Source organism: Dendrobates tinctorius, unplaced genomic scaffold (genome assembly GCF_039654945.1).
Source record: "Dendrobates tinctorius isolate UK_male_01 unplaced genomic scaffold, ASM3965494v1 ptg000068l, whole genome shotgun sequence".
In the NCBI taxonomy this organism is placed as follows: Eukaryota; Metazoa; Chordata; class Amphibia; order Anura; family Dendrobatidae; genus Dendrobates; species Dendrobates tinctorius.
In genome coordinates this window covers 6355354-6643711 of record NW_027361736.1, presented here as the reverse complement: position 1 = coordinate 6643711, position 288358 = coordinate 6355354, and positions in this window count along the sequence as shown.

Below are 288358 nucleotides of genomic sequence, written 5' to 3'. Positions count from 1 at the left end.
ATGAGCCCAAACAAGTCTCTAAAAGCATGAGTTTGCAACTACTTTACTTTTGGAGAAAATTCAAAACATTCATTATTCAATAGAGCCCAATAGCAAAAATCAGGTTTTGAATGAAGAGTCACATTTCTTGGTAGAATCATGCAGGACTGAAATTTTTGATGGTTTTTTACTCCTCTCAACAGCCCAAACAAGTTTCTAAAAGGATGAGTTTGCAACTACTTTACTTTTGGAGAAAATTCAAAACATTCATTATTCAATAGGGCCCAAACTATCAAAAACCAGCGGTTTCAATGAACACACATTTCTTGGTAGAATCATGCAGGACTGAAATTTTTGATGTTTTTCTACTCCTCTCATGAGCCCAAACAAGTTTCTAAAAGCATGAGTTTGCAACTACTTTACTTTTGGAGAAAATTCAAAACATTCACTATTCAATAGAGCCCAATAGCAAAAATCAGGTTTTGAATGAAGAATCACATTTCTTGGTAAAATCATGCAGGATTGAAATTTTTGATGGTTTTTTACTCCTCTCAACAGCCCAAACAAGTTTCTAAAAGGATGAGTTTGCAACTACTTTACTTTTGGAGAAAATTCAAAACATTCATTATTCAATAGGGCCCAAACTATCAAAAACCAGCGGTTTCAATGAACACACATTTCTTGGTAGAATCATGCAGGACTGAAATTTTTGATGTTTTTCTACTCCTCTCATGAGCCCAAACAAGTCTCTAAAAGCATGAGTATGCAACTACTTTACTTTTGGAGAAAATTCAAAACATTCACTTTTCAATAGAGCCCAATAGCAAAAATCAGGTTTTGAATGAAGAATCACATTTCTTGGTAGAATCATGCAGGATTGAAATTTTTGATGGTTTTTTACTCCTCTCAACAGCCCAAACAAGTTTCTAAAAGGATGAGTTTGCAACTACTTTACTTTTGGAGAAAATTCAAAACATTCATTATTCAATAGGGCCCAAACTATCAAAAACCAGCGGTTTCAATGAACACACATTTCTTGGTAGAATCATGCAGGACTGAAGTTTTTGATGTTTTTCTACTCCTCTCATGAGCCCAAACAAGTCTCTAAAAGCATGAGTTTGCAACTACTTTACTTTTGGAGAAAATTCAAAACATTCATTATTCAATAGAGCCCAATAGCAAAAATCAGGTTTTGAATGAAGAGTCACATTTCTTGGTAGAATCATGCAGGACTGAAATTTTTGATGGTTTTTTACTCCTCTCAACAGCCCAAACAAGTTTCTAAAAGGATGAGTTTGCAACTACTTTACTTTTGGAGAAAATTCAAAACATTCATTATTCAATAGGGCCCAAACTATCAAAAACCAGCGGTTTCAATGAACACACATTTCTTGGTAGAATCATGCAGGACTGAAATTTTTGATGTTTTTCTACTCCTCTCATGAGCCCAAACAAGTTTCTAAAAGCATGAGTTTGCAACTACTTTACTTTTGGAGAAAATTCAAAACATTCACTATTCAATAGAGCCCAATAGCAAAAATCAGGTTTTGAATGAAGAATCACATTTCTTGGTAAAATCATGCAGGATTGAAATTTTTGATGGTTTTTTACTCCTCTCAACAGCCCAAACAAGTTTCTAAAAGGATGAGTTTGCAACTACTTTACTTTTGGAGAAAATTCAAAACATTCATTATTCAATAGGGCCCAAACTATCAAAAACCAGCGGTTTCAATGAACACACATTTCTTGGTAGAATCATGCAGGACTGAAATTTTTGATGTTTTTCTACTCCTCTCATGAGCCCAAACAAGTCTCTAAAAGCATGAGTTTGCAACTACTTTACTTTTGGAGAAAATTCAAAACATTCATTATTCAATAGAGCCCAATAGCAAAAATCAGGTTTTGAATGAAGAATCACATTTCTTGGTAGAATCATGCAGGATTGAAATTTTTGATGGTTTTTTACTCCTCTCAACAGCCCAAACAAGTTTCTAAAAGGATGAGTTTGCAACTACTTTACTTTTGGAGAAAATTCAAAACATTCATTATTCAATAGGGCCCAAACTATCAAAAACCAGCGGTTTCAATGAACACACATTTCTTGGTAGAATCATGCAGGACTGAAATTTTTGATGTTTTTCTACTCCTCTCATGAGCCCAAACAAGTCTCTAAAAGCATGAGTTTGCAACTACTTTACTTTTGGAGAAAATTCAAAACATTCACTTTTCAATAGAGCCCAATAGCAAAAATCAGGTTTTGAATGAAGAATCACATTTCTTGGTAGAATCATGCAGGATTGAAATTTTTGATGGTTTTTTACTCCTCTCAACAGCCCAAACAAGTTTCTAAAAGGATGAGTTTGCAACTACTTGACTTTTGGAGAAAATTCAAAACATTCATTATTCAATAGGGCCCAAACTATCAAAAACCAGCGGTTTGAATGAACACACATTTCTTGGTAGAATCATGCAGGACTGAAATTTTTGATGTTTTTCTACTCCTCTCATGAGCCCAAACAAGTCTCTAAAAGCATGAGTTTGCAACTACTTTACTTTTGGAGAAAATTCAAAACATTCATTATTCAATAGAGCCCAATAGCAAAAATCAGGTTTTGAATGAAGAATCACATTTCTTGGTAGAAGCATGCAGGATTGAAATTTTTGATGGTTTTTTACTCCTCTCAACAGCCCAAACAAGTTTCTAAAAGGATGAGTTTGCAACTACTTTACTTTTGGAGAAAATTCAAAACATTCATTATTCAATATGGCCCAAACTATCAAAAACCAGCGGTTTCAATGAACACACATTTCTTGGTAGAATCATGCAGGACTGAAGTTTTTGATGTTTTTCTACTCCTCTCATGAGCCCAAACAAGTCTCTAAAAGCATGAGTTTGCAACTACTTTACTTTTGGAGAAAATTCAAAACATTCATTATTCAATAGAGCCCAATAGCAAAAATCAGGTTTTGAATGAAGAATCGCATTTCTTGGTAGAATCATGCAGGATTGAAATTTTTGATGGTTTTTTACTCCTCTCTACAGCCCAAACAAGTTTCTAAAAGGATGAGTTTGCAACTACTTTACTTTTGGAGAAAATTCAAAACATTCATTATTCAATAGGGCCCAAACTATCAAAAACCAGCGGTTTCAATGAACACACATTTCTTGGTAGAATCATGCAGGACTGAAATTTTTGATGTTTTTCTACTCCTCTCATGAGCCCAAACAAGTCTCTAAAAGCATGAGTTTGCAACTACTTTACTTTTGGAGAAAATTCAAAACATTCACTTTTCAATAGAGCCCAATAGCAAAAATCAGGTTTTGAATGAAGAATCACATTTCTTGGTAGAATCATGCAGGATTGAAATTTTTGATGGTTTTTTACTCCTCTCAACAGCCCAAACAAGTTTCTAAAAGGATGAGTTTGCAACTACTTTACTTTTGGAGAAAATTCAAAACATTCATTATTCAATAGGGCCCAAACTATCAAAAACCAGCGGTTTGAATGAACACACATTTCTTGGTAGAATCATGCAGGACTGAAATTTTTGATGTTTTTCTACTCCTCTCATGAGCCCAAACAAGTCTCTAAAAGCATGAGTTTGCAACTACTTTACTTTTGGAGAAAATTCAAAACATTCATTATTCAATAGAGCCCAATAGCAAAAATCAGGTTTTGAATGAAGAGTCACATTTCTTGGTAGAATCATGCAGGATTGAAATTTTTGATGGTTTTTTACTCCTCTCAACAGCCCAAACAAGTTTCTAAAAGGATGAGTTTGCAACTACTTTACTTTTGGAGAAAATTCAAAACATTCATTATTCAATAGGGCCCAAACTATCAAAAACCAGAGGTTTCAATGAACACACATTTCTTGGTAGAATCATGCAGGACTGAAATTTTTGATGTTTTTCTACTCCTCTCATGAGCCCAAACAAGTCTCTAAAAGCATGAGTTTGCAACTACTTTACTTTTGGAGAAAATTCAAAATATTCATTATTCAATAGAGCCCAATAGCAAAAATCAGGTTTTCAATGAAGAATCACAGTTCTTGGTAGAATCATGCAGGATTGAAATTTTTGATGGTTTTTTACTCCTCTCAACAGCCCAAACAAGTTTCTAAAAGGATGAGTTTGCAACTACTTTACTTTTGGAGAAAATTCAAAACATTCATTATTCAATAGAGCCCAATAGCAAAAATCAGGTTTTGAATGAAGAATCACATTTCTTGGTAGAATCATGCAGGATTGAAATTTTTGATGGTTTTTTACTCCTCTCAACAGCCCAAACAAGTTTCTAAAAGGATGAGTTTGCAACTACTTTACTTTTGGAGAAAATTCAAAACATTCATTATTCAATAGGGCCCAAACTATCAAAAACCAGCGGTTTGAATGAACACACATTTCTTGGTAGAATCATGCAGGACTGAAATTTTTGATGTTTTTCTACTCCTCTCATGAGCCCAAACAAGTCTCTAAAAGCATGAGTTTGCAACTACTTTACTTTTGGAGAAAATTCAAAACATTCATTATTCAATAGAGCCCAATAGCAAAAATCAGGTTTTGAATGAAGAGTCACATTTCTTGGTAGAATCATGCAGGACTGAAATTTTTGATGGTTTTTTACTCCTCTCAACAGCCCAAACAAGTTTCTAAAAGGATGAGTTTGCAACTACTTTACTTTTGGAGAAAATTCAAAACATTCATTATTCAATAGGGCCCAAACTATCAAAAACCAGCGGTTTCAATGAACACACATTTCTTGGTAGAATCATGCAGGACTGAAATTTTTGATGTTTTTCTACTCCTCTCATGAGCCCAAACAAGTTTCTAAAAGCATGAGTTTGCAACTACTTTACTTTTGGAGAAAATTCAAAACATTCACTATTCAATAGAGCCCAATAGCAAAAATCAGGTTTTGAATGAAGAATCACATTTCTTGGTAAAATCATGCAGGATTGAAATTTTTGATGGTTTTTTACTCCTCTCAACAGCCCAAACAAGTTTCTAAAAGGATGAGTTTGCAACTACTTTACTTTTGGAGAAAATTCAAAACATTCATTATTCAATAGGGCCCAAACTATCAAAAACCAGCGGTTTCAATGAACACACATTTCTTGGTAGAATCATGCAGGACTGAAATTTTTGATGTTTTTCTACTCCTCTCATGAGCCCAAACAAGTCTCTAAAAGCATGAGCTTGCAACTACTTTACTTTTGGAGAAAATTCAAAACATTCACTTTTCAATAGAGCCCAATAGCAAAAATCAGGTTTTGAATGAAGAATCACATTTCTTGGTAGAATCATGCAGGATTGAAATTTTTGATGGTTTTTTACTCCTCTCAACAGCCCAAACAAGTTTCTAAAAGGATGAGTTTGCAACTACTTTACTTTTGGAGAAAATTCAAAACATTCATTATTCAATAGGGCCCAAACTATCAAAAACCAGCGGTTTGAATGAACACACATTTCTTGGTAGAATCATGCAGGACTGAAATTTTTGATGTTTTTCTACTCCTCTCATGAGCCCAAACAAGTCTCTAAAAGCATGAGTTTGCAACTACTTTACTTTTGGAGAAAATTCAAAACATTCATTATTCAATAGAGCCCAATAGCAAAAATCAGGTTTTGAATGAAGAGTCACATTTCTTGGTAGAATCATGCAGGATTGAAATTTTTGATGGTTTTTTACTCCTCTCAACAGCCCAAACAAGTTTCTAAAAGGATGAGTTTGCAACTACTTTACTTTTGGAGAAAATTCAAAACATTCAATATTCAATAGGGCCCAAACTATCAAAAACCAGAGGTTTCAATGAACACACATTTCTTGGTAGAATCATGCAGGACTGAAATTTTTGATGTTTTTCTACTCCTCTCATGAGCCCAAACAAGTCTCTAAAAGCATGAGTTTGCAACTACTTTACTTTTGGAGAAAATTCAAAACATTCATTATTCAATAGAGCCCAATAGCAAAAATCAGGTTTTGAATGAAGAATCACATTTCTTGGTAGAATCATGCAGGATTGAAATTTTTGATGGTTTTTTACTCCTCTCAACAGCCCAAACAAGTTTCTAAAAGGATGAGTTTGCAACTACTTTACTTTTGGAGAAAATTCAAAACATTCATTATTCAATAGGGCCCAAACTATCAAAAACCAGAGGTTTCAATGAACACACATTTCTTGGTAGAATCATGCAGGACTGAAATTTTTGATGTTTTTCTACTCCTCTCATGAGCCCAAACAAGTCTCTAAAAGCATGAGTTTGCAACTACTTTACTTTTGGAGAAAATTCAAAACATTCATTATTCAATAGAGCCCAATAGCAAAAATCAGGTTTTGAATGAAGAATCACATTTCTTGGTAGAATCATGCAGGATTGAAATTTTTGATGGTTTTTTACTCCTCTCAACAGCCCAAACAAGTTTCTAAAAGGATGAGTTTGCAACTACTTTACTTTTGGAGAAAATTCAAAACATTCATTATTCAATAGGGCCCAAACTATCAAAAACCAGCGGTTTGAATGAACACACATTTCTTGGTAGAATCATGCAGGACTGAAATTTTTGATGTTTTTCTACTCCTCTCATGAGCCCAAACAAGTCTCTAAAAGCATGAGTTTGCAACTACTTTACTTTTGGAGAAAATTCAAAACATTCATTATTCAATAGAGCCCAATAGCAAAAATCAGGTTTTGAATGAAGAGTCACATTTCTTGGTAGAATCATGCAGGACTGAAATTTTTGATGGTTTTTTACTCCTCTCAACAGCCCAAACAAGTTTCTAAAAGGATGAGTTTGCAACTACTTTACTTTTGGAGAAAATTCAAAACATTCATTATTCAATAGGGCCCAAACTATCAAAAACCAGCGGTTTCAATGAACACACATTTCTTGGTAGAATCATGCAGGACTGAAATTTTTGATGTTTTTCTACTCCTCTCATGAGCCCAAACAAGTTTCTAAAAGCATGAGTTTGCAACTACTTTACTTTTGGAGAAAATTCAAAACATTCACTATTCAATAGAGCCCAATAGCAAAAATCAGGTTTTGAATGAAGAATCACATTTCTTGGTAAAATCATGCAGGATTGAAATTTTTGATGGTTTTTTACTCCTCTCAACAGCCCAAACAAGTTTCTAAAAGGATGAGTTTGCAACTACTTTACTTTTGGAGAAAATTCAAAACATTCATTATTCAATAGGGCCCAAACTATCAAAAACCAGCGGTTTCAATGAACACACATTTCTTGGTAGAATCATGCAGGACTGAAATTTTTGATGTTTTTCTACTCCTCTCATGAGCCCAAACAAGTCTCTAAAAGCATGAGTTTGCAACTACTTTACTTTTGGAGAAAATTCAAAACATTCATTATTCAATAGAGCCCAATAGCAAAAATCAGGTTTTGAATGAAGAATCACATTTCTTGGTAGAATCATGCAGGATTGAAATTTTTGATGGTTTTTTACTCCTCTCAACAGCCCAAACAAGTTTCTAAAAGGATGAGTTTGCAACTACTTTACTTTTGGAGAAAATTCAAAACATTCATTATTCAATAGGGCCCAAACTATCAAAAACCAGCGGTTTCAATGAACACACATTTCTTGGTAGAATCATGCAGGACTGAAATTTTTGATGTTTTTCTACTCCTCTCATGAGCCCAAACAAGTCTCTAAAAGCATGAGTTTGCAACTACTTTACTTTTGGAGAAAATTCAAAACATTCACTTTTCAATAGAGCCCAATAGCAAAAATCAGGTTTTGAATGAAGAATCACATTTCTTGGTAGAATCATGCAGGATTGAAATTTTTGATGGTTTTTTACTCCTCTCAACAGCCCAAACAAGTTTCTAAAAGGATGAGTTTGCAACTACTTGACTTTTGGAGAAAATTCAAAACATTCATTATTCAATAGGGCCCAAACTATCAAAAACCAGCGGTTTGAATGAACACACATTTCTTGGTAGAATCATGCAGGACTGAAATTTTTGATGTTTTTCTACTCCTCTCATGAGCCCAAACAAGTCTCTAAAAGCATGAGTTTGCAACTACTTTACTTTTGGAGAAAATTCAAAACATTCATTATTCAATAGAGCCCAATAGCAAAAATCAGGTTTTGAATGAAGAATCACATTTCTTGGTAGAAGCATGCAGGATTGAAATTTTTGATGGTTTTTTACTCCTCTCAACAGCCCAAACAAGTTTCTAAAAGGATGAGTTTGCAACTACTTTACTTTTGGAGAAAATTCAAAACATTCATTATTCAATATGGCCCAAACTATCAAAAACCAGCGGTTTCAATGAACACACATTTCTTGGTAGAATCATGCAGGACTGAAGTTTTTGATGTTTTTCTACTCCACTCATGAGCCCAAACAAGTCTCTAAAAGCATGAGTTTGCAACTACTTTACTTTTGGAGAAAATTCAAAACATTCATTATTCAATAGAGCCCAATAGCAAAAATCAGGTTTTGAATGAAGAATCGCATTTCTTGGTAGAATCATGCAGGATTGAAATTTTTGATGGTTTTTTACTCCTCTCTACAGCCCAAACAAGTTTCTAAAAGGATGAGTTTGCAACTTCTTTACTTTTGGAGAAAATTCAAAACATTCATTATTCAATAGGGCCCAAACTATCAAAAACCAGCGGTTTCAATGAACACACATTTCTTGGTAGAATCATGCAGGACTGAAATTTTTGATGTTTTTCTACTCCTCTCATGAGCCCAAACAAGTCTCTAAAAGCATGAGTTTGCAACTACTTTACTTTTGGAGAAAATTCAAAACATTCACTTTTCAATAGAGCCCAATAGCAAAAATCAGGTTTTGAATGAAGAATCACATTTCTTGGTAGAATCATGCAGGATTGAAATTTTTGATGGTTTTTTACTCCTCTCAACAGCCCAAACAAGTTTCTAAAAGGATGAGTTTGCAACTACTTTACTTTTGGAGAAAATTCAAAACATTCATTATTCAATAGGGCCCAAACTATCAAAAACCAGCGGTTTGAATGAACACACATTTCTTGGTAGAATCATGCAGGACTGAAATTTTTGATGTTTTTCTACTCCTCTCATGAGCCCAAACAAGTCTCTAAAAGCATGAGTTTGCAACTACTTTACTTTTGGAGAAAATTCAAAACATTCATTATTCAATAGAGCCCAATAGCAAAAATCAGGTTTTGAATGAAGAGTCACATTTCTTGGTAGAATCATGCAGGATTGAAATTTTTGATGGTTTTTTACTCCTCTCAACAGCCCAAACAAGTTTCTAAAAGGATGAGTTTGCAACTACTTTACTTTTGGAGAAAATTCAAAACATTCATTATTCAATAGGGCCCAAACTATCAAAAACCAGAGGTTTCAATGAACACACATTTCTTGGTAGAATCATGCAGGACTGAAATTTTTGATGTTTTTCTACTCCTCTCATGAGCCCAAACAAGTCTCTAAAAGCATGAGTTTGCAACTACTTTACTTTTGGAGAAAATTCAAAACATTCATTATTCAATAGAGCCCAATAGCAAAAATCAGGTTTTCAATGAAGAATCACAGTTCTTGGTAGAATCATGCAGGATTGAAATTTTTGATGGTTTTTTACTCCTCTCAACAGCCCAAACAAGTTTCTAAAAGGATGAGTTTGCAACTACTTTACTTTTGGAGAAAATTCAAAACATTCATTATTCAATAGAGCCCAATAGCAAAAATCAGGTTTTGAATGAAGAATCACATTTCTTGGTAGAATCATGCAGGATTGAAATTTTTGATGGTTTTTTACTCCTCTCAACAGCCCAAACAAGTTTCTAAAAGGATGAGTTTGCAACTACTTTACTTTTGGAGAAAATTCAAAACATTCATTATTCAATAGGGCCCAAACTATCAAAAACCAGAGGTTTCAATGAACACACATTTCTTGGTAGAATCATGCAGGACTGAAATTTTTGATGTTTTTCTACTCCTCTCATGAGCCCAAACAAGTCTCTAAAAGCATGAGTTTGCAACTACTTTACTTTTGGAGAAAATTCAAAACATTCATTATTCAATAGAGCCCAATAGCAAAAATCAGGTTTTGAATGAAGAATCACATTTCTTGGTAGAATCATGCAGGATTGAAATTTTTGATGGTTTTTTACTCCTCTCAACAGCCCAAACAAGTTTCTAAAAGAATGAGTTTGCAACTACTTTACTTTTGGAGAAAATTCAAAACATTCATTATTCAATAGGGCCCAAACTATCAAAAACCAGCGGTTTGAATGAACACACATTTCTTGGTAGAATCATGCAGGACTGAAATTTTTGATGTTTTTCTACTCCTCTCATGAGCCCAAACAAGTCTCTAAAAGCATGAGTTTGCAACTACTTTACTTTTGGAGAAAATTCAAAACATTCATTATTCAATAGAGCCCAATAGCAAAAATCAGGTTTTGAATGAAGAGTCACATTTCTTGGTAGAATCATGCAGGATTGAAATTTTTGATGGTTTTTTACTCCTCTCAACAGCCCAAACAAGTTTCTAAAAGGATGAGTTTGCAACTACTTTACTTTTGGAGAAAATTCAAAACATTCATTATTCAATAGGGCCCAAACTATCAAAAACCAGCGGTTTCAATGAACACACATTTCTTGGTAGAATCATGCAGGACTGAAATTTTTGATGTTTTTCTACTCCTCTCATGAGCCCAAACAAGTCTCTAAAAGCATGAGTTTGCAACTACTTTACTTTTGGAGAAAATTCAAAACATTCATTATTCAATAGAGCCCAATAGCAAAAATCAGGTTTTGAATGAAGAATCACATTTCTTGGTAGAATCATGCAGGATTGAAATTTTTGATGGTTTTTTACTCCTCTCAACAGCACAAACAAGTTTCTAAAAGGATGAGTTTGCAACTACTTTACTTTTGGAGAAAATTCAAAACATTCATTATTCAATAGGGCCCAAACTATCAAAAAACAGCGGTTTCAATGAACACACATTTCTTGGAAGAATCATGCAGGACTGAAATTTTTGATGTTTTTCTACTCCTCTCATGAGCCCAAACAAGTCTCTAAAAGCATGAGTTTGCAACTACTTTACTTTTGGAGAAAATTCAAAACATTCATTATTCAATAGAGCCCAATAGCAAAAATCAGGTTTTGAATGAAGAATCACATTTCTTGGTAGAATCATGCAGGATTGAAATTTTTGATGGTTTTTTACTCCTCTCAACAGCACAAACAAGTTTCTAAAAGGATGAGTTTGCAACTACTTTACTTTTGGAGAAAATTCAAAACATTCATTATTCAATAGGGCCCAAACTATCAAAAAACAGCGGTTTCAATGAACACACATTTCTTGGAAGAATCATGCAGGACTGAAATTTTTGATGTTTTTCTACTCCTCTCATGAGCCCAAACAAGTTTCTAAAAGCATGAGTTTGCAACTACTTTACTTTTGGAGAAAATTCAAAACATTCATTATTTAATAGAGCCCAATAGCAAAAATCAGGTTTTGAATGAAGAATCACATTTCTTGGTAGAATCATGCAGGATTGAAATTTTTGATGGTTTTTTACTCCTCTCAACAGCCCAAACAAGTTTCTAAAAGGATGAGTTTGCAACTACTTTACTTTTGGAGAAAATTCAAAACATTCATTATTCAATAGAGCCCAATAGCAAAAATCAGGTTTTGAATGAAGAATCACATTTCTTGGTAGAATCATGCAGGATTGAAATTTTTGATGGTTTTTTACTCCTCTCAACAGCCCAAACAAGTTTCTAAAAGGATGAGTTTGCAACTACTTTACTTTTGGAGAAAATTCAAAGCATTCATTATTCAATAGGGCCCAAACTATCAAAAACCAGCGGTTTCAATGAACACACATTTCTTGGTAGAATCATGCAGGACTGAAATTTTTGATGTTTTTCTACTCCTCTCATGAGCCCAAACAAGTCTCTAAAAGCATGAGTTTGCAACTACTTTACTTTTGGAGAAAATTCAAAACATTCATTATTCAATAGAGCCCAATAGCAAAAATCAGGTTTTGAATGAAGAATCACATTTCTTGGTAGAATCATGCAGGATTGAAATTTTTGATGGTTTTTTACTCCTCTCAACAGCCCAAACAAGTTTCTAAAAGGATGAGTTTGCAACTACTTTACTTTTGGAGAAAATTCAAAACATTCATTATTCAATAGGGCCCAAACTATCAAAAACCAGCGGTTTGAATGAACACACATTTCTTGGTAGAATCATGCAGGACTCAAATTTTTGATGTTTTTCTACTCCTCTCATGAGCCCAAACAAGTTTCTAAAAGCATGAGTTTGCAACTACTTTACTTTTGGAGAAAATTCAAAACATTCATTATTCAATAGAGCCCAAAAGCAAAAATCAGGTTTTCAATGAAGAATCACAGTTCTTGGTAGAATCATGCAGGATTGAAATTTTTGATGGTTTTTTACTCCTCTCAACAGCCCAAACAAGTTTCTAAAAGGATGAGTTTGCAACTACTTTACTTTTGGAGAAAATTCAAAACATTCATTATTCAATAGAGCCCAATAGCAAAAATCAGGTTTTGAATGAAGAATCACATTTCTTGGTAGAATCATGCAGGATTGAAATTTTTGATGGTTTTTTACTCCTCTCAACAGCCCAAACAAGTTTCTAAAAGGATGAGTTTGCAACTACTTTACTTTTGGAGAAAATTCAAAACATTCATTATTCAATAGGGCCCAAACTATCAAAAACCAGAGGTTTCAATGAACACACATTTCTTGGTAGAATCATGCAGGACTGAAATTTTTGATGTTTTTCTACTCCTCTCATGAGCCCAAACAAGTCTCTAAAAGCATGAGTTTGCAACTACTTTACTTTTGGAGAAAATTCAAAACATTCATTATTCAATAGAGCCCAATAGCAAAAATCAGGTTTTGAATGAAGAATCACATTTCTTGGTAGAATCATGCAGGATTGAAATTTTTGATGGTTTTTTACTCCTCTCAACAGCCCAAACAAGTTTCTAAAAGAATGAGTTTGCAACTACTTTACTTTTGGAGAAAATTCAAAACATTCATTATTCAATAGGGCCCAAACTATCAAAAACCAGCGGTTTGAATGAACACACATTTCTTGGTAGAATCATGCAGGACTGAAATTTTTGATGTTTTTCTACTCCTCTCATGAGCCCAAACAAGTCTCTAAAAGCATGAGTTTGCAACTACTTTACTTTTGGAGAAAATTCAAAACATTCATTATTCAATAGAGCCCAATAGCAAAAATCAGGTTTTGAATGAAGAGTCACATTTCTTGGTAGAATCATGCAGGATTGAAATTTTTGATGGTTTTTTACTCCTCTCAACAGCCCAAACAAGTTTCTAAAAGGATGAGTTTGCAACTACTTTACTTTTGGAGAAAATTCAAAACATTCATTATTCAATAGGGCCCAAACTATCAAAAACCAGCGGTTTCAATGAACACACATTTCTTGGTAGAATCATGCAGGACTGAAATTTTTGATGTTTTTCTACTCCTCTCATGAGCCCAAACAAGTCTCTAAAAGCATGAGTTTGCAACTACTTTACTTTTGGAGAAAATTCAAAACATTCATTATTCAATAGAGCCCAATAGCAAAAATCAGGTTTTGAATGAAGAATCACATTTCTTGGTAGAATCATGCAGGATTGAAATTTTTGATGGTTTTTTACTCCTCTCAACAGCCCAAACAAGTTTCTAAAAGAATGAGTTTGCAACTACTTTACTTTTGGAGAAAATTCAAAACATTCATTATTCAATAGGGCCCAAACTATCAAAAACCAGCGGTTTGAATGAACACACATTTCTTGGTAGAATCATGCAGGACTGAAATTTTTGATGTTTTTCTACTCCTCTCATGAGCCCAAACAAGTCTCTAAAAGCATGAGTTTGCAACTACTTTACTTTTGGAGAAAATTCAAAACATTCATTATTCAATAGAGCCCAATAGCAAAAATCAGGTTTTGAATGAAGAGTCACATTTCTTGGTAGAATCATGCAGGATTGAAATTTTTGATGGTTTTTTACTCCTCTCAACAGCCCAAACAAGTTTCTAAAAGGATGAGTTTGCAACTACTTTACTTTTGGAGAAAATTCAAAACATTCATTATTCAATAGGGCCCAAACTATCAAAAACCAGCGGTTTCAATGAACACACATTTCTTGGTAGAATCATGCAGGACTGAAATTTTTGATGTTTTTCTACTCCTCTCATGAGCCCAAACAAGTCTCTAAAAGCATGAGTTTGCAACTACTTTACTTTTGGAGAAAATTCAAAACATTCATTATTCAATAGAGCCCAATAGCAAAAATCAGGTTTTGAATGAAGAATCACATTTCTTGGTAGAATCATGCAGGATTGAAATTTTTGATGGTTTTTTACTCCTCTCAACAGCACAAACAAGTTTCTAAAAGGATGAGTTTGCAACTACTTTACTTTTGGAGAAAATTCAAAACATTCATTATTCAATAGGGCCCAAACTATCAAAAAACAGCGGTTTCAATGAACACACATTTCTTGGAAGAATCATGCAGGACTGAAATTTTTGATGTTTTTCTACTCCTCTCATGAGCCCAAACAAGTTTCTAAAAGCATGAGTTTGCAACTACTTTACTTTTGGAGAAAATTCAAAACATTCATTATTTAATAGAGCCCAATAGCAAAAATCAGGTTTTGAATGAAGAATCACATTTCTTGGTAGAATCATGCAGGATTGAAATTTTTGATGGTTTTTTACTCCTCTCAACAGCCCAAACAAGTTTCTAAAAGGATGAGTTTGCAACTACTTTACTTTTGGAGAAAATTCAAAACATTCATTATTCAATAGAGCCCAATAGCAAAAATCAGGTTTTGAATGAAGAATCACATTTCTTGGTAGAATCATGCAGGATTGAAATTTTTGATGGTTTTTTACTCCTCTCAACAGCCCAAACAAGTTTCTAAAAGGATGAGTTTGCAACTACTTTACTTTTGGAGAAAATTCAAAGCATTCATTATTCAATAGGGCCCAAACTATCAAAAACCAGCGGTTTCAATGAACACACATTTCTTGGTAGAATCATGCAGGACTGAAATTTTTGATGTTTTTCTACTCCTCTCATGAGCCCAAACAAGTCTCTAAAAGCATGAGTTTGCAACTACTTTACTTTTGGAGAAAATTCAAAACATTCATTATTCAATAGAGCCCAATAGCAAAAATCAGGTTTTGAATGAAGAATCACATTTCTTGGTAGAATCATGCAGGATTGAAATTTTTGATGGTTTTTTACTCCTCTCAACAGCCCAAACAAGTTTCTAAAAGGATGAGTTTGCAACTACTTTACTTTTGGAGAAAATTCAAAACATTCATTATTCAATAGGGCCCAAACTATCAAAAACCAGCGGTTTGAATGAACACACATTTCTTGGTAGAATCATGCAGGACTCAAATTTTTGATGTTTTTCTACTCCTCTCATGAGCCCAAACAAGTTTCTAAAAGCATGAGTTTGCAACTACTTTACTTTTGGAGAAAATTCAAAACATTCATTATTCAATAGAGCCCAAAAGCAAAAATCAGGTTTTGAATGAAGAATCACATTTCTTGGTAGAATCATGCAGGATTGAAATTTTTGATGGTTTTTTACTCCTCTAAACAGCCCAAACAAGTTTCTAAAAGGATGAGTTTGCAACTACTTTACTTTTGGAGAAAATTCAAAACATTCATTATTCAATAGGGCCCAAACTATCAAAAACCAGCGGTTTCAATGAACACACATTTCTTGGAAGAATCATGCAGGACTGAAATTTTTGATGTTTTTCTACTCCTCTCATGAGCCCAAACAAGTTTCTAAAAGCATGAGTTTGCAACTACTTTACTTTTGGAGAAAATTCAAAACATTCATTATTCAATAGAGCCCAATAGCAAAAATCAGGTTTTGAATGAAGAATCACAGTTCTTGGTAGAATCATGCAGGATTGAAATTTTTGATGGTTTTTTACTCCTCTCAACAGCCCAACAAGTTTCTAAAAGGATGAGTTTGCAACTACTTTACTTTTGGAGAAAATTCAAAACATTCATTATTCAATAGAGCCCAATAGCAAAAATCAGGTTTTGAATGAAGAATCACATTTCTTGGTAGAATCATGCAGGATTGAAATTTTTGATGGTTTTTTACTCCTCTCAACAGCCCAAACAAGTTTCTAAAAGGATGAGTTTGCAACTACTTTACTTTTGGAGAAAATTCAAAACATTCATTATTCAATAGGGCCCAAACTATCAAAAACCAGCGGTTTCAATGAACACACATTTCTTGGTAGAATCATGCAGGACTGAAATTTTTGATGTTTTTCTACTCCTCTCATGAGCCCAAACAAGTCTCTAAAAGCATGAGTTTGCAACTACTTTACTTTTGGAGAAAATTCAAAACATTCATTATTCAATAGAGCCCAATAGCAAAAATCAGGTTTTGAATGAAGAATCACATTTCTTGGTAAAATCATGCAGGATTGAAATTTTTGATGGTTTTTTACTCCTCTCAACAGCCCAAACAAGTTTCTAAAAGGATGAGTTTGCAACTACTTTACTTTTGGAGAAAATTCAAAACATTCATTATTCAATAGGGCCCAAACTATCAAAAACCAGCGGTTTCAATGAACACACATTTCTTGGTAGAATCATGCAGGACTGAAATTTTTGATGTTTTTCTACTCCTCTCATGAGCCCAAACAAGTTTCTAAAAGCATGAGTTTGCAACTACTTTACTTTTGGAGAAAATTCAAAACATTCACTATTCAATAGAGCCCAATAGCAAAAATCAGGTTTTGAATGAAGAATCACATTTCTTGGTAAAATCATGCAGGATTGAAATTTTTGATGGTTTTTTACTCCTCTCAACAGCCCAAACAAGTTTCTAAAAGGATGAGTTTGCAACTACTTTACTTTTGGAGAAAATTCAAAACATTCATTATTCAATAGGGCCCAAACTATCAAAAACCAGCGGTTTCAATGAACACACATTTCTTGGTAGAATCATGCAGGACTGAAATTTTTGATGTTTTTCTACTCCTCTCATGAGCCCAAACAAGTCTCTAAAAGCATGAGTTTGCAACTACTTTACTTTTGGAGAAAATTCAAAACATTCATTATTCAATAGAGCCCAATAGCAAAAATCAGGTTTTGAATGAAGAATCACATTTCTTGGTAGAATCATGCAGGATTGAAATTTTTGATGGTTTTTTACTCCTCTCAACAGCCCAAACAAGTTTCTAAAAGGATGAGTTTGCAACTACTTTACTTTTGGAGAAAATTCAAAACATTCATTATTCAATAGGGCCCAAACTATCAAAAACCAGCGGTTTCAATGAACACACATTTCTTGGTAGAATCATGCAGGACTGAAATTTTTGATGTTTTTCTACTCCTCTCATGAGCCCAAACAAGTCTCTAAAAGCATGAGTTTGCAACTACTTTACTTTTGGAGAAAATTCAAAACATTCACTTTTCAATAGAGCCCAATAGCAAAAATCAGGTTTTGAATGAAGAATCACATTTCTTGGTAGAATCATGCAGGATTGAAATTTTTGATGGTTTTTTACTCCTCTCAACAGCCCAAACAAGTTTCTAAAAGGATGAGTTTGCAACTACTTTACTTTTGGAGAAAATTCAAAACATTCATTATTCAATAGGGCCCAAACTATCAAAAACCAGCGGTTTGAATGAACACACATTTCTTGGTAGAATCATGCAGGACTGAAATTTTTGATGTTTTTCTACTCCTCTCATGAGCCCAAACAAGTCTCTAAAAGCATGAGTTTGCAACTACTTTACTTTTGGAGAAAATTCAAAACATTCATTATTCAATAGAGCCCAATAGCAAAAATCAGGTTTTGAATGAAGAGTCACATTTCTTGGTAGAATCATGCAGGATTGAAATTTTTGATGGTTTTTTACTCCTCTCAACAGCCCAAACAAGTTTCTAAAAGGATGAGTTTGCAACTACTTTACTTTTGGAGAAAATTCAAAACATTCATTATTCAATAGGGCCCAAACTATCAAAAACCAGAGGTTTCAATGAACACACATTTCTTGGTAGAATCATGCAGGACTGAAATTTTTGATGTTTTTCTACTCCTCTCATGAGCCCAAACAAGTCTCTAAAAGCATGAGTTTGCAACTACTTTACTTTTGGAGAAAATTCAAAACATTCATTATTCAATAGAGCCCAATAGCAAAAATCAGGTTTTCAATGAAGAATCACAGTTCTTGGTAGAATCATGCAGGATTGAAATTTTTGATGGTTTTTTACTCCTCTCAACAGCCCAAACAAGTTTCTAAAAGGATGAGTTTGCAACTACTTTACTTTTGGAGAAAATTCAAAACATTCATTATTCAATAGAGCCCAATAGCAAAAATCAGGTTTTGAATGAAGAATCACATTTCTTGGTAGAATCATGCAGGATTGAAATTTTTGATGGTTTTTTACTCCTCTCAACAGCCCAAACAAGTTTCTAAAAGGATGAGTTTGCAACTACTTTACTTTTGGAGAAAATTCAAAACATTCATTATTCAATAGGGCCCAAACTATCAAAAACCAGAGGTTTCAATGAACACACATTTCTTGGTAGAATCATGCAGGACTGAAATTTTTGATGTTTTTCTACTCCTCTCATGAGCCCAAACAAGTCTCTAAAAGCATGAGTTTGCAACTACTTTACTTTTGGAGAAAATTCAAAACATTCATTATTCAATAGAGCCCAATAGCAAAAATCAGGTTTTGAATGAAGAATCACATTTCTTGGTAGAATCATGCAGGATTGAAATTTTTGATGGTTTTTTACTCCTCTCAACAGCCCAAACAAGTTTCTAAAAGAATGAGTTTGCAACTACTTTACTTTTGGAGAAAATTCAAAACATTCATTATTCAATAGGGCCCAAACTATCAAAAACCAGCGGTTTGAATGAACACACATTTCTTGGTAGAATCATGCAGGACTGAAATTTTTGATGTTTTTCTACTCCTCTCATGAGCCCAAACAAGTCTCTAAAAGCATGAGTTTGCAACTACTTTACTTTTGGAGAAAATTCAAAACATTCATTATTCAATAGAGCCCAATAGCAAAAATCAGGTTTTGAATGAAGAGTCACATTTCTTGGTAGAATCATGCAGGATTGAAATTTTTGATGGTTTTTTACTCCTCTCAACAGCCCAAACAAGTTTCTAAAAGGATGAGTTTGCAACTACTTTACTTTTGGAGAAAATTCAAAACATTCATTATTCAATAGGGCCCAAACTATCAAAAACCAGCGGTTTCAATGAACACACATTTCTTGGTAGAATCATGCAGGACTGAAATTTTTGATGTTTTTCTACTCCTCTCATGAGCCCAAACAAGTCTCTAAAAGCATGAGTTTGCAACTACTTTACTTTTGGAGAAAATTCAAAACATTCATTATTCAATAGAGCCCAATAGCAAAAATCAGGTTTTGAATGAAGAATCACATTTCTTGGTAGAATCATGCAGGATTGAAATTTTTGATGGTTTTTTACTCCTCTCAACAGCACAAACAAGTTTCTAAAAGGATGAGTTTGCAACTACTTTACTTTTGGAGAAAATTCAAAACATTCATTATTCAATAGGGCCCAAACTATCAAAAAACAGCGGTTTCAATGAACACACATTTCTTGGAAGAATCATGCAGGACTGAAATTTTTGATGTTTTTCTACTCCTCTCATGAGCCCAAACAAGTTTCTAAAAGCATGAGTTTGCAACTACTTTACTTTTGGAGAAAATTCAAAACATTCATTATTTAATAGAGCCCAATAGCAAAAATCAGGTTTTGAATGAAGAATCACATTTCTTGGTAGAATCATGCAGGATTGAAATTTTTGATGGTTTTTTACTCCTCTCATGAGCCCAAACAAGTTTCTAAAAGGATGAGTTTGCAACTACTTTACTTTTGGAGAAAATTCAAAACATTCATTATTCAATAGAGCCCAATAGCAAAAATCAGGTTTTGAATGAAGAATCACATTTCTTGGTAGAATCATGCAGGATTGAAATTTTTGATGGTTTTTTACTCCTCTCAACAGCCCAAACAAGTTTCTAAAAGGATGAGTTTGCAACTACTTTACTTTTGGAGAAAATTCAAAGCATTCATTATTCAATAGGGCCCAAACTATCAAAAACCAGCGGTTTCAATGAACACACATTTCTTGGTAGAATCATGCAGGACTGAAATTTTTGATGTTTTTCTACTCCTCTCATGAGCCCAAACAAGTCTCTAAAAGCATGAGTTTGCAACTACTTTACTTTTGGAGAAAATTCAAAACATTCATTATTCAATAGAGCCCAATAGCAAAAATCAGGTTTTGAATGAAGAATCACATTTCTTGGTAGAATCATGCAGGATAGAAATTTTTGATGGTTTTTTACTCCTCTCAACAGCCCAAACAAGTTTCTAAAAGGATGAGTTTGCAACTACTTTACTTTTGGAGAAAATTCAAAACATTCATTATTCAATAGGGCCCAAACTATCAAAAACCAGCGGTTTGAATGAACACACATTTCTTGGTAGAATCATGCAGGACTCAAATTTTTGATGTTTTTCTACTCCTCTCATGAGCCCAAACAAGTTTCTAAAAGCATGAGTTTGCAACTACTTTACTTTTGGAGAAAATTCAAAACATTCATTATTCAATAGAGCCCAAAAGCAAAAATCAGGTTTTGAATGAAGAATCACATTTCTTGGTAGAATCATGCAGGATTGAAATTTTTGATGGTTTTTTACTCCTCTAAACAGCCCAAACAAGTTTCTAAAAGGATGAGTTTGCAACTACTTTACTTTTGGAGAAAATTCAAAACATTCATTATTCAATAGGGCCCAAACTATCAAAAACCAGCGGTTTCAATGAACACACATTTCTTGGAAGAATCATGCAGGACTGAAATTTTTGATGTTTTTCTACTCCTCTCATGAGCCCAAACAAGTTTCTAAAAGCATGAGTTTGCAACTACTTTACTTTTGGAGAAAATTCAAAACATTCATTATTCAATAGAGCCCAATAGCAAAAATCAGGTTTTGAATGAAGAATCACAGTTCTTGGTAGAATCATGCAGGATTGAAATTTTTGATGGTTTTTTACTCCTCTCAACAGCCCAACAAGTTTCTAAAAGGATGAGTTTGCAACTACTTTACTTTTGGAGAAAATTCAAAACATTCATTATTCAATAGAGCCCAATAGCAAAAATCAGGTTTTGAATGAAGAATCACATTTCTTGGTAGAATCATGCAGGATTGAAATTTTTGATGGTTTTTTACTCCTCTCAACAGCCCAAACAAGTTTCTAAAAGGATGAGTTTGCAACTACTTTACTTTTGGAGAAAATTCAAAACATTCATTATTCAATAGGGCCCAAACTATCAAAAACCAGCGGTTTCAATGAACACACATTTCTTGGTAGAATCATGCAGGACTGAAATTTTTGATGTTTTTCTACTCCTCTCATGAGCCCAAACAAGTCTCTAAAAGCATGAGTTTGCAACTACTTTACTTTTGGAGAAAATTCAAAACATTCATTATTCAATAGAGCCCAATAGCAAAAATCAGGTTTTGAATGAAGAATCACATTTCTTGGTAAAATCATGCAGGATTGAAATTTTTGATGGTTTTTTACTCCTCTCAACAGCCCAAACAAGTTTCTAAAAGGATGAGTTTGCAACTACTTTACTTTTGGAGAAAATTCAAAACATTCATTATTCAATAGGGCCCAAACTATCAAAAACCAGCGGTTTCAATGAACACACATTTCTTGGTAGAATCATGCAGGACTGAAATTTTTGATGTTTTTCTACTCCTCTCATGAGCCCAAACAAGTTTCTAAAAGCATGAGTTTGCAACTACTTTACTTTTGGAGAAAATTCAAAACATTCACTATTCAATAGAGCCCAATAGCAAAAATCAGGTTTTGAATGAAGAATCACATTTCTTGGTAAAATCATGCAGGATTGAAATTTTTGATGGTTTTTTACTCCTCTCAACAGCCCAAACAAGTTTCTAAAAGGATGAGTTTGCAACTACTTTACTTTTGGAGAAAATTCAAAACATTCATTATTCAATAGGGCCCAAACTATCAAAAACCAGCGGTTTCAATGAACACACATTTCTTGGTAGAATCATGCAGGACTGAAATTTTTGATGTTTTTCTACTCCTCTCATGAGCCCAAACAAGTCTCTAAAAGCATGAGTTTGCAACTACTTTACTTTTGGAGAAAATTCAAAACATTCATTATTCAATAGAGCCCAATAGCAAAAATCAGGTTTTGAATGAAGAATCACATTTCTTGGTAGAATCATGCAGGATTGAAATTTTTGATGGTTTTTTACTCCTCTCAACAGCCCAAACAAGTTTCTAAAAGGATGAGTTTGCAACTACTTTACTTTTGGAGAAAATTCAAAACATTCATTATTCAATAGGGCCCAAACTATCAAAAACCAGCGGTTTCAATGAACACACATTTCTTGGTAGAATCATGCAGGACTGAAATTTTTGATGTTTTTCTACTCCTCTCATGAGCCCAAACAAGTCTCAAAAAGCATGAGTTTGCAACTACTTTACTTTTGGAGAAAATTCAAAACATTCACTTTTCAATAGAGCCCAATAGCAAAAATCAGGTTTTGAATGAAGAATCACATTTCTTGGTAGAATCATGCAGGATTGAAATTTTTGATGGTTTTTTACTCCTCTCAACAGCCCAAACAAGTTTCTAAAAGGATGAGTTTGCAACTACTTTACTTTTGGAGAAAATTCAAAACATTCATTATTCAATAGGGCCCAAACTATCAAAAATCAGCGGTTTGAATGAACACACATTTCTTGGTAGAATCATGCAGGACTGAAATTTTTGATGTTTTTCTACTCCTCTCATGAGCCCAAACAAGTCTCTAAAAGCATGAGTTTGCAACTACTTTACTTTTGGAGAAAATTCAAAACATTCATTATTCAATAGAGCCCAATAGCAAAAATCAGGTTTTGAATGAAGAATCACATTTCTTGGTAGAAGCATGCAGGATTGAAATTTTTGATGGTTTTTTACTCCTCTCAACAGCCCAAACAAGTTTCTAAAAGGATGAGTTTGCAACTACTTTACTTTTGGAGAAAATTCAAAACATTCATTATTCAATAGGGCCCAAACTATCAAAAACCAGCGGTTTCAATGAACACACATTTCTTGGTAGAATCATGCAGGACTGAAGTTTTTGATGTTTTTCTACTCCTCTCATGAGCCCAAACAAGTCTCTAAAAGCATGAGTTTGCAACTACTTTACTTTTGGAGAAAATTCAAAACATTCATTATTCAATAGAGCCCAACAGCAAAAATCAGGTTTTGAATGAAGAATCACATTTCTTGGTAGAATCAAGCAGGATTGAAATTTTTGATGGTTTTTTACTCCTCTCTACAGCCCAAACAAGTTTCTAAAAGGATGAGTTTGCAACTGCTTTACTTTTGGAGAAAATTCAAAACATTCATTTTTCAATAGGGCCCAAACTATCAAAAACCAGCGGTTTGAATGAACACACATTTCTTGGTAGAATCATGCAGGACTCAAATTTTTGATGTTTTTCTACTCCTCTCATGAGCCCAAACAAGTTTCTAAAAGCATGAGTTTGCAACTACTTTACTTTTGGAGAAAATTCAAAACATTCATTATTCAATAGAGCCCAATAGCAAAAATCAGGTTTTGAATGAAGAATCACATTTCTTGGTAGAAGCATGCAGGATTGAAATTTTTGATGGTTTTTTACTCCTCTCAACAGCCCAAACAAGTTTCTAAAAGGATGAGTTTGCAACTACTTTACTTTTGGAGAAAATTCAAAACATTCATTATTCAATAGGGCCCAAACTATCAAAAACCAGCGGTTTCAATGAACACACATTTCTTGGTAGAATCATGCAGGACTGAAATTTTTGATGTTTTTCTACTCCTCTCATGAGCCCAAACAAGTCTCTAAAAGCATGAGTTTGCAACTACTTTACTTTTGGAGAAAATTCAAAACATTCATTATTCAATAGAGCCCAATAGCAAAAATCAGGTTTTGAATGAAGAATCACATTTCTTGGTAGAATCATGCAGGATTGAAATTTTTGATGGTTTTTTACTCCTCTCTACAGCCCAAACAAGTTTCTAAAAGGATGAGTTTGCAACTGCTTTACTTTTGGAGAAAATTCAAAACATTCATTATTCAATAGGGCCCAAACTATCAAAAACCAGCGGTTTGAATGAACACACATTTCTTGGTAGAATCATGCAGGACTCAAATTTTTGATGTTTTTCTACTCCTCTCATGAGCCCAAACAAGTCTCTAAAAGCATGAGTTTGCAACTACTTTACTTTTGGAGAAAATTCAAAACATTCATTATTCAATAGAGCCCAATAGCAAAAATCAGGTTTTGAATGAAGAATCACATTTCTTGGTAGAATCATGCAGGATTGAAATTTTTGATGGTTTTTTACTCCTCTCAACAGCCCAAACAAGTTTCTAAAAGGATGAGTTTGCAACTACTTTACTTTTGGAGAAAATTCAAAACATTCATTATTCAATAGAGCCCAATAGCAAAAATCAGGTTTTGAATGAAGAATCACATTTCTTGGTAGAATCATGCAGGATTGAAATTTTTGATGGTTTTTTACTCCTCTCAACAGCCCAAACAAGTTTCTAAAAGGATGAGTTTGCAACTACTTTACTTTTGGAGAAAATTCAAAACATTCATTATTCAATAGAGCCCAATAGCAAAAATCAGGTTTTGAATGAAGAATCACATTTCTTGGTAGAATCATGCAGGATTGAAATTTTTGATGGTTTTTTACTCTTCTCAACAGCCCAAACAAGTTTCTAAAAGGATGAGTTTGCAACTACTTTACTTTTGGAGAAAATTCAAAACATTCATTATTCAATAGGGCCCAAACTATCAAAAACCAGCGGTTTGAATGAACACACATTTCTTGGTAGAATCATGCAGGACTGAAATTTTTGATGTTTTTCTACTCCTCTCATGAGCCCAAACAAGTCTCTAAAAGCATGAGTTTGCAACTACTTTACTTTTGGAGAAAATTCAAAACATTCATTATTCAATAGAGCCCAATAGCAAAAATCAGGTTTTGAATGAAGAATCACATTTCTTGGTAGAAGCATGCAGGATTGAAATTTTTGATGGTTTTTTACTCCTCTCAACAGCCCAAACAAGTTTCTAAAAGGATGAGTTTGCAACTACTTTACTTTTGGAGAAAATTCAAAACATTCATTATTCAATAGGGCCCAAACTATCAAAAACCAGCGGTTTCAATGAACACACATTTCTTGGTAGAATCATGCAGGACTGAAGTTTTTGATGTTTTTCTACTCCTCTCATGAGCCCAAACAAGTCTCTAAAAGCATGAGTTTGCAACTACTTTACTTTTGGAGAAAATTCAAAACATTCATTATTCAATAGAGCCCAACAGCAAAAATCAGGTTTTGAATGAAGAATCACATTTCTTGGTAGAATCAAGCAGGATTGAAATTTTTGATGGTTTTTTACTCCTCTCTACAGCCCAAACAAGTTTCTAAAAGGATGAGTTTGCAACTGCTTTACTTTTGGAGAAAATTCAAAACATTCATTTTTCAATAGGGCCCAAACTATCAAAAACCAGCGGTTTGAATGAACACACATTTCTTGGTAGAATCATGCAGGACTGAAATTTTTGATGTTTTTCTACTCCTCTCATGAGCCCAAACAAGTCTCTAAAAGCATGAGTTTGCAACTACTTTACTTTTGGAGAAAATTCAAAACATTCATTATTCAATAGAGCCCAATAGCAAAAATCAGGTTTTGAATGAAGAATCACATTTCTTGGTAGAATCATGCAGGATTGAAATTTTTGATGGTTTTTTACTCCTCTCTACAGCCCAAACAAGTTTCTAAAAGGATGAGTTTGCAACTGCTTTACTTTTGGAGAAAATTCAAAACATTCATTATTCAATAGGGCCCAAACTATCAAAAACCAGCGGTTTGAATGAACACACATTTCTTGGTAGAATCATGCAGGACTCAAATTTTTGATGTTTTTCTACTCCTCTCATGAGCCCAAACAAGTCTCTAAAAGCATGAGTTTGCAACTACTTTACTTTTGGAGAAAATTCAAAACATTCATTATTCAATAGAGCCCAATAGCAAAAATCAGGTTTTGAATGAAGAATCACATTTCTTGGTAGAATCATGCAGGATTGAAATTTTTGATGGTTTTTTACTCCTCTCAACAGCCCAAACAAGTTTCTAAAAGGATGAGTTTGCAACTACTTTACTTTTGGAGAAAATTCAAAACATTCATTATTCAATAGGGCCCAAACTATCAAAAAACAGCGGTTTCAATGAACACACATTTCTTGGAAGAATCATGCAGGACTGAAATTTTTGATGTTTTTCTACTCCTCTCATGAGCCCAAACAAGTTTCTAAAAGCATGAGTTTGCAACTACTTTACTTTTGGAGAAAATTCAAAACATTCATTATTCAATAGAGCCCAATAGCAAAAATCAGGTTTTGAATGAAGAATCACATTTCTTGGTAGAATCATGCAGGATTGAAATTTTTGATGGTTTTTTACTCCTCTCAACAGCCCAAACAAGTTTCTAAAAGGATGAGTTTGCAACCACTTTACTTTTGGAGAAAATTCAAAACATTCATTATTCAATAGAGCCCAATAGCAAAAATCAGGTTTTGAATGAAGAATCACATTTCTTGGTAGAATCATGCAGGATTGAAATTTTTGATGGTTTTTTACTCTTCTCAACAGCCCAAACAAGTTTCTAAAAGGATGAGTTTGCAACTACTTTACTTTTGGAGAAAATTCAAAGCATTCATTATTCAATAGGGCCCAAACTATCAAAAACCAGCGGTTTCAATGAACACACATTTCTTGGTAGAATCATGCAGGACTCAAATTTTTGATGTTTTTCTACTCCTCTCATGAGCCCAAACAAGTCTCTAAAAGCATGAGTTTGCAACTACTTTACTTTTGGAGAAAATTCAAAACATTCATTATTCAATAGAGCCCAATAGCAAAAATCAGGTTTTGAATGAAGAATCACATTTCTTGGTAGAATCATGCAGGATTGAAATTTTTGATGGTTTTTTACTCCTCTCAACAGCCCAAACAAGTTTCTAAAAGGATGAGTTTGCAACTACTTTACTTTTGGAGAAAATTCAAAACATTCATTATTCAATAGGGCCCAAACTATCAAAAACCAGCGGTTTGAATGAACACACATTTCTTGGTAGAATCATGCAGGACTGAAATTTTTGATGTTTTTCTACTCCTCTCATGAGCCCAAACAAGTCTCTAAAAGCATGAGTTTGCAACTACTTTACTTTTGGAGAAAATTCAAAACATTCATTATTCAATAGAGCCCAATAGCAAAAATCAGGTTTTGAATGAAGAATCACATTTCTTGGTAGAATCATGCAGGATTGAAATTTTTGATGGTTTTTTACTCCTCTCAACAGCCCAAACAAGTTTCTAAAAGGATGAGTTTGCAACTACTTTACTTTTGGAGAAAATTCAAAACATTCATTATTCAATAGGGCCCAAACTATCAAAAAACAGCGGTTTCAATGAACACACATTTCTTGGAAGAATCATGCAGGACTGAAATTTTTGATGTTTTTCTACTCCTCTCATGAGCCCAAACAAGTTTCTAAAAGCATGAGTTTGCAACTACTTTACTTTTGGAGAAAATTCAAAACATTCATTATTCAATAGAGCCCAATAGCAAAAATCAGGTTTTGAATGAAGAATCACATTTCTTGGTAGAATCATGCAGGATTGAAATTTTTGATGGTTTTTTACTCCTCTCTACAGCCCAAACAAGTTTCTAAAAGGATGAGTTTGCAACTGCTTTACTTTTGGAGAAAATTCAAAACATTCATTATTCAATAGGGCCCAAACTATCAAAAACCAGCGGTTTGAATGAACACACATTTCTTGGTAGAATCATGCAGGACTCAAATTTTTGATGTTTTTCTACTCCTCTCATGAGCCCAAACAAGTCTCTAAAAGCATGAGTTTGCAACTACTTTACTTTTGGAGAAAATTCAAAACATTCATTATTCAATAGAGCCCAATAGCAAAAATCAGGTTTTGAATGAAGAATCACATTTCTTGGTAGAATCATGCAGGATTGAAATTTTTGATGGTTTTTTACTCCTCTCAACAGCCCAAACAAGTTTCTAAAAGGATGAGTTTGCAACTACTTTACTTTTGGAGAAAATTCAAAACATTCATTATTCAATAGGGCCCAAACTATCAAAAAACAGCGGTTTCAATGAACACACATTTCTTGGAAGAATCATGCAGGACTGAAATTTTTGATGTTTTTCTACTCCTCTCATGAGCCCAAACAAGTTTCTAAAAGCATGAGTTTGCAACTACTTTACTTTTGGAGAAAATTCAAAACATTCATTATTCAATAGAGCCGAATAGCAAAAATCAGGTTTTGAATGAAGAATCACATTTCTTGGTAGAATCATGCAGGATTTAAATTTTTGATGGTTTTTTACTCCTCTCAACAGCCCAAACAAGTTTCTAAAAGGATGAGTTTGCAACTACTTTACTTTTGGAGAAAATTCAAAACATTCATTATTCAATAGAGCCCAATAGCAAAAATCAGGTTTTGAATGAAGAATCACATTTCTTGGTAGAATCATGCAGGATTGAAATTTTTGATGGTTTTTTACTCTTCTCAACAGCCCAAACAAGTTTCTAAAAGGATGAGTTTGCAACTACTTTACTTTTGGAGAAAATTCAAAGCATTCATTATTCAATAGGGCCCAAACTATCAAAAACCAGCGGTTTCAATGAACACACATTTCTTGGTAGAATCATGCAGGACTCAAATTTTTGATGTTTTTCTACTCCTCTCATGAGCCCAAACAAGTCTCTAAAAGCATGAGTTTGCAACTACTTTACTTTTGGAGAAAATTCAAAACATTCATTATTCAATAGAGCCCAATAGCAAAAATCAGGTTTTGAATGAAGAATCACATTTCTTGGTAGAATCATGCAGGATTGAAATTTTTGATGGTTTTTTACTCCTCTCAACAGCCCAAACAAGTTTCTAAAAGGATGAGTTTGCAACTACTTTACTTTTGGAGAAAATTCAAAACATTCATTATTCAATAGGGCCCAAACTATCAAAAACCAGCGGTTTGAATGAACACACATTTCTTGGTAGAATCATGCAGGACTGAAATTTTTGATGTTTTTCTACTCCTCTCATGAGCCCAAACAAGTCTCTAAAAGCATGAGTTTGCAACTACTTTACTTTTGGAGAAAATTCAAAACATTCATTATTCAATAGAGCCCAATAGCAAAAATCAGGTTTTGAATGAAGAATCACATTTCTTGGTAGAATCATGCAGGATTGAAATTTTTGATGGTTTTTTACTCCTCTCAACAGCCCAAACAAGTTTCTAAAAGGATGAGTTTGCAACTACTTTACTTTTGGAGAAAATTCAAAACATTCATTATTCAATAGGGCCCAAACTATCAAAAAACAGCGGTTTCAATGAACACACATTTCTTGGAAGAATCATGCAGGACTGAAATTTTTGATGTTTTTCTACTCCTCTCATGAGCCCAAACAAGTTTCTAAAAGCATGAGTTTGCAACTACTTTACTTTTGGAGAAAATTCAAAACATTCATTATTCAATAGAGCCCAATAGCAAAAATCAGGTTTTGAATGAAGAATCACATTTCTTGGTAGAATCATGCAGGATTGAAATTTTTGATGGTTTTTTACTCCTCTCAACAGCCCAAACAAGTTTCTAAAAGGATGAGTTTGCAACTACTTTACTTTTGGAGAAAATTCAAAACATTCATTATTCAATAGAGCCCAATAGCAAAAATCAGGTTTTGAATGAAGAATCACATTTCTTGGTAGAATCATGCAGGATTGAAATTTTTGATGGTTTTTTACTCTTCTCAACAGCCCAAACAAGTTTCTAAAAGGATGAGTTTGCAACTACTTTACTTTTGGAGAAAATTCAAAACATTCATTATTCAATAGGGCCCAAACTATCAAAAAACAGCGGTTTCAATGAACACACATTTCTTGGAAGAATCATGCAGGACTGAAATTTTTGATGTTTTTCTACTCCTCTCATGAGCCCAAACAAGTTTCTAAAAGCATGAGTTTGCAACTACTTTACTTTTGGAGAAAATTCAAAACATTCATTATTCAATAGAGCCCAATAGCAAAAATCAGGTTTTGAATGAAGAATCACATTTCTTGGTAGAATCATGCAGGATTGAAATTTTTGATGGTTTTTTACTCCTCTCAACAGCCCAAACAAGTTTCTAAAAGGATGAGTTTGCAACTACTTTACTTTTGGAGAAAATTCAAAACATTCATTATTCAATAGAGCCCAATAGCAAAAATCAGGTTTTGAATGAAGAATCACATTTCTTGGTAGAATCATGCAGGATTGAAATTTTTGATGGTTTTTTACTCTTCTCAACAGCCCAAACAAGTTTCTAAAAGGATGAGTTTGCAACTACTTTACTTTTGGAGAAAATTCAAAACATTCATTATTCAATAGGGCCCAAACTATCAAAAACCAGCGGTTTGAATGAACACACATTTCTTGGTAGAATCATGCAGGACTGAAATTTTTGATGTTTTTCTACTCCTCTCATGAGCCCAAACAAGTCTCTAAAAGCATGAGTTTGCAACTACTTTACTTTTGGAGAAAATTCAAAACATTCATTATTCAATAGAGCCCAATAGCAAAAATCAGGTTTTGAATGAAGAATCACATTTCTTGGTAGAAGCATGCAGGATTGAAATTTTTGATGGTTTTTTACTCCTCTCAACAGCCCAAACAAGTTTCTAAAAGGATGAGTTTGCAACTACTTTACTTTTGGAGAAAATTCAAAACATTCATTATTCAATAGGGCCCAAACTATCAAAAACCAGCGGTTTCAATGAACACACATTTCTTGGTAGAATCATGCAGGACTGAAGTTTTTGATGTTTTTCTACTCCTCTCATGAGCCCAAACAAGTCTCTAAAAGCATGAGTTTGCAACTACTTTACTTTTGGAGAAAATTCAAAACATTCATTATTCAATAGAGCCCAATAGCAAAAATCAGGTTTTGAATGAAGAATCACATTTCTTGGTAGAATCATGCAGGATTGAAATTTTTGATGGTTTTTTACTCTTCTCAACAGCCCAAACAAGTTTCTAAAAGGATGAGTTTGCAACTACTTTACTTTTGGAGAAAATTCAAAGCATTCATTATTCAATAGGGCCCAAACTATCAAAAACCAGCGGTTTCAATGAACACACATTTCTTGGTAGAATCATGCAGGACTCAAATTTTTGATGTTTTTCTACTCCTCTCATGAGCCCAAACAAGTCTCTAAAAGCATGAGTTTGCAACTACTTTACTTTTGGAGAAAATTCAAAACATTCATTATTCAATAGAGCCCAATAGCAAAAATCAGGTTTTGAATGAAGAATCACATTTCTTGGTAGAATCATGCAGGATTGAAATTTTTGATGGTTTTTTACTCCTCTCAACAGCCCAAACAAGTTTCTAAAAGGATGAGTTTGCAACTACTTTACTTTTGGAGAAAATTCAAAACATTCATTATTCAATAGGGCCCAAACTATCAAAAACCAGCGGTTTGAATGAACACACATTTCTTGGTAGAATCATGCAGGACTGAAATTTTTGATGTTTTTCTACTCCTCTCATGAGCCCAAACAAGTCTCTAAAAGCATGAGTTTGCAACTACTTTACTTTTGGAGAAAATTCAAAACATTCATTATTCAATAGAGCCCAATAGCAAAAATCAGGTTTTGAATGAAGAATCACATTTCTTGGTAGAATCATGCAGGATTGAAATTTTTGATGGTTTTTTACTCCTCTCTACAGCCCAAACAAGTTTCTAAAAGGATGAGTTTGCAACTGCTTTACTTTTGGAGAAAATTCAAAACATTCATTATTCAATAGGGCCCAAACTATCAAAAACCAGCGGTTTGAATGAACACACATTTCTTGGTAGAATCATGCAGGACTTAAATTTTTGATGTTTTTCTACTCCTCTCATGAGCCCAAACAAGTTTCTAAAAGCATGAGTTTGCAACTACTTTACTTTTGGAGAAAATTCAAAACATTCATTATTCAATAGAGCCCAATAGCAAAAATCAGGTTTTGAATGAAGAATCACATTTCTTGGTAGAATTATGCAGGATTGAAATTTTTGATGGTTTTTTACTCCTCTCTACAGCCCAAACAAGTTTCTAAAAGGATGAGTTTGCAACTGCTTTACTTTTGGAGAAAATTCAAAACATTCATTATTCAATAGGGCCCAAACTATCAAAAACCAGCAGTTTGAATGAACACACATTTCTTGGTAGAATCATGCAGGACTCAAATTTTTGATGTTTTTCTACTCCTCTCATGAGCCCAAACAAGTTTCTAAAAGCATGAGTTTGCAACTACTTTACTTTTAGAGAAAATTCAAAACATTCATTATTCAATAGAGCCCAATAGCAAAAATCAGGTTTTGAATGAAGAGTCACATTTCTTGGTAGAATCATGCAGGATTGAAATTTTTGATGGTTTTTTACTCCTCTCAACAGCCCAAACAAGTTTCTAAAAGGATGAGTTTGCAACTACTTTACTTTTGGAGAAAATTCAAAACATTCATTATTCAATAGGGCCCAAACTATCAAAAACCAGCGGTTTCAATGAACACACATTTATTGGTAGAATCATGCAGGACTGAAATTTTTGATGTTTTTCTACTCCTCTCATGAGCCCAAACAAGTCTCTAAAAGCATGAGTTTGCAACTACTTTACTTTTGGAGAAAATTCAAAACATTCATTATTCAATAGAGCCCAATAGCAAAAATCAGGTTTTGAATGAAGAATCACATTTCTTGGTAGAATCATGCAGGATTGAAATTTTTGATGGTTTTTTACTCCTCTCAACAGCCCAAACAAGTTTCTAAAAGGATGAGTTTGCAACTACTTTACTTTTGGAGAAAATTCAAAACATTCATTATTCAATAGGGCCCAAACTATCAAAAAACAGCGGTTTCAATGAACACACATTTCTTGGAAGAATCATGCAGGACTGAAATTTTTGATGTTTTTCTACTCCTCTCATGAGCCCAAACAAGTTTCTAAAAGCATGAGTTTGCAACTACTTTACTTTTGGAGAAAATTCAAAACATTCATTATTCAATAGAGCCCAATAGCAAAAATCAGGTTTTGAATGAAGAATCACATTTCCTGGTAGAATCATGCAGGATTGAAATTTTTGATGGTTTTTTACTCCTCTCAACAGCCCAAACAAGTTTCTAAAAGGATGAGTTTGCAACTACTTTACTTTTGGAGAAAATTCAAAACATTCATTATTCAATAGAGCCCAATAGCAAAAATCAGGTTTTGAATGAAGAATCACATTTCTTGGTAGAATCATGCAGGATTGAAATTTTTGATGGTTTTTTACTCTTCTCAACAGCCCAAACAAGTTTCTAAAAGGATGAGTTTGCAACTACTTTACTTTTGGAGAAAATTCAAAGCATTCATTATTCAATAGGGCCCAAACTATCAAAAACCAGCGGTTTCAATGAACACACATTTCTTGGTAGAATCATGCAGGACCGAAATTTTTGATGTTTTTCTACTCCTCTCATGAGCCCAAACAAGTCTCTAAAAGCATGAGTTTGCAACTACTTTACTTTTGGAGAAAATTCAAAACATTCATTATTCAATAGAGCCCAATAGCAAAAATCAGGTTTTGAATGAAGAATCACATTTCTTGGTAGAATCATGCAGGATTGAAATTTTTGATGGTTTTTTACTCCTCTCAACAGCCCAAACAAGTTTCTAAAAGGATGAGTTTGCAACTACTTTACTTTTGGAGAAAATTCAAAACATTCATTATTCAATAGGGCCCAAACTATCAAAAACCAGCGGTTTGAATGAACACACATTTCTTGGTAGAATCATGCAGGACTCAAATTTTTGATGTTTTTCTACTCCTCTCATGAGCCCAAACAAGTCTCTAAAAGCATGAGTTTGCAACTACTTTACTTTTGGAGAAAATTCAAAACATTCACTTTTCAATAGAGCCCAATAGCAAAAATCAGGTTTTGAATGAAGAATCACATTTCTTGGTAGAATCATGCAGGATTGAAATTTTTAATGGTTTTTTACTCCTCTCAACAGCCCAAACAAGTTTCTAAAAGGATGAGTTTGCAACTACTTTACTTTTGGAGAAAATTCAAAACATTCATTATTCAATAGGGCCCAAACTATCAAAAACCAGCGGTTTGAATGAACACACATTTCTTGGTAGAATCATGCAGGACTGAAATTTTTGATGTTTTTCTACTCCTCTCATGAGCCCAAACAAGTCTCTAAAAGCATGAGTTTGCAACTACTTTACTTTTGGAGAAAATTCAAAACATTCATTATTCAATAGAGCCCAATAGCAAAAATCAGGTTTTGAATGAAGAATCACATTTCTTGGTAGAAGCATGCAGGATTGAAATTTTTGATGGTTTTTTACTCCTCTCAACAGCCCAAACAAGTTTCTAAAAGGATGAGTTTGCAACTACTTTACTTTTGGAGAAAATTCAAAACATTCATTATTCAATAGGGCCCAAACTATCAAAAACCAGCGGTTTCAATGAACACACATTTCTTGGTAGAATCATGCAGGACTGAAATTTTTGATGTTTTTCTACTCCTCTCATGAGCCCAAACAAGTCTCTAAAAGCATGAGTTTGCAACTACTTTACTTTTGGAGAAAATTCAAAACATTCATTATTCAATAGAGCCCAATAGCAAAAATCAGGTTTTGAATGAAGAATCACATTTCTTGGTAGAATCATGCAGGATTGAAATTTTTGATGGTTTTTTACTCCTCTCTACAGCCCAAACAAGTTTCTAAAAGGATGAGTTTGCAACTGCTTTACTTTTGGAGAAAATTCAAAACATTCATTATTCAATAGGGCCCAAACTATCAAAAACCAGCGGTTTCAATGAACACACATTTCTTGGTAGAATCATGCAGGACTGAAATTTTTTGATGTTTTTCTACTCCTCTCATGAGCCCAAACAAGTTTCTAAAAGCATGAGTTTGCAACTACTTTACTTTTGGAGAAAATTCAAAACATTCATTATTCAATAGAGCCCAATAGCAAAAATCAGGTTTTGAATGAAGAATCACATTTCTTGGTAGAATTATGCAGGATTGAAATTTTTGATGGTTTTTTACTCCTCTCAACAGCCCAAACAAGTTTCTAAAAGGATGAGTTTGCAACTACTTTACTTTTGGAGAAAATTCAAAACATTCATTATTCAATAGGGCCCAAACTATCAAAAACCAGCGGTTTCAATGAACACACATTTCTTGGTAGAATCATGCAGGACTGAAATTTTTGATGTTTTTCTACTCCTCTCATGAGCCCAAACAAGTCTCTAAAAGCATGAGTTTGCAACTACTTTACTTTTGGAGAAAATTCAAAACATTCATTATTCAATAGAGCCCAATAGCAAAAATCAGGTTTTGAATGAAGAATCACATTTCTTGGTAGAATCATGCAGGATTGAAATTTTTGATGGTTTTTTACTCCTCTCAACAGCCCAAACAAGTTTCTAAAAGGATGAGTTTGCAACTACTTTACTTTTGGAGAAAATTCAAAACATTCATTATTCAATAGGGCCCAAACTATCAAAAACCAGCGGTTTCAATGAACACACATTTCTTGGAAGAATCATGCAGGACTGAAATTTTTGATGTTTTTCTACTCCTCTCATGAGCCCAAACAAGTTTCTAAAAGCATGAGTTTGCAACTACTTTACTTTTGGAGAAAATTCAAAACATTCATTATTCAATAGAGCCCAATAGCAAAAATCAGGTTTTGAATGAAGAATCACAGTTCTTGGTAGAATCATGCAGGATTGAAATTTTTGATGGTTTTTTACTCCTCTCAACAGCCCAAACAAGTTTCTAAAAGGATGAGTTTGCAACTACTTTACTTTTGGAGAAAATTCAAAACATTCATTATTCAATAGAGCCCAATAGCAAAAATCAGGTTTTGAATGAAGAATCACATTTCTTGGTAGAAGCATGCAGGATTGAAATTTTTGATGGTTTTTTACTCCTCTCAACAGCCCAAACAAGTTTCTAAAAGGATGAGTTTGCAACTACTTTACTTTTGGAGAAAATTCAAAACATTCATTATTCAATAGGGCCCAAACTATCAAAAACCAGCGGTTTCAATGAACACACATTTCTTGGTAGAATCATGCAGGACTGAAATTTTTGATGTTTTTCTACTCCTCTCATGAGCCCAAACAAGTCTCTAAAAGCATGAGTTTGCAACTACTTTACTTTTGGAGAAAATTCAAAACATTCATTATTCAATAGAGCCCAATAGCAAAAATCAGGTTTTGAATGAAGAATCACATTTCTTGGTAGAATCATGCAGGATTGAAATTTTTGATGGTTTTTTACTCCTCTCAACAGCCCAAACAAGTTTCTAAAAGGATGAGTTTGCAACTACTTTACTTTTGGAGAAAATTCAAAACATTCATTATTCAATAGGGCCCAAACTATCAAAAACCAGCGGTTTCAATGAACACACATTTCTTGGAAGAATCATGCAGGACTGAAATTTTTGATGTTTTTCTACTCCTCTCATGAGCCCAAACAAGTTTCTAAAAGCATGAGTTTGCAACTACTTTACTTTTGGAGAAAATTCAAAACATTCATTATTCAATAGAGCCCAATAGCAAAAATCAGGTTTTGAATGAAGAATCACAGTTCTTGGTAGAATCATGCAGGATTGAAATTTTTGATGGTTTTTTACTCCTCTCAACAGCCCAAACAAGTTTCTAAAAGGATGAGTTTGCAACTACTTTACTTTTGGAGAAAATTCAAAACATTCATTATTCAATAGAGCCCAATAGCAAAAATCAGGTTTTGAATGAAGAATCACATTTCTTGGTAGAAGCATGCAGGATTGAAATTTTTGATGGTTTTTTACTCCTCTCAACAGCCCAAACAAGTTTCTAAAAGGATGAGTTTGCAACTACTTTACTTTTGGAGAAAATTCAAAACATTCATTATTCAATAGGGCCCAAACTATCAAAAACCAGCGGTTTCAATGAACACACATTTCTTGGTAGAATCATGCAGGACTGAAATTTTTGATGTTTTTCTACTCCTCTCATGAGCCCAAACAAGTCTCTAAAAGCATGAGTTTGCAACTACTTTACTTTTGGAGAAAATTCAAAACATTCATTATTCAATAGAGCCCAATAGCAAAAATCAGGTTTTGAATGAAGAATCACATTTCTTGGTAAAATCATGCAGGATTGAAATTTTTGATGGTTTTTTACTCCTCTCAACAGCCCAAACAAGTTTCTAAAAGGATGAGTTTGCAACTACTTTACTTTTGGAGAAAATTCAAAACATTCATTATTCAATAGGGCCCAAACTATCAAAAACCAGCGGTTTCAATGAACACACATTTCTTGGTAGAATCATGCAGGACTGAAATTTTTGATGTTTTTCTACTCCTCTCATGAGCCCAAACAAGTTTCTAAAAGCATGAGTTTGCAACTACTTTACTTTTGGAGAAAATTCAAAACATTCACTATTCAATAGAGCCCAATAGCAAAAATCAGGTTTTGAATGAAGAATCACATTTCTTGGTAAAATCATGCAGGATTGAAATTTTTGATGGTTTTTTACTCCTCTCAACAGCCCAAACAAGTTTCTAAAAGGATGAGTTTGCAACTACTTTACTTTTGGAGAAAATTCAAAACATTCATTATTCAATAGGGCCCAAACTATCAAAAAACAGCAGTTTCAATGAACACACATTTCTTGGTAGAATCATGCAGGACTGAAATTTTTGATGTTTTTCTACTCCTCTCATGAGCCCAAACAAGTCTCTAAAAGCATGAGTTTGCAACTACTTTACTTTTGGAGAAAATGCAAAACATTCATTATTCAATAGAGCCCAATAGCAAAAATCAGGTTTTGAATGAAGAATCACATTTCTTGGTAGAATCATGCAGGATTGAAATTTTTGATGGTTTTTTACTCCTCTCAACAGCCCAAACAAGTTTCTAAAAGGATGAGTTTGCAACTACTTTACTTTTGGAGAAAATTCAAAACATTCATTATTCAATAGGGCCCAAACTATCAAAAACCAGCGGTTTGAATGAACACACATTTCTTGGTAGAATCATGCAGGACTGAAATTTTTGATGTTTTTCTACTCCTCTCATGAGCCCAAACAAGTCTCTAAAAGCATGAGTTTGCAACTACTTTACTTTTGGAGAAAATTCAAAACATTCACTTTTCAATAGAGCCCAATAGCAAAAATCAGGTTTTGAATGAAGAATCACATTTCTTGGTAGAATCATGCAGGATTGAAATTTTTGATGGTTTTTTACTCCTCTCAACAGCCCAAACAAGTTTCTAAAAGGATGAGTTTGCAACTACTTTACTTTTGGAGAAAATTCAAAACATTCATTATTCAATAGGGCCCAAACTATCAAAAACCAGCGGTTTGAATGAACACACATTTCTTGGTAGAATCATGCAGGACTGAAATTTTTGATGTTTTTCTACTCCTCTCATGAGCCCAAACAAGTCTCTAAAAGCATGAGTTTGCAACTACTTTACTTTTGGAGAAAATTCAAAACATTCATTATTCAATAGAGCCCAATAGCAAAAATCAGGTTTTGAATGAAGAATCACATTTCTTGGTAGAAGCATGCAGGATTGAAATTTTTGATGGTTTTTTACTCCTCTCAACAGCCCAAACAAGTTTCTAAAAGGATGAGTTTGCAACTACTTTACTTTTGGAGAAAATTCAAAACATTCATTATTCAATAGGGCCCAAACTATCAAAAAACAGCGGTTTCAATGAACACACATTTCTTGGTAGAATCATGCAGGACTGAAGTTTTTGATGTTTTTCTACTCCTCTCATGAGCCCAAACAAGTCTCTAAAAGCATGAGTTTGCAACTACTTTACTTTTGGAGAAAATTCAAAACATTCATTATTCAATAGAGCCCAATAGCAAAAATCAGGTTTTGAATGAAGAATCACATTTCTTGGTAGAATCATGCAGGATTGAAATTTTTGATGGTTTTTTACTCCTCTCTACAGCCCAAACAAGTTTCTAAAAGGATGAGTTTGCAACTACTTTACTTTTGGAGAAAATTCAAAACATTCATTATTCAATAGGGCCCAAACTATCAAAAACCAGCGGTTTCAATGAACACACATTTCTTGGTAGAATCATGCAGGACTGAAATTTTTGATGTTTTTCTACTCCTCTCATGAGCCCAAACAAGTCTCTAAAAGCATGAGTTTGCAACTACTTTACTTTTGGAGAAAATTCAAAACATTCATTATTCAATAGAGCCCAATAGCAAAAATCAGGTTTTGAATGAAGAATCACATTTCTTGGTAGAAGCATGCAGGATTGAAATTTTTGATGGTTTTTTACTCCTCTCAACAGCCCAAACAAGTTTCTAAAAGGATGAGTTTGCAACTACTTTACTTTTGGAGAAAATTCAAAACATTCATTATTCAATAGGGCCCAAACTATCAAAAAACAGCGGTTTCAATGAACACACATTTCTTGGTAGAATCATGCAGGACTGAAGTTTTTGATGTTTTTCTACTCCTCTCATGAGCCCAAACAAGTCTCTAAAAGCATGAGTTTGCAACTACTTTACTTTTGGAGAAAATTCAAAACATTCATTATTCAATAGAGCCCAATAGCAAAAATCAGGTTTTGAATGAAGAATCACATTTCTTGGTAGAATCATGCAGGATTGAAATTTTTGATGGTTTTTTACTCCTCTCAACAGCCCAAACAAGTTTCTAAAAGGATGAGTTTGCAACTACTTTACTTTTGGAGAAAATTCAAAACATTCATTATTCAATAGGGCCCAAACTATCAAAAACCAGCGGTTTCAATGAACACACATTTATTGGTAGAATCATGCAGGACTGAAATTTTTGATGTTTTTCTACTCCTCTCATGAGCCCAAACAAGTCTCTAAAAGCATGAGTTTGCAACTACTTTACTTTTGGAGAAAATTCAAAACATTCATTATTCAATAGAGCCCAATAGCAAAAATCAGGTTTTGAATGAAGAATCACATTTCTTGGTAGAATCATGCAGGATTGAAATTTTTGATGGTTTTTTACTCCTCTCAACAGCCCAAACAAGTTTCTAAAAGGATGAGTTTGCAACTACTTTACTTTTGGAGAAAATTCAAAACATTCATTATTCAATAGGGCCCAAACTATCAAAAAACAGCGGTTTCAATGAACACACATTTCTTGGAAGAATCATGCAGGACTGAAATTTTTGATGTTTTTCTACTCCTCTCATGAGCCCAAACAAGTTTCTAAAAGCATGAGTTTGCAACTACTTTACTTTTGGAGAAAATTCAAAACATTCATTATTCAATAGAGCCCAATAGCAAAAATCAGGTTTTGAATGAAGAATCACATTTCCTGGTAGAATCATGCAGGATTGAAATTTTTGATGGTTTTTTACTCCTCTCAACAGCCCAAACAAGTTTCTAAAAGGATGAGTTTGCAACTACTTTACTTTTGGAAAAAATTCAAAACATTCATTATTCAATAGAGCCCAATAGCAAAAATCAGGTTTTGAATGAAGAATCACATTTCTTGGTAGAATCATGCAGGATTGAAATTTTTGATGGTTTTTTACTCTTCTCAACAGCCCAAACAAGTTTCTAAAAGGATGAGTTTGCAACTACTTTACTTTTGGAGAAAATTCAAAGCATTCATTATTCAATAGGGCCCAAACTATCAAAAAACAGCGGTTTCAATGAACACACATTTCTTGGTAGAATCATGCAGGACCGAAATTTTTGATGTTTTTCTACTCCTCTCATGAGCCCAAACAAGTCTCTAAAAGCATGAGTTTGCAACTACTTTACTTTTGGAGAAAATTCAAAACATTCATTATTCAATAGAGCCCAATAGCAAAAATCAGGTTTTGAATGAAGAATCACATTTCTTGGTAGAATCATGCAGGATTGAAATTTTTGATGGTTTTTTACTCCTCTCAACAGCCCAAACAAGTTTCTAAAAGGATGAGTTTGCAACTACTTTACTTTTGGAGAAAATTCAAAACATTCATTATTCAATAGGGCCCAAACTATCAAAAACCAGCGGTTTGAATGAACACACATTTCTTGGTAGAATCATGCAGGACTCAAATTTTTGATGTTTTTCTACTCCTCTCATGAGCCCAAACAAGTCTCTAAAAGCATGAGTTTGCAACTACTTTACTTTTGGAGAAAATTCAAAACATTCACTTTTCAATAGAGCCCAATAGCAAAAATCAGGTTTTGAATGAAGAATCACATTTCTTGGTAGAATCATGCAGGATTGAAATTTTTAATGGTTTTTTACTCCTCTCAACAGCCCAAACAAGTTTCTAAAAGGATGAGTTTGCAACTACTTTACTTTTGGAGAAAATTCAAAACATTCATTATTCAATAGGGCCCAAACTATCAAAAACCAGCGGTTTGAATGAACACACATTTCTTGGTAGAATCATGCAGGACTGAAATTTTTGATGTTTTTCTACTCCTCTCATGAGCCCAAACAAGTCTCTAAAAGCATGAGTTTGCAACTACTTTACTTTTGGAGAAAATTCAAAACATTCATTATTCAATAGAGCCCAATAGCAAAAATCAGGTTTTGAATGAAGAATCACATTTCTTGGTAGAAGCATGCAGGATTGAAATTTTTGATGGTTTTTTACTCCTCTCAACAGCCCAAACAAGTTTCTAAAAGGATGAGTTTGCAACTACTTTACTTTTGGAGAAAATTCAAAACATTCATTATTCAATAGGGCCCAAACTATCAAAAACCAGCGGTTTCAATGAACACACATTTCTTGGTAGAATCATGCAGGACTGAAATTTTTGATGTTTTTCTACTCCTCTCATGAGCCCAAACAAGTCTCTAAAAGCATGAGTTTGCAACTACTTTACTTTTGGAGAAAATTCAAAACATTCATTATTCAATAGAGCCCAATAGCAAAAATCAGGTTTTGAATGAAGAATCACATTTCTTGGTAGAATCATGCAGGATTGAAATTTTTGATGGTTTTTTACTCCTCTCTACAGCCCAAACAAGTTTCTAAAAGGATGAGTTTGCAACTGCTTTACTTTTGGAGAAAATTCAAAACATTCATTATTCAATAGGGCCCAAACTATCAAAAACCAGCGGTTTGAATGAACACACATTTCTTGGTAGAATCATGCAGGACTGAAATTTTTTGATGTTTTTCTACTCCTCTCATGAGCCCAAACAAGTTTCTAAAAGCATGAGTTTGCAACTACTTTACTTTTGGAGAAAATTCAAAACATTCATTATTCAAAAGAGCCCAATAGCAAAAATCAGGTTTTGAATGAAGAATCACATTTCTTGGTAGAATTATGCAGGATTGAAATTTTTGATGGTTTTTTACTCCTCTCAACAGCCCAAACAAGTTTCTAAAAGGATGAGTTTGCAACTACTTTACTTTTGGAGAAAATTCAAAACATTCATTATTCAATAGGGCCCAAACTATCAAAAACCAGCGGTTTCAATGAACACACATTTCTTGGTAGAATCATGCAGGACTGAAATTTTTGATGTTTTTCTACTCCTCTCATGAGCCCAAACAAGTCTCTAAAAGCATGAGTTTGCAACTACTTTACTTTTGGAGAAAATTCAAAACATTCATTATTCAATAGAGCCCAATAGCAAAAATCAGGTTTTGAATGAAGAATCACATTTCTTGGTAGAATCATGCAGGATTGAAATTTTTGATGGTTTTTTACTCCTCTCAACAGCCCAAACAAGTTTCTAAAAGGATGAGTTTGCAACTACTTTACTTTTGGAGAAAATTCAAAACATTCATTATTCAATAGGGCCCAAACTATCAAAAACCAGCGGTTTCAATGAACACACATTTCTTGGAAGAATCATGCAGGACTGAAATTTTTGATGTTTTTCTACTCCTCTCATGAGCCCAAACAAGTTTCTAAAAGCATGAGTTTGCAACTACTTTACTTTTGGAGAAAATTCAAAACATTCATTATTCAATAGAGCCCAATAGCAAAAATCAGGTTTTGAATGAAGAATCACAGTTCTTGGTAGAATCATGCAGGATTGAAATTTTTGATGGTTTTTTACTCCTCTCAACAGCCCAAACAAGTTTCTAAAAGGATGAGTTTGCAACTACTTTACTTTTGGAGAAAATTCAAAACATTCATTATTCAATAGAGCCCAATAGCAAAAATCAGGTTTTGAATGAAGAATCACATTTCTTGGTAGAAGCATGCAGGATTGAAATTTTTGATGGTTTTTTACTCCTCTCAACAGCCCAAACAAGTTTCTAAAAGGATGAGTTTGCAACTACTTTACTTTTGGAGAAAATTCAAAACATTCATTATTCAATAGGGCCCAAACTATCAAAAACCAGCGGTTTCAATGAACACACATTTCTTGGTAGAATCATGCAGGACTGAAATTTTTGATGTTTTTCTACTCCTCTCATGAGCCCAAACAAGTCTCTAAAAGCATGAGTTTGCAACTACTTTACTTTTGGAGAAAATTCAAAACATTCATTATTCAATAGAGCCCAATAGCAAAAATCAGGTTTTGAATGAAGAATCACATTTCTTGGTAGAATCATGCAGGATTGAAATTTTTGATGGTTTTTTACTCCTCTCAACAGCCCAAACAAGTTTCTAAAAGGATGAGTTTGCAACTACTTTACTTTTGGAGAAAATTCAAAACATTCATTATTCAATAGGGCCCAAACTATCAAAAACCAGCGGTTTCAATGAACACACATTTCTTGGAAGAATCATGCAGGACTGAAATTTTTGATGTTTTTCTACTCCTCTCATGAGCCCAAACAAGTTTCTAAAAGCATGAGTTTGCAACTACTTTACTTTTGGAGAAAATTCAAAACATTCATTATTCAATAGAGCCCAATAGCAAAAATCAGGTTTTGAATGAAGAATCACAGTTCTTGGTAGAATCATGCAGGATTGAAATTTTTGATGGTTTTTTACTCCTCTCAACAGCCCAAACAAGTTTCTAAAAGGATGAGTTTGCAACTACTTTACTTTTGGAGAAAATTCAAAACATTCATTATTCAATAGAGCCCAATAGCAAAAATCAGGTTTTGAATGAAGAATCACATTTCTTGGTAGAAGCATGCAGGATTGAAATTTTTGATGGTTTTTTACTCCTCTCAACAGCCCAAACAAGTTTCTAAAAGGATGAGTTTGCAACTACTTTACTTTTGGAGAAAATTCAAAACATTCATTATTCAATAGGGCCCAAACTATCAAAAACCAGCGGTTTCAATGAACACACATTTCTTGGTAGAATCATGCAGGACTGAAATTTTTGATGTTTTTCTACTCCTCTCATGAGCCCAAACAAGTCTCTAAAAGCATGAGTTTGCAACTACTTTACTTTTGGAGAAAATTCAAAACATTCATTATTCAATAGAGCCCAATAGCAAAAATCAGGTTTTGAATGAAGAATCACATTTCTTGGTAGAATCATGCAGGATTGAAATTTTTGATGGTTTTTTACTCCTCTCAACAGCCCAAACAAGTTTCTAAAAGGATGAGTTTGCAACTACTTTACTTTTGGAGAAAATTCAAAACATTCATTATTCAATAGGGCCCAAACTATCAAAAACCAGCGGTTTCAATGAACACACATTTCTTGGAAGAATCATGCAGGACTGAAATTTTTGATGTTTTTCTACTCCTCTCATGAGCCCAAACAAGTTTCTAAAAGCATGAGTTTGCAACTACTTTACTTTTGGAGAAAATTCAAAACATTCATTATTCAATAGAGCCCAATAGCAAAAATCAGGTTTTGAATGAAGAATCACAGTTCTTGGTAGAATCATGCAGGATTGAAATTTTTGATGGTTTTTTACTCCTCTCAACAGCCCAAACAAGTTTCTAAAAGGATGAGTTTGCAACTACTTTACTTTTGGAGAAAATTCAAAACATTCATTATTCAATAGAGCCCAATAGCAAAAATCAGGTTTTGAATGAAGAATCACATTTCTTGGTAGAAGCATGCAGGATTGAAATTTTTGATGGTTTTTTACTCCTCTCAACAGCCCAAACAAGTTTCTAAAAGGATGAGTTTGCAACTACTTTACTTTTGGAGAAAATTCAAAACATTCATTATTCAATAGGGCCCAAACTATCAAAAACCAGCGGTTTCAATGAACACACATTTCTTGGTAGAATCATGCAGGACTGAAATTTTTGATGTTTTTCTACTCCTCTCATGAGCCCAAACAAGTCTCTAAAAGCATGAGTTTGCAACTACTTTACTTTTGGAGAAAATTCAAAACATTCATTATTCAATAGAGCCCAATAGCAAAAATCAGGTTTTGAATGAAGAATCACATTTCTTGGTAAAATCATGCAGGATTGAAATTTTTGATGGTTTTTTACTCCTCTCAACAGCCCAAACAAGTTTCTAAAAGGATGAGTTTGCAACTACTTTACTTTTGGAGAAAATTCAAAACATTCATTATTCAATAGGGCCCAAACTATCAAAAACCAGCGGTTTCAATGAACACACATTTCTTGGTAGAATCATGCAGGACTGAAATTTTTGATGTTTTTCTACTCCTCTCATGAGCCCAAACAAGTTTCTAAAAGCATGAGTTTGCAACTACTTTACTTTTGGAGAAAATTCAAAACATTCACTATTCAATAGAGCCCAATAGCAAAAATCAGGTTTTGAATGAAGAATCACATTTCTTGGTAAAATCATGCAGGATTGAAATTTTTGATGGTTTTTTACTCCTCTCAACAGCCCAAACAAGTTTCTAAAAGGATGAGTTTGCAACTACTTTACTTTTGGAGAAAATTCAAAACATTCATTATTCAATAGGGCCCAAACTATCAAAAAACAGCAGTTTCAATGAACACACATTTCTTGGTAGAATCATGCAGGACTGAAATTTTTGATGTTTTTCTACTCCTCTCATGAGCCCAAACAAGTCTCTAAAAGCATGAGTTTGCAACTACTTTACTTTTGGAGAAAATGCAAAACATTCATTATTCAATAGAGCCCAATAGCAAAAATCAGGTTTTGAATGAAGAATCACATTTCTTGGTAGAATCATGCAGGATTGAAATTTTTGATGGTTTTTTACTCCTCTCAACAGCCCAAACAAGTTTCTAAAAGGATGAGTTTGCAACTACTTTACTTTTGGAGAAAATTCAAAACATTCATTATTCAATAGAGCCCAATAGCAAAAATCAGGTTTTGAATGAAGAATCACATTTCTTGGTAGAAGCATGCAGGATTGAAATTTTTGATGGTTTTTTACTCCTCTCAACAGCCCAAACAAGTTTCTAAAAGGATGAGTTTGCAACTACTTTACTTTTGGAGAAAATTCAAAACATTCATTATTCAATAGGGCCCAAACTATCAAAAACCAGCGGTTTCAATGAACACACATTTCTTGGTAGAATCATGCAGGACTGAAATTTTTGATGTTTTTCTACTCCTCTCATGAGCCCAAACAAGTCTCTAAAAGCATGAGTTTGCAACTACTTTACTTTTGGAGAAAATTCAAAACATTCATTATTCAATAGAGCCCAATAGCAAAAATCAGGTTTTGAATGAAGAATCACATTTCTTGGTAGAATCATGCAGGATTGAAATTTTTGATGGTTTTTTACTCCTCTCAACAGCCCAAACAAGTTTCTAAAAGGATGAGTTTGCAACTACTTTACTTTTGGAGAAAATTCAAAACATTCATTATTCAATAGGGCCCAAACTATCAAAAACCAGCGGTTTCAATGAACACACATTTCTTGGAAGAATCATGCAGGACTGAAATTTTTGATGTTTTTCTACTCCTCTCATGAGCCCAAACAAGTTTCTAAAAGCATGAGTTTGCAACTACTTTACTTTTGGAGAAAATTCAAAACATTCATTATTCAATAGAGCCCAATAGCAAAAATCAGGTTTTGAATGAAGAATCACAGTTCTTGGTAGAATCATGCAGGATTGAAATTTTTGATGGTTTTTTACTCCTCTCAACAGCCCAAACAAGTTTCTAAAAGGATGAGTTTGCAACTACTTTACTTTTGGAGAAAATTCAAAACATTCATTATTCAATAGAGCCCAATAGCAAAAATCAGGTTTTGAATGAAGAATCACATTTCTTGGTAGAAGCATGCAGGATTGAAATTTTTGATGGTTTTTTACTCCTCTCAACAGCCCAAACAAGTTTCTAAAAGGATGAGTTTGCAACTACTTTACTTTTGGAGAAAATTCAAAACATTCATTATTCAATAGGGCCCAAACTATCAAAAACCAGCGGTTTCAATGAACACACATTTCTTGGTAGAATCATGCAGGACTGAAATTTTTGATGTTTTTCTACTCCTCTCATGAGCCCAAACAAGTCTCTAAAAGCATGAGTTTGCAACTACTTTACTTTTGGAGAAAATTCAAAACATTCATTATTCAATAGAGCCCAATAGCAAAAATCAGGTTTTGAATGAAGAATCACATTTCTTGGTAAAATCATGCAGGATTGAAATTTTTGATGGTTTTTTACTCCTCTCAACAGCCCAAACAAGTTTCTAAAAGGATGAGTTTGCAACTACTTTACTTTTGGAGAAAATTCAAAACATTCATTATTCAATAGGGCCCAAACTATCAAAAACCAGCGGTTTCAATGAACACACATTTCTTGGTAGAATCATGCAGGACTGAAATTTTTGATGTTTTTCTACTCCTCTCATGAGCCCAAACAAGTTTCTAAAAGCATGAGTTTGCAACTACTTTACTTTTGGAGAAAATTCAAAACATTCACTATTCAATAGAGCCCAATAGCAAAAATCAGGTTTTGAATGAAGAATCACATTTCTTGGTAAAATCATGCAGGATTGAAATTTTTGATGGTTTTTTACTCCTCTCAACAGCCCAAACAAGTTTCTAAAAGGATGAGTTTGCAACTACTTTACTTTTGGAGAAAATTCAAAACATTCATTATTCAATAGGGCCCAAACTATCAAAAAACAGCAGTTTCAATGAACACACATTTCTTGGTAGAATCATGCAGGACTGAAATTTTTGATGTTTTTCTACTCCTCTCATGAGCCCAAACAAGTCTCTAAAAGCATGAGTTTGCAACTACTTTACTTTTGGAGAAAATGCAAAACATTCATTATTCAATAGAGCCCAATAGCAAAAATCAGGTTTTGAATGAAGAATCACATTTCTTGGTAGAATCATGCAGGATTGAAATTTTTGATGGTTTTTTACTCCTCTCAACAGCCCAAACAAGTTTCTAAAAGGATGAGTTTGCAACTACTTTACTTTTGGAGAAAATTCAAAACATTCATTATTCAATAGGGCCCAAACTATCAAAAACCAGCGGTTTGAATGAACACACATTTCTTGGTAGAATCATGCAGGACTGAAATTTTTGATGTTTTTCTACTCCTCTCATGAGCCCAAACAAGTCTCTAAAAGCATGAGTTTGCAACTACTTTACTTTTGGAGAAAATTCAAAACATTCACTTTTCAATAGAGCCCAATAGCAAAAATCAGGTTTTGAATGAAGAATCACATTTCTTGGTAGAATCATGCAGGATTGAAATTTTTGATGGTTTTTTACTCCTCTCAACAGCCCAAACAAGTTTCTAAAAGGATGAGTTTGCAACTACTTTACTTTTGGAGAAAATTCAAAACATTCATTATTCAATAGGGCCCAAACTATCAAAAACCAGCGGTTTGAATGAACACACATTTCTTGGTAGAATCATGCAGGACTGAAATTTTTGATGTTTTTCTACTCCTCTCATGAGCCCAAACAAGTCTCTAAAAGCATGAGTTTGCAACTACTTTACTTTTGGAGAAAATTCAAAACATTCATTATTCAATAGAGCCCAATAGCAAAAATCAGGTTTTGAATGAAGAATCACATTTCTTGGTAGAAGCATGCAGGATTGAAATTTTTGATGGTTTTTTACTCCTCTCAACAGCCCAAACAAGTTTCTAAAAGGATGAGTTTGCAACTACTTTACTTTTGGAGAAAATTCAAAACATTCATTATTCAATAGGGCCCAAACTATCAAAAAACAGCGGTTTCAATGAACACACATTTCTTGGTAGAATCATGCAGGACTGAAGTTTTTGATGTTTTTCTACTCCTCTCATGAGCCCAAACAAGTCTCTAAAAGCATGAGTTTGCAACTACTTTACTTTTGGAGAAAATTCAAAACATTCATTATTCAATAGAGCCCAATAGCAAAAATCAGGTTTTGAATGAAGAATCACATTTCTTGGTAGAATCATGCAGGATTGAAATTTTTGATGGTTTTTTACTCCTCTCTACAGCCCAAACAAGTTTCTAAAAGGATGAGTTTGCAACTACTTTACTTTTGGAGAAAATTCAAAACATTCATTATTCAATAGGGCCCAAACTATCAAAAACCAGCGGTTTCAATGAACACACATTTCTTGGTAGAATCATGCAGGACTGAAATTTTTGATGTTTTTCTACTCCTCTCATGAGCCCAAACAAGTCTCTAAAAGCATGAGTTTGCAACTACTTTACTTTTGGAGAAAATTCAAAACATTCATTATTCAATAGAGCCCAATAGCAAAAATCAGGTTTTGAATGAAGAATCACATTTCTTGGTAGAAGCATGCAGGATTGAAATTTTTGATGGTTTTTTACTCCTCTCAACAGCCCAAACAAGTTTCTAAAAGGATGAGTTTGCAACTACTTTACTTTTGGAGAAAATTCAAAACATTCATTATTCAATAGGGCCCAAACTATCAAAAAACAGCGGTTTCAATGAACACACATTTCTTGGTAGAATCATGCAGGACTGAAGTTTTTGATGTTTTTCTACTCCTCTCATGAGCCCAAACAAGTCTCTAAAAGCATGAGTTTGCAACTACTTTACTTTTGGAGAAAATTCAAAACATTCATTATTCAATAGAGCCCAATAGCAAAAATCAGGTTTTGAATGAAGAATCACATTTCTTGGTAGAATCATGCAGGATTGAAATTTTTGATGGTTTTTTACTCCTCTCAACAGCCCAAACAAGTTTCTAAAAGGATGAGTTTGCAACTACTTTACTTTTGGAGAAAATTCAAAACATTCATTATTCAATAGGGCCCAAACTATCAAAAACCAGCGGTTTCAATGAACACACATTTATTGGTAGAATCATGCAGGACTGAAATTTTTGATGTTTTTCTACTCCTCTCATGAGCCCAAACAAGTCTCTAAAAGCATGAGTTTGCAACTACTTTACTTTTGGAGAAAATTCAAAACATTCATTATTCAATAGAGCCCAATAGCAAAAATCAGGTTTTGAATGAAGAATCACATTTCTTGGTAGAATCATGCAGGATTGAAATTTTTGATGGTTTTTTACTCCTCTCAACAGCCCAAACAAGTTTCTAAAAGGATGAGTTTGCAACTACTTTACTTTTGGAGAAAATTCAAAACATTCATTATTCAATAGGGCCCAAACTATCAAAAAACAGCGGTTTCAATGAACACACATTTCTTGGAAGAATCATGCAGGACTGAAATTTTTGATGTTTTTCTACTCCTCTCATGAGCCCAAACAAGTTTCTAAAAGCATGAGTTTGCAACTACTTTACTTTTGGAGAAAATTCAAAACATTCATTATTCAATAGAGCCCAATAGCAAAAATCAGGTTTTGAATGAAGAATCACATTTCCTGGTAGAATCATGCAGGATTGAAATTTTTGATGGTTTTTTACTCCTCTCAACAGCCCAAACAAGTTTCTAAAAGGATGAGTTTGCAACTACTTTACTTTTGGAAAAAATTCAAAACATTCATTATTCAATAGAGCCCAATAGCAAAAATCAGGTTTTGAATGAAGAATCACATTTCTTGGTAGAATCATGCAGGATTGAAATTTTTGATGGTTTTTTACTCTTCTCAACAGCCCAAACAAGTTTCTAAAAGGATGAGTTTGCAACTACTTTACTTTTGGAGAAAATTCAAAGCATTCATTATTCAATAGGGCCCAAACTATCAAAAAACAGCGGTTTCAATGAACACACATTTCTTGGTAGAATCATGCAGGACCGAAATTTTTGATGTTTTTCTACTCCTCTCATGAGCCCAAACAAGTCTCTAAAAGCATGAGTTTGCAACTACTTTACTTTTGGAGAAAATTCAAAACATTCATTATTCAATAGAGCCCAATAGCAAAAATCAGGTTTTGAATGAAGAATCACATTTCTTGGTAGAATCATGCAGGATTGAAATTTTTGATGGTTTTTTACTCCTCTCAACAGCCCAAACAAGTTTCTAAAAGGATGAGTTTGCAACTACTTTACTTTTGGAGAAAATTCAAAACATTCATTATTCAATAGGGCCCAAACTATCAAAAACCAGCGGTTTGAATGAACACACATTTCTTGGTAGAATCATGCAGGACTCAAATTTTTGATGTTTTTCTACTCCTCTCATGAGCCCAAACAAGTCTCTAAAAGCATGAGTTTGCAACTACTTTACTTTTGGAGAAAATTCAAAACATTCACTTTTCAATAGAGCCCAATAGCAAAAATCAGGTTTTGAATGAAGAATCACATTTCTTGGTAGAATCATGCAGGATTGAAATTTTTAATGGTTTTTTACTCCTCTCAACAGCCCAAACAAGTTTCTAAAAGGATGAGTTTGCAACTACTTTACTTTTGGAGAAAATTCAAAACATTCATTATTCAATAGGGCCCAAACTATCAAAAACCAGCGGTTTGAATGAACACACATTTCTTGGTAGAATCATGCAGGACTGAAATTTTTGATGTTTTTCTACTCCTCTCATGAGCCCAAACAAGTCTCTAAAAGCATGAGTTTGCAACTACTTTACTTTTGGAGAAAATTCAAAACATTCATTATTCAATAGAGCCCAATAGCAAAAATCAGGTTTTGAATGAAGAATCACATTTCTTGGTAGAAGCATGCAGGATTGAAATTTTTGATGGTTTTTTACTCCTCTCAACAGCCCAAACAAGTTTCTAAAAGGATGAGTTTGCAACTACTTTACTTTTGGAGAAAATTCAAAACATTCATTATTCAATAGGGCCCAAACTATCAAAAACCAGCGGTTTCAATGAACACACATTTCTTGGTAGAATCATGCAGGACTGAAATTTTTGATGTTTTTCTACTCCTCTCATGAGCCCAAACAAGTCTCTAAAAGCATGAGTTTGCAACTACTTTACTTTTGGAGAAAATTCAAAACATTCATTATTCAATAGAGCCCAATAGCAAAAATCAGGTTTTGAATGAAGAATCACATTTCTTGGTAGAATCATGCAGGATTGAAATTTTTGATGGTTTTTACTCCTCTCTACAGCCCAAACAAGTTTCTAAAGGATGAGTTTGCAACTGCTTTACTTTTGGAGAAAATTCAAAACATTCATTATTCAATAGGGCCCAAACTATCAAAAACCAGCGGTTTGAATGAACACACATTTCTTGGTAGAATCATGCAGGACTGAAATTTTTGATGTTTTTCTACTCCTCTCATGAGCCCAAACAAGTTTCTAAAAGCATGAGTTTGCAACTACTTTACTTTGGAGAAAATTCAAAACATTCATTATTCAAAAGAGCCCAATAGCAAAAATCAGGTTTTGAATGAAGAATCACATTTCTTGGTAGAATTATGCAGGATTGAAATTTTTGATGGTTTTTACTCCTCTCAACAGCCCAAACAAGTTTCTAAAAGGATGAGTTTGCAACTACTTTACTTTTGGAGAAAATTCAAAACATTCATTATTCAATAGGGCCCAAACTATCAAAAACAGCGGTTTCAATGAACACACATTTCTTGAAGAATCATGCAGGACTGAAATTTTTGATGTTTTTCTACTCCTCTCATGAGCCCAAACAAGTTTCTAAAAGCATGAGTTTGCAACTACTTTACTTTTGGAGAAAATTCAAAACATTCATTATTCAATAGAGCCCAATAGCAAAAATCAGGTTTTGAATGAAGAATCACATTTCCTGGTAGAATCATGCAGGATTGAAATTTTTGATGGTTTTTTACTCCTCTCAACAGCCCAAACAAGTTTCTAAAAGGATGAGTTTGCAACTACTTTACTTTTGGAAAAATTCAAAACATTCATTATTCAATAGAGCCCAATAGCAAAAATCAGGTTTTGAATGAAGAATCACATTTCTTGTAGAATCATGCAGGATTGAAATTTTGATGGTTTTTTACTCTTCTCAACAGCCCAAACAAGTTTCTAAAAGGATGAGTTTGCAACTACTTTACTTTGGAGAAAATTCAAAGCATTCATTATTCAATAGGGCCCAAACTATCAAAAAACAGCGGTTTCAATGAACACACATTTCTTGGTAGAATCATGCAGGACCGAAATTTTTGATGTTTTTCTACTCCTCTCATGAGCCCAAACAAGTCTCTAAAAGCATGAGTTTGCAACTACTTTACTTTTGGAGAAAATTCAAAACATTCATTATTCAATAGAGCCCAATAGCAAAAAATCAGGTTTTGAATGAAGAATCACATTTCTTGGTAGAATCATGCAGGATTGAAATTTTTGATGGTTTTTTACTCCTCTCAACAGCCCAAACAAGTTTCTAAAAGATGAGTTTGCAACTACTTTACTTTTGGAGAAAATTCAAAACATTCATTATTCAATAGGGCCCAAACTATCAAAACCAGCGGTTTGAATGAACACACATTTCTTGGTAGAATCATGCAGGACTCAAATTTTTGATGTTTTTCTACTCCTCTCATGAGCCCAAACAAGTCTCTAAAAGCATGAGTTTGCAACTACTTTACTTTTGGAGAAAATTCAAAACATTCACTTTTCAATAGAGCCCAATAGCAAAAATCAGGTTTTGAATGAAGAATCACATTTCTTGGTAGAATCATGCAGGATTGAAATTTTTAATGGTTTTTTACTCTCTCAACAGCCAAACAAGTTTCTAAAAGGATGAGTTTGCAACTACTTTACTTTTGGAGAAAATTCAAAACATTCATTATTCAATAGGGCCCAAACTATCAAAAACCAGCGGTTTGAATGAACACACATTTCTTGGTAGAATCATGCAGGACTGAAATTTTTGATGTTTTTCTACTCCTCTCATGAGCCCAAACAAGTCTCTAAAAGCATGAGTTTGCAACTACTTTACTTTTGGAGAAAATTCAAACATTCATTATTCAATAGAGCCCAATAGCAAAAATCAGGTTTTGAATGAAGAATCACATTCTTGGTAGAAGCATGCAGGATTGAAATTTTTGATGGTTTTTTACTCCTCTCAACAGCCCAAACAAGTTTCTAAAAGGATGAGTTTGCAACTACTTTACTTTTGGAGAAAATTCAAAACATTCATTATTCAATAGGGCCCAAACTATCAAAAACCAGCGGTTTCAATGAACACACATTTCTTGGTAGAATCATGCAGGACTGAAATTTTGATGTTTTTCTACTCCTCTCATGAGCCCAAACAAGTCTCTAAAAGCATGAGTTTGCAACTACTTTACTTTTGGAGAAAATTCAAAACATTCATTATTCAATAGAGCCCAATAGCAAAAATCAGGTTTTGAATGAAGAATCACATTTCTTGGTAGAATCATGCAGGATTGAAATTTTTGATGGTTTTTTACTCCTCTCTACAGCCCAAACAAGTTTCTAAAAGGATGAGTTTGCAACTGCTTTACTTTTGGAGAAAATTCAAAACATTCATTATTCAATAGGGCCCAAACTATCAAAAACCAGCGGTTGAATGAACACACATTTCTTGGTAGAATCATGCAGGACTGAAATTTTTTGATGTTTTTCTACTCCTCTCATGAGCCCAAACAAGTTTCTAAAAGCATGAGTTTGCAACTACTTTACTTTGGAGAAAATTCTTTTGGAGAAAATTCAAAACATTCATTATTCAAAAGAGCCCAATAGCAAAAATCAGGTTTTGAATGAAGAATCACATTTCTTGGTAGAATTATGCAGGATTGAAATTTTTGATGGTTTTTTACTCCTCTCAACAGCCCAAACAAGTTTCTAAAAGGATGAGTTTGCAACTACTTTACTTTTGGAGAAAATTCAAAACATTCATTATTCAATAGGGCCCAAACTATCAAAAACCAGCGGTTTCAATGAACACACATTTCTTGGTAGAATCATGCAGGACTGAAATTTTTGATGTTTTTCTACTCCTCTCATGAGCCCAAACAAGTCTCTAAAAGCATGAGTTTGCAACTACTTTACTTTTGGAGAAAATTCAAAACATTCATTATTCAATAGAGCCCAATAGCAAAAATCAGGTTTTGAATGAAGAATCACATTTCTTGGTAGAATCATGCAGGATTGAAATTTTTGATGGTTTTTTACTCCTCTCAACAGCCCAAACAAGTTTCTAAAAGGATGAGTTTGCAACTACTTTACTTTTGGAGAAAATTCAAAACATTCATTATTCAATAGGGCCCAAACTATCAAAAACCAGCGGTTTCAATGAACACACATTTCTTGGAAGAATCATGCAGGACTGAAATTTTTGATGTTTTTCTACTCCTCTCATGAGCCCAAACAAGTTTCTAAAAGCATGAGTTTGCAACTACTTTACTTTTGGAGAAAATTCAAAACATTCATTATTCAATAGAGCCCAATAGCAAAAATCAGGTTTTGAATGAAGAATCACAGTTCTTGGTAGAATCATGCAGGATTGAAATTTTTGATGGTTTTTTACTCCTCTCAACAGCCCAAACAAGTTTCTAAAAGGATGAGTTTGCAACTACTTTACTTTTGGAGAAAATTCAAAACATTCATTATTCAATAGAGCCCAATAGCAAAAATCAGGTTTTGAATGAAGAATCACATTTCTTGGTAGAAGCATGCAGGATTGAAATTTTTGATGGTTTTTTACTCCTCTCAACAGCCCAAACAAGTTTCTAAAAGGATGAGTTTGCAACTACTTTACTTTTGGAGAAAATTCAAAACATTCATTATTCAATAGGGCCCAAACTATCAAAAACCAGCGGTTTCAATGAACACACATTTCTTGGTAGAATCATGCAGGACTGAAATTTTTGATGTTTTTCTACTCCTCTCATGAGCCCAAACAAGTCTCTAAAAGCATGAGTTTGCAACTACTTTACTTTTGGAGAAAATTCAAAACATTCATTATTCAATAGAGCCCAATAGCAAAAATCAGGTTTTGAATGAAGAATCACATTTCTTGGTAGAATCATGCAGGATTGAAATTTTTGATGGTTTTTTACTCCTCTCAACAGCCCAAACAAGTTTCTAAAAGGATGAGTTTGCAACTACTTTACTTTTGGAGAAAATTCAAAACATTCATTATTCAATAGGGCCCAAACTATCAAAAACCAGCGGTTTCAATGAACACACATTTCTTGGAAGAATCATGCAGGACTGAAATTTTTGATGTTTTTCTACTCCTCTCATGAGCCCAAACAAGTTTCTAAAAGCATGAGTTTGCAACTACTTTACTTTTGGAGAAAATTCAAAACATTCATTATTCAATAGAGCCCAATAGCAAAAATCAGGTTTTGAATGAAGAATCACAGTTCTTGGTAGAATCATGCAGGATTGAAATTTTTGATGGTTTTTTACTCCTCTCAACAGCCCAAACAAGTTTCTAAAAGGATGAGTTTGCAACTACTTTACTTTTGGAGAAAATTCAAAACATTCATTATTCAATAGAGCCCAATAGCAAAAATCAGGTTTTGAATGAAGAATCACATTTCTTGGTAGAAGCATGCAGGATTGAAATTTTTGATGGTTTTTTACTCCTCTCAACAGCCCAAACAAGTTTCTAAAAGGATGAGTTTGCAACTACTTTACTTTTGGAGAAAATTCAAAACATTCATTATTCAATAGGGCCCAAACTATCAAAAACCAGCGGTTTCAATGAACACACATTTCTTGGTAGAATCATGCAGGACTGAAATTTTTGATGTTTTTCTACTCCTCTCATGAGCCCAAACAAGTCTCTAAAAGCATGAGTTTGCAACTACTTTACTTTTGGAGAAAATTCAAAACATTCATTATTCAATAGAGCCCAATAGCAAAAATCAGGTTTTGAATGAAGAATCACATTTCTTGGTAGAATCATGCAGGATTGAAATTTTTGATGGTTTTTTACTCCTCTCAACAGCCCAAACAAGTTTCTAAAAGGATGAGTTTGCAACTACTTTACTTTTGGAGAAAATTCAAAACATTCATTATTCAATAGGGCCCAAACTATCAAAAACCAGCGGTTTCAATGAACACACATTTCTTGGAAGAATCATGCAGGACTGAAATTTTTGATGTTTTTCTACTCCTCTCATGAGCCCAAACAAGTTTCTAAAAGCATGAGTTTGCAACTACTTTACTTTTGGAGAAAATTCAAAACATTCATTATTCAATAGAGCCCAATAGCAAAAATCAGGTTTTGAATGAAGAATCACAGTTCTTGGTAGAATCATGCAGGATTGAAATTTTTGATGGTTTTTTACTCCTCTCAACAGCCCAAACAAGTTTCTAAAAGGATGAGTTTGCAACTACTTTACTTTTGGAGAAAATTCAAAACATTCATTATTCAATAGAGCCCAATAGCAAAAATCAGGTTTTGAATGAAGAATCACATTTCTTGGTAGAAGCATGCAGGATTGAAATTTTTGATGGTTTTTTACTCCTCTCAACAGCCCAAACAAGTTTCTAAAAGGATGAGTTTGCAACTACTTTACTTTTGGAGAAAATTCAAAACATTCATTATTCAATAGGGCCCAAACTATCAAAAACCAGCGGTTTCAATGAACACACATTTCTTGGTAGAATCATGCAGGACTGAAATTTTTGATGTTTTTCTACTCCTCTCATGAGCCCAAACAAGTCTCTAAAAGCATGAGTTTGCAACTACTTTACTTTTGGAGAAAATTCAAAACATTCATTATTCAATAGAGCCCAATAGCAAAAATCAGGTTTTGAATGAAGAATCACATTTCTTGGTAAAATCATGCAGGATTGAAATTTTTGATGGTTTTTTACTCCTCTCAACAGCCCAAACAAGTTTCTAAAAGGATGAGTTTGCAACTACTTTACTTTTGGAGAAAATTCAAAACATTCATTATTCAATAGGGCCCAAACTATCAAAAACCAGCGGTTTCAATGAACACACATTTCTTGGTAGAATCATGCAGGACTGAAATTTTTGATGTTTTTCTACTCCTCTCATGAGCCCAAACAAGTTTCTAAAAGCATGAGTTTGCAACTACTTTACTTTTGGAGAAAATTCAAAACATTCACTATTCAATAGAGCCCAATAGCAAAAATCAGGTTTTGAATGAAGAATCACATTTCTTGGTAAAATCATGCAGGATTGAAATTTTTGATGGTTTTTTACTCCTCTCAACAGCCCAAACAAGTTTCTAAAAGGATGAGTTTGCAACTACTTTACTTTTGGAGAAAATTCAAAACATTCATTATTCAATAGGGCCCAAACTATCAAAAAACAGCAGTTTCAATGAACACACATTTCTTGGTAGAATCATGCAGGACTGAAATTTTTGATGTTTTTCTACTCCTCTCATGAGCCCAAACAAGTCTCTAAAAGCATGAGTTTGCAACTACTTTACTTTTGGAGAAAATGCAAAACATTCATTATTCAATAGAGCCCAATAGCAAAAATCAGGTTTTGAATGAAGAATCACATTTCTTGGTAGAATCATGCAGGATTGAAATTTTTGATGGTTTTTTACTCCTCTCAACAGCCCAAACAAGTTTCTAAAAGGATGAGTTTGCAACTACTTTACTTTTGGAGAAAATTCAAAACATTCATTATTCAATAGGGCCCAAACTATCAAAAACCAGCGGTTTGAATGAACACACATTTCTTGGTAGAATCATGCAGGACTGAAATTTTTGATGTTTTTCTACTCCTCTCATGAGCCCAAACAAGTCTCTAAAAGCATGAGTTTGCAACTACTTTACTTTTGGAGAAAATTCAAAACATTCACTTTTCAATAGAGCCCAATAGCAAAAATCAGGTTTTGAATGAAGAATCACATTTCTTGGTAGAATCATGCAGGATTGAAATTTTTGATGGTTTTTTACTCCTCTCAACAGCCCAAACAAGTTTCTAAAAGGATGAGTTTGCAACTACTTTACTTTTGGAGAAAATTCAAAACATTCATTATTCAATAGGGCCCAAACTATCAAAAACCAGCGGTTTGAATGAACACACATTTCTTGGTAGAATCATGCAGGACTGAAATTTTTGATGTTTTTCTACTCCTCTCATGAGCCCAAACAAGTCTCTAAAAGCATGAGTTTGCAACTACTTTACTTTTGGAGAAAATTCAAAACATTCATTATTCAATAGAGCCCAATAGCAAAAATCAGGTTTTGAATGAAGAATCACATTTCTTGGTAGAAGCATGCAGGATTGAAATTTTTGATGGTTTTTTACTCCTCTCAACAGCCCAAACAAGTTTCTAAAAGGATGAGTTTGCAACTACTTTACTTTTGGAGAAAATTCAAAACATTCATTATTCAATAGGGCCCAAACTATCAAAAAACAGCGGTTTCAATGAACACACATTTCTTGGTAGAATCATGCAGGACTGAAGTTTTTGATGTTTTTCTACTCCTCTCATGAGCCCAAACAAGTCTCTAAAAGCATGAGTTTGCAACTACTTTACTTTTGGAGAAAATTCAAAACATTCATTATTCAATAGAGCCCAATAGCAAAAATCAGGTTTTGAATGAAGAATCACATTTCTTGGTAGAATCATGCAGGATTGAAATTTTTGATGGTTTTTTACTCCTCTCTACAGCCCAAACAAGTTTCTAAAAGGATGAGTTTGCAACTACTTTACTTTTGGAGAAAATTCAAAACATTCATTATTCAATAGGGCCCAAACTATCAAAAACCAGCGGTTTCAATGAACACACATTTCTTGGTAGAATCATGCAGGACTGAAATTTTTGATGTTTTTCTACTCCTCTCATGAGCCCAAACAAGTCTCTAAAAGCATGAGTTTGCAACTACTTTACTTTTGGAGAAAATTCAAAACATTCATTATTCAATAGAGCCCAATAGCAAAAATCAGGTTTTGAATGAAGAATCACATTTCTTGGTAGAAGCATGCAGGATTGAAATTTTTGATGGTTTTTTACTCCTCTCAACAGCCCAAACAAGTTTCTAAAAGGATGAGTTTGCAACTACTTTACTTTTGGAGAAAATTCAAAACATTCATTATTCAATAGGGCCCAAACTATCAAAAAACAGCGGTTTCAATGAACACACATTTCTTGGTAGAATCATGCAGGACTGAAGTTTTTGATGTTTTTCTACTCCTCTCATGAGCCCAAACAAGTCTCTAAAAGCATGAGTTTGCAACTACTTTACTTTTGGAGAAAATTCAAAACATTCATTATTCAATAGAGCCCAATAGCAAAAATCAGGTTTTGAATGAAGAATCACATTTCTTGGTAGAATCATGCAGGATTGAAATTTTTGATGGTTTTTTACTCCTCTCAACAGCCCAAACAAGTTTCTAAAAGGATGAGTTTGCAACTACTTTACTTTTGGAGAAAATTCAAAACATTCATTATTCAATAGGGCCCAAACTATCAAAAACCAGCGGTTTCAATGAACACACATTTATTGGTAGAATCATGCAGGACTGAAATTTTTGATGTTTTTCTACTCCTCTCATGAGCCCAAACAAGTCTCTAAAAGCATGAGTTTGCAACTACTTTACTTTTGGAGAAAATTCAAAACATTCATTATTCAATAGAGCCCAATAGCAAAAATCAGGTTTTGAATGAAGAATCACATTTCTTGGTAGAATCATGCAGGATTGAAATTTTTGATGGTTTTTTACTCCTCTCAACAGCCCAAACAAGTTTCTAAAAGGATGAGTTTGCAACTACTTTACTTTTGGAGAAAATTCAAAACATTCATTATTCAATAGGGCCCAAACTATCAAAAAACAGCGGTTTCAATGAACACACATTTCTTGGAAGAATCATGCAGGACTGAAATTTTTGATGTTTTTCTACTCCTCTCATGAGCCCAAACAAGTTTCTAAAAGCATGAGTTTGCAACTACTTTACTTTTGGAGAAAATTCAAAACATTCATTATTCAATAGAGCCCAATAGCAAAAATCAGGTTTTGAATGAAGAATCACATTTCCTGGTAGAATCATGCAGGATTGAAATTTTTGATGGTTTTTTACTCCTCTCAACAGCCCAAACAAGTTTCTAAAAGGATGAGTTTGCAACTACTTTACTTTTGGAAAAAATTCAAAACATTCATTATTCAATAGAGCCCAATAGCAAAAATCAGGTTTTGAATGAAGAATCACATTTCTTGGTAGAATCATGCAGGATTGAAATTTTTGATGGTTTTTTACTCTTCTCAACAGCCCAAACAAGTTTCTAAAAGGATGAGTTTGCAACTACTTTACTTTTGGAGAAAATTCAAAGCATTCATTATTCAATAGGGCCCAAACTATCAAAAAACAGCGGTTTCAATGAACACACATTTCTTGGTAGAATCATGCAGGACCGAAATTTTTGATGTTTTTCTACTCCTCTCATGAGCCCAAACAAGTCTCTAAAAGCATGAGTTTGCAACTACTTTACTTTTGGAGAAAATTCAAAACATTCATTATTCAATAGAGCCCAATAGCAAAAATCAGGTTTTGAATGAAGAATCACATTTCTTGGTAGAATCATGCAGGATTGAAATTTTTGATGGTTTTTTACTCCTCTCAACAGCCCAAACAAGTTTCTAAAAGGATGAGTTTGCAACTACTTTACTTTTGGAGAAAATTCAAAACATTCATTATTCAATAGGGCCCAAACTATCAAAAACCAGCGGTTTGAATGAACACACATTTCTTGGTAGAATCATGCAGGACTCAAATTTTTGATGTTTTTCTACTCCTCTCATGAGCCCAAACAAGTCTCTAAAAGCATGAGTTTGCAACTACTTTACTTTTGGAGAAAATTCAAAACATTCACTTTTCAATAGAGCCCAATAGCAAAAATCAGGTTTTGAATGAAGAATCACATTTCTTGGTAGAATCATGCAGGATTGAAATTTTTAATGGTTTTTTACTCCTCTCAACAGCCCAAACAAGTTTCTAAAAGGATGAGTTTGCAACTACTTTACTTTTGGAGAAAATTCAAAACATTCATTATTCAATAGGGCCCAAACTATCAAAAACCAGCGGTTTGAATGAACACACATTTCTTGGTAGAATCATGCAGGACTGAAATTTTTGATGTTTTTCTACTCCTCTCATGAGCCCAAACAAGTCTCTAAAAGCATGAGTTTGCAACTACTTTACTTTTGGAGAAAATTCAAAACATTCATTATTCAATAGAGCCCAATAGCAAAAATCAGGTTTTGAATGAAGAATCACATTTCTTGGTAGAAGCATGCAGGATTGAAATTTTTGATGGTTTTTTACTCCTCTCAACAGCCCAAACAAGTTTCTAAAAGGATGAGTTTGCAACTACTTTACTTTTGGAGAAAATTCAAAACATTCATTATTCAATAGGGCCCAAACTATCAAAAACCAGCGGTTTCAATGAACACACATTTCTTGGTAGAATCATGCAGGACTGAAATTTTTGATGTTTTTCTACTCCTCTCATGAGCCCAAACAAGTCTCTAAAAGCATGAGTTTGCAACTACTTTACTTTTGGAGAAAATTCAAAACATTCATTATTCAATAGAGCCCAATAGCAAAAATCAGGTTTTGAATGAAGAATCACATTTCTTGGTAGAATCATGCAGGATTGAAATTTTTGATGGTTTTTTACTCCTCTCTACAGCCCAAACAAGTTTCTAAAAGGATGAGTTTGCAACTGCTTTACTTTTGGAGAAAATTCAAAACATTCATTATTCAATAGGGCCCAAACTATCAAAAACCAGCGGTTTGAATGAACACACATTTCTTGGTAGAATCATGCAGGACTGAAATTTTTTGATGTTTTTCTACTCCTCTCATGAGCCCAAACAAGTTTCTAAAAGCATGAGTTTGCAACTACTTTACTTTTGGAGAAAATTCAAAACATTCATTATTCAAAAGAGCCCAATAGCAAAAATCAGGTTTTGAATGAAGAATCACATTTCTTGGTAGAATTATGCAGGATTGAAATTTTTGATGGTTTTTTACTCCTCTCAACAGCCCAAACAAGTTTCTAAAAGGATGAGTTTGCAACTACTTTACTTTTGGAGAAAATTCAAAACATTCATTATTCAATAGGGCCCAAACTATCAAAAACCAGCGGTTTCAATGAACACACATTTCTTGGTAGAATCATGCAGGACTGAAATTTTTGATGTTTTTCTACTCCTCTCATGAGCCCAAACAAGTCTCTAAAAGCATGAGTTTGCAACTACTTTACTTTTGGAGAAAATTCAAAACATTCATTATTCAATAGAGCCCAATAGCAAAAATCAGGTTTTGAATGAAGAATCACATTTCTTGGTAGAATCATGCAGGATTGAAATTTTTGATGGTTTTTTACTCCTCTCAACAGCCCAAACAAGTTTCTAAAAGGATGAGTTTGCAACTACTTTACTTTTGGAGAAAATTCAAAACATTCATTATTCAATAGGGCCCAAACTATCAAAAACCAGCGGTTTCAATGAACACACATTTCTTGGAAGAATCATGCAGGACTGAAATTTTTGATGTTTTTCTACTCCTCTCATGAGCCCAAACAAGTTTCTAAAAGCATGAGTTTGCAACTACTTTACTTTTGGAGAAAATTCAAAACATTCATTATTCAATAGAGCCCAATAGCAAAAATCAGGTTTTGAATGAAGAATCACAGTTCTTGGTAGAATCATGCAGGATTGAAATTTTTGATGGTTTTTTACTCCTCTCAACAGCCCAAACAAGTTTCTAAAAGGATGAGTTTGCAACTACTTTACTTTTGGAGAAAATTCAAAACATTCATTATTCAATAGAGCCCAATAGCAAAAATCAGGTTTTGAATGAAGAATCACATTTCTTGGTAGAAGCATGCAGGATTGAAATTTTTGATGGTTTTTTACTCCTCTCAACAGCCCAAACAAGTTTCTAAAAGGATGAGTTTGCAACTACTTTACTTTTGGAGAAAATTCAAAACATTCATTATTCAATAGGGCCCAAACTATCAAAAACCAGCGGTTTCAATGAACACACATTTCTTGGTAGAATCATGCAGGACTGAAATTTTTGATGTTTTTCTACTCCTCTCATGAGCCCAAACAAGTCTCTAAAAGCATGAGTTTGCAACTACTTTACTTTTGGAGAAAATTCAAAACATTCATTATTCAATAGAGCCCAATAGCAAAAATCAGGTTTTGAATGAAGAATCACATTTCTTGGTAGAATCATGCAGGATTGAAATTTTTGATGGTTTTTTACTCCTCTCAACAGCCCAAACAAGTTTCTAAAAGGATGAGTTTGCAACTACTTTACTTTTGGAGAAAATTCAAAACATTCATTATTCAATAGGGCCCAAACTATCAAAAACCAGCGGTTTCAATGAACACACATTTCTTGGAAGAATCATGCAGGACTGAAATTTTTGATGTTTTTCTACTCCTCTCATGAGCCCAAACAAGTTTCTAAAAGCATGAGTTTGCAACTACTTTACTTTTGGAGAAAATTCAAAACATTCATTATTCAATAGAGCCCAATAGCAAAAATCAGGTTTTGAATGAAGAATCACAGTTCTTGGTAGAATCATGCAGGATTGAAATTTTTGATGGTTTTTTACTCCTCTCAACAGCCCAAACAAGTTTCTAAAAGGATGAGTTTGCAACTACTTTACTTTTGGAGAAAATTCAAAACATTCATTATTCAATAGAGCCCAATAGCAAAAATCAGGTTTTGAATGAAGAATCACATTTCTTGGTAGAAGCATGCAGGATTGAAATTTTTGATGGTTTTTTACTCCTCTCAACAGCCCAAACAAGTTTCTAAAAGGATGAGTTTGCAACTACTTTACTTTTGGAGAAAATTCAAAACATTCATTATTCAATAGGGCCCAAACTATCAAAAACCAGCGGTTTCAATGAACACACATTTCTTGGTAGAATCATGCAGGACTGAAGTTTTTGATGTTTTTCTACTCCTCTCATGAGCCCAAACAAGTCTCTAAAAGCATGAGTTTGCAACTACTTTACTTTTGGAGAAAATTCAAAACATTCATTATTCAATAGAGCCCAATAGCAAAAATCAGGTTTTGAATGAAGAATCACATTTCTTGGTAGAATCATGCAGGATTGAAATTTTTGATGGTTTTTTACTCCTCTCTACAGCCCAAACAAGTTTCTAAAAGGATGAGTTTGCAACTACTTTACTTTTGGAGAAAATTCAAAACATTCATTATTCAATAGGGCCCAAACTATCAAAAACCAGCGGTTTCAATGAACACACATTTCTTGGTAGAATCATGCAGGACTGAAATTTTTGATGTTTTTCTACTCCTCTCATGAGCCCAAACAAGTCTCTAAAAGCATGAGTTTGCAACTACTTTACTTTTGGAGAAAATTCAAAACATTCATTATTCAATAGAGCCCAATAGCAAAAATCAGGTTTTGAATGAAGAATCACATTTCTTGGTAGAAGCATGCAGGATTGAAATTTTTGATGGTTTTTTACTCCTCTCAACAGCCCAAACAAGTTTCTAAAAGGATGAGTTTGCAACTACTTTACTTTTGGAGAAAATTCAAAACATTCATTATTCAATAGGGCCCAAACTATCAAAAAACAGCGGTTTCAATGAACACACATTTCTTGGTAGAATCATGCAGGACTGAAGTTTTTGATGTTTTTCTACTCCTCTCATGAGCCCAAACAAGTCTCTAAAAGCATGAGTTTGCAACTACTTTACTTTTGGAGAAAATTCAAAACATTCATTATTCAATAGAGCCCAATAGCAAAAATCAGGTTTTGAATGAAGAATCACATTTCTTGGTAGAATCATGCAGGATTGAAATTTTTGATGGTTTTTTACTCCTCTCTACAGCCCAAACAAGTTTCTAAAAGGATGAGTTTGCAACTACTTTACTTTTGGAGAAAATTCAAAACATTCATTATTCAATAGGGCCCAAACTATCAAAAACCAGCGGTTTCAATGAACACACATTTCTTGGTAGAATCATGCAGGACTGAAATTTTTGATGTTTTTCTACTCCTCTCATGAGCCCAAACAAGTCTCTAAAAGCATGAGTTTGCAACTACTTTACTTTTGGAGAAAATTCAAAACATTCACTTTTCAATAGAGCCCAATAGCAAAAATCAGGTTTTGAATGAAGAATCACATTTCTTGGTAGAATCATGCAGGATTGAAATTTTTGATGGTTTTTTACTCCTCTCAACAGCCCAAACAAGTTTCTAAAAGGATGAGTTTGCAACTACTTTACTTTTGGAGAAAATTCAAAACATTCATTATTCAATAGGGCCCAAACTATCAAAAAACAGCGGTTTCAATGAACACACATTTCTTGGAAGAATCATGCAGGACTGAAATTTTTGATGTTTTTCTACTCCTCTCATGAGCCCAAACAAGTTTCTAAAAGCATGAGTTTGCAACTACTTTACTTTTGGAGAAAATTCAAAACATTCATTATTCAATAGAGCCCAATAGCAAAAATCAGGTTTTGAATGAAGAATCACATTTCTTGGTAGAATCATGCAGGATTGAAATTTTTGATGGTTTTTTACTCCTCTCAACAGCCCAAACAAGTTTCTAAAAGGATGAGTTTGCAACTACTTTACTTTTGGAGAAAATTCAAAACATTCATTATTCAATAGAGCCCAATAGCAAAAATCAGGTTTTGAATGAAGAATCACATTTCTTGGTAGAATCATGCAGGATTGAAATTTTTGATGGTTTTTTACTCTTCTCAACAGCCCAAACAAGTTTCTAAAAGGATGAGTTTGCAACTACTTTACTTTTGGAGAAAATTCAAAGCATTCATTATTCAATAGGGCCCAAACTATCAAAAACCAGCGGTTTCAATGAACACACATTTCTTGGTAGAATCATGCAGGACTGAAATTTTTGATGTTTTTCTACTCCTCTCATGAGCCCAAACAAGTCTCTAAAAGCATGAGTTTGCAACTACTTTACTTTTGGAGAAAATTCAAAACATTCATTATTCAATAGAGCCCAATAGCAAAAATCAGGTTTTGAATGAAGAATCACATTTCTTGGTAGAATCATGCAGGATTGAAATTTTTGATGGTTTTTTACTCCTCTCAAAAGCCCAAACAAGTTTCTAAAAGGATGAGTTTGCAACTACTTTACTTTTGGAGAAAATTCAAAACATTCATTATTCAATAGGGCCCAAACTATCAAAAACCAGCAGTTTGAATGAACACACATTTCTTGGTAGAATCATGCAGGACTGAAATTTTTGATGTTTTTCTACTCCTCTCATGAGCCCAAACAAGTCTCTAAAAGCATGAGTTTGCAACTACTTTACTTTTGGAGAAAATTCAAAACATTCACTTTTCAATAGAGCCCAATAGCAAAAATCAGGTTTTGAATGAAGAATCACATTTCTTGGTAGAATCATGCAGGATTGAAATTTTTGATGGTTTTTTACTCCTCTCAACAGCCCAAACAAGTTTCTAAAAGGATGAGTTTGCAACTACTTTACTTTTGGAGAAAATTCAAAACATTCATTATTCAATAGGGCCCAAACTATCAAAAACCAGCGGTTTGAATGAACACACATTTCTTGGTAGAATCATGCAGGACTGAAATTTTTGATGTTTTTCTACTCCTCTCATGAGCCCAAACAAGTCTCTAAAAGCATGAGTTTGCAACTACTTTACTTTTGGAGAAAATTCAAAACATTCATTATTCAATAGAGCCCAATAGCAAAAATCAGGTTTTGAATGAAGAATCACATTTCTTGGTAGAAGCATGCAGGATTGAAATTTTTGATGGTTTTTTACTCCTCTCAACAGCCCAAACAAGTTTCTAAAAGGATGAGTTTGCAACTACTTTACTTTTGGAGAAAATTCAAAACATTCATTATTCAATAGGGCCCAAACTATCAAAAACCAGCGGTTTCAATGAACACACATTTCTTGGTAGAATCATGCAGGACTGAAATTTTTGATGTTTTTCTACTCCTCTCATGAGCCCAAACAAGTCTCTAAAAGCATGAGTTTGCAACTACTTTACTTTTGGAGAAAATTCAAAACATTCATTATTCAATAGAGCCCAATAGCAAAAATCAGGTTTTGAATGAAGAATCACATTTCTTGGTAGAATCATGCAGGATTGAAATTTTTGATGGTTTTTTACTCCTCTCTACAGCCCAAACAAGTTTCTAAAAGGATGAGTTTGCAACTGCTTTACTTTTGGAGAAAATTCAAAACATTCATTATTCAATAGGGCCCAAACTATCAAAAACCAGCGGTTTGAATGAACACACATTTCTTGGTAGAATCATGCAGGACTCAAATTTTTGATGTTTTTCTACTCCTCTCATGAGCCCAAACAAGTTTCTAAAAGCATGAGTTTGCAACTACTTTACTTTTGGAGAAAATTCAAAACATTCATTATTCAATAGAGCCCAATAGCAAAAATCAGGTTTTGAATGAAGAATCACATTTCTTGGTAGAATTATGCAGGATTGAAATTTTTGATGGTTTTTTACTCCTCTCAACAGCCCAAACAAGTTTCTAAAAGGATGAGTTTGCAACTACTTTACTTTTGGAGAAAATTCAAAACATTCATTATTCAATAGGGCCCAAACTATCAAAAACCAGCGGTTTCAATGAACACACATTTCTTGGTAGAATCATGCAGGACTGAAATTTTTGATGTTTTTCTACTCCTCTCATGAGCCCAAACAAGTCTCTAAAAGCATGAGTTTGCAACTACTTTACTTTTGGAGAAAATTCAAAACATTCATTATTCAATAGAGCCCAATAGCAAAAATCAGGTTTTGAATGAAGAATCACATTTCTTGGTAGAATCATGCAGGATTGAAATTTTTGATGGTTTTTTACTCCTCTCAACAGCCCAAACAAGTTTCTAAAAGGATGAGTTTGCAACTACTTTACTTTTGGAGAAAATTCAAAACATTCATTATTCAATAGGGCCCAAACTATCAAAAACCAGCGGTTTCAATGAACACACATTTCTTGGAAGAATCATGCAGGACTGAAATTTTTGATGTTTTTCTACTCCTCTCATGAGCCCAAACAAGTTTCTAAAAGCATGAGTTTGCAACTACTTTACTTTTGGAGAAAATTCAAAACATTCATTATTCAATAGAGCCCAATAGCAAAAATCAGGTTTTGAATGAAGAATCACAGTTCTTGGTAGAATCATGCAGGATTGAAATTTTTGATGGTTTTTTACTCCTCTCAACAGCCAAAACAAGTTTCTAAAAGGATGAGTTTGCAACTACTTTACTTTTGGAGAAAATTCAAAACATTCATTATTCAATAGAGCCCAATAGCAAAAATCAGGTTTTGAATGAAGAATCACATTTCTTGGTAGAATCATGCAGGATTGAAATTTTTGATGGTTTTTTACTCCTCTCAACAGCCCAAACAAGTTTCTAAAAGGATGAGTTTGCAACTACTTTACTTTTGGAGAAAATTCAAAACATTCATTATTCAATAGGGCCCAAACTATCAAAAACCAGCGGTTTCAATGAACACACATTTCTTGGTAGAATCATGCAGGACTGAAATTTTTGATGTTTTTCTACTCCTCTCATGAGCCCAAACAAGTCTCTAAAAGCATGAGTTTGCAACTACTTTACTTTTGGAGAAAATTCAAAACATTCATTATTCAATAGAGCCCAATAGCAAAAATCAGGTTTTGAATGAAGAATCACATTTCTTGGTAAAATCATGCAGGATTGAAATTTTTGATGGTTTTTTACTCCTCTCAACAGCCCAAACAAGTTTCTAAAAGGATGAGTTTGCAACTACTTTACTTTTGGAGAAAATTCAAAACATTCATTATTCAATAGGGCCCAAACTATCAAAAACCAGCGGTTTCAATGAACACACATTTCTTGGTAGAATCATGCAGGACTGAAATTTTTGATGTTTTTCTACTCCTCTCATGAGCCCAAACAAGTCTCTAAAAGCATGAGTTTGCAACTACTTTACTTTTGGAGAAAATTCAAAACATTCATTATTCAATAGAGCCCAATAGCAAAAATCAGGTTTTGAATGAAGAATCACATTTCTTGGTAGAATCATGCAGGATTGAAATTTTTGATGGTTTTTTACTCCTCTCAACAGCCCAAACAAGTTTCTAAAAGGATGAGTTTGCAACTACTTTACTTTTGGAGAAAATTCAAAACATTCATTATTCAATAGGGCCCAAACTATCAAAAACCAGCGGTTTCAATGAACACACATTTCTTGGAAGAATCATGCAGGACTGAAATTTTTGATGTTTTTCTACTCCTCTCATGAGCCCAAACAAGTTTCTAAAAGCATGAGTTTGCAACTACTTTACTTTTGGAGAAAATTCAAAACATTCATTATTCAATAGAGCCCAATAGCAAAAATCAGGTTTTGAATGAAGAATCACAGTTCTTGGTAGAATCATGCAGGATTGAAATTTTTGATGGTTTTTTACTCCTCTCAACAGCCAAAACAAGTTTCTAAAAGGATGAGTTTGCAACTACTTTACTTTTGGAGAAAATTCAAAACATTCATTATTCAATAGAGCCCAATAGCAAAAATCAGGTTTTGAATGAAGAATCACATTTCTTGGTAGAATCATGCAGGATTGAAATTTTTGATGGTTTTTTACTCCTCTCAACAGCCCAAACAAGTTTCTAAAAGGATGAGTTTGCAACTACTTTACTTTTGGAGAAAATTCAAAACATTCATTATTCAATAGGGCCCAAACTATCAAAAACCAGCGGTTTCAATGAACACACATTTCTTGGTAGAATCATGCAGGACTGAAATTTTTGATGTTTTTCTACTCCTCTCATGAGCCCAAACAAGTCTCTAAAAGCATGAGTTTGCAACTACTTTACTTTTGGAGAAAATTCAAAACATTCATTATTCAATAGAGCCCAATAGCAAAAATCAGGTTTTGAATGAAGAATCACATTTCTTGGTAAAATCATGCAGGATTGAAATTTTTGATGGTTTTTTACTCCTCTCAACAGCCCAAACAAGTTTCTAAAAGGATGAGTTTGCAACTACTTTACTTTTGGAGAAAATTCAAAACATTCATTATTCAATAGGGCCCAAACTATCAAAAACCAGCGGTTTCAATGAACACACATTTCTTGGTAGAATCATGCAGGACTGAAATTTTTGATGTTTTTCTACTCCTCTCATGAGCCCAAACAAGTTTCTAAAAGCATGAGTTTGCAACTACTTTACTTTTGGAGAAAATTCAAAACATTCACTATTCAATAGAGCCCAATAGCAAAAATCAGGTTTTGAATGAAGAATCACATTTCTTGGTAAAATCATGCAGGATTGAAATTTTTGATGGTTTTTTACTCCTCTCAACAGCCCAAACAAGTTTCTAAAAGGATGAGTTTGCAACTACTTTACTTTTGGAGAAAATTCAAAACATTCATTATTCAATAGGGCCCAAACTATCAAAAACCAGCGGTTTCAATGAACACACATTTCTTGGAAGAATCATGCAGGACTGAAATTTTTGATGTTTTTCTACTCCTCTCATGAGCCCAAACAAGTTTCTAAAAGCATGAGTTTGCAACTACTTTACTTTTGGAGAAAATTCAAAACATTCATTATTCAATAGAGCCCAATAGCAAAAATCAGGTTTTGAATGAAGAATCACAGTTCTTGGTAGAATCATGCAGGATTGAAATTTTTGATGGTTTTTTACTCCTCTCAACAGCCAAAACAAGTTTCTAAAAGGATGAGTTTGCAACTACTTTACTTTTGGAGAAAATTCAAAACATTCATTATTCAATAGAGCCCAATAGCAAAAATCAGGTTTTGAATGAAGAATCACATTTCTTGGTAGAATCATGCAGGATTGAAATTTTTGATGGTTTTTTACTCCTCTCAACAGCCCAAACAAGTTTCTAAAAGGATGAGTTTGCAACTACTTTACTTTTGGAGAAAATTCAAAACATTCATTATTCAATAGGGCCCAAACTATCAAAAACCAGCGGTTTCAATGAACACACATTTCTTGGTAGAATCATGCAGGACTGAAATTTTTGATGTTTTTCTACTCCTCTCATGAGCCCAAACAAGTCTCTAAAAGCATGAGTTTGCAACTACTTTACTTTTGGAGAAAATTCAAAACATTCATTATTCAATAGAGCCCAATAGCAAAAATCAGGTTTTGAATGAAGAATCACATTTCTTGGTAAAATCATGCAGGATTGAAATTTTTGATGGTTTTTTACTCCTCTCAACAGCCCAAACAAGTTTCTAAAAGGATGAGTTTGCAACTACTTTACTTTTGGAGAAAATTCAAAACATTCATTATTCAATAGGGCCCAAACTATCAAAAACCAGCGGTTTCAATGAACACACATTTCTTGGTAGAATCATGCAGGACTGAAATTTTTGATGTTTTTCTACTCCTCTCATGAGCCCAAACAAGTCTCTAAAAGCATGAGTTTGCAACTACTTTACTTTTGGAGAAAATTCAAAACATTCATTATTCAATAGAGCCCAATAGCAAAAATCAGGTTTTGAATGAAGAATCACATTTCTTGGTAGAATCATGCAGGATTGAAATTTTTGATGGTTTTTTACTCCTCTCAACAGCCCAAACAAGTTTCTAAAAGGATGAGTTTGCAACTACTTTACTTTTGGAGAAAATTCAAAACATTCATTATTCAATAGGGCCCAAACTATCAAAAACCAGCGGTTTCAATGAACACACATTTCTTGGAAGAATCATGCAGGACTGAAATTTTTGATGTTTTTCTACTCCTCTCATGAGCCCAAACAAGTTTCTAAAAGCATGAGTTTGCAACTACTTTACTTTTGGAGAAAATTCAAAACATTCATTATTCAATAGAGCCCAATAGCAAAAATCAGGTTTTGAATGAAGAATCACAGTTCTTGGTAGAATCATGCAGGATTGAAATTTTTGATGGTTTTTTACTCCTCTCAACAGCCAAAACAAGTTTCTAAAAGGATGAGTTTGCAACTACTTTACTTTTGGAGAAAATTCAAAACATTCATTATTCAATAGAGCCCAATAGCAAAAATCAGGTTTTGAATGAAGAATCACATTTCTTGGTAGAATCATGCAGGATTGAAATTTTTGATGGTTTTTTACTCCTCTCAACAGCCCAAACAAGTTTCTAAAAGGATGAGTTTGCAACTACTTTACTTTTGGAGAAAATTCAAAACATTCATTATTCAATAGGGCCCAAACTATCAAAAACCAGCGGTTTCAATGAACACACATTTCTTGGTAGAATCATGCAGGACTGAAATTTTTGATGTTTTTCTACTCCTCTCATGAGCCCAAACAAGTCTCTAAAAGCATGAGTTTGCAACTACTTTACTTTTGGAGAAAATTCAAAACATTCATTATTCAATAGAGCCCAATAGCAAAAATCAGGTTTTGAATGAAGAATCACATTTCTTGGTAAAATCATGCAGGATTGAAATTTTTGATGGTTTTTTACTCCTCTCAACAGCCCAAACAAGTTTCTAAAAGGATGAGTTTGCAACTACTTTACTTTTGGAGAAAATTCAAAACATTCATTATTCAATAGGGCCCAAACTATCAAAAACCAGCGGTTTCAATGAACACACATTTCTTGGTAGAATCATGCAGGACTGAAATTTTTGATGTTTTTCTACTCCTCTCATGAGCCCAAACAAGTTTCTAAAAGCATGAGTTTGCAACTACTTTACTTTTGGAGAAAATTCAAAACATTCACTATTCAATAGAGCCCAATAGCAAAAATCAGGTTTTGAATGAAGAATCACATTTCTTGGTAAAATCATGCAGGATTGAAATTTTTGATGGTTTTTTACTCCTCTCAACAGCCCAAACAAGTTTCTAAAAGGATGAGTTTGCAACTACTTTACTTTTGGAGAAAATTCAAAACATTCATTATTAAATAGGGCCCAAACTATCAAAAACCAGCGGTTTCAATGAACACACATTTCTTGGTAGAATCATGCAGGACTGAAATTTTTGATGTTTTTCTACTCCTCTCATGAGCCCAAACAAGTCTCTAAAAGCATGAGTTTGCAACTACTTTACTTTTGGAGAAAATTCAAAACATTCACTTTTCAATAGAGCCCAATAGCAAAAATCAGGTTTTGAATGAAGAATCACATTTCTTGGTAGAATCATGCAGGATTGAAATTTTTGATGGTTTTTTACTCCTCTCAACAGCCCAAACAAGTTTCTAAAAGGATGAGTTTGCAACTACTTTACTTTTGGAGAAAATTCAAAACATTCATTATTCAATAGGGCCCAAACTATCAAAAACCAGCGGTTTGAATGAACACACATTTCTTGGTAGAATCATGCAGGACTGAAATTTTTGATGTTTTTCTACTCCTCTCATGAGCCCAAACAAGTCTCTAAAAGCATGAGTTTGCAACTACTTTACTTTTGGAGAAAATTCAAAACATTCATTATTCAATAGAGCCCAATAGCAAAAATCAGGTTTTGAATGAAGAATCACATTTCTTGGTAGAAGCATGCAGGATTGAAATTTTTGATGGTTTTTTACTCCTCTCAACAGCCCAAACAAGTTTCTAAAAGGATGAGTTTGCAACTACTTTACTTTTGGAGAAAATTCAAAACATTCATTATTCAATAGGGCCCAAACTATCAAAAACCAGCGGTTTCAATGAACACACATTTCTTGGTAGAATCATGCAGGACTGAAGTTTTTGATGTTTTTCTACTCCTCTCATGAGCCCAAACAAGTCTCTAAAAGCATGAGTTTGCAACTACTTTACTTTTGGAGAAAATTCAAAACATTCATTATTCAATAGAGCCCAATAGCAAAAATCAGGTTTTGAATGAAGAATCACATTTCTTGGTAGAATCATGCAGGATTGAAATTTTTGATGGTTTTTTACTCCTCTCTACAGCCCAAACAAGTTTCTAAAAGGATGAGTTTGCAACTACTTTACTTTTGGAGAAAATTCAAAACATTCATTATTCAATAGGGCCCAAACTATCAAAAACCAGCGGTTTCAATGAACACACATTTCTTGGTAGAATCATGCAGGACTGAAATTTTTGATGTTTTTCTACTCCTCTCATGAGCCCAAACAAGTCTCTAAAAGCATGAGTTTGCAACTACTTTACTTTTGGAGAAAATTCAAAACATTCACTTTTCAATAGAGCCCAATAGCAAAAATCAGGTTTTGAATGAAGAATCACATTTCTTGGTAGAATCATGCAGGATTGAAATTTTTGATGGTTTTTTACTTCTCTCAACAGCCCAAACAAGTTTCTAAAAGGATGAGTTTGCAACTACTTTACTTTTGGAGAAAATTCAAAACATTCATTATTCAATAGGGCCCAAACTATCAAAAACCAGCGGTTTGAATGAACACGCATTTCTTGGTAGAATCATGCAGGACTGAAATTTTTGATGTTTTTCTACTCCTCTCATGAGCCCAAACAAGTCTCTAAAAGCATGAGTTTGCAGCTACTTTACTTTTGGAGAAAATTCAAAACATTCATTATTCAATAGGGCCCAAACTATCAAAAACCAGCGGTTTCAATGAACACACATTTCTTGGTAGAATCATGCAGGACTGAAATTTTTGATGTTTTTCTACTCCTCTCATGAGCCCAAACAAGTTTCTAAAAGCATGAGTTTGCAACTACTTTACTTTTGGAGAAAATTCAAAACATTCACTATTCAATAGAGCCCAATAGCAAAAATCAGGTTTTGAATGAAGAATCACATTTCTTGGTAAAATCATGCAGGATTGAAATTTTTGATGGTTTTTTACTCCTCTCAACAGCCCAAACAAGTTTCTAAAAGGATGAGTCTGCAACTACTTTACTTTTGGAGAAAATTCAAAACATTCATTATTCAATAGGGCCCAAACTATCAAAAACCAGCGGTTTCAATGAACACACATTTCTTGGTAGAATCATGCAGGACTGAAATTTTTGATGTTTTTCTACTCCTCTCATGAGCCCAAACAAGTCTCTAAAAGCATGAGTTTGCAACTACTTTACTTTTGGAGAAAATTCAAAACATTCACTTTTCAATAGAGCCCAATAGCAAAAATCAGGTTTTGAATGAAGAATCACATTTCTTGGTAGAATCATGCAGGATTGAAATTTTTGATGGTTTTTTACTCCTCTCAACAGCCCAAACAAGTTTCTAAAAGGATGAGTTTGCAACTACTTTACTTTTGGAGAAAATTCAAAACATTCATTATTCAATAGGGCCCAAACTATCAAAAACCAGCGGTTTCAATGAACACACATTTCTTGGTAGAATCATGCAGGACTGAAATTTTTGATGTTTTTCTACTCCTCTCATGAGCCCAAACAAGTCTCTAAAAGCATGAGTTTGCAACTACTTTACTTTTGGAGAAAATTCAAAACATTCATTATTCAATAGAGCCCAATAGCAAAAATCAGGTTTTGAATGAAGAATCACATTTCTTGGTAGAAGCATGCAGGATTGAAATTTTTGATGGTTTTTTACTCCTCTCAACAGCCCAAACAAGTTTCTAAAAGGATGAGTTTGCAACTACTTTACTTTTGGAGAAAATTCAAAACATTCATTATTCAATAGGGCCCAAACTATCAAAAACCAGCGGTTTCAATGAACACACATTTCTTGGTAGAATCATGCAGGACTGAAGTTTTTGATGTTTTTCTACTCCTCTCATGAGCCCAAACAAGTCTCTAAAAGCATGAGTTTGCAACTACTTTACTTTTGGAGAAAATTCAAAACATTCATTATTCAATAGAACCCAATAGCAAAAATCAGGTTTTGAATGAAGAATCACATTTCTTGGTAGAATCATGCAGGATTGAAATTTTTGATGGTTTTTTACTCCTCTCTACAGCCCAAACAAGTTTCTAAAAGGATGAGTTTGCAACTACTTTACTTTTGGAGAAAATTCAAAACATTCATTATTCAATAGGGCCCAAACTATCAAAAACCAGCGGTTTCAATGAACACACATTTCTTGGTAGAATCATGCAGGACTGAAATTTTTGATGTTTTTCTACTCCTCTCATGAGCCCAAACAAGTCTCTAAAAGCATGAGTTTGCAACTACTTTACTTTTGGAGAAAATTCAAAACATTCACTTTTCAATAGAGCCCAATAGCAAAAATCAGGTTTTGAATGAAGAATCACATTTCTTGGTAGAATCATGCAGGATTGAAATTTTTGATGGTTTTTTACTCCTCTCAACAGCCCAAACAAGTTTCTAAAAGGATGAGTTTGCAACTACTTTACTTTTGGAGAAAATTCAAAACATTCATTATTCAATAGGGCCCAAACTATCAAAAACCAGCGGTTTGAATGAACACACATTTCTTGGTAGAATCATGCAGGACTGAAATTTTTGATGTTTTTCTACTCCTCTCATGAGCCCAAACAAGTCTCTAAAAGCATGAGTTTGCAGCTACTTTACTTTTGGAGAAAATTCAAAACATTCATTATTCAATAGAGCCCAATAGCAAAAATCAGGTTTTGAATGAAGAATCACATTTCTTGGTAGAAGCATGCAGGATTGAAATTTTTGATGGTATTTTACTCCTCTCAACAGCCCAAACAAGTTTCTAAAAGGATGAGTTTGCAACTACTTTACTTTTGGAGAAAATTCAAAACATTCATTATTCAATAGGGCCCAAACTATCAAAAACCAGCGGTTTCAATGAACACACATTTCTTGGTAGAATCATGCAGGACTGAAATTTTTGATGTTTTTCTACTCCTCTCATGAGCCCAAACAAGTCTCTAAAAGCATGAGTTTGCAACTACTTTACTTTTGGAGAAAATTCAAAACATTCATTATTCAATAGAGCCCAATAGCAAAAATCAGGTTTTGAATGAAGAATCACATTTCTTGGTAGAATCATGCAGGATTGAAATTTTTGATGGTTTTTTACTCCTCTCTACAGCCCAAACAAGTTTCTAAAAGGATGAGTTTGCAACTGCTTTACTTTTGGAGAAAATTCAAAACATTCATTATTCAATAGGGCCCAAACTATCAAAAACCAGCGGTTTGAATGAACACACATTTCTTGGTAGAATCATGCAGGACTCAAATTTTTGATGTTTTTCTACTCCTCTCATGAGCCCAAACAAGTTTCTAAAAGCATGAGTTTGCAACTACTTTACTTTTGGAGAAAATTCAAAACATTCATTATTCAATAGAGCCCAATAGCAAAAATCAGGTTTTGAATGAAGAGTCACATTTCTTGGTAGAATCATGCAGGATTGAAATTTTTGATGGTTTTTTACTCCTCTCAACAGCCCAAACAAGTTTCTAAAAGGATGAGTTTGCAACTACTTTACTTTTGGAGAAAATTCAAAACATTCATTATTCAATAGGGCCCAAACTATCAAAAACCAGCGGTTTCAATGAACACACATTTCTTGGTAGAATCATGCAGGACTGAAATTTTTGATGTTTTTCTACTCCTCTCATGAGCCCAAACAAGTCTCTAAAAGCATGAGTTTGCAACTACTTTACTTTTGGAGAAAATTCAAAACATTCATTATTCAATAGAGCCCAATAGCAAAAATCAGGTTTTGAATGAAGAATCACATTTCTTGGTAGAATCATGCAGGATTGAAATTTTTGATGGTTTTTTACTCCTCTCTACAGCCCAAACAAGTTTCTAAAAGGATGAGTTTGCAACTGCTTTACTTTTGGAGAAAATTCAAAACATTCATTATTCAATAGGGCCCAAACTATCAAAAACCAGCGGTTTGAATGAACACACATTTCTTGGTAGAATCATGCAGGACTCAAATTTTTGATGTTTTTCTACTCCTCTCATGAGCCCAAACAAGTTTCTAAAAGCATGAGTTTGCAACTACTTTACTTTTGGAGAAAATTCAAAACATTCATTATTCAATAGAGCCCAATAGCAAAAATCAGGTTTTGAATGAAGAGTCACATTTCTTGGTAGAATCATGCAGGATTGAAATTTTTGATGGTTTTTTACTCCTCTCAACAGCCCAAACAAGTTTCTAAAAGGATGAGTTTGCAACTACTTTACTTTTGGAGAAAATTCAAAACATTCATTATTCAATAGGGCCCAAACTATCAAAAACCAGCGGTTTCAATGAACACACATTTCTTGGTAGAATCATGCAGGACTGAAATTTTTGATGTTTTTCTACTCCTCTCATGAGCCCAAACAAGTCTCTAAAAGCATGAGTTTGCAACTACTTTACTTTTGGAGAAAATTCAAAACATTCATTATTCAATAGAGCCCAATAGCAAAAATCAGGTTTTGAATGAAGAATCACATTTCTTGGTAGAATCATGCAGGATTGAAATTTTTGATGGTTTTTTACTCCTCTCAACAGCCCAAACAAGTTTCTAAAAGGATGAGTTTGCAACTACTTTACTTTTGGAGAAAATTCAAAACATTCATTATTCAATAGGGCCCAAACTATCAAAAAACAGCGGTTTCAATGAACACACATTTCTTGGAAGAATCATGCAGGACTGAAATTTTTGATGTTTTTCTACTCCTCTCATGAGCCCAAACAAGTTTCTAAAAGCATGAGTTTGCAACTACTTTACTTTTGGAGAAAATTCAAAACATTCATTATTCAATAGAGCCCAATAGCAAAAATCAGGTTTTGAATGAAGAATCACATTTCTTGGTAGAATCATGCAGGATTGAAATTTTTGATGGGTTTTTACTCCTCTCAACAGCCCAAACAAGTTTCTAAAAGGATGAGTTTGCAACTTCTTTACTTTTGGAGAAAATTCAAGGGGCGTGGTCTGGAGCTCAATGCAGCAGGCTGTTTGAGCTCTGAGCTCTGAGGAAGCCTTCCTTATTAAGCGACATACAAAGCGAATAAGAAGATTTTGGACAAAAAGATTTATTGGATTTGAGAGCCTTAGTCTCCAGGATCATTTTGAGACCCCTTTGGAGTCCTTATGATGAATATTCCCCGAGATATGACCTTCTAAGCCCTGAGAAGTGGTGAATCAGCAAGTTTCTTTCCCGCGCCTGCTTCTCTCTGCAGTGGCGGGCCCGAGAGGGGAAGAAGTGAGACGCTGCTAGAAAAACTGAAAGAGGCCGACAGAGGAGACTCCAGGGCCCGTTGTGACAAGCGGCGGGTCTCGGGGGTCTAGCTGAGGCAGCGTTACACAGCGACGCCGGCAAGTATAGCGACGTCTGAAGAAAGCAGCAGGAAGAGTGAGCCGGCTAGGATTTTCCCGCGCTTTCTCCCACACTTGTAGACCGGGCGTCCTCTCTGATACCTGGGACTTTAATGAGCCTTTGTGGAACCTCTCGTCTTGAAATTTACATTATTGGACACCCTGGATCGGGAGCTGACGTGGCTTGTTTACTGTGAGTGATCTCCCGGCGTTAAACCTCATACCGCCGCTGTTTTTGGGGTACTGCTTACTCCTGGGGCTTTGAATACATCGGGAGCCTGTTTCCCTGGAACCGGGGGACCTCTCCGAACAGAACGAGACCAGGCACGCCGGGATTGAAGCAAAATTCAGCTTTTCCTAACTAAAAATCATTGGAGGTAGAAGAAAGCTGCAGGGGTAAGGATTTGAGTGACAGCCGCGGCCGCGCGCTCGGACCCGCCGAGCTTCTTGTGATATTGTGAACTTCTGGAGGTCCGGTTCTGTTGAAATCTTATTCCCTGAAGTCAGGAAGATCCCTCTAAGAAGATAGAGACCTGCCATATTGAAATCCAAAGAGAATTCGGGCTTTGCTGAAGCAAAGCTCTGGGCGGTGCAGGGGAAGACAGGAGCCGGATACCTGTAATAGCGGCTGCTGCAGCCTTATACCCGCCGCGGTTTTGGTGGAATAACTTGATCTTGGAACCTCGGATTGAAGTGTTTTTTTTTTCCCAGAGTCGGGGTCCACCCTCTGAGCAGGGAGACACCTGGCACGCTACGTTCAAAGGCGGCATTGATTTTCCTTCACCTGAAACCCTCGGCGATGCCGGGAATTGCAGACACCGACGCTTGATTGACTGGGGCTGTTATTGTAATTGGTAAGCTTCTATACAATCTTATCGATTTGTCCCTGCTCATCCTGCCTGCGGGAGATTATTTGGGGATTCACCCTGAAGAATAAGAGGGATCTTGGATTTCATTGAGTTTGATTTTCCCGCTATTGTTATTATTTTAATATAAATAGCGCACTAGATCTCATCTATAGTGAATCTGTGAATTTCTGATGTAACGGCTACTCAAATTTGTCACTCTAAATATAGGAAGCTGCTTATTATTATTCTTATACAGTTAATTACTCATTTTCATACAGCAACTGTCATATAATAATTTGTTCAGACTTTTTTATATGATATTCTGGTTTTTGATTTTATATATCTGATATAAACAGCTATCACAATACTCCCTTAAAGAACTTGGGTTTCAGATACATATTTGATCTCCTATCTACAGATACACATATTTGTGATTTATCTCTCTTTTTGAGCGTGTTGGTGGAATAGAAATATCTCTGTTGTTCTTTAAGGAACCGGTTATAGTGAAAGCTTTATAAATTAAAATAAAAAAAAAAAAAAAAAAAAAATGAGTCAGAAAAACAATAAAGCGAAATAGCAGAAAGATAAGTCCACGCGTAAACAAGATATGACTAATCTAGATGAAGCTATATGCATTAGTCCTCCTCCCTCCCCCAAAAAACCTACTAAATTCGAAATCGGACAAAAAGGTGATTCCCATACTTTAATGATACAAGAGTTGGATAACATCCAATCAATAATGGATACCTCTGTTAATAGAAAATCTAAAAGAGATGAGTCTAAAGGGGAGGGTAGGTCTGTGTTGTCAGATGAGGAAGAATACTACGAAGCCTCTCCATCTCATAGTCCAGAAAAAAGTAGACCCAGAAAAGACTATAGTTTTGTAGAGGAGGAGGAGGAGGCTAGTAGCAGTGGACATGAGGGTCTGGAAAACTTCCAGGCTTCTGAGAGAGGGGTCTCTGAAAAATATATTAAAGACTTAATTCTAGCATTAAATAAAAGCTTTGAGTCCTCTCTGAATAAACATGTAAACCGTCTACAATCCAATCTTGACACAGTTAACACTAGGATTGATAATAATGAAAAGAAATTAGAAGCTCTAGGGAAAACCTCAGATTCCATTCAAAAACAACAAACTAATGCCCAAAAAGAGATCCTTTTTTTACGAAATAAAGTAGCCGACCTAGAAGACCGCAGTAGGAGGAACAACATTAAATTGAGAGGAATCTCGGAAAAAATTAACCAGCATAATTTACAAAAATATGTTAAAGAGATTTTAATCAAAATTCTGCCATCCGTCCCTGAGGTAGAACTAATGATAGATAGAATCCACAGACTCCCGAGGCCTGCATCTATCTCGGCTGAGCTCCCTAGAGACACTATCTTAAGATTCCATTTTTACTCCACCAAAGAAAAATTCTTAAACTATTTTAGGACCAATAAACATCTTCCCCACCCCTATGATCACATCAAATCATATGCAGACCTTTCAAAAGAAACTATCCAAACAAGGAAAGGATTTAATGAAGTTACAACAATTCTGAGACAAAAGGGTGTGGTTTATAGGTGGGGGTTCCCTACTAAGCTTTTGATAATTCATGGTGGGAAGGTAGTAGTGATCCTATCTCCACAAGAGGGGAAAAATTTTCTTAAATCCTTGGACAAGAGAGATGAGGCTCCAGGGTGAAAAATGCAAATTTTAACTGCTATATCACTTACATTATTTTGTATGCAGGAGGCTTCCTGCGGAGTTTCACGAGCTTTTCCCCATTTTAGGAAGTTTACCTAAGATTGTGGTAATCTCTTCCTGTTTATTGTTCTGTTTATATTTCTGTTTTTGTTTTTTTGTTTTGTATTCTTTAATACATGGTTAAGATATTATCACTCAATGTGAGGGGATTGAATAGTCCCGCTAAGAGGTATCTCACGTGGAGGGAGATCAAGGGCAGCAGAGCAGATATAATTTGCCTCCAAGAGGTGAAATTGGCTAGGGATGGACACCCCAAGATAGAGAATAAAAATTTCCCATATATATACAAATCTCTTAATGTAAAGAAACGAGCAGGAGTCCTCATACTAATTAAAGACACTATTTCATTCGAAATCATTAACGAATACTCTGACAGCGAGGGCAGGTATTTGATTCTTACTTGTCTGATAGACAATCAGCTAACGACACTTGTGAACGTTTATGCTCCATGCAATGGTCAAATGCGTTTCTTCAATGGTCTCGATAGAAAAATCCAGGAAGTAAAAAAAGGTGTTATTGTTTTGGTGGGTGATTTCAACATTGTTCCTGACGGAGCAATGGATTCCACCTCTCTCACTCGCTCATCATTTCCTGAATTAAAAAATTGGCTTTGCAACCATGAATACCTAGATGTATTCAGATGTTTAAATACATCCTCTAGGGAATATACCCATTTCTCAGAGGCACACAAGTCTTTCGCTAGGATTGACTTGTTTCTGACAGATACGTTCTCAATTTCGAAATTTAAGAAAGTTGAGATTCTCCCCAAAACATTTTCTGATCACTCTCCAATTGTTGCAGAAATTTTCCTTGGTAGGTCGGCAGAGTTCAGATCCCAATGGAGATGCGACTCATCCCTGTTGTTCAACCCAAAATTTAAAAAAGAAATTGAAAAAGCCTTAAATAATTATTTCATAGAAAATGATATCAACAACATTTGCCCATTCACCCTTTGGAACGCGCACAAGGCAGTGATTAGGGGGGTTATGACATATTTGGCCTACAACAAAAAAAAAATTTTCCAAAGAAAAAATCCATACCTTACAATTAGAGTTACAAAAATTGGAAGCAATATTACAAAATTCACCCTCTCCTCCACCAAATATACATTCGGAGATTCTTAAACTAAGAATAGATCTTAGATCGGAGTTATTCAGTGAATACGAAAAATTCGCAAAACTAATGAAATCCAACTATTATTCTTCATACAACAAACCCACTAGACTTATGGCACAAAAATTCAGATCAATTAGGATCAAATGCAAAATCAATAAAATTAACCATGAGGGCAATAAATTAGAACACCCCAAGAAAATCGTTGAAGCATTTGCTAAATATTATTCATCTATTTACAATCTTAAACTAGATGAACATACCCAGCAACCCGACGAACAAGGCATAAATGATTTTCTTGCCCCTCTGGGGTTACCTAAGATTACCCCCCAACAACTGTCTAAACTTGAGGCCCCTTTCTCTGCGTCTGAAGTCCTGGAAGTAATTAAATCATTTAAAAAAAAGAAAACTCCGGGCCCCGATGGATTCTCGAGTGAATATTACCAAGCATTCGCAAATATCATAACCCCACATTTAGTCCGCATCTTTGACAAGGCATCTCGGACCGGAGAATTTCCTCAGGAAATGTTACAGGCTAATATAATTTTAATACCCAAACCTAAGGGAGATCCGGAGTCAGTCAAAAATTATAGGCCTATCTCTCTAATAAACACCGATGTCAAACTATATTCAAAAATTATATCAAATAGACTAAAAAATATTCTCCCAAATATTATTCATAAAGATCAACTCGGGTTTATAGAGGGACGCCAGACTACCGATGGCACTAGGAGAACATTGAACTTGGTAAATTTTATTAAAAGAAAGAAAATCCCCTCTCTCCTTCTGGCTTTGGACGCAGAGAAAGCCTTCGACAGGGTTAATTGGGACTTCCTCAAAGCAACTTTGAATAAATTTGGCTTCAGTGATAATATAATAAAAACTATAATGGCTTTATATGCAAACCCTTCTGCTAATGTTTATACAAATAACCACACTTCAGATCGCATCATGATAACTAATGGAACTAGACAGGGATGCCCACTCTCCCCCTTGTTATTTGCGCTGATTATGGAACCCTTAGCAGCAGCAATAAGAACCAATGATGAGATCCATGGTATCCAAATTGAAGATCACCAATTTAAAATCGGTCTATTCGCTGATGACATTATACTGAGTCTATCAGATCCACTGAACTCTATTAGGGGTGTATTATCTACTATCGAGAATTTCTCTAAAATCTCATTTTACAAAATCAATGAGAACAAATCTAAAATCTTGGATTTCTTTCTAGACGACCTAACCATCTCACGCATTAAGGAAATTTCCCGGTTTGATTGGGAGAAAGAGGATATTTCATACTTGGGTATTCGTATATCCAGGAACTTTCGGAAGACAGTTGAGCTGAATATACAAAACATTACAAAAAAGACTCAGATCGAATTGAACAATTTTGCGACTCACGAAATTTCATGGGTGGGAAGGATAACACTATTTAAACTTTTTACCCTTCCAAAGATACTATATATCTTTAGAGCAATACCTTTACTTGTTCCCTTAAAATTTATTAGGAAACTTCAGTCTATTATAAATAAGTTCGTTTGGAATAAGAAAAGGGCGAGAGTGGCTTCCCATATACTATACAGAAGCAAAGTCAATGGAGGCCTAGCCCTTCCAAATTTAATTAATTATTACTATGCCAATTTAATAAAACAATCCTTTTCTTGGGTTAATTCAAATAATGTCCCAGCTTGGGTAGAAATCGAGACATATTTTAATAAAAACAAAACTCTTTTAAGCGCAATTCTAGAGTGTTTGGGGTCATCTACTCCTTTACGTTATGACTCCCCAATAATCTCCGCAACTCTCTCTGCATGGAAACAACTGGCTAAGCCGCAGATTAAGAGAAACAGAAGCCAGAGATACGCTCAATTAAAAAATATCCCTATCAAATTTATGGGTTTACTAATGGATAAAAAAATCCCGAAAGAATGGACAAAATTTGGTATTAAGGTGATAGGAGATTTGTTCGATGGTAAGAAATTTATAAGCAACGAATCTTTAATATCTCAAAATAATTTTTCTTGCCAGGATTTGGAACTCCTTCCCTCGATTAAGAAAAATATCTCAAAATTTTTGAAAAGAAAATCTTACATTACAGAATCCACAAGTTTGCTACTTTGTAATCCTACTGTTAAGGTCCATTGGAGATCAAGAAATATATATGATTTTTTGAACGGCTCTGAAATTGGAGAAAAGACTCCATATATGTTTAAATGGGAGAGCGATCTTGACACTCTATTCTCTCTGGAACAATGGGAGCTGGCTTTCAAACAGACATATTCATCCAACATTTGCGCATCTCTACATGAATCCTTTTACAAACTGACATCTAGGTGGTACTATACTCCTGTGAAACTGGCCAGGATGTTCCCAGGTAGATCCCCAGATTGTTGGAGAGATTGCGGATTCACAGGTACACTATTACATGTATTCTGGGAATGTCCCAAAATCAGGCCCATTTGGATAGAAATCTCTAGAACAATTAATATTCTGACTAAACAAAACATCACCCTTACGCCACAGATGGCATTACTGTCCATAGGTTTAGAAGTGATTCATACATCTCATATCCCAACAGTTATCCACCTTTTTCTAATAACTAAAAATGCCATAGCATCCTTATGGAACGAAGATGCTACTCCCAAAATTAGTGATATTGTAGACAAGATGTCATTACATTGCTCATACGAAAAAAGCCATGCCTTGGCAAATGACTACTTCAGTACATATAGCAAAAGGTGGAATTCTTGGATAAGATTTACCTCTGATCAGAATTTCTCCTAATTGAACTGCTCTTGGTCTCTCCCACTATGTGACTCTTTTATTTTTATTGCTGATATCTCTCCTCTCTGAATTTATCTGGTAAAAATGCGTATTACTCTCTTAAAACAGAATACAATGTAACTCACTACGTTAGTTTATTATAAGATTATCTCTTGGTTCTCTGACAATATACTACACTACTGTTAAGTGTTTATATTTTTTAGGTATATTGTTACTTCTACTGATCTACTCAATGTAATACATTACTGTTATTGTGTATATTATCCTGAACCCTACCGTCAATAGTATGCTGTAAAAATACTACTGTTAACTTTATGTAAAATTTTAATAAAGTTATTGAAAATGGAGAAAATTCAAAACATTCATTATTCAATAGAGCCCAATAGCAAAAATCAGGTTTTGAATGAAGAATCACATTTCTTGGTAGAATCATGCAGGATTGAAATTTTTGATGGTTTTTTACTCCTCTCAACAGCCCAAACAAGTTTCTAAAAGGATGAGTTTGCAACTACTTTACTTTTGGAGAAAATTCAAAGCATTCATTATTCAATAGGGCCCAAACTATCAAAAACCAGCGGTTTCAATGAACACACATTTCTTGGTAGAATCATGCAGGACTGAAATTTTTGATGTTTTTCTACTCCTCTCATGAGCCCAAACAAGTCTCTAAAAGCATGAGTTTGCAACTACTTTACTTTTGGAGAAAATTCAAAACATTCATTATTCAATAGAGCCCAATAGCAAAAATCAGGTTTTGAATGAAGAATCACATTTCTTGGTAAAATCATGCAGGATTGAAATTTTTGATGGTTTTTTACTCCTCTCAACAGCCCAAACAAGTTTCTAAAAGGATGAGTTTGCAACTACTTTACTTTTGGAGAAAATTCAAAACATTCATTATTCAATAGGGCCCAAACTATCAAAAACCAGCGGTTTCAATGAACACACATTTCTTGGTAGAATCATGCAGGACTGAAATTTTTGATGTTTTTCTACTTCTCTCATGAGCCCAAACAAGTTTCTAAAAGCATGAGTTTGCAACTAGTTTACTTTTGGAGAACATTCAAAACATTCATTATTCAATAGAGCCCAATAGCAAAAATCAGGTTTTGAATGAAGAATCACATTTCTTGGTAAAATCATGCAGGATTGAAATTTTTGATGGTTTTTTACTCCTCTCAACAGCCCAAACAAGTTTCTAAAAGGATGAGTTTGCAACTACTTTACTTTTGGAGAAAATTCAAAACATTCATTATTCAATAGGGCCCAAACTATCAAAAACCAGCGGTTTCAATGAACACACATTTCTTGGTAGAATCATGCAGGACTGAAATTTTTGATATTTTTCTACTCTCTCATGGGCCCAAACAAGTCTCTAAAAGCATGAGTTTGCAACTACTTTACTTTTGGAGAAAATTCAAAACATTCATTATTCAATAGAGCCCAATAGCAAAAATCAGGTTTTGAATGAAGAATCACATTTCTTGGTAGAATCATGCAGGATTGAAATTTTTGATGGTTTTTTACTCCTCTCAACAGCCCAAACAAGTTTCTAAAAGGATGAGTTTGCAACTACTTTACTTTTGGAGAAAATTCAAAACATTCATTATTCAATAGGGCCCAAACTATCAAAAACCAGCGGTTTGAATGAACACACATTTCTTGGTAGAATCATGCAGGACTGAAATTTTTGATGTTTTTCTACTCCTCTCATGAGCCCAAACAAGTCTCTAAAAGCATGAGTTTGCAACTACTTTACTTTTGGAGAAAATTCAAAACATTCATTATTCAATAGAGCCCAATAGCAAAAATCAGGTTTTGAATGAAGAATCACATTTCTTGGTAGAAGCATGCAGGATTGAAATTTTTGATGGTTTTTTACTCCTCTCAACAGCCCAAACAAGTTTCTAAAAGGATGAGTTTGCAACTACTTTACTTTTGGAGAAAATTCAAAACATTCATTATTCAATAGGGCCCAAACTATCAAAAACCAGCGGTTTCAATGAACACACATTTCTTGGTAGAATCATGCAGGACTGAAGTTTTTGATGTTTTTCTACTCCTCTCATGAGCCCAAACAAGTCTCTAAAAGCATGAGTTTGCAACTACTTTACTTTTGGAGAAAATTCAAAACATTCATTATTCAATAGAGCCCAATAGCAAAAATCAGGTTTTGAATGAAGAATCACATTTCTTGGTAAAATCATGCAGGATTGAAATTTTTGATGGTTTTTTACTCCTCTCAACAGCCCAAACAAGTTTCTAAAAGGATGAGTTTGCAACTACTTTACTTTTGGAGAAAATTCAAAACATTCATTATTCAATAGGGCCCAAACTATCAAAAACCAGCGGTTTCAATGAACACACATTTCTTGGTAGAATCATGCAGGACTGAAATTTTTGATGTTTTTCTACTCCTCTCATGAGCCCAAACAAGTTTCTAAAAGCATGAGTTTGCAACTAGTTTACTTTTGGAGAACATTCAAAACATTCATTATTCAATAGAGCCCAATAGCAAAAATCAGGTTTTGAATGAAGAATCACATTTCTTGGTAAAATCATGCAGGATTGAAATTTTTGATGGTTTTTTACTCCTCTCAACAGCCCAAACAAGTTTCTAAAAGGATGAGTTTGCAACTACTTTACTTTTGGAGAAAATTCAAAACATTCATTATTCAATAGGGCCCAAACTATCAAAAACCAGCGGTTTCAATGAACACACATTTCTTGGTAGAATCATGCAGGACTGAAATTTTTGATGTTTTTCTACTCTCTCATGGGCCCAAACAAGTCTCTAAAAACATGAGTTTGCAACTACTTTACTTTTGGAGAAAATTCAAAACATTCATTATTCAATAGAGCCCAATAGCAAAAATCAGGTTTTGAATGAAGAATCACATTTCTTGGTAGAATCATGCAGGATTGAAATTTTTGATGGTTTTTTACTCCTCTCAACAGCCCAAACAAGTTTCTAAAAGGATGAGTTTGCAACTACTTTACTTTTGGAGAAAATTCAAAACATTCATTATTCAATAGGGCCCAAACTATCAAAAACCAGCGGTTTGAATGAACACACATTTCTTGGTAGAATCATGCAGGACTGAAATTTTTGATGTTTTTCTACTCCTCTCATGAGCCCAAACAAGTCTCTAAAAGCATGAGTTTGCAACTACTTTACTTTTGGAGAAAATTCAAAACATTCATTATTCAATAGAGCCCAATAGCAAAAATCAGGTTTTGAATGAAGAATCACATTTCTTGGTAGAAGCATGCAGGATTGAAATTTTTGATGGTTTTTTACTCCTCTCAACAGCCCAAACAAGTTTCTAAAAGGATGAGTTTGCAACTACTTTACTTTTGGAGAAAATTCAAAACATTCATTATTCAATAGGGCCCAAACTATCAAAAACCAGCGGTTTCAATGAACACACATTTCTTGGTAGAATCATGCAGGACTGAAGTTTTTGATGTTTTTCTACTCCTCTCATGAGCCCAAACAAGTCTCTAAAAGCATGAGTTTGCAACTACTTTACTTTTGGAGAAAATTCAAAACATTCATTATTCAATAGAGCCCAATAGCAAAAATCAGGTTTTGAATGAAGAATCACATTTCTTGGTAGAATCATGCAGGATTGAAATTTTTGATGGTTTTTTACTCCTCTCTACAGCCCAAACAAGTTTCTAAAAGGATGAGTTTGCAACTGCTTTACTTTTGGAGAAAATTCAAAACATTCATTATTCAATAGGGCCCAAACTATCAAAAACCAGCGGTTTGAATGAACACACATTTCTTGGTAGAATCATGCAGGACTCAAATTTTTGATGTTTTTCTACTCCTCTCATGAGCCCAAACAAGTTTCTAAAAGCATGAGTTTGCAACTACTTTACTTTTGGAGAAAATTCAAAACATTCATTATTCAATAGAGCCCAATAGCAAAAATCAGGTTTTGAATGAAGAATCACATTTCTTGGTAGAATCATGCAGGATTGAAATTTTTGATGGTTTTTTACTCCTCTCAACAGCCCAAACAAGTTTCTAAAAGGATGAGTTTGCAACTACTTTACTTTTGGAGAAAATTCAAAACATTCATTATTCAATAGGGCCCAAACTATCAAAAACCAGCGGTTTCAATGAACACACATTTCTTGGTAGAATCATGCAGGACTGAAATTTTTGATGTTTTTCTACTCCTCTCATGAGCCCAAACAAGTCTCTAAAAGCATGAGTTTGCAACTACTTTACTTTTGGAGAAAATTCAAAACATTCATTATTCAATAGAGCCCAATAGCAAAAATCAGGTTTTGAATGAAGAATCACATTTCTTGGTAGAATCATGCAGGATTGAAATTTTTGATGGTTTTTTACTCCTCTCAACAGCCCAAACAAGTTTCTAAAAGGATGAGTTTGCAACTACTTTACTTTTGGAGAAAATTCAAAACATTCATTATTCAATAAGGCCCAAACTATCAAAAACCAGCGGTTTCAATGAACACACATTTCTTGGAAGAATCATGCAGGACTGAAATTTTTGATGTTTTTCTACTCCTCTCATGAGCCCAAACAAGTCTCTAAAAGCATGAGTTTGCAACTACTTTACTTTTGGAGAAAATTCAAAACATTCATTATTCAATAGAGCCCAATAGCAAAAATCAGGTTTTGAATGAAGAATCACATTTCTTGGTAGAATCATGCAGGATTGAAATTTTTGATGGTTTTTTACTCCTCTCAACAGCCCAAACAAGTTTCTAAAAGGATGAGTTTGCAAGTACTTTACTTTTGGAGAAAATTCAAAACATTCATTATTCAATAGGGCCCAAACTATCAAAAACCAGCGGTTTCAATGAACACACATTTCTTGGAAGAATCATGCAGGACTGAAATTTTTGATGTTTTTCTACTCCTCTCATGAGCCCAAACAAGTCTCTAAAAGCATGAGTTTGCAACTACTTTACTTTTGGAGAAAATTCAAAACATTCATTATTCAATAGAGCCCAATAGCAAAAATCAGGTTTTGAATGAAGAATCACATTTCTTGGTAGAATCATGCAGGATTGAAATTTTTGATAGTTTTTTACTCCTCTCAACAGCCCAAACAAGTTTCTAAAAGGATGAGTTTGCAACTACTTTACTTTTGGAGAAAATTCAAAACATTCATTATTCAATAGGGCCCAAACTATCAAAAACCAGCGGTTTCAATGAACACACATTTCTTGGTAGAATCATGCAGGACTGAAATTTTTGATGTTTTTCTACTCCTCTCATGAGCCCAAACAAGTCTCTAAAAGCATGAGTTTGCAACTACTTTACTTTTGGAGAAAATTCAAAACATTCATTATTCAATAGAGCCCAATAGCAAAAATCAGGTTTTCAATGAAGAATCACATTTCTTGGTAAAATCATGCAGGATTGAAATTTTTGATGGTTTTTTACTCCTCTCAACAGCCCAAACAAGTTTCTAAAAGGATGAGTTTGCAACTACTTTACTTTCGGAGAAAATTCAAAACATTCATTATTCAATAGGGCCCAAACTATCAAAAACCAGCGGTTTCAATGAACACACATTTCTTGGTAGAATCATGCAGGACTGAAATTTTTGATGTTTTTCTACTCCTCTCATGAGCCCAAACAAGTCTCTAAAAGCATGAGTTTGCAACTACTTTACTTTTGGAGAAAATTCAAAACATTCATTATTCAATAGAGCCCAATAGCAAAAATCAGGTTTTGAATGAAGAATCACATTTCTTGGTAGAATCATGCAGGATTGAAATTTTTGATGGTTTTTTACTCCTCTCAACAGCCCAAACAAGTTTCTAAAAGGATGAGTTTGCAACTACTTTACTTTTGGAGAAAATTCAAAACATTCATTATTCAATAGGGCCCAAACTATCAAAAACCAGCGGTTTCAATGAACACACATTTCTTGGTAGAATCATGCAGGACTGAAATTTTTGATGTTTTTCTACTCCTCTCATGAGCCCAAACAAGTCTCTAAAAGCATGAGTTTGCAACTACTTTACTTTTGGAGAAAATTCAAAACATTCATTATTCAATAGAGCCCAATAGCAAAAATCAGGTTTTGAATGAAGAATCACATTTCTTGGTAGAATCATGCAGGATTGAAATTTTTGATGGTTTTTTACTCCTCTCTACAGCCCAAACAAGTTTCTAAAAGGATGAGTTTGCAACTGCTTTACTTTTGGAGAAAATTCAAAACATTCATTATTCAATAGGGCCCAAACTATCAAAAACCAGCGGTTTGAATGAACACACATTTCTTGGTAGAATCATGCAGGACTCAAATTTTTGATGTTTTTCTACTCCTCTCATGAGCTCAAACAAGTTTCTAAAAGCATGAGTTTGCAACTACTTTACTTTTGGAGAAAATTCAAAACATTCATTATTCAATAGAGCCCAATAGCAAAAATCAGGTTTTGAATGAAGAATCACATTTCTTGGTAGAATCATGCAGGATTGAAATTTTTGATGGTTTTTTACTCCTCTCAACAGCCCAAACAAGTTTCTAAAAGGATGAGTTTGCAACTACTTTACTTTTGGAGAAAATTCAAAACATTCATTATTCAATAGGGCCCAAACTATCAAAAAACAGCGGTTTCAATGAACACATATTTCTTGGTAGAATCATGCAGGACTGAAATTTTTGATGTTTTTCTACTCCTCTCATGAGCCCAAACAAGTCTCTAAAAGCATGAGTTTGCAACTACTTTACTTTTGGAGAAAATTCAAAACATTCATTATTCAATAGAGCCCAATAGCAAAAATCAGGTTTTGAATGAAGAATCACATTTCTTGGTAAAATCATGCAGGATTGAAATTTTTGATGGTTTTTTACTCCTCTCAACAGCCCAAACAAGTTTCTAAAAGGATGAGTTTGCAACTACTTTACTTTTGGAGAAAATTCAAAACATTCATTATTCAATAGGGCCCAAACTATCAAAAACCAGCGGTTTCAATGAACACACATTTCTTGGTAGAATCATGCAGGACTGAAATTTTTGATGTTTTTCTACTCCTCTCATGAGCCCAAACAAGTCTCTAAAAGCATGAGTTTGCAACTACTTTACTTTTGGAGAAAATTCAAAACATTTATTATTCAATAGAGCCCAATAGCAAAAATCAGGTTTTGAATGAAGAATCACATTTCTTGGTAGAATCATGCAGGATTGAAATTTTTGATGGTTTTTTACTCCTCTCAACAGCCCAAACAAGTTTCTAAAAGGATGAGTTTGCAACTACTTTACTTTTGGAGAAAATTCAAAACATTCATTATTCAATAGGGCCCAAACTATCAAAAAACAGCGGTTTCAATGAACACACATTTCTTGGAAGAATCATGAAGGACTGAAATTTTTGATGTTTTTCTACTCCTCTCATGAGCCCAAACAAGTTTCTAAAAGCATGAGTTTGCAACTACTTTACTTTTGGAGAAAATTCAAAACATTCATTATTCAATAGAGCCCAATAGCAAAAATCAGGTTTTGAATGAAGAATCACATTTCTTGGTAGAATCATGCAGGATTGAAATTTTTGATGGTTTTTTACTCCTCTCAACAGCCCAAACAAGTTTCTAAAAGGATGAGTTTGCAACTACTTTACTTTTGGAGAAAATTCAAAACATTCATTATTCAATAGAGCCCAATAGCAAAAATCAGGTTTTGAATGAAGAATCACATTTCTTGGTAGAATCATGCAGGATTGAAATTTTTGATGGTTTTTTACTCCTCTCTACAGCCCAAACAAGTTTCTAAAAGCATGAGTTTGCAACTACTTTACTTTTGGAGAAAATTCAAAACATTCATTATTCAATAGAGCCCAATAGCAAAAATCAGGTTTTGAATGAAGAATCACATTTCTTGGTAGAATCATGCAGGATTGAAATTTTTGATGGTTTTTTACTCCTCTCTACAGCCCAAACAAGTTTCTAAAAGGATGAGTTTGCAACTGCTTTACTTTTGGAGAAAATTCAAAACATTCATTATTCAATAGGGCCCAAACTATCAAAAACCAGCGGTTTGAATGAACACACATTTCTTGGTAGAATCATGCAGGACTCAAATTTTTGATGTTTTTCTACTCCTCTCATGAGCTCAAACAAGTTTCTAAAAGCATGAGTTTGCAACTACTTTACTTTTGGAGAAAATTCAAAACATTCATTATTCAATAGAGCCCAATAGCAAAAATCAGGTTTTGAATGAAGAATCACATTTCTTGGTAGAATCATGCAGGATTGAAATTTTTGATGGTTTTTTACTCCTCTCAACAGCCCAAACAAGTTTCTAAAAGGATGAGTTTGCAACTACTTTACTTTTGGAGAAAATTCAAAACATTCATTATTCAATAGGGCCCAAACTATCAAAAAACAGCGGTTTCAATGAACACACATTTCTTGGTAGAATCATGCAGGACTGAAATTTTTGATGTTTTTCTACTCCTTTCATGAGCCCAAACAAGTCTCTAAAAGCATGAGTTTGCAACTACTTTACTTTTGGAGAAAATTCAAAACATTCATTATTCAATAGAGCCCAATAGCAAAAATCAGGTTTTGAATGAAGAATCACATTTCTTGGTAGAATCATGCAGGATTGAAATTTTTGATGGTTTTTTACTCCTCTCAACAGCCCAAACAAGTTTCTAAAAGGATGAGTTTGCAACTACTTTACTTTTGGAGAAAATTCAAAACATTCATTATTCAATAGGGCCCAAACTATCAAAAACCAGCGGTTTCAATGAACACACATTTCTTGGAAGAATCATGCAGGACTGAAATTTTTGATGTTTTTCTACTCCTCTCATGAGCCCAAACAAGTCTCTAAAAGCATGAGTTTGCAACTACTTTACTTTTGGAGAAAATTCAAAACATTCATTATTCAATAGAGCCCAATAGCAAAAATCAGGTTTTGAATGAAGAATCACATTTCTTGGTAGAATCATGCAGGATTGAAATTTTTGATAGTTTTTTACTCCTCTCAACAGCCCAAACAAGTTTCTAAAAGGATGAGTTTGCAACTACTTTACTTTTGGAGAAAATTCAAAACATTCATTATTCAATAGGGCCCAAACTATCAAAAACCAGCGGTTTCAATGAACACACATTTCTTGGTAGAATCATGCAGGACTGAAATTTTTGATGTTTTTCTACTCCTCTCATGAGCCCAAACAAGTCTCTAAAAGCATGAGTTTGCAACTACTTTACTTTTGGAGAAAATTCAAAACATTCATTATTCAATAGAGCCCAATAGCAAAAATCAGGTTTTGAATGAAGAATCACATTTCTTGGTAAAATCATGCAGGATTGAAATTTTTGATGGTTTTTTACTCCTCTCAACAGCCCAAACAAGTTTCTAAAAGGATGAGTTTGCAACTACTTTACTTTCGGAGAAAATTCAAAACATTCATTATTCAATAGGGCCCAAACTATCAAAAACCAGCGGTTTCAATGAACACACATTTCTTGGTAGAATCATGCAGGACTGAAATTTTTGATGTTTTTCTACTCCTCTCATGAGCCCAAACAAGTCTCTAAAAGCATGAGTTTGCAACTACTTTACTTTTGGAGAAAATTCAAAACATTCATTATTCAATAGAGCCCAATAGCAAAAATCAGGTTTTGAATGAAGAATCACATTTCTTGGTAGAATCATGCAGGATTGAAATTTTTGATGGTTTTTTACTCCTCTCAACAGCCCAAACAAGTTTCTAAAAGGATGAGTTTGCAACTACTTTACTTTTGGAGAAAATTCAAAACATTCATTATTCAATAGGGCCCAAACTATCAAAAACCAGCGGTTTCAATGAACACACATTTCTTGGTAGAATCATGCAGGACTGAAATTTTTGATGTTTTTCTACTCCTCTCATGAGCCCAAACAAGTCTCTAAAAGCATGAGTTTGCAACTACTTTACTTTTGGAGAAAATTCAAAACATTCATTATTCAATAGAGCCCAATAGCAAAAATCAGGTTTTGAATGAAGAATCACATTTCTTGGTAGAATCATGCAGGATTGAAATTTTTGATGGTTTTTTACTCCTCTCTACAGCCCAAACAAGTTTCTAAAAGGATGAGTTTGCAACTGCTTTACTTTTGGAGAAAATTCAAAACATTCATTATTCAATAGGGCCCAAACTATCAAAAACCAGCGGTTTGAATGAACACACATTTCTTGGTAGAATCATGCAGGACTCAAATTTTTGATGTTTTTCTACTCCTCTCATGAGCTCAAACAAGTTTCTAAAAGCATGAGTTTGCAACTACTTTACTTTTGGAGAAAATTCAAAACATTCATTATTCAATAGAGCCCAATAGCAAAAATCAGGTTTTGAATGAAGAATCACATTTCTTGGTAGAATCATGCAGGATTGAAATTTTTGATGGTTTTTTACTCCTCTCAACAGCCCAAACAAGTTTCTAAAAGGATGAGTTTGCAACTACTTTACTTTTGGAGAAAATTCAAAACATTCATTATTCAATAGGGCCCAAACTATCAAAAAACAGCGGTTTCAATGAACACATATTTCTTGGTAGAATCATGCAGGACTGAAATTTTTGATGTTTTTCTACTCCTCTCATGAGCCCAAACAAGTCTCTAAAAGCATGAGTTTGCAACTACTTTACTTTTGGAGAAAATTCAAAACATTCATTATTCAATAGAGCCCAATAGCAAAAATCAGGTTTTGAATGAAGAATCACATTTCTTGGTAAAATCATGCAGGATTGAAATTTTTGATGGTTTTTTACTCCTCTCAACAGCCCAAACAAGTTTCTAAAAGGATGAGTTTGCAACTACTTTACTTTCGGAGAAAATTCAAAACATTCATTATTCAATAGGGCCCAAACTATCAAAAACCAGCGGTTTCAATGAACACACATTTCTTGGTAGAATCATGCAGGACTGAAATTTTTGATGTTTTTCTACTCCTCTCATGAGCCCAAACAAGTCTCTAAAAGCATGAGTTTGCAACTACTTTACTTTTGGAGAAAATTCAAAACATTCATTATTCAATAGAGCCCAATAGCAAAAATCAGGTTTTGAATGAAGAATCACATTTCTTGGTAGAATCATGCAGGATTGAAATTTTTGATGGTTTTTTACTCCTCTCTACAGCCCAAACAAGTTTCTAAAAGGATGAGTTTGCAACTGCTTTACTTTTGGAGAAAATTCAAAACATTCATTATTCAATAGGGCCCAAACTATCAAAAACCAGCGGTTTGAATGAACACACATTTCTTGGTAGAATCATGCAGGACTCAAATTTTTGATGTTTTTCTACTCCTCTCATGAGCTCAAACAAGTTTCTAAAAGCATGAGTTTGCAACTACTTTACTTTTGGAGAAAATTCAAAACATTCATTATTCAATAGAGCCCAATAGCAAAAATCAGGTTTTGAATGAAGAATCACATTTCTTGGTAGAATCATGCAGGATTGAAATTTTTGATGGTTTTTTACTCCTCTCAACAGCCCAAACAAGTTTCTAAAAGGATGAGTTTGCAACTACTTTACTTTTGGAGAAAATTCAAAACATTCATTATTCAATAGGGCCCAAACTATCAAAAAACAGCGGTTTCAATGAACACATATTTCTTGGTAGAATCATGCAGGACTGAAATTTTTGATGTTTTTCTACTCCTCTCATGAGCCCAAACAAGTCTCTAAAAGCATGAGTTTGCAACTACTTTACTTTTGGAGAAAATTCAAAACATTCATTATTCAATAGAGCCCAATAGCAAAAATCAGGTTTTGAATGAAGAATCACATTTCTTGGTAAAATCATGCAGGATTGAAATTTTTGATGTTTTTTTACTCCTCTCAACAGCCCAAACAAGTTTCTAAAAGGATGAGTTTGCAACTACTTTACTTTTGGAGAAAATTCAAAACATTCATTATTCAATAGGGCCCAAACTATCAAAAACCAGCGGTTTCAATGAACACACATTTCTTGGTAGAATCATGCAGGACTCAAATTTTTGATGTTTTTCTACTCCTCTCATGAGCCCAAACAAGTCTCTAAAAGCATGAGTTTGCAACTACTTTACTTTTGGAGAAAATTCAAAACATTTATTATTCAATAGAGCCCAATAGCAAAAATCAGGTTTTGAATGAAGAATCACATTTCTTGGTAGAATCATGCAGGATAGAAATTTTTGATGGTTTTTTACTCCTCTCAACAGCCCAAACAAGTTTCTAAAAGGATGAGTTTGCAACTACTTTACTTTTGGAGAAAATTCAAAACATTCATTATTCAATAGGGCCCAAACTATCAAAAAACAGCGGTTTCAATGAACACACATTTCTTGGAAGAATCATGCAGGACTGAAATTTTTGATGTTTTTCTACTCCTCTCATGAGCCCAAACAAGTTTCTAAAAGCATGAGTTTGCAACTACTTTACTTTTGGAGAAAATTCAAAACATTCATTATTCAATAGAGCCCAATAGCAAAAATCAGGTTTTGAATGAAGAATCACATTTCTTGGTAGAATCATGCAGGATTGAAATTTTTGATGGTTTTTTACTCCTCTCAACAGCCCAAACAAGTTTCTAAAAGGATGAGTTTGCAACTACTTTACTTTTGGAGAAAATTCAAAACATTCATTATTCAATAGGGCCCAAACTATCAAAAACCAGCGGTTTCAATGAACACACATTTCTTGGAAGAATCATGCAGGACTGAAATTTTTGATGTTTTTCTACTCCTCTCATGAGCCCAAACAAGTTTCTAAAAGCATGAGTTTGCAACTACTTTACTTTTGGAGAAAATTCAAAACATTCATTATTCAATAGAGCCCAATAGCAAAAATCAGGTTTTGAATGAAGAATCACATTTCTTGGTAGAATCATGCAGGATTGAAATTTTTGATGGTTTTTTACTCCTCTCAACAGCCCAAACAAGTTTCTAAAAGGATGAGTTTGCAACTACTTTACTTTTGGAGAAAATTCAAAACATTCATTATTCAATAGGGCCCAAACTATCAAAAACCAGCGGTTTCAATGAACACACATTTCTTGGTAGAATCATGCAGGACTGAAATTTTTGATGTTTTTCTACTCCTCTCATGAGCCCAAACAAGTCTCTAAAAGCATGAGTTTGCAACTACTTTACTTTTGGAGAAAATTCAAAACATTCATTATTCAATAGAGCCCAATAGCAAAAATCAGGTTTTGAATGAAGAATCACATTTCTTGGTAGAATCATGCAGGATTGAAATTTTTGATGGTTTTTTACTCCTCTCTACAGCCCAAACAAGTTTCTAAAAGGATGAGTTTGCAACTGCTTTACTTTTGGAGAAAATTCAAAACATTCATTATTCAATAGGGCCCAAACTATCAAAAACCAGCGGTTTGAATGAACACACATTTCTTGGTAGAATCATGCAGGACTCAAATTTTTGATGTTTTTCTACTCCTCTCATGAGCTCAAACAAGTTTCTAAAAGCATGAGTTTGCAACTACTTTACTTTTGGAGAAAATTCAAAACATTCATTATTCAATAGAGCCCAATAGCAAAAATCAGGTTTTGAATGAAGAATCACATTTCTTGGTAGAATCATGCAGGATTGAAATTTTTGATGGTTTTTTACTCCTCTCAACAGCCCAAACAAGTTTCTAAAAGGATGAGTTTGCAACTACTTTACTTTTGGAGAAAATTCAAAACATTCATTATTCAATAGGGCCCAAACTATCAAAAAACAGCGGTTTCAATGAACACATATTTCTTGGTAGAATCATGCAGGACTGAAATTTTTGATGTTTTTCTACTCCTCTCATGAGCCCAAACAAGTCTCTAAAAGCATGAGTTTGCAACTACTTTACTTTTGGAGAAAATTCAAAACATTCATTATTCAATAGAGCCCAATAGCAAAAATCAGGTTTTGAATGAAGAATCACATTTCTTGGTAAAATCATGCAGGATTGAAATTTTTGATGGTTTTTTACTCCTCTCAACAGCCCAAACAAGTTTCTAAAAGGATGAGTTTGCAACTACTTTACTTTCGGAGAAAATTCAAAACATTCATTATTCAATAGGGCCCAAACTATCAAAAACCAGCGGTTTCAATGAACACACATTTCTTGGTAGAATCATGCAGGACTGAAATTTTTGATGTTTTTCTACTCCTCTCATGAGCCCAAACAAGTCTCTAAAAGCATGAGTTTGCAACTACTTTACTTTTGGAGAAAATTCAAAACATTCATTATTCAATAGAGCCCAATAGCAAAAATCAGGTTTTGAATGAAGAATCACATTTCTTGGTAGAATCATGCAGGATTGAAATTTTTGATGGTTTTTTACTCCTCTCTACAGCCCAAACAAGTTTCTAAAAGGATGAGTTTGCAACTGCTTTACTTTTGGAGAAAATTCAAAACATTCATTATTCAATAGGGCCCAAACTATCAAAAACCAGCGGTTTGAATGAACACACATTTCTTGGTAGAATCATGCAGGACTCAAATTTTTGATGTTTTTCTACTCCTCTCATGAGCTCAAACAAGTTTCTAAAAGCATGAGTTTGCAACTACTTTACTTTTGGAGAAAATTCAAAACATTCATTATTCAATAGAGCCCAATAGCAAAAATCAGGTTTTGAATGAAGAATCACATTTCTTGGTAGAATCATGCAGGATTGAAATTTTTGATGGTTTTTTACTCCTCTCAACAGCCCAAACAAGTTTCTAAAAGGATGAGTTTGCAACTACTTTACTTTTGGAGAAAATTCAAAACATTCATTATTCAATAGGGCCCAAACTATCAAAAAACAGCGGTTTCAATGAACACATATTTCTTGGTAGAATCATGCAGGACTGAAATTTTTGATGTTTTTCTACTCCTCTCATGAGCCCAAACAAGTCTCTAAAAGCATGAGTTTGCAACTACTTTACTTTTGGAGAAAATTCAAAACATTCATTATTCAATAGAGCCCAATAGCAAAAATCAGGTTTTGAATGAAGAATCACATTTCTTGGTAAAATCATGCAGGATTGAAATTTTTGATGGTTTTTTACTCCTCTCAACAGCCCAAACAAGTTTCTAAAAGGATGAGTTTGCAACTACTTTACTTTTGGAGAAAATTCAAAACATTCATTATTCAATAGGGCCCAAACTATCAAAAACCAGCGGTTTCAATGAACACACATTTCTTGGTAGAATCATGCAGGACTCAAATTTTTGATGTTTTTCTACTCCTCTCATGAGCCCAAACAAGTCTCTAAAAGCATGAGTTTGCAACTACTTTACTTTTGGAGAAAATTCAAAACATTTATTATTCAATAGAGCCCAATAGCAAAAATCAGGTTTTGAATGAAGAATCACATTTCTTGGTAGAATCATGCAGGATAGAAATTTTTGATGGTTTTTTACTCCTCTCAACAGCCCAAACAAGTTTCTAAAAGGATGAGTTTGCAACTACTTTACTTTTGGAGAAAATTCAAAACATTCATTATTCAATAGGGCCCAAACTATCAAAAAACAGCGGTTTCAATGAACACACATTTCTTGGAAGAATCATGCAGGACTGAAATTTTTGATGTTTTTCTACTCCTCTCATGAGCCCAAACAAGTTTCTAAAAGCATGAGTTTGCAACTACTTTACTTTTGGAGAAAATTCAAAACATTCATTATTCAATAGAGCCCAATAGCAAAAATCAGGTTTTGAATGAAGAATCACATTTCTTGGTAGAATCATGCAGGATTGAAATTTTTGATGGTTTTTTACTCCTCTCAACAGCCCAAACAAGTTTCTAAAAGGATGAGTTTGCAACTACTTTACTTTTGGAGAAAATTCAAAACATTCATTATTCAATAGGGCCCAAACTATCAAAAACCAGCGGTTTCAATGAACACACATTTCTTGGTAGAATCATGCAGGACTGAAGTTTTTGATGTTTTTCTACTCCTCTCATGAGCCCAAACAAGTCTCTAAAAGCATGAGTTTGCAACTACTTTACTTTTGGAGAAAATTCAAAACATTCATTATTCAATAGAGCCCAATAGCAAAAATCAGGTTTTGAATGAAGAATCACATTTCTTGGTAGAATCATGCAGGATTGAAATTTTTGATGGTTTTTTACTCCTCTCAACAGCCCAAACAAGTTTCTAAAAGGATGAGTTTGCAACTACTTTACTTTTGGAGAAAATTCAAAACATTCATTATTCAATAGGGCCCAAACTATCAAAAACCAGCGGTTTCAATGAACACACATTTCTTGGAAGAATCATGCAGGACTGAAATTTTTGATGTTTTTCTACTCCTCTCATGAGCCCAAACAAGTCTCTAAAAGCATGAGTTTGCAACTACTTTACTTTTGGAGAAAATTCAAAACATTCATTATTCAATAGAGCCCAATAGCAAAAATCAGGTTTTGAATGAAGAATCACATTTCTTGGTAGAATCATGCAGGATTGAAATTTTTGATAGTTTTTTACTCCTCTCAACAGCCCAAACAAGTTTCTAAAAGGATGAGTTTGCAACTACTTTACTTTTGGAGAAAATTCAAAACATTCATTATTCAATAGGGCCCAAACTATCAAAAACCAGCGGTTTCAATGAACACACATTTCTTGGTAGAATCATGCAGGACTGAAATTTTTGATGTTTTTCTACTCCTCTCATGAGCCCAAACAAGTCTCTAAAAGCATGAGTTTGCAACTACTTTACTTTTGGAGAAAATTCAAAACATTCATTATTCAATAGAGCCCAATAGCAAAAATCAGGTTTTGAATGAAGAATCACATTTCTTGGTAAAATCATGCAGGATTGAAATTTTTGATGGTTTTTTACTCCTCTCAACAGCCCAAACAAGTTTCTAAAAGGATGAGTTTGCAACTACTTTACTTTCGGAGAAAATTCAAAACATTCATTATTCAATAGGGCCCAAACTATCAAAAACCAGCGGTTTCAATGAACACACATTTCTTGGTAGAATCATGCAGGACTGAAATTTTTGATGTTTTTCTACTCCTCTCATGAGCCCAAACAAGTCTCTAAAAGCATGAGTTTGCAACTACTTTACTTTTGGAGAAAATTCAAAACATTCATTATTCAATAGAGCCCAATAGCAAAAATCAGGTTTTGAATGAAGAATCACATTTCTTGGTAGAATCATGCAGGATTGAAATTTTTGATGGTTTTTTACTCCTCTCAACAGCCCAAACAAGTTTCTAAAAGGATGAGTTTGCAACTACTTTACTTTTGGAGAAAATTCAAAACATTCATTATTCAATAGGGCCCAAACTATCAAAAAACAGCGGTTTCAATGAACACATATTTCTTGGTAGAATCATGCAGGACTGAAATTTTTGATGTTTTTCTACTCCTCTCATGAGCCCAAACAAGTCTCTAAAAGCATGAGTTTGCAACTACTTTACTTTTGGAGAAAATTCAAAACATTCATTATTCAATAGAGCCCAATAGCAAAAATCAGGTTTTGAATGAAGAATCACATTTCTTGGTAAAATCATGCAGGATTGAAATTTTTGATGGTTTTTTACTCCTCTCAACAGCCCAAACAAGTTTCTAAAAGGATGAGTTTGCAACTACTTTACTTTCGGAGAAAATTCAAAACATTCATTATTCAATAGGGCCCAAACTATCAAAAACCAGCGGTTTCAATGAACACACATTTCTTGGTAGAATCATGCAGGACTGAAATTTTTGATGTTTTTCTACTCCTCTCATGAGCCCAAACAAGTCTCTAAAAGCATGAGTTTGCAACTACTTTACTTTTGGAGAAAATTCAAAACATTCATTATTCAATAGAGCCCAATAGCAAAAATCAGGTTTTGAATGAAGAATCACATTTCTTGGTAGAATCATGCAGGATTGAAATTTTTGATGGTTTTTTACTCCTCTCTACAGCCCAAACAAGTTTCTAAAAGGATGAGTTTGCAACTGCTTTACTTTTGGAGAAAATTCAAAACATTCATTATTCAATAGGGCCCAAACTATCAAAAACCAGCGGTTTGAATGAACACACATTTCTTGGTAGAATCATGCAGGACTCAAATTTTTGATGTTTTTCTACTCCTCTCATGAGCTCAAACAAGTTTCTAAAAGCATGAGTTTGCAACTACTTTACTTTTGGAGAAAATTCAAAACATTCATTATTCAATAGAGCCCAATAGCAAAAATCAGGTTTTGAATGAAGAATCACATTTCTTGGTAGAATCATGCAGGATTGAAATTTTTGATGGTTTTTTACTCCTCTCAACAGCCCAAACAAGTTTCTAAAAGGATGAGTTTGCAACTACTTTACTTTTGGAGAAAATTCAAAACATTCATTATTCAATAGGGCCCAAACTATCAAAAAACAGCGGTTTCAATGAACACATATTTCTTGGTAGAATCATGCAGGACTGAAATTTTTGATGTTTTTCTACTCCTCTCATGAGCCCAAACAAGTCTCTAAAAGCATGAGTTTGCAACTACTTTACTTTTGGAGAAAATTCAAAACATTCATTATTCAATAGAGCCCAATAGCAAAAATCAGGTTTTGAATGAAGAATCACATTTCTTGGTAAAATCATGCAGGATTGAAATTTTTGATGGTTTTTTACTCCTCTCAACAGCCCAAACAAGTTTCTAAAAGGATGAGTTTGCAACTACTTTACTTTTGGAGAAAATTCAAAACATTCATTATTCAATAGGGCCCAAACTATCAAAAACCAGCGGTTTCAATGAACACACATTTCTTGGTAGAATCATGCAGGACTCAAATTTTTGATGTTTTTCTACTCCTCTCATGAGCCCAAACAAGTCTCTAAAAGCATGAGTTTGCAACTACTTTACTTTTGGAGAAAATTCAAAACATTTATTATTCAATAGAGCCCAATAGCAAAAATCAGGTTTTGAATGAAGAATCACATTTCTTGGTAGAATCATGCAGGATTGAAATTTTTGATGGTTTTTTACTCCTCTCAACAGCCCAAACAAGTTTCTAAAAGGATGAGTTTGCAACTACTTTACTTTTGGAGAAAATTCAAAACATTCATTATTCAATAGGGCCCAAACTATCAAAAAACAGCGGTTTCAATGAACACACATTTCTTGGAAGAATCATGCAGGACTGAAATTTTTGATGTTTTTCTACTCCTCTCATGAGCCCAAACAAGTTTCTAAAAGCATGAGTTTGCAACTACTTTACTTTTGGAGAAAATTCAAAACATTCATTATTCAATAGAGCCCAATAGCAAAAATCAGGTTTTGAATGAAGAATCACATTTCTTGGTAGAATCATGCAGGATTGAAATTTTTGATGGTTTTTTACTCCTCTCAACAGCCCAAACAAGTTTCTAAAAGGATGAGTTTGCAACTACTTTACTTTTGGAGAAAATTCAAAACATTCATTATTCAATAGAGCCCAATAGCAAAAATCAGGTTTTGAATGAAGAATCACATTTCTTGGTAGAATCATGCAGGATTGAAATTTTTGATGGTTTTTTACTCCTCTCTACAGCCCAAACAAGTTTCTAAAAGCATGAGTTTGCAACTACTTTACTTTTGGAGAAAATTCAAAACATTCATTATTCAATAGAGCCCAATAGCAAAAATCAGGTTTTGAATGAAGAATCACATTTCTTGGTAGAATCATGCAGGATTGAAATTTTTGATGGTTTTTTACTCCTCTCTACAGCCCAAACAAGTTTCTAAAAGGATGAGTTTGCAACTGCTTTACTTTTGGAGAAAATTCAAAACATTCATTATTCAATAGGGCCCAAACTATCAAAAACCAGCGGTTTGAATGAACACACATTTCTTGGTAGAATCATGCAGGACTCAAATTTTTGATGTTTTTCTACTCCTCTCATGAGCTCAAACAAGTTTCTAAAAGCATGAGTTTGCAACTACTTTACTTTTGGAGAAAATTCAAAACATTCATTATTCAATAGAGCCCAATAGCAAAAATCAGGTTTTGAATGAAGAATCACATTTCTTGGTAGAATCATGCAGGATTGAAATTTTTGATGGTTTTTTACTCCTCTCAACAGCCCAAACAAGTTTCTAAAAGGATGAGTTTGCAACTACTTTACTTTTGGAGAAAATTCAAAACATTCATTATTCAATAGGGCCCAAACTATCAAAAAACAGCGGTTTCAATGAACACACATTTCTTGGTAGAATCATGCAGGACTGAAATTTTTGATGTTTTTCTACTCCTCTCATGAGCCCAAACAAGTCTCTAAAAGCATGAGTTTGCAACTACTTTACTTTTGGAGAAAATTCAAAACATTCATTATTCAATAGAGCCCAATAGCAAAAATCAGGTTTTGAATGAAGAATCACATTTCTTGGTAGAATCATGCAGGATTGAAATTTTTGATGGTTTTTTACTCCTCTCAACAGCCCAAACAAGTTTCTAAAAGGATGAGTTTGCAACTACTTTACTTTTGGAGAAAATTCAAAACATTCATTATTCAATAGGGCCCAAACTATCAAAAACCAGCGGTTTCAATGAACACACATTTCTTGGAAGAATCATGCAGGACTGAAATTTTTGATGTTTTTCTACTCCTCTCATGAGCCCAAACAAGTCTCTAAAAGCATGAGTTTGCAACTACTTTACTTTTGGAGAAAATTCAAAACATTCATTATTCAATAGAGCCCAATAGCAAAAATCAGGTTTTGAATGAAGAATCACATTTCTTGGTAGAATCATGCAGGATTGAAATTTTTGATAGTTTTTTACTCCTCTCAACAGCCCAAACAAGTTTCTAAAAGGATGAGTTTGCAACTACTTTACTTTTGGAGAAAATTCAAAACATTCATTATTCAATAGGGCACAAACTATCAAAAACCAGCGGTTTCAATGAACACACATTTCTTGGTAGAATCATGCAGGACTGAAATTTTTGATGTTTTTCTACTCCTCTCATGAGCCCAAACAAGTCTCTAAAAGCATGAGTTTGCAACTACTTTACTTTTGGAGAAAATTCAAAACATTCATTATTCAATAGAGCCCAATAGCAAAAATCAGGTTTTGAATGAAGAATCACATTTCTTGGTAGAATCATGCAGGATTGAAATTTTTGATGGTTTTTTACTCCTCTCAACAGCCCAAACAAGTTTCTAAAAGGATGAGTTTGCAACTACTTTACTTTTGGAGAAAATTCAAAACATTCATTATTCAATAGGGCCCAAACTATCAAAAACCAGCGGTATCAATGAACACACATTTCTTGGTAGAATCATGCAGGACTGAAATTTTTGATGTTTTTCTACTCCTCTCATGAGCCCAAACAAGTCTCTAAAAGCATGAGTTTGCAACTACTTTACTTTTGGAGAAAATTCAAAACATTCATTATTCAATAGAGCCCAATAGCAAAAATCAGGTTTTGAATGAAGAATCACATTTCTTGGTAAAATCATGCAGGATTGAAATTTTTGATGGTTTTTTACTCCTCTCAACAGCCCAAACAAGTTTCTAAAAGGATGAGTTTGCAACTACTTTACTTTCGGAGAAAATTCAAAACATTCATTATTCAATAGGGCCCAAACTATCAAAAACCAGCGGTTTCAATGAACACACATTTCTTGGTAGAATCATGCAGGACTGAAATTTTTGATGTTTTTCTACTCCTCTCATGAGCCCAAACAAGTCTCTAAAAGCATGAGTTTGCAACTACTTTACTTTTGGAGAAAATTCAAAACATTCATTATTCAATAGAGCCCAATAGCAAAAATCAGGTTTTGAATGAAGAATCACATTTCTTGGTAGAATCATGCAGGATTGAAATTTTTGATGGTTTTTTACTCCTCTCAACAGCCCAAACAAGTTTCTAAAAGGATGAGTTTGCAACTACTTTACTTTTGGAGAAAATTCAAAACATTCATTATTCAATAGGGCCCAAACTATCAAAAACCAGCGGTTTCAATGAACACACATTTCTTGGTAGAATCATGCAGGACTGAAATTTTTGATGTTTTTCTACTCCTCTCATGAGCCCAAACAAGTCTCTAAAAGCATGAGTTTGCAACTACTTTACTTTTGGAGAAAATTCAAAACATTCATTATTCAATAGAGCCCAATAGCAAAAATCAGGTTTTGAATGAAGAATCACATTTCTTGGTAGAATCATGCAGGATTGAAATTTTTGATGGTTTTTTACTCCTCTCTACAGCCCAAACAAGTTTCTAAAAGGATGAGTTTGCAACTGCTTTACTTTTGGAGAAAATTCAAAACATTCATTATTCAATAGGGCCCAAACTATCAAAAACCAGCGGTTTGAATGAACACACATTTCTTGGTAGAATCATGCAGGACTCAAATTTTTGATGTTTTTCTACTCCTCTCATGAGCTCAAACAAGTTTCTAAAAGCATGAGTTTGCAACTACTTTACTTTTGGAGAAAATTCAAAACATTCATTATTCAATAGAGCCCAATAGCAAAAATCAGGTTTTGAATGAAGAATCACATTTCTTGGTAGAATCATGCAGGATTGAAATTTTTGATGGTTTTTTACTCCTCTCAACAGCCCAAACAAGTTTCTAAAAGGATGAGTTTGCAACTACTTTACTTTTGGAGAAAATTCAAAACATTCATTATTCAATAGGGCCCAAACTATCAAAAAACAGCGGTTTCAATGAACACATATTTCTTGGTAGAATCATGCAGGACTGAAATTTTTGATGTTTTTCTACTCCTCTCATGAGCCCAAACAAGTCTCTAAAAGCATGAGTTTGCAACTACTTTACTTTTGGAGAAAATTCAAAACATTCATTATTCAATAGAGCCCAATAGCAAAAATCAGGTTTTGAATGAAGAATCACATTTCTTGGTAAAATCATGCAGGATTGAAATTTTTGATGGTTTTTTACTCCTCTCAACAGCCCAAACAAGTTTCTAAAAGGATGAGTTTGCAACTACTTTACTTTTGGAGAAAATTCAAAACATTCATTATTCAATAGGGCCCAAACTATCAAAAACCAGCGGTTTCAATGAACACACATTTCTTGGTAGAATCATGCAGGACTGAAATTTTTGATGTTTTTCTACTCCTCTCATGAGCCCAAACAAGTCTCTAAAAGCATGAGTTTGCAACTACTTTACTTTTGGAGAAAATTCAAAACATTTATTATTCAATAGAGCCCAATAGCAAAAATCAGGTTTTGAATGAAGAATCACATTTCTTGGTAGAATCATGCAGGATTGAAATTTTTGATGGTTTTTTACTCCTCTCAACAGCCCAAACAAGTTTCTAAAAGGATGAGTTTGCAACTACTTTACTTTTGGAGAAAATTCAAAACATTCATTATTCAATAGGGCCCAAACTATCAAAAAACAGCGGTTTCAATGAACACACATTTCTTGGAAGAATCATGCAGGACTGAAATTTTTGATGTTTTTCTACTCCTCTCATGAGCCCAAACAAGTTTCTAAAAGCATGAGTTTGCAACTACTTTACTTTTGGAGAAAATTCAAAACATTCATTATTCAATAGAGCCCAATAGCAAAAATCAGGTTTTGAATGAAGAATCACATTTCTTGGTAGAATCATGCAGGATTGAAATTTTTGATGGTTTTTTACTCCTCTCAACAGCCCAAACAAGTTTCTAAAAGGATGAGTTTGCAACTACTTTACTTTTGGAGAAAATTCAAAACATTCATTATTCAATAGAGCCCAATAGCAAAAATCAGGTTTTGAATGAAGAATCACATTTCTTGGTAGAATCATGCAGGATTGAAATTTTTGATGGTTTTTTACTCCTCTCTACAGCCCAAACAAGTTTCTAAAAGCATGAGTTTGCAACTACTTTACTTTTGGAGAAAATTCAAAACATTCATTATTCAATAGAGCCCAATAGCAAAAATCAGGTTTTGAATGAAGAATCACATTTCTTGGTAGAATCATGCAGGATTGAAATTTTTGATGGTTTTTTACTCCTCTCTACAGCCCAAACAAGTTTCTAAAAGGATGAGTTTGCAACTGCTTTACTTTTGGAGAAAATTCAAAACATTCATTATTCAATAGGGCCCAAACTATCAAAAACCAGCGGTTTGAATGAACACACATTTCTTGGTAGAATCATGCAGGACTCAAATTTTTGATGTTTTTCTACTCCTCTCATGAGCTCAAACAAGTTTCTAAAAGCATGAGTTTGCAACTACTTTACTTTTGGAGAAAATTCAAAACATTCATTATTCAATAGAGCCCAATAGCAAAAATCAGGTTTTGAATGAAGAATCACATTTCTTGGTAGAATCATGCAGGATTGAAATTTTTGATGGTTTTTTACTCCTCTCAACAGCCCAAACAAGTTTCTAAAAGGATGAGTTTGCAACTACTTTACTTTTGGAGAAAATTCAAAACATTCATTATTCAATAGGGCCCAACCAATCAAAAAACAGCGGTTTCAATGAACACACATTTCTTGGTAGAATCATGCAGGACTGAAATTTTTGATGTTTTTCTACTCCTCTCATGAGCCCAAACAAGTCTCTAAAAGCATGAGTTTGCAACTACTTTACTTTTGGAGAAAATTCAAAACATTCATTATTCAATAGAGCCCAATAGCAAAAATCAGGTTTTGAATGAAGAATCACATTTCTTGGTAGAATCATGCAGGATTGAAATTTTTGATGGTTTTTTACTCCTCTCAACAGCCCAAACAAGTTTCTAAAAGGATGAGTTTGCAACTACTTTACTTTTGGAGAAAATTCAAAACATTCATTATTCAATAGGGCCCAAACTATCAAAAACCAGCGGTTTCAATGAACACACATTTCTTGGAAGAATCATGCAGGACTGAAATTTTTGATGTTTTTCTACTCCTCTCATGAGCCCAAACAAGTCTCTAAAAGCATGAGTTTGCAACTACTTTACTTTTGGAGAAAATTCAAAACATTCATTATTCAATAGAGCCCAATAGCAAAAATCAGGTTTTGAATGAAGAATCACATTTCTTGGTAGAATCATGCAGGATTGAAATTTTTGATAGTTTTTTACTCCTCTCAACAGCCCAAACAAGTTTCTAAAAGGATGAGTTTGCAACTACTTTACTTTTGGAGAAAATTCAAAACATTCATTATTCAATAGGGCACAAACTATCAAAAACCAGCGGTTTCAATGAACACACATTTCTTGGTAGAATCATGCAGGACTGAAATTTTTGATGTTTTTCTACTCCTCTCATGAGCCCAAACAAGTCTCTAAAAGCATGAGTTTGCAACTACTTTACTTTTGGAGAAAATTCAAAACATTCATTATTCAATAGAGCCCAATAGCAAAAATCAGGTTTTGAATGAAGAATCACATTTCTTGGTAGAATCATGCAGGATTGAAATTTTTGATGGTTTTTTACTCCTCTCAACAGCCCAAACAAGTTTCTAAAAGGATGAGTTTGCAACTACTTTACTTTTGGAGAAAATTCAAAACATTCATTATTCAATAGGGCCCAAACTATCAAAAACCAGCGGTTTCAATGAACACACATTTCTTGGTAGAATCATGCAGGACTGAAATTTTTGATGTTTTTCTACTCCTCTCATGAGCCCAAACAAGTCTCTAAAAGCATGAGTTTGCAACTACTTTACTTTTGGAGAAAATTCAAAACATTCATTATTCAATAGAGCCCAATAGCAAAAATCAGGTTTTGAATGAAGAATCACATTTCTTGGTAAAATCATGCAGGATTGAAATTTTTGATGGTTTTTTACTCCTCTCAACAGCCCAAACAAGTTTCTAAAAGGATGAGTTTGCAACTACTTTACTTTCGGAGAAAATTCAAAACATTCATTATTCAATAGGGCCCAAACTATCAAAAACCAGCGGTTTCAATGAACACACATTTCTTGGTAGAATCATGCAGGACTGAAATTTTTGATGTTTTTCTACTCCTCTCATGAGCCCAAACAAGTCTCTAAAAGCATGAGTTTGCAACTACTTTACTTTTGGAGAAAATTCAAAACATTCATTATTCAATAGAGCCCAATAGCAAAAATCAGGTTTTGAATGAAGAATCACATTTCTTGGTAGAATCATGCAGGATTGAAATTTTTGATGGTTTTTTACTCCTCTCAACAGCCCAAACAAGTTTCTAAAAGGATGAGTTTGCAACTACTTTACTTTTGGAGAAAATTCAAAACATTCATTATTCAATAGGGCCCAAACTATCAAAAACCAGCGGTTTCAATGAACACACATTTCTTGGTAGAATCATGCAGGACTGAAATTTTTGATGTTTTTCTACTCCTCTCATGAGCCCAAACAAGTCTCTAAAAGCATGAGTTTGCAACTACTTTACTTTTGGAGAAAATTCAAAACATTCATTATTCAATAGAGCCCAATAGCAAAAATCAGGTTTTGAATGAAGAATCACATTTCTTGGTAGAATCATGCAGGATTGAAATTTTTGATGGTTTTTTACTCCTCTCTACAGCCCAAACAAGTTTCTAAAAGGATGAGTTTGCAACTGCTTTACTTTTGGAGAAAATTCAAAACATTCATTATTCAATAGGGCCCAAACTATCAAAAACCAGCGGTTTGAATGAACACACATTTCTTGGTAGAATCATGCAGGACTCAAATTTTTGATGTTTTTCTACTCCTCTCATGAGCTCAAACAAGTTTCTAAAAGCATGAGTTTGCAACTACTTTACTTTTGGAGAAAATTCAAAACATTCATTATTCAATAGAGCCCAATAGCAAAAATCAGGTTTTGAATGAAGAATCACATTTCTTGGTAGAATCATGCAGGATTGAAATTTTTGATGGTTTTTTACTCCTCTCAACAGCCCAAACAAGTTTCTAAAAGGATGAGTTTGCAACTACTTTACTTTTGGAGAAAATTCAAAACATTCATTATTCAATAGGGCCCAAACTATCAAAAAACAGCGGTTTCAATGAACACATATTTCTTGGTAGAATCATGCAGGACTGAAATTTTTGATGTTTTTCTACTCCTCTCATGAGCCCAAACAAGTCTCTAAAAGCATGAGTTTGCAACTACTTTACTTTTGGAGAAAATTCAAAACATTCATTATTCAATAGAGCCCAATAGCAAAAATCAGGTTTTGAATGAAGAATCACATTTCTTGGTAAAATCATGCAGGATTGAAATTTTTGATGGTTTTTTACTCCTCTCAACAGCCCAAACAAGTTTCTAAAAGGATGAGTTTGCAACTACTTTACTTTTGGAGAAAATTCAAAACATTCATTATTCAATAGGGCCCAAACTATCAAAAACCAGCGGTTTCAATGAACACACATTTCTTGGTAGAATCATGCAGGACTGAAATTTTTGATGTTTTTCTACTCCTCTCATGAGCCCAAACAAGTCTCTAAAAGCATGAGTTTGCAACTACTTTACTTTTGGAGAAAATTCAAAACATTTATTATTCAATAGAGCCCAATAGCAAAAATCAGGTTTTGAATGAAGAATCACATTTCTTGGTAGAATCATGCAGGATTGAAATTTTTGATGGTTTTTTACTCCTCTCAACAGCCCAAACAAGTTTCTAAAAGGATGAGTTTGCAACTACTTTACTTTTGGAGAAAATTCAAAACATTCATTATTCAATAGGGCCCAAACTATCAAAAAACAGCGGTTTCAATGAACACACATTTCTTGGAAGAATCATGCAGGACTGAAATTTTTGATGTTTTTCTACTCCTCTCATGAGCCCAAACAAGTTTCTAAAAGCATGAGTTTGCAACTACTTTACTTTTGGAGAAAATTCAAAACATTCATTATTCAATAGAGCCCAATAGCAAAAATCAGGTTTTGAATGAAGAATCACATTTCTTGGTAGAATCATGCAGGATTGAAATTTTTGATGGTTTTTTACTCCTCTCAACAGCCCAAACAAGTTTCTAAAAGGATGAGTTTGCAACTACTTTACTTTTGGAGAAAATTCAAAACATTCATTATTCAATAGGGCCCAAACTATCAAAAACCAGCGGTTTCAATGAACACACATTTCTTGGTAGAATCATGCAGGACTGAAATTTTTGATGTTTTTCTACTCCTCTCATGAGCCCAAACAAGTCTCTAAAAGCATGAGTTTGCAACTACTTTACTTTTGGAGAAAATTCAAAACATTTATTATTCAATAGAGCCCAATAGCAAAAATCAGGTTTTGAATGAAGAATCACATTTCTTGGTAGAATCATGCAGGATTGAAATTTTTGATGGTTTTTTACTCCTCTCAACAGCCTAAACAAGTTTCTAAAAGGATGAGTTTGCAACTACTTTACTTTTGGAGAAAATTCAAAACATTCATTATTCAATAGGGCCCAAACTATCAAAAAACAGCGGTTTCAATGAACACACATTTCTTGGAAGAATCATGCAGGACTGAAATTTTTGATGTTTTTCTACTCCTCTCATGAGCCCAAACAAGTTTCTAAAAGCATGAGTTTGCAACTACTTTACTTTTGGAGAAAATTCAAAACATTCATTATTCAATAGAGCCCAATAGCAAAAATCAGGTTTTGAATGAAGAATCACATTTCTTGGTAGAATCATGCAGGATTGAAATTTTTGATGGTTTTTTACTCCTCTCAACAGCCCAAACAAGTTTCTAAAAGGATGAGTTTGCAACTACTTTACTTTTGGAGAAAATTCAAAACATTCATTATTCAATAGAGCCCAATAGCAAAAATCAGGTTTTGAATGAAGAATCACATTTCTTGGTAGAATCATGCAGGATTGAAATTTTTGATGGTTTTTTACTCCTCTCAACAGCCCAAACAAGTTTCTAAAAGGATGAGTTTGCAACTACTTTACTTTTGGAGAAAATTCAAAACATTCATTATTCAATAGGGCCCAAACTATCAAAAACCAGCGGTTTCAATGAACACACATTTCTTGGTAGAATCATGCAGGACTGAAATTTTTGATGTTTTTCTACTCCTCTCATGAGCCCAAACAAGTCTCTAAAAGCATGAGTTTGCAACTACTTTACTTTTGGAGAAAATTCAAAACATTCATTATTCAATAGAGCCCAATAGCAAAAATCAGGTTTTGAATGAAGAATCACATTTCTTGGTAGAATCATGCAGGATTGAAATTTTTGATGGTTTTTTACTCCTCTCAACAGCCCAAACAAGTTTCTAAAAGGATGAGTTTGCAACTACTTTACTTTTGGAGAAAATTCAAAACATTCATTATTCAATAGGGCCCAAACTATCAAAAAACAGCGGTTTCAATGAACACACATTTCTTGGAAGAATCATGCAGGACTGAAATTTTTGATGTTTTTCTACTCCTCTCATGAGCCCAAACAAGTCTCTAAAAGCATGAGTTTGCAACTACTTTACTTTTGGAGAAAATTCAAAACATTCATTATTCAATAGAGCCCAATAGCAAAAATCAGGTTTTGAATGAAGAATCACATTTCTTGGTAGAATCATGCAGGATTGAAATTTTTGATAGTTTTTTACTCCTCTCAACAGCCCAAACAAGTTTCTAAAAGGATGAGTTTGCAACTACTTTACTTTTGGAGAAAATTCAAAACATTCATTATTCAATAGGGCACAAACTATCAAAAACCAGCGGTTTCAATGAACACACATTTCTTGGTAGAATCATGCAGGACTGAAATTTTTGATGTTTTTCTACTCCTCTCATGAGCCCAAACAAGTCTCTAAAAGCATGAGTTTGCAACTACTTTACTTTTGGAGAAAATTCAAAACATTCATTATTCAATAGAGCCCAATAGCAAAAATCAGGTTTTGAATGAAGAATCACATTTCTTGGTAGAATCATGCAGGATTGAAATTTTTGATGGTTTTTTACTCCTCTCAACAGCCCAAACAAGTTTCTAAAAGGATGAGTTTGCAACTACTTTACTTTTGGAGAAAATTCAAAACATTCATTATTCAATAGGGCCCAAACTATCAAAAACCAGCGGTTTCAATGAACACACATTTCTTGGTAGAATCATGCAGGACTGAAATTTTTGATGTTTTTCTACTCCTCTCATGAGCCCAAACAAGTCTCTAAAAGCATGAGTTTGCAACTACTTTACTTTTGGAGAAAATTCAAAACATTCATTATTCAATAGAGCCCAATAGCAAAAATCAGGTTTTGAATGAAGAATCACATTTCTTGGTAAAATCATGCAGGATTGAAATTTTTGATGGTTTTTTACTCCTCTCAACAGCCCAAACAAGTTTCTAAAAGGATGAGTTTGCAACTACTTTACTTTCGGAGAAAATTCAAAACATTCATTATTCAATAGGGCCCAAACTATCAAAAACCAGCGGTTTCAATGAACACACATTTCTTGGTAGAATCATGCAGGACTGAAATTTTTGATGTTTTTCTACTCCTCTCATGAGCCCAAACAAGTCTCTAAAAGCATGAGTTTGCAACTACTTTACTTTTGGAGAAAATTCAAAACATTCATTATTCAATAGAGCCCAATAGCAAAAATCAGGTTTTGAATGAAGAATCACATTTCTTGGTAGAATCATGCAGGATTGAAATTTTTGATGGTTTTTTACTCCTCTCAACAGCCCAAACAAGTTTCTAAAAGGATGAGTTTGCAACTACTTTACTTTTGGAGAAAATTCAAAACATTCATTATTCAATAGGGCCCAAACTATCAAAAACCAGCGGTTTCAATGAACACACATTTCTTGGTAGAATCATGCAGGACTGAAATTTTTGATGTTTTTCTACTCCTCTCATGAGCCCAAACAAGTCTCTAAAAGCATGAGTTTGCAACTACTTTACTTTTGGAGAAAATTCAAAACATTCATTATTCAATAGAGCCCAATAGCAAAAATCAGGTTTTGAATGAAGAATCACATTTCTTGGTAGAATCATGCAGGATTGAAATTTTTGATGGTTTTTTACTCCTCTCTACAGCCCAAACAAATTTCTAAAAGGATGAGTTTGCAACTGCTTTACTTTTGGAGAAAATTCAAAACATTCATTATTCAATAGGGCCCAAACTATCAAAAACCAGCGGTTTGAATGAACACACATTTCTTGGTAGAATCATGCAGGACTCAAATTTTTGATGTTTTTCTACTCCTCTCATGAGCTCAAACAAGTTTCTAAAAGCATGAGTTTGCAACTACTTTACTTTTGGAGAAAATTCAAAACATTCATTATTCAATAGAGCCCAATAGCAAAAATCAGGTTTTGAATGAAGAATCACATTTCTTGGTAGAATCATGCAGGATTGAAATTTTTGATGGTTTTTTACTCCTCTCAACAGCCCAAACAAGTTTCTAAAAGGATGAGTTTGCAACTACTTTACTTTTGGAGAAAATTCAAAACATTCATTATTCAATAGGGCCCAAACTATCAAAAAACAGCGGTTTCAATGAACACATATTTCTTGGTAGAATCATGCAGGACTGAAATTTTTGATGTTTTTCTACTCCTCTCATGAGCCCAAACAAGTCTCTAAAAGCATGAGTTTGCAACTACTTTACTTTTGGAGAAAATTCAAAACATTCATTATTCAATAGAGCCCAATAGCAAAAATCAGGTTTTGAATGAAGAATCACATTTCTTGGTAAAATCATGCAGGATTGAAATTTTTGATGGTTTTTTACTCCTCTCAACAGCCCAAACAAGTTTCTAAAAGGATGAGTTTGCAACTACTTTACTTTTGGAGAAAATTCAAAACATTCATTATTCAATAGGGCCCAAACTATCAAAAAACAGCGGTTTCAATGAACACACATTTCTTGGAAGAATCATGCAGGACTGAAATTTTTGATGTTTTTCTACTCCTCTCATGAGCCCAAACAAGTTTCTAAAAGCATGAGTTTGCAACTACTTTACTTTTGGAGAAAATTCAAAACATTCATTATTCAATAGAGCCCAATAGCAAAAATCAGGTTTTGAATGAAGAATCACATTTCTTGGTAGAATCATGCAGGATTGAAATTTTTGATGGTTTTTTACTCCTCTCAACAGCCCAAACAAGTTTCTAAAAGGATGAGTTTGCAACTACTTTACTTTTGGAGAAAATTCAAAACATTCATTATTCAATAGGGCCCAAACTATCAAAAAACAGCGGTTTCAATGAACACATATTTCTTGGTAGAATCATGCAGGACTGAAATTTTTGATGTTTTTCTACTCCTCTCATGAGCCCAAACAAGTCTCTAAAAGCATGAGTTTGCAACTACTTTACTTTTGGAGAAAATTCAAAACATTCATTATTCAATAGAGCCCAATAGCAAAAATCAGGTTTTGAATGAAGAATCACATTTCTTGGTAAAATCATGCAGGATTGAAATTTTTGATGGTTTTTTACTCCTCTCAACAGCCCAAACAAGTTTCTAAAAGGATGAGTTTGCAACTACTTTACTTTTGGAGAAAATTCAAAACATTCATTATTCAATAGGGCCCAAACTATCAAAAAACAGCGGTTTCAATGAACACACATTTCTTGGAAGAATCATGCAGGACTGAAATTTTTGATGTTTTTCTACTCCTCTCATGAGCCCAAACAAGTCTCTAAAAGCATGAGTTTGCAACTACTTTACTTTTGGAGAAAATTCAAAACATTTATTATTCAATAGAGCCCAATAGCAAAAATCAGGTTTTGAATGAAGAATCACATTTCTTGGTAGAATCATGCAGGATTGAAATTTTTGATGGTTTTTTACTCCTCTCAACAGCCCAAACAAGTTTCTAAAAGGATGAGTTTGCAACTACTTTACTTTTGGAGAAAATTCAAAACATTCATTATTCAATAGGGCCCAAACTATCAAAAACCAGCGGTTTCAATGAACACACATTTCTTGGTAGAATCATGCAGGACTGAAATTTTTGATGTTTTTCTACTCCTCTCATGAGCCCAAACAAGTCTCTAAAAGCATGAGTTTGCAACTACTTTACTTTTGGAGAAAATTCAAAACATTCATTATTCAATAGAGCCCAATAGCAAAAATCAGGTTTTGAATGAAGAATCACATTTCTTGGTAAAATCATGCAGGATTGAAATTTTTGATGGTTTTTTACTCCTCTCAACAGCCCAAACAAGTTTCTAAAAGGATGAGTTTGCAACTACTTTACTTTTGGAGAAAATTCAAAACATTCATTATTCAATAGGGCCCAAACTATCAAAAACCAGCGGTTTCAATGAACACACATTTCTTGGTAGAATCATGCAGGACTGAAATTTTTGATATTTTTCTACTCCTCTCATGAGCCCAAACAAGTCTCTAAAAGCATGAGTTTGCAACTACTTTACTTTTGGAGAAAATTCAAAACATTCATTATTCAATAGAGCCCAATAGCAAAAATCAGGTTTTGAATGAAGAATCACATTTCTTGGTAGAATCATGCAGGATTGAAATTTTTGATGTTTTTTTACTCCTCTCAACAGCCCAAACAAGTTTCTAAAAGGATGAGTTTGCAACTACTTTACTTTTGGAGAAAATTCAAAACATTCATTATTCAATAGGGCCCAAACTATCAAAAACCAGCGGTTTCAATGAACACACATTTCTTGGTAGAATCATGCAGGACTGAAATTTTTGATGTTTTTCTACTCCTCTCATGAGCCCAAACAAGTCTCTAGAAGCATGAGTTTGCAACTACTTTACTTTTGGAGAAAATTCAAAACATTTATTATTCAATAGAGCCCAATAGCAAAAATCAGGTTTTGAATGAAGAATCACATTTCTTGGTAGAATCATGCAGGATTGAAATTTTTGATGGTTTTTTACTCCTCTCAACAGCCTAAACAAGTTTCTAAAAGGATGAGTTTGCAACTACTTTACTTTTGGAGAAAATTCAAAACATTCATTATTCAATAGGGCCCAAACTATCAAAAAACAGCGGTTTCAATGAACACACATTTCTTGGAAGAATCATGCAGGACTGAAATTTTTGATGTTTTTCTACTCCTCTCATGAGCCCAAACAAGTTTCTAAAAGCATGAGTTTGCAACTACTTTACTTTTGGAGAAAATTCAAAACATTCATTATTCAATAGAGCCCAATAGCAAAAATCAGGTTTTGAATGAAGAATCACATTTCTTGGTAGAATCATGCAGGATTGAAATTTTTGATGGTTTTTTACTCCTCTCAACAGCCCAAACAAGTTTCTAAAAGGATGAGTTTGCAACTACTTTACTTTTGGAGAAAATTCAAAACATTCATTATTCAATAGAGCCCAATAGCAAAAATCAGGTTTTGAATGAAGAATCACATTTCTTGGTAGAATCATGCAGGATTGAAATTTTTGATGGTTTTTTACTCCTCTCAACAGCCCAAACAAGTTTCTAAAAGGATGAGTTTGCAACTACTTTACTTTTGGAGAAAATTCAAAACATTCATTATTCAATAGGGCCCAAACTATCAAAAACCAGCGGTTTCAATGAACACACATTTCTTGGTAGAATCATGCAGGACTGAAATTTTTGATGTTTTTCTACTCCTCTCATGAGCCCAAACAAGTCTCTAAAAGCATGAGTTTGCAACTACTTTACTTTTGGAGAAAATTCAAAACATTCATTATTCAATAGAGCCCAATAGCAAAAATCAGGTTTTGAATGAAGAATCACATTTCTTGGTAGAATCATGCAGGATTGAAATTTTTGATGGTTTTTTACTCCTCTCTACAGCCCAAACAAGTTTCTAAAAGGATGAGTTTGCAACTGCTTTACTTTTGGAGAAAATTCAAAACATTCATTATTCAATAGGGCCCAAACTATCAAAAACCAGCGGTTTGAATGAACACACATTTCTTGGTAGAATCATGCAGGACTCAAATTTTTGATGTTTTTCTACTACTCTCATGAGCTCAAACAAGTTTCTAAAAGCATGAGTTTGCAACTACTTTACTTTTGGAGAAAATTCAAAACATTCATTATTCAATAGAGCCCAATAGCAAAAATCAGGTTTTGAATGAAGAATCACATTTCTTGGTAGAATCATGCAGGATTGAAATTTTTGATGGTTTTTTACTCCTCTCAACAGCCCAAACAAGTTTCTAAAAGGATGAGTTTGCAACTACTTTACTTTTGGAGAAAATTCAAAACATTCATTATTCAATAGGGCCCAAACTATCAAAAAACAGCGGTTTCAATGAACACACATTTCTTGGTAGAATCATGCAGGACTGAAATTTTTGATGTTTTTCTACTCCTCTCATGAGCCCAAACAAGTCTCTAAAAGCATGAGTTTGCAACTACTTTACTTTTGGAGAAAATTCAAAACATTCATTATTCAATAGAGCCCAATAGCAAAAATCAGGTTTTGAATGAAGAATCACATTTCTTGGTAAAATCATGCAGGATTGAAATTTTTGATGGTTTTTTACTCCTCTCAACAGCCCAAACAAGTTTCTAAAAGGATGAGTTTGCAACTACTTTACTTTTGGAGAAAATTCAAAACATTCATTATTCAATAGGGCCCAAACTATCAAAAACCAGCGGTTTCAATGAACACACATTTCTTGGTAGAATCATGCAGGACTGAAATTTTTGATATTTTTCTACTCCTCTCATGAGCCCAAACAAGTCTCTAAAAGCATGAGTTTGCAACTACTTTACTTTTGGAGAAAATTCAAAACATTCATTATTCAATAGAGCCCAATAGCAAAAATCAGGTTTTGAATGAAGAATCACATTTCTTGGTAGAATCATGCAGGATTGAAATTTTTGATGTTTTTTTACTCCTCTCAACAGCCCAAACAAGTTTCTAAAAGGATGAGTTTGCAACTATTTTACTTTTGGAGAAAATTCAAAACATTCATTATTCAATAGGGCCCAAACTATCAAAAACCAGCGGTTTCAATGAACACACATTTCTTGGTAGAATCATGCAGGACTGAAATTTTTGATGTTTTTCTACTCCTCTCATGAGCCCAAACAAGTCTCTAAAAGCATGAGTTTGCAACTACTTTACTTTTGGAGAAAATTCAAAACATTCATTATTCAATAGAGCCCAATAGCAAAAATCAGGTTTTGAATGAAGAATCACATTTCTTGGTAAAATCATGCAGGATTGAAATTTTTGATGGTTTTTTACTCCTCTCAACAGCCCAAACAAGTTTCTAAAAGGATGAGTTTGCAACTACTTTACTTTTGGAGAAAATTCAAAACATTCATTATTCAATAGGGCCCAAACTATCAAAAACCAGCGGTTTCAATGAACACACATTTCTTGGTAGAATCATGCAGGACTGAAATTTTTGATATTTTTCTACTCCTCTCATGAGCCCAAACAAGTCTCTAAAAGCATGAGTTTGCAACTACTTTACTTTTGGAGAAAATTCAAAACATTCATTATTCAATAGAGCCCAATAGCAAAAATCAGGTTTTGAATGAAGAATCACATTTCTTGGTAGAATCATGCAGGATTGAAATTTTTGATGTTTTTTTACTCCTCTCAACAGCCCAAACAAGTTTCTAAAAGGATGAGTTTGCAACTACTTTACTTTTGGAGAAAATTCAAAACATTCATTATTCAATAGGGCCCAAACTATCAAAAACCAGCGGTTTCAATGAACACACATTTCTTGGTAGAATCATGCAGGACTGAAATTTTTGATGTTTTTCTACTCCTCTCATGAGCCCAAACAAGTCTCTAAAAGCATGAGTTTGCAACTACTTTACTTTTGGAGAAAATTCAAAACATTTATTATTCAATAGAGCCCAATAGCAAAAATCAGGTTTTGAATGAAGAATCACATTTCTTGGTAGAATCATGCAGGATTGAAATTTTTGATGGTTTTTTACTCCTCTCAACAGCCTAAACAAGTTTCTAAAGGGATGAGTTTGCAACTACTTTACTTTTGGAGAAAATTCAAAACATTCATTATTCAATAGGGCTCAAACTATCAAAAAACAGCGGTTTCAATGAACACACATTTCTTGGAAGAATCATGCAGGACTGAAATTTTTGATGTTTTTCTACTCCTCTCATGAGCCCAAACAAGTTTCTAAAAGCATGAGTTTGCAACTACTTTACTTTTGGAGAAAATTCAAAACATTCATTATTCAATAGAGCCCAATAGCAAAAATCAGGTTTTGAATGAAGAATCACATTTCTTGGTAGAATCATGCAGGATTGAAATTTTTGATGGTTTTTTACTCCTCTCAACAGCCCAAACAAGTTTCTAAAAGGATGAGTTTGCAACTACTTTACTTTTGGAGAAAATTCAAAACATTCATTATTCAATAGAGCCCAATAGCAAAAATCAGGTTTTGAATGAAGAATCACATTTCTTGGTAGAATCATGCAGGATTGAAATTTTTGATGGTTTTTTACTCCTCTCAACAGCCCAAACAAGTTTCTAAAAGGATGAGTTTGCAACTACTTTACTTTTGGAGAAAATTCAAAACATTCATTATTCAATAGGGCCCAAACTATCAAAAACCAGCGGTTTCAATGAACACACATTTCTTGGTAGAATCATGCAGGACTGAAATTTTTGATGTTTTTCTACTCCTCTCATGAGCCCAAACAAGTCTCTAAAAGCATGAGTTTGCAACTACTTTACTTTTGGAGAAAATTCAAAACATTCATTATTCAATAGAGCCCAATAGCAAAAATCAGGTTTTAAATGAAGAATCACATTTCTTGGTAGAATCATGCAGGATTGAAATTTTTGATGGTTTTTTACTCCTCTCAACAGCCCAAACAAGTTTCTAAAAGAATGAGTTTGCAACTGCTTTACTTTTGGAGAAAATTCAAAACATTCATTATTCAATAGGGCCCAAACTATCAAAAACCAGCGGTTTGAATGAACACACATTTCTTGGTAGAATCATGCAGGACTGAAATTTTTGATGTTTTTCTACTCCTCTCATGAGCCCAAACAAGTCTCTAAAAGCATGAGTTTGCAACTACTTTACTTTTGGAGAAAATTCAAAACATTCATTATTCAATAGAGCCCAATAGCAAAAATCAGGTTTTGAATGAAGAATCACATTTCTTGGTAGAATCATGCAGGATTGAAATTTTTGATGGTTTTTTACTCCTCTCAACAGCCCAAACAAGTTTCTAAAAGGATGAGTTTGCAACTACTTTACTTTTGGAGAAAATTCAAAACATTCATTATTCAATAGGGCCCAAACTATCAAAAACCAGCGGTTTCAATGAACACACATTTCTTGGTAGAATCATGCAGGACTGAAGTTTTTGATGTTTTTCTACTCCTCTCATGAGCCCAAACAAGTCTCTAAAAGCATGAGTTTGCAACTACTTTACTTTTGGAGAAAATTCAAAACATTCATTATTCAATAGAGCCCAATAGCAAAAATCAGGTTTTGAATGAAGAATCACATTTCTTGGTAGAATCATGCAGGATTGAAATTTTTGATGGTTTTTTACTCCTCTCTACAGCCCAAACAAGTTTCTAAAAGGATGAGTTTGCAACTGCTTTACTTTTGGAGAAAATTCAAAACATTCATTATTCAATAGGGCCCAAACTATCAAAAACCAGCGGTTTGAATGAACACACATTTCTTGGTAGAATCATGCAGGACTCAAATTTTTGATGTTTTTCTACTCCTCTCATGAGCCCAAACAAGTCTCTAAAAGCATGAGTTTGCAACTACTTTACTTTTGGAGAAAATTCAAAACATTCATTATTCAATAGAGCCCAATAGCAAAAATCAGGTTTTGAATGAAGAATCACATTTCTTGGTAGAATCATGCAGGATTGAAATTTTTGATGGTTTTTTACTCCTCTCAACAGCCCAAACAAGTTTCTAAAAGGATGAGTTTGCAACTACTTTACTTTTGGAGAAAATTCAAAACATTCATTATTCAATAGGGCCCAAACTATCAAAAACCAGCGGTTTCAATGAACACACATTTCTTGGTAGAATCATGCAGGACTGAAATTTTTGATATTTTTCTACTCCTCTCATGAGCCCAAACAAGTCTCTAAAAGCATGAGTTTGCAACTACTTTACTTTTGGAGAAAATTCAAAACATTCATTATTCAATAGAGCCCAATAGCAAAAATCAGGTTTTGAATGAAGAATCACATTTCTTGGTAGAATCATGCAGGATTGAAATTTTTGATGGTTTTTTACTCCTCTCAACAGCCCAAACAAGTTTCTAAAAGGATGAGTTTGCAACTACTTTACTTTTGGAGAAAATTCAAAACATTCATTATTCAATAGGGCCCAAACTATCAAAAACCAGCGGTTTCAATGAACACACATTTCTTGGTAGAATCATGCAGGACTGAAATTTTTGATGTTTTTCTACTCCTCTCATGAGCCCAAACAAGTCTCTAAAACCATGAGTTTGCAACTACTTTACTTTTGGAGAAAATTCAAAACATTCATTATTCAATAGAGCCCAATAGCAAAAATCAGGTTTTGAATGAAGAATCACATTTCTTGGTAGAATCATGCAGGATTGAAATTTTTGATGGTTTTTTACTCCTCTCTACAGCCCAAAAAAGTTTCTAAAAGGATGAGTTTGCAACTGCTTTACTTTTGGAGAAAATTCAAAACATTCATTATTCAATAGGGCCCAAACTATCAAAAACCAGCGGTTTGAATGAACACACATTTCTTGGTAGAATCATGCAGGACTCAAATTTTTGATGTTTTTCTACTCCTCTCATGAGCCCAAACAAGTTTCTAAAAGCATGAGTTTGCAACTACTTTACTTTTGGAGAAAATTCAAAACATTCATTATTCAATAGAGCCCAAACTATCAAAAAACAGCGGTTTCAATGAACACACATTTCTTGGTAGAATCATGCAGGACTGAAATTTTTGATGTTTTTCTACTCCTCTCATGAGCCCAAACAAGTCTCTAAAAGCATGAGTTTGCAACTACTTTACTTTTGGAGAAAATTCAAAACATTCATTATTCAATAGAGCCCAATAGCAAAAATCAGGTTTTGAATGAAGAATCACATTTCTTGGTAAAATCATGCAGGATTGAAATTTTTGATGGTTTTTTACTCCTCTCAACAGCCCAAACAAGTTTCTAAAAGGATGAGTTTGCAACTACTTTACTTTTGGAGAAAATTCAAAACATTCATTATTCAATAGGGCCCAAACTATCAAAAACCAGCGGTTTCAATGAACACACATTTCTTGGTAGAATCATGCAGGACTGAAATTTTTGATATTTTTCTACTCCTCTCATGAGCCCAAACAAGTCTCTAAAAGCATGAGTTTGCAACTACTTTACTTTTGGAGAAAATTCAAAACATTCATTATTCAATAGAGCCCAATAGCAAAAATCAGGTTTTGAATGAAGAATCACATTTCTTGGTAGAATCATGCAGGATTGAAATTTTTGATGGTTTTTTACTCCTCTCAACAGCCCAAACAAGTTTCTAAAAGGATGAGTTTGCAACTACTTTACTTTTGGAGAAAATTCAAAACATTCATTATTCAATAGGGCCCAAACTATCAAAAACCAGCGGTTTCAATGAACACACATTTCTTGGTAGAATCATGCAGGACTGAAATTTTTGATGTTTTTCTACTCCTCTCATGAGCCCAAACAAGTCTCTAAAAGCATGAGTTTGCAACTACTTTACTTTTGGAGAAAATTCAAAACATTCATTATTCAATAGAGCCCAATAGCAAAAATCAGGTTTTGAATGAAGAATCACATTTCTTGGTAGAATCATGCAGGATTGAAATTTTTGATGGTTTTTTACTCCTCTCAACAGCCCAAACAAGTTTCTAAAAGGATGAGTTTGCAACTACTTTACTTTTGGAGAAAATTCAAAACATTCATTATTCAATAGGGCCCAAACTATCAAAAAACAGCGGTTTCAATGAACACACATTTCTTGGAAGAATCATGCAGGACTGAAATTTTTGATGTTTTTCTACTCCTCTCATGAGCCCAAACAAGTTTCTAAAAGCATGAGTTTGCAACTACTTTACTTTTGGAGAAAATTCAAAACATTCATTATTCAATAGAGCCCAATAGCAAAAATCAGGTTTTGAATGAAGAATCACATTTCTTGGTAGAATCATGCAGGATTGAAATTTTTGATGGTTTTTTACTCCTCTCAACAGCCCAAACAAGTTTCTAAAAGGATGAGTTTGCAACTACTTTACTTTTGGAGAAAATTCAAAACATTCATTATTCAATAGAGCCCAATAGCAAAAATCAGGTTTTGAATGAAGAATCACATTTCTTGGTAGAATCATGCAGGATTGAAATTTTTGATGGTTTTTTACTCCTCTCTACAGCCCAAACAAGTTTCTAAAAGCATGAGTTTGCAACTACTTTACTTTTGGAGAAAATTCAAAACATTCATTATTCAATAGAGCCCAATAGCAAAAATCAGGTTTTGAATGAAGAATCACATTTCTTGGTAGAATCATGCAGGATTGAAATTTTTGATGGTTTTTTACTCCTCTCTACAGCCCAAACAAGTTTCTAAAAGGATGAGTTTGCAACTGCTTTACTTTTGGAGAAAATTCAAAACATTCATTATTCAATAGGGCCCAAACTATCAAAAACCAGCGGTTTGAATGAACACACATTTCTTGGTAGAATCATGCAGGACTCAAATTTTTGATGTTTTTCTACTCCTCTCATGAGCTCAAACAAGTTTCTAAAAGCATGAGTTTGGAACTACTTTACTTTTGGAGAAAATTCAAAACATTCATTATTCAATAGAGCCCAATAGCAAAAATCAGGTTTTGAATGAAGAATCACATTTCTTGGTAGAATCATGCAGGATTGAAATTTTTGATGGTTTTTTACTCCTCTCAACAGCCCAAACAAGTTTCTAGAAGGATGAGTTTGCAACTACTTTACTTTTGGAGAAAATTCAAAACATTCATTATTCAATAGGGCCCAAACTATCAAAAAACAGCGGTTTCAATGAACACACATTTCTTGGTAGAATCATGCAGGACTGAAATTTTTGATGTTTTTCTACTCCTCTCATGAGCCCAAACAAGTCTCTAAAAGCATGAGTTTGCAACTACTTTACTTTTGGAGAAAATTCAAAACATTCATTATTCAATAGAGCCCAATAGCAAAAATCAGGTTTTGAATGAAGAATCACATTTCTTGGTAAAATCATGCAGGATTGAAATTTTTGATGGTTTTTTACTCCTCTCAACAGCCCAAACAAGTTTCTAAAAGGATGAGTTTGCAACTACTTTACTTTTGGAGAAAATTCAAAACATTCATTATTCAATAGGGCCCAAACTATCAAAAACCAGCGGTTTCAATGAACACACATTTCTTGGTAGAATCATGCAGGACTGAAATTTTTGATATTTTTCTACTCCTCTCATGAGCCCAAACAAGTCTCTAAAAGCATGAGTTTGCAACTACTTTACTTTTGGAGAAAATTCAAAACATTCATTATTCAATAGAGCCCAATAGCAAAAATCAGGTTTTGAATGAAGAATCACATTTCTTGGTAGAATCATGCAGGATTGAAATTTTTGATGGTTTTTTACTCCTCTCAACAGCCCAAACAAGTTTCTAAAAGGATGAGTTTGCAACTACTTTACTTTTGGAGAAAATTCAAAACATTCATTATTCAATAGGGCCCAAACTATCAAAAAACAGCGGTTTCAATGAACACACATTTCTTGGAAGAATCATGCAGGACTGAAATTTTTGATGTTTTTCTACTCCTCTCATGAGCCCAAACAAGTTTCTAAAAGCATGAGTTTGCAACTACTTTACTTTTGGAGAAAATTCAAAACATTCATTATTCAATAGAGCCCAATAGCAAAAATCAGGTTTTGAATGAAGAATCACATTTCTTGGTAGAATCATGCAGGATTGAAATTTTTGATGGTTTTTTACTCCTCTCAACAGCCCAAACAAGTTTCTAAAAGGATGAGTTTGCAACTACTTTACTTTTGGAGAAAATTCAAAACATTCATTATTCAATAGAGCCCAATAGCAAAAATCAGGTTTTGAATGAAGAATCACATTTCTTGGTAGAATCATGCTGGATTGAAATTTTTGATGGTTTTTTACTCCTCTCTACAGCCCAAACAAGTTTCTAAAAGCATGAGTTTGCAACTACTTTACTTTTGGAGAAAATTCAAAACATTCATTATTCAATAGAGCCCAATAGCAAAAATCAGGTTTTGAATGAAGAATCACATTTCTTGGTAGAATCATGCAGGATTGAAATTTTTGATGGTTTTTTACTCCTCTCTACAGCCCAAACAAGTTTCTAAAAGGATGAGTTTGCAACTGCTTTACTTTTGGAGAAAATTCAAAACATTCATTATTCAATAGGGCCCAAACTATCAAAAACCAGCGGTTTGAATGAACACACATTTCTTGGTAGAATCATGCAGGACTCAAATTTTTGATGTTTTTCTACTCCTCTCATGAGCTCAAACAAGTTTCTAAAAGCATGAGTTTGCAACTACTTTACTTTTGGAGAAAATTCAAAACATTCATTATTCAATAGAGCCCAATAGCAAAAATCAGGTTTTGAATGAAGAATCACATTTCTTGGTAGAATCATGCAGGATTGAAATTTTTGATGGTTTTTTACTCCTCTCAACAGCCCAAACAAGTTTCTAAAAGGATGAGTTTGCAACTACTTTACTTTTGGAGAAAATTCAAAACATTCATTATTAGAGTTGAGCGATACCGTCCGATACTTCAAAGTATCGTATCGGATGGTATCGGCCGATCTTTAAAAAAAGTATCGGTATCGCCGATTCCGATACCGGAAGTCCCATTCAAGTCTATGGGACTTCCGGTATCGGAATAAGAAAAACCCTTTCCTGCCCTTGTACAGCCTCTCTGGGGTCTGTACGGGCCTTTCGGGGGGCTGTGCCGGCCTGCCAGGGGGTCTGTGCAGGCTCCGGTGGTCTGTGCCGGCCTGCCGGTGGTCTGTGCAGGCTCCGGGGGGCTGTGCCGGCCTGCCGGGGGGCTGTGCCGGCCTGCCGGGGGGCTGTGCAGGCTCCGGGGGGCTGTGCCGGCCTGCCGGGGGGCTGTGCCGGCCTGCCGGGGGGCTGTGCAGGCTCCGGGGGGCTGTGCCGGCCTGCCGGGGGGCTGTGCCGGCCTGCCGGTGGTCTGTGCAGGCTCCGGGGGTCTGTGCAGGCATCGTCCGATGGGACTACAAGTCCCATCGGGCGATGCCTGCTACCATGACAGTGATTGACACATTAGCCAATGATGGGACAGTAGTAGTCCCATCATCCGGCTAATGTGTTAAATGTAAAAAAAAAAAAAAAAAAAAAAATTACATGCTACATACATACAACATGCATACTACATACATGCTACATTCATACTACATACTACATACATGCTACATTCATACTACATAAATACTACATGCAACATACATACTACATATATACTACATGCATGCTACATACATACTGCATGCTACATACATACCACATATATACTACATACATACTACATGCATGCTACATGCTACATACATAACACATATATACTACATGCATGCTACATACATACTACATGCTACATACTACATATATACTACATGCATGCTACATACTACATGCTACATACATACTACATGCATGCTACATACATACTACATACATACTACATATATACTACATGCATGCTACATACATACTACATGCTACATACTACATGCATGCTACATACATACTACATGCTACATACTACATATATACTACATGCATGCTACATACATACTACATACATACTACATATATACTACATGCATGCTACATACTACATGCTACATACATACTACATATATACTACATTCATACTACATACTACATATATACTACATACATACTACATACATACTACATACATACTACATGCATGCTACATACATACTACATGCATGCTACATACATACCACATACATACTACATGCTACATACATACCACATATATACTACATACATACAATACATTCATACAATACATACATAGACATACAGTACATATAACATAGAGTAACATACTTACCAATACTTGTCACATTGTTCCCCGAAGCCATTGTCTATTCCGGGATAAATATTAACATAACAAACCACAAAAATACTCACCCACGATCCGAAGCAGTCCACGAGTGTGTCCCACGACGATCTTGGGTAGAGAACTGCAGCATCAGATGATGCTGCCGTTCTCTACGGGCTGCAGGAATCCAATGACGGAAGGTAGGTATCCTTCCGCACTGTATTCCTCCGCCACTTAAAAAAAAAAAAGTCCCTAGTCTCACTTTATGCCATTGCTGTGTGGGAAATTCCCACACAGCAATGGCATAAAGTGAGACTAGGGACTTTTTTTTTTTAAGTGGCGGAGGAATACAGTGCGGAAGGATACCTACCTTCCGTCATTGGATTCCTGCAGCCCGTAGAGAACGGCAGCATCATCTGATGCTGCAGTTCTCTACCCAAGATCGTCGTGGGACACACTCGTGGACTGCTTCGGATCGTGGGTGAGTATTTTTGTGGTTTGTTATGTTAATATTTATCCCGGAATAGACAATGGCTTCGGGGAACAATGTGACAAGTATTGGTAAGTATGTTACTCTATGTTATATGTACTGTATGTCTATGTATGTATTGTATGAATGTATTGTATGTATGTAGTATATATGTGGTATGTATGTAGCATGTAGTATGTATGTGGTATGTATGTAGCATGCATGTAGTATGTATGTAGCATGCATGTAGTATGTATGTAGTATGTATGTAGTATGTATGTAGTATATATGTAGTATGTAGTATGAATGTAGTATATATGTAGTATGTATGTAGCATGTAGTATGTAGCATGCATGTAGTATATATGTAGTATGTATGTAGTATGTATGTAGCATGCATGTAGTATATATGTAGTATGTAGCATGTAGTATGTATGTAGCATGCATGTAGTATGTAGCATGTAGTATGTATGTAGCATGCATGTAGTATATATGTAGTATGTATGTAGTATGTATGTAGCATGCATGTAGTATGTATGTAGCATGTAGTATGTAGCATGCATGTAGTATATATGTAGTATGTAGCATGTAGTATGTATGTAGCATGCATGTAGTATATATGTGTTATGTATGTAGCATGTAGCATGCATGTAGTATGTATGTAGTATATATGTGGTATGTATGTAGCATGCAGTATGTATGTAGCATGCATGTAGTATATATGTAGTATGTATGTAGCATGCATGTAGTATGTATGTAGCATGTAGTATATATGTAGCATGCAGCATGTATGTAGTATGTATGTAGTATATATGTAGTATGCATGTAGTATGTATGTAGTATGTATGTAGCATGCAGTATGTATGTAGCATGTATGTAGTATGTATGTAGTATATATGTAGTATGTATGTAGCATGCATGTAGTATGTATGTAGTATGTATGTAGCATGCAGTATGTAGCATGTATGTAGTATGTATGTAGTATGTATGTATGTAGTATGTATGTAGCATGCAGTATGTATGTAGCATGTATGTAGTATGTATGTAGTATATATGTAGTATGTATGTAGTATGTATGTAGTATGTATGTAGCATGCAGTATGTATGTAGCATGTATGTAGTATGTATGTAGTATATATGTAGCATGCATGTAGTATGTATGTAGCATGCATGTAGTATTTTTTTTTTTTTTTTTTTTTTTTAACATTTAACACATTAGCCGGATGATGGGACTACTACTGTCCCATCATTGGCTAATGTGTCAATCACTGTCATGGTAGCAGGCATCGCCCGATGGGACTTGTAGTCCCATCGGACGATGCTTGCACAGACCCCCGGACATCAGCACAGCCCCCCGGCAGGCCGGCACAGCCCCCCGGCAGGCCGGTACAGACCCCCACAGGGTGCACAGACCACCGGCAGGCCGGCACAGCCCCCCGGCAGGCCGGTACAGACCCCGGGCAGTCCACACAGCCCCCCGGCAGGCCGGCACAGCCCCCCGGCAGGCCGGCAGAGACCCCCGGAAGGCCCGAAATGACGGCGCATCATGATGCGCACACACCGCGCATCATGATGACGTCAGGCCGTCAATCAACTGAACTTCCGATTCCGATGCCGAATTCCGATATTGAAAAAATATCGGAAGTCGGTATCGGAATTCCGATACAGCAAGTATCGGCCGATACCCGATACTTGCGGTATCGGAATGCTCAACACTATTCATTATTCAATAGGGCCCAAACTATCAAAAAACAGCGGTTTCAATGAACACACATTTCTTGGTAGAATCATGCAGGACTGAAATTTTTGATGTTTTTCTACTCCTCTCATGAGCCCAAACAAGTTTCTAAAAGCATGAGTTTGCAACTACTTTACTTTTGGAGAAAATTCAAAACATTCATTATTCAATAGAGCCCAATAGCAAAAATCAGGTTTTGAATGAAGAATCACATTTCTTGGTAGAATCATGCAGGATTGAAATTTTTGATGGTTTTTTACTCCTCTCAACAGCCCAAACAAGTTTCTAAAAGGATGAGTTTGCAACTACTTTACTTTTGGAGAAAATTCAAAACATTCATTATTCAATAGAGCCCAATAGCAAAAATCAGGTTTTGAATGAAGAATCACATTTCTTGGTAGAATCATGCAGGATTGAAATTTTTGATGGTTTTTTACTCCTCTCTACAGCCCAAACAAGTTTCTAAAAGCATGAGTTTGCAACTACTTTACTTTTGGAGAAAATTCAAAACATTCATTATTCAATAGAGCCCAATAGCAAAAATCAGGTTTTGAATGAAGAATCACATTTCTTGGTAGAATCATGCAGGATTGAAATTTTTGATGGTTTTTTACTCCTCTCTACAGCCCAAACAAGTTTCTAAAAGGATGAGTTTGCAACTGCTTTACTTTTGGAGAAAATTCAAAACATTCATTATTCAATAGGGCCCAAACTATCAAAAACCAGCGGTTTGAATGAACACACATTTCTTGGTAGAATCATGCAGGACTCAAATTTTTGATGTTTTTCTACTCCTCTCATGAGCTCAAACAAGTTTCTAAAAGCATGAGTTTGGAACTACTTTACTTTTGGAGAAAATTCAAAACATTCATTATTCAATAGAGCCCAATAGCAAAAATCAGGTTTTGAATGAAGAATCACATTTCTTGGTAGAATCATGCAGGATTGAAATTTTTGATGGTTTTTTACTCCTCTCAACAGCCCAAACAAGTTTCTAGAAGGATGAGTTTGCAACTACTTTACTTTTGGAGAAAATTCAAAACATTCATTATTCAATAGGGCCCAAACTATCAAAAAACAGCGGTTTCAATGAACACACATTTCTTGGTAGAATCATGCAGGACTGAAATTTTTGATGTTTTTCTACTCCTCTCATGAGCCCAAACAAGTCTCTAAAAGCATGAGTTTGCAACTACTTTACTTTTGGAGAAAATTCAAAACATTCATTATTCAATAGAGCCCAATAGCAAAAATCAGGTTTTGAATGAAGAATCACATTTCTTGGTAAAATCATGCAGGATTGAAATTTTTGATGGTTTTTTACTCCTCTCAACAGCCCAAACAAGTTTCTAAAAGGATGAGTTTGCAACTACTTTACTTTTGGAGAAAATTCAAAACATTCATTATTCAATAGGGCCCAAACTATCAAAAACCAGCGGTTTCAATGAACACACATTTCTTGGTAGAATCATGCAGGACTGAAATTTTTGATATTTTTCTACTCCTCTCATGAGCCCAAACAAGTCTCTAAAAGCATGAGTTTGCAACTACTTTACTTTTGGAGAAAATTCAAAACATTCATTATTCAATAGAGCCCAATAGCAAAAATCAGGTTTTGAATGAAGAATCACATTTCTTGGTAGAATCATGCAGGATTGAAATTTTTGATGGTTTTTTACTCCTCTCAACAGCCCAAACAAGTTTCTAAAAGGATGAGTTTGCAACTACTTTACTTTTGGAGAAAATTCAAAACATTCATTATTCAATAGGGCCCAAACTATCAAAAAACAGCGGTTTCAATGAACACACATTTCTTGGAAGAATCATGCAGGACTGAAATTTTTGATGTTTTTCTACTCCTCTCATGAGCCCAAACAAGTTTCTAAAAGCATGAGTTTGCAACTACTTTACTTTTGGAGAAAATTCAAAACATTCATTATTCAATAGAGCCCAATAGCAAAAATCAGGTTTTGAATGAAGAATCACATTTCTTGGTAGAATCATGCAGGATTGAAATTTTTGATGGTTTTTTACTCCTCTCAACAGCCCAAACAAGTTTCTAAAAGGATGAGTTTGCAACTACTTTACTTTTGGAGAAAATTCAAAACATTCATTATTCAATAGAGCCCAATAGCAAAAATCAGGTTTTGAATGAAGAATCACATTTCTTGGTAGAATCATGCTGGATTGAAATTTTTGATGGTTTTTTACTCCTCTCTACAGCCCAAACAAGTTTCTAAAAGCATGAGTTTGCAACTACTTTACTTTTGGAGAAAATTCAAAACATTCATTATTCAATAGAGCCCAATAGCAAAAATCAGGTTTTGAATGAAGAATCACATTTCTTGGTAGAATCATGCAGGATTGAAATTTTTGATGGTTTTTTACTCCTCTCTACAGCCCAAACAAGTTTCTAAAAGGATGAGTTTGCAACTGCTTTACTTTTGGAGAAAATTCAAAACATTCATTATTCAATAGGGCCCAAACTATCAAAAACCAGCGGTTTGAATGAACACACATTTCTTGGTAGAATCATGCAGGACTCAAATTTTTGATGTTTTTCTACTCCTCTCATGAGCTCAAACAAGTTTCTAAAAGCATGAGTTTGCAACTACTTTACTTTTGGAGAAAATTCAAAACATTCATTATTCAATAGAGCCCAATAGCAAAAATCAGGTTTTGAATGAAGAATCACATTTCTTGGTAGAATCATGCAGGATTGAAATTTTTGATGGTTTTTTACTCCTCTCAACAGCCCAAACAAGTTTCTAAAAGGATGAGTTTGCAACTACTTTACTTTTGGAGAAAATTCAAAACATTCATTATTAGAGTTGAGCGATACCGTCCGATACTTCAAAGTATCGTATCGGATGGTATCGGCCGATCTTTAAAAAAAGTATCGGTATCGCCGATTCCGATACCGGAAGTCCCATTCAAGTCTATGGGACTTCCGGTATCGGAATAAGAAAAACCCTTTCCTGCCCTTGTACAGCCTCTCTGGGGTCTGTACGGGCCTTTCGGGGGGCTGTGCCGGCCTGCCAGGGGGTCTGTGCAGGCTCCGGTGGTCTGTGCCGGCCTGCCGGTGGTCTGTGCAGGCTCCGGGGGGCTGTGCCGGCCTGCCGGGGGGCTGTGCCGGCCTGCCGGGGGGCTGTGCAGGCTCCGGGGGGCTGTGCCGGCCTGCCGGGGGGCTGTGCCGGCCTGCCGGGGGGCTGTGCAGGCTCCGGGGGGCTGTGCCGGCCTGCCGGGGGGCTGTGCCGGCCTGCCGGTGGTCTGTGCAGGCTCCGGGGGTCTGTGCAGGCATCGTCCGATGGGACTACAAGTCCCATCGGGCGATGCCTGCTACCATGACAGTGATTGACACATTAGCCAATGATGGGACAGTAGTAGTCCCATCATCCGGCTAATGTGTTAAATGTAAAAAAAAAAAAAAAAAAAAAATTACATGCTACATACATACAACATGCATACTACATACATGCTACATTCATACTACATACTACATACATGCTACATTCATACTACATAAATACTACATGCAACATACATACTACATATATACTACATGCATGCTACATACATACTGCATGCTACATACATACCACATATATACTACATACATACTACATGCATGCTACATGCTACATACATAACACATATATACTACATGCATGCTACATACATACTACATGCTACATACTACATATATACTACATGCATGCTACATACTACATGCTACATACATACTACATGCATGCTACATACATACTACATACATACTACATATATACTACATGCATGCTACATACATACTACATGCTACATACTACATGCATGCTACATACATACTACATGCTACATACTACATATATACTACATGCATGCTACATACATACTACATACATACTACATATATACTACATGCATGCTACATACTACATGCTACATACATACTACATATATACTACATTCATACTACATACTACATATATACTACATACATACTACATACATACTACATACATACTACATGCATGCTACATACATACTACATGCATGCTACATACATACCACATACATACTACATGCTACATACATACCACATATATACTACATACATACAATACATTCATACAATACATACATAGACATACAGTACATATAACATAGAGTAACATACTTACCAATACTTGTCACATTGTTCCCCGAAGCCATTGTCTATTCCGGGATAAATATTAACATAACAAACCACAAAAATACTCACCCACGATCCGAAGCAGTCCACGAGTGTGTCCCACGACGATCTTGGGTAGAGAACTGCAGCATCAGATGATGCTGCCGTTCTCTACGGGCTGCAGGAATCCAATGACGGAAGGTAGGTATCCTTCCGCACTGTATTCCTCCGCCACTTAAAAAAAAAAAAGTCCCTAGTCTCACTTTATGCCATTGCTGTGTGGGAAATTCCCACACAGCAATGGCATAAAGTGAGACTAGGGACTTTTTTTTTTTAAGTGGCGGAGGAATACAGTGCGGAAGGATACCTACCTTCCGTCATTGGATTCCTGCAGCCCGTAGAGAACGGCAGCATCATCTGATGCTGCAGTTCTCTACCCAAGATCGTCGTGGGACACACTCGTGGACTGCTTCGGATCGTGGGTGAGTATTTTTGTGGTTTGTTATGTTAATATTTATCCCGGAATAGACAATGGCTTCGGGGAACAATGTGACAAGTATTGGTAAGTATGTTACTCTATGTTATATGTACTGTATGTCTATGTATGTATTGTATGAATGTATTGTATGTATGTAGTATATATGTGGTATGTATGTAGCATGTAGTATGTATGTGGTATGTATGTAGCATGCATGTAGTATGTATGTAGCATGCATGTAGTATGTATGTAGTATGTATGTAGTATGTATGTAGTATATATGTAGTATGTAGTATGAATGTAGTATATATGTAGTATGTATGTAGCATGTAGTATGTAGCATGCATGTAGTATATATGTAGTATGTATGTAGTATGTATGTAGCATGCATGTAGTATATATGTAGTATGTAGCATGTAGTATGTATGTAGCATGCATGTAGTATGTAGCATGTAGTATGTATGTAGCATGCATGTAGTATATATGTAGTATGTATGTAGTATGTATGTAGCATGCATGTAGTATGTATGTAGCATGTAGTATGTAGCATGCATGTAGTATATATGTAGTATGTAGCATGTAGTATGTATGTAGCATGCATGTAGTATATATGTGTTATGTATGTAGCATGTAGCATGCATGTAGTATGTATGTAGTATATATGTGGTATGTATGTAGCATGCAGTATGTATGTAGCATGCATGTAGTATATATGTAGTATGTATGTAGCATGCATGTAGTATGTATGTAGCATGTAGTATATATGTAGCATGCAGCATGTATGTAGTATGTATGTAGTATATATGTAGTATGCATGTAGTATGTATGTAGTATGTATGTAGCATGCAGTATGTATGTAGCATGTATGTAGTATGTATGTAGTATATATGTAGTATGTATGTAGCATGCATGTAGTATGTATGTAGTATGTATGTAGCATGCAGTATGTAGCATGTATGTAGTATGTATGTAGTATGTATGTATGTAGTATGTATGTAGCATGCAGTATGTATGTAGCATGTATGTAGTATGTATGTAGTATATATGTAGTATGTATGTAGTATGTATGTAGTATGTATGTAGCATGCAGTATGTATGTAGCATGTATGTAGTATGTATGTAGTATATATGTAGCATGCATGTAGTATGTATGTAGCATGCATGTAGTATTTTTTTTTTTTTTTTTTTTTTTTTAACATTTAACACATTAGCCGGATGATGGGACTACTACTGTCCCATCATTGGCTAATGTGTCAATCACTGTCATGGTAGCAGGCATCGCCCGATGGGACTTGTAGTCCCATCGGACGATGCTTGCACAGACCCCCGGACATCAGCACAGCCCCCCGGCAGGCCGGCACAGCCCCCCGGCAGGCCGGTACAGACCCCCACAGGGTGCACAGACCACCGGCAGGCCGGCACAGCCCCCCGGCAGGCCGGTACAGACCCCGGGCAGTCCACACAGCCCCCCGGCAGGCCGGCACAGCCCCCCGGCAGGCCGGCAGAGACCCCCGGAAGGCCCGAAATGACGGCGCATCATGATGCGCACACACCGCGCATCATGATGACGTCAGGCCGTCAATCAACTGAACTTCCGATTCCGATGCCGAATTCCGATATTGAAAAAATATCGGAAGTCGGTATCGGAATTCCGATACAGCAAGTATCGGCCGATACCCGATACTTGCGGTATCGGAATGCTCAACACTATTCATTATTCAATAGGGCCCAAACTATCAAAAAACAGCGGTTTCAATGAACACACATTTCTTGGTAGAATCATGCAGGACTGAAATTTTTGATGTTTTTCTACTCCTCTCATGAGCCCAAACAAGTCTCTAAAAGCATGAGTTTGCAACTACTTTACTTTTGGAGAAAATTCAAAACATTCATTATTCAATAGAGCCCAATAGCAAAAATCAGGTTTTGAATGAAGAATCACATTTCTTGGTAAAATCATGCAGGATTGAAATTTTTAATGGTTTTTTACTCCTCTCAACAGCCCAAACAAGTTTCTAAAAGGATGAGTTTGCAACTACTTTACTTTTGGAGAAAATTCAAAACATTCATTATTCAATAGGGCCCAAACTATCAAAAACCAGCGGTTTCAATGAACACACATTTCTTGGTAGAATCATGCAGGACTGAAATTTTTGATGTTTTTCTACTCCTCTCATGAGCCCAAACAAGTCTCTAAAAGCATGAGTTTGCAACTACTTTACTTTTGGAGAAAATTCAAAACATTTATTATTCAATAGAGCCCAATAGCAAAAATCAGGTTTTGAATGAAGAATCACATTTCTTGGTAGAATCATGCAGGATTGAAATTTTTGATGGTTTTTTACTCCTCTCAACAGCCCAAACAAGTTTCTAAAAGGATGAGTTTGCAACTACTTTACTTTTGGAGAAAATTCAAAACATTCATTATTCAATAGGGCCCAAACTATCAAAAAACAGCGGTTTCAATGAACACACATTTCTTGGAAGAATCATGCAGGACTGAAATTTTTGATGTTTTTCTACTCCTCTCATGAGCCCAAACAAGTTTCTAAAAGCATGAGTTTGCAACTACTTTACTTTTGGAGAAAATTCAAAACATTCATTATTCAATAGAGCCCAATAGCAAAAATCAGGTTTTGAATGAAGAATCACATTTCTTGGTAGAATCATGCAGGATTGAAATTTTTGATGGTTTTTTACTCCTCTCAACAGCCCAAACAAGTTTCTAAAAGGATGAGTTTGCAACTACTTTACTTTTGGAGAAAATTCAAAACATTCATTATTCAATAGAGCCCAATAGCAAAGATCAGGTTTTGAATGAAGAATCACATTTCTTGGTAGAATCATGCAGGATTGAAATTTTTGATGTTTTTTTACTCCTCTCAACAGCCCAAACAAGTTTCTAAAAGGATGAGTTTGCAACTACTTTACTTTTGGAGAAAATTCAAAGCATTCATTATTCAATAGGGCCCAAACTATCAAAAACCAGCGGTTTCAATGAACACACATTTCTTGGTAGAATCATGCAGGACTGAAATTTTTGATGTTTTTCTACTCCTCTCATGAGCCCAAACAAGTTTCTAAAAGCATGAGTTTGCAACTACTTTACTTTTGGAGAAAATTCAAAACATTCATTATTCAATAGAGCCCAATAGCAAAAATCAGGTTTTGAATGAAGAATCACATTTCTTGGTAAAATCATGCAGGATTGAAATTTTTGATGGTTTTTTACTCCTCTCAACAGCCCAAACAAGTTTCTAAAAGGATGAGTTTGCAACTACTTTACTTTTGGAGAAAATTCAAAACATTCATTATTCAATAGGGCCCAAACTATCAAAAACCAGCGGTTTCAATGAACACACATTTCTTGGTAGAATCATGCAGGACTGAAATTTTTGATGTTTTTCTACTCCTCTCATGAGCCCAAACAAGTTTCTAAAAGCATGAGTTTGCAACTACTTTACTTTTGGAGAAAATTCAAAACATTCATTATTCAATAGAGCCCAATAGCAAAAATCAGGTTTTGAATGAAGAATCACATTTCTTGGTAGAATCATGCAGGATTGAAATTTTTGATGGTTTTTTACTCCTCTCAACAGCCCAAACAAGTTTCTAAAAGGATGAGTTTGCAACTACTTTACTTTTGGAGAAAATTCAAAACATTCATTATTCAATAGAGCCCAATAGCAAAAATCAGGTTTTGAATGAAGAATCACATTTCTTGGTAGAATCATGCAGGATTGAAATTTTTGATGGTTTTTTACTCCTCTCAACAGCCCAAACAAGTTTCTAAAAGGATGAGTTTGCAACTACTTTACTTTTGGAGAAAATTCAAAACATTCATTATTCAATAGGGCCCAAACTATCAAAAACCAGCGGTTTCAATGAACACACATTTCTTGGTAGAATCATGCAGGACTGAAATTTTTGATGTTTTTCTACTCCTCTCACGAGCCCAAACAAGTCTCTAAAAGCATGAGTTTGCAACTACTTTACTTTTGGAGAAAATTCAAAACATTCATTATTCAATAGAGCCCAATAGCAAAAATCAGGTTTTAAATGAAGAATCACATTTCTTGGTAGAATCATGCAGGATTGAAATTTTTGATGGTTTTTTACTCCTCTCAACAGCCCAAACAAGTTTCTAAAAGAATGAGTTTGCAACTGCTTTACTTTTGGAGAAAATTCAAAACATTCATTATTCAATAGGGCCCAAACTATCAAAAACCAGCGGTTTGAATGAACACACATTTCTTGGTAGAATCATGCAGGACTGAAATTTTTGATGTTTTTCTACTCCTCTCATGAGCCCAAACAAGTCTCTAAAAGCATGAGTTTGCAACTACTTTACTTTTGGAGAAAATTCAAAACATTCATTATTCAATAGAGCCCAATAGCAAAAATCAGGTTTTGAATGAAGAATCACATTTCTTGGTAGAATCATGCAGGATTGAAATTTTTGATGGTTTTTTACTCCTCTCAACAGCCCAAACAAGTTTCTAAAAGGATGAGTTTGCAACTACTTTACTTTTGGAGAAAATTCAAAACATTCATTATTCAATAGAGCCCAATAGCAAAAATCAGGTTTTGAATGAAGAATCACAGTTCTTGGTAGAATCATGCAGGATTGAAATTTTTGATGGTTTTTTACTCCTCTCAACAGCCCAAACAAGTTTCTAAAAGGATGAGTTTGCAACTACTTTACTTTTGGAGAAAATTCAAAACATTCATTATTCAATAGAGCCCAATAGCAAAAATCAGGTTTTGAATGAAGAATCACATTTCTTGGTAGAATCATGCAGGATTGAAATTTTTGATGGTTTTTTACTCCTCTCAACAGCCCAAACAAGTTTCTAAAAGGATGAGTTTGCAACTACTTTACTTTTGGAGAAAATTCAAAACATTCATTATTCAATAGAGCCCAATAGCAAAAATCAGGTTTTGAATGAAGAATCACAGTTCTTGGTAGAATCATGCAGGATTGAAATTTTTGATGGTTTTTTACTCCTCTCAACAGCCCAAACAAGTTTCTAAAAGGATGAGTTTGCAACTACTTTACTTTTGGAGAAAATTCAAAACATTCATTATTCAATAGGGCCCAAACTATCAAAAACCAGCGGTTTGAATGAACACACATTTCTTGGTAGAATCATGCAGGACTCAAATTTTTGATGTTTTTCTACTCCTCTCATGAGCCCAAACAAGTCTCTAAAAGCATGAGTTTGCAACTACTTTACTTTTGGAGAAAATTCAAAACATTCATTATTCAATAGAGCCCAATAGCAAAAATCAGGTTTTGAATGAAGAATCACATTTCTTGGTAGAATCATGCAGGATTGAAATTTTTGATGGTTTTTTACTCCTCTCAACAGCCCAAACAAGTTTCTAAAAGGATGAGTTTGCAACTACTTTACTTTTGGAGAAAATTCAAAACATTCATTATTCAATAGGGCCCAAACTATCAAAAACCAGCGGTTTCAATGAACACACATTTCTTGGTAGAATCATGCAGGACTGAAATTTTTGATGTTTTTCTACTCCTCTCATGAGCCCAAACAAGTCTCTAAAACCATGAGTTTGCAACTACTTTACTTTTGGAGAAAATTCAAAACATTCATTATTCAATAGAGCCCAATAGCAAAAATCAGGTTTTGAATGAAGAATCACATTTCTTGGTAGAATCATGCAGGATTGAAATTTTTGATGGTTTTTTACTCCTCTCTACAGCCCAAAAAAGTTTCTAAAAGGATGAGTTTGCAACTGCTTTACTTTTGGAGAAAATTCAAAACATTCATTATTCAATAGGGCCCAAACTATCAAAAACCAGCGGTTTGAATGAACACACATTTCTTGGTAGAATCATGCAGGACTCAAATTTTTGATGTTTTTCTACTCCTCTCATGAGCCCAAACAAGTTTCTAAAAGCATGAGTTTGCAACTACTTTACTTTTGGAGAAAATTCAAAACATTCATTATTCAATAGAGCCCAAACTATCAAAAAACAGCGGTTTCAATGAACACACATTTCTTGGTAGAATCATGCAGGACTGAAATTTTTGATGTTTTTCTACTCCTCTCATGAGCCCAAACAAGTCTCTAAAAGCATGAGTTTGCAACTACTTTACTTTTGGAGAAAATTCAAAACATTCATTATTCAATAGAGCCCAATAGCAAAAATCAGGTTTTGAATGAAGAATCACATTTCTTGGTAAAATCATGCAGGATTGAAATTTTTGATGGTTTTTTACTCCTCTCAACAGCCCAAACAAGTTTCTAAAAGGATGAGTTTGCAACTACTTTACTTTTGGAGAAAATTCAAAACATTCATTATTCAATAGGGCCCAAACTATCAAAAACCAGCGGTTTCAATGAACACACATTTCTTGGTAGAATCATGCAGGACTGAAATTTTTGATATTTTTCTACTCCTCTCATGAGCCCAAACAAGTCTCTAAAAGCATGAGTTTGCAACTACTTTACTTTTGGAGAAAATTCAAAACATTCATTATTCAATAGAGCCCAATAGCAAAAATCAGGTTTTGAATGAAGAATCACATTTCTTGGTAGAATCATGCAGGATTGAAATTTTTGATGGTTTTTTACTCCTCTCAACAGCCCAAACAAGTTTCTAAAAGGATGAGTTTGCAACTACTTTACTTTTGGAGAAAATTCAAAACATTCATTATTCAATAGGGCCCAAACTATCAAAAACCAGCGGTTTCAATGAACACACATTTCTTGGTAGAATCATGCAGGACTGAAATTTTTGATGTTTTTCTACTCCTCTCATGAGCCCAAACAAGTCTCTAAAAGCATGAGTTTGCAACTACTTTACTTTTGGAGAAAATTCAAAACATTCATTATTCAATAGAGCCCAATAGCAAAAATCAGGTTTTGAATGAAGAATCACATTTCTTGGTAGAATCATGCAGGATTGAAATTTTTGATGGTTTTTTACTCCTCTCAACAGCCCAAACAAGTTTCTAAAAGGATGAGTTTGCAACTACTTTACTTTTGGAGAAAATTCAAAACATTCATTATTCAATAGGGCCCAAACTATCAAAAAACAGCGGTTTCAATGAACACACATTTCTTGGAAGAATCATGCAGGACTGAAATTTTTGATGTTTTTCTACTCCTCTCATGAGCCCAAACAAGTTTCTAAAAGCATGAGTTTGCAACTACTTTACTTTTGGAGAAAATTCAAAACATTCATTATTCAATAGAGCCCAATAGCAAAAATCAGGTTTTGAATGAAGAATCACATTTCTTGGTAGAATCATGCAGGATTGAAATTTTTGATGGTTTTTTACTCCTCTCAACAGCCCAAACAAGTTTCTAAAAGGATGAGTTTGCAACTACTTTACTTTTGGAGAAAATTCAAAACATTCATTATTCAATAGAGCCCAATAGCAAAAATCAGGTTTTGAATGAAGAATCACATTTCTTGGTAGAATCATGCAGGATTGAAATTTTTGATGGTTTTTTACTCCTCTCTACAGCCCAAACAAGTTTCTAAAAGCATGAGTTTGCAACTACTTTACTTTTGGAGAAAATTCAAAACATTCATTATTCAATAGAGCCCAATAGCAAAAATCAGGTTTTGAATGAAGAATCACATTTCTTGGTAGAATCATGCAGGATTGAAATTTTTGATGGTTTTTTACTCCTCTCTACAGCCCAAACAAGTTTCTAAAAGGATGAGTTTGCAACTGCTTTACTTTTGGAGAAAATTCAAAACATTCATTATTCAATAGGGCCCAAACTATCAAAAACCAGCGGTTTGAATGAACACACATTTCTTGGTAGAATCATGCAGGACTCAAATTTTTGATGTTTTTCTACTCCTCTCATGAGCTCAAACAAGTTTCTAAAAGCATGAGTTTGGAACTACTTTACTTTTGGAGAAAATTCAAAACATTCATTATTCAATAGAGCCCAATAGCAAAAATCAGGTTTTGAATGAAGAATCACATTTCTTGGTAGAATCATGCAGGATTGAAATTTTTGATGGTTTTTTACTCCTCTCAACAGCCCAAACAAGTTTCTAGAAGGATGAGTTTGCAACTACTTTACTTTTGGAGAAAATTCAAAACATTCATTATTCAATAGGGCCCAAACTATCAAAAAACAGCGGTTTCAATGAACACACATTTCTTGGTAGAATCATGCAGGACTGAAATTTTTGATGTTTTTCTACTCCTCTCATGAGCCCAAACAAGTCTCTAAAAGCATGAGTTTGCAACTACTTTACTTTTGGAGAAAATTCAAAACATTCATTATTCAATAGAGCCCAATAGCAAAAATCAGGTTTTGAATGAAGAATCACATTTCTTGGTAAAATCATGCAGGATTGAAATTTTTGATGGTTTTTTACTCCTCTCAACAGCCCAAACAAGTTTCTAAAAGGATGAGTTTGCAACTACTTTACTTTTGGAGAAAATTCAAAACATTCATTATTCAATAGGGCCCAAACTATCAAAAACCAGCGGTTTCAATGAACACACATTTCTTGGTAGAATCATGCAGGACTGAAATTTTTGATATTTTTCTACTCCTCTCATGAGCCCAAACAAGTCTCTAAAAGCATGAGTTTGCAACTACTTTACTTTTGGAGAAAATTCAAAACATTCATTATTCAATAGAGCCCAATAGCAAAAATCAGGTTTTGAATGAAGAATCACATTTCTTGGTAGAATCATGCAGGATTGAAATTTTTGATGGTTTTTTACTCCTCTCAACAGCCCAAACAAGTTTCTAAAAGGATGAGTTTGCAACTACTTTACTTTTGGAGAAAATTCAAAACATTCATTATTCAATAGGGCCCAAACTATCAAAAAACAGCGGTTTCAATGAACACACATTTCTTGGAAGAATCATGCAGGACTGAAATTTTTGATGTTTTTCTACTCCTCTCATGAGCCCAAACAAGTTTCTAAAAGCATGAGTTTGCAACTACTTTACTTTTGGAGAAAATTCAAAACATTCATTATTCAATAGAGCCCAATAGCAAAAATCAGGTTTTGAATGAAGAATCACATTTCTTGGTAGAATCATGCAGGATTGAAATTTTTGATGGTTTTTTACTCCTCTCAACAGCCCAAACAAGTTTCTAAAAGGATGAGTTTGCAACTACTTTACTTTTGGAGAAAATTCAAAACATTCATTATTCAATAGAGCCCAATAGCAAAAATCAGGTTTTGAATGAAGAATCACATTTCTTGGTAGAATCATGCTGGATTGAAATTTTTGATGGTTTTTTACTCCTCTCTACAGCCCAAACAAGTTTCTAAAAGCATGAGTTTGCAACTACTTTACTTTTGGAGAAAATTCAAAACATTCATTATTCAATAGAGCCCAATAGCAAAAATCAGGTTTTGAATGAAGAATCACATTTCTTGGTAGAATCATGCAGGATTGAAATTTTTGATGGTTTTTTACTCCTCTCTACAGCCCAAACAAGTTTCTAAAAGGATGAGTTTGCAACTGCTTTACTTTTGGAGAAAATTCAAAACATTCATTATTCAATAGGGCCCAAACTATCAAAAACCAGCGGTTTGAATGAACACACATTTCTTGGTAGAATCATGCAGGACTCAAATTTTTGATGTTTTTCTACTCCTCTCATGAGCTCAAACAAGTTTCTAAAAGCATGAGTTTGCAACTACTTTACTTTTGGAGAAAATTCAAAACATTCATTATTCAATAGAGCCCAATAGCAAAAATCAGGTTTTGAATGAAGAATCACATTTCTTGGTAGAATCATGCAGGATTGAAATTTTTGATGGTTTTTTACTCCTCTCAACAGCCCAAACAAGTTTCTAAAAGGATGAGTTTGCAACTACTTTACTTTTGGAGAAAATTCAAAACATTCATTATTAGAGTTGAGCGATACCGTCCGATACTTCAAAGTATCGTATCGGATGGTATCGGCCGATCTTTAAAAAAAGTATCGGTATCGCCGATTCCGATACCGGAAGTCCCATTCAAGTCTATGGGACTTCCGGTATCGGAATAAGAAAAACCCTTTCCTGCCCTTGTACAGCCTCTCTGGGGTCTGTACGGGCCTTTCGGGGGGCTGTGCCGGCCTGCCAGGGGGTCTGTGCAGGCTCCGGTGGTCTGTGCCGGCCTGCCGGTGGTCTGTGCAGGCTCCGGGGGGCTGTGCCGGCCTGCCGGGGGGCTGTGCCGGCCTGCCGGGGGGCTGTGCAGGCTCCGGGGGGCTGTGCCGGCCTGCCGGGGGGCTGTGCCGGCCTGCCGGGGGGCTGTGCAGGCTCCGGGGGGCTGTGCCGGCCTGCCGGGGGGCTGTGCCGGCCTGCCGGTGGTCTGTGCAGGCTCCGGGGGTCTGTGCAGGCATCGTCCGATGGGACTACAAGTCCCATCGGGCGATGCCTGCTACCATGACAGTGATTGACACATTAGCCAATGATGGGACAGTAGTAGTCCCATCATCCGGCTAATGTGTTAAATGTAAAAAAAAAAAAAAAAAAAAAATTACATGCTACATACATACAACATGCATACTACATACATGCTACATTCATACTACATACTACATACATGCTACATTCATACTACATAAATACTACATGCAACATACATACTACATATATACTACATGCATGCTACATACATACTGCATGCTACATACATACCACATATATACTACATACATACTACATGCATGCTACATGCTACATACATAACACATATATACTACATGCATGCTACATACATACTACATGCTACATACTACATATATACTACATGCATGCTACATACTACATGCTACATACATACTACATGCATGCTACATACATACTACATACATACTACATATATACTACATGCATGCTACATACATACTACATGCTACATACTACATGCATGCTACATACATACTACATGCTACATACTACATATATACTACATGCATGCTACATACTACATGCTACATACATACTACATATATACTACATTCATACTACATACTACATATATACTACATACATACTACATACATACTACATACATACTACATGCATGCTACATACATACTACATGCATGCTACATACATACCACATACATACTACATGCTACATACATACCACATATATACTACATACATACAATACATTCATACAATACATACATAGACATACAGTACATATAACATAGAGTAACATACTTACCAATACTTGTCACATTGTTCCCCGAAGCCATTGTCTATTCCGGGATAAATATTAACATAACAAACCACAAAAATACTCACCCACGATCCGAAGCAGTCCACGAGTGTGTCCCACGACGATCTTGGGTAGAGAACTGCAGCATCAGATGATGCTGCCGTTCTCTACGGGCTGCAGGAATCCAATGACGGAAGGTAGGTATCCTTCCGCACTGTATTCCTCCGCCACTTAAAAAAAAAAAAGTCCCTAGTCTCACTTTATGCCATTGCTGTGTGGGAAATTCCCACACAGCAATGGCATAAAGTGAGACTAGGGACTTTTTTTTTTTAAGTGGCGGAGGAATACAGTGCGGAAGGATACCTACCTTCCGTCATTGGATTCCTGCAGCCCGTAGAGAACGGCAGCATCATCTGATGCTGCAGTTCTCTACCCAAGATCGTCGTGGGACACACTCGTGGACTGCTTCGGATCGTGGGTGAGTATTTTTGTGGTTTGTTATGTTAATATTTATCCCGGAATAGACAATGGCTTCGGGGAACAATGTGACAAGTATTGGTAAGTATGTTACTCTATGTTATATGTACTGTATGTCTATGTATGTATTGTATGAATGTATTGTATGTATGTAGTATATATGTGGTATGTATGTAGCATGTAGTATGTATGTGGTATGTATGTAGCATGCATGTAGTATGTATGTAGCATGCATGTAGTATGTATGTAGTATGTATGTAGTATGTATGTAGTATATATGTAGTATGTAGTATGAATGTAGTATATATGTAGTATGTATGTAGCATGTAGTATGTAGCATGCATGTAGTATATATGTAGTATGTATGTAGTATGTATGTAGCATGCATGTAGTATATATGTAGTATGTAGCATGTAGTATGTATGTAGCATGCATGTAGTATGTAGCATGTAGTATGTATGTAGCATGCATGTAGTATATATGTAGTATGTATGTAGTATGTATGTAGCATGCATGTAGTATGTATGTAGCATGTAGTATGTAGCATGCATGTAGTATATATGTAGTATGTAGCATGTAGTATGTATGTAGCATGCATGTAGTATATATGTGTTATGTATGTAGCATGTAGCATGCATGTAGTATGTATGTAGTATATATGTGGTATGTATGTAGCATGCAGTATGTATGTAGCATGCATGTAGTATATATGTAGTATGTATGTAGCATGCATGTAGTATGTATGTAGCATGTAGTATATATGTAGCATGCAGCATGTATGTAGTATGTATGTAGTATATATGTAGTATGCATGTAGTATGTATGTAGTATGTATGTAGCATGCAGTATGTATGTAGCATGTATGTAGTATGTATGTAGTATATATGTAGTATGTATGTAGCATGCATGTAGTATGTATGTAGTATGTATGTAGCATGCAGTATGTAGCATGTATGTAGTATGTATGTAGTATGTATGTATGTAGTATGTATGTAGCATGCAGTATGTATGTAGCATGTATGTAGTATGTATGTAGTATATATGTAGTATGTATGTAGTATGTATGTAGTATGTATGTAGCATGCAGTATGTATGTAGCATGTATGTAGTATGTATGTAGTATATATGTAGCATGCATGTAGTATGTATGTAGCATGCATGTAGTATTTTTTTTTTTTTTTTTTTTTTTTTAACATTTAACACATTAGCCGGATGATGGGACTACTACTGTCCCATCATTGGCTAATGTGTCAATCACTGTCATGGTAGCAGGCATCGCCCGATGGGACTTGTAGTCCCATCGGACGATGCTTGCACAGACCCCCGGACATCAGCACAGCCCCCCGGCAGGCCGGCACAGCCCCCCGGCAGGCCGGTACAGACCCCCACAGGGTGCACAGACCACCGGCAGGCCGGCACAGCCCCCCGGCAGGCCGGTACAGACCCCGGGCAGTCCACACAGCCCCCCGGCAGGCCGGCACAGCCCCCCGGCAGGCCGGCAGAGACCCCCGGAAGGCCCGAAATGACGGCGCATCATGATGCGCACACACCGCGCATCATGATGACGTCAGGCCGTCAATCAACTGAACTTCCGATTCCGATGCCGAATTCCGATATTGAAAAAATATCGGAAGTCGGTATCGGAATTCCGATACAGCAAGTATCGGCCGATACCCGATACTTGCGGTATCGGAATGCTCAACACTATTCATTATTCAATAGGGCCCAAACTATCAAAAAACAGCGGTTTCAATGAACACACATTTCTTGGTAGAATCATGCAGGACTGAAATTTTTGATGTTTTTCTACTCCTCTCATGAGCCCAAACAAGTCTCTAAAAGCATGAGTTTGCAACTACTTTACTTTTGGAGAAAATTCAAAACATTCATTATTCAATAGAGCCCAATAGCAAAAATCAGGTTTTGAATGAAGAATCACATTTCTTGGTAAAATCATGCAGGATTGAAATTTTTAATGGTTTTTTACTCCTCTCAACAGCCCAAACAAGTTTCTAAAAGGATGAGTTTGCAACTACTTTACTTTTGGAGAAAATTCAAAACATTCATTATTCAATAGGGCCCAAACTATCAAAAACCAGCGGTTTCAATGAACACACATTTCTTGGTAGAATCATGCAGGACTGAAATTTTTGATGTTTTTCTACTCCTCTCATGAGCCCAAACAAGTCTCTAAAAGCATGAGTTTGCAACTACTTTACTTTTGGAGAAAATTCAAAACATTTATTATTCAATAGAGCCCAATAGCAAAAATCAGGTTTTGAATGAAGAATCACATTTCTTGGTAGAATCATGCAGGATTGAAATTTTTGATGGTTTTTTACTCCTCTCAACAGCCCAAACAAGTTTCTAAAAGGATGAGTTTGCAACTACTTTACTTTTGGAGAAAATTCAAAACATTCATTATTCAATAGGGCCCAAACTATCAAAAAACAGCGGTTTCAATGAACACACATTTCTTGGAAGAATCATGCAGGACTGAAATTTTTGATGTTTTTCTACTCCTCTCATGAGCCCAAACAAGTTTCTAAAAGCATGAGTTTGCAACTACTTTACTTTTGGAGAAAATTCAAAACATTCATTATTCAATAGAGCCCAATAGCAAAAATCAGGTTTTGAATGAAGAATCACATTTCTTGGTAGAATCATGCAGGATTGAAATTTTTGATGGTTTTTTACTCCTCTCAACAGCCCAAACAAGTTTCTAAAAGGATGAGTTTGCAACTACTTTACTTTTGGAGAAAATTCAAAACATTCATTATTCAATAGAGCCCAATAGCAAAGATCAGGTTTTGAATGAAGAATCACATTTCTTGGTAGAATCATGCAGGATTGAAATTTTTGATGTTTTTTTACTCCTCTCAACAGCCCAAACAAGTTTCTAAAAGGATGAGTTTGCAACTACTTTACTTTTGGAGAAAATTCAAAGCATTCATTATTCAATAGGGCCCAAACTATCAAAAACCAGCGGTTTCAATGAACACACATTTCTTGGTAGAATCATGCAGGACTGAAATTTTTGATGTTTTTCTACTCCTCTCATGAGCCCAAACAAGTTTCTAAAAGCATGAGTTTGCAACTACTTTACTTTTGGAGAAAATTCAAAACATTCATTATTCAATAGAGCCCAATAGCAAAAATCAGGTTTTGAATGAAGAATCACATTTCTTGGTAAAATCATGCAGGATTGAAATTTTTGATGGTTTTTTACTCCTCTCAACAGCCCAAACAAGTTTCTAAAAGGATGAGTTTGCAACTACTTTACTTTTGGAGAAAATTCAAAACATTCATTATTCAATAGGGCCCAAACTATCAAAAACCAGCGGTTTCAATGAACACACATTTCTTGGTAGAATCATGCAGGACTGAAATTTTTGATGTTTTTCTACTCCTCTCATGAGCCCAAACAAGTTTCTAAAAGCATGAGTTTGCAACTACTTTACTTTTGGAGAAAATTCAAAACATTCATTATTCAATAGAGCCCAATAGCAAAAATCAGGTTTTGAATGAAGAATCACATTTCTTGGTAGAATCATGCAGGATTGAAATTTTTGATGGTTTTTTACTCCTCTCAACAGCCCAAACAAGTTTCTAAAAGGATGAGTTTGCAACTACTTTACTTTTGGAGAAAATTCAAAACATTCATTATTCAATAGAGCCCAATAGCAAAAATCAGGTTTTGAATGAAGAATCACATTTCTTGGTAGAATCATGCAGGATTGAAATTTTTGATGGTTTTTTACTCCTCTCAACAGCCCAAACAAGTTTCTAAAAGGATGAGTTTGCAACTACTTTACTTTTGGAGAAAATTCAAAACATTCATTATTCAATAGGGCCCAAACTATCAAAAACCAGCGGTTTCAATGAACACACATTTCTTGGTAGAATCATGCAGGACTGAAATTTTTGATGTTTTTCTACTCCTCTCACGAGCCCAAACAAGTCTCTAAAAGCATGAGTTTGCAACTACTTTACTTTTGGAGAAAATTCAAAACATTCATTATTCAATAGAGCCCAATAGCAAAAATCAGGTTTTAAATGAAGAATCACATTTCTTGGTAGAATCATGCAGGATTGAAATTTTTGATGGTTTTTTACTCCTCTCAACAGCCCAAACAAGTTTCTAAAAGAATGAGTTTGCAACTGCTTTACTTTTGGAGAAAATTCAAAACATTCATTATTCAATAGGGCCCAAACTATCAAAAACCAGCGGTTTGAATGAACACACATTTCTTGGTAGAATCATGCAGGACTGAAATTTTTGATGTTTTTCTACTCCTCTCATGAGCCCAAACAAGTCTCTAAAAGCATGAGTTTGCAACTACTTTACTTTTGGAGAAAATTCAAAACATTCATTATTCAATAGAGCCCAATAGCAAAAATCAGGTTTTGAATGAAGAATCACATTTCTTGGTAGAATCATGCAGGATTGAAATTTTTGATGGTTTTTTACTCCTCTCAACAGCCCAAACAAGTTTCTAAAAGGATGAGTTTGCAACTACTTTACTTTTGGAGAAAATTCAAAACATTCATTATTCAATAGAGCCCAATAGCAAAAATCAGGTTTTGAATGAAGAATCACAGTTCTTGGTAGAATCATGCAGGATTGAAATTTTTGATGGTTTTTTACTCCTCTCAACAGCCCAAACAAGTTTCTAAAAGGATGAGTTTGCAACTACTTTACTTTTGGAGAAAATTCAAAACATTCATTATTCAATAGAGCCCAATAGCAAAAATCAGGTTTTGAATGAAGAATCACATTTCTTGGTAGAATCATGCAGGATTGAAATTTTTGATGGTTTTTTACTCCTCTCAACAGCCCAAACAAGTTTCTAAAAGGATGAGTTTGCAACTACTTTACTTTTGGAGAAAATTCAAAACATTCATTATTCAATAGAGCCCAATAGCAAAAATCAGGTTTTGAATGAAGAATCACAGTTCTTGGTAGAATCATGCAGGATTGAAATTTTTGATGGTTTTTTACTCCTCTCAACAGCCCAAACAAGTTTCTAAAAGGATGAGTTTGCAACTACTTTACTTTTGGAGAAAATTCAAAGGCATCTCAATAACCAGGAACTTTGCCAAAACGATTGAAGTAAATATGCGGAATCTTATTAAAAATACTCAAATGGAATTTAATGCTCACTCTAAGCATGAAATCTCGTGGGTAGGGAGGATAGTCCTCTTTAAACTTCTCACCCTTCCCAAGATACTTTACATTTTTAGGTCTTTGCCTTTCTCTATTCCCCTTAAATATATTAGACAACTGCAATCTATAGTAAACAGATTTATTTCCAACCAAAAAAAAGCTAGAATAGCATTTCTAACACTCACTAGACGGAAGGATGAGGGAGGTTTGGCCCTCCCTAACTTAGTTAACTATTACTATTCAAATCTCATAATACAATCCTTGTCATGGTTTAATCAGGATAACTGTCCAATTTGGACGGATATAGAGAAAGTTTGGAACAGTAACATTCCACTGTCAAGACTGATTTTGGATGGTTTGGTATCCTCTAGTCACTTACCACATATTTCTCCAACAATATCAGCCACATTATTAGCTTGGAAATACTTAGCTAAATCCCAAATTCATACTAAAAAAGGATCAAAATATCAACAAATCAAAAATGTTCCTCTCAAAACCTTTAGTTTAATCCTGGAAAAGGATATTCCCTCTAATTGGAAACAAGTTGGTATTAAAAAGCTAGTGGATTTGCATGATGGTAAGCAATTCATCAGCGATGATCTACTGCGAACTAAATTTAACTTTGCCATCAGCGACTTCCACTTTCTATCTAACTTAAAAAAACTCATTAAGAAGCTATTAAGAAAAAGAACCTTTATAACAGATTCCACTAGTCTACTAATATGTAACCCTGGCAATAAATATTATTGGAAATCTAGAAACATCTACGACTTTCTTAACTCTAGTAATAATCCGGAAAAAACTACCTTTATGCTTAACTGGGAAAAAGACCTCAACATTACAAGAACTCAGCAACAATGGACCAAAGCACTAAAATCAACATACTCGTCTAACATTTGTGCAAACCTTCACGAATCATACTTTAAAATCTTATCTAGATGGTACTTTACCCCCTTTAAGCTAGCAAAAATTTTTCCTGGTAGATCTCCTGAATGCTGGAGACATTGTGGTGAAATAGGTAGCTTACTCCACATGTTTTGGGAATGTTCGAAAATCAGACCTTTATGGTCTGAGATTTCTGATTTAATCAATAAAGTCACCAAAACTACAATAACTTTAACTCCACATAAGGCCCTGTTATCACTTGACCTTGAAGATATTCATTCATCTCACCGTTCTGTCATTATCCATCTACTCTTAATAACTAAAAATGCAATAGCTCTTTTCTGGAAAGAAGATTCAGTTCCCAAAATTAGCGACATTATCGATAAAATGAATCTTCATGAATCATACGAAAAAAGCCATGCTACTGCAAACAACTACTATATAACTTATAGTAAAAGATGGAAATGCTGGACAGATTTTAGCGCTTCCTAGATTTCTGCATTGGCCTCTCTCCTACTCCTAATCCAAATTGATTATCTGTATGGTTGTTCATATTGTACAATTCCTTAACCGCACTATTGTTTTATTAAACAACGGTTAATTTTTTATTTGTATTGAAATTCTATGTTTGTACCTGCAATTTATTTGTGACTGTACTGTTAGTTAGATCTATATCTCAACTTACTTCATATTTGTAACATTACTGTTATATTTCTTTCCCCCCCCCTTCTCCTTTTGTTTTGGCCTTTGTTTGTCTCAATAAAACAATTAAACTCATTCTGAACTCCTTACCCTCATCATAACCTACCCCCCCCCCCTTTTTTTTTTTTTTTTTTTTTTTTTTTTTTTTTTTTTTTTTTTTTTTTTTTTTTTTTTTTTTCCTTTTATCAGTATAAATGTAACATCTACATTTCAATGCTACTAAAAAACATTACTGTTACCTTTGAAAATTTAATAAAGTTGATTGAAAATGGAGAAAATTCAAAACATTCATTATTCAATAGGGCCCAAACTATCAAAAACCAGCGGTTTGAATGAACACACATTTCTTGGTAGAATCATGCAGGACTCAAATTTTTGATGTTTTTCTACTCCTCTCATGAGCCCAAACAAGTCTCTAAAAGCATGAGTTTGCAACTACTTTACTTTTGGAGAAAATTCAAAACATTCATTATTCAATAGAGCCCAATAGCAAAAATCAGGTTTTGAATGAAGAATCACATTTCTTGGTAGAATCATGCAGGATTGAAATTTTTGATGGTTTTTTACTCCTCTCAACAGCCCAAACAAGTTTCTAAAAGGATGAGTTTGCAACTACTTTACTTTTGGAGAAAATTCAAAACATTCATTATTCAATAGGGCCCAAACTATCAAAAACCAGCGGTTTCAATGAACACACATTTCTTGGTAGAATCATGCAGGACTGAAATTTTTGATATTTTTCTACTCCTCTCATGAGCCCAAACAAGTCTCTAAAAGCATGAGTTTGCAACTACTTTACTTTTGGAGAAAATTCAAAACATTCATTATTCAATAGAGCCCAATAGCAAAAATCAGGTTTTGAATGAAGAATCACATTTCTTGGTAGAATCATGCAGGATTGAAATTTTTGATGGTTTTTTACTCCTCTCAACAGCCCAAACAAGTTTCTAAAAGGATGAGTTTGCAACTACTTTACTTTTGGAGAAAATTCAAAACATTCATTATTCAATAGGGCCCAAACTATCAAAAACCAGCGGTTTCAATGAACACACATTTCTTGGTAGAATCATGCAGGACTGAAATTTTTGATGTTTTTCTACTCCTCTCATGAGCCCAAACAAGTCTCTAAAACCATGAGTTTGCAACTACTTTACTTTTGGAGAAAATTCAAAACATTCATTATTCAATAGAGCCCAATAGCAAAAATCAGGTTTTGAATGAAGAATCACATTTCTTGGTAGAATCATGCAGGATTGAAATTTTTGATGGTTTTTTACTCCTCTCAACAGCCCAAACAAGTTTCTAAAAGGATGAGTTTGCAACTACTTTACTTTTGGAGAAAATTCAAAACATTCATTATTCAATAGGGCCCAAACTATCAAAAACCAGCGGTTTCAATGAACACACATTTCTTGGTAGAATCATGCAGGACTGAAATTTTTGATGTTTTTCTACTCCTCTCATGAGCCCAAACAAGTCTCTAAAAGCATGAGTTTGCAACTACTTTACTTTTGGAGAAAATTCAAAACATTCATTATTCAATAGAGCCCAATAGCAAAAATCAGGTTTTAAATGAAGAATCACATTTCTTGGTAGAATCATGCAGGATTGAAATTTTTGATGGTTTTTTACTCCTCTCAACAGCCCAAACAAGTTTCTAAAAGAATGAGTTTGCAACTGCTTTACTTTTGGAGAAAATTCAAAACATTCATTATTCAATAGGGCCCAAACTATCAAAAACCAGCGGTTTGAATGAACACACATTTCTTGGTAGAATCATGCAGGACTGAAATTTTTGATGTTTTTCTACTCCTCTCATGATCCCAAACAAGTCTCTAAAAGCATGAGTTTGCAACTACTTTACTTTTGGAGAAAATTCAAAACATTCATTATTCAATAGGGCCCAAACTATCAAAAACCAGCGGTTTCAATGAACACACATTTCTTGGTAGAATCATGCAGGACTGAAGTTTTTGATGTTTTTCTACTCCTCTCATGAGCCCAAACAAGTCTCTAAAAGCATGAGTTTGCAACTACTTTACTTTTGGAGAAAATTCAAAACATTCATTATTCAATAGAGCCCAATAGCAAAAATCAGGTTTTGAATGAAGAATCACATTTCTTGGTAGAATCATGCAGGATTGAAATTTTTGATGGTTTTTTACTCCTCTCTACAGCCCAAACAAGTTTCTAAAAGGATGAGTTTGCAACTGCTTTACTTTTGGAGAAAATGCAAAACATTCATTATTCAATAGGGCCCAAACTATCAAAAACCAGCGGTTTGAATGAACACACATTTCTTGGTAGAATCATGCAGGACTCAAATTTTTGATGTTTTTCTACTCCTCTCATGAGCCCAAACAAGTTTCTAAAAGCATGAGTTTGCAACTACTTTACTTTTGGAGAAAATTCAAAACATTCATTATTCAATAGAGCCCAATAGCAAAAATCAGGTTTTGAATGAAGAATCACATTTCTTGGTAAAATCATGCAGGATTGAAATTTTTGATGGTTTTTTACTCCTCTCAACAGCCCAAACAAGTTTCTAAAAGGATGAGTTTGCAACTACTTTACTTTTGGAGAAAATTCAAAACATTCATTATTCAATAGGGCCCAAACTATCAAAAACCAGCGGTTTCAATGAACACATATTTCTTGGTAGAATCATGCAGGACTGAAATTTTTGATATTTTTCTACTCCTCTCATGAGCCCAAACAAGTCTCTAAAAGCATGAGTTTGCAACTACTTTACTTTTGGAGAAAATTCAAAACATTCATTATTCAATAGAGCCCAATAGCAAAAATCAGGTTTTGAATGAAGAATCACATTTCTTGGTAGAATCATGCAGGATTGAAATTTTTGATGGTTTTTTACTCCTCTCAACAGCCCAAACAAGTTTCTAAAAGGATGAGTTTGCAACTACTTTACTTTTGGAGAAAATTCAAAACATTCATTATTCAATAGGGCCCAAACTATCAAAAACCAGCGGTTTCAATGAACACACATTTCTTGGTAGAATCATGCAGGACTGAAATTTTTGATGTTTTTCTACTCCTCTCATGAGCCCAAACAAGTCTCTAAAAGCATGAGTTTGCAACTACTTTACTTTTGGAGAAAATTCAAAACATTCATTATTCAATAGAGCCCAATAGCAAAAATCAGGTTTTGAATGAAGAATCACATTTCTTGGTAGAATCATGCAGGATTGAAATTTTTGATGGTTTTTTACTCCTCTCAACAGCCCAAACAAGTTTCTAAAAGGATGAGTTTGCAACTACTTTACTTTTGGAGAAAATTCAAAACATTCATTATTCAATAGGGCCCACACTATCAAAAACCAGCGGTTTCAATGAACACACATTTCTTGGTAGAATCATGCAGGACTGAAATTTTTGATGTTTTTCTACTCCTCTCATGAGCCCAAACAAGTCTCTAAAACCATGAGTTTGCAACTACTTTACTTTTGGAGAAAATTCAAAACATTCATTATTCAATAGAGCCCAATAGCAAAAATCAGGTTTTGAATGAAGAATCACATTTCTTGGTAGAATCATGCAGGATTGAAATCTTTGATGGTTTTTTACTCCTCTCAACAGCCCAAACAAGTTTCTAAAAGGATGAGTTTGCAACTACTTTACTTTTGGAGAAAATTCAAAACATTCATTATTCAATAGGGCCCAAACTATCAAAAACCAGCGGTTTCAATGAACACACATTTCTTGGTAGAATCATGCAGGACTGAAATTTTTGATGTTTTTCTACTCCTCTCATGAGCCCAAACAAGTCTCTAAAAGCATGAGTTTGCAACTACTTTACTTTTGGAGAAAATTCAAAACATTCATTATTCAATAGAGCCCAATAGCAAAAATCAGGTTTTGAATGAAGAATCACATTTCTTGGTAGAATCATGCAGGATTGAAATTTTTGATGGTTTTTTACTCCTCTCAACAGCCCAAACAAGTTTCTAAAAGGATGAGTTTGCAACTACTTTACTTTTGGAGAAAATTCAAAACATTCATTATTCAATAGGGCCCAAACTATCAAAAACCAGCGGTTTCAATGAACACACATTTCTTGGTAGAATCATGCAGGACTGAAATTTTTGATGTTTTTCTACTCCTCTCATGAGCCCAAACAAGTCTCTAAAACCATGAGTTTGCAACTACTTTACTTTTGGAGAAAATTCAAAACATTCATTATTCAATAGAGCCCAATAGCAAAAATCAGGTTTTGAATGAAGAATCACATTTCTTGGTAGAATCATGCAGGATTGAAATTTTTGATGGTTTTTTACTCCTCTCAACAGCCCAAACAAGTTTCTAAAAGGATGAGTTTGCAACTACTTTACTTTTGGAGAAAATTCAAAACATTCATTATTCAATAGGGCCCAAACTATCAAAAACCAGCGGTTTCAATGAACACACATTTCTTGGTAGAATCATGCAGGACTGAAATTTTTGATGTTTTTCTACTCCTCTCATGAGCCCAAACAAGTCTCTAAAAGCATGAGTTTGCAACTACTTTACTTTTGGAGAAAATTCAAAACATTCATTATTCAATAGAGCCCAATAGCAAAAATCAGGTTTTAAATGAAGAATCACATTTCTTGGTAGAATCATGCAGGATTGAAATTTTTGATGGTTTTTTACTCCTCTCAACAGCCCAAACAAGTTTCTAAAAGAATGAGTTTGCAACTGCTTTACTTTTGGAGAAAATTCTAAACATTCATTATTCAATAGGGCCCAAACTATCAAAAACCAGCGGTTTGAATGAACACACATTTCTTGGTAGAATCATGCAGGACTGAAATTTTTGATGTTTTTCTACTCCTCTCATGATCCCAAACAAGTCTCTAAAAGCATGAGTTTGCAACTACTTTACTTTTGGAGAAAATTCAAAACATTCATTATTCAATAGGGCCCAAACTATCAAAAACCAGCGGTTTCAATGAACACACATTTCTTGGTAGAATCATGCAGGACTGAAGTTTTTGATGTTTTTCTACTCCTCTCATGAGCCCAAACAAGTCTCTAAAAGCATGAGTTTGCAACTACTTTACTTTTGGAGAAAATTCAAAACATTCATTATTCAATAGAGCCCAATAGCAAAAATCAGGTTTTGAATGAAGAATCACATTTCTTGGTAGAATCATGCAGGATTGAAATTTTTGATGGTTTTTTACTCCTCTCTACAGCCCAAACAAGTTTCTAAAAGGATGAGTTTGCAACTGCTTTACTTTTGGAGAAAATGCAAAACATTCATTATTCAATAGGGCCCAAACTATCAAAAACCAGCGGTTTGAATGAACACACATTTCTTGGTAGAATCATGCAGGACTCAAATTTTTGATGTTTTTCTACTCCTCTCATGAGCCCAAACAAGTTTCTAAAAGCATGAGTTTGCAACTACTTTACTTTTGGAGAAAATTCAAAACATTCATTATTCAATAGAGCCCAATAGCAAAAATCAGGTTTTGAATGAAGAATCACATTTCTTGGTAAAATCATGCAGGATTGAAATTTTTGATGGTTTTTTACTCCTCTCAACAGCCCAAACAAGTTTCTAAAAGGATGAGTTTGCAACTACTTTACTTTTGGAGAAAATTCAAAACATTCATTATTCAATAGGGCCCAAACTATCAAAAACCAGCGGTTTCAATGAACACATATTTCTTGGTAGAATCATGCAGGACTGAAATTTTTGATATTTTTCTACTCCTCTCATGAGCCCAAACAAGTCTCTAAAAGCATGAGTTTGCAACTACTTTACTTTTGGAGAAAATTCAAAACATTCATTATTCAATAGAGCCCAATAGCAAAAATCAGGTTTTGAATGAAGAATCACATTTCTTGGTAGAATCATGCAGGATTGAAATTTTTGATGGTTTTTTACTCCTCTCAACAGCCCAAACAAGTTTCTAAAAGGATGAGTTTGCAACTACTTTACTTTTGGAGAAAATTCAAAACATTCATTATTCAATAGGGCCCAAACTATCAAAAACCAGCGGTTTCAATGAACACACATTTCTTGGTAGAATCATGCAGGACTGAAATTTTTGATGTTTTTCTACTCCTCTCATGAGCCCAAACAAGTCTCTAAAAGCATGAGTTTGCAACTACTTTACTTTTGGAGAAAATTCAAAACATTCATTATTCAATAGAGCCCAATAGCAAAAATCAGGTTTTGAATGAAGAATCACATTTCTTGGTAGAATCATGCAGGATTGAAATTTTTGATGGTTTTTTACTCCTCTCAACAGCCCAAACAAGTTTCTAAAAGGATGAGTTTGCAACTACTTTACTTTTGGAGAAAATTCAAAACATTCATTATTCAATAGGGCCCAAACTATCAAAAAACAGCGGTTTCAATGAACACACATTTCTTGGAAGAATCATGCAGGACTGAAATTTTTGATGTTTTTCTACTCCTCTCATGAGCCCAAACAAGTTTCTAAAATCATGAGTTTGCAACTACTTTACTTTTGGAGAAAATTCAAAACATTCATTATTCAATAGAGCCCAATAGCAAAAATCAGGTTTTGAATGAAGAATCACATTTCTTGGTAGAATCATGCAGGATTGAAATTTTTGATGGTTTTTTTTACTCCTCTCAACAGCCCAAACAAGTTTCTAAAAGGATGAGTTTGCAACTACTTTACTTTTGGAGAAAATTCAAAACATTCATTATTCAATAGAGCCCAATAGCAAAAATCAGGTTTTGAATGAAGAATCACATTTCTTGGTAGAATCATGCAGGATTGAAATTTTTGATGGTTTTTTACTCCTCTCAACAGCCCAAACAAGTTTCTAAAAGGATGAGTTTGCAACTACTTTACTTTTGGAGAAAATTCAAAGCATTCATTATTCAATAGGGCCCAAACTATCAAAAACCAGCGGTTTCAATGAACACACATTTCTTGGTAGAATCATGCAGGACTGAAATTTTTGATGTTTTTCTACTCCTCTCATGAGCCCAAACAAGTCTCTAAAAGCATGAGTTTGCAACTACTTTACTTTTGGAGAAAATTCAAAACATTCATTATTCAATAGAGCCCAATAGCAAAAATCAGGTTTTGAATGAAGAATCACATTTCTTGGTAAAATCATGCAGGATTGAAATTTTTGATGGTTTTTTTACTCCTCTCAACAGCCCAAACAAGTTTCTAAAAGGATGAGTTTGCAACTACTTTACTTTTGGAGAAAATTCAAAACATTCATTATTCAATAGGGCCCAAACTATCAAAAACCAGCGGTTTCAATGAACACACATTTCTTGGTAGAATCATGCAGGACTGAAATTTTTGATGTTTTTCTACTCCTCTCACGAGCCCAAACAAGTCTCTAAAAGCATGAGTTTGCAACTACTTTACTTTTGGAGAAAATTCAAAACATTCATTATTCAATAGAGCCCAATAGCAAAAATCAGGTTTTAAATGAAGAATCACATTTCTTGGTAGAATCATGCAGGATTGAAATTTTTGATGGTTTTTTACTCCTCTCAACAGCCCAAACAAGTTTCTAAAAGAATGAGTTTGCAACTGCTTTACTTTTGGAGAAAATTCAAAACATTCATTATTCAATAGGGCCCAAACTATCAAAAACCAGCGGTTTGAATGAACACACATTTCTTGGTAGAATCATGCAGGACTGAAATTTTTGATGTTTTTCTACTCCTCTCATGAGCCCAAACAAGTCTCTAAAAGCATGAGTTTGCAACTACTTTACTTTTGGAGAAAATTCAAAACATTCATTATTCAATAGAGCCCAATAGCAAAAATCAGGTTTTGAATGAAGAATCACATTTCTTGGTAGAATCATGCAGGATTGAAATTTTTGATGGTTTTTTACTCCTCTCAACAGCCCAAACAAGTTTCTAAAAGGATGAGTTTGCAACTACTTTACTTTTGGAGAAAATTCAAAACATTGGGGGGCGTGGCCAGCGTCTGAGCTGAATGGAAGCCTGAGCTCTGAGCTCCTCCACAGGGCAGCCTACCAAGCGCTATTAACAAGCGACTTACAAGCCAGGACTGGCTGAAAACTTGTGGGAACCTCCATAGGCACCAGCGGTGCCCCCACATAATGGATCCGCTTAATAGAAAAGCAGGAAAATCAAAAAATCTGGAGCGCTCTCCCCTCATGCTGAGGAGCCAAGATGGCGCCCGCCACACAGCAGCCACAGCCTGCAGCCCCAGCCTGAGCGGCGCACAGCGGGAGAGAACGCCACAGAGACTGAAACACGCAGTATTCAAGTCAGGGGGTAAGTCTGCCCCCATCCCTGCAAAAACCGCCGCTCCATATATTAAAGAAAGCGCTAAATTCAGTGTTAAAAGTAGCGCTGAGAAGAAGGAGGCAAAATATCGCGAGATTAACCGGGAAACAGACGGGATTGCGCAGCAAGTACGCAAATTGCGTACCTTAAGCAAAAATCTTGCGCAGCCTGTGAAATCTTGCACAGCAGCAACGCTCACAGCCGCTATGGAGGCCACAAATACAATAAGGGCCTCCTCATCTTGTCCAGATATCTCCACAATTTCAGACACCCCTCTAACGCCACCACAGAGGGAACTGTCCCCTGCCTCACAAAATAGCTGCAGATTAAGCAGTAGCTCGGCTGAGCTGCAAAGTGAGACGCAGATGGAGGACTTCTGCACTCCAGATAACCCCATGCCTGAAAACTTTTTACATGTTTTGACTGAGGTAGAGGCTACCAACAAAGCAGCTTCAGAAATGTTCATAAAAAATATGGTGTGCCTTCTTGCAAAGACATTCCAAAAACAACTAGAGGGATATAATACAAACCTCCAAAACAATATAGACAGTCTGGGTCAGAGGGTGAATCACTTGGAGTCGAAAATGGAGGAGATAGTCCAGTCTCACAACAATTTGATAGACGAACATTATGCCTTAGAGAAAGAAGTTACCTTCCTAAAGTCAAGACTGATAGAACAAGAGGACAGGAGTAGGAGAAACAACCTTAAATTCAGAGGAATACCTGAGAATGTCAAGGACAGAGATCTTGATTCATATGTGCAAAAAATGCTCCATGCTATGCTCCCAGGTGCTTCCAAAGGAGACCTCTTAATAGAACGCATACACAGACTACCTAAGTCCAAATATGCCCCTGAAAGAGCTCCGCGGGATGTTATTGCATTCTTTCACTATTTTCTGACAAAGGAGGACATTTTGAGGAAGAGCAAGCAGTCACCCATCTTACCAAGACCATATGAGGGTATTAAGATCTTTGCAGACTTTTCAAAAGCCACGTTGCAAAAAAGGAGAGACTTTTTCCCTATCACTGCACACCTACGGGAGCACAGGGTGCTATACAGATGGGGCTTTCCTACAAAAATATTGGTCATGAAGGAAAACACTACTTTTGCCTTATCTAACATTGATAACTGTGATAGATTCTTTCAGGACCTTGGTATTCCTCCAATGAAGAACTCATCTTTATCCTACAATCAAGAGAGGAGCAACTCTTCACGACAGCCAAGACGTTTGTCACAGTCCTGGACCACACAAAAGAAAAGATAATGGACTTGGTAGGTGTTGACCCTGGCTCTTGGCCTGAACTTTCATCCCCAAACACTAACCGAGAGATTTCTCTTGGTATCATTTCTTTTGAGAAATTCACCTTCCTTGTTAACAAGTTTGTTTTGTTCTAGGTTATTCCAGGTTATAACATGTTTCTATTCACAGGCACACCAGGCACTGACAACAAATTTCTAGAGAAATACCACTCTTCTTGGATATATGTCCAGATGGACTATTCTATCTTATTGAGTTATTTAACACATTTCTTTCTTTTTGATATATTATGGAGTTGAAAATCCTATCATTTAATGTAAATGGGCTTAATAGTCCCTTTAAAAGGTATGCTCTGTGGAAGGAGATCAAAAGATTGAAAGCAAATGTTGCTATGATACAGGAAACCCACCTCCTGGAAACTGATAATAACAGATTTAAAAACAAAGATTATCCTCAGATTTTCTTCTCCAACAACGAGGGAGGGAAAAAAGCTGGGGTGGCCATTGCCTTCCACAGAGACCTACCAGTGGTTATTTCAGATGTTTATAAAGACAATAAAGGCAGATATTTAATCATCAATTTTACCTTGGAGGGAATGGAATACACTGTGGTTAATGTATACGCCCCTAATGTGAGACAAATTAGCTTTCTCAATAAAGTCAAAAGAAAATTATCCAAATTTAGCAAGGGACAAATCATATGGGGGGGAGACTTTAATTGTATTGTTGACCCAAGCACTGATTGCTCATCCTCTGCTCCATACTACAGAAGTGTGAATTTGGGGAAGTGGCTGAGCAATGCTAACCTGCACGACAGTTGTAAAATATTGAACCCTAATTCTAGAGAATACACCAGATTCTGCCCACACAACAGATCTTATACCAAAATAGATCATATATTTACCAGTTTTTCCTTACTAGATTCGTATATAGATTTCCAAACTGGCCCCATCACATGGTCGGACCATGCTCCAATTCTATTAACATTACAGGTTTCCTCTTCGACTCAAAGACACTACAATTGGAGATATAGCAAATTTGTAGTAGACTCCCCAGATAATATAGCAACAATAAAAAACACTATAATGAATTATTTTAAAGAAAATGACTCCCAGGAAATCTCCCCTGAAACCTTATGGTTAGCACATAAATGTGTCATTAGAGGCCACTTAATTCAGATGGCCTCAAGACAAAAGAGGGAAAGAGAGAGCAAACAGAGGCTGTTACTAGAACAAATCAAAAAACTTGAAGACCAGGCCAAAGTGGAAAAATCTTTTACTAAATACAAGGAGTTATACTCCCTTAGATTGGAATTTAGAAATCTTCTCATAAATATTTACGAAAAAAAGACTCTGTTTAACAGGGCAGGGTTCTACATAAATAACAACAAAAACTCAAAAACTATGGCAAATAGATTCAAACCCATAAATAAAAAGCATTTAATTAAAAAACTTTCCCAGAACTCAGTGAATATAGAAAAGCCAAGGGACATAGCTTTGGTTTTTGAAAAATACTACTCAAACCTTTACAATATAGGGAAAAATGGGACTTATCCCCCTCCTACAGAGGAGATGATAGATAATTTCCTGGGAGGAGTAGAGTTGAGATCTCTGTCTTCTGAGCAAAGGGAAATGCTTGATGCACCCTTCTCTGAGGGAGAGGTCTCTCTGGCAATAAAAAATCTCAAATGTAATAAGGCTCCTGGTCCAGACGGATTCCCTGTGGAATATTATAAAACATTTCAGGAAAATCTGGTCCCCTATTTAACAAACACCCTAAATTTTATAAAATCAAAAGGAACATGTAGTGCAGATATGCTGAGAGCCACCATAGTGGTAATCCCCAAACCGGACAAAGATCCCACCAAGATAGAAAACTATAGACCCATATCCCTCCTGAATGCAGACATCAAGGTCTATGCAAAAATACTGGCAGAAAGGGTGCAGGATGTTATCCAATATCTCATACATCCCGATCAAGTGGGTTTTGTAAAATTTAGACAGACTTCTGACAGTTCAAGAAGTGTCTTGCACCATATACACTTTTGTAACAAGAAAAAAATTCCCAGTCTGTTTGTGGCCCTTGATGCGGAGAAAGCTTTTGACCGCATCAATTGGACATATGCATTCGCAGTATTAAAGAAGATGGGTTTTGGTGAGGAGATGTTGAAAAGTGTTCAGGCTCTGTACTCCCAACCGTCTGCCTCTGTGCTGGTCAATAGCACGATGTCAGGGAAATTTGACATAACAAACGGAACAAGACAGGGATGCCCTCTGTCCCCAATTATTTTTATCCTGAGTCTGGAACCACTGGCTCAAAGGATAAGGGACTCGAGTGAGGTGAGGGGAGTACGGTTGGGAGATGTAGAGCATAAAATAAATTTATATGCAGACGATATCATACTCACACTGACAGATCCTGTTGAGTCGTTGAAGGCGACTTGGGACATCATAGAGTTGTTTGGTTCAATATCATATTATAAACTCAATGTAAAAAAGACTAACGTTTTGTCACTATTTATTTCAGCCCCTATAAAACAGCAATTACAAGATAAGTACCCTTTTACTTGGGACTGCACTAAAATCCCATATCTAGGAATTTGGCTCACAAGCGACCTCACACACACAAGTGAGGTAAACATAGATAGCCTTTTGAAATCCCTTGACACTAAGTTGGGAGAATTGTCAAAAACCCCAGCCACTTGGTTGGGAAGAATAGTACTATATAAGATGTTCTGCCTCCCAAAGGTGTTGTTTTTGTACAGGAATGTCCCTCTGCCTTTATCAATGCAACACATACAAAAATTAACTCATCAAATGAACAGATTTATTTGGAATAATAAAAAGCCTAGGGTAAAGAAACACACACTACTTAAATCTAGAGAAAATGGGGGGATAGCCCTTCCAGACTTGGAGGCGTATTACTTTGCCACCACAACTGAATTGACAAAAATGTGGCTCACAGAACAGACAGAATTGGGATGGCCAAAAATTGAAAGAGATTTAATGCCTAATAAAGAACCGACACTTTATGTTTCCTATTTTCTTCTGCACAGAGGAGAGATTGGAGACATAGAAAACCCAATACTCAGAGCCTCTGTGCAGAGCTGGTCACATATGTGCAGGAGAAGGTTTAATGTCTCCCCTGTTTCAACCAAAAGACTGAGACTTCACTTTTTGGCACCTGTCAAGGTTTCTTTGAGACCCATGTTTGATAACTGGAAAACATTCCCCATTGCTTATGTGGATGATTTATTGGACAATAATAAAGTCATGCCTTTTGAGTTGGTCAAGGCTAAATTTAAAATCCCTAATACGGAATATATGAAATACCTCATACTCAAAGAGGAATATAACAAATTTAAGAGATATTTCTGCAAGATAGTTTTGGTCAACCATACCATTTATAATTTCCTAACCAGCACAACCCCCAGGCACAAGAGCTCTCTTAAACCCCTGTATAACTTCCTGACCGGCAAATACACCTTTTCTAAGGGTGGATGCTTTGAAAAATGGGAGACTACTCTGCAGAAGCAGATTTGTGCCCCACAGTGGACATTGTCTTTTAAGACTGCAGTGAGGTCTACAAATTGCATGAACATTTTGGAAACACATTACAAACTAGTCCACAGATATTACTTGACCCCAAACAGGATTAAACATTTTGGGGAAGGGGGATCTGATCTGTGTTGGCGGGGATGCGGGTCTCAGGCTGACTTACTCCATATTTTCTGGGGATGCCCGGTACTGAAACCATACTGGCTTAAGGTCTCCAATTTGATTTCGATCATATGCAACTGGCGTGTTCAGTTGCACCCTGCCTTGGCCTTACTACTCATAGATATTTGCAGATTCAAAACAACAAAGTATTTGGTTGCCCACATACTCATGTCTGCAATATACCTTATAGCGAAAGGTTGGAACAACAAGCAACCTCCGAACATTGCCACATTGATCATGTTGGTGGACAAACATTGTGTTTATGAAAAAATTCATTATATTAACAATATGTCAATAAAGTTATTTGACGACAGATGGCATAGATGGTTGAAACTCAAATCTAAGATAGAAGAAGAATTTATATCTTGATATCTTGATTTTTGCTCTTTTTGTGTGCCAAAATTTCACATGTATTTGGTGTTTGCCTGTACTGTTGTAATTGTTTTTCAAATCTATTTCAATTAATGTTAATTGTACATACTTTAAATGATGATATGATGTTCAGATACCATATGATGATGTCCTGATGTACATTATCTTGACTCTATTCGAACATGATATATATGAGGTATGTTTATACATTCCTATTATTTTGAAAACTCAATAAAAATATTGTTTAAGAAAATTCAAAACATTCATTATTCAATAGAGCCCAATAGCAAAAATCAGGTTTTGAATGAAGAATCACAGTTCTTGGTAGAATCATGCAGGATTGAAATTTTTGATGGTTTTTTACTCCTCTCAACAGCCCAAACAAGTTTCTAAAAGGATGAGTTTGCAACTACTTTACTTTTGGAGAAAATTCAAAACATTCATTATTCAATAGAGCCCAATAGCAAAAATCAGGTTTTGAATGAAGAATCACATTTCTTGGTAGAATCATGCAGGATTGAAATTTTTGATGGTTTTTTACTCCTCTCAACAGCCCAAACAAGTTTCTAAAAGGATGAGTTTGCAACTACTTTACTTTTGGAGAAAATTCAAAACATTCATTATTCAATAGAGCCCAATAGCAAAAATCAGGTTTTGAATGAAGAATCACAGTTCTTGGTAGAATCATGCAGGATTGAAATTTTTGATGGTTTTTTACTCCTCTCAACAGCCCAAACAAGTTTCTAAAAGGATGAGTTTGCAACTACTTTACTTTTGGAGAAAATTCAAAACATTCATTATTCAATAGGGCCCAAACTATCAAAAACCAGCGGTTTGAATGAACACACATTTCTTGGTAGAATCATGCAGGACTCAAATTTTTGATGTTTTTCTACTCCTCTCATGAGCCCAAACAAGTCTCTAAAAGCATGAGTTTGCAACTACTTTACTTTTGGAGAAAATTCAAAACATTCATTATTCAATAGAGCCCAATAGCAAAAATCAGGTTTTGAATGAAGAATCACATTTCTTGGTAGAATCATGCAGGATTGAAATTTTTGATGGTTTTTTACTCCTCTCAACAGCCCAAACAAGTTTCTAAAAGGATGAGTTTGCAACTACTTTACTTTTGGAGAAAATTCAAAACATTCATTATTCAATAGGGCCCAAACTATCAAAAACCAGCGGTTTCAATGAACACACATTTCTTGGTAGAATCATGCAGGACTGAAATTTTTGATATTTTTCTACTCCTCTCATGAGCCCAAACAAGTCTCTAAAAGCATGAGTTTGCAACTACTTTACTTTTGGAGAAAATTCAAAACATTCATTATTCAATAGAGCCCAATAGCAAAAATCAGGTTTTGAATGAAGAATCACATTTCTTGGTAGAATCATGCAGGATTGAAATTTTTGATGGTTTTTTACTCCTCTCAACAGCCCAAACAAGTTTCTAAAAGGATGAGTTTGCAACTACTTTACTTTTGGAGAAAATTCAAAACATTCATTATTCAATAGGGCCCAAACTATCAAAAACCAGCGGTTTCAATGAACACACATTTCTTGGTAGAATCATGCAGGACTGAAATTTTTGATGTTTTTCTACTCCTCTCATGAGCCCAAACAAGTCTCTAAAACCATGAGTTTGCAACTACTTTACTTTTGGAGAAAATTCAAAACATTCATTATTCAATAGAGCCCAATAGCAAAAATCAGGTTTTGAATGAAGAATCACATTTCTTGGTAGAATCATGCAGGATTGAAATTTTTGATGGTTTTTTACTCCTCTCAACAGCCCAAACAAGTTTCTAAAAGGATGAGTTTGCAACTACTTTACTTTTGGAGAAAATTCAAAACATTCATTATTCAATAGGGCCCAAACTATCAAAAACCAGCGGTTTCAATGAACACACATTTCTTGGTAGAATCATGCAGGACTGAAATTTTTGATGTTTTTCTACTCCTCTCATGAGCCCAAACAAGTCTCTAAAAGCATGAGTTTGCAACTACTTTACTTTTGGAGAAAATTCAAAACATTCATTATTCAATAGAGCCCAATAGCAAAAATCAGGTTTTAAATGAAGAATCACATTTCTTGGTAGAATCATGCAGGATTGAAATTTTTGATGGTTTTTTACTCCTCTCAACAGCCCAAACAAGTTTCTAAAAGAATGAGTTTGCAACTGCTTTACTTTTGGAGAAAATTCAAAACATTCATTATTCAATAGGGCCCAAACTATCAAAAACCAGCGGTTTGAATGAACACACATTTCTTGGTAGAATCATGCAGGACTGAAATTTTTGATGTTTTTCTACTCCTCTCATGATCCCAAACAAGTCTCTAAAAGCATGAGTTTGCAACTACTTTACTTTTGGAGAAAATTCAAAACATTCATTATTCAATAGGGCCCAAACTATCAAAAACCAGCGGTTTCAATGAACACACATTTCTTGGTAGAATCATGCAGGACTGAAGTTTTTGATGTTTTTCTACTCCTCTCATGAGCCCAAACAAGTCTCTAAAAGCATGAGTTTGCAACTACTTTACTTTTGGAGAAAATTCAAAACATTCATTATTCAATAGAGCCCAATAGCAAAAATCAGGTTTTGAATGAAGAATCACATTTCTTGGTAGAATCATGCAGGATTGAAATTTTTGATGGTTTTTTACTCCTCTCTACAGCCCAAACAAGTTTCTAAAAGGATGAGTTTGCAACTGCTTTACTTTTGGAGAAAATGCAAAACATTCATTATTCAATAGGGCCCAAACTATCAAAAACCAGCGGTTTGAATGAACACACATTTCTTGGTAGAATCATGCAGGACTCAAATTTTTGATGTTTTTCTACTCCTCTCATGAGCCCAAACAAGTTTCTAAAAGCATGAGTTTGCAACTACTTTACTTTTGGAGAAAATTCAAAACATTCATTATTCAATAGAGCCCAATAGCAAAAATCAGGTTTTGAATGAAGAATCACATTTCTTGGTAAAATCATGCAGGATTGAAATTTTTGATGGTTTTTTACTCCTCTCAACAGCCCAAACAAGTTTCTAAAAGGATGAGTTTGCAACTACTTTACTTTTGGAGAAAATTCAAAACATTCATTATTCAATAGGGCCCAAACTATCAAAAACCAGCGGTTTCAATGAACACATATTTCTTGGTAGAATCATGCAGGACTGAAATTTTTGATATTTTTCTACTCCTCTCATGAGCCCAAACAAGTCTCTAAAAGCATGAGTTTGCAACTACTTTACTTTTGGAGAAAATTCAAAACATTCATTATTCAATAGAGCCCAATAGCAAAAATCAGGTTTTGAATGAAGAATCACATTTCTTGGTAGAATCATGCAGGATTGAAATTTTTGATGGTTTTTTACTCCTCTCAACAGCCCAAACAAGTTTCTAAAAGGATGAGTTTGCAACTACTTTACTTTTGGAGAAAATTCAAAACATTCATTATTCAATAGGGCCCAAACTATCAAAAACCAGCGGTTTCAATGAACACACATTTCTTGGTAGAATCATGCAGGACTGAAATTTTTGATGTTTTTCTACTCCTCTCATGAGCCCAAACAAGTCTCTAAAAGCATGAGTTTGCAACTACTTTACTTTTGGAGAAAATTCAAAACATTCATTATTCAATAGAGCCCAATAGCAAAAATCAGGTTTTGAATGAAGAATCACATTTCTTGGTAGAATCATGCAGGATTGAAATTTTTGATGGTTTTTTACTCCTCTCAACAGCCCAAACAAGTTTCTAAAAGGATGAGTTTGCAACTACTTTACTTTTGGAGAAAATTCAAAACATTCATTATTCAATAGGGCCCACACTATCAAAAACCAGCGGTTTCAATGAACACACATTTCTTGGTAGAATCATGCAGGACTGAAATTTTTGATGTTTTTCTACTCCTCTCATGAGCCCAAACAAGTCTCTAAAACCATGAGTTTGCAACTACTTTACTTTTGGAGAAAATTCAAAACATTCATTATTCAATAGAGCCCAATAGCAAAAATCAGGTTTTGAATGAAGAATCACATTTCTTGGTAGAATCATGCAGGATTGAAATCTTTGATGGTTTTTTACTCCTCTCAACAGCCCAAACAAGTTTCTAAAAGGATGAGTTTGCAACTACTTTACTTTTGGAGAAAATTCAAAACATTCATTATTCAATAGGGCCCAAACTATCAAAAACCAGCGGTTTCAATGAACACACATTTCTTGGTAGAATCATGCAGGACTGAAATTTTTGATGTTTTTCTACTCCTCTCATGAGCCCAAACAAGTCTCTAAAAGCATGAGTTTGCAACTACTTTACTTTTGGAGAAAATTCAAAACATTCATTATTCAATAGAGCCCAATAGCAAAAATCAGGTTTTGAATGAAGAATCACATTTCTTGGTAGAATCATGCAGGATTGAAATTTTTGATGGTTTTTTACTCCTCTCAACAGCCCAAACAAGTTTCTAAAAGGATGAGTTTGCAACTACTTTACTTTTGGAGAAAATTCAAAACATTCATTATTCAATAGGGCCCAAACTATCAAAAACCAGCGGTTTCAATGAACACACATTTCTTGGTAGAATCATGCAGGACTGAAATTTTTGATGTTTTTCTACTCCTCTCATGAGCCCAAACAAGTCTCTAAAACCATGAGTTTGCAACTACTTTACTTTTGGAGAAAATTCAAAACATTCATTATTCAATAGAGCCCAATAGCAAAAATCAGGTTTTGAATGAAGAATCACATTTCTTGGTAGAATCATGCAGGATTGAAATTTTTGATGGTTTTTTACTCCTCTCAACAGCCCAAACAAGTTTCTAAAAGGATGAGTTTGCAACTACTTTACTTTTGGAGAAAATTCAAAACATTCATTATTCAATAGGGCCCAAACTATCAAAAACCAGCGGTTTCAATGAACACACATTTCTTGGTAGAATCATGCAGGACTGAAATTTTTGATGTTTTTCTACTCCTCTCATGAGCCCAAACAAGTCTCTAAAAGCATGAGTTTGCAACTACTTTACTTTTGGAGAAAATTCAAAACATTCATTATTCAATAGAGCCCAATAGCAAAAATCAGGTTTTAAATGAAGAATCACATTTCTTGGTAGAATCATGCAGGATTGAAATTTTTGATGGTTTTTTACTCCTCTCAACAGCCCAAACAAGTTTCTAAAAGAATGAGTTTGCAACTGCTTTACTTTTGGAGAAAATTCAAAACATTCATTATTCAATAGGGCCCAAACTATCAAAAACCAGCGGTTTGAATGAACACACATTTCTTGGTAGAATCATGCAGGACTGAAATTTTTGATGTTTTTCTACTCCTCTCATGATCCCAAACAAGTCTCTAAAAGCATGAGTTTGCAACTACTTTACTTTTGGAGAAAATTCAAAACATTCATTATTCAATAGGGCCCAAACTATCAAAAACCAGCGGTTTCAATGAACACACATTTCTTGGTAGAATCATGCAGGACTGAAGTTTTTGATGTTTTTCTACTCCTCTCATGAGCCCAAACAAGTCTCTAAAAGCATGAGTTTGCAACTACTTTACTTTTGGAGAAAATTCAAAACATTCATTATTCAATAGAGCCCAATAGCAAAAATCAGGTTTTGAATGAAGAATCACATTTCTTGGTAGAATCATGCAGGATTGAAATTTTTGATGGTTTTTTACTCCTCTCTACAGCCCAAACAAGTTTCTAAAAGGATGAGTTTGCAACTGCTTTACTTTTGGAGAAAATGCAAAACATTCATTATTCAATAGGGCCCAAACTATCAAAAACCAGCGGTTTGAATGAACACACATTTCTTGGTAGAATCATGCAGGACTCAAATTTTTGATGTTTTTCTACTCCTCTCATGAGCCCAAACAAGTTTCTAAAAGCATGAGTTTGCAACTACTTTACTTTTGGAGAAAATTCAAAACATTCATTATTCAATAGAGCCCAATAGCAAAAATCAGGTTTTGAATGAAGAATCACATTTCTTGGTAAAATCATGCAGGATTGAAATTTTTGATGGTTTTTTACTCCTCTCAACAGCCCAAACAAGTTTCTAAAAGGATGAGTTTGCAACTACTTTACTTTTGGAGAAAATTCAAAACATTCATTATTCAATAGGGCCCAAACTATCAAAAACCAGCGGTTTCAATGAACACATATTTCTTGGTAGAATCATGCAGGACTGAAATTTTTGATATTTTTCTACTCCTCTCATGAGCCCAAACAAGTCTCTAAAAGCATGAGTTTGCAACTACTTTACTTTTGGAGAAAATTCAAAACATTCATTATTCAATAGAGCCCAATAGCAAAAATCAGGTTTTGAATGAAGAATCACATTTCTTGGTAGAATCATGCAGGATTGAAATTTTTGATGGTTTTTTACTCCTCTCAACAGCCCAAACAAGTTTCTAAAAGGATGAGTTTGCAACTACTTTACTTTTGGAGAAAATTCAAAACATTCATTATTCAATAGGGCCCAAACTATCAAAAACCAGCGGTTTCAATGAACACACATTTCTTGGTAGAATCATGCAGGACTGAAATTTTTGATGTTTTTCTACTCCTCTCATGAGCCCAAACAAGTCTCTAAAAGCATGAGTTTGCAACTACTTTACTTTTGGAGAAAATTCAAAACATTCATTATTCAATAGAGCCCAATAGCAAAAATCAGGTTTTGAATGAAGAATCACATTTCTTGGTAGAATCATGCAGGATTGAAATTTTTGATGGTTTTTTACTCCTCTCAACAGCCCAAACAAGTTTCTAAAAGGATGAGTTTGCAACTACTTTACTTTTGGAGAAAATTCAAAACATTCATTATTCAATAGGGCCCAAACTATCAAAAAACAGCGGTTTCAATGAACACACATTTCTTGGTAGAATCATGCAGGACTGAAATTTTTGATGTTTTTCTACTCCTCTCATGAGCCCAAACAAGTTTCTAAAATCATGAGTTTGCAACTACTTTACTTTTGGAGAAAATTCAAAACATTCATTATTCAATAGAGCCCAATAGCAAAAATCAGGTTTTGAATGAAGAATCACATTTCTTGGTAGAATCATGCAGGATTGAAATTTTTGATGGTTTTTTACTCCTCTCAACAGCCCAAACAAGTTTCTAAAAGGATGAGTTTGCAACTACTTTACTTTTGGAGAAAATTCAAAACATTCATTATTCAATAGAGCCCAATAGCAAAAATCAGGTTTTGAATGAAGAATCACATTTCTTGGTAGAATCATGCAGGATTGAAATTTTTGATGGTTTTTTACTCCTCTCAACAGCCCAAACAAGTTTCTAAAAGGATGAGTTTGCAACTACTTTACTTTTGGAGAAAATTCAAAGCATTCATTATTCAATAGGGCCCAAACTATCAAAAACCAGCGGTTTCAATGAACACACATTTCTTGGTAGAATCATGCAGGACTGAAATTTTTGATGTTTTTCTACTCCTCTCATGAGCCCAAACAAGTCTCTAAAAGCATGAGTTTGCAACTACTTTACTTTTGGAGAAAATTCAAAACATTCATTATTCAATAGAGCCCAATAGCAAAAATCAGGTTTTGAATGAAGAATCACATTTCTTGGTAAAATCATGCAGGATTGAAATTTTTGATGGTTTTTTACTCCTCTCAACAGCCCAAACAAGTTTCTAAAAGGATGAGTTTGCAACTACTTTACTTTTGGAGAAAATTCAAAACATTCATTATTCAATAGGGCCCAAACTATCAAAAACCAGCGGTTTCAATGAACACACATTTCTTGGTAGAATCATGCAGGACTGAAATTTTTGATGTTTTTCTACTCCTCTCATGAGCCCAAACAAGTTTCTAAAAGCATGAGTTTGCAACTACTTTACTTTTGGAGAAAATTCAAAACATTCATTATTCAATAGAGCCCAATAGCAAAAATCAGGTTTTGAATGAAGAATCACATTTCTTGGTAGAATCATGCAGGATTGAAATTTTTGATGGTTTTTTACTCCTCTCAACAGCCCAAACAAGTTTCTAAAAGGATGAGTTTGCAACTACTTTACTTTTGGAGAAAATTCAAAACATTCATTATTCAATAGGGCCCAAACTATCAAAAACCAGCGGTTTCAATGAACACACATTTCTTGGTAGAATCATGCAGGACTGAAGTTTTTGATGTTTTTCTACTCCTCTCATGAGCCCAAACAAGTCTCTAAAAGCATGAGTTTGCAACTACTTTACTTTTGGAGAAAATTCAAAACATTCATTATTCAATAGAGCCCAATAGCAAAAATCAGGTTTTGAATGAAGAATCACATTTCTTGGTAGAATCATGCAGGATTGAAATTTTTGATGGTTTTTTACTCCTCTCTACAGCCCAAACAAGTTTCTAAAAGGATGAGTTTGCAACTGCTTTACTTTTAGAGAAAATTCAAAACATTCATTATTCAATAGGGCCCAAACTATCAAAAACCAGCGGTTTGAATGAACACACATTTCTTGGTAGAATCATGCAGGACTCAAATTTTTGATGTTTTTCTACTCCTCTCATGAGCCCAAACAAGTCTCTAAAAGCATGAGTTTGCAACTACTTTACTTTTGGAGAAAATTCAAAACATTCATTATTCAATAGAGCCCAATAGCAAAAATCAGGTTTTGAATGAAGAATCACATTTCTTGGTAGAATCATGCAGGATTGAAATTTTTGATGGTTTTTTACTCCTCTCAACAGCCCAAACAAGTTTCTAAAAGGATGAGTTTGCAACTACTTTACTTTTGGAGAAAATTCAAAACATTCATTATTCAATAGGGCCCAAACTATCAAAAACCAGCGGTTTCAATGAACACACATTTCTTGGTAGAATCATGCAGGACTGAAATTTTTGATATTTTTCTACTCCTCTCATGAGCCCAAACAAGTCTCTAAAAGCATGAGTTTGCAACTACTTTACTTTTGGAGAAAATTCAAAACATTCATTATTCAATAGAGCCCAATAGCAAAAATCAGGTTTTGAATGAAGAATCACATTTCTTGGTAGAATCATGCAGGATTGAAATTTTTGATGGTTTTTTACTCCTCTCAACAGCCCAAACAAGTTTCTAAAAGGATGAGTTTGCAACTACTTTACTTTTGGAGAAAATTCAAAACATTCATTATTCAATAGGGCCCAAACTATCAAAAACCAGCGGTTTCAATGAACACACATTTCTTGGTAGAATCATGCAGGACTGAAATTTTTGATGTTTTTCTACTCCTCTCATGAGCCCAAACAAGTCTCTAAAACCATGAGTTTGCAACTACTTTACTTTTGGAGAAAATTCAAAACATTCATTATTCAATAGAGCCCAATAGCAAAAATCAGGTTTTGAATGAAGAATCACATTTCTTGGTAGAATCATGCAGGATTGAAATCTTTGATGGTTTTTTACTCCTCTCAACAGCCCAAACAAGTTTCTAAAAGGATGAGTTTGCAACTACTTTACTTTTGGAGAAAATTCAAAACATTCATTATTCAATAGGGCCCAAACTATCAAAAACCAGCGGTTTCAATGAACACACATTTCTTGGTAGAATCATGCAGGACTGAAATTTTTGATGTTTTTCTACTCCTCTCATGAGCCCAAACAAGTCTCTAAAACCATGAGTTTGCAACTACTTTACTTTTGGAGAAAATTCAAAACATTCATTATTCAATAGAGCCCAATAGCAAAAATCAGGTTTTGAATGAAGAATCACATTTCTTGGTAGAATCATGCAGGATTGAAATTTTTGATGGTTTTTTACTCCTCTCAACAGCCCAAACAAGTTTCTAAAAGGATGAGTTTGCAACTACTTTACTTTTGGAGAAAATTCAAAACATTCATTATTCAATAGGGCCCAAACTATCAAAAACCAGCGGTTTCAATGAACACACATTTCTTGGTAGAATCATGCAGGACTGAAATTTTTGATGTTTTTCTACTCCTCTCATGAGCCCAAACAAGTCTCTAAAACCATGAGTTTGCAACTACTTTACTTTTGGAGAAAATTCAAAACATTCATTATTCAATAGAGCCCAATAGCAAAAATCAGGTTTTGAATGAAGAATCACATTTCTTGGTAGAATCATGCAGGATTGAAATCTTTGATGGTTTTTTACTCCTCTCAACAGCCCAAACAAGTTTCTAAAAGGATGAGTTTGCAACTACTTTACTTTTGGAGAAAATTCAAAACATTCATTATTCAATAGGGCCCAAACTATCAAAAACCAGCGGTTTCAATGAACACACATTTCTTGGTAGAATCATGCAGGACTGAAATTTTTGATGTTTTTCTACTCCTCTCATGAGCCCAAACAAGTCTCTAAAAGCATGAGTTTGCAACTACTTTACTTTTGGAGAAAATTCAAAACATTCATTATTCAATAGAGCCCAATAGCAAAAATCAGGTTTTAAATGAAGAATCACATTTCTTGGTAGAATCATGCAGGATTGAAATTTTTGATGGTTTTTTACTCCTCTCAACAGCCCAAACAAGTTTCTAAAAGAATGAGTTTGCAACTGCTTTACTTTTGGAGAAAATTCAAAACATTCATTATTCAATAGGGCCCAAACTATCAAAAACCAGCGGTTTGAATGAACACACATTTCTTGGTAGAATCATGCAGGACTGAAATTTTTGATGTTTTTCTACTCCTCTCATGAGCCCAAACAAGTCTGTAAAAGCATGAGTTTGCAACTACTTTACTTTTGGAGAAAATTCAAAACATTCATTATTCAATAGGGCCCAAACTATCAAAAACCAGCGGTTTCAATGAACACACATTTCTTGGTAGAATCATGCAGGACTGAAGTTTTTGATGTTTTTCTACTCCTCTCATGAGCCCAAACAAGTCTCTAAAAGCATGAGTTTGCAACTACTTTACTTTTGGAGAAAATTCAAAACATTCATTATTCAATAGAGCCCAATAGCAAAAATCAGGTTTTGAATGAAGAATCACATTTCTTGGTAGAATCATGCAGGATTGAAATTTTTGATGGTTTTTTACTCCTCTCTACAGCCCAAACAAGTTTCTAAAAGGATGAGTTTGCAACTGCTTTACTTTTGGAGAAAATTCAAAACATTCATTATTCAATAGGGCCCAAACTATCAAAAACCAGCGGTTTGAATGAACACACATTTCTTGGTAGAATCATGCAGGACTCAAATTTTTGATGTTTTTCTACTCCTCTCATGAGCCCAAACAAGTTTCTAAAAGCATGAGTTTGCAACTACTTTACTTTTGGAGAAAATTCAAAACATTCATTATTCAATAGAGCCCAAACTATCAAAAAACAGCGGTTTCAATGAACACACATTTCTTGGTAGAATCATGCAGGACTGAAATTTTTGATGTTTTTCTACTCCTCTCATGAGCCCAAACAAGTCTCTAAAAGCATGAGTTTGCAACTACTTTACTTTTGGAGAAAATTCAAAACATTCATTATTCAATAGAGCCCAATAGCAAAAATCAGGTTTTGAATGAAGAATCACATTTCTTGGTAAAATCATGCAGGATTGAAATTTTTGATGGTTTTTTACTCCTCTCAACAGCCCAAACAAGTTTCTAAAAGGATGAGTTTGCAACTACTTTACTTTTGGAGAAAATTCAAAACATTCATTATTCAATAGAGCCCAATAGCAAAAATCAGGTTTTGAATGAAGAATCACATTTCTTGGTAGAATCATGCAGGATTGAAATTTTTGATGGTTTTTTACTCCTCTCAACAGCCCAAACAAGTTTCTAAAAGGATGAGTTTGCAACTACTTTACTTTTGGAGAAAATTCAAAACATTCATTATTCAATAGGGCCCAAACTATCAAAAACCAGCGGTTTCAATGAACACACATTTCTTGGTAGAATCATGCAGGACTGAAATTTTTGATATTTTTCTACTCCTCTCATGAGCCCAAACAAGTCTCTAAAAGCATGAGTTTGCAACTACTTTACTTTTGGAGAAAATTCAAAACATTCATTATTCAATAGAGCCCAATAGCAAAAATCAGGTTTTGAATGAAGAATCACATTTCTTGGTAGAATCATGCAGGATTGAAATTTTTGATGGTTTTTTACTCCTCTCAACAGCCCAAACAAGTTTCTAAAAGGATGAGTTTGCAACTACTTTACTTTTGGAGAAAATTCAAAACATTCATTATTCAATAGGGCCCAAACTATCAAAAACCAGCGGTTTCAATGAACACACATTTCTTGGTAGAATCATGCAGGACTGAAATTTTTGATGTTTTTCTACTCCTCTCATGAGCCCAAACAAGTTTCTAAAAGCATGAGTTTGCAACTACTTTACTTTTGGAGAAAATTCAAAACATTCATTATTCAATAGAGCCCAATAGCAAAAATCAGGTTTTGAATGAAGAATCACATTTCTTGGTAAAATCATGCAGGATTGAAATTTTTGATGGTTTTTTACTCCTCTCAACAGCCCAAACAAGTTTCTAAAAGGATGAGTTTGCAACTACTTTACTTTTGGAGAAAATTCAAAACATTCATTATTCAATAGGGCCCAAACTATCAAAAACCAGCGGTTTCAATGAACACACATTTCTTGGTAGAATCATGCAGGACTGAAATTTTTGATGTTTTTCTACTCCTCTCATGAGCCCAAACAAGTTTCTAAAAGCATGAGTTTGCAACTACTTTACTTTTGGAGAAAATTCAAGGGGGCGTGGCTTGCAGGGGAGCAGAGCAGTCGTGTTTTCGGGAGCTCCTGCTCTTCCCTAACTTAAGCTAAAAGAAGATTGCTTATTTGTGGAGTAATTGGACTGCAAATCAAAGAGAACATGCCTGGACGAAGATATAAGAAGAAAAAAGCGGCCCCATGGGAGAAAAAACACTTGGCAGGACTAAGAGACTCCGGTGAGGCACCCGACCTAGGCCTTCCTCATGCTGAAGGTAAACAACAGAGGCCGCCACAATATTCTAATCACCGGCGGGGTGGAGGAGGGGAGGAATGCCCACGTGGAGTCCTGACAGCATGCAGAACGACAGCGGTGAATTCCCTTGCATCTGGCGCGGTCCCTGCTTCAGTTGATCGGAGCGGGGGGCCCGCGGGGAGAGCTGCGGCTGTGCAGTTGCGGGGAAGCAGCGGCAGTGAAGCTTGTGAAGCGGTCCCTGCTTTGACTGATGAGAGAGGGGAGACCGTCGTGAGAGCCGTGGCTGTGCAGCTGCGGGGAAGTAGCGGCGGTGGAGCTCCTGCAGCGCTGCGGTGTGGAGATCCTGCAGCGGTGAGTTCCCCTACTTGTGGAGCAGTCTCTGCTTCGGCTGCCGGGAGCGGGAGGATCAGGATGAAAGCCGCAGCTGTGCAGTTGCAGGGAAGCAGCGGCGGTGAAGCTTGTGGAGCGGTCCCTGCTTTAACTTATGAGAGAGGAGAGACCGACGTGAGAGCCGTGGCTGTGCAGCTGCAGGCGCCGCGGTGTGGAGCTGCATATACATCATCTTTGGGCCTGCAAAGAAGAACTCCAGATCCATTGGGAGTTTACACAGGAACCAAATCTTCGGCGGTGGATTCTTTTGTTCTGGCTTCAGTTGAGAGGTGCGGGGGAGCCGCGGCTAAGCCGCTACAGAAGAACATCAAAGAGAAATCTCCTGCAACACCGCCTTATGAACCGGCCGGTTCACCCTTTGTTACTGAGCATATGAAACCATCAGGAGACCAAACAGTGAGTGGGGTGTTGGCGGAGGAGCCCCCTGGGCTTAGTGCGGTCCCAGCTGTAGTTGTTAAAAGCCCGGGAAATTCAGTTGGAGTCATGGCCGTGCACCTGGGGGAGTATGGTTGTGGGGAAACCTCTGCATTGCCGCTGCATAAATATGCCGAAGGTTCATCTTTAATTACTTCTACTGCAACTTTAATAACCTCTAACGCATATCCCAACAGTGTTTTGCGATGCGATGCAGTGGAATTTATTCCGGCACATCCGTTTAACCAGCAATTAAATGGGGAGACAAATATAAAGCCACTACTGCATTGTGGGGGGGTCCCATCCCCCTCTGAGCTAGGTGATAGTGTGGAGCCTCAAAATGATATTAATAAGGGTCCACAAAAAAATGGATCTTTGCATTCGCCAAAAAAGGGGTTGGAGCAACCAGTTTCTGTTTCCACCAAACAATCACTGGCTGATTTCTGTTATAAGCTTTTTGCAGACATTAATAAAAAAACTGATGAGGACATTAGATCTAGACTCAACAATTCTGAAATTAAAGACCTGTCTCCTTCTCCTCCTCCTCTTCCTACTACTAACGCAGATTTAAACCATAACAAATCAGATATATCGTCTGATGGCGGGGAGGAGTCAGAAAGTGTTTGCTCTGATGGATCTCTTGAGGAGGTGGTCTCTACTATAAGCTCAGAAAGTGACTTGATTGATAGTAGTGTTATGGATGAGGCATTTTCAACATGTTCTTTTAATTCGGAGAGTTCTGTCGGCCATGGGGACTCTGGAGACGAGCAGATTTCTAACGAGGATAAACCTACTATAGCTAAAAAGAATAATGATGCTGATACTGAGGAGACATCTCTTGATTTATTGTCGCTGGACAATATAATGGTTTCTGGGGAGTATCCCGCTGACGATTTTCTGGTTAAATTATGCAAAGCTTTCTTGACCTCATTGAATGGCCTGGGAGTTGTCGGTGGGGGAGACTCGGGAACTGACAAAGTTAAAGCAATAGGAAACTTGATTAAGCAACTCATGAAGGACATATTATTGATAGTAGTCAGCGATAATATAATAAAACCTAACTCCACACCTGACATTTCTCTTCAAAGTGCAGAATCTACTTCTAAAAAATTTGAATTCTCGTCTTCTGAAAAAGCTTCAGATTTTCATGAACTCTCGGACTCTGTGAAGAAAATACAGAATGATATTGCCTCTTTTAGATGCTGCTTGTCCAATTTTGAGGATTTAAAGAGAAAGAATAATATAAAAATCAGAGGCATTCCTGAGTCAATCCAACCATCCCGACTTAAGGAGTACGTCTCTTCAATGGTGTCTTATTTAGTTCCGGAAACTAAAGGGAAAAACCTTATTGAGAAAATATTTAGGATTAGAAGACCTTCTTCTTTGCCACCTGATCTAGCCAGTGATGTCATCGTTTCATTCTATCCTAATTGGGTGAGCAATACCCTCCTTGGCGTATCCAGAGATTCAAACTTCCTCTCGTCACCTTACAGTAACTTAACTTTCTTCAAAGATCTATCCAGATTCACTATACAAAAACGCAGATCATTTTTCCAGACAACAACTTGGCTTCGAAATGCTCATATTAGTTATAATTGGACCCAATCATCAACATTACTTGTGAATTTTGCTTCCAAGTTGGTTCACATTCGATCTCCGGAGGAGGGTTTGGACTTCCTTAAAAATACCGGACTGATCCCTATTGTCTCTCCTTCTAATACTCTTCGTCCATCTGCGCAGGACCTCCGTCTCCATCATACATGAACTTTGGACTCCCTTGGATCTTCTCTATTGTGGACTGTCAGGGTTTGTTTCTCCTTATTTTGATTTGCAACTGAAATAACTTCAAGATTTGTGGTTGCTTGCTCCACTAAGATAATCTGAGAATAAAAAAAGCCGAACTTTCCTCCTCCTATTGGTCTTTGGGTACTGGATACTCGGACCAACGCGACAAGTTTGCATATAACATTTGAGTTACTTAAATTTTTTTTGTGTACTAGTATATGTATGCTTGTCCTCATACAATAGGAGTTTATTCACTCCTAAAACACTACAAAGAAACATACTGTTAGTCTTTGTCTTGGCTCTTCTTTATGGGGTTTTTCAATCCCCACTATATCGAAGAGACAAGACACTTTAGTATAGTTTATTTCCCTCCTTTCTTCCCTCTGTTCTACCCTTTGTACGTCTCAATAAAGCAACTTAAAACTTACTCCGAACCCCTTACCCTTCCTTTCCCTTTGCCTTATTGTAATATCTACACTTAAACATCAATGTTAAACTATTGCTGTTATCTTGAAAACTTAATAAAGTTCTTTGAAAATGGAGAAAATTCAAAACATTCATTATTCAATAGAGCCCAATAGCAAAAATCAGGTTTTGAATGAAGAATCACATTTCTTGGTAGAATCATGCAGGATTGAAATTTTTGATGGTTTTTTACTCCTCTCAACAGCCCAAACAAGTTTCTAAAAGGATGAGTTTGCAACTACTTTACTTTTGGAGAAAATTCAAAACATTCATTATTCAATAGGGCCCAAACTATCAAAAACCAGCGGTTTCAATGAACACACATTTCTTGGTAGAATCATGCAGGACTGAAATTTTTGATGTTTTTCTACTCCTCTCATGAGCCCAAACAAGTCTCTAAAACCATGAGTTTGCAACTACTTTACTTTTGGAGAAAATTCAAAACATTCATTATTCAATAGAGCCCAATAGCAAAAATCAGGTTTTGAATGAAGAATCACATTTCTTGGTAGAATCATGCAGGATTGAAATCTTTGATGGTTTTTTACTCCTCTCAACAGCCCAAACAAGTTTCTAAAAGGATGAGTTTGCAACTACTTTACTTTTGGAGAAAATTCAAAACATTCATTATTCAATAGGGCCCAAACTATCAAAAACCAGCGGTTTCAATGAACACACATTTCTTGGTAGAATCATGCAGGACTGAAATTTTTGATGTTTTTCTACTCCTCTCATGAGCCCAAACAAGTCTCTAAAAGCATGAGTTTGCAACTACTTTACTTTTGGAGAAAATTCAAAACATTCATTATTCAATAGAGCCCAATAGCAAAAATCAGGTTTTGAATGAAGAATCACATTTCTTGGTAGAATCATGCAGGATTGAAATTTTTGATGGTTTTTTACTCCTCTCAACAGCCCAAACAAGTTTCTAAAAGGATGAGTTTGCAACTACTTTACTTTTGGAGAAAATTCAAAACATTCATTATTCAATAGGGCCCAAACTATCAAAAACCAGCGGTTTCAATGAACACACATTTCTTGGTAGAATCATGCAGGACTGAAATTTTTGATGTTTTTCTACTCCTCTCATGAGCCCAAACAAGTCTCTAAAACCATGAGTTTGCAACTACTTTACTTTTGGAGAAAATTCAAAACATTCATTATTCAATAGAGCCCAATAGCAAAAATCAGGTTTTGAATGAAGAATCACATTTCTTGGTAGAATCATGCAGGATTGAAATCTTTGATGGTTTTTTACTCCTCTCAACAGCCCAAACAAGTTTCTAAAAGGATGAGTTTGCAACTACTTTACTTTTGGAGAAAATTCAAAACATTCATTATTCAATAGGGCCCAAACTATCAAAAACCAGCGGTTTCAATGAACACACATTTCTTGGTAGAATCATGCAGGACTGAAATTTTTGATGTTTTTCTACTCCTCTCATGAGCCCAAACAAGTCTCTAAAAGCATGAGTTTGCAACTACTTTACTTTTGGAGAAAATTCAAAACATTCATTATTCAATAGAGCCCAATAGCAAAAATCAGGTTTTAAATGAAGAATCACATTTCTTGGTAGAATCATGCAGGATTGAAATTTTTGATGGTTTTTTACTCCTCTCAACAGCCCAAACAAGTTTCTAAAAGAATGAGTTTGCAACTGCTTTACTTTTGGAGAAAATTCAAAACATTCATTATTCAATAGGGCCCAAACTATCAAAAACCAGCGGTTTGAATGAACACACATTTCTTGGTAGAATCATGCAGGACTGAAATTTTTGATGTTTTTCTACTCCTCTCATGAGCCCAAACAAGTCTGTAAAAGCATGAGTTTGCAACTACTTTACTTTTGGAGAAAATTCAAAACATTCATTATTCAATAGGGCCCAAACTATCAAAAACCAGCGGTTTCAATGAACACACATTTCTTGGTAGAATCATGCAGGACTGAAGTTTTTGATGTTTTTCTACTCCTCTCATGAGCCCAAACAAGTCTCTAAAAGCATGAGTTTGCAACTACTTTACTTTTGGAGAAAATTCAAAACATTCATTATTCAATAGAGCCCAATAGCAAAAATCAGGTTTTGAATGAAGAATCACATTTCTTGGTAGAATCATGCAGGATTGAAATTTTTGATGGTTTTTTACTCCTCTCTACAGCCCAAACAAGTTTCTAAAAGGATGAGTTTGCAACTGCTTTACTTTTGGAGAAAATTCAAAACATTCATTATTCAATAGGGCCCAAACTATCAAAAACCAGCGGTTTGAATGAACACACATTTCTTGGTAGAATCATGCAGGACTCAAATTTTTGATGTTTTTCTACTCCTCTCATGAGCCCAAACAAGTTTCTAAAAGCATGAGTTTGCAACTACTTTACTTTTGGAGAAAATTCAAAACATTCATTATTCAATAGAGCCCAAACTATCAAAAAACAGCGGTTTCAATGAACACACATTTCTTGGTAGAATCATGCAGGACTGAAATTTTTGATGTTTTTCTACTCCTCTCATGAGCCCAAACAAGTCTCTAAAAGCATGAGTTTGCAACTACTTTACTTTTGGAGAAAATTCAAAACATTCATTATTCAATAGAGCCCAATAGCAAAAATCAGGTTTTGAATGAAGAATCACATTTCTTGGTAAAATCATGCAGGATTGAAATTTTTGATGGTTTTTTACTCCTCTCAACAGCCCAAACAAGTTTCTAAAAGGATGAGTTTGCAACTACTTTACTTTTGGAGAAAATTCAAAACATTCATTATTCAATAGAGCCCAATAGCAAAAATCAGGTTTTGAATGAAGAATCACATTTCTTGGTAGAATCATGCAGGATTGAAATTTTTGATGGTTTTTTACTCCTCTCAACAGCCCAAACAAGTTTCTAAAAGGATGAGTTTGCAACTACTTTACTTTTGGAGAAAATTCAAAACATTCATTATTCAATAGGGCCCAAACTATCAAAAACCAGCGGTTTCAATGAACACACATTTCTTGGTAGAATCATGCAGGACTGAAATTTTTGATATTTTTCTACTCCTCTCATGAGCCCAAACAAGTCTCTAAAAGCATGAGTTTGCAACTACTTTACTTTTGGAGAAAATTCAAAACATTCATTATTCAATAGAGACCAATAGCAAAAATCAGGTTTTGAATGAAGAATCACATTTCTTGGTAGAATCATGCAGGATTGAAATTTTTGATGGTTTTTTACTCCTCTCAACAGCCCAAACAAGTTTCTAAAAGGATGAGTTTGCAACTACTTTACTTTTGGAGAAAATTCAAAACATTCATTATTCAATAGGGCCCAAACTATCAAAAACCAGCGGTTTCAATGAACACACATTTCTTGGTAGAATCATGCAGGACTGAAATTTTTGATGTTTTTCTACTCCTCTCATGAGCCCAAACAAGTTTCTAAAAGCATGAGTTTGCAACTACTTTACTTTTGGAGAAAATTCAAAACATTCATTATTCAATAGAGCCCAATAGCAAAAATCAGGTTTTGAATGAAGAATCACATTTCTTGGTAAAATCATGCAGGATTGAAATTTTTGATGGTTTTTTACTCCTCTCAACAGCCCAAACAAGTTTCTAAAAGGATGAGTTTGCAACTACTTTACTTTTGGAGAAAATTCAAAACATTCATTATTCAATAGGGCCCAAACTATCAAAAACCAGCGGTTTCAATGAACACACATTTCTTGGTAGAATCATGCAGGACTGAAATTTTTGATGTTTTTCTACTCCTCTCATGAGCCCAAACAAGTTTCTAAAAGCATGAGTTTGCAACTACTTTACTTTTGGAGAAAATTCAAAACATTCATTATTCAATAGAGCCCAATAGCAAAAATCAGGTTTTGAATGAAGAATCACATTTCTTGGTAGAATCATGCAGGATTGAAATTTTTGATGGTTTTTTACTCCTCTCAACAGCCCAAACAAGTTTCTAAAAGGATGAATTTGCAACTACTTTACTTTTGGAGAAAATTCAAAACATTCATTATTCAATAGGGCCCAAACTATCAAAAACCAGCGGTTTCAATGAACACACATTTCTTGGTAGAATCATGCAGGACTGAAATTTTTGATGTTTTTCTACTCCTCTCATGAGCCCAAACAAGTTTCTAAAAGCATGAGTTTGCAACTACTTTACTTTTGGAGAAAATTCAAAACATTCATTATTCAATAGAGCCCAATAGCAAAAATCAGGTTTTGAATGAAGAATCACATTTCTTGGTAAAATCATGCAGGATTGAAATTTTTGATGGTTTTTTACTCCTCTCAACAGCCCAAACAAGTTTCTAAAAGGATGAGTTTGCAACTACTTTACTTTTGGAGAAAATTCAAAACATTCATTATTCAATAGGGCCCAAACTATCAAAAACCAGCGGTTTCAATGAACACACATTTCTTGGTAGAATCATGCAGGACTGAAATTTTTGATGTTTTTCTACTCCTCTCATGAGCCCAAACAAGTTTCTAAAAGCATGAGTTTGCAACTACTTTACTTTTGGAGAAAATTCAAAACATTCATTATTCAATAGAGCCCAATAGCAAAAATCAGGTTTTGAATGAAGAATCACATTTCTTGGTAGAATCATGCAGGATTGAAATTTTTGATGGTTTTTTACTCCTCTCAACAGCCCAAACTAGTTTCTAAAAGGATGAGTTTGCAACTACTTTACTTTTGGAGAAAATTCAAAACATTCATTATTCAATAGAGCCCAATAGCAAAAATCAGGTTTTGAATGAAGAATCACATTTCTTGGTAGAATCATGCAGGATTGAAATTTTTGATGGTTTTTTACTCCTCTCAACAGCCCAAACAAGTTTCTAAAAGGATGAGTTTGCAACTACTTTACTTTTGGAGAAAATTCAAAACATTCATTATTCAATAGGGCCCAAACTATCAAAAACCAGCGGTTTCAATGAACACACATTTCTTGGTAGAATCATGCAGGACTGAAATTTTTGATGTTTTTCTACTCCTCTCATGAGCCCAAACAAGTTTCTAAAAGCATGAGTTTGCAACTACTTTACTTTTGGAGAAAATTCAAAACATTCATTATTCAATAGAGCCCAATAGCAAAAATCAGGTTTTGAATGAAGAATCACATTTCTTGGTAGAATCATGCAGGATTGAAATTTTTGATGGTTTTTTACTCCTCTCAACAGCCCAAACAAGTTTCTAAAAGGATGAGTTTGCAACTACTTTACTTTTGGAGAAAATTCAAAACATTCATTATTCAATAGAGCCCAATAGCAAAAATCAGGTTTTGAATGAAGAATCACATTTCTTGGTAGAATCATGCAGGATTGAAATTTTTGATGGTTTTTTACTCCTCTCAACAGCCCAAACAAGTTTCTAAAAGGATGAGTTTGCAACTGCTTTACTTTTGGAGAAAATTCAAAACATTCATTATTCAATAGGGCCCAAACTATCAAAAACCAGCGGTTTGAATGAACACATTTCTTGGTAGAATCATGCAGGACTGAAATTTTTGATGTTTTTCTACTCCTCTCATGAGCCCAAACAAGTCTCTAAAAGCATGAGTTTGCAACTACTTTACTTTTGGAGAAAATTCAAAACATTCATTATTCAATAGAGCCCAATAGCAAAAATCAGGTTTTGAATGAAGAATCACATTTCTTGGTAGAATCATGCAGGATTGAAATTTTTGATGGTTTTTTACTCCTCTCAACAGCCCAAACAAGTTTCTAAAAGGATGAGTTTGCAACTACTTTACTTTTGGAGAAAATTCAAAACATTCATTATTCAATAGGGCCCAAACTATCAAAAACCAGCGGTTTCAATGAACACACATTTCTTGGTAGAATCATGCAGGACTGAAATTTTTGATATTTTTCTACTCCTCTCATGAGCCCAAACAAGTCTCTAAAAGCATGAGTTTGCAACTACTTTACTTTTGGAGAAAATTCAAAACATTCATTATTCAATAGAGCCCAATAGCAAAAATCAGGTTTTGAATGAAGAATCACATTTCTTGGTAGAATCATGCAGGATTGAAATTTTTGATGGTTTTTTACTCCTCTCAACAGCCCAAACAAGTTTCTAAAAGGATGAGTTTGCAACTACTTTACTTTTGGAGAAAATTCAAAACATTCATTATTCAATAGGGCCCAAACTATCAAAAACCAGCGGTTTCAATGAACACACATTTCTTGGTAGAATCATGCAGGACTGAAATTTTTGATGTTTTTCTACTCCTCTCATGAGCCCAAACAAGTTTCTAAAAGCATGAGTTTGCAACTACTTTACTTTTGGAGAAAATTCAAAACATTCATTATTCAATAGAGCCCAATAGCAAAAATCAGGTTTTGAATGAAGAATCACATTTCTTGGTAAAATCATGCAGGATTGAAATTTTTGATGGTTTTTTACTCCTCTCAACAGCCCAAACAAGTTTCTAAAAGGATGAGTTTGCAACTACTTTACTTTTGGAGAAAATTCAAAACATTCATTATTCAATAGGGCCCAAACTATCAAAAACCAGCGGTTTCAATGAACACACATTTCTTGGTAGAATCATGCAGGACTGAAATTTTTGATGTTTTTCTACTCCTCTCATGAGCCCAAACAAGTTTCTAAAAGCATGAGTTTGCAACTACTTTACTTTTGGAGAAAATTCAAAACATTCATTATTCAATAGAGCCCAATAGCAAAAATCAGGTTTTGAATGAAGAATCACATTTCTTGGTAGAATCATGCAGGATTGAAATTTTTGATGGTTTTTTACTCCTCTCAACAGCCCAAACTAGTTTCTAAAAGGATGAGTTTGCAACTACTTTACTTTTGGAGAAAATTCAAAACATTCATTATTCAATAGAGCCCAATAGCAAAAATCAGGTTTTGAATGAAGAATCACATTTCTTGGTAGAATCATGCAGGATTGAAATTTTTGATGGTTTTTTACTCCTCTCAACAGCCCAAACAAGTTTCTAAAAGGATGAGTTTGCAACTACTTTACTTTTGGAGAAAATTCAAAACATTCATTATTCAATAGGGCCCAAACTATCAAAAACCAGCGGTTTCAATGAACACACATTTCTTGGTAGAATCATGCAGGACTGAAATTTTTGATGTTTTTCTACTCCTCTCATGAGCCCAAACAAGTTTCTAAAAGCATGAGTTTGCAACTACTTTACTTTTGGAGAAAATTCAAAACATTCATTATTCAATAGAGCCCAATAGCAAAAATCAGGTTTTGAATGAAGAATCACATTTCTTGGTAGAATCATGCAGGATTGAAATTTTTGATGGTTTTTTACTCCTCTCAACAGCCCAAACAAGTTTCTAAAAGGATGAGTTTGCAACTACTTTACTTTTGGAGAAAATTCAAAACATTCATTATTCAATAGAGCCCAATAGCAAAAATCAGGTTTTGAATGAAGAATCACATTTCTTGGTAGAATCATGCAGGATTGAAATTTTTGATGGTTTTTTACTCCTCTCAACAGCCCAAACAAGTTTCTAAAAGGATGAGTTTGCAACTGCTTTACTTTTGGAGAAAATTCAAAACATTCATTATTCAATAGGGCCCAAACTATCAAAAACCAGCGGTTTCAATGAACACACATTTCTTGGTAGAATCATGCAGGACTGAAATTTTTGATGTTTTTCTACTCCTCTCATGAGCCCAAACAAGTCTCTAAAAGCATGAGTTTGCAACTACTTTACTTTTGGAGAAAATTCAAAACATTCATTATTCAATAGAGCCCAATAGCAAAAATCAGGTTTTGAATGAAGAATCACATTTCTTGGTAGAATCATGCAGGATTGAAATTTTTGATGGTTTTTTACTCCTCTCAACAGCCCAAACAAGTTTCTAAAAGGATGAGTTTGCAACTACTTTACTTTTGGAGAAAATTCAAAACATTCATTATTCAATAGGGCCCAAACTATCAAAAACCAGCGGTTTCAATGAACACACATTTCTTGGTAGAATCATGCAGGACTGAAATTTTTGATGTTTTTCTACTCCTCTCATGAGCCCAAACAAGTCTCTAAAACCATGAGTTTGCAACTACTTTACTTTTGGAGAAAATTCAAAACATTCATTATTCAATAGAGCCCAATAGCAAAAATCAGGTTTTGAATGAAGAATCACATTTCTTGGTAGAATCATGCAGGATTGAAATTTTTGATGGTTTTTTACTCCTCTCAACAGCCCAAACAAGTTTCTAAAAGGATGAGTTTGCAACTACTTTACTTTTGGAGAAAATTCAAAACATTCATTATTCAATAGGGCCCAAACTATCAAAAACCAGCGGTTTCAATGAACACACATTTCTTGGTAGAATCATGCAGGACTGAAATTTTTGATGTTTTTCTACTCCTCTCATGAGCCCAAACAAGTCTCTAAAAGCATGAGTTTGCAACTACTTTACTTTTGGAGAAAATTCAAAACATTCATTATTCAATAGAGCCCAATAGCAAAAATCAGGTTTTAAATGAAGAATCACATTTCTTGGTAGAATCATGCAGGATTGAAATTTTTGATGGTTTTTTACTCCTCTCAACAGCCCAAACAAGTTTCTAAAAGAATGAGTTTGCAACTGCTTTACTTTTGGAGAAAATTCAAAACATTCATTATTCAATAGGGCCCAAACTATCAAAAACCAGCGGTTTGAATGAACACACATTTCTTGGTAGAATCATGCAGGACTGAAATTTTTGATGTTTTTCTACTCCTCTCATGATCCCAAACAAGTCTCTAAAAGCATGAGTTTGCAACTACTTTACTTTTGGAGAAAATTCAAAACATTCATTATTCAATAGGGCCCAAACTATCAAAAACCAGCGGTTTCAATGAACACACATTTCTTGGTAGAATCATGCAGGACTGAAGTTTTTGATGTTTTTCTACTCCTCTCATGAGCCCAAACAAGTCTCTAAAAGCATGAGTTTGCAACTACTTTACTTTTGGAGAAAATTCAAAACATTCATTATTCAATAGAGCCCAATAGCAAAAATCAGGTTTTGAATGAAGAATCACATTTCTTGGTAGAATCATGCAGGATTGAAATTTTTGATGGTTTTTTACTCCTCTCTACAGCCCAAACAAGTTTCTAAAAGGATGAGTTTGCAACTGCTTTACTTTTGGAGAAAATGCAAAACATTCATTATTCAATAGGGCCCAAACTATCAAAAACCAGCGGTTTGAATGAACACACATTTCTTGGTAGAATCATGCAGGACTCAAATTTTTGATGTTTTTCTACTCCTCTCATGAGCCCAAACAAGTTTCTAAAAGCATGAGTTTGCAACTACTTTACTTTTGGAGAAAATTCAAAACATTCATTATTCAATAGAGCCCAATAGCAAAAATCAGGTTTTGAATGAAGAATCACATTTCTTGGTAAAATCATGCAGGATTGAAATTTTTGATGGTTTTTTACTCCTCTCAACAGCCCAAACAAGTTTCTAAAAGGATGAGTTTGCAACTACTTTACTTTTGGAGAAAATTCAAAACATTCATTATTCAATAGGGCCCAAACTATCAAAAACCAGCGGTTTCAATGAACACATATTTCTTGGTAGAATCATGCAGGACTGAAATTTTTGATATTTTTCTACTCCTCTCATGAGCCCAAACAAGTCTCTAAAAGCATGAGTTTGCAACTACTTTACTTTTGGAGAAAATTCAAAACATTCATTATTCAATAGAGCCCAATAGCAAAAATCAGGTTTTGAATGAAGAATCACATTTCTTGGTAGAATCATGCAGGATTGAAATTTTTGATGGTTTTTTACTCCTCTCAACAGCCCAAACAAGTTTCTAAAAGGATGAGTTTGCAACTACTTTACTTTTGGAGAAAATTCAAAACATTCATTATTCAATAGGGCCCAAACTATCAAAAACCAGCGGTTTCAATGAACACACATTTCTTGGTAGAATCATGCAGGACTGAAATTTTTGATGTTTTTCTACTCCTCTCATGAGCCCAAACAAGTCTCTAAAAGCATGAGTTTGCAACTACTTTACTTTTGGAGAAAATTCAAAACATTCATTATTCAATAGAGCCCAATAGCAAAAATCAGGTTTTGAATGAAGAATCACATTTCTTGGTAGAATCATGCAGGATTGAAATTTTTGATGGTTTTTTACTCCTCTCAACAGCCCAAACAAGTTTCTAAAAGGATGAGTTTGCAACTACTTTACTTTTGGAGAAAATTCAAAACATTCATTATTCAATAGGGCCCAAACTATCAAAAAACAGCGGTTTCAATGAACACACATTTCTTGGAAGAATCATGCAGGACTGAAATTTTTGATGTTTTTCTACTCCTCTCATGAGCCCAAACAAGTTTCTAAAATCATGAGTTTGCAACTACTTTACTTTTGGAGAAAATTCAAAACATTCATTATTCAATAGAGCCCAATAGCAAAAATCAGGTTTTGAATGAAGAATCACATTTCTTGGTAGAATCATGCAGGATTGAAATTTTTGATGGTTTTTTACTCCTCTCAACAGCCCAAACAAGTTTCTAAAAGGATGAGTTTGCAACTACTTTACTTTTGGAGAAAATTCAAAACATTCATTATTCAATAGAGCCCAATAGCAAAAATCAGGTTTTGAATGAAGAATCACATTTCTTGGTAGAATCATGCAGGATTGAAATTTTTGATGGTTTTTTACTCCTCTCAACAGCCCAAACAAGTTTCTAAAAGGATGAGTTTGCAACTACTTTACTTTTGGAGAAAATTCAAAGCATTCATTATTCAATAGGGCCCAAACTATCAAAAACCAGCGGTTTCAATGAACACACATTTCTTGGTAGAATCATGCAGGACTGAAATTTTTGATGTTTTTCTACTCCTCTCATGAGCCCAAACAAGTCTCTAAAAGCATGAGTTTGCAACTACTTTACTTTTGGAGAAAATTCAAAACATTCATTATTCAATAGAGCCCAATAGCAAAAATCAGGTTTTGAATGAAGAATCACATTTCTTGGTAAAATCATGCAGGATTGAAATTTTTGATGGTTTTTTACTCCTCTCAACAGCCCAAACAAGTTTCTAAAAGGATGAGTTTGCAACTACTTTACTTTTGGAGAAAATTCAAAACATTCATTATTCAATAGGGCCCAAACTATCAAAAACCAGCGGTTTCAATGAACACACATTTCTTGGTAGAATCATGCAGGACTGAAATTTTTGATGTTTTTCTACTCCTCTCATGAGCCCAAACAAGTTTCTAAAAGCATGAGTTTGCAACTACTTTACTTTTGGAGAAAATTCAAAACATTCATTATTCAATAGAGCCCAATAGCAAAAATCAGGTTTTGAATGAAGAATCACATTTCTTGGTAGAATCATGCAGGATTGAAATTTTTGATGGTTTTTTACTCCTCTCAACAGCCCAAACAAGTTTCTAAAAGGATGAGTTTGCAACTACTTTACTTTTGGAGAAAATTCAAAACATTCATTATTCAATAGGGCCCAAACTATCAAAAACCAGCGGTTTCAATGAACACACATTTCTTGGTAGAATCATGCAGGACTGAAGTTTTTGATGTTTTTCTACTCCTCTCATGAGCCCAAACAAGTCTCTAAAAGCATGAGTTTGCAACTACTTTACTTTTGGAGAAAATTCAAAACATTCATTATTCAATAGAGCCCAATAGCAAAAATCAGGTTTTGAATGAAGAATCACATTTCTTGGTAGAATCATGCAGGATTGAAATTTTTGATGGTTTTTTACTCCTCTCTACAGCCCAAACAAGTTTCTAAAAGGATGAGTTTGCAACTGCTTTACTTTTAGAGAAAATTCAAAACATTCATTATTCAATAGGGCCCAAACTATCAAAAACCAGCGGTTTGAATGAACACACATTTCTTGGTAGAATCATGCAGGACTCAAATTTTTGATGTTTTTCTACTCCTCTCATGAGCCCAAACAAGTCTCTAAAAGCATGAGTTTGCAACTACTTTACTTTTGGAGAAAATTCAAAACATTCATTATTCAATAGAGCCCAATAGCAAAAATCAGGTTTTGAATGAAGAATCACATTTCTTGGTAGAATCATGCAGGATTGAAATTTTTGATGGTTTTTTACTCCTCTCAACAGCCCAAACAAGTTTCTAAAAGGATGAGTTTGCAACTACTTTACTTTTGGAGAAAATTCAAAACATTCATTATTCAATAGGGCCCAAACTATCAAAAACCAGCGGTTTCAATGAACACACATTTCTTGGTAGAATCATGCAGGACTGAAATTTTTGATATTTTTCTACTCCTCTCATGAGCCCAAACAAGTCTCTAAAAGCATGAGTTTGCAACTACTTTACTTTTGGAGAAAATTCAAAACATTCATTATTCAATAGAGCCCAATAGCAAAAATCAGGTTTTGAATGAAGAATCACATTTCTTGGTAGAATCATGCAGGATTGAAATTTTTGATGGTTTTTTACTCCTCTCAACAGCCCAAACAAGTTTCTAAAAGGATGAGTTTGCAACTACTTTACTTTTGGAGAAAATTCAAAACATTCATTATTCAATAGGGCCCAAACTATCAAAAACCAGCGGTTTCAATGAACACACATTTCTTGGTAGAATCATGCAGGACTGAAATTTTTGATGTTTTTCTACTCCTCTCATGAGCCCAAACAAGTCTCTAAAACCATGAGTTTGCAACTACTTTACTTTTGGAGAAAATTCAAAACATTCATTATTCAATAGAGCCCAATAGCAAAAATCAGGTTTTGAATGAAGAATCACATTTCTTGGTAGAATCATGCAGGATTGAAATCTTTGATGGTTTTTTACTCCTCTCAACAGCCCAAACAAGTTTCTAAAAGGATGAGTTTGCAACTACTTTACTTTTGGAGAAAATTCAAAACATTCATTATTCAATAGGGCCCAAACTATCAAAAACCAGCGGTTTCAATGAACACACATTTCTTGGTAGAATCATGCAGGACTGAAATTTTTGATGTTTTTCTACTCCTCTCATGAGCCCAAACAAGTCTCTAAAACCATGAGTTTGCAACTACTTTACTTTTGGAGAAAATTCAAAACATTCATTATTCAATAGAGCCCAATAGCAAAAATCAGGTTTTGAATGAAGAATCACATTTCTTGGTAGAATCATGTAGGATTGAAATTTTTGATGGTTTTTTACTCCTCTCAACAGCCCAAACAAGTTTCTAAAAGGATGAGTTTGCAACTACTTTACTTTTGGAGAAAATTCAAAACATTCATTATTCAATAGGGCCCAAACTATCAAAAACCAGCGGTTTCAATGAACACACATTTCTTGGTAGAATCATGCAGGACTGAAATTTTTGATGTTTTTCTACTCCTCTCATGAGCCCAAACAAGTCTCTAAAACCATGAGTTTGCAACTACTTTACTTTTGGAGAAAATTCAAAACATTCATTATTCAATAGAGCCCAATAGCAAAAATCAGGTTTTGAATGAAGAATCACATTTCTTGGTAGAATCATGCAGGATTGAAATCTTTGATGGTTTTTTACTCCTCTCAACAGCCCAAACAAGTTTCTAAAAGGATGAGTTTGCAACTACTTTACTTTTGGAGAAAATTCAAAACATTCATTATTCAATAGGGCCCAAACTATCAAAAACCAGCGGTTTCAATGAACACACATTTCTTGGTAGAATCATGCAGGACTGAAATTTTTGATGTTTTTCTACTCCTCTCATGAGCCCAAACAAGTCTCTAAAAGCATGAGTTTGCAACTACTTTACTTTTGGAGAAAATTCAAAACATTCATTATTCAATAGAGCCCAATAGCAAAAATCAGGTTTTAAATGAAGAATCACATTTCTTGGTAGAATCATGCAGGATTGAAATTTTTGATGGTTTTTTACTCCTCTCAACAGCCCAAACAAGTTTCTAAAAGAATGAGTTTGCAACTGCTTTACTTTTGGAGAAAATTCAAAACATTCATTATTCAATAGGGCCCAAACTATCAAAAACCAGCGGTTTGAATGAACACACATTTCTTGGTAGAATCATGCAGGACTGAAATTTTTGATGTTTTTCTACTCCTCTCATGAGCCCAAACAAGTCTGTAAAAGCATGAGTTTGCAACTACTTTACTTTTGGAGAAAATTCAAAACATTCATTATTCAATAGGGCCCAAACTATCAAAAACCAGCGGTTTCAATGAACACACATTTCTTGGTAGAATCATGCAGGACTGAAGTTTTTGATGTTTTTCTACTCCTCTCATGAGCCCAAACAAGTCTCTAAAAGCATGAGTTTGCAACTACTTTACTTTTGGAGAAAATTCAAAACATTCATTATTCAATAGAGCCCAATAGCAAAAATCAGGTTTTGAATGAAGAATCACATTTCTTGGTAGAATCATGCAGGATTGAAATTTTTGATGGTTTTTTACTCCTCTCTACAGCCCAAACAAGTTTCTAAAAGGATGAGTTTGCAACTGCTTTACTTTTGGAGAAAATTCAAAACATTCATTATTCAATAGGGCCCAAACTATCAAAAACCAGCGGTTTGAATGAACACACATTTCTTGGTAGAATCATGCAGGACTCAAATTTTTGATGTTTTTCTACTCCTCTCATGAGCCCAAACAAGTTTCTAAAAGCATGAGTTTGCAACTACTTTACTTTTGGAGAAAATTCAAAACATTCATTATTCAATAGAGCCCAAACTATCAAAAAACAGCGGTTTCAATGAACACACATTTCTTGGTAGAATCATGCAGGACTGAAATTTTTGATGTTTTTCTACTCCTCTCATGAGCCCAAACAAGTCTCTAAAAGCATGAGTTTGCAACTACTTTACTTTTGGAGAAAATTCAAAACATTCATTATTCAATAGAGCCCAATAGCAAAAATCAGGTTTTGAATGAAGAATCACATTTCTTGGTAAAATCATGCAGGATTGAAATTTTTGATGGTTTTTTACTCCTCTCAACAGCCCAAACAAGTTTCTAAAAGGATGAGTTTGCAACTACTTTACTTTTGGAGAAAATTCAAAACATTCATTATTCAATAGAGCCCAATAGCAAAAATCAGGTTTTGAATGAAGAATCACATTTCTTGGTAGAATCATGCAGGATTGAAATTTTTGATGGTTTTTTACTCCTCTCAACAGCCCAAACAAGTTTCTAAAAGGATGAGTTTGCAACTACTTTACTTTTGGAGAAAATTCAAAACATTCATTATTCAATAGGGCCCAAACTATCAAAAACCAGCGGTTTCAATGAACACACATTTCTTGGTAGAATCATGCAGGACTGAAATTTTTGATATTTTTCTACTCCTCTCATGAGCCCAAACAAGTCTCTAAAAGCATGAGTTTGCAACTACTTTACTTTTGGAGAAAATTCAAAACATTCATTATTCAATAGAGCCCAATAGCAAAAATCAGGTTTTGAATGAAGAATCACATTTCTTGGTAGAATCATGCAGGATTGAAATTTTTGATGGTTTTTTACTCCTCTCAACAGCCCAAACAAGTTTCTAAAAGGATGAGTTTGCAACTACTTTACTTTTGGAGAAAATTCAAAACATTCATTATTCAATAGGGCCCAAACTATCAAAAACCAGCGGTTTCAATGAACACACATTTCTTGGTAGAATCATGCAGGACTGAAATTTTTGATGTTTTTCTACTCCTCTCATGAGCCCAAACAAGTTTCTAAAAGCATGAGTTTGCAACTACTTTACTTTTGGAGAAAATTCAAAACATTCATTATTCAATAGAGCCCAATAGCAAAAATCAGGTTTTGAATGAAGAATCACATTTCTTGGTAAAATCATGCAGGATTGAAATTTTTGATGGTTTTTTACTCCTCTCAACAGCCCAAACAAGTTTCTAAAAGGATGAGTTTGCAACTACTTTACTTTTGGAGAAAATTCAAAACATTCATTATTCAATAGGGCCCAAACTATCAAAAACCAGCGGTTTCAATGAACACACATTTCTTGGTAGAATCATGCAGGACTGAAATTTTTGATGTTTTTCTACTCCTCTCATGAGCCCAAACAAGTTTCTAAAAGCATGAGTTTGCAACTACTTTACTTTTGGAGAAAATTCAAAACATTCATTATTCAATAGAGCCCAATAGCAAAAATCAGGTTTTGAATGAAGAATCACATTTCTTGGTAGAATCATGCAGGATTGAAATTTTTGATGGTTTTTTACTCCTCTCAACAGCCCAAACAAGTTTCTAAAAGGATGAGTTTGCAACTACTTTACTTTTGGAGAAAATTCAAAACATTCATTATTCAATAGGGCCCAAACTATCAAAAACCAGCGGTTTCAATGAACACACATTTCTTGGTAGAATCATGCAGGACTGAAATTTTTGATGTTTTTCTACTCCTCTCATGAGCCCAAACAAGTCTCTAAAACCATGAGTTTGCAACTACTTTACTTTTGGAGAAAATTCAAAACATTCATTATTCAATAGAGCCCAATAGCAAAAATCAGGTTTTGAATGAAGAATCACATTTCTTGGTAGAATCATGCAGGATTGAAATCTTTGATGGTTTTTTACTCCTCTCAACAGCCCAAACAAGTTTCTAAAAGGATGAGTTTGCAACTACTTTACTTTTGGAGAAAATTCAAAACATTCATTATTCAATAGGGCCCAAACTATCAAAAACCAGCGGTTTCAATGAACACACATTTCTTGGTAGAATCATGCAGGACTGAAATTTTTGATGTTTTTCTACTCCTCTCATGAGCCCAAACAAGTCTCTAAAAGCATGAGTTTGCAACTACTTTACTTTTGGAGAAAATTCAAAACATTCATTATTCAATAGAGCCCAATAGCAAAAATCAGGTTTTGAATGAAGAATCACATTTCTTGGTAGAATCATGCAGGATTGAAATTTTTGATGGTTTTTTACTCCTCTCAACAGCCCAAACAAGTTTCTAAAAGGATGAGTTTGCAACTACTTTACTTTTGGAGAAAATTCAAAACATTCATTATTCAATAGGGCCCAAACTATCAAAAACCAGCGGTTTCAATGAACACACATTTCTTGGTAGAATCATGCAGGACTGAAATTTTTGATGTTTTTCTACTCCTCTCATGAGCCCAAACAAGTCTCTAAAACCATGAGTTTGCAACTACTTTACTTTTGGAGAAAATTCAAAACATTCATTATTCAATAGAGCCCAATAGCAAAAATCAGGTTTTGAATGAAGAATCACATTTCTTGGTAGAATCATGCAGGATTGAAATCTTTGATGGTTTTTTACTCCTCTCAACAGCCCAAACAAGTTTCTAAAAGGATGAGTTTGCAACTACTTTACTTTTGGAGAAAATTCAAAACATTCATTATTCAATAGGGCCCAAACTATCAAAAACCAGCGGTTTCAATGAACACACATTTCTTGGTAGAATCATGCAGGACTGAAATTTTTGATGTTTTTCTACTCCTCTCATGAGCCCAAACAAGTCTCTAAAAGCATGAGTTTGCAACTACTTTACTTTTGGAGAAAATTCAAAACATTCATTATTCAATAGAGCCCAATAGCAAAAATCAGGTTTTAAATGAAGAATCACATTTCTTGGTAGAATCATGCAGGATTGAAATTTTTGATGGTTTTTTACTCCTCTCAACAGCCCAAACAAGTTTCTAAAAGAATGAGTTTGCAACTGCTTTACTTTTGGAGAAAATTCAAAACATTCATTATTCAATAGGGCCCAAACTATCAAAAACCAGCGGTTTGAATGAACACACATTTCTTGGTAGAATCATGCAGGACTGAAATTTTTGATGTTTTTCTACTCCTCTCATGAGCCCAAACAAGTCTGTAAAAGCATGAGTTTGCAACTACTTTACTTTTGGAGAAAATTCAAAACATTCATTATTCAATAGGGCCCAAACTATCAAAAACCAGCGGTTTCAATGAACACACATTTCTTGGTAGAATCATGCAGGACTGAAGTTTTTGATGTTTTTCTACTCCTCTCATGAGCCCAAACAAGTCTCTAAAAGCATGAGTTTGCAACTACTTTACTTTTGGAGAAAATTCAAAACATTCATTATTCAATAGAGCCCAATAGCAAAAATCAGGTTTTGAATGAAGAATCACATTTCTTGGTAGAATCATGCAGGATTGAAATTTTTGATGGTTTTTTACTCCTCTCTACAGCCCAAACAAGTTTCTAAAAGGATGAGTTTGCAACTGCTTTACTTTTGGAGAAAATTCAAAACATTCATTATTCAATAGGGCCCAAACTATCAAAAACCAGCGGTTTGAATGAACACACATTTCTTGGTAGAATCATGCAGGACTCAAATTTTTGATGTTTTTCTACTCCTCTCATGAGCCCAAACAAGTTTCTAAAAGCATGAGTTTGCAACTACTTTACTTTTGGAGAAAATTCAAAACATTCATTATTCAATAGAGCCCAAACTATCAAAAAACAGCGGTTTCAATGAACACACATTTCTTGGTAGAATCATGCAGGACTGAAATTTTTGATGTTTTTCTACTCCTCTCATGAGCCCAAACAAGTCTCTAAAAGCATGAGTTTGCAACTACTTTACTTTTGGAGAAAATTCAAAACATTCATTATTCAATAGAGCCCAATAGCAAAAATCAGGTTTTGAATGAAGAATCACATTTCTTGGTAAAATCATGCAGGATTGAAATTTTTGATGGTTTTTTACTCCTCTCAACAGCCCAAACAAGTTTCTAAAAGGATGAGTTTGCAACTACTTTACTTTTGGAGAAAATTCAAAACATTCATTATTCAATAGAGCCCAATAGCAAAAATCAGGTTTTGAATGAAGAATCACATTTCTTGGTAGAATCATGCAGGATTGAAATTTTTGATGGTTTTTTACTCCTCTCAACAGCCCAAACAAGTTTCTAAAAGGATGAGTTTGCAACTACTTTACTTTTGGAGAAAATTCAAAACATTCATTATTCAATAGGGCCCAAACTATCAAAAACCAGCGGTTTCAATGAACACACATTTCTTGGTAGAATCATGCAGGACTGAAATTTTTGATATTTTTCTACTCCTCTCATGAGCCCAAACAAGTCTCTAAAAGCATGAGTTTGCAACTACTTTACTTTTGGAGAAAATTCAAAACATTCATTATTCAATAGAGCCCAATAGCAAAAATCAGGTTTTGAATGAAGAATCACATTTCTTGGTAGAATCATGCAGGATTGAAATTTTTGATGGTTTTTTACTCCTCTCAACAGCCCAAACAAGTTTCTAAAAGGATGAGTTTGCAACTACTTTACTTTTGGAGAAAATTCAAAACATTCATTATTCAATAGGGCCCAAACTATCAAAAACCAGCGGTTTCAATGAACACACATTTCTTGGTAGAATCATGCAGGACTGAAATTTTTGATGTTTTTCTACTCCTCTCATGGGCCCAAACAAGTTTCTAAAAGCATGAGTTTGCAACTACTTTACTTTTGGAGAAAATTCAAAACATTCATTATTCAATAGAGCCCAATAGCAAAAATCAGGTTTTGAATGAAGAATCACATTTCTTGGTAAAATCATGCAGGATTGAAATTTTTGATGGTTTTTTACTCCTCTCAACAGCCCAAACAAGTTTCTAAAAGGATGAGTTTGCAACTACTTTACTTTTGGAGAAAATTCAAAACATTCATTATTCAATAGGGCCCAAACTATCAAAAACCAGCGGTTTCAATGAACACACATTTCTTGGTAGAATCATGCAGGACTGAAATTTTTGATGTTTTTCTACTCCTCTCATGAGCCCAAACAAGTTTCTAAAAGCATGAGTTTGCAACTACTTTACTTTTGGAGAAAATTCAAAACATTCATTATTCAATAGAGCCCAATAGCAAAAATCAGGTTTTGAATGAAGAATCACATTTCTTGGTAGAATCATGCAGGATTGAAATTTTTGATGGTTTTTTACTCCTCTCAACAGCCCAAACAAGTTTCTAAAAGGATGAGTTTGCAACTACTTTACTTTTGGAGAAAATTCAAAACATTCATTATTCAATAGGGCCCAAACTATCAAAAACCAGCGGTTTCAATGAACACACATTTCTTGGTAGAATCATGCAGGACTGAAATTTTTGATGTTTTTCTACTCCTCTCATGAGCCCAAACAAGTTTCTAAAAGCATGAGTTTGCAACTACTTTACTTTTGGAGAAAATTCAAAACATTCATTATTCAATAGAGCCCAATAGCAAAAATCAGGTTTTGAATGAAGAATCACATTTCTTGGTAAAATCATGCAGGATTGAAATTTTTGATGGTTTTTTACTCCTCTCAACAGCCCAAACAAGTTTCTAAAAGGATGAGTTTGCAACTACTTTACTTTTGGAGAAAATTCAAAACATTCATTATTCAATAGGGCCCAAACTATCAAAAACCAGCGGTTTCAATGAACACACATTTCTTGGTAGAATCATGCAGGACTGAAATTTTTGATGTTTTTCTACTCCTCTCATGAGCCCAAACAAGTTTCTAAAAGCATGAGTTTGCAACTACTTTACTTTTGGAGAAAATTCAAAACATTCATTATTCAATAGAGCCCAATAGCAAAAATCAGGTTTTGAATGAAGAATCACATTTCTTGGTAGAATCATGCAGGATTGAAATTTTTGATGGTTTTTTACTCCTCTCAACAGCCCAAACTAGTTTCTAAAAGGATGAGTTTGCAACTACTTTACTTTTGGAGAAAATTCAAAACATTCATTATTCAATAGAGCCCAATAGCAAAAATCAGGTTTTGAATGAAGAATCACATTTCTTGGTAGAATCATGCAGGATTGAAATTTTTGATGGTTTTTTACTCCTCTCAACAGCCCAAACAAGTTTCTAAAAGGATGAGTTTGCAACTACTTTACTTTTGGAGAAAATTCAAAACATTCATTATTCAATAGGGCCCAAACTATCAAAAACCAGCGGTTTCAATGAACACACATTTCTTGGTAGAATCATGCAGGACTGAAATTTTTGATGTTTTTCTACTCCTCTCATGAGCCCAAACAAGTTTCTAAAAGCATGAGTTTGCAACTACTTTACTTTTGGAGAAAATTCAAAACATTCATTATTCAATAGAGCCCAATAGCAAAAATCAGGTTTTGAATGAAGAATCACATTTCTTGGTAGAATCATGCAGGATTGAAATTTTTGATGGTTTTTTACTCCTCTCAACAGCCCAAACAAGTTTCTAAAAGGATGAGTTTGCAACTACTTTACTTTTGGAGAAAATTCAAAACATTCATTATTCAATAGAGCCCAATAGCAAAAATCAGGTTTTGAATGAAGAATCACATTTCTTGGTAGAATCATGCAGGATTGAAATTTTTGATGGTTTTTTACTCCTCTCAACAGCCCAAACAAGTTTCTAAAAGGATGAGTTTGCAACTGCTTTACTTTTGGAGAAAATTCAAAACATTCATTATTCAATAGGGCCCAAACTATCAAAAACCAGCGGTTTGAATGAACACATTTCTTGGTAGAATCATGCAGGACTGAAATTTTTGATGTTTTTCTACTCCTCTCATGAGCCCAAACAAGTCTCTAAAAGCATGAGTTTGCAACTACTTTACTTTTGGAGAAAATTCAAAACATTCATTATTCAATAGAGCCCAATAGCAAAAATCAGGTTTTGAATGAAGAATCACATTTCTTGGTAGAATCATGCAGGATTGAAATTTTTGATGGTTTTTTACTCCTCTCAACAGCCCAAACAAGTTTCTAAAAGGATGAGTTTGCAACTACTTTACTTTTGGAGAAAATTCAAAACATTCATTATTCAATAGGGCCCAAACTATCAAAAACCAGCGGTTTCAATGAACACACATTTCTTGGTAGAATCATGCAGGACTGAAATTTTTGATATTTTTCTACTCCTCTCATGAGCCCAAACAAGTCTCTAAAAGCATGAGTTTGCAACTACTTTACTTTTGGAGAAAATTCAAAACATTCATTATTCAATAGAGCCCAATAGCAAAAATCAGGTTTTGAATGAAGAATCACATTTCTTGGTAGAATCATGCAGGATTGAAATTTTTGATGGTTTTTTACTCCTCTCAACAGCCCAAACAAGTTTCTAAAAGGATGAGTTTGCAACTACTTTACTTTTGGAGAAAATTCAAAACATTCATTATTCAATAGGGCCCAAACTATCAAAAACCAGCGGTTTCAATGAACACACATTTCTTGGTAGAATCATGCAGGACTGAAATTTTTGATGTTTTTCTACTCCTCTCATGAGCCCAAACAAGTTTCTAAAAGCATGAGTTTGCAACTACTTTACTTTTGGAGAAAATTCAAAACATTCATTATTCAATAGAGCCCAATAGCAAAAATCAGGTTTTGAATGAAGAATCACATTTCTTGGTAAAATCATGCAGGATTGAAATTTTTGATGGTTTTTTACTCCTCTCAACAGCCCAAACAAGTTTCTAAAAGGATGAGTTTGCAACTACTTTACTTTTGGAGAAAATTCAAAACATTCATTATTCAATAGGGCCCAAACTATCAAAAACCAGCGGTTTCAATGAACACACATTTCTTGGTAGAATCATGCAGGACTGAAATTTTTGATGTTTTTCTACTCCTCTCATGAGCCCAAACAAGTTTCTAAAAGCATGAGTTTGCAACTACTTTACTTTTGGAGAAAATTCAAAACATTCATTATTCAATAGAGCCCAAACTATCAAAAACCAGCGGTTTCAATGAACACACATTTCTTGGTAGAATCATGCAGGACTGAAATTTTTGATGTTTTTCTACTCCTCTCATGAGCCCAAACAAGTTTCTAAAAGCATGAGTTTGCAACTACTTTACTTTTGGAGAAAATTCAAAACATTCATTATTCAATAGAGCCCAATAGCAAAAATCAGGTTTTGAATGAAGAATCACATTTCTTGGTAGAATCATGCAGGATTGAAATTTTTGATGGTTTTTTACTCCTCTCAACAGCCCAAACAAGTTTCTAAAAGGATGAGTTTGCAACTACTTTACTTTTGGAGAAAATTCAAAACATTCATTATTCAATAGGGCCCAAACTATCAAAAACCAGCGGTTTCAATGAACACACATTTCTTGGTAGAATCATGCAGGACTGAAATTTTTGATGTTTTTCTACTCCTCTCATGAGCCCAAACAAGTCTCTAAAACCATGAGTTTGCAACTACTTTACTTTTGGAGAAAATTCAAAACATTCATTATTCAATAGAGCCCAATAGCAAAAATCAGGTTTTGAATGAAGAATCACATTTCTTGGTAGAATCATGCAGGATTGAAATCTTTGATGGTTTTTTACTCCTCTCAACAGCCCAAACAAGTTTCTAAAAGGATGAGTTTGCAACTACTTTACTTTTGGAGAAAATTCAAAACATTCATTATTCAATAGGGCCCAAACTATCAAAAACCAGCGGTTTCAATGAACACACATTTCTTGGTAGAATCATGCAGGACTGAAATTTTTGATGTTTTTCTACTCCTCTCATGAGCCCAAACAAGTCTCTAAAAGCATGAGTTTGCAACTACTTTACTTTTGGAGAAAATTCAAAACATTCATTATTCAATAGAGCCCAATAGCAAAAATCAGGTTTTGAATGAAGAATCACATTTCTTGGTAGAATCATGCAGGATTGAAATTTTTGATGGTTTTTTACTCCTCTCAACAGCCCAAACAAGTTTCTAAAAGGATGAGTTTGCAACTACTTTACTTTTGGAGAAAATTCAAAACATTCATTATTCAATAGGGCCCAAACTATCAAAAACCAGCGGTTTCAATGAACACACATTTCTTGGTAGAATCATGCAGGACTGAAATTTTTGATGTTTTTCTACTCCTCTCATGAGCCCAAACAAGTCTCTAAAACCATGAGTTTGCAACTACTTTACTTTTGGAGAAAATTCAAAACATTCATTATTCAATAGAGCCCAATAGCAAAAATCAGGTTTTGAATGAAGAATCACATTTCTTGGTAGAATCATGCAGGATTGAAATCTTTGATGGTTTTTTACTCCTCTCAACAGCCCAAACAAGTTTCTAAAAGGATGAGTTTGCAACTACTTTACTTTTGGAGAAAATTCAAAACATTCATTATTCAATAGGGCCCAAACTATCAAAAACCAGCGGTTTCAATGAACACACATTTCTTGGTAGAATCATGCAGGACTGAAATTTTTGATGTTTTTCTACTCCTCTCATGAGCCCAAACAAGTCTCTAAAAGCATGAGTTTGCAACTACTTTACTTTTGGAGAAAATTCAAAACATTCATTATTCAATAGAGCCCAATAGCAAAAATCAGGTTTTAAATGAAGAATCACATTTCTTGGTAGAATCATGCAGGATTGAAATTTTTGATGGTTTTTTACTCCTCTCAACAGCCCAAACAAGTTTCTAAAAGAATGAGTTTGCAACTGCTTTACTTTTGGAGAAAATTCAAAACATTCATTATTCAATAGGGCCCAAACTATCAAAAACCAGCGGTTTGAATGAACACACATTTCTTGGTAGAATCATGCAGGACTGAAATTTTTGATGTTTTTCTACTCCTCTCATGAGCCCAAACAAGTCTGTAAAAGCATGAGTTTGCAACTACTTTACTTTTGGAGAAAATTCAAAACATTCATTATTCAATAGGGCCCAAACTATCAAAAACCAGCGGTTTCAATGAACACACATTTCTTGGTAGAATCATGCAGGACTGAAGTTTTTGATGTTTTTCTACTCCTCTCATGAGCCCAAACAAGTCTCTAAAAGCATGAGTTTGCAACTACTTTACTTTTGGAGAAAATTCAAAACATTCATTATTCAATAGAGCCCAATAGCAAAAATCAGGTTTTGAATGAAGAATCACATTTCTTGGTAGAATCATGCAGGATTGAAATTTTTGATGGTTTTTTACTCCTCTCTACAGCCCAAACAAGTTTCTAAAAGGATGAGTTTGCAACTGCTTTACTTTTGGAGAAAATTCAAAACATTCATTATTCAATAGGGCCCAAACTATCAAAAACCAGCGGTTTGAATGAACACACATTTCTTGGTAGAATCATGCAGGACTCAAATTTTTGATGTTTTTCTACTCCTCTCATGAGCCCAAACAAGTTTCTAAAAGCATGAGTTTGCAACTACTTTACTTTTGGAGAAAATTCAAAACATTCATTATTCAATAGAGCCCAAACTATCAAAAAACAGCGGTTTCAATGAACACACATTTCTTGGTAGAATCATGCAGGACTGAAATTTTTGATGTTTTTCTACTCCTCTCATGAGCCCAAACAAGTCTCTAAAAGCATGAGTTTGCAACTACTTTACTTTTGGAGAAAATTCAAAACATTCATTATTCAATAGAGCCCAATAGCAAAAATCAGGTTTTGAATGAAGAATCACATTTCTTGGTAAAATCATGCAGGATTGAAATTTTTGATGGTTTTTTACTCCTCTCAACAGCCCAAACAAGTTTCTAAAAGGATGAGTTTGCAACTACTTTACTTTTGGAGAAAATTCAAAACATTCATTATTCAATAGAGCCCAATAGCAAAAATCAGGTTTTGAATGAAGAATCACATTTCTTGGTAGAATCATGCAGGATTGAAATTTTTGATGGTTTTTTACTCCTCTCAACAGCCCAAACAAGTTTCTAAAAGGATGAGTTTGCAACTACTTTACTTTTGGAGAAAATTCAAAACATTCATTATTCAATAGGGCCCAAACTATCAAAAACCAGCGGTTTCAATGAACACACATTTCTTGGTAGAATCATGCAGGACTGAAATTTTTGATATTTTTCTACTCCTCTCATGAGCCCAAACAAGTCTCTAAAAGCATGAGTTTGCAACTACTTTACTTTTGGAGAAAATTCAAAACATTCATTATTCAATAGAGCCCAATAGCAAAAATCAGGTTTTGAATGAAGAATCACATTTCTTGGTAGAATCATGCAGGATTGAAATTTTTGATGGTTTTTTACTCCTCTCAACAGCCCAAACAAGTTTCTAAAAGGATGAGTTTGCAACTACTTTACTTTTGGAGAAAATTCAAAACATTCATTATTCAATAGGGCCCAAACTATCAAAAACCAGCGGTTTCAATGAACACACATTTCTTGGTAGAATCATGCAGGACTGAAATTTTTGATGTTTTTCTACTCCTCTCATGAGCCCAAACAAGTTTCTAAAAGCATGAGTTTGCAACTACTTTACTTTTGGAGAAAATTCAAAACATTCATTATTCAATAGAGCCCAATAGCAAAAATCAGGTTTTGAATGAAGAATCACATTTCTTGGTAAAATCATGCAGGATTGAAATTTTTGATGGTTTTTTACTCCTCTCAACAGCCCAAACAAGTTTCTAAAAGGATGAGTTTGCAACTACTTTACTTTTGGAGAAAATTCAAAACATTCATTATTCAATAGGGCCCAAACTATCAAAAACCAGCGGTTTCAATGAACACACATTTCTTGGTAGAATCATGCAGGACTGAAATTTTTGATGTTTTTCTACTCCTCTCATGAGCCCAAACAAGTTTCTAAAAGCATGAGTTTGCAACTACTTTACTTTTGGAGAAAATTCAAAACATTCATTATTCAATAGAGCCCAATAGCAAAAATCAGGTTTTGAATGAAGAATCACATTTCTTGGTAGAATCATGCAGGATTGAAATTTTTGATGGTTTTTTACTCCTCTCAACAGCCCAAACAAGTTTCTAAAAGGATGAGTTTGCAACTACTTTACTTTTGGAGAAAATTCAAAACATTCATTATTCAATAGGGTCCAAACTATCAAAAACCAGCGGTTTCAATGAACACACATTTCTTGGTAGAATCATGCAGGACTGAAATTTTTGATGTTTTTCTACTCCTCTCATGAGCCCAAACAAGTTTCTAAAAGCATGAGTTTGCAACTACTTTACTTTTGGAGAAAATTCAAAACATTCATTATTCAATAGAGCCCAATAGCAAAAATCAGGTTTTGAATGAAGAATCACATTTCTTGGTAAAATCATGCAGGATTGAAATTTTTGATGGTTTTTTACTCCTCTCAACAGCCCAAACAAGTTTCTAAAAGGATGAGTTTGCAACTACTTTACTTTTGGAGAAAATTCAAAACATTCATTATTCAATAGGGCCCAAACTATCAAAAACCAGCGGTTTCAATGAACACACATTTCTTGGTAGAATCATGCAGGACTGAAATTTTTGATGTTTTTCTACTCCTCTCATGAGCCCAAACAAGTTTCTAAAAGCATGAGTTTGCAACTACTTTACTTTTGGAGAAAATTCAAAACATTCATTATTCAATAGAGCCCAATAGCAAAAATCAGGTTTTGAATGAAGAATCACATTTCTTGGTAGAATCATGCAGGATTGAAATTTTTGATGGTTTTTTACTCCTCTCAACAGCCCAAACTAGTTTCTAAAAGGATGAGTTTGCAACTACTTTACTTTTGGAGAAAATTCAAAACATTCATTATTCAATAAAGCCCAATAGCAAAAATCAGGTTTTGAATGAAGAATCACATTTCTTGGTAGAATCATGCAGGATTGAAATTTTTGATGGTTTTTTACTCCTCTCAACAGCCCAAACAAGTTTCTAAAAGGATGAGTTTGCAACTACTTTACTTTTGGAGAAAATTCAAAACATTCATTATTCAATAGGGCCCAAACTATCAAAAACCAGCGGTTTCAATGAACACACATTTCTTGGTAGAATCATGCAGGACTGAAATTTTTGATGTTTTTCTACTCCTCTCATGAGCCCAAACAAGTTTCTAAAAGCATGAGTTTGCAACTACTTTACTTTTGGAGAAAATTCAAAACATTCATTATTCAATAGAGCCCAATAGCAAAAATCAGGTTTTGAATGAAGAATCACATTTCTTGGTAGAATCATGCAGGATTGAAATTTTTGATGGTTTTTTACTCCTCTCAACAGCCCAAACAAGTTTCTAAAAGGATGAGTTTGCAACTACTTTACTTTTGGAGAAAATTCAAAACATTCATTATTCAATAGAGCCCAATAGCAAAAATCAGGTTTTGAATGAAGAATCACATTTCTTGGTAGAATCATGCAGGATTGAAATTTTTGATGGTTTTTTACTCCTCTCAACAGCCCAAACAAGTTTCTAAAAGGATGAGTTTGCAACTGCTTTACTTTTGGAGAAAATTCAAAACATTCATTATTCAATAGGGCCCAAACTATCAAAAACCAGCGGTTTGAATGAACACATTTCTTGGTAGAATCATGCAGGACTGAAATTTTTGATGTTTTTCTACTCCTCTCATGAGCCCAAACAAGTCTCTAAAAGCATGAGTTTGCAACTACTTTACTTTTGGAGAAAATTCAAAACATTCATTATTCAATAGAGCCCAATAGCAAAAATCAGGTTTTGAATGAAGAATCACATTTCTTGGTAGAATCATGCAGGATTGAAATTTTTGATGGTTTTTTACTCCTCTCAACAGCCCAAACAAGTTTCTAAAAGGATGAGTTTGCAACTACTTTACTTTTGGAGAAAATTCAAAACATTCATTATTCAATAGGGCCCAAACTATCAAAAACCAGCGGTTTCAATGAACACACATTTCTTGGTAGAATCATGCAGGACTGAAATTTTTGATATTTTTCTACTCCTCTCATGAGCCCAAACAAGTCTCTAAAAGCATGAGTTTGCAACTACTTTACTTTTGGAGAAAATTCAAAACATTCATTATTCAATAGAGCCCAATAGCAAAAATCAGGTTTTGAATGAAGAATCACATTTCTTGGTAGAATCATGCAGGATTGAAATTTTTGATGGTTTTTTACTCCTCTCAACAGCCCAAACAAGTTTCTAAAAGGATGAGTTTGCAACTACTTTACTTTTGGAGAAAATTCAAAACATTCATTATTCAATAGGGCCCAAACTATCAAAAACCAGCGGTTTCAATGAACACACATTTCTTGGTAGAATCATGCAGGACTGAAATTTTTGATGTTTTTCTACTCCTCTCATGAGCCCAAACAAGTTTCTAAAAGCATGAGTTTGCAACTACTTTACTTTTGGAGAAAATTCAAAACATTCATTATTCAATAGAGCCCAATAGCAAAAATCAGGTTTTGAATGAAGAATCACATTTCTTGGTAAAATCATGCAGGATTGAAATTTTTGATGGTTTTTTACTCCTCTCAACAGCCCAAACAAGTTTCTAAAAGGATGAGTTTGCAACTACTTTACTTTTGGAGAAAATTCAAAACATTCATTATTCAATAGGGCCCAAACTATCAAAAACCAGCGGTTTCAATGAACACACATTTCTTGGTAGAATCATGCAGGACTGAAATTTTTGATGTTTTTCTACTCCTCTCATGAGCCCAAACAAGTTTCTAAAAGCATGAGTTTGCAACTACTTTACTTTTGGAGAAAATTCAAAACATTCATTATTCAATAGAGCCCAATAGCAAAAATCAGGTTTTGAATGAAGAATCACATTTCTTGGTAGAATCATGCAGGATTGAAATTTTTGATGGTTTTTTACTCCTCTCAACAGCCCAAACTAGTTTCTAAAAGGATGAGTTTGCAACTACTTTACTTTTGGAGAAAATTCAAAACATTCATTATTCAATAGAGCCCAATAGCAAAAATCAGGTTTTGAATGAAGAATCACATTTCTTGGTAGAATCATGCAGGATTGAAATTTTTGATGGTTTTTTACTCCTCTCAACAGCCCAAACAAGTTTCTAAAAGGATGAGTTTGCAACTACTTTACTTTTGGAGAAAATTCAAAACATTCATTATTCAATAGGGCCCAAACTATCAAAAACCAGCGGTTTCAATGAACACACATTTCTTGGTAGAATCATGCAGGACTGAAATTTTTGATGTTTTTCTACTCCTCTCATGAGCCCAAACAAGTTTCTAAAAGCATGAGTTTGCAACTACTTTACTTTTGGAGAAAATTCAAAACATTCATTATTCAATAGAGCCCAATAGCAAAAATCAGGTTTTGAATGAAGAATCACATTTCTTGGTAGAATCATGCAGGATTGAAATTTTTGATGGTTTTTTACTCCTCTCAACAGCCCAAACAAGTTTCTAAAAGGATGAGTTTGCAACTACTTTACTTTTGGAGAAAATTCAAAACATTCATTATTCAATAGAGCCCAATAGCAAAAATCAGGTTTTGAATGAAGAATCACATTTCTTGGTAGAATCATGCAGGATTGAAATTTTTGATGGTTTTTTACTCCTCTCAACAGCCCAAACAAGTTTCTAAAAGGATGAGTTTGCAACTGCTTTACTTTTGGAGAAAATTCAAAACATTCATTATTCAATAGGGCCCAAACTATCAAAAACCAGCGGTTTGAATGAACACATTTCTTGGTAGAATCATGCAGGACTGAAATTTTTGATGTTTTTCTACTCCTCTCATGAGCCCAAACAAGTCTCTAAAAGCATGAGTTTGCAACTACTTTACTTTTGGAGAAAATTCAAAACATTCATTATTCAATAGAGCCCAATAGCAAAAATCAGGTTTTGAATGAAGAATCACATTTCTTGGTAGAATCATGCAGGATTGAAATTTTTGATGGTTTTTTACTCCTCTCAACAGCCCAAACAAGTTTCTAAAAGGATGAGTTTGCAACTACTTTACTTTTGGAGAAAATTCAAAACATTCATTATTCAATAGGGCCCAAACTATCAAAAACCAGCGGTTTCAATGAACACACATTTCTTGGTAGAATCATGCAGGACTGAAGTTTTTGATGTTTTTCTACTCCTCTCATGAGCCCAAACAAGTCTCTAAAAGCATGAGTTTGCAACTACTTTACTTTTGGAGAAAATTCAAAACATTCATTATTCAATAGAGCCCAATAGCAAAAATCAGGTTTTGAATAAAGAATCACATTTCTTGGTAGAATCATGCAGGATTGAAATTTTTGATGGTTTTTTACTCCTCTCTACAGCCCAAACAAGTTTCTAAAAGGATGAGTTTGCAACTGCTTTACTTTTGGAGAAAATTCAAAACATTCATTATTCAATAGGGCCCAAACTATCAAAAACCAGCGGTTTGAATGAACACACATTTCTTGGTAGAATCATGCAGGACTCAAATTTTTGATGTTTTTCTACTCCTCTCATGAGCCCAAACAAGTCTCTAAAAGCATGAGTTTGCAACTACTTTACTTTTGGAGAAAATTCAAAACATTCATTATTCAATAGAGCCCAATAGCAAAAATCAGGTTTTGAATGAAGAATCACATTTCTTGGTAGAATCATGCAGGATTGAAATTTTTGATGGTTTTTTACTCCTCTCAACAGCCCAAACAAGTTTCTAAAAGGATGAGTTTGCAACTACTTTACTTTTGGAGAAAATTCAAAACATTCATTATTCAATAGGGCCCAAACTATCAAAAACCAGCGGTTTCAATGAACACACATTTCTTGGTAGAATCATGCAGGACTGAAATTTTTGATATTTTTCTACTCCTCTCATGAGCCCAAACAAGTCTCTAAAAGCATGAGTTTGCAACTACTTTACTTTTGGAGAAAATTCAAAACATTCATTATTCAATAGAGCCCAATAGCAAAAATCAGGTTTTGAATGAAGAATCACATTTCTTGGTAGAATCATGCAGGATTGAAATTTTTGATGGTTTTTTACTCCTCTCAACAGCCCAAACAAGTTTCTAAAAGGATGAGTTTGCAACTACTTTACTTTTGGAGAAAATTCAAAACATTCATTATTCAATAGGGCCCAAACTATCAAAAACCAGCGGTTTCAATGAACACACATTTCTTGGTAGAATCATGCAGGACTGAAATTTTTGATGTTTTTCTACTCCTCTCATGAGCCCAAACAAGTCTCTAAAACCATGAGTTTGCAACTACTTTACTTTTGGAGAAAATTCAAAACATTCATTATTCAATAGAGCCCAATAGCAAAAATCAGGTTTTGAATGAAGAATCACATTTCTTGGTAGAATCATGCAGGATTGAAATTTTTGATGGTTTTTTACTCCTCTCAACAGCCCAAACAAGTTTCTAAAAGGATGAGTTTGCAACTACTTTACTTTTGGAGAAAATTCAAAACATTCATTATTCAATAGGGCCCAAACTATCAAAAACCAGCGGTTTGAATGAACACACATTTCTTGGTAGAATCATGCAGGACTGAAATTTTTGATGTTTTTCTACTCCTCTCATGAGCCCAAACAAGTCTCTAAAAGCATGAGTTTGCAACTACTTTACTTTTGGAGAAAATTCAAAACATTCATTATTCAATAGAGCCCAATAGCAAAAATCAGGTTTTGAATGAAGAATCACATTTCTTGGTAGAATCATGCAGGATTGAAATTTTTGATGGTTTTTTACTCCTCTCAACAGCCCAAACAAGTTTCTAAAAGGATGAGTTTGCAACTACTTTACTTTTGGAGAAAATTCAAAACATTCATTATTCAATAGGGCCCAAACTATCAAAAACCAGCGGTTTCAATGAACACACATTTCTTGGTAGAATCATGCAGGACTGAAGTTTTTGATGTTTTTCTACTCCTCTCATGAGCCCAAACAAGTCTCTAAAAGCATGAGTTTGCAACTACTTTACTTTTGGAGAAAATTCAAAACATTCATTATTCAATAGAGCCCAATAGCAAAAATCAGGTTTTGAATGAAGAATCACATTTCTTGGTAGAATCATGCAGGATTGAAATTTTTGATGGTTTTTTACTCCTCTCTACAGCCCAAACAAGTTTCTAAAAGGATGAGTTTGCAACTGCTTTACTTTTGGAGAAAATTCAAAACATTCATTATTCAATAGGGCCCAAACTATCAAAAACCAGCGGTTTGAATGAACACACATTTCTTGGTAGAATCATGCAGGACTCAAATTTTTGATGTTTTTCTACTCCTCTCATGAGCCCAAACAAGTCTCTAAAAGCATGAGTTTGCAACTACTTTACTTTTGGAGAAAATTCAAAACATTCATTATTCAATAGAGCCCAATAGCAAAAATCAGGTTTTGAATGAAGAATCACATTTCTTGGTAGAATCATGCAGGATTGAAATTTTTGATGGTTTTTTACTCCTCTCAACAGCCCAAACAAGTTTCTAAAAGGATGAGTTTGCAACTACTTTACTTTTGGAGAAAATTCAAAACATTCATTATTCAATAGGGCCCAAACTATCAAAAACCAGCGGTTTCAATGAACACACATTTCTTGGTAGAATCATGCAGGACTGAAATTTTTGATATTTTTCTACTCCTCTCATGAGCCCAAACAAGTCTCTAAAAGCATGAGTTTGCAACTACTTTACTTTTGGAGAAAATTCAAAACATTCATTATTCAATAGAGCCCAATAGCAAAAATCAGGTTTTGAATGAAGAATCACATTTCTTGGTAGAATCATGCAGGATTGAAATTTTTGATGGTTTTTTACTCCTCTCAACAGCCCAAACAAGTTTCTAAAAGGATGAGTTTGCAACTACTTTACTTTTGGAGAAAATTCAAAACATTCATTATTCAATAGGGCCCAAACTATCAAAAACCAGCGGTTTCAATGAACACACATTTCTTGGTAGAATCATGCAGGACTGAAATTTTTGATGTTTTTCTACTCCTCTCATGAGCCCAAACAAGTCTCTAAAACCATGAGTTTGCAACTACTTTACTTTTGGAGAAAATTCAAAACATTCATTATTCAATAGAGCCCAATAGCAAAAATCAGGTTTTGAATGAAGAATCACATTTCTTGGTAGAATCATGCAGGATTGAAATTTTTGATGGTTTTTTACTCCTCTCAACAGCCCAAACAAGTTTCTAAAAGGATGAGTTTGCAACTACTTTACTTTTGGAGAAAATTCAAAACATTCTTTATTCAATAGGGCCCAAACTATCAAAAACCAGCGGTTTCAATGAACACACATTTCTTGGTAGAATCATGCAGGACTGAAATTTTTGATATTTTTCTACTCCTCTCATGAGCCCAAACAAGTCTCTAAAAGCATGAGTTTGCAACTACTTTACTTTTGGAGAAAATTCAAAACATTCATTATTCAATAGAGCCCAATAGCAAAAATCAGGTTTTGAATGAAGAATCACATTTCTTGGTAGAATCATGCAGGATTGAAATTTTTGATGGTTTTTTACTCCTCTCAACAGCCCAAACAAGTTTCTAAAAGGATGAGTTTGCAACTACTTTACTTTTGGAGAAAATTCAAAACATTCATTATTCAATAGGGCCCAAACTATCAAAAACCAGCGGTTTCAATGAACACACATTTCTTGGTAGAATCATGCAGGACTGAAATTTTTGATGTTTTTCTACTCCTCTCATGAGCCCAAACAAGTCTCTAAAACCATGAGTTTGCAACTACTTTACTTTTGGAGAAAATTCAAAACATTCATTATTCAATAGAGCCCAATAGCAAAAATCAGGTTTTGAATGAAGAATCACATTTCTTGGTAGAATCATGCAGGATTGAAATTTTTGATGGTTTTTTACTCCTCTCAACAGCCCAAACAAGTTTCTAAAAGGATGAGTTTGCAACTACTTTACTTTTGGAGAAAATTCAAAACATTCATTATTCAATAGGGCCCAAACTATCAAAAACCAGCGGTTTCAATGAACACACATTTCTTGGTAGAATCATGCAGGACTGAAATTTTTGATGTTTTTCTACTCCTCTCATGAGCCCAAACAAGTCTCTAAAAGCATGAGTTTGCAACTACTTTACTTTTGGAGAAAATTCAAAACATTCATTATTCAATAGAGCCCAATAGCAAAAATCAGGTTTTAAATGAAGAATCACATTTCTTGGTAGAATCATGCAGGATTGAAATTTTTGATGGTTTTTTACTCCTCTCAACAGCCCAAACAAGTTTCTAAAAGAATGAGTTTGCAACTGCTTTACTTTTGGAGAAAATTCAAAACATTCATTATTCAATAGGGCCCAAACTATCAAAAACCAGCGGTTTGAATGAACACACATTTCTTGGTAGAATCATGCAGGACTGAAATTTTTGATGTTTTTCTACTCCTCTCATGATCCCAAACAAGTCTCTAAAAGCATGAGTTTGCAACTACTTTACTTTTGGAGAAAATTCAAAACATTCATTATTCAATAGGGCCCAAACTATCAAAAACCAGCGGTTTCAATGAACACACATTTCTTGGTAGAATCATGCAGGACTGAAGTTTTTGATGTTTTTCTACTCCTCTCATGAGCCCAAACAAGTCTCTAAAAGCATGAGTTTGCAACTACTTTACTTTTGGAGAAAATTCAAAACATTCATTATTCAATAGAGCCCAATAGCAAAAATCAGGTTTTGAATGAAGAATCACATTTCTTGGTAGAATCATGCAGGATTGAAATTTTTGATGGTTTTTTACTCCTCTCTACAGCCCAAACAAGTTTCTAAAAGGATGAGTTTGCAACTGCTTTACTTTTGGAGAAAATTCAAAACATTCATTATTCAATAGGGCCCAAACTATCAAAAACCAGCGGTTTGAATGAACACACATTTCTTGGTAGAATCATGCAGGACTCAAATTTTTGATGTTTTTCTACTCCTCTCATGAGCCCAAACAAGTTTCTAAAAGCATGAGTTTGCAACTACTTTACTTTTGGAGAAAATTCAAAACATTCATTATTCAATAGAGCCCAAACTATCAAAAAACAGCGGTTTCAATGAACACACATTTCTTGGTAGAATCATGCAGGACTGAAATTTTTGATGTTTTTCTACTCCTCTCATGAGCCCAAACAAGTCTCTAAAAGCATGAGTTTGCAACTACTTTACTTTTGGAGAAAATTCAAAACATTCATTATTCAATAGAGCCCAATAGCAAAAATCAGGTTTTGAATGAAGAATCACATTTCTTGGTAAAATCATGCAGGATTGAAATTTTTGATGGTTTTTTACTCCTCTCAACAGCCCAAACAAGTTTCTAAAAGGATGAGTTTGCAACTACTTTACTTTTGGAGAAAATTCAAAACATTCATTATTCAATAGGGCCCAAACTATCAAAAACCAGCGGTTTCAATGAACACACATTTCTTGGTAGAATCATGCAGGACTGAAATTTTTGATATTTTTCTACTCCTCTCATGAGCCCAAACAAGTCTCTAAAAGCATGAGTTTGCAACTACTTTACTTTTGGAGAAAATTCAAAACATTCATTATTCAATAGAGCCCAATAGCAAAAATCAGGTTTTGAATGAAGAATCACATTTCTTGGTAGAATCATGCAGGATTGAAATTTTTGATGGTTTTTTACTCCTCTCAACAGCCCAAACAAGTTTCTAAAAGGATGAGTTTGCAACTACTTTACTTTTGGAGAAAATTCAAAACATTCATTATTCAATAGGGCCCAAACTATCAAAAACCAGCGGTTTCAATGAACACACATTTCTTGGTAGAATCATGCAGGACTGAAATTTTTGATGTTTTTCTACTCCTCTCATGAGCCCAAACAAGTCTCTAAAAGCATGAGTTTGCAACTACTTTACTTTTGGAGAAAATTCAAAACATTCATTATTCAATAGAGCCCAATAGCAAAAATCAGGTTTTGAATGAAGAATCACATTTCTTGGTAGAATCATGCAGGATTGAAATTTTTGATGGTTTTTTACTCCTCTCAACAGCCCAAACAAGTTTCTAAAAGGATGAGTTTGCAACTACTTTACTTTTGGAGAAAATTCAAAACATTCATTATTCAATAGGGCCCAAACTATCAAAAAACAGCGGTTTCAATGAACACACATTTCTTGGAAGAATCATGCAGGACTGAAATTTTTGATGTTTTTCTACTCCTCTCATGAGCCCAAACAAGTTTCTAAAAGCATGAGTTTGCAACTACTTTACTTTTGGAGAAAATTCAAAACATTCATTATTCAATAGAGCCCAATAGCAAAAATCAGGTTTTGAATGAAGAATCACATTTCTTGGTAGAATCATGCAGGATTGAAATTTTTGATGGTTTTTTACTCCTCTCAACAGCCCAAACAAGTTTCTAAAAGGATGAGTTTGCAACTGCTTTACTTTTGGAGAAAATTCAAAACATTCATTATTCAATAGAGCCCAATAGCAAAAATCAGGTTTTGAATGAAGAATCACATTTCTTGGTAGAATCATGCAGGATTGAAATTTTTGATGGTTTTTTACTCCTCTCTACAGCCCAAACAAGTTTCTAAAAGCATGAGTTTGCAACTACTTTACTTTTGGAGAAAATTCAAAACATTCATTATTCAATAGAGCCCAATAGCAAAAATCAGGTTTTGAATGAAGAATCACATTTCTTGGTAGAATCATGCAGGATTGAAATTTTTGATGGTTTTTTACTCTGCTCAACAGCCCAAACAAGTTTCTAAAAGGATGAGTTTGCAACTACTTTACTTTTGGAGAAAATTCAAAACATTCATTATTCAATAGGGCCCAAACTATCAAAAACCAGCGGTTTCAATGAACACACATTTCTTGGTAGAATCATGCAGGACTGAAATTTTTGATATTTTTCTACTCCTCTCATGAGCCCAAACAAGTCTCTAAAAGCATGAGTTTGCAACTACTTTACTTTTGGAGAAAATTCAAAACATTCATTTTTCAATAGAGCCCAATAGCAAAAATCAGGTTTTGAATGAAGAATCACATTTCTTGGTAGAATCATGCAGGATTGAAATTTTTGATGGTTTTTTACTCCTCTCAACAGCCCAAACAAGTTTCTAAAAGGATGAGTTTGCAACTACTTTACTTTTGGAGAAAATTCAAAACATTCATTATTCAATAGGGCCCAAACTATCAAAAACCAGCGGTTTCAATGAACACACATTTCTTGGTAGAATCATGCAGGACTGAAATTTTTGATGTTTTTCTACTCCTCTCATGAGCCCAAACAAGTCTCTAAAAGCATGAGTTTGCAACTACTTTACTTTTGGAGAAAATTCAAAACATTCATTATTCAATAGAGCCCAATAGCAAAAATCAGGTTTTGAATGAAGAATCACATTTCTTGGTAGAATCATGCAGGATTGAAATTTTTGATGGTTTTTTACTCCTCTCAACAGCCCAAACAAGTTTCTAAAAGGATGAGTTTGCAACTACTTTACTTTTGGAGAAAATTCAAAACATTCATTATTCAATAGGGCCCAAACTATCAAAAAACAGCGGTTTCAATGAACACACATTTCTTGGAAGAATCATGCAGGACTGAAATTTTTGATGTTTTTCTACTCCTCTCATGAGCCCAAACAAGTTTCTAAAAGCATGAGTTTGCAACTACTTTACTTTTGGAGAAAATTCAAAACATTCATTATTCAATAGAGCCCAATAGCAAAAATCAGGTTTTGAATGAAGAATCACATTTCTTGGTAGAATCATGCAGGATTGAAATTTTTGATGGTTTTTTACTCCTCTCAACAGCCCAAACAAGTTTCTAAAAGGATGAGTTTGCAACTGCTTTACTTTTGGAGAAAATTCAAAACATTCATTATTCAATAGAGCCCAATAGCAAAAATCAGGTTTTGAATGAAGAATCACATTTCTTGGTAGAATCATGCAGGATTGAAATTTTTGATGGTTTTTTACTCCTCTCTACAGCCCAAACAAGTTTCTAAAAGCATGAGTTTGCAACTACTTTACTTTTGGAGAAAATTCAAAACATTCATTATTCAATAGAGCCCAATAGCAAAAATCAGGTTTTGAATGAAGAATCACATTTCTTGGTAGAATCATGCAGGATTGAAATTTTTGATGGTTTTTTACTCCTCTCTACAGCCCAAACAAGTTTCTAAAAGGATGAGTTTGCAACTGCTTTACTTTTGGAGAAAATTCAAAACATTCATTATTCAATAGGGCCCAAACTATCAAAAACCAGCGGTTTGAATGAACACACATTTCTTGGTAGAATCATGCAGGACTCAAATTTTTGATGTTTTTCTACTCCTCTCATGAGCTCAAACAAGTTTCTAAAAGCATGAGTTTGCAACTACTTTACTTTTGGAGAAAATTCAAAACATTCATTATTCAATAGAGCCCAATAGCAAAAATCAGGTTTTGAATGAAGAATCACATTTCTTGGTAGAATCATGCAGGATTGAAATTTTTGATGGTTTTTTACTCCTCTCAACAGCCCAAACAAGTTTCTAAAAGGATGAGTTTGCAACTACTTTACTTTTGGAGAAAATTCAAAACATTCATTATTCAATAGGGCCCAAACTATCAAAAAACAGCGGTTTCAATGAACACACATTTCTTGGTAGAATCATGCAGGACTGAAATTTTTGATGTTTTTCTACTCCTCTCATGAGCCCAAACAAGTCTCTAAAAGCATGAGTTTGCAACTACTTTACTTATGGAGAAAATTCAAAACATTCATTATTCAATAGAGCCCAATAGCAAAAATCAGGTTTTGAATGAAGAATCACATTTCTTGGTAAAATCATGCAGGATTGAAATTTTTGATGGTTTTTTACTCCTCTCAACAGCCCAAACAAGTTTCTAAAAGGATGAGTTTGCAACTACTTTACTTTTGGAGAAAATTCAAAACATTCATTATTCAATAGGGCCCAAACTATCAAAAACCAGCGGTTTCAATGAACACACATTTCTTGGTAGAATCATGCAGGACTGAAATTTTTGATATTTTTCTACTCCTCTCATGAGCCCAAACAAGTCTCTAAAAGCATGAGTTTGCAACTACTTTACTTTTGGAGAAAATTCAAAACATTCATTATTCAATAGAGCCCAATAGCAAAAATCAGGTTTTGAATGAAGAATCACATTTCTTGGTAGAATCATGCAGGATTGAAATTTTTGATGGTTTTTTACTCCTCTCAACAGCCCAAACAAGTTTCTAAAAGGATGAGTTTGCAACTACTTTACTTTTGGAGAAAATTCAAAACATTCATTATTCAATAGGGCCCAAACTATCAAAAACCAGCGGTTTCAATGAACACACATTTCTTGGTAGAATCATGCAGGACTGAAATTTTTGATGTTTTTCTACTCCTCTCATGAGCCCAAACAAGTCTCTAAAAGCATGAGTTTGCAACTACTTTACTTTTGGAGAAAATTCAAAACATTTATTATTCAATAGAGCCCAATAGCAAAAATCAGGTTTTGAATGAAGAATCACATTTCTTGGTAGAATCATGCAGGATTGAAATTTTTGATGGTTTTTTACTCCTCTCAACAGCCCAAACAAGTTTCTAAAAGGATGAGTTTGCAACTACTTTACTTTTGGAGAAAATTCAAAACATTCATTATTCAATAGGGCCCAAACTATCAAAAAACAGCGGTTTCAATGAACACACATTTCTTGGAAGAATCATGCAGGACTGAAATTTTTGATGTTTTTCTACTCCTCTCATGAGCCCAAACAAGTTTCTAAAAGCATGAGTTTGCAACTACTTTACTTTTGGAGAAAATTCAAAACATTCATTATTCAATAGAGCCCAATAGCAAAAATCAGGTTTTGAATGAAGAATCACATTTCTTGGTAGAATCATGCAGGATTGAAATTTTTGATGGTTTTTTACTCCTCTCAACAGCCCAAACAAGTTTCTAAAAGGATGAGTTTGCAACTACTTTACTTTTGGAGAAAATTCAAAACATTCATTATTCAATAGAGCCCAATAGCAAAAATCAGGTTTTGAATGAAGAATCACATTTCTTGGTAGAATCATGCAGGATTGAAATTTTTGATGGTTTTTTACTCCTCTCTACAGCCCAAACAAGTTTCTAAAAGCATGAGTTTGCAACTACTTTACTTTTGGAGAAAATTCAAAACATTCATTATTCAATAGAGCCCAATAGCAAAAATCAGGTTTTGAATGAAGAATCACATTTCTTGGTAGAATCATGCAGGATTGAAATTTTTGATGGTTTTTTACTCCTCTCTACAGCCCAAACAAGTTTCTAAAAGGATGAGTTTGCAACTGCTTTACTTTTGGAGAAAATTCAAAACATTCATTATTCAATAGGGCCCAAACTATCAAAAACCAGCGGTTTGAATGAACACACATTTCTTGGTAGAATCATGCAGGACTCAAATTTTTGATGTTTTTCTACTCCTCTCATGAGCTCAAACAAGTTTCTAAAAGCATGAGTTTGAAACTACTTTACTTTTGGAGAAAATTCAAAACATTCATTATTCAATAGAGCCCAATAGCAAAAATCAGGTTTTGAATGAAGAATCACATTTCTTGGTAGAATCATGCAGGATTGAAATTTTTGATGGTTTTTTACTCCTCTCAACAGCCCAAACAAGTTTCTAAAAGGATGAGTTTGCAACTACTTTACTTTTGGAGAAAATTCAAAACATTCATTATTCAATAGGGCCCAAACTATCAAAAACCAGCGGTTTCAATGAACACACATTTCTTGGTAGAATCATGCAGGACTGAAATTTTTGATGTTTTTCTACTCCTCTCATGAGCCCAAACAAGTCTCTAAAAGCATGAGTTTGCAACTACTTTACTTTTGGAGAAAATTCAAAACATTCATTATTCAATAGAGCCCAATAGCAAAAATCAGGTTTTGAATGAAGAATCACATTTCTTGGTAAAATCATGCAGGATTGAAATTTTTGATGGTTTTTTACTCCTCTCAACAGCCCAAACAAGTTTCTAAAAGGATGAGTTTGCAACTACTTTACTTTTGGAGAAAATTCAAAACATTCATTATTCAATAGGGCCCAAACTATCAAAAACCAGCGGTTTGAATGAACACACATTTCTTGGTAGAATCATGCAGGACTGAAATGTTTGATATTTTTCTACTCCTCTCATGAGCCCAAACAAGTCTCTAAAAGCATGAGTTTGCAACTACTTTACTTTTGGAGAAAATTCAAAACATTTATTATTCAATAGAGCCCAATAGCAAAAATCAGGTTTTGAATGAAGAATCACATTTCTTGGTAGAATCATGCAGGATTGAAATTTTTGATGGTTTTTTACTCCTCTCAACAGCCCAAACAAGTTTCTAAAAGGATGAGTTTGCAACTACTTTACTTTTGGAGAAAATTCAAAACATTCATTATTCAATAGGGCCCAAACTATCAAAAAACAGCGGTTTCAATGAACACACATTTCTTGGAAGAATCATGCAGGACTGAAATTTTTGATGTTTTTCTACTCCTCTCATGAGCCCAAACAAGTTTCTAAAAGCATGAGTTTGCAACTACTTTACTTTTGGAGAAAATTCAAAACATTCATTATTCAATAGAGCCCAATAGCAAAAATCAGGTTTTGAATGAAGAATCACATTTCTTGGTAGAATCATGCAGGATTGAAATTTTTGATGGTTTTTTACTCCTCTCATCAGCCCAAACAAGTTTCTAAAAGGATGAGTTTGCAACTACTTTACTTTTGGAGAAAATTCAAAACATTCATTATTCAATAGAGCCCAATAGCAAAGATCAGGTTTTGAATGAAGAATCACATTTCTTGGTAGAATCATGCAGGATTGAAATTTTTGATGTTTTTTTACTCCTCTCAACAGCCCAAACAAGTTTCTAAAAGGATGAGTTTGCAACTACTTTACTTTTGGAGAAAATTCAAAGCATTCATTATTCAATAGGGCCCAAACTATCAAAAACCAGCGGTTTCAATGAACACACATTTCTTGGTAGAATCATGCAGGACTGAAATTTTTGATGTTTTTCTACTCCTCTCATGAGCCCAAACAAGTCTCTAAAAGCATGAGTTTGCAACTACTTTACTTTTGGAGAAAATTCAAAACATTCATTATTCAATAGAGCCCAATAGCAAAAATCAGGTTTTGAATGAAGAATCACATTTCTTGGTAAAATCATGCAGGATTGAAATTTTTGATGGTTTTTTACTCCTCTCAACAGCCCAAACAAGTTTCTAAAAGGATGAGTTTGCAACTACTTTACTTTTGGAGAAAATTCAAAACATTCATTATTCAATAGGGCCCAAACTATCAAAAACCAGCGGTTTGAATGAACACACATTTCTTGGTAGAATCATGCAGGACTGAAATGTTTGATATTTTTCTACTCCTCTCATGAGCCCAAACAAGTCTCTAAAAGCATGAGTTTGCAACTACTTTACTTTTGGAGAAAATTCAAAACATTTATTATTCAATAGAGCCCAATAGCAAAAATCAGGTTTTGAATGAAGAATCACATTTCTTGGTAGAATCATGCAGGATTGAAATTTTTGATGGTTTTTTACTCCTCTCAACAGCCCAAACAAGTTTCTAAAAGGATGAGTTTGCAACTACTTTACTTTTGGAGAAAATTCAAAACATTCATTATTCAATAGGGCCCAAACTATCAAAAAACAGCGGTTTCAATGAACACACATTTCTTGGAAGAATCATGCAGGACTGAAATTTTTGATGTTTTTCTACTCCTCTCATGAGCCCAAACAAGTTTCTAAAAGCATGAGTTTGCAACTACTTTACTTTTGGAGAAAATTCAAAACATTCATTATTCAATAGAGCCCAATAGCAAAAATCAGGTTTTGAATGAAGAATCACATTTCTTGGTAGAATCATGCAGGATTGAAATTTTTGATGGTTTTTTACTCCTCTCATCAGCCCAAACAAGTTTCTAAAAGGATGAGTTTGCAACTACTTTACTTTTGGAGAAAATTCAAAACATTCATTATTCAATAGAGCCCAATAGCAAAGATCAGGTTTTGAATGAAGAATCACATTTCTTGGTAGAATCATGCAGGATTGAAATTTTTGATGTTTTTTTACTCCTCTCAACAGCCCAAACAAGTTTCTAAAAGGATGAGTTTGCAACTACTTTACTTTTGGAGAAAATTCAAAGCATTCATTATTCAATAGGGCCCAAACTATCAAAAACCAGCGGTTTCAATGAACACACATTTCTTGGTAGAATCATGCAGGACTGAAATTTTTGATGTTTTTCTACTCCTCTCATGAGCCCAAACAAGTTTCTAAAAGCATGAGTTTGCAACTACTTTACTTTTGGAGAAAATTCAAAACATTCATTATTCAATAGAGCCCAATAGCAAAAATCAGGTTTTGAATGAAGAATCACATTTCTTGGTAAAATCATGCAGGATTGAAATTTTTGATGGTTTTTTACTCCTCTCAACAGCCCAAACAAGTTTCTAAAAGGATGAGTTTGCAACTACTTTACTTTTGGAGAAAATTCAAAACATTCATTATTCAATAGGGCCCAAACTATCAAAAACCAGCGGTTTCAATGAACACACATTTCTTGGTAGAATCATGCAGGACTGAAATTTTTGATGTTTTTCTACTCCTCTCATGAGCCCAAACAAGTTTCTAAAAGCATGAGTTTGCAACTACTTTACTTTTGGAGAAAATTCAAAACATTCATTATTCAATAGAGCCCAATAGCAAAAATCAGGTTTTGAATGAAGAATCACATTTCTTGGTAGAATCATGCAGGATTGAAATTTTTGATGGTTTTTTACTCCTCTCAACAGCCCAAACAAGTTTCTAAAAGGATGAGTTTGCAACTACTTTACTTTTGGAGAAAATTCAAAACATTCATTATTCAATAGAGCCCAATAGCAAAAATCAGGTTTTGAATGAAGAATCACATTTCTTGGTAGAATCATGCAGGATTGAAATTTTTGATGGTTTTTTACTCCTCTCAACAGCCCAAACAAGTTTCTAAAAGGATGAGTTTGCAACTACTTTACTTTTGGAGAAAATTCAAAACATTCATTATTCAATAGGGCCCAAACTATCAAAAACCAGCGGTTTCAATGAACACACATTTCTTGGTAGAATCATGCAGGACTGAAATTTTTGATGTTTTTCTACTCCTCTCATGAGCCCAAACAAGTCTCTAAAACCATGAGTTTGCAACTACTTTACTTTTGGAGAAAATTCAAAACATTCATTATTCAATAGAGCCCAATAGCAAAAATCAGGTTTTGAATGAAGAATCACATTTCTTGGTAGAATCATGCAGGATTGAAATTTTTGATGGTTTTTTACTCCTCTCAACAGCCCAAACAAGTTTCTAAAAGGATGAGTTTGCAACTACTTTACTTTTGGAGAAAATTCAAAACATTCATTATTCAATAGGGCCCAAACTATCAAAAACCAGCGGTTTCAATGAACACACATTTCTTGGTAGAATCATGCAGGACTGAAGTTTTTGATGTTTTTCTACTCCTCTCATGAGCCCAAACAAGTCTCTAAAAGCATGAGTTTGCAACTACTTTACTTTTGGAGAAAATTCAAAACATTCATTATTCAATAGAGCCCAATAGCAAAAATCAGGTTTTGAATGAAGAATCACATTTCTTGGTAGAATCATGCAGGATTGAAATTTTTGATGGTTTTTTACTCCTCTCTACAGCCCAAACAAGTTTCTAAAAGGATGAGTTTGCAACTGCTTTACTTTTGGAGAAAATTCAAAACATTCATTATTCAATAGGGCCCAAACTATCAAAAACCAGCGGTTTGAATGAACACACATTTCTTGGTAGAATCATGCAGGACTGAAATTTTTGATGTTTTTCTACTCCTCTCATGAGCCCAAACAAGTCTCTAAAAGCATGAGTTTGCGGGGGCGTGGTTTGCAGGGGAAAGGGAGCAGACCTGTTTACCAGGAGCTCCTGAAAATCCCCTAATTAAGCTTGCAAAAGCTTGCTAAGAAGCGAAGATTAAGTGCCAAAACCTTATGGAATCATGCCTGGAGTGAGGAGAGAGGAGGAAGATCTGAAATTGAAGAAGAAAAAAGCTTTTTATGGACATAATGGCTCCTTGAGATCGGAGGTAGGCCTCATCTCCGTCAGAGCAGCAGACTGTAAACAAATGTCTCCGGCTGCAGCGTCGGGCCAAACAAGGAAGAAACTGGCGGCTGGAGATGCTTTAAAGAATCCCCGAGTGGCTGGCGCTCCGAAAATTACATGTGGTGTGGCCCCTGCACAGGGTGAATCGGCGCGGCAGCAGCGCTGGGAGACTGCAGGGAGAGCCGCCGCAGCAGCGCTACAGCACAGCATGGAGACACCTCCGGTGTCAGCGCGGGGATGGAGCAACGGCGCTGGGCAAGCCAAGGTGAGCTGGAGGCCAAGTGGAGTGACGGCGTCTGCAGCGGTGAAGGAGTCGGGTGGAAGAAAGGAAGCGGCGGTGATCTCTTCATTCAAGCCGGCGGTAGCAGGACATCAAAAGGACCCGGCGGTGACCAGGAAGCCGGGTGGAGCGGCGTTCTCAGCAGCGGTGAAGGAATCGGGTGGAAGCAAGGAAGCGGCGGTGATTCCTTCATTCAGGTCGGCGGGAGCAGGACATCAAAAGGATCCGGCGGCGACCAAGAAGCCGGGTGGAGCGGCGGTCTTTGCAGCGGTGAAGGAGTCGGGTAGAAGCGAGGAAGCGGCGGTGATTTCTTCTCTCAGGCCGGCGGGAGCAGGACATCAAAAGGTTCTGGCTGCAAACAAGAAGCCGGGGGGAGCGGTGGTCTTTGCAGCGGTGAAGGAGGCGGGTGGAAGCAAAGAAGCGGCGGTGATTTCTTCACTCAAGATGGCGGGAGCAGGACATCTGAAGGATCCAGCGGCGATTAGGAAGCCGGGGGGAGAGGCGGTCTCTGCAGCGGCAAAGGAGCTGGATGGGAGCAGGAAGAAGATGACGGCTTCATGCTTCAGGCCGGTGGGAGCTGATTATCAAATAGAATCAGCGGTGAATGGGAGACCAGGTGGAGAGACGGTTTTGGAGGTGTGTGGGAGCAAAGAACAGGCGGCGATCTTATCCTCTATGCCATCTGGAGCAGGTCATCACAGTGAGTTAACGGTTTTAAATACATCAGCAGGGGGAGTAGATCGGAGCCTGGGAGTAGCGACGGTGTCTCTTACAAAGGCTACGGGAGCAACTAGACGTTTAGGAGAAGCTTCAATGACAGGAATAGGCAAATATAACTGTCCAAGGGACATAGCAGTAATTTCACAAATGGCTGCAGGAGCAACTTGGAAATCTGGAGATGTAGAAGGGGACTTAACGGCAAAAGTAGACTTAGTAGGTAAAGGAATCATTAAAATCATGAATGACGCAGCAGCGGACTTGGCAGAAAGAGTGAGAATAATAACAAATTCAGTTCCTTTTGAAATAAGAGAAAATTCTCATAATGTAGCTTTGGAGGAGGGGGATAAGGATGATCATACTGTAATCTCAAAACCATATAATTCTTGTGAGCCCTTATCTCCCATGATTGACGTTAGGCTCAGATATGATGCTCCAATGTTTATCCCTGAGAGGAATAAGCCTTGCGAAGAAGAGAAGGCAAGGAGCTGTGATTCTGATTTCTCTAAAACTAGTGTGGATCATTCCTATAATTCTTATAGTTCATTAGAAGACTTACAAACTATATACTCAGAGGACTTTCTGGAAGTGGGGTCATTCAAATCTGTAAGTAGTGAAGAACTTGTTGACACTGACTCTGAGGGACACAATTCTTCAGATTCTTTTTCGGAAGAGGGGGGAGACATTAATTCTGATTCTGATGGACAAACGAAGGAACAATATAATACCTCCTATGTATCACTAATTGATGAGATACCGGCTTCTGATGAATATCCAACAGATGGATTTCTGGCGAAACTGTTTAAAGCTTTGATTAAATCAATAGAAATGTTAGGGGGAAAACCCACTACAGAGAAAATTTCAGAAACAACGAGCGACTTAGGATTGGACTTTAAATATGTTAAAATATCGGAGGTTTATATAAAGAAAATATTTCAAAAGTTGTTGTTTTCTTTCTTGGAAGACTCCTATTTTAAATCCACCAAAACTACAGTTTATCCTCCTCAAGATTCAAAAATAAATAACCTTCCTTACTCAAAGTTTGAGACTAAAACCAAGGATGTAACTGTGCTCGCAGAATCCGTAGAAAAAATTCAAAATGACATTGACTCCTTTAGAAGTACTTTGGCTGTATATGAAGACTTTCATAGGAAAAATAACATTAAAATCAGGGGAATTCCGGAGAAAGTCCCGTCTTTCCAACTGAAGAATTATATTTCTGAAATGATTCACCAAATTATTCCTTACACTAAAAAGGGAAATCTGATCGAAAAAGCCTTTCGAGTCCGCAGACCCCATTCGCTACCGCCTGATGTTCCTAGAGACGTCATTGTTTCATTTTATCCTAACTGGATTAGAAATAAGCTCCTGAATATTGCGGAAGATCCACTGTTTCTCTCATCTCCATACAACCATTTATCTTTTTATAAGGACTTTTCTAAGGACACCTGGAAGAAAAGAAAATCATTTTACAATGTAACGAAGGAGCTCCGTCGTGCTGATATTTCTTATAGTTGGACTCAACATTCCGTACTTCGGGTCAAGTTTGCAGCTAAACTGATTGTCATTTCTTCCCCGGAAGACGGTGTTGAATTTTTAAAAAATATCGGAAAATTATCTTCAGCTGTTCCACCAGACCTCTCAAGACTTTCTAATGCAGATCCTAATCTTACATGAGGCATTAAGATTGCTAGGCCTTTGATAATAGTGGTGGTTTTGTTTCTTCTCTCCCTTCTCCGCAGGAAAACATATATTTATATATTTATATATTTGATTATTTCCAAGATTCGAGCATTAATAGTAGTACTACTTCCTTTTCTTCTCCTTGTTATACTCCAGGGTAACTTACTTATGTATAGTATAATTCAACAGATTAGTAATAAGAATAATACTTCGCTTGGTAGTTTGGAATTAAACCATTTTTTTCTTGCCTCCAAATAGGTCTTAGTACCATTTCTAATGGTACGGACGGGGCAGGTAACCATACAATTATAGTTACTAGGTTTTTTTGTAATTTTTTGTATAGAAATAGCTATCAAGCTATACTGGAAAGTTTTAATAGTGGCGATTAAAGATTATCTATGCTGTTATGTGATATAAGTATTATTATGTATGTATGCCTGTCTATTCCCCATTTGGGGTTCCTCTGTCTTCACAGAGGAAACTTTCCCTTATCCCTTTCAACTTTCCCCTTTCCTACCTTCCTTTCCTGTAAAAATTTTAAAAATTTAATAAAAATTATTGGAACATAAAAGCATGAGTTTGCAACTACTTTACTTTTGGAGAAAATTCAAAACATTCATTATTCAATAGAGCCCAATAGCAAAAATCAGGTTTTGAATGAAGAATCACATTTCTTGGTAGAAGCATGCAGGATTGAAATTTTTGATGGTTTTTTACTCCTCTCAACAGCCCAAACAAGTTTCTAAAAGGATGAGTTTGCAACTACTTTACTTTTGGAGAAAATTCAAAACATTCATTATTCAATAGGGCCCAAACTATCAAAAACCAGCGGTTTCAATGAACACACATTTCTTGGTAGAATCATGCAGGACTGAAATTTTTGATGTTTTTCTACTCCTCTCATGAGCCCAAACAAGTTTCTAAAAGCATGAGTTTGCAACTACTTTACTTTTGGAGAAAATTCAAAACATTCATTATTCAATAGAGCCCAATAGCAAAAATCAGGTTTTGAATGAAGAATCACATTTCTTGGTAGAATCATGCAGGATTGAAATTTTTGATGGTTTTTTACTCCTCTCAACAGCCCAAACAAGTTTCTAAAAGGATGAGTTTGCAACTACTTTACTTTTGGAGAAAATTCAAAACATTCATTATTCAATAGAGCCCAATAGCAAAAATCAGGTTTTGAATGAAGAATCACATTTCTTGGTAGAATCATGCAGGATTGAAATTTTTGATGGTTTTTTACTCCTCTCAACAGCCCAAACAAGTTTCTAAAAGGATGAGTTTGCAACTACTTTACTTTTGGAGAAAATTCAAAACATTCATTATTCAATAGGGCCCAAACTATCAAAAACCAGCGGTTTGAATGAACACACATTTCTTGGTAGAATCATGCAGGACTGAAATGTTTGATATTTTTCTACTCCTCTCATGAGCCCAAACAAGTCTCTAAAAGCATGAGTTTGCAACTACTTTACTTTTGGAGAAAATTCAAAACATTTATTATTCAATAGAGCCCAATAGCAAAAATCAGGTTTTGAATGAAGAATCACATTTCTTGGTAGAATCATGCAGGATTGAAATTTTTGATGGTTTTTTACTCCTCTCAACAGCCCAAACAAGTTTCTAAAAGGATGAGTTTGCAACTACTTTACTTTTGGAGAAAATTCAAAACATTCATTATTCAATAGGGCCCAAACTATCAAAAAACAGCGGTTTCAATGAACACACATTTCTTGGAAGAATCATGCAGGACTGAAATTTTTGATGTTTTTCTACTCCTCTCATGAGCCCAAACAAGTTTCTAAAAGCATGAGTTTGCAACTACTTTACTTTTGGAGAAAATTCAAAACATTCATTATTCAATAGAGCCCAATAGCAAAAATCAGGTTTTGAATGAAGAATCACATTTCTTGGTAGAATCATGCAGGATTGAAATTTTTGATGGTTTTTTACTCCTCTCAACAGCCCAAACAAGTTTCTAAAAGGATGAGTTTGCAACTACTTTACTTTTGGAGAAAATTCAAAACATTCATTATTCAATAGAGCCCAATAGCAAAGATCAGGTTTTGAATGAAGAATCACATTTCTTGGTAGAATCATGCAGGATTGAAATTTTTGATGTTTTTTTACTCCTCTCAACAGCCCAAACAAGTTTCTAAAAGGATGAGTTTGCAACTACTTTACTTTTGGAGAAAATTCAAAGCATTCATTATTCAATAGGGCCCAAACTATCAAAAACCAGCGGTTTCAATGAACACACATTTCTTGGTAGAATCATGCAGGACTGAAATTTTTGATGTTTTTCTACTCCTCTCATGAGCCCAAACAAGTTTCTAAAAGCATGAGTTTGCAACTACTTTACTTTTGGAGAAAATTCAAAACATTCATTATTCAATAGAGCCCAATAGCAAAAATCAGGTTTTGAATGAAGAATCACATTTCTTGGTAAAATCATGCAGGATTGAAATTTTTGATGGTTTTTTACTCCTCTCAACAGCCCAAACAAGTTTCTAAAAGGATGAGTTTGCAACTACTTTACTTTTGGAGAAAATTCAAAACATTCATTATTCAATAGGGCCCAAACTATCAAAAACCAGCGGTTTCAATGAACACACATTTCTTGGTAGAATCATGCAGGACTGAAATTTTTGATGTTTTTCTACTCCTCTCATGAGCCCAAACAAGTTTCTAAAAGCATGAGTTTGCAACTACTTTACTTTTGGAGAAAATTCAAAACATTCATTATTCAATAGAGCCCAATAGCAAAAATCAGGTTTTGAATGAAGAATCACATTTCTTGGTAGAATCATGCAGGATTGAAATTTTTGATGGTTTTTTACTCCTCTCAACAGCCCAAACAAGTTTCTAAAAGGATGAGTTTGCAACTACTTTACTTTTGGAGAAAATTCAAAACATTCATTATTCAATAGAGCCCAATAGCAAAAATCAGGTTTTGAATGAAGAATCACATTTCTTGGTAGAATCATGCAGGATTGAAATTTTTGATGGTTTTTTACTCCTCTCAACAGCCCAAACAAGTTTCTAAAAGGATGAGTTTGCAACTACTTTACTTTTGGAGAAAATTCAAAACATTCATTATTCAATAGGGCCCAAACTATCAAAAACCAGCGGTTTCAATGAACACACATTTCTTGGTAGAATCATGCAGGACTGAAATTTTTGATGTTTTTCTACTCCTCTCATGAGCCCAAACAAGTCTCTAAAAGCATGAGTTTGCAACTACTTTACTTTTGGAGAAAATTCAAAACATTCATTATTCAATAGAGCCCAATAGCAAAAATCAGGTTTTAAATGAAGAATCACATTTCTTGGTAGAATCATGCAGGATTGAAATTTTTGATGGTTTTTTACTCCTCTCAACAGCCCAAACAAGTTTCTAAAAGAATGAGTTTGCAACTGCTTTACTTTTGGAGAAAATTCAAAACATTCATTATTCAATAGGGCCCAAACTATCAAAAACCAGCGGTTTGAATGAACACACATTTCTTGGTAGAATCATGCAGGACTGAAATTTTTGATGTTTTTCTACTCCTCTCATGAGCCCAAACAAGTCTCTAAAAGCATGAGTTTGCAACTACTTTACTTTTGGAGAAAATTCAAAACATTCATTATTCAATAGAGCCCAATAGCAAAAATCAGGTTTTGAATGAAGAATCACATTTCTTGGTAGAATCATGCAGGATTGAAATTTTTGATGGTTTTTTACTCCTCTCAACAGCCCAAACAAGTTTCTAAAAGGATGAGTTTGCAACTACTTTACTTTTGGAGAAAATTCAAAACATTCATTATTCAATAGGGCCCAAACTATCAAAAACCAGCGGTTTCAATGAACACACATTTCTTGGTAGAATCATGCAGGACTGAAGTTTTTGATGTTTTTCTACTCCTCTCATGAGCCCAAACAAGTCTCTAAAAGCATGAGTTTGCAACTACTTTACTTTTGGAGAAAATTCAAAACATTCATTATTCAATAGAGCCCAATAGCAAAAATCAGGTTTTGAATGAAGAATCACATTTCTTGGTAGAATCATGCAGGATTGAAATTTTTGATGGTTTTTTACTCCTCTCTACAGCCCAAACAAGTTTCTAAAAGGATGAGTTTGCAACTGCTTTACTTTTGGAGAAAATTCAAAACATTCATTATTCAATAGGGCCCAAACTATCAAAAACCAGCGGTTTGAATGAACACACATTTCTTGGTAGAATCATGCAGGACTGAAATTTTTGATGTTTTTCTACTCCTCTCATGAGCCCAAACAAGTCTCTAAAAGCATGAGTTTGCAACTACTTTACTTTTGGAGAAAATTCAAAACATTCATTATTCAATAGAGCCCAATAGCAAAAATCAGGTTTTGAATGAAGAATCACATTTCTTGGTAGAAGCATGCAGGATTGAAATTTTTGATGGTTTTTTACTCCTCTCAACAGCCCAAACAAGTTTCTAAAAGGATGAGTTTGCAACTACTTTACTTTTGGAGAAAATTCAAAACATTCATTATTCAATAGGGCCCAAACTATCAAAAACCAGCGGTTTCAATGAACACACATTTCTTGGTAGAATCATGCAGGACTGAAATTTTTGATGTTTTTCTACTCCTCTCATGAGCCCAAACAAGTTTCTAAAAGCATGAGTTTGCAACTACTTTACTTTTGGAGAAAATTCAAAACATTCATTATTCAATAGAGCCCAATAGCAAAAATCAGGTTTTGAATGAAGAATCACATTTCTTGGTAGAATCATGCAGGATTGAAATTTTTGATGGTTTTTTACTCCTCTCAACAGCCCAAACAAGTTTCTAAAAGGATGAGTTTGCAACTACTTTACTTTTGGAGAAAATTCAAAACATTCATTATTCAATAGAGCCCAATAGCAAAAATCAGGTTTTGAATGAAGAATCACATTTCTTGGTAGAATCATGCAGGATTGAAATTTTTGATGGTTTTTTACTCCTCTCAACAGCCCAAACAAGTTTCTAAAAGGATGAGTTTGCAACTACTTTACTTTTGGAGAAAATTCAAAACATTCATTATTCAATAGGGCCCAAACTATCAAAAACCAGCGGTTTCAATGAACACACATTTCTTGGTAGAATCATGCAGGACTGAAATTTTTGATGTTTTTCTACTACTCTCATGAGCCCAAACAAGTCTCTAAAAGCATGAGTTTGCAACTACTTTACTTTTGGAGAAAATTCAAAACATTCATTATTCAATAGAGCCCAATAGCAAAAATCAGGTTTTAAATGAAGAATCACATTTCTTGGTAGAATCATGCAGGATTGAAATTTTTGATGGTTTTTTACTCCTCTCAACAGCCCAAACAAGTTTCTAAAAGAATGAGTTTGCAACTGCTTTACTTTTGGAGAAAATTCAAAACATTCATTATTCAATAGGGCCCAAACTATCAAAAACCAGCGGTTTGAATGAACACACATTTCTTGGTAGAATCATGCAGGACTGAAATTTTTGATGTTTTTCTACTCCTCTCATGAGCCCAAACAAGTCTCTAAAAGCATGAGTTTGCAACTACTTTACTTTTGGAGAAAATTCAAAACATTCATTATTCAATAGAGCCCAATAGCAAAAATCAGGTTTTGAATGAAGAATCACATTTCTTGGTAGAATCATGCAGGATTGAAATTTTTGATGGTTTTTTACTCCTCTCAACAGCCCAAACAAGTTTCTAAAAGGATGAGTTTGCAACTACTTTACTTTTGGAGAAAATTCAAAACATTCATTATTCAATAGGGCCCAAACTATCAAAAACCAGCGGTTTCAATGAACACACATTTCTTGGTAGAATCATGCAGGACTGAAGTTTTTGATGTTTTTCTACTCCTCTCATGAGCCCAAACAAGTCTCTAAAAGCATGAGTTTGCAACTACTTTACTTTTGGAGAAAATTCAAAACATTCATTATTCAATAGAGCCCAATAGCAAAAATCAGGTTTTGAATGAAGAATCACATTTCTTGGTAGAATCATGCAGGATTGAAATTTTTGATGGTTTTTTACTCCTCTCTACAGCCCAAACAAGTTTCTAAAAGGATGAGTTTGCAACTGCTTTACTTTTGGAGAAAATTCAAAACATTCATTATTCAATAGGGCCCAAACTATCAAAAACCAGCGGTTTGAATGAACACACATTTCTTGGTAGAATCATGCAGGACTCAAATTTTTGATGTTTTTCTACTCCTCTCATGAGCCCAAACAAGTCTCTAAAAGCATGAGTTTGCAACTACTTTACTTTTGGAGAAAATTCAAAACATTCATTATTCAATAGAGCCCAATAGCAAAAATCAGGTTTTGAATGAAGAATCACATTTCTTGGTAGAATCATGCAGGATTGAAATTTTTGATGGTTTTTTACTCCTCTCAACAGCCCAAACAAGTTTCTAAAAGGATGAGTTTGCAACTACTTTACTTTTGGAGAAAATTCAAAACATTCATTATTCAATAGGGCCCAAACTATCAAAAACCAGCGGTTTCAATGAACACACATTTCTTGGTAGAATCATGCAGGACTGAAATTTTTGATATTTTTCTACTCCTCTCATGAGCCCAAACAAGTCTCTAAAAGCATGAGTTTGCAACTACTTTACTTTTGGAGAAAATTCAAAACATTCATTATTCAATAGAGCCCAATAGCAAAAATCAGGTTTTGAATGAAGAATCACATTTCTTGGTAGAATCATGCAGGATTGAAATTTTTGATGGTTTTTTACTCCTCTCAACAGCCCAAACAAGTTTCTAAAAGGATGAGTTTGCAACTACTTTACTTTTGGAGAAAATTCAAAACATTCATTATTCAATAGGGCCCAAACTATCAAAAACCAGCGGTTTCAATGAACACACATTTCTTGGTAGAATCATGCAGGACTGAAATTTTTGATGTTTTTCTACTCCTCTCATGAGCCCAAACAAGTCTCTAAAAGCATGAGTTTGCAACTACTTTACTTTTGGAGAAAATTCAAAACATTCATTATTCAATAGAGCCCAATAGCAAAAATCAGGTTTTGAATGAAGAATCACATTTCTTGGTAGAATCATGCAGGATTGAAATTTTTGATGGTTTTTTACTCCTCTCAACAGCCCAAACAAGTTTCTAAAAGGATGAGTTTGCAACTACTTTACTTTTGGAGAAAATTCAAAACATTCATTATTCAATAGGGCCCAAACTATCAAAAACCAGCGGTTTCAATGAACACACATTTCTTGGTAGAATCATGCAGGACTGAAATTTTTGATGTTTTTCTACTCCTCTCATGAGCCCAAACAAGTCTCTAAAAGCATGAGTTTGCAACTACTTTACTTTTGGAGAAAATTCAAAACATTCATTATTCAATAGAGCCCAATAGCAAAAATCAGGTTTTAAATGAAGAATCACATTTCTTGGTAGAATCATGCAGGATTGAAATTTTTGATGGTTTTTTACTCCTCTCAACAGCCCAAACAAGTTTCTAAAAGAATGAGTTTGCAACTGCTTTACTTTTGGAGAAAATTCAAAACATTCATTATTCAATAGGGCCCAAACTATCAAAAACCAGCGGTTTGAATGAACACACATTTCTTGGTAGAATCATGCAGGACTGAAATTTTTGATGTTTTTCTACTCCTCTCATGATCCCAAACAAGTCTCTAAAAGCATGAGTTTGCAACTACTTTACTTTTGGAGAAAATTCAAAACATTCATTATTCAATAGGGCCCAAACTATCAAAAACCAGCGGTTTCAATGAACACACATTTCTTGGTAGAATCATGCAGGACTGAAGTTTTTGATGTTTTTCTACTCCTCTCATGAGCCCAAACAAGTCTCTAAAAGCATGAGTTTGCAACTACTTTACTTTTGGAGAAAATTCAAAACATTCATTATTCAATAGAGCCCAATAGCAAAAATCAGGTTTTGAATGAAGAATCACATTTCTTGGTAGAATCATGCAGGATTGAAATTTTTGATGGTTTTTTACTCCTCTCTACAGCCCAAACAAGTTTCTAAAAGGATGAGTTTGCAACTGCTTTACTTTTGGAGAAAATTCAAAACATTCATTATTCAATAGGGCCCAAACTATCAAAAACCAGCGGTTTGAATGAACACACATTTCTTGGTAGAATCATGCAGGACTCAAATTTTTGATGTTTTTCTACTCCTCTCATGAGCCCAAACAAGTTTCTAAAAGCATGAGTTTGCAACTACTTTACTTTTGGAGAAAATTCAAAACATTCATTATTCAATAGAGCCCAAACTATCAAAAAACAGCGGTTTCAATGAACACACATTTCTTGGTAGAATCATGCAGGACTGAAATTTTTGATGTTTTTCTACTCCTCTCATGAGCCCAAACAAGTCTCTAAAAGCATGAGTTTGCAACTACTTTACTTTTGGAGAAAATTCAAAACATTCATTATTCAATAGAGCCCAATAGCAAAAATCAGGTTTTGAATGAAGAATCACATTTCTTGGTAAAATCATGCAGGATTGAAATTTTTGATGGTTTTTTACTCCTCTCAACAGCCCAAACAAGTTTCTAAAAGGATGAGTTTGCAACTACTTTACTTTTGGAGAAAATTCAAAACATTCATTATTCAATAGGGCCCAAACTATCAAAAACCAGCGGTTTCAATGAACACACATTTCTTGGTAGAATCATGCAGGACTGAAATTTTTGATATTTTTCTACTCCTCTCATGAGCCCAAACAAGTCTCTAAAAGCATGAGTTTGCAACTACTTTACTTTTGGAGAAAATTCAAAACATTCATTATTCAATAGAGCCCAATAGCAAAAATCAGGTTTTGAATGAAGAATCACATTTCTTGGTAGAATCATGCAGGATTGAAATTTTTGATGGTTTTTTACTCCTCTCAACAGCCCAAACAAGTTTCTAAAAGGATGAGTTTGCAACTACTTTACTTTTGGAGAAAATTCAAAACATTCATTATTCAATAGGGCCCAAACTATCAAAAACCAGCGGTTTCAATGAACACACATTTCTTGGTAGAATCATGCAGGACTGAAATTTTTGATGTTTTTCTACTCCTCTCATGAGCCCAAACAAGTCTCTAAAAGCATGAGTTTGCAACTACTTTACTTTTGGAGAAAATTCAAAACATTCATTATTCAATAGAGCCCAATAGCAAAAATCAGGTTTTGAATGAAGAATCACATTTCTTGGTAGAATCATGCAGGATTGAAATTTTTGATGGTTTTTTACTCCTCTCAACAGCCCAAACAAGTTTCTAAAAGGATGAGTTTGCAACTACTTTACTTTTGGAGAAAATTCAAAACATTCATTATTCAATAGGGCCCAAACTATCAAAAAACAGCGGTTTCAATGAACACACATTTCTTGGAAGAATCATGCAGGACTGAAATTTTTGATGTTTTTCTACTCCTCTCATGAGCCCAAACAAGTTTCTAAAAGCATGAGTTTGCAACTACTTTACTTTTGGAGAAAATTCAAAACATTCATTATTCAATAGAGCCCAATAGCAAAAATCAGGTTTTGAATGAAGAATCACATTTCTTGGTAGAATCATGCAGGGTTGAAATTTTTGATGGTTTTTTACTCCTCTCAACAGCCCAAACAAGTTTCTAAAAGGATGAGTTTGCAACTACTTTACTTTTGGAGAAAATTCAAAACATTCATTATTCAATAGAGCCCAATAGCAAAAATCAGGTTTTGAATGAAGAATCACATTTCTTGGTAGAATCATGCAGGATTGAAATTTTTGATGGTGTTTTACTCCTCTCAACAGCCCAAACAAGTTTCTAAAAGGATGAGTTTGCAACTACTTTACTTTTGGAGAAAATTCAAAGCATTCATTATTCAATAGGGCCCAAACTATCAAAAACCAGCGGTTTCAATGAACACACATTTCTTGGTAGAATCATGCAGGACTGAAATTTTTGATGTTTTTCTACTCCTCTCATGAGCCCAAACAAGTCTCTAAAAGCATGAGTTTGCAACTACTTTACTTTTGGAGAAAATTCAAAACATTCATTATTCAATAGAGCCCAATAGCAAAAATCAGGTTTTGAATGAAGAATCACATTTCTTGGTAAAATCATGCAGGATTGAAATTTTTGATGGTTTTTTACTCCTCTCAACAGCCCAAACAAGTTTCTAAAAGGATGAGTTTGCAACTACTTTACTTTTGGAGAAAATTCAAAACATTCATTATTCAATAGGGCCCAAACTATCAAAAACCAGCGGTTTCAATGAACACACATTTCTTGGTAGAATCATGCAGGACTGAAATTTTTGATGTTTTTCTACTCCTCTCATGAGCCCAAACAAGTTTCTAAAAGCATGAGTTTGCAACTACTTTACTTTTGGAGAAAATTCAAAACATTCATTATTCAATAGAGCCCAATAGCAAAAATCAGGTTTTGAATGAAGAATCACATTTCTTGGTAGAATCATGCAGGATTGAAATTTTTGATGGTTTTTTACTCCTCTCAACAGCCCAAACAAGTTTCTAAAAGGATGAGTTTGCAACTACTTTACTTTTGGAGAAAATTCAAAACATTCATTATTCAATAGGGCCCAAACTATCAAAAACCAGCGGTTTCAATGAACACACATTTCTTGGTAGAATCATGCAGGACTGAAATTTTTGATGTTTTTCTACTCCTCTCATGAGCCCAAACAAGTCTCTAAAAGCATGAGTTTGCAACTACTTTACTTTTGGAGAAAATTCAAAACATTCATTATTCAATAGAGCCCAATAGCAAAAATCAGGTTTTAAATGAAGAATCACATTTCTTGGTAGAATCATGCAGGATTGAAATTTTTGATGGTTTTTTACTCCTCTCAACAGCCCAAACAAGTTTCTAAAAGAATGAGTTTGCAACTGCTTTACTTTTGGAGAAAATTCAAAACATTCATTATTCAATAGGGCCCAAACTATCAAAAACCAGCGGTTTGAATGAACACACATTTCTTGGTAGAATCATGCAGGACTGAAATTTTTGATGTTTTTCTACTCCTCTCATGAGCCCAAACAAGTCTCTAAAAGCATGAGTTTGCAACTACTTTACTTTTGGAGAAAATTCAAAACATTCATTATTCAATAGAGCCCAATAGCAAAAATCAGGTTTTGAATGAAGAATCACATTTCTTGGTAGAATCATGCAGGATTGAAATTTTTGATGGTTTTTTACTCCTCTCAACAGCCCAAACAAGTTTCTAAAAGGATGAGTTTGCAACTACTTTACTTTTGGAGAAAATTCAAAACATTCATTATTCAATAGGGCCCAAACTATCAAAAACCAGCGGTTTCAATGAACACACATTTCTTGGTAGAATCATGCAGGACTGAAGTTTTTGATGTTTTTCTACTCCTCTCATGAGCCCAAACAAGTCTCTAAAAGCATGAGTTTGCAACTACTTTACTTTTGGAGAAAATTCAAAACATTCATTATTCAATAGAGCCCAATAGCAAAAATCAGGTTTTGAATGAAGAATCACATTTCTTGGTAGAATCATGCAGGATTGAAATTTTTGATGGTTTTTTACTCCTCTCTACAGCCCAAACAAGTTTCTAAAAGGATGAGTTTGCAACTGCTTTACTTTTGGAGAAAATTCAAAACATTCATTATTCAATAGGGCCCAAACTATCAAAAACCAGCGGTTTGAATGAACACACATTTCTTGGTAGAATCATGCAGGACTGAAATTTTTGATGTTTTTCTACTCCTCTCATGAGCCCAAACAAGTCTCTAAAAGCATGAGTTTGCAACTACTTTACTTTTGGAGAAAATTCAAAACATTCATTATTCAATAGAGCCCAATAGCAAAAATCAGGTTTTGAATGAAGAATCACATTTCTTGGTAGAATCATGCAGGATTGAAATTTTTGATGGTTTTTTACTCCTCTCAACAGCCCAAACAAGTTTCTAAAAGGATGAGTTTGCAACTACTTTACTTTTGGAGAAAATTCAAAACATTCATTATTCAATAGGGCCCAAACTATCAAAAACCAGCGGTTTCAATGAACACACATTTCTTGGTAGAATCATGCAGGACTGAAATTTTTGATATTTTTCTACTCCTCTCATGAGCCCAAACAAGTCTCTAAAAGCATGAGTTTGCAACTACTTTACTTTTGGAGAAAATTCAAAACATTCATTATTCAATAGAGCCCAATAGCAAAAATCAGGTTTTGAATGAAGAATCACATTTCTTGGTAGAATCATGCAGGATTGAAATTTTTGATGGTTTTTTACTCCTCTCAACAGCCCAAACAAGTTTCTAAAAGGATGAGTTTGCAACTACTTTACTTTTGGAGAAAATTCAAAACATTCATTATTCAATAGGGCCCAAACTATCAAAAACCAGCGGTTTCAATGAACACACATTTCTTGGTAGAATCATGCAGGACTGAAATTTTTGATGTTTTTCTACTCCTCTCATGAGCCCAAACAAGTCTCTAAAACCATGAGTTTGCAACTACTTTACTTTTGGAGAAAATTCAAAACATTCATTATTCAATAGAGCCCAATAGCAAAAATCAGGTTTTGAATGAAGAATCACATTTCTTGGTAGAATCATGCAGGATTGAAATCTTTGATGGTTTTTTACTCCTCTCAACAGCCCAAACAAGTTTCTAAAAGGATGAGTTTGCAACTACTTTACTTTTGGAGAAAATTCAAAACATTCATTATTCAATAGGGCCCAAACTATCAAAAACCAGCGGTTTCAATGAACACACATTTCTTGGTAGAATCATGCAGGACTGAAATTTTTGATGTTTTTCTACTCCTCTCATGAGCCCAAACAAGTCTCTAAAAGCATGAGTTTGCAACTACTTTACTTTTGGAGAAAATTCAAAACATTCATTATTCAATAGATCCCAATAGCAAAAATCAGGTTTTAAATGAAGAATCACATTTCTTGGTAGAATCATGCAGGATTGAAATTTTTGATGGTTTTTTACTCCTCTCAACAGCCCAAACAAGTTTCTAAAAGAATGAGTTTGCAACTGCTTTACTTTTGGAGAAAATTCAAAACATTCATTATTCAATAGGGCCCAAACTATCAAAAACCAGCGGTTTGAATGAACACACATTTCTTGGTAGAATCATGCAGGACTGAAATTTTTGATGTTTTTCTACTCCTCTCATGAGCCCAAACAAGTCTGTAAAAGCATGAGTTTGCAACTACTTTACTTTTGGAGAAAATTCAAAACATTCATTATTCAATAGGGCCCAAACTATCAAAAACCAGCGGTTTCAATGAACACACATTTCTTGGTAGAATCATGCAGGACTGAAGTTTTTGATGTTTTTCTACTCCTCTCATGAGCCCAAACAAGTCTCTAAAAGCATGAGTTTGCAACTACTTTACTTTTGGAGAAAATTCAAAACATTCATTATTCAATAGAGCCCAATAGCAAAAATCAGGTTTTGAATGAAGAATCACATTTCTTGGTAGAATCATGCAGGATTGAAATTTTTGATGGTTTTTTACTCCTCTCTACAGCCCAAACAAGTTTCTAAAAGGATGAGTTTGCAACTGCTTTACTTTTGGAGAAAATTCAAAACATTCATTATTCAATAGGGCCCAAACTATCAAAAACCAGCGGTTTGAATGAACACACATTTCTTGGTAGAATCATGCAGGACTCAAATTTTTGATGTTTTTCTACTCCTCTCATGAGCCCAAACAAGTTTCTAAAAGCATGAGTTTGCAACTACTTTACTTTTGGAGAAAATTCAAAACATTCATTATTCAATAGAGCCCAAACTATCAAAAAACAGCGGTTTCAATGAACACACATTTCTTGGTAGAATCATGCAGGACTGAAATTTTTGATGTTTTTCTACTCCTCTCATGAGCCCAAACAAGTCTCTAAAAGCATGAGTTTGCAACTACTTTACTTTTGGAGAAAATTCAAAACATTCATTATTCAATAGAGCCCAATAGCAAAAATCAGGTTTTGAATGAAGAATCACATTTCTTGGTAAAATCATGCAGGATTGAAATTTTTGATGGTTTTTTACTCCTCTCAACAGCCCAAACAAGTTTCTAAAAGGATGAGTTTGCAACTACTTTACTTTTGGAGAAAATTCAAAACATTCATTATTCAATAGAGCCCAATAGCAAAAATCAGGTTTTGAATGAAGAATCACATTTCTTGGTAGAATCATGCAGGATTGAAATTTTTGATGGTTTTTTACTCCTCTCAACAGCCCAAACAAGTTTCTAAAAGGATGAGTTTGCAACTACTTTACTTTTGGAGAAAATTCAAAACATTCATTATTCAATAGAGCCCAATAGCAAAAATCAGGTTTTGAATGAAGAATCACATTTCTTGGTAGAATCATGCAGGATTGAAATTTTTGATGGTTTTTTACTCCTCTCAACAGCCCAAACAAGTTTCTAAAAGGATGAGTTTGCAACTACTTTACTTTTGGAGAAAATTCAAAACATTCATTATTCAATAGGGCCCAAACTATCAAAAACCAGCGGTTTCAATGAACACACATTTCTTGGTAGAATCATGCAGGACTGAAATTTTTGATGTTTTTCTACTCCTCTCATGAGCCCAAACAAGTCTCTAAAAGCATGAGTTTGCAACTACTTTACTTTTGGAGAAAATTCAAAACATTCATTATTCAATAGAGCCCAATAGCAAAAATCAGGTTTTAAATGAAGAATCACATTTCTTGGTAGAATCATGCAGGATTGAAATTTTTGATGGTTTTTTACTCCTCTCAACAGCCCAAACAAGTTTCTAAAAGAATGAGTTTGCAACTGCTTTACTTTTGGAGAAAATTCAAAACATTCATTATTCAATAGGGCCCAAACTATCAAAAACCAGCGGTTTGAATGAACACACATTTCTTGGTAGAATCATGCAGGACTGAAATTTTTGATGTTTTTCTACTCCTCTCATGAGCCCAAACAAGTCTCTAAAAGCATGAGTTTGCAACTACTTTACTTTTGGAGAAAATTCAAAACATTCATTATTCAATAGAGCCCAATAGCAAAAATCAGGTTTTGAATGAAGAATCACATTTCTTGGTAGAATCATGCAGGATTGAAATTTTTGATGGTTTTTTACTCCTCTCAACAGCCCAAACAAGTTTCTAAAAGGATGAGTTTGCAACTACTTTACTTTTGGAGAAAATTCAAAACATTCATTATTCAATAGGGCCCAAACTATCAAAAACCAGCGGTTTCAATGAACACACATTTCTTGGTAGAATCATGCAGGACTGAAGTTTTTGATGTTTTTCTACTCCTCTCATGAGCCCAAACAAGTCTCTAAAAGCATGAGTTTGCAACTACTTTACTTTTGGAGAAAATTCAAAACATTCATTATTCAATAGAGCCCAATAGCAAAAATCAGGTTTTGAATGAAGAATCACATTTCTTGGTAGAATCATGCAGGATTGAAATTTTTGATGGTTTTTTACTCCTCTCTACAGCCCAAACAAGTTTCTAAAAGGATGAGTTTGCAACTGCTTTACTTTTGGAGAAAATTCAAAACATTCATTATTCAATAGGGCCCAAACTATCAAAAACCAGCGGTTTGAATGAACACACATTTCTTGGTAGAATCATGCAGGACTGAAATTTTTGATGTTTTTCTACTCCTCTCATGAGCCCAAACAAGTCTCTAAAAGCATGAGTTTGCAACTACTTTACTTTTGGAGAAAATTCAAAACATTCATTATTCAATAGAGCCCAATAGCAAAAATCAGGTTTTGAATGAAGAATCACATTTCTTGGTAGAATCATGCAGGATTGAAATTTTTGATGGTTTTTTACTCCTCTCAACAGCCCAAACAAGTTTCTAAAAGGATGAGTTTGCAACTACTTTACTTTTGGAGAAAATTCAAAACATTCATTATTCAATAGGGCCCAAACTATCAAAAACCAGCGGTTTCAATGAACACACATTTCTTGGTAGAATCATGCAGGACTGAAATTTTTGATATTTTTCTACTCCTCTCATGAGCCCAAACAAGTCTCTAAAAGCATGAGTTTGCAACTACTTTACTTTTGGAGAAAATTCAAAACATTCATTATTCAATAGAGCCCAATAGCAAAAATCAGGTTTTGAATGAAGAATCACATTTCTTGGTAGAATCATGCAGGATTGAAATTTTTGATGGTTTTTTACTCCTCTCAACAGCCCAAACAAGTTTCTAAAAGGATGAGTTTGCAACTACTTTACTTTTGGAGAAAATTCAAAACATTCATTATTCAATAGGGCCCAAACTATCAAAAACCAGCGGTTTCAATGAACACACATTTCTTGGTAGAATCATGCAGGACTGAAATTTTTGATGTTTTTCTACTCCTCTCATGAGCCCAAACAAGTCTCTAAAACCATGAGTTTGCAACTACTTTACTTTTGGAGAAAATTCAAAACATTCATTATTCAATAGAGCCCAATAGCAAAAATCAGGTTTTGAATGAAGAATCACATTTCTTGGTAGAATCATGCAGGATTGAAATCTTTGATGGTTTTTTACTCCTCTCAACAGCCCAAACAAGTTTCTAAAAGGATGAGTTTGCAACTACTTTACTTTTGGAGAAAATTCAAAACATTCATTATTCAATAGGGCCCAAACTATCAAAAACCAGCGGTTTCAATGAACACACATTTCTTGGTAGAATCATGCAGGACTGAAATTTTTGATGTTTTTCTACTCCTCTCATGAGCCCAAACAAGTCTCTAAAAGCATGAGTTTGCAACTACTTTACTTTTGGAGAAAATTCAAAACATTCATTATTCAATAGATCCCAATAGCAAAAATCAGGTTTTAAATGAAGAATCACATTTCTTGGTAGAATCATGCAGGATTGAAATTTTTGATGGTTTTTTACTCCTCTCAACAGCCCAAACAAGTTTCTAAAAGAATGAGTTTGCAACTGCTTTACTTTTGGAGAAAATTCAAAACATTCATTATTCAATAGGGCCCAAACTATCAAAAACCAGCGGTTTGAATGAACACACATTTCTTGGTAGAATCATGCAGGACTGAAATTTTTGATGTTTTTCTACTCCTCTCATGAGCCCAAACAAGTCTGTAAAAGCATGAGTTTGCAACTACTTTACTTTTGGAGAAAATTCAAAACATTCATTATTCAATAGGGCCCAAACTATCAAAAACCAGCGGTTTCAATGAACACACATTTCTTGGTAGAATCATGCAGGACTGAAGTTTTTGATGTTTTTCTACTCCTCTCATGAGCCCAAACAAGTCTCTAAAAGCATGAGTTTGCAACTACTTTACTTTTGGAGAAAATTCAAAACATTCATTATTCAATAGAGCCCAATAGCAAAAATCAGGTTTTGAATGAAGAATCACATTTCTTGGTAGAATCATGCAGGATTGAAATTTTTGATGGTTTTTTACTCCTCTCTACAGCCCAAACAAGTTTCTAAAAGGATGAGTTTGCAACTGCTTTACTTTTGGAGAAAATTCAAAACATTCATTATTCAATAGGGCCCAAACTATCAAAAACCAGCGGTTTGAATGAACACACATTTCTTGGTAGAATCATGCAGGACTCAAATTTTGATGTTTTTCTACTCCTCTCATGAGCCCAAACAAGTTTCTAAAAGCATGAGTTTGCAACTACTTTACTTTTGGAGAAAATTCAAAACATTCATTATTCAATAGAGCCCAAACTATCAAAAAACAGCGGTTTCAATGAACACACATTTCTTGGTAGAATCATGCAGGACTGAAATTTTTGATGTTTTTCTACTCCTCTCATGAGCCCAAACAAGTCTCTAAAAGCATGAGTTTGCAACTACTTTACTTTTGGAGAAAATTCAAAACATTCATTATTCAATAGAGCCCAATAGCAAAAATCAGGTTTTGAATGAAGAATCACATTTCTTGGTAAAATCATGCAGGATTGAAATTTTTGATGGTTTTTTACTCCTCTCAACAGCCCAAACAAGTTTCTAAAAGGATGAGTTTGCAACTACTTTACTTTTGGAGAAAATTCAAAACATTCATTATTCAATAGAGCCCAATAGCAAAAATCAGGTTTTGAATGAAGAATCACATTTCTTGGTAGAATCATGCAGGATTGAAATTTTTGATGGTTTTTTACTCCTCTCAACAGCCCAAACAAGTTTCTAAAAGGATGAGTTTGCAACTACTTTACTTTTGGAGAAAATTCAAAACATTCATTATTCAATAGAGCCCAATAGCAAAAATCAGGTTTTGAATGAAGAATCACATTTCTTGGTAGAATCATGCAGGATTGAAATTTTTGATGGTTTTTTACTCCTCTCAACAGCCCAAACAAGTTTCTAAAAGGATGAGTTTGCAACTACTTTACTTTTGGAGAAAATTCAAAACATTCATTATTCTATAGGGCCCAAACTATCAAAAACCAGCGGTTTCAATGAACACACATTTCTTGGTAGAATCATGCAGGACTGAAATTTTTGATGTTTTTCTACTCCTCTCATGAGCCCAAACAAGTTTCTAAAAGCATGAGTTTGCAACTACTTTACTTTTGGAGAAAATTCAAAACATTCATTATTCAATAGAGCCCAATAGCAAAAATCAGGTTTTGAATGAAGAATCGCATTTCTTGGTAGAATCATGCAGGATTGAAATTTTTGATGGTTTTTTACTCCTCTCAACAGCCCAAACAAGTTTCTAAAAGGATGAGTTTGCAACTACTTTACTTTTGGAGAAAATTCAAAACATTCATTATTCAATAGAGCCCAATAGCAAAAATCAGGTTTTGAATGAAGAATCACATTTCTTGGTAGAATCATGCAGGATTGAAATTTTTGATGGTTTTTTACTCCTCTCAACAGCCCAAACAAGTTTCTAAAAGGATGAGTTTGCAACTACTTTACTTTTGGAGAAAATTCAAAACATTCATTATTCAATAGGGCCCAAACTATCAAAAACCAGCGGTTTCAATGAACACACATTTCTTGGTAGAATCATGCAGGACTGAAGTTTTTGATGTTTTTCTACTCCTCTCATGAGCCCAAACAAGTCTCTAAAAGCATGAGTTTGCAACTACTTTACTTTTGGAGAAAATTCAAAACATTCATTATTCAATAGAGCCCAATAGCAAAAATCAGGTTTTGAATGAAGAATCACATTTCTTGGTAGAATCATGCAGGATTGAAATTTTTGATGGTTTTTTACTCCTCTCTACAGCCCAAACAAGTTTCTAAAAGGATGAGTTTGCAACTGCTTTACTTTTGGAGAAAATTCAAAACATTCATTATTCAATAGGGCCCAAACTATCAAAAACCAGCGGTTTGAATGAACACACATTTCTTGGTAGAATCATGCAGGACTCAAATTTTTGATGTTTTTCTACTCCTCTCATGAGCCCAAACAAGTCTCTAAAAGCATGAGTTTGCAACTACTTTACTTTTGGAGAAAATTCAAAACATTCATTATTCAATAGAGCCCAATAGCAAAAATCAGGTTTTGAATGAAGAATCACATTTCTTGGTAGAATCATGCAGGATTGAAATTTTTGATGGTTTTTTACTCCTCTCTACAGCCCAAACAAGTTTCTAAAAGGATGAGTTTGCAACTGCTTTACTTTTGGAGAAAATTCAAAACATTCATTATTCAATAGGGCCCAAACTATCAAAAACCAGCGGTTTGAATGAACACACATTTCTTGGTAGAATCATGCAGGACTGAAATTTTTGATGTTTTTCTACTCCTCTCATGAGCCCAAACAAGTCTGTAAAAGCATGAGTTTGCAACTACTTTACTTTTGGAGAAAATTCAAAACATTCATTATTCAATAGGGCCCAAACTATCAAAAACCAGCGGTTTCAATGAACACACATTTCTTGGTAGAATCATGCAGGACTGAAGTTTTTGATGTTTTTCTACTCCTCTCATGAGCCCAAACAAGTCTCTAAAAGCATGAGTTTGCAACTACTTTACTTTTGGAGAAAATTCAAAACATTCATTATTCAATAGAGCCCAATAGCAAAAATCAGGTTTTGAATGAAGAATCACATTTCTTGGTAGAATCATGCAGGATTGAAATTTTTGATGGTTTTTTACTCCTCTCTACAGCCCAAACAAGTTTCTAAAAGGATGAGTTTGCAACTGCTTTACTTTTGGAGAAAATTCAAAACATTCATTATTCAATAGGGCCCAAACTATCAAAAACCAGCGGTTTGAATGAACACACATTTCTTGGTAGAATCATGCAGGACTCAAATTTTTGATGTTTTTCTACTCCTCTCATGAGCCCAAACAAGTTTCTAAAAGCATGAGTTTGCAACTACTTTACTTTTGGAGAAAATTCAAAACATTCATTATTCAATAGAGCCCAAACTATCAAAAAACAGCGGTTTCAATGAACACACATTTCTTGGTAGAATCATGCAGGACTGAAATTTTTGATGTTTTTCTACTCCTCTCATGAGCCCAAACAAGTCTCTAAAAGCATGAGTTTGCAACTACTTTACTTTTGGAGAAAATTCAAAACATTCATTATTCAATAGAGCCCAATAGCAAAAATCAGGTTTTGAATGAAGAATCACATTTCTTGGTAAAATCATGCAGGATTGAAATTTTTGATGGTTTTTTACTCCTCTCAACAGCCCAAACAAGTTTCTAAAAGGATGAGTTTGCAACTACTTTACTTTTGGAGAAAATTCAAAACATTCATTATTCAATAGAGCCCAATAGCAAAAATCAGGTTTTGAATGAAGAATCACATTTCTTGGTAGAATCATGCAGGATTGAAATTTTTGATGGTTTTTTACTCCTCTCAACAGCCCAAACAAGTTTCTAAAAGGATGAGTTTGCAACTACTTTACTTTTGGAGAAAATTCAAAACATTCATTATTCAATAGAGCCCAATAGCAAAAATCAGGTTTTGAATGAAGAATCACATTTCTTGGTAGAATCATGCAGGATTGAAATTTTTGATGGTTTTTTACTCCTCTCAACAGCCCAAACAAGTTTCTAAAAGGATGAGTTTGCAACTACTTTACTTTTGGAGAAAATTCAAAACATTCATTATTCTATAGGGCCCAAACTATCAAAAACCAGCGGTTTCAATGAACACACATTTCTTGGTAGAATCATGCAGGACTGAAATTTTTGATGTTTTTCTACTCCTCTCATGAGCCCAAACAAGTTTCTAAAAGCATGAGTTTGCAACTACTTTACTTTTGGAGAAAATTCAAAACATTCATTATTCAATAGAGCCCAATAGCAAAAATCAGGTTTTGAATGAAGAATCGCATTTCTTGGTAGAATCATGCAGGATTGAAATTTTTGATGGTTTTTTACTCCTCTCAACAGCCCAAACAAGTTTCTAAAAGGATGAGTTTAGGATGAGTCAACTACTTTACTTTTGGAGAAAATTCAAAACATTCATTATTCAATAGAGCCCAATAGCAAAAATCAGGTTTTGAATGAAGAATCACATTTCTTGGTAGAATCATGCAGGATTGAAATTTTTGATGGTTTGTTACTCCTCTCAACAGCCCAAACAAGTTTCTAAAAGGATGAGTTTGCAACTACTTTACTTTTGGAGAAAATTCAAAACATTCATTATTCAATAGGGCCCAAACTATCAAAAACCAGCGGTTTCAATGAACACACATTTCTTGGTAGAATCATGCAGGACTGAAGTTTTTGATGTTTTTCTACTCCTCTCATGAGCCCAAACAAGTCTCTAAAAGCATGAGTTTGCAACTACTTTACTTTTGGAGAAAATTCAAAACATTCATTATTCAATAGAGCCCAATAGCAAAAATCAGGTTTTGAATGAAGAATCACATTTCTTGGTAGAATCATGCAGGATTGAAATTTTTGATGGTTTTTTACTCCTCTCTACAGCCCAAACAAGTTTCTAAAAGGATGAGTTTGCAACTGCTTTACTTTTGGAGAAAATTCAAAACATTCATTATTCAATAGGGCCCAAACTATCAAAAACCAGCGGTTTGAATGAACACACATTTCTTGGTAGAATCATGCAGGACTCAAATTTTTGATGTTTTTCTACTCCTCTCATGAGCCCAAACAAGTCTCTAAAAGCATGAGTTTGCAACTACTTTACTTTTGGAGAAAATTCAAAACATTCATTATTCAATAGAGCCCAATAGCAAAAATCAGGTTTTGAATGAAGAATCACATTTCTTGGTAGAATCATGCAGGATTGAAATTTTTGATGGTTTTTTACTCCTCTCAACAGCCCAAACAAGTTTCTAAAAGGATGAGTTTGCAACTACTTTACTTTTGGAGAAAATTCAAAACATTCATTATTCAATAGGGCCCAAACTATCAAAAACCAGCGGTTTCAATGAACACACATTTCTTGGTAGAATCATGCAGGACTGAAGTTTTTGATGTTTTTCTACTCCTCTCATGAGCCCAAACAAGTCTCTAAAAGCATGAGTTTGCAACTACTTTACTTTTGGAGAAAATTCAAAACATTCATTATTCAATAGAGCCCAATAGCAAAAATCAGGTTTTGAATGAAGAATCACATTTCTTGGTAGAATCATGCAGGATTGAAATTTTTGATGGTTTTTTACTCCTCTCTACAGCCCAAACAAGTTTCTAAAAGGATGAGTTTGCAACTGCTTTACTTTTGGAGAAAATTCAAAACATTCATTATTCAATAGGGCCCAAACTATCAAAAACCAGCGGTTTGAATGAACACACATTTCTTGGTAGAATCATGCAGGACTCAAATTTTTGATGTTTTTCTACTCCTCTCATGAGCCCAAACAAGTCTCTAAAAGCATGAGTTTGCAACTACTTTACTTTTGGAGAAAATTCAAAACATTCATTATTCAATAGAGCCCAATAGCAAAAATCAGGTTTTGAATGAAGAATCACATTTCTTGGTAGAATCATGCAGGATTGAAATTTTTGATGGTTTTTTACTCCTCTCAACAGCCCAAACAAGTTTCTAAAAGGATGAGTTTGCAACTACTTTACTTTTGGAGAAAATTCAAAACATTCATTATTCAATAGGGCCCAAACTATCAAAAACCAGCGGTTTCAATGAACACACATTTCTTGGTAGAATCATGCAGGACTGAAATTTTTGATATTTTTCTACTCCTCTCATGAGCCCAAACAAGTCTCTAAAAGCATGAGTTTGCAACTACTTTACTTTTGGAGAAAATTCAAAACATTCATTATTCAATAGAGCCCAATAGCAAAAATCAGGTTTTGAATGAAGAATCACATTTCTTGGTAGAATCATGCAGGATTGAAATTTTTGATGGTTTTTTACTCCTCTCAACAGCCCAAACAAGTTTCTAAAAGGATGAGTTTGCAACTACTTTACTTTTGGAGAAAATTCAAAACATTCATTATTCAATAGGGCCCAAACTATCAAAAACCAGCGGTTTCAATGAACACACATTTCTTGGTAGAATCATGCAGGACTGAAATTTTTGATGTTTTTCTACTCCTCTCATGAGCCCAAACAAGTCTCTAAAACCATGAGTTTGCAACTACTTTACTTTTGGAGAAAATTCAAAACATTCATTATTCAATAGAGCCCAATAGCAAAAATCAGGTTTTGAATGAAGAATCACATTTCTTGGTAGAATCATGCAGGATTGAAATTTTTGATGGTTTTTTACTCCTCTCAACAGCCCAAACAAGTTTCTAAAAGGATGAGTTTGCAACTACTTTACTTTTGGAGAAAATTCAAAACATTCATTATTCAATAGGGCCCAAACTATCAAAAACCAGCGGTTTCAATGAACACACATTTCTTGGTAGAATCATGCAGGACTGAAATTTTTGATGTTTTTCTACTCCTCTCATGAGCCCAAACAAGTCTCTAAAAGCATGAGTTTGCAACTACTTTACTTTTGGAGAAAATTCAAAACATTCATTATTCAATAGAGCCCAATAGCAAAAATCAGGTTTTAAATGAAGAATCACATTTCTTGGTAGAATCATGCAGGATTGAAATTTTTGATGGTTTTTTACTCCTCTCAACAGCCCAAACAAGTTTCTAAAAGAATGAGTTTGCAACTGCTTTACTTTTGGAGAAAATTCAAAACATTCATTATTCAATAGGGCCCAAACTATCAAAAACCAGCGGTTTGAATGAACACACATTTCTTGGTAGAATCATGCAGGACTCAAATTTTTGATGTTTTTCTACTCCTCTCATGAGCCCAAACAAGTTTCTAAAAGCATGAGTTTGCAACTACTTTACTTTTGGAGAAAATTCAAAACATTCATTATTCAATAGAGCCCAAACTATCAAAAAACAGCGGTTTCAATGAACACACATTTCTTGGTAGAATCATGCAGGATTGAAATTTTTGATGTTTTTCTACTCCTCTCATGAGCCCAAACAAGTCTCTAAAAGCATGAGTTTGCAACTACTTTACTTTTGGAGAAAATTCAAAACATTCATTATTCAATAGAGCCCAATAGCAAAAATCAGGTTTTGAATGAAGAATCACATTTCTTGGTAAAATCATGCAGGATTGAAATTTTTGATGGTTTTTTACTCCTCTCAACAGCCCAAACAAGTTTCTAAAAGGATGAGTTTGCAACTACTTTACTTTTGGAGAAAATTCAAAACATTCATTATTCAATAGAGCCCAATAGCAAAAATCAGGTTTTGAATGAAGAATCACATTTCTTGGTAGAATCATGCAGGATTGAAATTTTTGATGGTTTTTTACTCCTCTCAACAGCCCAAACAAGTTTCTAAAAGGATGAGTTTGCAACTACTTTACTTTTGGAGAAAATTCAAAACATTCATTATTCAATAGGGCCCAAACTATCAAAAACCAGAGGTTTCAATGAACACACATTTCTTGGTAGAATCATGCAGGACTGAAATTTTTGATATTTTTCTACTCCTCTCATGATCCCAAACAAGTCTCTAAAAGCATGAGTTTGCAACTACTTTACTTTTGGAGAAAATTCAAAACATTCATTATTCAATAGAGCCCAATAGCAAAAATCAGGTTTTGAATGAAGAATCACATTTCTTGGTAGAATCATGCAGGATTGAAATTTTTGATGGTTTTTTACTCCTCTCAACAGCCCAAACAAGTTTCTAAAAGGATGAGTTTGCAACTACTTTACTTTTGGAGAAAATTCAAAACATTCATTATTCAATAGGGCCCAAACTATCAAAAAACAGCGGTTTCAATGAACACACATTTCTTGGAAGAATCATGCAGGACTGAAATTTTTGATGTTTCTCTACTCCTCTCATGAGCCCAAACAAGTTTCTAAAAGCATGAGTTTGCAACTACTTTACTTTTGGAGAAAATTCAAAACATTCATTATTCAATAGAGCCCAATAGCAAAAATCAGGTTTTGAATGAAGAATCACATTTCTTGGTAGAATCATGCAGGATTGAAATTTTTGATGGTTTTTTACTCCTCTCAACAGCCCAAACAAGTTTCTAAAAGGATGAGTTTGCAACTACTTTACTTTTGGAGAAAATTCAAAACATTCATTATTCAATAGAGCCCAATAGCAAAGATCAGGTTTTGAATGAAGAATCACATTTCTTGGTAGAATCATGCAGGATTGAAATTTTTGATGTTTTTTTACTCCTCTCAACAGCCCAAACAAGTTTCTAAAAGGATGAGTTTGCAACTACTTTACTTTTGGAGAAAATTCAAAGCATTCATTATTCAATAGGGCCCAAACTATCAAAAACCAGCGGTTTCAATGAACACACATTTCTTGGTAGAATCATGCAGGACTGAAATTTTTGATGTTTTTCTACTCCTCTCATGAGCCCAAACAAGTTTCTAAAAGCATGAGTTTGCAACTACTTTACTTTTGGAGAAAATTCAAAACATTCATTATTCAATAGAGCCCAATAGCAAAAATCAGGTTTTGAATGAAGAATCACATTTCTTGGTAAAATCATGCAGGATTGAAATTTTTGATGGTTTTTTACTCCTCTCAACAGCCCAAACAAGTTTCTAAAAGGATGAGTTTGCAACTACTTTACTTTTGGAGAAAATTCAAAACATTCATTATTCAATAGGGCCCAAACTATCAAAAACCAGCGGTTTCAATGAACACACATTTCTTGGTAGAATCATGCAGGACTGAAATTTTTGATGTTTTTCTACTCCTCTCATGAGCCCAAACAAGTTTCTAAAAGCATGAGTTTGCAACTACTTTACTTTTGGAGAAAATTCAAAACATTCATTATTCAATAGAGCCCAATAGCAAAAATCAGGTTTTGAATGAAGAATCACATTTCTTGGTAGAATCATGCAGGATTGAAATTTTTGATGGTTTTTTACTCCTCTCAACAGCCCAAACAAGTTTCTAAAAGGATGAGTTTGCAACTACTTTACTTTTGGAGAAAATTCAAAACATTCATTATTCAATAGAGCCCAATAGCAAAAATCAGGTTTTGAATGAAGAATCACATTTCTTGGTAGAATCATGCAGGATTGAAATTTTTGATGGTTTTTTACTCCTCTCAACAGCCCAAACAAGTTTCTAAAAGGATGAGTTTGCAACTACTTTACTTTTGGAGAAAATTCAAAACATTCATTATTCAATAGGGCCCAAACTATCAAAAACCAGCGGTTTCAATGAACACACATTTCTTGGTAGAATCATGCAGGACTGAAATTTTTGATGTTTTTCTACTCCTCTCATGAGCCCAAACAAGTCTCTAAAAGCATGAGTTTGCAACTACTTTACTTTTGGAGAAAATTCAAAACATTCATTATTCAATAGAGCCCAATAGCAAAAATCAGGTTTTAAATGAAGAATCACATTTCTTGGTAGAATCATGCAGGATTGAAATTTTTGATGGTTTTTTACTCCTCTCAACAGCCCAAACAAGTTTCTAAAAGAATGAGTTTGCAACTGCTTTACTTTTGGAGAAAATTCAAAACATTCATTATTCAATAGGGCCCAAACTATCAAAAACCAGCGGTTTGAATGAACACACATTTCTTGGTAGAATCATGCAGGACTGAAATTTTTGATGTTTTTCTACTCCTCTCATGAGCACAAACAAGTCTCTAAAAGCATGAGTTTGCAACTACTTTACTTTTGGAGAAAATTCAAAACATTCATTATTCAATAGAGCCCAATAGCAAAAATCAGGTTTTGAATGAAGAATCACATTTCTTGGTAGAATCATGCAGGATTGAAATTTTTGATGGTTTTTTACTCCTCTCAACAGCCCAAACAAGTTTCTAAAAGGATGAGTTTGCAACTACTTTACTTTTGGAGAAAATTCAAAACATTCATTATTCAATAGGGCCCAAACTATCAAAAACCAGCGGTTTCAATGAACACACATTTCTTGGTAGAATCATGCAGGACTGAAGTTTTTGATGTTTTTCTACTCCTCTCATGAGCCCAAACAAGTCTCTAAAAGCATGAGTTTGCAACTACTTTACTTTTGGAGAAAATTCAAAACATTCATTATTCAATAGAGCCCAATAGCAAAAATCAGGTTTTGAATGAAGAATCACATTTCTTGGTAGAATCATGCAGGATTGAAATTTTTGATGGTTTTTTACTCCTCTCTACAGCCCAAACAAGTTTCTAAAAGGATGAGTTTGCAACTGCTTTACTTTTGGAGAAAATTCAAAACATTCATTATTCAATAGGGCCCAAACTATCAAAAACCAGCGGTTTGAATGAACACACATTTCTTGGTAGAATCATGCAGGACTCAAATTTTTGATGTTTTTCTACTCCTCTCATGAGCCCAAACAAGTCTCTAAAAGCATGAGTTTGCAACTACTTTACTTTTGGAGAAAATTCAAAACATTCATTATTCAATAGAGCCCAATAGCAAAAATCAGGTTTTGAATGAAGAATCACATTTCTTGGTAGAATCATGCAGGATTGAAATTTTTGATGGTTTTTTACTCCTCTCAACAGCCCAAACAAGTTTCTAAAAGGATGAGTTTGCAACTACTTTACTTTTGGAGAAAATTCAAAACATTCATTATTCAATAGGGCCCAAACTATCAAAAACCAGCGGTTTCAATGAACACACATTTCTTGGTAGAATCATGCAGAACTGAAATTTTTGATATTTTTCTACTCCTCTCATGAGCCCAAACAAGTCTCTAAAAGCATGAGTTTGCAACTACTTTACTTTTGGAGAAAATTCAAAACATTCATTATTCAATAGAGCCCAATAGCAAAAATCAGGTTTTGAATGAAGAATCACATTTCTTGGTAGAATCATGCAGGATTGAAATTTTTGATGGTTTTTTACTCCTCTCAACAGCCCAAACAAGTTTCTAAAAGGATGAGTTTGCAACTACTTTACTTTTGGAGAAAATTCAAAACATTCATTATTCAATAGGGCCCAAACTATCAAAAACCAGCGGTTTCAATGAACACACATTTCTTGGTAGAATCATGCAGGACTGAAATTTTTGATGTTTTTCTACTCCTCTCATGAGCCCAAACAAGTCTCTAAAAGCATGAGTTTGCAACTACTTTACTTTTGGAGAAAATTCAAAACATTCATTATTCAATAGAGCCCAATAGCAAAAATCAGGTTTTGAATGAAGAATCACATTTCTTGGTAGAATCATGCAGGATTGAAATTTTTGATGGTTTTTTACTCCTCTCAACAGCCCAAACAAGTTTCTAAAAGGATGAGTTTGCAACTACTTTACTTTTGGAGAAAATTCAAAACATTCATTATTCAATAGGGCCCAAACTATCAAAAACCAGCGGTTTCAATGAACACACATTTCTTGGTAGAATCATGCAGGACTGAAATTTTTGATGTTTTTCTACTCCTCTCATGAGCCCAAACAAGTCTCTAAAAGCATGAGTTTGCAACTACTTTACTTTTGGAGAAATATCAAAACATTCATTATTCAATAGAGCCCAATAGCAAAAATCAGGTTTTAAATGAAGAATCACATTTCTTGGTAGAATCATGCAGGATTGAAATTTTTGATGGTTTTTTACTCCTCTCAACAGCCCAAACAAGTTTCTAAAAGAATGAGTTTGCAACTGCTTTACTTTTGGAGAAAATTCAAAACATTCATTATTCAATAGGGCCCAAACTATCAAAAACCAGCGGTTTCAATGAACACACATTTCTTGGTAGAATCATGCAGGACTGAAATTTTTGATGTTTTTCTACTCCTCTCATGAGCCCAAACAAGTCTCTAAAAGCATGAGTTTGCAACTACTTTACTTTTGGAGAAAATTCAAAACATTCATTATTCAATAGGGCCCAAACTATCAAAAACCAGCGGTTTCAATGAACACACATTTCTTGGTAGAATCATGCAGGACTGAAGTTTTTGATGTTTTTCTACTCCTCTCATGAGCCCAAACAAGTCTCTAAAAGCATGAGTTTGCAACTACTTTACTTTTGGAGAAAATTCAAAACATTCATTATTCAATAGAGCCCAATAGCAAAAATCAGGTTTTGAATGAAGAATCACATTTCTTGGTAGAATCATGCAGGATTGAAATTTTTGATGGTTTTTTACTCCTCTCTACAGCCCAAACAAGTTTCTAAAAGGATGAGTTTGCAACTACTTTACTTTTGGAGAAAATTCAAAACATTCATTATTCAATAGGGCCCAAACTATCAAAAACCAGCGGTTTCAATGAACACACATTTCTTGGTAGAATCATGCAGGACTGAAATTTTTGATGTTTTTCTACTCCTCTCATGAGCCCAAACAAGTTTCTAAAAGCATGAGTTTGCAACTACTTTACTTTTGGAGAAAATTCAAAACATTCATTATTCAATAGAGCCCAATAGCAAAAATCAGGTTTTGAATGAAGAATCACATTTCTTGGTAGAATCATGCAGGATTGAAATTTTTGATGGTTTTTTACTCCTCTCAACAGCCCAAACAAGTTTCTAAAAGGATGAGTTTGCAACTACTTTACTTTTGGAGAAAATTCAAAACATTCATTATTCAATAGAGCCCAATAGCAAAAATCAGGTTTTGAATGAAGAATCACATTTCTTGGTAGAATCATGCAGGATTGAAATTTTTGATGGTTTTTTACTCCTCTCAACAGCCCAAACAAGTTTCTAAAAGGATGAGTTTGCAACTACTTTACTTTTGGAGAAAATTCAAAACATTCATTATTCAATAGGGCCCAAACTATCAAAAACCAGCGGTTTCAATGAACACACATTTCTTGGTAGAATCATGCAGGACTGAAATTTTTGATGTTTTTCTACTCCTCTCATGAGCCCAAACAAGTCTCTAAAAGCATGAGTTTGCAACTACTTTACTTTTGGAGAAAATTCAAAACATTCATTATTCAATAGAGCCCAATAGCAAAAATCAGGTTTTAAATGAAGAATCACATTTCTTGGTAGAATCATGCAGGATTGAAATTTTTGATGGTTTTTTACTCCTCTCAACAGCCCAAACAAGTTTCTAAAAGAATGAGTTTGCAACTGCTTTACTTTTGGAGAAAATTCAAAACATTCATTATTCAATAGGGCCCAAACTATCAAAAACCAGCGGTTTGAATGAACACACATTTCTTGGTAGAATCATGCAGGACTGAAATTTTTGATGTTTTTCTACTCCTCTCATGAGCCCAAACAAGTCTCTAAAAGCATGAGTTTGCAACTACTTTACTTTTGGAGAAAATTCAAAACATTCATTATTCAATAGAGCCCAATAGCAAAAATCAGGTTTTGAATGAAGAATCACATTTCTTGGTAGAATCATGCAGGATTGAAATTTTTGATGGTTTTTTACTCCTCTCAACAGCCCAAACAAGTTTCTAAAAGGATGAGTTTGCAACTACTTTACTTTTGGAGAAAATTCAAAACATTCATTATTCAATAGGGCCCAAACTATCAAAAACCAGCGGTTTGAATGAACACACATTTCTTGGTAGAATCATGCAGGACTCAAATTTTTGATGTTTTTCTACTCCTCTCATGAGCCCAAACAAGTCTCTAAAAGCATGAGTTTGCAACTACTTTACTTTTGGAGAAAATTCAAAACATTCATTATTCAATAGAGCCCAATAGCAAAAATCAGGTTTTGAATGAAGAATCACATTTCTTGGTAGAATCATGCAGGATTGAAATTTTTGATGGTTTTTTACTCCTCTCAACAGCCCAAACAAGTTTCTAAAAGGATGAGTTTGCAACTACTTTACTTTTGGAGAAAATTCAAAACATTCATTATTCAATAGGGCCCAAACTATCAAAAACCAGCGGTTTCAATGAACACACATTTCTTGGTAGAATCATGCAGAACTGAAATTTTTGATATTTTTCTACTCCTCTCATGAGCCCAAACAAGTCTCTAAAAGCATGAGTTTGCAACTACTTTACTTTTGGAGAAAATTCAAAACATTCATTATTCAATAGAGCCCAATAGCAAAAATCAGGTTTTGAATGAAGAATCACATTTCTTGGTAGAATCATGCAGGATTGAAATTTTTGATGGTTTTTTACTCCTCTCAACAGCCCAAACAAGTTTCTAAAAGGATGAGTTTGCAACTACTTTACTTTTGGAGAAAATTCAAAACATTCATTATTCAATAGGGCCCAAACTATCAAAAACCAGCGGTTTCAATGAACACACATTTCTTGGTAGAATCATGCAGGACTGAAATTTTTGATGTTTTTCTACTCCTCTCATGAGCCCAAACAAGTCTCTAAAAGCATGAGTTTGCAACTACTTTACTTTTGGAGAAAATTCAAAACATTCATTATTCAATAGAGCCCAATAGCAAAAATCAGGTTTTGAATGAAGAATAACATTTCTTGGTAGAATCATGCAGGATTGAAATTTTTGATGGTTTTTTACTCCTCTCAACAGCCCAAACAAGTTTCTAAAAGGATGAGTTTGCAACTACTTTACTTTTGGAGAAAATTCAAAACATTCATTATTCAATAGGGCCCAAACTATCAAAAACCAGCGGTTTCAATGAACACACATTTCTTGGTAGAATCATGCAGGACTGAAATTTTTGATGTTTTTCTACTCCTCTCATGAGCCCAAACAAGTCTCTAAAAGCATGAGTTTGCAACTACTTTACTTTTGGAGAAAATTCAAAACATTCATTATTCAATAGAGCCCAATAGCAAAAATCAGGTTTTAAATGAAGAATCACATTTCTTGGTAGAATCATGCAGGATTGAAATTTTTGATGGTTTTTTACTCCTCTCAACAGCCCAAACAAGTTTCTAAAAGAATGAGTTTGCAACTGCTTTACTTTTGGAGAAAATTCAAAACATTCATTATTCAATAGGGCCCAAACTATCAAAAACCAGCGGTTTCAATGAACACACATTTCTTGGTAGAATCATGCAGGACTGAAATTTTTGATGTTTTTCTACTCCTCTCATGAGCCCAAACAAGTCTCTAAAAGCATGAGTTTGCAACTACTTTACTTTTGGAGAAAATTCAAAACATTCATTATTCAATAGGGCCCAAACTATCAAAAACCAGCGGTTTCAATGAACACACATTTCTTGGTAGAATCATGCAGGACTGAAGTTTTTGATGTTTTTCTACTCCTCTCATGAGCCCAAACAAGTCTCTAAAAGCATGAGTTTGCAACTACTTTACTTTTGGAGAAAATTCAAAACATTCATTATTCAATAGAGCCCAATAGCAAAAATCAGGTTTTGAATGAAGAATCACATTTCTTGGTAGAATCATGCAGGATTGAAATTTTTGATGGTTTTTTACTCCTCTCTACAGCCCAAACAAGTTTCTAAAAGGATGAGTTTGCAACTGCTTTACTTTTGGAGAAAATTCAAAACATTCATTATTCAATAGGGCCCAAACTATCAAAAACCAGCGGTTTGAATGAACACACATTTCTTGGTAGAATCATGCAGGACTCAAATTTTTGATGTTTTTCTACTCCTCTCATGAGCCCAAACAAGTTTCTAAAAGCATGAGTTTGCAACTACTTTACTTTTGGAGAAAATTCAAAACATTCATTATTCAATAGAGCCCAAACTATGAAAAAACAGCGGTTTCAATGAACACACATTTCTTGGTAGAATCATGCAGGACTGAAATTTTTGATGTTTTTCTACTCCTCTCATGAGCCCAAACAAGTCTCTAAAAGCATGAGTTTGCAACTACTTTACTTTTGGAGAAAATTCAAAACATTCATTATTCAATAGAGCCCAATAGCAAAAATCAGGTTTTGAATGAAGAATCACATTTCTTGGTAGAATCATGCAGGATTGAAATTTTTGATGGTTTTTTACTCCTCTCAACAGCCCAAACAAGTTTCTAAAAGGATGAGTTTGCAACTACTTTACTTTTGGAGAAAATTCAAAACATTCATTATTCAATAGAGCCCAATAGCAAAAATCAGGTTTTGAATGAAGAATCACATTTCTTGGTAGAATCATGCAGGATTGAAATTTTTGATGGTTTTTTACTCCTCTCAACAGCCCAAACAAGTTTCTAAAAGGATGAGTTTGCAACTACTTTACTTTTGGAGAAAATTCAAAACATTCATTATTCAATAGGGCCCAAACTATCAAAAACCAGCGGTTTCAATGAACACACATTTCTTGGTAGAATCATGCAGGACTGAAATTTTTGATGTTTTTCTACTCCTCTCATGAGCCCAAACAAGTCTCTAAAAGCATGAGTTTGCAACTACTTTACTTTTGGAGAAAATTCAAAACATTCATTATTCAATAGAGCCCAATAGCAAAAATCAGGTTTTAAATGAAGAATCACATTTCTTGGTAGAATCATGCAGGATTGAAATTTTTGATGGTTTTTTACTCCTCTCAACAGCCCAAACAAGTTTCTAAAAGAATGAGTTTGCAACTGCTTTACTTTTGGAGAAAATTCAAAACATTCATTATTCAATAGGGCCCAAACTATCAAAAACCAGCGGTTTGAATGAACACACATTTCTTGGTAGAATCATGCAGGACTGAAATTTTTGATGTTTTTCTACTCCTCTCATGAGCACAAACAAGTCTCTAAAAGCATGAGTTTGCAACTACTTTACTTTTGGAGAAAATTCAAAACATTCATTATTCAATAGAGCCCAATAGCAAAAATCAGGTTTTGAATGAAGAATCACATTTCTTGGTAGAATCATGCAGGATTGAAATTTTTGATGGTTTTTTACTCCTCTCAACAGCCCAAACAAGTTTCTAAAAGGATGAGTTTGCAACTACTTTACTTTTGGAGAAAATTCAAAACATTCATTATTCAATAGGGCCCAAACTATCAAAAACCAGCGGTTTCAATGAACACACATTTCTTGGTAGAATCATGCAGGACTGAAGTTTTTGATGTTTTTCTACTCCTCTCATGAGCCCAAACAAGTCTCTAAAAGCATGAGTTTGCAACTACTTTACTTTTGGAGAAAATTCAAAACATTCATTATTCAATAGAGCCCAATAGCAAAAATCAGGTTTTGAATGAAGAATCACATTTCTTGGTAGAATCATGCAGGATTGAAATTTTTGATGGTTTTTTACTCCTCTCTACAGCCCAAACAAGTTTCTAAAAGGATGAGTTTGCAACTGCTTTACTTTTGGAGAAAATTCAAAACATTCATTATTCAATAGGGCCCAAACTATCAAAAACCAGCGGTTTGAATGAACACACATTTCTTGGTAGAATCATGCAGGACTCAAATTTTTGATGTTTTTCTACTCCTCTCATGAGCCCAAACAAGTCTCTAAAAGCATGAGTTTGCAACTACTTTACTTTTGGAGAAAATTCAAAACATTCATTATTCAATAGAGCCCAATAGCAAAAATCAGGTTTTGAATGAAGAATCACATTTCTTGGTAGAATCATGCAGGATTGAAATTTTTGATGGTTTTTTACTCCTCTCAACAGCCCAAACAAGTTTCTAAAAGGATGAGTTTGCAACTACTTTACTTTTGGAGAAAATTCAAAACATTCATTATTCAATAGGGCCCAAACTATCAAAAACCAGCGGTTTCAATGAACACACATTTCTTGGTAGAATCATGCAGAACTGAAATTTTTGATATTTTTCTACTCCTCTCATGAGCCCAAACAAGTCTCTAAAAGCATGAGTTTGCAACTACTTTACTTTTGGAGAAAATTCAAAACATTCATTATTCAATAGAGCCCAATAGCAAAAATCAGGTTTTGAATGAAGAATCACATTTCTTGGTAGAATCATGCAGGATTGAAATTTTTGATGGTTTTTTACTCCTCTCAACAGCCCAAACAAGTTTCTAAAAGGATGAGTTTGCAACTACTTTACTTTTGGAGAAAATTCAAAACATTCATTATTCAATAGGGCCCAAACTATCAAAAACCAGCGGTTTCAATGAACACACATTTCTTGGTAGAATCATGCAGGACTGAAATTTTTGATGTTTTTCTACTCCTCTCATGAGCCCAAACAAGTCTCTAAAAGCATGAGTTTGCAACTACTTTACTTTTGGAGAAAATTCAAAACATTCATTATTCAATAGAGCCCAATAGCAAAAATCAGGTTTTGAATGAAGAATCACATTTCTTGGTAGAATCATGCAGGATTGAAATTTTTGATGGTTTTTTACTCCTCTCAACAGCCCAAACAAGTTTCTAAAAGGATGAGTTTGCAACTACTTTACTTTTGGAGAAAATTCAAAACATTCATTATTCAATAGGGCCCAAACTATCAAAAACCAGCGGTTTCAATGAACACACATTTCTTGGTAGAATCATGCAGGACTGAAATTTTTGATGTTTTTCTACTCCTCTCATGAGCCCAAACAAGTCTCTAAAAGCATGAGTTTGCAACTACTTTACTTTTGGAGAAAATTCAAAACATTCATTATTCAATAGAGCCCAATAGCAAAAATCAGGTTTTAAATGAAGAATCACATTTCTTGGTAGAATCATGCAGGATTGAAATTTTTGATGGTTTTTTACTCCTCTCAACAGCCCAAACAAGTTTCTAAAAGAATGAGTTTGCAACTGCTTTACTTTTGGAGAAAATTCAAAACATTCATTATTCAATAGGGCCCAAACTATCAAAAACCAGCGGTTTCAATGAACACACATTTCTTGGTAGAATCATGCAGGACTGAAATTTTTGATGTTTTTCTACTCCTCTCATGAGCCCAAACAAGTCTCTAAAAGCATGAGTTTGCAACTACTTTACTTTTGGAGAAAATTCAAAACATTCATTATTCAATAGGGCCCAAACTATCAAAAACCAGCGGTTTCAATGAACACACATTTCTTGGTAGAATCATGCAGGACTGAAGTTTTTGATGTTTTTCTACTCCTCTCATGAGCCCAAACAAGTCTCTAAAAGCATGAGTTTGCAACTACTTTACTTTTGGAGAAAATTCAAAACATTCATTATTCAATAGAGCCCAATAGCAAAAATCAGGTTTTGAATGAAGAATCACATTTCTTGGTAGAATCATGCAGGATTGAAATTTTTGATGGTTTTTTACTCCTCTCTACAGCCCAAACAAGTTTCTAAAAGGATGAGTTTGCAACTACTTTACTTTTGGAGAAAATTCAAAACATTCATTATTCAATAGAGCCCAATAGCAAAAATCAGGTTTTGAATGAAGAATCACATTTCTTGGTAGAATCATGCAGGATTGAAATTTTTGATGGTTTTTTACTCCTCTCAACAGCCCAAACAAGTTTCTAAAAGGATGAGTTTGCAACTACTTTACTTTTGGAGAAAATTCAAAACATTCATTATTCAATAGGGCCCAAACTATCAAAAACCAGCGGTTTCAATGAACACACATTTCTTGGTAGAATCATGCAGGACTGAAATTTTTGATGTTTTTCTACTCCTCTCATGAGCCCAAACAAGTCTCTAAAAGCATGAGTTTGCAACTACTTTACTTTTGGAGAAAATTCAAAACATTCATTATTCAATAGAGCCCAATAGCAAAAATCAGGTTTTAAATGAAGAATCACATTTCTTGGTAGAATCATGCAGGATTGAAATTTTTGATGGTTTTTTACTCCTCTCAACAGCCCAAACAAGTTTCTAAAAGGATGAGTTTGCAACTACTTTACTTTTGGAGAAAATTCAAAACATTCATTATTCAATAGGGCCCAAACTATCAAAAACCAGCGGTTTCAATGAACACACATTTCTTGGTAGAATCATGCAGAACTGAAATTTTTGATATTTTTCTACTCCTCTCATGAGCCCAAACAAGTCTCTAAAAGCATGAGTTTGCAACTACTTTACTTTTGGAGAAAATTCAAAACATTCATTATTCAATAGAGCCCAATAGCAAAAATCAGGTTTTGAATGAAGAATCACATTTCTTGGTAGAATCATGCAGGATTGAAATTTTTGATGGTTTTTTACTCCTCTCAACAGCCCAAACAAGTTTCTAAAAGGATGAGTTTGCAACTACTTTACTTTTGGAGAAAATTCAAAACATTCATTATTCAATAGGGCCCAAACTATCAAAAACCAGCGGTTTCAATGAACACACATTTCTTGGTAGAATCATGCAGGACTGAAATTTTTGATGTTTTTCTACTCCTCTCATGAGCCCAAACAAGTCTCTAAAAGCATGAGTTTGCAACTACTTTACTTTTGGAGAAAATTCAAAACATTCATTATTCAATAGAGCCCAATAGCAAAAATCAGGTTTTGAATGAAGAATCACATTTCTTGGTAGAATCATGCAGGATTGAAATTTTTGATGGTTTTTTACTCCTCTCAACAGCCCAAACAAGTTTCTAAAAGGATGAGTTTGCAACTACTTTACTTTTGGAGAAAATTCAAAACATTCATTATTCAATAGGGCCCAAACTATCAAAAACCAGCGGTTTCAATGAACACACATTTCTTGGTAGAATCATGCAGGACTGAAATTTTTGATGTTTTTCTACTCCTCTCATGAGCCCAAACAAGTCTCTAAAAGCATGAGTTTGCAACTACTTTACTTTTGGAGAAAATTCAAAACATTCATTATTCAATAGAGCCCAATAGCAAAAATCAGGTTTTAAATGAAGAATCACATTTCTTGGTAGAATCATGCAGGATTGAAATTTTTGATGGTTTTTTACTCCTCTCAACAGCCCAAACAAGTTTCTAAAAGAATGAGTTTGCAACTGCTTTACTTTTGGAGAAAATTCAAAACATTCATTATTCAATAGGGCCCAAACTATCAAAAACCAGCGGTTTCAATGAACACACATTTCTTGGTAGAATCATGCAGGACTGAAATTTTTGATGTTTTTCTACTCCTCTCATGAGCCCAAACAAGTCTCTAAAAGCATGAGTTTGCAACTACTTTACTTTTGGAGAAAATTCAAAACATTCATTATTCAATAGGGCCCAAACTATCAAAAACCAGCGGTTTCAATGAACACACATTTCTTGGTAGAATCATGCAGGACTGAAGTTTTTGATGTTTTTCTACTCCTCTCATGAGCCCAAACAAGTCTCTAAAAGCATGAGTTTGCAACTACTTTACTTTTGGAGAAAATTCAAAACATTCATTATTCAATAGAGCCCAATAGCAAAAATCAGGTTTTGAATGAAGAATCACATTTCTTGGTAGAATCATGCAGGATTGAAATTTTTGATGGTTTTTTACTCCTCTCTACAGCCCAAACAAGTTTCTAAAAGGATGAGTTTGCAACTACTTTACTTTTGGAGAAAATTCAAAACATTCATTATTCAATAGGGCCCAAACTATCAAAAACCAGCGGTTTCAATGAACACACATTTCTTGGTAGAATCATGCAGGACTGAAATTTTTGATGTTTTTCTACTCCTCTCATGAGCCCAAACAAGTTTCTAAAAGCATGAGTTTGCAACTACTTTACTTTTGGAGAAAATTCAAAACATTCATTATTCAATAGAGCCCAATAGCAAAAATCAGGTTTTGAATGAAGAATCACATTTCTTGGTAGAATCATGCAGGATTGAAATTTTTGATGGTTTTTTACTCCTCTCAACAGCCCAAACAAGTTTCTAAAAGGATGAGTTTGCAACTACTTTACTTTTGGAGAAAATTCAAAACATTCATTATTCAATAGAGCCCAATAGCAAAAATCAGGTTTTGAATGAAGAATCACATTTCTTGGTAGAATCATGCAGGATTGAAATTTTTGATGGTTTTTTACTCCTCTCAACAGCCCAAACAAGTTTCTAAAAGGATGAGTTTGCAACTACTTTACTTTTGGAGAAAATTCAAAACATTCATTATTCAATAGGGCCCAAACTATCAAAAACCAGCGGTTTCAATGAACACACATTTCTTGGTAGAATCATGCAGGACTGAAATTTTTGATGTTTTTCTACTCCTCTCATGAGCCCAAACAAGTCTCTAAAAGCATGAGTTTGCAACTACTTTACTTTTGGAGAAAATTCAAAACATTCATTATTCAATAGAGCCCAATAGCAAAAATCAGGTTTTAAATGAAGAATCACATTTCTTGGTAGAATCATGCAGGATTGAAATTTTTGATGGTTTTTTACTCCTCTCAACAGCCCAAACAAGTTTCTAAAAGAATGAGTTTGCAACTGCTTTACTTTTGGAGAAAATTCAAAACATTCATTATTCAATAGGGCCCAAACTATCAAAAACCAGCGGTTTGAATGAACACACATTTCTTGGTAGAATCATGCAGGACTGAAATTTTTGATGTTTTTCTACTCCTCTCATGAGCCCAAACAAGTCTCTAAAAGCATGAGTTTGCAACTACTTTACTTTTGGAGAAAATTCAAAACATTCATTATTCAATAGAGCCCAATAGCAAAAATCAGGTTTTGAATGAAGAATCACATTTCTTGGTAGAATCATGCAGGATTGAAATTTTTGATGGTTTTTTACTCCTCTCAACAGCCCAAACAAGTTTCTAAAAGGATGAGTTTGCAACTACTTTACTTTTGGAGAAAATTCAAAACATTCATTATTCAATAGGGCCCAAACTATCAAAAACCAGCGGTTTGAATGAACACACATTTCTTGGTAGAATCATGCAGGACTCAAATTTTTGATGTTTTTCTACTCCTCTCATGAGCCCAAACAAGTCTCTAAAAGCATGAGTTTGCAACTACTTTACTTTTGGAGAAAATTCAAAACATTCATTATTCAATAGAGCCCAATAGCAAAAATCAGGTTTTGAATGAAGAATCACATTTCTTGGTAGAATCATGCAGGATTGAAATTTTTGATGGTTTTTTACTCCTCTCAACAGCCCAAACAAGTTTCTAAAAGGATGAGTTTGCAACTACTTTACTTTTGGAGAAAATTCAAAACATTCATTATTCAATAGGGCCCAAACTATCAAAAACCAGCGGTTTCAATGAACACACATTTCTTGGTAGAATCATGCAGAACTGAAATTTTTGATATTTTTCTACTCCTCTCATGAGCCCAAACAAGTCTCTAAAAGCATGAGTTTGCAACTACTTTACTTTTGGAGAAAATTCAAAACATTCATTATTCAATAGAGCCCAATAGCAAAAATCAGGTTTTGAATGAAGAATCACATTTCTTGGTAGAATCATGCAGGATTGAAATTTTTGATGGTTTTTTACTCCTCTCAACAGCCCAAACAAGTTTCTAAAAGGATGAGTTTGCAACTACTTTACTTTTGGAGAAAATTCAAAACATTCATTATTCAATAGGGCCCAAACTATCAAAAACCAGCGGTTTCAATGAACACACATTTCTTGGTAGAATCATGCAGGACTGAAATTTTTGATGTTTTTCTACTCCTCTCATGAGCCCAAACAAGTCTCTAAAAGCATGAGTTTGCAACTACTTTACTTTTGGAGAAAATTCAAAACATTCATTATTCAATAGAGCCCAATAGCAAAAATCAGGTTTTGAATGAAGAATCACATTTCTTGGTAGAATCATGCAGGATTGAAATTTTTGATGGTTTTTTACTCCTCTCAACAGCCCAAACAAGTTTCTAAAAGGATGAGTTTGCAACTACTTTACTTTTGGAGAAAATTCAAAACATTCATTATTCAATAGGGCCCAAACTATCAAAAACCAGCGGTTTCAATGAACACACATTTCTTGGTAGAATCATGCAGGACTGAAATTTTTGATGTTTTTCTACTCCTCTCATGAGCCCAAACAAGTCTCTAAAAGCATGAGTTTGCAACTACTTTACTTTTGGAGAAAATTCAAAACATTCATTATTCAATAGAGCCCAATAGCAAAAATCAGGTTTTAAATGAAGAATCACATTTCTTGGTAGAATCATGCAGGATTGAAATTTTTGATGGTTTTTTACTCCTCTCAACAGCCCAAACAAGTTTCTAAAAGAATGAGTTTGCAACTGCTTTACTTTTGGAGAAAATTCAAAACATTCATTATTCAATAGGGCCCAAACTATCAAAAACCAGCGGTTTCAATGAACACACATTTCTTGGTAGAATCATGCAGGACTGAAATTTTTGATGTTTTTCTACTCCTCTCATGAGCCCAAACAAGTCTCTAAAAGCATGAGTTTGCAACTACTTTACTTTTGGAGAAAATTCAAAACATTCATTATTCAATAGGGCCCAAACTATCAAAAACCAGCGGTTTCAATGAACACACATTTCTTGGTAGAATCATGCAGGACTGAAGTTTTTGATGTTTTTCTACTCCTCTCATGAGCCCAAACAAGTCTCTAAAAGCATGAGTTTGCAACTACTTTACTTTTGGAGAAAATTCAAAACATTCATTATTCAATAGAGCCCAATAGCAAAAATCAGGTTTTGAATGAAGAATCACATTTCTTGGTAGAATCATGCAGGATTGAAATTTTTGATGGTTTTTTACTCCTCTCTACAGCCCAAACAAGTTTCTAAAAGGATGAGTTTGCAACTGCTTTACTTTTGGAGAAAATTCAAAACATTCATTATTCAATAGGGCCCAAACTATCAAAAACCAGCGGTTTGAATGAACACACATTTCTTGGTAGAATCATGCAGGACTCAAATTTTTGATGTTTTTCTACTCCTCTCATGAGCCCAAACAAGTTTCTAAAAGCATGAGTTTGCAACTACTTTACTTTTGGAGAAAATTCAAAACATTCATTATTCAATAGAGCCCAAACTATGAAAAAACAGCGGTTTCAATGAACACACATTTCTTGGTAGAATCATGCAGGACTGAAATTTTTGATGTTTTTCTACTCCTCTCATGAGCCCAAACAAGTCTCTAAAAGCATGAGTTTGCAACTACTTTACTTTTGGAGAAAATTCAAAACATTCATTATTCAATAGAGCCCAATAGCAAAAATCAGGTTTTGAATGAAGAATCACATTTCTTGGTAAAATCATGCAGGATTGAAATTTTTGATGGTTTTTTACTCCTCTCAACAGCCCAAACAAGTTTCTAAAAGGATGAGTTTGCAACTACTTTACTTTTGGAGAAAATTCAAAACATTCATTATTCAATAGGGCCCAAACTATCAAAAACCAGCGGTTTCAATGAACACACATTTCTTGGTAGAATCATGCAGGACTGAAATTTTTGATATTTTTCTACTCCTCTCATGAGCCCAAACAAGTCTCTAAAAGCATGAGTTTGCAACTACTTTACTTTTGGAGAAAATTCAAAACATTCATTATTCAATAGAGCCCAATAGCAAAAATCAGGTTTTGAATGAAGAATCACATTTCTTGGTAGAATCATGCAGGATTGAAATTTTTGATGGTTTTTTACTCCTCTCAACAGCCCAAACAAGTTTCTAAAAGGATGAGTTTGCAACTACTTTACTTTTGGAGAAAATTCAAAACATTCATTATTCAATAGGGCCCAAACTATCAAAAACCAGCGGTTTCAATGAACACACATTTCTTGGTAGAATCATGCAGGACTGAAATTTTTGATGTTTTTCTACTCCTCTCATGAGCCCAAACAAGTCTCTAAAAGCATGAGTTTGCAACTACTTTACTTTTGGAGAAAATTCAAAACATTCATTATTCAATAGAGCCCAATAGCAAAAATCAGGTTTTGAATGAAGAATCACATTTCTTGGTAGAATCATGCAGGATTGAAATTTTTGATGGTTTTTTACTCCTCTCAACAGCCCAAACAAGTTTCTAAAAGGATGAGTTTGCAACTACTTTACTTTTGGAGAAAATTCAAAACATTCATTATTCAATAGGGCCCAAACTATCAAAAAACAGCGGTTTCAATGAACACACATTTCTTGGAAGAATCATGCAGGACTGAAATTTTTGATGTTTTTCTACTCCTCTCATGAGCCCAAACAAGTTTCTAAAAGCATGAGTTTGCAACTACTTTACTTTTGGAGAAAATTCAAAACATTCATTATTCAATAGAGCCCAATAGCAAAAATCAGGTTTTGAATGAAGAATCACATTTCTTGGTAGAATCATGCAGGATTGAAATTTTTGATGGTTTTTTACTCCTCTCAACAGCCCAAACAAGTTTCTAAAAGGATGAGTTTGCAACTACTTTACTTTTGGAGAAAATTCAAAACATTCATTATTCAATAGAGCCCAATAGCAAAAATCAGGTTTTGAATGAAGAATCACATTTCTTGGTAGAATCATGCAGGATTGAAATTTTTGATGGTTTTTTACTCCTCTCAACAGCCCAAACAAGTTTCTAAAAGGATGAGTTTGCAACTACTTTACTTTTGGAGAAAATTCAAAGCATTCATTATTCAATAGGGCCCAAACTATCAAAAACCAGCGGTTTCAATGAACACACATTTCTTGGTAGAATCATGCAGGACTGAAATTTTTGATGTTTTTCTACTCCTCTCATGAGCCCAAACAAGTCTCTAAAAGCATGAGTTTGCAACTACTTTACTTTTGGAGAAAATTCAAAACATTCATTATTCAATAGAGCCCAATAGCAAAAATCAGGTTTTGAATGAAGAATCACATTTCTTGGTAAAATCATGCAGGATTGAAATTTTTGATGGTTTTTTACTCCTCTCAACAGCCCAAACAAGTTTCTAAAAGGATGAGTTTGCAACTACTTTACTTTTGGAGAAAATTCAAAACATTCATTATTCAATAGGGCCCAAACTATCAAAAACCAGCGGTTTCAATGAACACACATTTCTTGGTAGAATCATGCAGGACTGAAATTTTTGATGTTTTTCTACTCCTCTCATGAGCCCAAACAAGTTTCTAAAAGCATGAGTTTGCAACTACTTTACTTTTGGAGAAAATTCAAAACATTCATTATTCAATAGAGCCCAATAGCAAAAATCAGGTTTTGAATGAAGAATCACATTTCTTGGTAGAATCATGCAGGATTGAAATTTTTGATGGTTTTTTACTCCTCTCAACAGCCCAAACAAGTTTCTAAAAGGATGAGTTTGCAACTACTTTACTTTTGGAGAAAATTCAAAACATTCATTATTCAATAGGGCCCAAACTATCAAAAACCAGCGGTTTCAATGAACACACATTTCTTGGTAGAATCATGCAGGACTGAAATTTTTGATGTTTTTCTACTCCTCTCATGAGCCCAAACAAGTCTCTAAAAGCATGAGTTTGCAACTACTTTACTTTTGGAGAAAATTCAAAACATTCATTATTCAATAGAGCCCAATAGCAAAAATCAGGTTTTAAATGAAGAATCACATTTCTTGGTAGAATCATGCAGGATTGAAATTTTTGATGGTTTTTTACTCCTCTCAACAGCCCAAACAAGTTTCTAAAAGAATGAGTTTGCAACTGCTTTACTTTTGGAGAAAATTCAAAACATTCATTATTCAATAGGGCCCAAACTATCAAAAACCAGCGGTTTGAATGAACACACATTTCTTGGTAGAATCATGCAGGACTGAAATTTTTGATGTTTTTCTACTCCTCTCATGAGCCCAAACAAGTCTCTAAAAGCATGAGTTTGCAACTACTTTACTTTTGGAGAAAATTCAAAACATTCATTATTCAATAGAGCCCAATAGCAAAAATCAGGTTTTGAATGAAGAATCACATTTCTTGGTAGAATCATGCAGGATTGAAATTTTTGATGGTTTTTTACTCCTCTCAACAGCCCAAACAAGTTTCTAAAAGGATGAGTTTGCAACTACTTTACTTTTGGAGAAAATTCAAAACATTCATTATTCAATAGGGCCCAAACTATCAAAAACCAGCGGTTTCAATGAACACACATTTCTTGGTAGAATCATGCAGGACTGAAGTTTTTGATGTTTTTCTACTCCTCTCATGAGCCCAAACAAGTCTCTAAAAGCATGAGTTTGCAACTACTTTACTTTTGGAGAAAATTCAAAACATTCATTATTCAATAGAGCCCAATAGCAAAAATCAGGTTTTGAATGAAGAATCACATTTCTTGGTAGAATCATGCAGGATTGAAATTTTTGATGGTTTTTTACTCCTCTCTACAGCCCAAACAAGTTTCTAAAAGGATGAGTTTGCAACTGCTTTACTTTTGGAGAAAATTCAAAACATTCATTATTCAATAGGGCCCAAACTATCAAAAACCAGCGGTTTGAATGAACACACATTTCTTGGTAGAATCATGCAGGACTGAAATTTTTGATGTTTTTCTACTCCTCTCATGAGCCCAAACAAGTCTCTAAAAGCATGAGTTTGCAACTACTTTACTTTTGGAGAAAATTCAAAACATTCATTATTCAATAGAGCCCAATAGCAAAAATCAGGTTTTGAATGAAGAATCACATTTCTTGGTAGAATCATGCAGGATTGAAATTTTTGATGGTTTTTTACTCCTCTCAACAGCCCAAACAAGTTTCTAAAAGGATGAGTTTGCAACTACTTTACTTTTGGAGAAAATTCAAAACATTCATTATTCAATAGGGCCCAAACTATCAAAAACCAGCGGTTTCAATGAACACACATTTCTTGGTAGAATCATGCAGGACTGAAATTTTTGATATTTTTCTACTCCTCTCATGAGCCCAAACAAGTCTCTAAAAGCATGAGTTTGCAACTACTTTACTTTTGGAGAAAATTCAAAACATTCATTATTCAATAGAGCCCAAACTATCAAAAACCAGCGGTTTGAATGAACACACATTTCTTGGTAGAATCATGCAGGACTCAAATTTTTGATGTTTTTCTACTCCTCTCATGAGCCCAAACAAGTTTCTAAAAGCATGAGTTTGCAACTACTTTACTTTTGGAGAAAATTCAAAACATTCATTATTCAATAGAGCCCAAACTATCAAAAAACAGCGGTTTCAATGAACACACATTTCTTGGTAGAATCATGCAGGACTGAAATTTTTGATGTTTTTCTACTCCTCTCATGAGCCCAAACAAGTCTCTAAAAGCATGAGTTTGCAACTACTTTACTTTTGGAGAAAATTCAAAACATTCATTATTCAATAGAGCCCAATAGCAAAAATCAGGTTTTGAATGAAGAATCACATTTCTTGGTAAAATCATGCAGGATTGAAATTTTTGATGGTTTTTTACTCCTCTCAACAGCTTAAACAAGTTTCTAAAAGGATGAGTTTGCAACTACTTTACTTTTGGAGAAAATTCAAAACATTCATTATTCAATAGAGCCCAATAGCAAAAATCAGGTTTTGAATGAAGAATCACATTTCTTGGTAGAATCATGCAGGATTGAAATTTTTGATGGTTTTTTACTCCTCTCAACAGCCCAAACAAGTTTCTAAAAGGATGAGTTTGCAACTACTTTACTTTTGGAGAAAATTCAAAACATTCATTATTCAATAGGGCCCAAACTATCAAAAACCAGCGGTTTCAATGAACACACATTTCTTGGTAGAATCATGCAGGACTGAAATTTTTGATGTTTTTCTACTCCTCTCATGAGCCCAAACAAGTTTCTAAAAGAATGAGTTTGCAACTACTTTACTTTTGGAGAAAATTCAAAACATTCATTATTCAATAGAGCCCAATAGCAAAAATCAGGTTTTGAATGAAGAATCACATTTCTTGGTAAAATCATGCAGGATTGAAATTTTTGATGGTTTTTTACTCCTCTCAACAGCCCAAACAAGTTTCTAAAAGGATGAGTTTGCAACTACTTTACTTTTGGAGAAAATTCAAAACATTCATTATTCAATAGGGCCCAAACTATCAAAAACCAGCGGTTTCAATGAACACACATTTCTTGGTAGAATCATGCAGGACTGAAATTTTTGATGTTTTTCTACTCCTCTCATGAGCCCAAACAAGTTTCTAAAAGCATGAGTTTGCAACTACTTTACTTTTGGAGAAAATTCAAAACATTCATTATTCAATAGAGCCCAATAGCAAAAATCAGGTTTTGAATGAAGAATCACATTTCTTGGTAGAATCATGCAGGATTGAAATTTTTGATGGTTTTTTACTCCTCTCAACAGCCCAAACTAGTTTCTAAAAGGATGAGTTTGCAACTACTTTACTTTTGGAGAAAATTCAAAACATTCATTATTCAATAGAGCCCAATAGCAAAAATCAGGTTTTGAATGAAGAATCACATTTCTTGGTAGAATCATGCAGGATTGAAATTTTTGATGGTTTTTTACTCCTCTCAACAGCCCAAACAAGTTTCTAAAAGGATGAGTTTGCAACTACTTTACTTTTGGAGAAAATTCAAAACATTCATTATTCAATAGGGCCCAAACTATCAAAAACCAGCGGTTTCAATGAACACACATTTCTTGGTAGAATCATGCAGGACTGAAATTTTTGATGTTTTTCTACTCCTCTCATGAGCCCAAACAAGTTTCTAAAAGCATGAGTTTGCAACTACTTTACTTTTGGAGAAAATTCAAAACATTCATTATTCAATAGAGCCCAATAGCAAAAATCAGGTTTTGAATGAAGAATCACATTTCTTGGTAGAATCATGCAGGATTGAAATTTTTGATGGTTTTTTACTCCTCTCAACAGCCCAAACAAGTTTCTAAAAGGATGAGTTTGCAACTACTTTACTTTTGGAGAAAATTCAAAACATTCATTATTCAATAGAGCCCAATAGCAAAAATCAGGTTTTGAATGAAGAATCACATTTCTTGGTAGAATCATGCAGGATTGAAATTTTTGATGGTTTTTTACTCCTCTCAACAGCCCAAACAAGTTTCTAAAAGGATGAGTTTGCAACTGCTTTACTTTTGGAGAAAATTCAAAACATTCATTATTCAATAGGGCCCAAACTATCAAAAACCAGCGGTTTGAATGAACACACATTTCTTGGTAGAATCATGCAGGACTGAAATTTTTGATGTTTTTCTACTCCTCTCATGAGCCCAAACAAGTCTCTAAAAGCATGAGTTTGCAACTACTTTACTTTTGGAGAAAATTCAAAACATTCATTATTCAATAGAGCCCAATAGCAAAAATCAGGTTTTGAATGAAGAATCACATTTCTTGGTAGAATCATGCAGGATTGAAATTTTTGATGGTTTTTTACTCCTCTCAACAGCCCAAACAAGTTTCTAAAAGGATGAGTTTGCAACTACTTTACTTTTGGAGAAAATTCAAAACATTCATTATTCAATAGAGCCCAATAGCAAAAATCAGGTTTTGAATGAAGAATCACATTTCTTGGTAGAATCATGCAGGATTGAAATTTTTGATGGTTTTTTACTCCTCTCAACAGCCCAAACAAGTTTCTAAAAGGATGAGTTTGCAACTGCTTTACTTTTGGAGAAAATTCAAAACATTCATTATTCAATAGGGCCCAAACTATCAAAAACCAGCGGTTTGAATGAACACACATTTCTTGGTAGAATCATGCAGGACTGAAATTTTTGATGTTTTTCTACTCCTCTCATGAGCCCAAACAAGTCTCTAAAAGCATGAGTTTGCAACTACTTTACTTTTGGAGAAAATTCAAAACATTCATTATTCAATAGAGCCCAATAGCAAAAATCAGGTTTTGAATGAAGAATCACATTTCTTGGTAGAATCATGCAGGATTGAAATTTTTGATGGTTTTTTACTCCTCTCAACAGCCCAAACAAGTTTCTAAAAGGATGAGTTTGCAACTACTTTACTTTTGGAGAAAATTCAAAACATTCATTATTCAATAGGGCCCAAACTATCAAAAACCAGCGGTTTCAATGAACACACATTTCTTGGTAGAATCATGCAGGACTGAAATTTTTGATATTTTTCTACTCCTCTCATGAGCCCAAACAAGTCTCTAAAAGCATGAGTTTGCAACTACTTTACTTTTGGAGAAAATTCAAAACATTCATTATTCAATAGAGCCCAATAGCAAAAATCAGGTTTTGAATGAAGAATCACATTTCTTGGTAGAATCATGCAGGATTGAAATTTTTGATGGTTTTTTACTCCTCTCAACAGCCCAAACAAGTTTCTAAAAGGATGAGTTTGCAACTACTTTACTTTTGGAGAAAATTCAAAACATTCATTATTCAATAGGGCCCAAACTATCAAAAACCAGCGGTTTCAATGAACACACATTTCTTGGTAGAATCATGCAGGACTGAAATTTTTGATGTTTTTCTACTCCTCTCATGAGCCCAAACAAGTCTCTAAAACCATGAGTTTGCAACTACTTTACTTTTGGAGAAAATTCAAAACATTCATTATTCAATAGAGCCCAATAGCAAAAATCAGGTTTTGAATGAAGAATCACATTTCTTGGTAGAATCATGCAGGATTGAAATTTTTGATGGTTTTTTACTCCTCTCAACAGCCCAAACAAGTTTCTAAAAGGATGTTTGCAACTACTTTACTTTTGGAGAAAATTCAAAACATTCATTATTCAATAGGGCCCAAACTATCAAAAACCAGCGGTTTGAATGAACACACATTTCTTGGTAGAATCATGCAGGACTGAAATTTTTGATGTTTTTCTACTCCTCTCATGAGCCCAAACAAGTCTGTAAAAGCATGAGTTTGCAACTACTTTACTTTTGGAGAAAATTCAAAACATTCATTATTCAATAGGGCCCAAACTATCAAAAACCAGCGGTTTCAATGAACACACATTTCTTGGTAGAATCATGCAGGACTGAAGTTTTTGATGTTTTTCTACTCCTCTCATGAGCCCAAACAAGTCTCTAAAAGCATGAGTTTGCAACTACTTTACTTTTGGAGAAAATTCAAAACATTCATTATTCAATAGAGCCCAATAGCAAAAATCAGGTTTTGAATGAAGAATCACATTTCTTGGTAGAATCATGCAGGATTGAAATTTTTGATGGTTTTTTACTCCTCTCTACAGCCCAAACAAGTTTCTAAAAGGATGAGTTTGCAACTGCTTTACTTTTGGAGAAAATTCAAAACATTCATTATTCAATAGGGCCCAATAGCAAAAATCAGGTTTTGAATGAAGAATCACATTTCTTGGTAGAATCATGCAGGATTGAAATTTTTGATGGTTTTTTACTCCTCTCAACAGCCCAAACAAGTTTCTAAAAGGATGAGTTTGCAACTACTTTACTTTTGGAGAAAATTCAAAACATTCATTATTCAATAGGGCCCAAACTATCAAAAACCAGCGGTTTCAATGAACACACATTTCTTGGTAGAATCATGCAGGACTGAAGTTTTTGATGTTTTTCTACTCTCATGAGCCCAAACAAGTCTCTAAAAGCATGAGTTTGCAACTACTTTACTTTTGGAGAAAATTCAAAACATTCATTATTCAATAGAGCCCAATAGCAAAAATCAGGTTTTGAATGAAGAATCACATTTCTTGGTAGAATCATGCAGGATTGAAATTTTTGATGGTTTTTTACTCCTCTCTACAGCCCAAACAATTTTCTAAAAGGATGAGTTTGCAACTGCTTTACTTTTGGAGAAAATTCAAAACATTCATTATTCAATAGGGCCCAAACTATCAAAAACCAGCGGTTTGAATGAACACACATTTCTTGGTAGAATCATGCAGGACTCAAATTTTTGATGTTTTTCTACTCCTCTCATGAGCCCAAACAAGTCTCTAAAAGCATGAGTTTGCAACTACTTTACTTTTGGAGAAAATTCAAAACATTCATTATTCAATAGAGCCCAATAGCAAAAATCAGGTTTTGAATGAAGAATCACATTTCTTGGTAGAATCATGCAGGATTGAAATTTTTGATGGTTTTTTACTCCTCTCAACAGCCCAAACAAGTTTCTAAAAGGATGAGTTTGCAACTACTTTACTTTTGGAGAAAATTCAAAACATTCATTATTCAATAGGGCCCAAACTATCAAAAACCAGCGGTTTCAATGAACACACATTTCTTGGTAGAATCATGCAGGACTGAAGTTTTTGATGTTTTTCTACTCCTCTCATGAGCCCAAACAAGTCTCTAAAAGCATGAGTTTGCAACTACTTTACTTTTGGAGAAAATTCAAAACATTCATTATTCAATAGAGCCCAATAGCAAAAATCAGGTTTTGAATGAAGAATCACATTTCTTGGTAGAATCATGCAGGATTGAAATTTTTGATGGTTTTTTACTCCTCTCTACAGCCCAAACAAGTTTCTAAAAGGATGAGTTTGCAACTGCTTTACTTTTGGAGAAAATTCAAAACATTCATTATTCAATAGGGCCCAAACTATCAAAAACCAGCGGTTTGAATGAACACACATTTCTTGGTAGAATCATGCAGGACTCAAATTTTTGATGTTTTTCTACTCCTCTCATGAGCCCAAACAAGTCTCTAAAAGCATGAGTTTGCAACTACTTTACTTTTGGAGAAAATTCAAAACATTCATTATTCAATAGAGCCCAATAGCAAAAATCAGGTTTTGAATGAAGAATCACATTTCTTGGTAGAATCATGCAGGATTGAAATTTTTGATGGTTTTTTACTCCTCTCAACAGCCCAAACAAGTTTCTAAAAGGATGAGTTTGCAACTACTTTACTTTTGGAGAAAATTCAAAACATTCATTATTCAATAGGGCCCAAACTATCAAAAACCAGCGGTTTCAATGAACACACATTTCTTGGTAGAATCATGCAGGACTGAAATTTTTGATATTTTTCTACTCCTCTCATGAGCCCAAACAAGTCTCTAAAAGCATGAGTTTGCAACTACTTTACTTTTGGAGAAAATTCAAAACATTCATTATTCAATAGAGCCCAATAGCAAAAATCAGGTTTTGAATGAAGAATCACATTTCTTGGTAGAATCATGCAGGATTGAAATTTTTGATGGTTTTTTACTCCTCTCAACAGCCCAAACAAGTTTCTAAAAGGATGAGTTTGCAACTACTTTACTTTTGGAGAAAATTCAAAACATTCATTATTCAATAGGGCCCAAACTATCAAAAACCAGCGGTTTCAATGAACACACATTTCTTGGTAGAATCATGCAGGACTGAAATTTTTGATGTTTTTCTACTCCTCTCATGAGCCCAAACAAGTCTCTAAAACCATGAGTTTGCAACTACTTTACTTTTGGAGAAAATTCAAAACATTCATTATTCAATAGAGCCCAATAGCAAAAATCAGGTTTTGAATGAAGAATCACATTTCTTGGTAGAATCATGCAGGATTGAAATTTTTGATGGTTTTTTACTCCTCTCAACAGCCCAAACTAGTTTCTAAAAGGATGAGTTTGCAACTACTTTACTTTTGGAGAAAATTCAAAACATTCATTATTCAATAGGGCCCAAACTATCAAAAACCAGCGGTTTGAATGAACACACATTTCTTGGTAGAATCATGCAGGACTGAAATTTTTGATGTTTTTCTACTCCTCTCATGAGCCCAAACAAGTCTCTAAAAGCATGAGTTTGCAACTACTTTACTTTTGGAGAAAATTCAAAACATTCATTATTCAATAGAGCCCAATAGCAAAAATCAGGTTTTAAATGAAGAATCACATTTCTTGGTAGAATCATGCAGGATTGAAATTTTTGATGGTTTTTTACTCCTCTCAACAGCCCAAACAAGTTTCTAAAAGGATGAGTTTGCAACTACTTTACTTTTGGAGAAAATTCAAAACATTCATTATTCAATAGGGCCCAAACTATCAAAAACCAGCGGTTTCAATGAACACACATTTCTTGGTAGAATCATGCAGGACTGAAGTTTTTGATGTTTTTCTACTCCTCTCATGAGCCCAAACAAGTCTCTAAAAGCATGAGTTTGCAACTACTTTACTTTTGGAGAAAATTCAAAACATTCATTATTCAATAGAGCCCAATAGCAAAAATCAGGTTTTGAATGAAGAATCACATTTCTTGGTAGAATCATGCAGGATTGAAATTTTTGATGGTTTTTTACTCCTCTCTACAGCCCAAACAAGTTTCTAAAAGGATGAGTTTGCAACTGCTTTACTTTTGGAGAAAATTCAAAACATTCATTATTCAATAGGGCCCAAACTATCAAAAACCAGCGGTTTGAATGAACACACATTTCTTGGTAGAATCATGCAGGACTCAAATTTTTGATGTTTTTCTACTCCTCTCATGAGCCCAAACAAGTCTCTAAAAGCATGAGTTTG